The following is a 277217-nucleotide window of genomic DNA, read 5'->3' as shown; positions in this document are numbered from 1 at the left end:
AACAGCACATTGAGTCCCTGTCACACCCACGGCCACTGCCAAGGCCTTGGGGACCCCAGCTGTGCCCGCGGCCCTTTTTCTGATGCTCCAAAAAAGTTGTTAAGAGATCAGACCCTGGGACTTCCCTGGTGGCGCAGTCGTTAAGAATCTGCCTACCAATGCAGGGGACACGGGTTCGAGCCCTGGTCAGGGAAGATCCCACATGCCGCGGAACAACTAAGCCCGTGTGCCACAACTACTGAGCCTGTGCTCTAGACCCTGCGAGCCACAACTACTGAGTCTGCATGCTACAACTACTGAAGCCCGCGCACCTAGAGCCCGTGCTCCGCAACAAGAGAAACCACTGCTATGAGAAGCCTGCGCACCACAACAAATAGTAGCCCCTGCTCGCTGCAACTAGAGAAAGCCCGCGCGCAGCAACGAAGACCCAACGCAGCCAAAAATAAATAAATTTATTTAAAAAAATAATAAAAGTGCAAAAAAATCTCAGTGATCATTTTTATATTGATTACATGTTGCAGTGATACCAATTTGGCTCTGTCAGGTTAAATAAAATATATTATTGGGAATTCCCTGGTGGTCCATTGCTTGGTACTCGGCACTTTCACTGCTGTGGCCAGGATTCAATCTCTGGTTGGGGAACTAAGATCCTGCAAGCCATGCTGCGTGGCCAGAAAATAAATAAATAAAATATATGATCAAAATTGATTTTACTTGTTTCTTTTCCCTGTTCTCACGTGGCTACTAGAAAATTTGAAATGACACATGTGGCTTGCATTTGTGTTATGTTTCTATTGGACAGCGCCAGTGTGGACTCTGGCCACCAAGACCCTCAGAGTTGAGAAGCGACCCGGGAGTGCAGAGCTCAGAGGAACCTCAGGGGCCTTGGGGGCTACCTCTTCTGGGGCAGAAGGAGAAATTGAGGCCGGTGTAGGGCTCTCTCCCCCACCTCACCTGGGCTAGCATCCACTCCTGCGATGGGCTCAGCTCACCCTCTTGCCCGCTCATTCTCCCTACAGTGGTGGCTATGGGGTCCAGCTGGCTGGTCCCGAGTGCAGGCCCCACTCTGTGGCTCCCTGCAGACCACCTGTCTTCTGCCCAGCTGGCAGCCCCGCCCATGCCTACCACTGCCCAGAAGCCCTGCCTCTCCCTGCCAGGCTTCTTGTCCCTACATGGCAAGGTCCATTCCTTGCTGGGTGCCTAAGGCACCAAACCTTGACCTGACTGGCCCAGATTCAAATCCTCATGTGTGAAATGAAGATAGCGATGTTTGCCCCACAGCATGTCGAAAGTGACACCGCCTGTTGTCATGCACACAGGGGCTGCTCTCCACCCTGCCTCTCAGTCCCCACCCTCTACTCCTGCAGTCCCATCAGATGCTTCCTTGAGCCAGGAAGGCCACCACTCACACCCAACAGAGGTCTGAAACCACTGTCATTGTGCCCCAACATGTCCCAGGCTCCAATTACCACCCCACGTGTCTGGAGCAACTGCCCATGATTCATCACAGCCTTTAGGGCATGTGGCATCGGGGGTGAGGAGAGACTTCCCAGACCCAGACCCAGCAGGTGGATGGATGTGCAACCCTGAGCTGGGCCACACCCATCCTTCAGGTGAGGGGTGACAGGAGACTCCTGGCTACAGTCAGCTACCCCACCCCTGGACAAGCAGAAAGCCAGAGCCCAAGACGAGGACACGTGGGATCATGCTGCATGAACGGGACCTGCACACAACAGGCACTTGTCTGAGATAAGCACTCCAGTGCAAGGAGCTTATTCCGGAGGTGATCCGGGGAAACACAGATAGGAGAGTGAGGAAGTGAGACAGAGGTGGGGAGGGGGCTGTACGGGGAAGTAATGAAGAAAATAAGGACAAGTCGATCCCAATGGGGATAATGGGAGACAGTGTGGAACGCTCACCTCAGAGTCCCGCCCAGGGTCTGAGGGTCTTTAGACACCTTTGCTTGAGGGCTGCTCCAGGGGCTGACGATCCTGCTGGCACCTGTGGCCCTGGAGGCTGGAGAAAGGCCTCGGGGGGTGGTGAGGTTGAGGGGATACGGGCAGGGCACCAGCAGCTTCACCTATAATCTGGGACCACGTGTTGGGCTTTGTGCCTGCTTCTCGGCCAAAGGCATCCCTGCTCTGTGAACCCCTTACTGTTCCTCCCAGAGCCTGGAAGACGGAAGTGGAGTGCCCGAGCCATGCAGCAGTTGGGTGACAATCAGGACCATCTGAACTTGGAGCTTACTCAGGACTCTGTCTCTCACATGCCGGCGCCAGGCAAAGCACACACCTGGGGCGCCTCGCTGAGCCCGAGATGCTCCCTCCTTGGCCTTGCACGGGAGTAACTGGAGTGGATCTGCCTCTCTCGTAGGGCGAGGTCTCCCTAGAGCCCCACAGACCCATAGGCTAGAGCTTTAGCCACAAGGGGCAAGTGTGGGCCACCCTCCCCTGCTCCTTCCCTGGCTCAGGCCCCCATTCCTCTCCCTGGTTCCCCACCCCAGCACCTCCGAGGCCCACCTTTGAGTAGTCCTGCGCCTCCTCCAAAGCCTCCCTTGGCTCCTTGTCACTCTCAGGAGAAACTGCAAACTCCGTAGCCTAGAGCGCAAGATCATTTGCTGTCCTTGCTGAGCGGATTTCTCCTGCTCTCCTCCTTATTCCAGCCCCCTTGCCTCTCCACTATTACCTGTCCAGCTTTTTCTTATGCTGTTCCCGCTCCCTGGAATGCCCTTCCTTGCAACACCCTGCATCCAATCCCTGCCTCCCTCAAGGCCTATAATCAAAGCCCTCCTCTTCTGCAAGGTCTTTTCTAATTGGTTTTATTTGCTGGGAAGTGAGTCCCAGTCCAGTGAAGGCGACGGGCACGGGGCCTGCACACAGTAGGCACTTGTCTGAGAAAAGCACTCCCACTGTGGCACGCTGTACACAGTAGGTACTCAATAAGAGTTTGCCAAAGATGTGATGGCCAGGGAATCTGGGAGTGGCCACCTCTCCTTTTTCAGTTCTTATATGGCTCTCTGTGCTCGTGGGTGCCCAGGACCACCCACTCTCCAGACTCCCTGCCTCTACCTGCCCGTGTCAAGACTTACCTGACCTGTGTCCCGCCCCAGTGTCATGTGAGCTTTCAGCTAATGAACTCATTCCAGCATTTGTGTGCCTTGGCTAATCTATTATCTTTCCCAGGGACACAGGCCCCAGTCAGTTAGGACAAGTATGAAGAAGGCCCTCAAGGGCGAAATAGCTCCCTTTCTCCCCTCTGCCCTATTTTCACTCTCTCTTTTTTACCTGTTCCCTCCCTCCCTCCTTTCTTCTTTTCTCTCTTCCTTCCTTTTTTCCTTTCTCCCTATTTCCTTTTTTTCTGTCCTCTTTTTTTCTGGCCACACCACATGTCACGCGGGATCTTAGTTCCCCAACCAGGAATGAGACCAGAGACCCCTGCAGTGGAAGCACAGAGTCCTAATCACCGGACCACCAGGGAAGTCCCTTTCCTCTGTCCTTCAACATTTATTAAGAACTGACTGTGTACCAGGCACTGGCCTGGGCACTGGAGGCCTATTGTTTCCATAAGACCCGGGCCGCATCCTGGAGGGCCTCTCAGACAAGCAAATCCACGGCTCTGGCCCTGGGCAAGCAGAGCTGAGATGGGGAGCCTGGTGGCCCTAAGCTAGCTTGGGGGCTGGGCTGTCAGGGAAGGACACCCAGAGGAAGAGGCAGAACTTGCTTTGAAAACACGTAGCAGTATTAGACCTGCAAAAGTAAGGGGGCCTTACAGTAGAGAGAACAGCATGTGCGAAGCCCCAGAGGCATGCAGCTGCCTGGCTTTTCCCCAATGGAAAGGAGGATAGTGGAGGGCTTGGAGCAGAGGACAGCCTCTGGCTACAGGTGGAGGGTGGCTCCTAGGGGCGAGCCTGGGGGAGGGAGGAAAGGAGGGGTTCAGGTGTGGGGGAGATGCCTCACCCAGGAGAGTGTGTTAGTGTCCTGGGGCTGCTGTAACAAAGTACCACAAACTGGGTGGCTTAAAACAACAGTTTATTCTTTCACAGATCTGGAGGCTAGAAGTCTGAAATCAAGGTGTTGACAGTGTCACATTCCCTCAAACTCTGGATAGACTCCTTCATTGCCTCTTAGCTTCCGGAGGTGGCCATCACCCTTGGCGTTCCTTGGCTTGTTGCTATATCATGCCAACCTCTGCCTGTCTTCACATGGTGTTGTCCCTGTGTGTCTGTGTCTTCACATGGCATTTCCATGTCTTATCAGGACACCAGCCATATTGGATTAGGGCCCACTCCAATGACCTTGTCTTCACTTCATTATATGTACAAAGACCCTATATCCAGATAATGTCAGTCATAGGGGACTGAGGGTTAGGCCGTCAATGCATCTTTTTAAGGGATACAGTTCAACCCGTAACGGAGAGGGACATGTGGTTTCACTGAATTTCTCCCAGGGGGCAGCCCTGATCCCTGCCCTGGCTCTCACGTGTCCGGTCTACAGATGCCTGGTCACCATGGGTGCCCCCAGCTCCCACTGGCCAGGAAGGTCAGAACTAGGCAAGACCGAACTTGGTACCATGGCGCCCTCTGCTGCTCAGGTGTAGCAAGAGCAGTCTGGTTCCTGAAGGCTACCCCTGCAGAGCCCCTTGGAGACCTCATACTTTTTCAGCCGTGGGACAGCCCTCAGTCCTGAGGCTGAGGTGGCCAACTGGAATGGCGCTGAAGGTCTGGAGGCCGCAAGCGCCAGCCTCGGCATCTGACTGACCTAGGTTTGCATCCTGCCTCTATGGCTGCTGGCTGGGTGACCCTGGGCTGGTTGCTCTGCCTCTCTGCGTGTCAGTCACCTCCTTGGGGGAGCAAAGGGAATTGTGCATGTTCCCACGTGGCACAGGGCTGAGCACAGAGCGGTTGCTCAGTACCTGGCAACTACTCATTATCAAAGTATTAATTACATTAATAAAGGAGTTAATAACTATAATGCTTTTAAAACAAACCAGGCAGATAGTAAATGCTAATGAAGTAATTTATGTTCTTAGCATCTACTAACTGCCAGAACTGTTCTCCTTGGATCTCGAAAGGACCTAAAAGGGCCAGTATTAATAATAATAAATAATGTAATTATATATAATATTATTATGGGCATTTCTAGGCCCTTAGGGGTCCAAGGAAATAGAATTATGGGGTTCCACAAACCCAGGAAGCTATCATATTGCACTAAGTCATGTCTCTCTTTGATTAATAAAAGGAGGGAGAATTCTCTAATAAATGTGGGGTCAGTTACATCTTTTCCTGCAAATAGTCTTAGATATTGTCAGTTTTATTTATTTGTTTTTGCTTATTTTTCTCCCTATGAATTAAATAAAGACTCCAAGTCTGTGCTAATTTCTTGCCACAAGGAATATTATGAGGGTGTAGGCAGTGGTCCCAGAGGGTTGGTGGGGTTAAACCTGTCCCATACTGACCAACCGTCTTGGTTGCCCAGGACTGAGGCACTTCCTTCAATGTGGGAACTTTCAGTGCTAAAACCGGGACAGTTCTAGAAAAGTGAAACAGTTGGTCACCCTAACTCCTTCCTACCCTCCTTGGACCAGAAGCTTCCTCCCAGGAGGAAGATTGACTCAAGCCCAGGGAGGTTGAGTGATCTGACTTTGAATTCTGACCCTGGCCCTAATTAGCTGTGTGACCTTGGGTAGGTCACTTAACCTCTCTGAGCTTTGATCTATAAAGCTAGGATGTTGTAGGTGTTCAGATAAGTTATGTAAGCACTTGGCTTGGAACCCGGCACAAACAGGTCTCCAGTAAAGAATCTCCTGGCTGTGGTTTCTGCCTTTCATATCTGGCTGCTGGCTACTGGTTAGAGACCTGAGGAAGGGCCTCTGTCCCCCGGGGAGGCTGACGGAAGCAGATGGTTAGAGCTGACACACCCCTGCCATGGTTGATCATACCTGACATGCCTTGGTTGCTCTCTGGACATGCGCTCCAGGAGGGTCTAAGCCAACTTGCTGACTGCTGTCTGCTCAGGGCCAGCTCAAGGCTGGGGTGCACTACAGACATCTAATGAATATAAAATGTTTTTTGGATTAATTAAATTGAACTCCAGGATGGAAGGGGAAAACCCAGGACTTAGGTAGGGTTAGAGCACAAGCAGATGGTGAGGCAGCCTGGAGTGGTCAGTAGGGGAAACGGGGCAGGCAGGGATGGGTGAACAGACATTGGCTATGGAAAGGGTTTGGGTTCCCAGGGAGATGGCTTAGTACTGGGTCCGATACATCTTGCAACATGACCTCAAGCATTTCCCTCCTGCTCTCAGAATGTCAAATCCCACATGTGTAATATGGGATGGTAATTGTGCCTACGTCAAAGGATTATTGTGAGGACTAATGAGATTGCACGAGGAACTGTTAGCCTGGGCTCTGGGCCTGCTGTTCACAGCTCCACCAAGTTCTCCCCACCTCCCTGTCACACACACACACACACACACACACACACACACACACACACACAATCTTCCAGGTCTTGGTAGCTCATGGGACCCCTTCAACCACACAGGCCTTCAGCATGTGACAGATACACACCAAACCCTGCCATACCACTCGGCTCTGCCCCACAGACACACTCAGGTGCCCACCATGCTCCCTTGGGTTCCCCCAATCCCCACCAGTCACCCCACACACACCAGGGCCCCGCCAGTCAGCACCACTGAGGCTGATTAACAAAAACACATCAAATTATTTTACTTCTGAAGTCTCCCCTTTAAGGGGAGCCAGAAAATAGAACATTCTTTTTTGGAGGGAAGGGGATTTAAATTTAAAAAACGAAAAACGAAAAACCAAAAAACTATAATTAGTCAAATACTGATCTCAGGCCCTGTGTGCAGTGGGCCCAGTCCTTGGCTGGTCGCACCCCTGCAGTAGCCCCGCCTCACCCCAGGGGCTGGGGTGGCACCAGGAGGGCCGTGGGGGGAGGCCAGCGGGCCCCTGCTCAGCCCTCCTCCACGGGCGGGCGTCACCACTGCAGGAAGTCCCGGATGAGCTTCCAGAGCTTGGTGACCCACAGATTGACGCCCAGGTCCATCAGGTACTGGATCTCGGGCGTGAGCATGCGCCGACAGAGCTGTGCGTGCCGCCGCCCAATGCTCTTCTTGAGGTTGTAGCCCAGGATGGATTTGGTGCCCAGCGGCTGCCAGGGCTGCATGGCCGAGTCCTGGATGGCGGCGGCGTCCACCGCGTGGCCGCCGTCTATGCAGATGCGGCGCATGCGCTCGTTGGCGCGCCTCAGGGCGGCCACCTCGCGGGCCATGCGCTCGCGCCCAAAGGCCTCCACCTTGCGCCAGAAGCTGGCGTTGAAGTGGCGGTAGAGGCGGGCGTCCAGCACGTTCCAGGCTGTAGCGCGCCGGTACAGCTCGCCGGAGAGGCGCGGCACTGCCGAGGCGCGGCGGGCATTGAGCTTGAAGTAGAGCACGTCCTCCAGCTCCCAGCACAGCAGGTCCTTGAGCAGCACTAGCGACTCGTCGAAATACTCCTGCAGGAGTACGAGGTGGAAGCGGCGCTCCACCTCCAGGATGTGCTCCTGCACCTGCGGGCTGCCGGGGTCCAGGTCGCTGTCGTAGCCCAGGTCGAAGAAGAGCAGGTTGTGGAGGTAGTGGGCGTTGTAGCCGTGGGGGTCGTAGTAGCGGTCTGGGTCCTGCAGGAACTTGGCCAGCTTGTCGCGGCCCGAGAGTTTCCACGTGAAGGGCACCACGGAGCCGAAGTAGTGGAAGGAGGACTCGAAGAGGCGGGCGGGGTCGCGGAGCACAGTGATGAAGGTGGCGTTGGGCGGCACCAGGCCCCGGACCTCGTCGTAGTGGAAGCGCATGTGGTTGCAGATGATGTTGAAGCAGGCCCCGGGCCGGTAGTCCTGCACCAGGCTGCGTGCGAAAAAGGCCGGGTAGTCGAAGTCGTTCCGGCCGTTGGGGAAGGCGAACTTGAGCCCGTGCTTCTGGCCGAAGCGGAACAGGATGTTGAGCAGCGTGCTGCTGGCCGTCTTGTGCGTCTTCATGAACACGATGTCGCGCCTCGGCTGGCAGCCTCCCGCCGAGCCGTTGGCCGGGGTCAGTGCCTCTGGCTCACTCAGGGCCGGGGAGCAGGGTGCTGCGCCCTCGGGGGTCCTGCTGGGGATGGAGTGGTGGCAGAGCCTCAGGACTTAGCACCCTGGGCTCCGCTACCCCAGGTCTAGAGAGCGGGCTGCTGGGGGTGGGGTGTGTGGCAGGGGAGCCCAGGGACCAGATGGGCCTGCGTTCAGGCTGCAAGGCCTAGGTCAGTTGTTTGGCTTCTCTGGCCTTAACTTTCCTCATCTGTGAAACGGGGACAATAAGCCTGTTCGTGGTGTTGCTGTGAGGACAATAACACGTCTCATTCATGGCCACTGTTAAGTACATTTATCATGAATTAGCATTAGGTAGGACCACATGAAACTTTGCAGGCCGAAAATGGTCAGTTATTAGCAGTTTCCTCTAGTTAAACTTAATACCTCCAATTAAGGGCACAGGCTGTGCTGCGTCCTGGGCAGAACAGCCCTGTGGGGAGGTGGGGTGGACTCACGGTTAGGAGCCAGGCTTGGAGGCAGACAGACCCCAGTTTGAATCCAGGCCTGTGCCAGCTGTGTGCTCTTGGACAGGTCCTCCCCTCCTCCTGGCCCCATTGGAGCCCACCGTGCAGATGGTGTTATTTGATTCTTATGCTCCATGTCAGGCTCTGTTACTATACCCACTTCACAGATGAGGACACTGAGGCCTAGGGTTCCACAGGATGTTCTGCTCTCGGTGGGATTTCTGCCTGGCACAGCATGATGTGGGGCACAGGGTGGCCACCCAGGAGGTAACCGTGGTCACGGGGGCAGGAGCCAACCCTCCCCCACCCCCAGCCCTCGGCTGCCCAGCAGGGCCACTCACGTGGAGGCCAGGCCAGTGTGCAGCGGGGGGACGGCGTAGGAGTACAGCAGTAGCAGGAAGCTGGTGAAGAGTGCTCCCAGCACCAGCCCCTTGGCCATGGACTCCCAGCGCTTCTTCTGTGGCAGCGGCATCTCAGACACCTGTGGGGAGTACCGAGCAGGGAAAGCGTTAGGGAGCTGGCCGCAGGGAGCTCCCCCCACCGTCTCAGGCCTGGCTGGCTTGAGAGGCAGCCTTCAACATTGGGACCTGCCTTTGCCAGCTCTGTGGCCCCCCAGCAGGTCCAGACAGGGACAGAAAGACTCTGGGCTGCAGATGGACCCGCTGGGCAAAGCCAATGCAAAGAGAGGCTAGGGAGTGTGGCAGGGAGAAGGTTCTGCTGCCTGGTTCGGTTTTAACTTTTAAGCTGAGTGGTGGGTATGTGGGTGTTCATTAGTTTATTTTTTACACCTTTTGGGGCTTCATGATGAAATCATGTTGTAAGTAAAAAGAAAAAGAAGACCCTTTCCCAGTGCTCTGTCCCCCTAGGCCTGGGGCCAGGTTTGTCTACAGGGAGGGGCCTGGGCCTGAATCCCCCACTTTTCAGAAGGCCCAGCCAGCCCACCTGTCCCCCGTGCCACCCTTCCCAGCTGCCCAGTGAGGGGCCAAGGCTCCTCATCTCTCCTTACTGGCCCCCGTGCCCATGGGGTCTGTAGGGGAGCCAGATGGAGAAACTGAGGCTCAGAGCAAGGAAGGAGAGGGCTCAGATCACACAGCCAGCCCGGCCTCTGCCCACATGCCCATCTTTTCTCGCTGCCGACAGGCAGGGTTAACCGGGTAAGTATGAATTTCAGATAAACAACGAATAGGGACTTCCGTGGTGGCGCAGTGGTTAAGAATCCACCTGCCAATGCGAGGGACACGGGTTCGAGCACTAGTCTGAGAAGATCCCACATGCCATGGAGCAACTAAGCCCGTGCACCACAACTACTGAGCCTGCGCTCTAGAGCCCGCAAGCCACAACTACTGAGCCCGTGTGCCACAACTACTGAAGCCTGCGTGCCTGGAGCCCGTGCTCCACAACAAGAGAAGCCACCGCAATGAGAAGCCTGCGTGCCTGGAGCCCGTGCTCCACAACAAGAGAAGCCACCGCAATGAGAAGCCTGCACACCGCAATGAAGAGTAGCCCCTGCTCATGCAACTAGAGAAAGCCCATGTGCAGCAACAAAGACCCAAAGCAGCCAAAGATAAATAAATAAATAAAATTAAAAAAAAAAACCACAACAAATAAAACTTATTTTAGTGTACACGTGTCCCAAATATTGCCAGGGATATAGTTATACTAAAAATTATTCAGTATGTCTCTGAATATCAAATTTAACTAGATGTCCTGGTTTTTTTGTTTGTTTTCAGTTTGGGGGGGTAGTAGGTTTTAGGTCTAACTGTGGCGACCCTGTCAGCAGGGGGCTGAGGCCTGAGCTGTAATGGGGGCAGTTCAGGCTAAGCCATGGGGGGTCCAGGAGAGAGCTGGGACTTGGGAGCCTTCCCACCGCCCCTTAGCTGCAAAGCCAAGGTCCAAAACTTTCCACTGCTGCTGTGGTGCATGCTGCACTAGGCCCTGGGCCCCAGAGGCCAAGAGAGATCACGCGTGCTGCCCCGTGATCACACGCATGGCACGTCACCACTGACCCTGCGGCCAGAGGTCAGCCAGTCAGCCTGGAGGAGGACCCCATGTAATTCTCCCTGGAAAAGTGACCGGAGGCACCCACAAACCTTTCCCAGAGAATGGGTACTCCAGGTCTGCCTGACCAGCCCCTGAGTTTTCCGCTTCTCATCTAGAAAGTTGTCCTCACAGGAAAGGACATGAAGAAGAAATTTGCAGAGGAAGGAATTATATAAGAGGGAATTTGGGGCTTCCCTGGTGGCACAGTGGTTGAGAGTCCGCCTGCCGATGCAGGGGACGCGGGTTCGTGCCCCGGTCCGGGAAGATCCCACATGACGCGGAGCGGCTGGGCCCGTGAGCCGTGGCCACTGAGCCTGCGCATCCGGAGCCTGTGCTCTGGCAACGGGAGAGGCCACAACAGTGAGAGGCCTGCGTACCGCAAAAAAAAAAAGAGGGAATTTGGCTTCCCTGGTGACAATGACATATCTCTGTTCACTCTTAGGTGGACAAGGTGGACAGGGTCAAGGGTGGACGAGAGTGTGAGACAGTTTCCGGTACTCCTATCAAAGGAGGAAGGTACAAGCTCTTCCAATTCCAACTATTCTGCAAAAACACTTGGGCAAAGTCACCCATGCAAGGGTGTTCATGGAGGTTTGGTCAGAAAAAAGTTAGAAACAACCTCAGTGTCCATCAGCAGGGCACCTGTTCCACAAACCAAGGCCCCTTCCCAGATGGAGGCATCTGTACCCGCTTAACGAAAAACAAAAAAGGAAAACGAAAGAAGGTGGAGCTGAGTGGACTGGCTTGAAAACACACCATGATCTACTAATGTGGAAAAAGAAAGTTCTGGAACACTATGCCCCCAAATCCATATAGGCAATAGGTAAATATACATAGGCCCAGAAAGAAACCACTGTAGGGGCATATTCTAAGTTTTAACAGTGGTATTCTCTGCGTAGCTGGGGGAGGGGTATAAAAGGTAATCGTTTTCTATATTATGCATTTCTGTAAGGGCTGCATTTTTCTTAAGGAGCATGTATTACTTTTAATCAGAAAAAGGCAATAACATGTATTTACTATATTTAAATAGTAGATAAAGCTTGCGAGGTGGGGAAAGTCAGCTAGCGAAGGTCTGGTCATGAAGAGGCCTCAGGAGAGGGGAGGAGCCAACCTGGAAGCCCCGGGCCTGTGTTTCAATCACAGGAACTCCTTGGAGCCTCAGTTTCTCGTCGGTTAAGTGGGGAAGCTGGTAGTGCTGGCTTTTCCTGAGATGGGGCTGGCAAAACGACTAGCGCAAAGTTATCGCTCAAAGAGCGTGGGGACCTGCTCTGGGTTCCTGTCTTTGTCGCCCTCAGGGTGGGCTCCCCCTGAACAAGGAGTGGCTGCCCCCACCCCGACCAAGCACAGACCTGCCCCCTGCCTCAAGTGAACCCACCAGCTTCCTGTTCCTCAGGGGTCCCAACAAATAGCAGGACAGAGCCCTGGGCCAGGCCAGAGCCTCAGATGTGAGCCCCAACCCTGAGTGGGGCCCTGGGCTTCGGTTTCTCTGACTTTAAAATGGGGAGGGGTTCGGATTGCTGCCCTCTAAAAAACCCCGGGGCCCACCCCTGCCCCAGGTGCCCCACTCACCAGGGCACTTTCCAGAACTCTGGGAGGCGGCTGGCAAGGCTCTGGGTGAAGGTCAGGCAGCAGGGGGCAGACCAGCTTCCCAGGACCACCAATCAGGCTCTGCCTGGCCCCGCCCAGGACTGCCCCCTCAACCCCCTTCCCTGCTTCCCTCATTCGTTCATTCCCCAACTTTGGCTTCCTCAAAACCAGCTGGGCCCTGCCCTGATAGGTGCTGGGCCCTGGGCCCTTTCCACCCTCTGATTTCACTTTTGAGTCCTGCTATGAGCCAGGCCCTGGGATGGGGTCTCCTCCAGAGCATCTCACTGACTCCACCCAGCTATCCTGGGAGGCAGACCCCACTGTCACATCCATTTTGCAGATGGGGAAACCGAGGCTCTGGGAGGTGACGTGACTTGCCCAGGGTCGCAAGGCAGCGTGCAGGGCTGGGATTCGAGTTCATGTCTGTTGGCCTGAAATGTGCATTTTCCCGTTTGTCCATGGCGGCCTCTGCCTGGCATGTCCCAGGCCCAGCCCAAGCCCGTGGGAAGGAGGGTGTGCACAGCTGGATGTTCCATCACAGAAGGCTGAGGCTTGCAGGCAGCTGACGGTCCCAGGTCTAAGTCCATGGGGTACCAAGGACAATCTCAGCCTGGCCCAAGCCTCACGGCCTGTAGCCTGGAAGACAGTGCAGCAAGGAGGCTGAGGCTCAGAAACGGCAGAGCCACCATCAAGGTCACACAGTGCAGCAGTAGCAAAGACAGGGCCAGAACCTGAGCCTCTTTCCTCTGCTATGGTGGTGACAGTCCCAGGCACTCAGGGCAGACCATCCCCCCTCCCTAGCTCACCCTATCTATTCCTCTCCTTCTGGGTTACCCTAGCCACATCACCCTCCGTCTGTGCCAATGGCTGGCTCCAGGCCAGGCCCAGCAATCCTCCTGTTTGGCTGGACCAGCACACTCCAGGGAACAAAGGAGAAACAGGACTCATCCGCCACAGCATGCACACGGGGAAACCGAGCCCGGGATGGTGAACCTTCTTGCCTAGAGCATCACCACCAGGCAGGCCTCAGTCCCAGGGTGTCCTGCTCCCCCCAGGGGCCTGTGCGCGGGACAGAGGAAGACACACTCACCTCCGGCCGTGTCTGGATGCCCCTTTTCTCTCCCTGACTGAGCCACATCTGACTCCCAGGCTGCCTCTGTGGTCACTGGGAAACAGGAACGCTCCAATGACACCCAGGAGTGTGCTGGCTGGCTCCCTCATGCTCTAGTGGGTGTGAATATTCATGAGTTCCCTCCCTGGGGAGAGCAGGTGGCATGTCCCTGTACCCTGCAGGTGCTGCCCTGGCCCTCTGCCCCCTGGGTGGTCCCCAACCCTCTCTGGACCTCAGCAGCCAGGCAGCTCCTTTATCCAATGGCTCAGCAAGGCCCCTGGCGTCCTTGGGCCAAGGACAAGCAGCCGCAGAGCCCGGCAGAGAGCCTGGGACCAACTTGAAGGCCACGGGAGGGACAGGGAGGCAGGTGAGTTTGGGGAAGCTAATTTCTCCGCCCATCACATCTCGTTTAAGTCTCACAGCTACCCTATGAGTCAAGTACCACTGTTAGCCACTCCCTAGGTAAAGACACCAAAGCTCAGAGAGGTGAACTCACTTGTCCAAGGTCACACAGTTAGCAAAGAGCAGACAGAACCAGAGTCAAAACAGGGACTTCCCAAACTCTAGGGCTTAAAGATGCCAAGACACAACCTGAGACCAAGATTTGTCTAAAATCTGTGAGAGCCCAGAGAGCAAGCAACTCAACCTGGAAGGCCCGCTGGAGGAAGAGTACCTGACCAGGGCTGGGGAGGTACTGAATCAGATGAGATTCCACCTCTCTGACCTCCAAATCCTTTATCAAAGTACAGTACGGAATCCTGCCTGTCCTGCCTCCACCCTGTGTGAGGGATGGTGGCACAGGACACCCTGGACCAGCCTTGAGGAATTTGGGCCGATCAGAGATGCTGATCCTTCCCAAGGTCTCCCTAGGAAGAGGCAGTTCTAGGGGCCAGAGGCCCTCGGGCTCAGCCCAGGCACTGGAATCTCTCGCATCCTGTTCTTTGCTGGGTTCAGGTCTGTTCTCGCTCAGCCTTGCCCATGGACAGAGGGTGCCCAGAAAAGCCCCACATCCTTCCGTCAGCACTGATGCCCAGAGCTCCCACCATGGCCCATGTGTGGGGCTCTAGGAACCCAGGTATCACCATCAGTTTTTAAATTAATTAATTAAAATTTTAACATCTTTATTGGAATGTAATTGCTTTAAAATGTTGTGATAGTTTCTGCTGTATAACAAGGTGAATCAGCTATACATATACATACATCCCCATATCTCCTCCCTCTTACATCTACCTCCCACCCTCCTTTTTTTTTTTTTAACATCTTTATTGGAGTATAATTGCTCCAATTGTATAAAAGTATAATTGCTTTACGATGGTTAGTTTCTGCTTTATAACAAAGTGAATCAGTTATACATACACATATGTTCCCATATCTCTTCCCACTTGCATCTCCCTCCCTCCCACCCTCCCTACTGTGAGGGTCATTTATCCCACATCGAGCACTTTCATAGGATGAGCAGCTGCCAGTCCCTCCCAAGGAGCAGCAGGCATCTGACAGTGTGCTCTGAATACTCTTTCCCCCAAAGCCCCACCCAGCCAGGGAGCAGCCCAGCAAGCACCCACGAAACAGGGGAGGCCCAGAGTCCTGATCTCCCTGAGTGCTGAACCAGGTCCAGGGCATGGGATAGAGATGTTTTATCTTTTCTGGGCTGAGCTAGCTTGAAGACGGATGCATGGGAGAAAGTTGGGGCAGAGCTGGCATCAAATAGCAGACATGCTGGTTTATGAGCGTGGACTCTGGACCACAGCCCAGTTCTGTGCTCAGGACTTCCCATGCATCACACACCCTCATAATCTTTGCCCTTTAGATCCCCCACTTTGTTGTATATAAGGAAGCTGAGGCACAGGGAGGGGACGTGACAAGCCCAGTGTCACAGAGGGGTAAGAACCTCATCCATGTAGGAGTGGAGTGAAAGCCTTTGAGCAAGAGATGAGATCGTGGGAAGAGTGGGAAGCTAGTAAAGAAGAGTCACATAAATATTTTATTGACACACATATATATCTGTAACAGTAATATATAGTTTTGAAAAAATTAAACATTGAAAGTTTCATATTTCTAAATATTATTTTTGTCATAGTGGATTAAGGCCAACAATAAGGAAAAATCTATTTGTTGCTTCTGCTCTTAATATTTCTATTTGGAATTTGATCACTTCCTTTCCTCTTTGATAACAACCCTACTCTAGTAGCCAATGCATACATTGCATTGTATACATTTTATTCAATTAATTTGATTCAACTGATTTTCATACAGTTCTTTATTAGCTGGCCTTTGGGGTTAGACTTACACAAGCACTAATGCTACAAAAACTTCACTTTAGCATGGCAAATGATCATCTAATAAGAGTTTTGCTAGGAAAATTATTTGAGGAATGCCAGAGGATGCCTAAGGAACATTCTGATCCAGTGATACTCAAAGTAAGAAGCGGAATATAAGATAAACTGGCAAAGATAGAGGGAAATTTCAGTGTAGCATAACATAGGCTTTTACTTTTTTATTATATATTCATTAACATCCAGAAAAACGAAGATGAAATTCTAAAGATGCAAATGCATACTAATGCTCTAATCCTATTGTCAACACCAATTAATTTTGTATGCAATTTTTCTTCCAGAAATTTACATTTCCTCTCCCATAAAATTAGTCTAGAGGCTGGACAAGTTACTAGTAACTAGTTTTTCGATTATGATAAGTGACCATAGCCTAAAACTGGCTATAATACAGACATAACACTCTGAACAGCTTCCTATACACTACCAGTTGTAAGGCTTTGTACAGATATGCCTTACCATCTTACATTCAGTTTTAAAATGTAAATGGTACAGGATATTGATAAACCAATTAGTGCTGATGCAAAGCAAATTCCTCTTTTATCTCAATTACAACATGATAATAGTTCAAGATAGTTTAAGTCTGAGACAAGGGCAACTCAATAAAACAACAGCATCTTGATATGGTAAAGAGGAAAATGTGACTCAATTACTGTTTTAAAAATATCTCAAGGGCTTCCCTGGTGGCGCAGTGGTTGAGAGTCCACCTGCCGATGCAGGGGACATGGGTTCATGCCCCGGTCCGGGAATATCCCACATGCCACGGAGCGGCTGGGCCCGTGAGCCATGGCCGCTGAGCCTGCGTGTCTGGAGCCTGTGCTCCGCAGCGGGAGAGGCCACAACAGTGAGAGGCCCGCGTACCGCAAAAAAAAAAAAAAAAAAAAAAAAAAAATCTCAAGAACTTTGGCTCTTTTCATTGCTTTTATCAAAAGCTATGATATAAAACACTACTCTGATTTTTTACATATTTAGTAAGCAGTTTGGGGAAGTATGAAGAAAACACCTCAATAAAAGCATTTTCTAAAGTAAGAAATGTTTGGGATTAGAAGATGCAAACTATTATATATAGAATGGATAAACAACAAGGTCCTACTGTATAGCACAGGGAACTATATTCAATATCCTGTAATAAACCATAATGGAAAAAGAATATGAAAGGAATATATATATATATATATATATATAACTGAATCACTTTGCTGTACACCAGAAACTCACACGACATTGTAAATCAACTATACTTCAATAAAATAAATTTAAAAAAAGAAAAGAAGAGCCACGTGAAGCCAAGCTTTCCAGAGTGGGAGCGTTGATTGCAGAACCTGCGCCTCCAGCCCTGCCAGAGGGGTCTCTTCCCCCAGTGTCAGTGACGTCGGCTCCGGCTGGTTCTGCCCCCACCGGAAAAAAATTGTTGTAATTATAAAAGCAGCACATGCTCAATGAAAAAAAGTTCAGACACTTACAGAAAAATATAAAGAGCTCCATCCCCAGAGGGCAGCACCCTTAAAGCTTCGGCACAAGCCTCCTCACATTTTTTCTATCAATAGAGGCAATAGGAGGGGTCTCTGTTGGGGAGCACATTTTGTTTTTTTCACATATCAATAGATTATGGACATTGTTTTGTGATCACAATGAGTTTTAAATTGATCTGTTCTGCAGGTATTTACTGAGCACCTGCACTGTGCCCAGCACTGGGGTGCATGATGCCCGGTGCACGGAGCTCGGGCTCTCAGTGCTGGACGTGAGAGAGGAGCAAGCTGACAGCTGCAGATGCTGTGATAGAGGACACCCTGGCAGGGCTTCCTGGAGCACAGAGAAAACACCTGATCCAGCCTGGAGGCGGAAGGAGCGTGGCCAAGGAGACTTGCTGGGGTAGGGGGCCCCAGCGGCAGAAGCTACAGTGTGTTTTCCAATTTCCAAAGGCAGTTAGTTCCCTTTCTCCCTGGGTACATGGCTAAACCACATTTCCCATTCTCCCTTGCAGTTCAGTGTCCTCATGTGACTGAATTCTGGCCAGTGGAATATGAGCAGATAAAGGGCCTCCAAAGACATCGGCTACAGAACATTCTGTGGAACCACTGCTCCTGTGAACCATTCCCTGACTGATGGGCATCCATGCTGTTTGTTCAGTGCGCACACATAGGAACAGGGCTCTGGCAGAGATGGTGGTGGAGTGAGGGTGTCTTAGGGCTGTTTCCTGTGGCTGGAAGGGAATCTTACGGGGACAATGGAGGAGACTTTAAGAATAGAGCAGAAAGACTCTCCCTACGGTGCTTAGAATGCATATTTGACAGCAACTGTTAAAGCTCTAAAAGTGCCTGTCCTCAGACCCAGCACTTCTACCTGTGGGAATTTGTTCAAAGAAGAAAATCTAACAAGAGATCTGAGATGGAGCACAAAGATGTTCATTGTAGTATTATTTAGCAAAGGGGAAAAATAGAAACAACCTAAGTGTCCAACAAGAGGGGATGGTTAAAAATATGTGACATTCATCGAAATGGTCTAATATGTCCTCATTAAAATGATGCCCATAATATTTAATGAAGTAAAAAAACACATATATACACACATATATGTACACACATACACACACATAAATATATACTTACACACATATAATTTTGTTTTACAAAGAGTCTGTATTACTTTGGAAAAAATTAAAAATAACGACGTTTCCATTTTGAAAAACTGCAGTCTGGCTGGAGGAGGAGGGAACCGTGGCTAGTCTGAACCATGCCCCACCTTGTTGTGTGACCACGGCAGGCATGCTGCCCTCTCTGAACCTCAGTGTCCTAAAATGGGGAAGAGACAGCAAGGGTCTGGGACCAAGAAGAGGCTGGAAATTGTGAGCTGCACAGTTGAAGGTGCAGATGGAGAGGTTGGCCCTCCATCCAGGAGCGCTGGGGGACGGACTTGCAAGAATCTGGAAGCTTCCCCCCTCTGAGGCCCTCTGGAGGGGGTGCTGGAGTAGAGATGGGGAGGATCTCCCGAGGGGCACTTCAGCTTTCAGGACCACCTCCAAACTTGTCAAGGAGCCCTGACATCTTGCTCCTACTGCCCCCTTGGCTGGGGGAATGGCTGCAGCTGGGTACCAGGCCTGGCAGCTGATTAAGAGGGCAGCGTTCTTTGATAACTAGAAAACTTTTTGATCTTGCAGGGTCAATCACCTATTTCCACGGTTCCAAATGGCAACCACACAGACAGACACGCTTAGTGTCACCTGCTAGCTCATGTGACGGCGGGGACACCGAGGCTCAGAACTACGAGCAAGCCCACAGGTCTTGCCTCGCTGCTTTGTCCAGGCAAAATCACCACCCCTCCTGATGGCAGATTTGAGTCGCCCCAAAGTAGCTCTAACTGAAGAGTGGCAAAACACACGTTAAGCAAGTAGTCAGTCCCTTCTTTATTAGCTTCAAAATCACTGAGAAGCCCTCAGGTGAGTATGTGAGAGTTGGTAGTATCATTCTCCGTACCTTCTAGCATGACTGAAATGTTTTTAAAAGGGATATCATGCACTTGTTTGCATAAAAATATGTAAAATATAAAGGCTTTTTAAAAGGTGCTGAGCACTTGCTATGCACAACGCCCTGGATCTGCCCGCCCGCCTCACTAATCCTGGAGAGGTCTGCCTATAAATCCCAGCTCCCCAGCTGGGCGACCTTGGGCAGGTAACCTCCCCTCTCTGAGCCTTGGTTTCCTAACAAATGGGGATACTTCAACCTTCTCACGGGTTTGCTGTGAGGATCAAACGGGATGAGGCATAAGGAGCCCTTTGCACACACCTGGGGTTATTATCATGACCCTTCTAGATCCACCTGGCAGGAGAGGCAGGACCCGCCAGTACCATCTCCTGGAGGGCCACCCTCCCCATCCAAGCACCCATACTTCCCATGCTTCAGACCCAAGGTCCCTGACTCCCAGATTTCACATCTGAGAAAGTCAAGGCACACAGAGAGAAGGACTTGCCTAGGGTCCCATGGCAAGTCTGGGCACCACTGGGATCAGATCTGGGGATGCCCAAGCCACACCCCATCTCTGCCCTGGGGCTGGCAGGTAGGAAAGCATGTTTCCTCTGGAACCCCACTTCCTCTGAACCATCACTCCTCACCTGGCTATTCCCCTGACCCCAGCCCACTGACCCCCATGGGCGCTCTGCTCCATCCTGCCCTCCCTGTCTGGAGTAGGACAGGGCTCCTAAACAGGGATGGTCCATATTCCTTGCTCAGTCTGAGGGAAGCAAGAAGCCCTTCACAAGCCTGTTGCCATGCCTGGAATTCCAACATCTGTGTATCGTTCTCCCAGGTTAATCATTGCCTCTTTCACCAGGGTGACACAATTAATCCCTTAAAGCCTAGAGGGAAGGACACACTCCTCCCTTGCTGGATTGGACCCATGCCCTCAAATATCAGACCCATGCGCATCAGACCAGGGGATGCACAGGAGGCAGGCGTGCTTCTTTGTCCACAGGGATTCCTTCAGGCAGGGCTCTGCCCAAGTGAGAAGCAGGGAGGAAGCAGTCCGAGGTGGCAGCTGGGAACAGGGCTCTGTTGTCTCTGCTCCCAGGGTAGCAGCCTGCCCACCCCCCGAGTGTCAGGCAGAGCTGGGAGCTAGGGAGGCAAGGGGGGAGGGGTCCTGAGCTGGGGGCTGGGGGCAGCCATGGAAGGTCTAAGAGGCTAGGACCCCAGAAGGGCAGACAGATCTTGAGCAACGCTGGGGTCCTGAAATGGGGACTCGGGCAAGTCACTGAATTTGGAGTCAGTTTAGCCACATTTGAACTATGTGACCTTGGGCAAGTCACCGAATCCCCCTGAAACTCAGTTTCCCCCCTTGGATAATAAGGTTAGTAACAATGCCTCCTCTGAGGGGCGAGGGACAATGCAGCAGCACATGGTCTGCTCCAGCTCAGGCCTGCCCATGGCCTTACCCTCTCTGGGCCTTAGGTCATCCTCTTTGTAAAGGCAGAGGTTGGATTCTCCCAACTGGATTGTCCTCCTGAGGATTTCCATGGCACCTGTCACCGGGGCAACCCAGGTGATCAGGTGTCAGGTCTGCCACCCTCTCTCCCTCCCTCCTACTGGTGTGGGTTACTGCAGCCAGATGTGTGCCCATCACCTCTCCTGCTCTAGGCAGGTGGGAGGGGGTCCCTGCTGGGAAGGAACCACAGCCTTGTTCTGTAATGTTATCAAAGCACCTTGGCTTGGCATCAACGGGGGCAGACCAAGCTGGACCCCCTTTCTGAGCACTGGTCCAGGGAACAAGGGAACTGTTGGGTTACCTATGGGGCCATTCCTGGATACCAGAGTTTATCCCACTCCCACAAGCCTTTCCTTGGTGGCCTTGCACCCTAAGTGGTAGAGGACAGGGCCTTCCCCAGGCAGAGGGGATCCATTTTTTACGCTGATGCCCAGCCCCTGCTCTGACGGCCCCTCTTCTGGGGAGGGCTGGTGGGAAGAGGGAGATCCCTGCCCCTCCTCCCCCAGGGCTCTGGCACCACGTCCAAGATTAATGATTAATGAACTCCCAGTTCCAGCCCAGCTCCAGCCCCACCCGCCCCAAGACCAAGGACTGGGTAAACCCTAGAAATGGGACCGTGGGGAAGAAACCAAGGGCCGGGCGAGCACCAACCTGCGCCACCCCCCTCCCCGCCCCCCCGCAGGCCCCAGCCTTCCCACCCTCTCTCAGCTAGGACAGGTGCGTGAGCCCCGAAGCGGTAGTGTAGCACTCCCTCACCACTCAGGTCTAGAGTCTGGCGTGCGCAGCCCCAGTTCCGGGCGTGGGCAGCGCGGGCTTGGATCCCAGGGGGTAGACTGAGGCAGGGCGCAATCTGGTGATGGGTGCTGGGCCCCCAGGACGTACCTTGTCCCCGTCCTTCTCGGCCTTGGCGTGCAGGCTCGGCCCCGGGCCGCGCCGCCCGGGCGCTTACTAAGGCGGCGGGGCGTACCCGCCGGGTCCCCCTGCTCGGCCGGGCCTGGACCATGTTCCCGCCCCCGCCGCCGCCGCAACCTCTCCGGCCAGGTGCTGCCGCCAGCCTGGCCCGGCCCTCCCGGCGCCGCGGCCAATGGGCGCCCCGGGCCCTGGCACCCTCCCCTCCCCTCTGCGCCTGCCCGGGTCGCACAGAAGCCGCATTCAGCGCGCCGGGGCGCAACGTCGCGCCCCCGCCGCTGGCCCAACAAGGCGCGTTTGTCTCGGATGTGCCAACGGGGCCATTGTCCTGCCGCCGGACCCTGAGGCTCGGCTGAGCTCCCAGCTCCGTAGAGGATTCGAGGGTGCCTGGGAAACGGGGTGGCGTGGTGATGGTGAGGGCAGCCCAGCTCTGGGAAAAAGGAGGAGGCTACACTAGCTGCTTAACTTTATTCACTGGAAGATATGGCCTGTGGCTCTAAAGTCAGTGCCTGGGGACACATTTTTAGCATCTGAAATGTGGATGAGAGGAGTAGGGCTGGTCATACCACCGGGAGGTCTCAGCTGACGCCCCCCTCTCCAAGGTGCCCATCACTGAGCACAGCGCCATCAGGATGCAGGTGCTGCATTCAGGATCTCTTTCCAGTCCCAGGCTTCCCTCCTTCACCCCAGAGGAGCAGGCCCAAGGATGGGGATTAGTGCCTGCCTGGAGCTGAGAATGCTCAGCTCCAGCTGTGGGCAGTGCAAAACCAGCTGGCCACCCAGTGGGGCATAAGCCACGTCAGAGCCCCACTGCCCCTGCTATTACTGGGCGACTCCGGAATGGGGAAAATTCCACATTAGCATGACTGCCAGGGACTTTTCCATATCTTTTTTTTTTCCTATTTATTTTTGGCTGCGTTGGGTTTTCATTGCTGCGCGCAGGCTTTCTCTAGTTGCGGTGAGCAGGGGCTACTCTTCATTGCAGTGGGCGGACTTCTCATTGCGGTGGCTTCTAACGGAGCACGGGCTCTAGGCACGCGGGCTTCAGTAGTTGTGGTATGAGGGCTCAATAGTTGTGGCTCGTGGGCTCTAGAGTGCAGGCTCAGTAGTTGTGGCACACAGGCTCAGTTGCTCCACAGCATGTGGGATCTTACTGGACCAGGGCTCGAACCCGTGTCCCCTGCATTGGCAGGCAGATCCTTAACCACTGTGCCACCAGGGAAGTCCAGGATTTTTCCATATCTGATGGGCCCGCTCTCTGGCCTTGCCCTGGCACCCCTGCCGTGGCCCTGGGATGTACATACACCCAGGCAGGACCAAGTTATCCCCTAGGGCTGCAGACTTTGGCTCCAGAGGCCCTGACCCTGTCCCTGACTCTAGAAGACCACCCCCCCACACACACCATGAAGCATGTCAGAGTGGAACATAATCTCTCTCTGATACCCACAGCACACCCACGGCGAGGCCCAGTGAGACAGGAGCCCTAGGTTCTCCACTCCCTCAGCCAGAAAGGCTGCCCAAGCTCTTGCCTTCCCCCTGCACAGGCTGGGTCTGAAGACACTGCCCAAAAGAGTTCTATAGAGCCTGGGCACTTCTACAGAGTGAGGGGCAGAGGGCCAAGGCCCTCAAATGCCTAGATTTGGCAAAGGAGGAGCCCAGTTCCAAACCCATACTTCCCCATCCTGGGCCCTGCTCCTGAGAGCAGTCAGCCCACAGGAGCACCCTGGGGGGGCATTCAGAATCTCCCTGCCTGACCTGGGAGGGGTTGAGTGGCCCTGGCTCTGCCATGAGGCACCGGCAGTCCAGGCAAGGGCATGTCCCCTTGGGCCTCTGCAAGGGCACTGCCAGGGTCAAGTGGGAAGCTATAAGGATGGCCCAGCCAGGGTTACAAGTCCAGCTGCTGGCAAAGCCACATTGGGGGTCCTTGGCAGCTCTGCCCATAAGCCCACAAGGTAAAGTTAGGTACCCTCAACTCAGGCCCCATAGATCCTTCAGACACTGGCTTTTACCTCCCGAGCTGACTCCAGCAGGAAGTGATGACAATCACAGTTGGTGTTTGCTGAGTACTTTACCTACCAGACACCTGACACTAGTGACTCTCTGAAACATTATCACTGAACCCTTCACACATGCCTGGGAGGAAGGCTCCAGAATTTCTATGCTTAGCTTACTCGTGAGGAAGCAGGTTCACAGAGGAAAAGTCTCTGGGCTGGAATGTGCGCCTACCTTCTGGCACCTTTGGACCCCAAGGGATCCACAGGCAGCCAGAAAGCTCCGAGCAGTGACCGGCTCCTCTCAGAGAATACTGAGGGCTGGCCAACCTGGAGCACTAGGTGGCCCTTCTCCAACCCCAGAAAGGCTCATGAACACAGAATTCAACTGGCTGCAGAACTCCAGCCATTTAATAACAAATGTTTCCCCACCCTACCCCGCATCAGAGCACTGGGAAAATCGTGGGTACAACCGTACGTGTGGGGGAGGGGATGCAGAAAGCCAGGGTGAATGGGAACAGTCAGTGAGGGGCTGGTCGGGTCCCGCCCCCTGTGTCGCTTGACCCCCGGGAGCATCACGGGGTCAAGGAGAGGCAGAGGCCTCTCCTCTGCCCAGCCACCAGCAGGGAGCTCCATCCGAGCAAGGCTGGGGCTGTCCATGGGCCCAGCCAGAGATCTTGAGAGGAGGCCAGGGCCGGCAGAGGGAGGAGAAGGATGAAAACAGAAAAGACCCTGGTCTGTCACCAAGCCCAGGCCCTCTGGGTCCCTGTGCCAAGTCCAGCCTCCAGGAGCTGGCCTCACCCATGGCGAGGCTGCCGCCACTCACTCCGGCCTTGCCTTCTTGGCCTTCTTCTCAGACCTTACAGCCTCATCGTGGGCTTTCCGCTTCTCCACCAGTTTGTTGGCCTGTGAGGAAGAAGGGGAGGATTAAGCTGTGATGGGGAGAGGAGGCTGGGGAAGGGGACTCCCCCTTCTGCCACTCAAGGCCACCCCTTAAAAGCAGAGCTTCCAGGAAAGCTAACAGGCAAGTTACCAAGGGGAAAAAGCAAACCCCTCTGAAGAGCCTCAGGTGAGGAACCGTGCCTTCACCCCTGCCTTTATGACTCTGTGAAGTTATGGGCCCACAGCAAGTCAGGAGGATTGCAGGCTCCCAGGGCTGGAGGCAACTGCCCCACTGACCCCCTTCACCTGGGAAAGCTGGGGGCCATTCAAACCTTCACCAGGAGCTGCTAGGGTGGGGTCGACCTGGAACAGTCCTTCCCCGGGGCCATGTGGCACTATCTATTCCAAAACAGGTGGCCTTTCAACCTGGCAATTACACTCCTAAGAATTTACCCTGCAGAGACACTTGGAGGTAGGAAGAGAGGTGCTCAGGACTGTTCTCTGAGAACGACTATAAAAGGGAGACAACCTAATCCTGTCAGCAGGGAACAGGCCATGCGCTGTATGATGCCACGGACAGTTCATGCAGAACAACCTACAGGCAGACCTCGGAGATATTGTGGGTTGGATTCCACCCACCGCCCCAATAAAGCGAATACTGCAATAAAGGGAGTCACGTGAATTTTTTGGTTTCCCAGGGCATATAAAAGTTCTGTTTATGCTATGCTGTTGTCTGTTAAGTGGCAATAGCATTATGTCTAAAAACACTGTGCATATACGTTAATAAAAAATACGTTATTGCTAAAAAAACCTAACCATCGTCTGAGCCTTCAGTGAATTATAGTCTTTTTGCAACAGTAACATCAAAGAACATTGATCACAAATCACCATGACAAATATAATAATAATGAAAAAGTCAGAAATATTGTGAGAATTACCATCACTGGTGACACAGAGACATGAAATGAGCAAATACTGGAAAAATGGTGCTAAACAGACTTGTTCAACAGAGTTGCCACAAACCTTCCATCTGTAACAAACTCGCTATCTGTGAAGTGCAATAAAGCTAAGTGCCATAAAACCAGCTCTGCCTGTATGTGTAGCACAATGCCCCCCAAATAACATCTGTGTTGTTATATGCACAAAAGAAACCTGGGGGGCTATTACTACAGATCACCCCAAGGGCAAGACTGTGAGCCACTTCTGCGTCCATTACAAAGTTCTGGTATGCACAGAACTCTCTTAAAATTTTTTTTTCTTTTATATTGAGCATATGTGGCTCTGTGAATGAGAGGAAACAAAACAGAAGCTGAACCAAAACCTCCCACAGTCCCTCCAGCTTCATGCACTTCTGTGAAGTGCAGGCCCCGAGTCTGCTGCAGCAGCTCTGGCCCCCAATCCCAGCAGACTCAGAAACCACCAGATGCAGGAAGGAGACTGACACCAAGATGCCCAGGGCAGGCAGACAACGTCAGAAAAATGCTAGAAAAGGGCCCAGAGACTGCCCGGGAGAGCCAGCCGGCCTCGAAGCTCAGCTGTGCGGCCCCAGCTGGAGCCTCAGGCAGCGGGGAGACTCACCTCGCGGATTTTGCGCCTCTTGCCAAACATGATCTTGTTGTAAAGGTACTTCTCCCGCTTCTTCATCATCATGATGGCCAGGCGCTTGGCTTCACTGTCCTCCTCCTGGGCCAGCCGCTGCTTATCCTCCAGCTTCACTGTGCCCACCATCACCTTGGGCTTCTGGGGACACAGTGGGGACACGTGTGGATGCAGGTTGACCCCCACCCTCTACCTCCAGCCCCCTAGCTCCCATCCTTCTGGCACCAGGGTGGCCAGTGGGGCTGCTTCCCAGGCCGAGAACCCAATCAACTCCCTGGTACCTTCCCCTCCATCCTCGGCTCCTCCGGGGCCGTCAGTCGGGCCTCTTCCTCCCTTTCCGAACCAGCCTCCTTGTCTTCTTCCTCCTCCTCTTTTCCTCCCTCTTCATCACCATCACCTTCATCATCTTCCTCCTCATCCTCCTCTTCAGATTCATTCAAATTTCCTACAAACAGCCAAGGATTACAAACACCCGGGAGCCTGCTCTTCCCCTTGTGGCGAGAGAACTGGCGCCAGGCACCACCCTCTTTGGCACAGACGTTCCAAAGGCAGAGCAGGGCCATCCCGACCACAGGCCCTCTGGCACCTCCACCACAGGCCCAGCTGCCTTCAGAGCAAACTCCACGCCCCCAACCCCTCAGCTCTGCTGCCTCCCGTGGAACTTCCAGACCATACTCCACGCCCCCAACCCCTCAGCTCTGCTGCCTCCCGTGGAACTTCCAGACCATTCTGCTCAGTCACTCTGGACATCAAGTAACACTGGATTATAAGACACAAACGTTTCCTCCTCCTAAGCCACATTACTCCGATGAGAGTTTAAAGGGCTTTGTACCCCTGCTGCCCTGTTCTCTGGAGCTTGCCACCTTTGTAGCCAAGAAGGGAAACAGCCAGGTGAAGCCCCCGGAGCCGAGGCCAGCCTGGAGGAGCCTGCCCACCCCGCCCTGCCCAGCTCCCTTTCACTCACCTGGGTGCTCTCCCCGCTGCAGGGCCAGCAACTTCAGCTTCTCAGGGGGCACATAATCGCCTTCCTTCTCTGACACGAAGGGCGAGAGGTGTGGAGGCAGCTGCACCCCGGGAAAGTAGTCTGCCACAGGGAGGAGGAGCCGGGCGTTCACAGAGTCAAACACCCACTGAGGCTGCACGTAGTACCTGCGCAGGGTGAGGGCAGAGAAAGCTGTGGGGCCACCCGAGACCCCACTGCATCTGCAGGGGCCTGGAGACAGACCTCCGCCCCCAGAAACCCAAATAGGCGGAGGAAGACGAGGGCCTTGGGGGCCTACCTGCCGATGACGGGGGTCTGTTGCCCAGGCCGGTCGACAATCTGGTGGGTGATGCCAGAGTCTGTGACGTCGTATGTGGCCCCAATGCACAGAGATTTGTCCCAGGACACGTTCCCTCCAAAACTCCTACAGGCACAGGGGGAGCCCATGAGGGTACTGAGGCATGAGGTGCCCACCCTGGAACCCACTGGCCCACAAGCTCACGCTCCTAGGACACACCTGTCCCCTCCCCACCCCAGGAACCCCCCTTCCAATCGGCCGACGCCTCCAGTGCTGGCCCAGGGGAGACCTTCTGCCCTAAGCTGGTGAGGAAGTGATGCCAGCTGCCCTCTAATGGGTGCTTTCCACGTGCTTGGGGTGTGCTGAGTTTTCCACACCCATTTTGTTGAATCCTCACAACAGCCCTAAGCAGCAGATACTGACGCCAGCCCATTGTTACCGATGGGCGTCCAGGGCCGCGCTGTCTACGGCAGGACCCAGCCCAGTATGGCAGAGCCAGTGCTGTCAGGCTCCCCACCTGATGACAAAGGCCAGGGCCTCCCGGGGCACCTCACGGTTCAGGAAGAACTTCAGGCCCTCGAAGAGCTTCTTGTGCTTTTCCTGAGCCTCCAGCTCCTTCCTGCAGTCCTCCTGCGCCACCATCTCCTGCTGAGAAAAGGGGCTGCTCACACTATCAGGCCTGCTTGCACCCCACTGGAAGCAGAGGCTGGAGACGAGCCTCTCCCCAGCTTCCTTCTAAACCCCTCAGTCCGCCCGCCTCCCCAACCCCCGCTTCCAGAGGGCAGCGCAGTCCTCACCCCATCAGCAGGAAACTCATCCACCTCAGCTTCCTCCTCCTCTGCAGGCACCACCACACGGGCCAGACTGGCACTGAGAGAGGCCAGTTTCTGTGGGAAAGTAGCAGGGTTTCAGGGATGCTGCTTGCGGGTGGGGAGGGGTAGCGCTGGCAGTTCTTGGCCGGGTATCAGTGGGTTTCAGTTCTGAGGCTAAGCCCTGAGACCACCTATCTAGCCATGACCGCCTCCACCCCCAGGCCAGGAACCACCCTTCTGGGGGATGCAGGGCCAACGCTGGAAGCCTCTCTCACCTCCATAGAGCTCTCGGAGTCCAAAGCATAGGTGTCCTCGCTGGCCTTCGCTTCTGCATGGGCCTGACCCTCAAGCTGGGAGGCAAGGGGAAGGTCAGAGGAAGAGGCTGCCCCAGCCCCCACCTCCACGTGGGGAGAGAGGCCGTGGCCTCTGCCCAGTGAGGAGAAGGGGCTGGGCTGGGCTGGGGCCTACCTTGGGAGGGTAGTGCAGGTTAAGCGACTGGTAGAGGCGGAAGTTGACGAACCCCAGCAGGGTAGTGTAGAACTCGGTGAAGGTGGCCATGACCCTGTAGTCCACGTCTGTTGGGTGCTGGGGACACAGAGATGCATCAGCAGTGTCGGTGCAAAGACGGCACTGACAACCCATGTGGGGTGGGGGCTCCGGGTGCCCAAGGACCAGGAGCTCCTCCAGGGTGGCCCCGCCTTCGGAGCTCTGCCCCAGGAGAAGAGGCTGTGTGGCATGGCCCTACCCAGGAGCATTCTGGGCACCAGTGAGGCTCTGGACAAGGGTCCCAAGGCTTGTCCTGGAGGCCAGTGCCAGATCCCCGTGCCATAAAGGGGATGCTAGGAGTGAGAAGAGGGAAGCCTTTGTCACGAGGTTCCCGGGACAGGCTGGTGCCCCCGCTCCCTGCCCCAGCTCTCCCCTTCACCCTGCAAGGCAGACTTCTGTTCTTGCAGAGGCCGCCCACACCTGCTCCCTTAGCCATCCCGTAATTTCCATTTACCATCTTTTCTGGGGCCAGCCATGAGCACCTGGGGGCCTGGCTGGGAAAGGTGGCCCTGGATCAGCCCACCTGCCTGGGTGGGGGTAGTGGGCGGGCGGTACTCAGCACCTATGAGCCCTGGCAGGAGCCTTCGGACAGATACTCAGAATTCAGCAACCCTGCCTTGGGCCCGAGCCGGAGACAAAGGCACAACCCGAGGACCCAGGACAGGCTGGGCAGCTGCCTGGCGCAGCCCCAGGGAGCTCCTGAGAAATGCTGCCTGCTTGGGGCAAAAACACAGAGCAAGCGGAGGACACGGGAGGGCTCGTCTTAAACCTTGAGGAGCTGATAAAACAAAACAGGGCAAGGATCTGAGACCCAAACCAAAGTGTCGCGACCCTTGAGCAGCACTGCCTGGCATACCAGAGAGGCCAGGCCAGCCTGGCCAACTTCTGAGACCTGGACAGAGGGATATGCCAAGCAATGATGAAATCAGTAATGATCACAGCATCCCTTCTGTGCCTGTGTGCCTGTGACGCTGAGCTGTTTCTACATCCTGCCAACAGGCAGTGACTGGGCTGTGGGGGTAAAGGGGCCAAGAGGTGCCCCACCTGTCCCCCACTGATACCTCAGTCCTTCCATGAGCATCCACCAGGGCCTTCGACGGGCCTGGGAGCACGTGAGCAGTGACTGCCCCACAGCACAGCAGCCCCCTGGGCCCCGCTATCTGCCTGGGTCCTGCTGCCAGGAGCCCAGCACTGGCTGCACAGGTGCCCCAACTATGACCCAGGGCTGGTCCCCCATCCTCTTGCTGAGAGGAAGCAGCGGCAGTGACCTGGCCAGAGAGGAAGGAGGAAGGGGTGGCCCGTGCCCTCCCCCGTTCCTCCAGGGCCAGCTGTGTGGAGGCCGGCCTCCACAGGGCCCTATTCACCACTGGCAGTACAGACAAAGACCAGTCTGAGCAGTGAGGGGGTGGGACATCAGAGAGAAGGAAGGAGAGGGAGGGGCGGAGAGGAAGGAGGGAAGGCAGGGCAGAGAAGGCAGGAAGGACAGAGGAGAGGAAGGACAGAGAGGGGAAGAAGGAAGAGCACAGACTTGCACACACGCCTGCCCCCAGGGAGTGGGCACAGAGACTGCTGAGGGCCGAGCACCTCTCACCCACAAAGACCACAGGCTGCCACCAATTGTCACTGCTGCTCTGCACTCAGCGGGGGTTCCGGCCTGTGGCCCCCAGCCCAGAGTAATCAGCAGTGGCCCAGGGGACCCAGACCACCAGCTCATGCTGGAGCACCCGCTGCCTGGCCAGCAAACCTGCCATCCAGCTGAGTCTCCACTGAAGGCACCAGTTCTCACTCAAGGCACAAGCAGGAAGCAAGGCCAAATGCAGGTCCACAGCAGGATAAGTCAGGCGCCAAGCCTGAGACCCTGTGGGAGACTAGAGGCTAACAACCCCCATATGGAGGCCAAACCAAGATTTCTCTCAACGGATCCTGCCAAAAATTCTCACAGTCTTAAAAAGAAAGATGAGTAAGAAATAGTGCCAGTAATAAGTAGTACTCCTCTTGTGCTCATCCTCCCCAATCTCACCCAGTCCCCAGTTCTGGGTGGGGCACAGGAGTGGGGGTGGCAGAGCGGGGTGAGCACCCAGCAGGTTGGAGGGCAGGGCCGTGTATACAGGCAGTGCTCGGCCCCGGTGGCCGCTCACTGTTGGTTCTGCAACCCCCGAGGGCCAAGCACCAGTCACTTTTAAAGGTTTTTTCCCTCAAATCCTCACAAGGCTTAGAAGGTGGAAGCACGTTATTAACTGGGCACAGAGAGGTAAAGGAACACGTCCAAGGTCAACCAGCTAGAAGGTACTGGAGTCAGGCTGGCTCGGGCTCTTGTTACAATTCTGTACCACACCCCCCCAACCACCCTGGCCGGCACTCAGGAACCCAGCTGGTTCTGCAGGACAGGAAGAGTCCCCCTTCACCCACACCATTATCTCTGTCTAGGAAGCAGAGAGGGAGCAATGGTCCCTGCACAACCCTTCCCTGTGGGCACTCACATCGTGGGAGAAGGTGTAAGGCGTGATCCACACGATGGGCTGGCCCAGCACCTCGGCCTGGTAGTAAATGCCTTTGATGGACAGGAAGACCTGCGGTGGAGGGGGGACAGCGTGGTGAGGACATGGGGGTGCGGGGCGGGGGGCTGGGCCCCACTGGGTGGCCCCGGGGCTCACCTTGCGCAGGGCACGGGCGGCGATGACGTAGTGCATGAACTCCACGGCCAGCCGGTGGCACAGCTGGATGGTGTGCACGTGGCACTTGCCGGTCCGTGGGAAGGTGGAGAAGAGGAAGCACATGGAGAGGGCGTCGTCCAGGTCCCGCAGGGCATCTATGAACGTGGGGTACCTGCGTGGCCAGGAGGGTGGCGCTCACAGGGTCGCTCAGCCTGGGCTCTGAGGGGCCCCCGATCTCGTTGCCCCACCCCAGGCCCTGCCACTGCCACCTCCTGAACAGGGAGCTGGGCAACGCCCTGGGGCCTGGCAGCGCCAACCTCCCCACAGCTTCCGGAGAAACCACGGAACCAGGATGTGCCCACTTGGCTCTGAGGTCAGAGAAGTCTGAGTCAGGAGGGGCCAGCCAGGTCTTCAGACACAGAGCAAAACAGAAGAAAGGTCCGCAGGGACCTCTCAGAACAAGAGAGGCACTTGGTTTCCTGGTTCAGAGGCCAAAGACTCAATCAGCCCCCTCTTGTGCCTCGAAGTTTCCTCGCTCTGCACCTCACAGACAAACCCAACAACCCGGGCCTTTCCTAGAAACAGCACTGGCCATTCTTTCTTAAGCAAGGGCTGAGGAGAAGGAGGTGACGCAGAATGGGAACGCCACCATACTGCCATCTAGCGTGCACATGAATCCAGACACTTGCTTTTTTCTTGCGCATTTTTTTTTTCATTTGTTCCATAGGACAGCTGTGTCACACGCGTCGTCTCTCTGTTAGAGGAGGACCTGCTCGGAGCAGGAGCAGTTCGCGGACTGCCCAGCTCGTGGCCACGGGCTGGGGTGAGAACACCTGCTGTTGAGCTCCCAGGCCAAGGCTGTTGCCCTGCTAGCCCATGGCTGGCCCGACTCAACGAAGCCAAGTCCATCCAGCCTGGAGCTAAGTGTTCCCAGGGCCAACAGCCACCAAGAGAAGGCAGACATTCAGTTAGCCCAGAGTTTCTGCACCTTACCACCACTGACATTGTGGGCCAGGTTGTCCCGTGTCGTGGGGGCTGTCCTGTGCACTACAGGGTGCTGAGCAGCATCCCTGGCCTCTACTAATTAAATACTAGTAGACCCCCTGCCATCCAAGTCAGGAGAAGCAGAAGTGCCTCCAGACATTGCCAAGTGTCCCCACTGATTTAGTCAACGAATGACGGGAACTGCTGAGAAGGATGGGCAAGAAACAGTTGAGATCAGAGGTGTCCAGTCACGGCTTCCAGGACTGACCATGCACCCCACGCATACCCCCAGGACTCTGGCTCTCTCTCACCACAGGGCATTTGCACATGCTGTTTGCTCTGCCTGAACCATGCCTCCCCTGGCTGGCTCAACTGTCTCCCCCGAGAGACCTCCTTTGACAAGCCTGTAACTAACGTGCGTCCTCCAGCTCCCTTCCTGGAGAGCATCCCTCGTGGCACTCGTGTGGACTTGCAACCATTAGAACAACTTGCCAGTTTGTTTTCTGGGCTGTCTCCTCCAACAGGACGCCAGCTCTGTGAGCAGGGTCTCGGCCCCGTTCCCCACTGTACCCCCAGCACCAGGTCAGAACCCCCGGCTCACCGCTCCTTGACGATGTGGTCGAGCTTGTAGTTGGGCTTGTTGTCCTTCAGCCGCTCCACCGTGTTCCACTCACTCTTCCCATAGGCCTTCCGCAGCTTCCGGACGAACACCTGGGAGAGAGGAGGAGACCGCTGATGTGGGGCCAACAGCTCCCGTACACCCCTTCCGTGGAGGAGGGATGCTCGGGGCAGGAGGGCTCTCTGACCACGGCTGTCTGCCGGCACGATTTGCCCCCTCAGCCCGGGGTTTGCACAACAGCCGCCTCCACGGAGCAGCGAACCTGACCCAGACTGACGACAGAGCCACCCCACTGCATCCCGCTGACAGATGAACAGGGATAAGCATTCAGACGGGCTGATTCCGCATGTTTACGTGAAAGTATAACGTTTTCAGCCCTATTTTCCAACTGAGAAGTGAGACAGACCAGGGCCAGGAGGCTGGGCCAGAAACACCAGTCCGCATGTGTGTGAAACGAGCCTCGGGCCTACGTGTGTGGCTGGGCCACACGAGAAAACGTAGTTGAGGCCAATGGTGGCCCCAGAAAGTCCTCTAAACTGACCAACTGCCTCCCCCAAGCACTTCTTCAGAGGCTCAGAGGCCACCTGCGCTGAGACTGTAAACAGCAGCTCTGAGACAGCCAGTCCCACAAGGGGCCCAGTTCCAGTGCAATGAGCTGAGGTGTCTGGAAAACCCAGCAGCAGGACAGGTCCAGCCACCCACCTCGGCCAGCTCTGGCGAGAGGGCTGCCAGCAGCTGTACCCCACAGCCTGGCCCTGCTGCTTGGCAAAGGCTACAGTAACAGCAGTCTACTTTCAATTATTTGCATTTGGTATAATTAAGTTTCTTCTTTCCCTGCAGTATTTAAGCATTTAATCCTTTCTATTTGAGGAATGAAAAGCTTGGTCTCCTGGGAACAATTCCAGAAAGAACCTGAATAGGAGTGGTTTATTTGGGCAGAAAACACACCAGAGAGCCCCTGAAAGACCACAATCTTTGCCTCAGAGGCAATACATTTACCCTTCTCCAAAAGAACCAGGGGAAAAGTATGACAGGTAACGCATTAATCATTGGTCAGGTTCTATGTAAATGATTTCCACACCTAAGATCTCAGTCAATCCCCCCGACACCCTTTTGAGGTAGAATTACCTCACCCTATGTACAGGCTTGCTCAGAGAGATCAAACAATTTGCCCAAGGTCAGTGTTAGTGGGTCTGCATAGAGCTGGGAAGGGCCCCACCCAGACCCTAGAGCCCAGGCCTCACCTTGTACTCCCGGAACTTGTTGACAATGGGTTCATGGAGGAGGAATCTGATGTCTTTGATAAGGTAAAAGGTTCGGGCTGCCGTGGAGCCCTTGTTGACCTTCTTCTTGTGTTTGGGTTCATGGGGATAAATGCCCTTCAGGATGCACAGCCGCCTGGAAGACAAAGGCCACTCCTTCTATCAGCAAACGTGCTGAGCACTGGGCACGCTGGGCCTGGAAAACTGCAGTGAACAGAGAACACAGGAGCCCTGCCCTTTGGAAAACTCACATTCTAGTGCAGGAGTCCGACAGTGACAAGTTCCCGACAAACATAGTGCAGACAGTCCCAAGCACCAGAAAAGAAACAATCAGGATACTGACAGGGGCCAACTGGTAGGTACCTCTTTTAGCAGGGAGAGTCAGGAAAGGCCTTGCTGACAAATCAACATTTCAGCCACACGGAGGTATACCTCATTTTATTGAATTTCACTTTATTGCACTTTGCAGGTAATTGCATTTTCTTTTTTTTTTTTTTTAAACAAATTGAAGGTTTGTGCAACCCTGCATTGAGCAAGTCTATCAGCGCCATTTTTCCAACATTTGCTCACCTTCATGTCTCTGTGTCACGTTTTTGGAATTCTCACAATATTTCCAAACTATTTCATCATTATTATATTTGTTATAGCGATCTGTGATCAGTGATCTTTGATGTTGCTATTGTAATCATTTTGGGGGCACCACGAATAGCACCCAGACAAGATGGTGAACTTCATCAATAAATGTTGTGTGTGTTCTGACTGCTCCACCGGATCTGCCATTCCCCAGTCTCTCTCCCTCTACTCAGGCCTCTCTACTCCCTGGGACACAATATTGATATGAGGTCAACAAATAACCCTACAGTGGCCTCTAAGTGTTCAAGTGAAAGGAAGAGTCCCACATCTCTCACTTTAAATCAAAAGCTAGAAATGATTAAGCTCAGTGAGGAAGGCATGGTGAAAGCCAAGACAGGTCGAAAACTAGGTTTCTTGCACTGCAGCCAGCCAAGTTGTGAATGCAAAGGAAAAGCCCTTGAAGGAAATTAAAAGAGCTATTCCCGTGAACACATAAACGATAAAAAAGCAAAACAGCCTTATTGTTGATATAAAGTTTTAGTGGTCTGGACAGAAGATCAAACCAGCCACAACATTCCCTTAAGCCAAAGCTTAATCCAGAGCAAGACTCTAACTCTCTTCAATTCTATGAAGGCTGACAGAAGTAAGGAAGCTGCAGGATGAAGTCTGAAGCTAGCAGAGGATGGTTCATGAGCTTTAAGGAAAGAAGCCATCTCCAGGACATGAAAGTACAAGATGAGGCAGCAAGGGCTGATGTAGAAGCTGCAGCAAGTTATCCAGATCTAGCTAAGATAATTAACTAAACAACAGATTTTCAATGTTGATGAAACAGCCTTATATTAGAAGAAGATGCCTTCTAGGACTTTTCTAGCTAGAGAGAAGTCAATGCCTGGCTTCAAAATTTCAAAGGACAGGCTGACTCTCTTGTTATGGGATAACACAGCTGGTGACTTTAAGGTGAAGCCAATGCTCATTCACCATTCTGAAAATCCTGGGGCCCTTAAGAATTATGCTAACATCTACTCTGCCTGTGCTCTATAAGTGGACAACAAAGCCTGGATAACAGCACATCTGTTTACAAAAAACAATGTCAGGGGCTTCCCTGGTGGTGCAGTGGTTAAGAATCCACCTGCCAATGCAGGGGACACGGGTTCGAGCCCTGGTCCAGGAAGATCCCACGTGCCGTGGAGTGGCTAGGCCCGTGAGCCATGGCTGCTGAGCCTGTGCGTCTGGAGCCTGTGCTCCGCAACGGGAGGGGTCACAACAGTGAGAGGCCTGTGTAGCGCAAAAAAAAAAAAAAAAGAAACTGTCACAGCCAGCCCAGCCTTCAGCAACCACCTCCTTTATCAGTCGGCAGCCATCAACATCGAGGCAAGACCCTCCACCAGCAAAAAGATTACCACTCACTGAATGCTCAGATAATGATTAGCATTTTTTAGCAATGAAGTATTTTAAATTAATGCATGTTCATTTCTTTTAGACATAAAACTACTGCACACTTAATAGACTACAGTATAGTGTAAATGTAACTTTTATATGCACTGGGAAACCGCTTCATTGTGATATTCATTTTATTGCAATGGTGTGAAACTGAATCCACAACATCTCCAAGGTCTGCCTATAAAGGGCAGAGGGAAGAGAATCTTAAGAAGGACAGCGGCTGTAAGAGTGGGAAGTGCTGGGTGCGTTTGGAAGATGAAAAGTGAGCCAGGCAGCAGGACGCAGGCTGTGGAAGAGTCTGGACTGGACTCTCCAAGGAGCTGAGAACCACAAGCTGCAGGATCAGGGGTCACTACTGCCAGAAGGGAGAGGATGGGTGACAAAGACCCAGATAAGAGAGCAGCAGTGCATTGCACCAGTGGGCCCATTTTGAAGACTCAGGGTGACATGACCCAGTTCTCCAGCTTCCCCGTGGACCACACCTGGCAAAGCACAGCTCACTAAAGCAAAGCCAGGTAAGAAAGAGAAGGAATAGCAGAATCCCAGACAGAGTTTGCAGCAGTGCAGTTAAGAGAGGGATGTGGCTGAGTTTTCACTGGCCAGGCACCCGAAGTCCCCCTCTCCTCTCCAACCTCACCTGAAGTCGGCCAGGCTCAGCTGCAGCTTCTTCCGGGCTTTGTTTCGGGTGATGTAGTTGGTAGCAGAGCCTCGTTCATACTTGGGGAGGATAAAATCAATTCTCCATTAGCAATGATTACAATGACGGAGAGCAACCTCTGGACATTGCTCATGCAAGAGGCGACTATCACTCTGGATAAATGGCCAAGAGGCTGTGGGGACGGAGCGCTCCTGCACTGTCCCTGCAGTTGTCAGCACAGAGGAGGACACATACATCTGCATGATGCAGGACCATGAGGTTGCTGTGGATCAGGTGCTATGCCAAGCACTTAGTAGTGGCTGTAAGTACTGACCATTATGATTACTGATTTGCACACATTATTCATTTAATCCCCACAACACTGTGAGGTGGGTGCCATTAAAATTCTCATTTCACAAGGGAGGAAAACAGGCTAAGTAAAATAACCTGCCCAGGTCACATAGCTTTTTAAGAGCTGGGGCTGGATTCAGACCTAGGTCCAAGTCCAGAACCTGAGTGTCTCATCCACTAAGCCAGTGTTCTCAACTTCTTTTTCATTATAACCACCCCTCCACCACCAGAGGCCTTTTTAGACCTTTTCTCCCCTTAAATCACCCTCTCTCACAGCCCCATAAAATGTTAATACCACAGGTACACTGTAGATGTTTCTGTAATGTGGTCCTTCTGAGGGCTACACATCATTGTAATGTCTAAGATGTCCCCCAACCAATTTCTGTTCCCTTCGGGATGACACCATCCAGTTGAAAATGCACACTCTAAGCCACACAGCCTCTCTCCTTCCTCATTCATTCAACAGACAATCACAAGACCTCTACTATGTTCCAAGTGTTTAGCTAGATGCTAGGAGGTAATAAAGACAAAAGGGCTGGTCTCTACCGGCACCCAAAGGGCATGTTGTGTTGTGCAACCATCTGGACATCTGTGGTGCTAAGACGCTGCCTCACACTCACACGTCTGTATCCCTGATAGAGCAGCAGTGCACTGTACCAGCTCCCTGCAATGCTAACCAAGCACGTCCTTCCCAAACGAGGTCTTCCTCTGGATTAAGACAGCATAGGCCTCAATGGCCAGGTCCAGCTCTAAAGGGACAAACCTGTAGCCTTCTGAGGGGTATGTTTATGAATAATCCCACAGTCACGAAACATGCCCTTCATTCATTCTTCCCTTTAGACGTTTATTGTCTACTGGGGATCAGGCCCGCGCCAAGTTCTGAGGGTACAAAGATGACTTTCAGACTGCCTTAGGGAAGTTGCTTTCATTCTTTCATTAAAATTGTTTTCTATTGCCCTACACTGTCACCATTCTTATTCTTTCAAACATTAAAGGGATAATTAAAGTCAACTGGGGTGACTTTACTCCCTGGGTGTATGGCGGTGCATTCAGCATTTTGGGCTGTTAGATGCTATTGGCACCTAGGGGGTAAGAGGCCAGGAATGCTGCTAAACATCCCACAACACACAGGACAACCCTCCCCACAACAGTTATCTGGCTCAAAATGTCGAAACGGTTGTGAAACCCTGCTTTAAAAACTATCATGATTTGTTGGGATTTCCTTGGTGGTCCAGTGGTTAGGACTCCGAGCTTCCATTGCATGGGGCCCGGGTTCCATCCCGCAAGACGCTGGGCGTGGCCAAAACAAAACAAACAAACAACAACGACAAAAACCATCATGATTTGTTTACATATCTGCACCTGTACCTCAAAGTCAGGTTTTCAATGTTATATCTTTGTAGTTCCAATCACTAGCACTTAGCTCAATAGCTGGATTAAAAACAGATTGGCAGCAGGAACTTTCCAGCTGACAGAGACAATCGAGGCAACTACATCTTCCTCATCCTCATCCCCATCCCCTCTCTAATCTCTTCATGCCATCAAGGTGATTCTCCATACAGCAACAAAAACAACTCCTTGAAAAACGGATATTACTCCCCCTTCAGTTGATTCTTACTGCTTTTTGAATAAAATCAGTCTCCTCACTGTGCCTGACAGGCCTTGCATGACCTGGTCCCTGTCCAACCGCAACTTCACCAGATGCCACTCTCCTCTTGGTTTACTATACCCCAGCCAAGCTGATATCCTTTAATTTCTTGCACACAGCCAGCCTTTTCCACCCGAAGGCCTTGGCACTTAGTTTCCGCTGCCAGGCTTGTTTGTGATCGTTTTATTTCGTTATTTACTTTAGTGTCCAACTTCCCCACTAGAAAGTGAGCTCCACGAATGCAGGGATCACAACTAGTTGTTTATGTCTCCCATCCCCAATGTCCAGGACAAGGCCTGATTCAGCAGAAAAGGGAGTCACAAGTTTTAGAGATGATGAGCTCGAAATAATGGTGAGCTCTACGTAATGTTCATCACTTTCAGTAAAGTTATCCTCCGGCTCGGCCTGTTTTGGGGTGCAGCTTTGCTTGGTAATCTCAACGCTCTTTCACAGCTCTACTCCAGGATTCTTTCCCCTATTTTACAGAACAAGTACTGCCGTCCTCGCCCATCCTCGAACCCCTTCTGCCTGCTGTCTCCTGTCGCGTTGATCCCAGCCGCTTCTGCACCCACGAGGATCCAAGGCCGGAGAAAGGCGCAGTCCCCGGGCCCCATCGCTCCCGTCTCCTATCCCCTGAGGCACCCCCGTCCCCCCTGCCCCAGACCCGCCCCGGCCTCTCGCCCATCACCTTCTTCTTCTCCAGGCCTCCCATGGCTCCACGCAGAAGGATCTACAAGCACCGCGTAGACACCACCAGTTCCTCTCGCACTTGCCCTGCCTAGGGCCCCGAGGCCCCCACGCCGCCGGCCTGCGCGTGCTGTCCAAGGAGGTGCCTGAGCGAGTCTACTGAAAGATGGAATTTTTATCCCAGAGATTAAAACTAAATCCTCTGAAAAAAAAAATCGCTAAGACATATCTTTTGGGCTCTTTCTCATCGGTGAGCCTGTTACAGACATTTTTAATGTTTAAGCATGGGCGTGTATTCAGGCATTTCTATAATCATCCTGATGACGAGCGCTGGACGTTATAAGCCCCGTTGCCTGTTGGGATGGAAGGGGGCGGAAGACTTAGAGGTGACGCAGCGCCTTCTGGGATGCAGAGGGGAGAAGCACTCCGAGGTGAGGGAGTACGAGTCTCCCTTGAGAGGCCGCCTCGGCGGTAAGTGAAGCTGGGAGCGCTTCGCCGGTGGCTATTGGCTTTTGCTTTTGTCCATTCGCTGTTACCGGGATAAACAGAGCAAAAGCAGACTTTTTTCTTCACAGGGGTGGAGAGACTCGAGAGGCCACTTATATTTTCTGAGCCTTAGCGGAGGGTTGAAAAATGACGAAAGACCAAACAGAATTACAGAACTCGTGGTATATTTAAAATAAACATTTAAGACGTTTTGAGCTTTTAATATGTATACACAAATTTCGTAGTGTGTTCCTCAAAGAATAATTACAAATTTATACAAATATTCACACCAAGTGGTGTGGTCTGGGAAGCAGGTACAATTTGTAAAATTTGATGTTTTCTTCTTTCAGGCCTCTAAACTCCATTTGGAGATTGCCTCAAATTTTTATTTATTTATTATTTAAGTTATTTTTGACTGCTGCGGCACATGGGATCTTCACTGAGGCATGGGGGATCTTTCGTTGTAGCTCACAGGCTCCCGGTCGTGGTGCGTGGGCTTCTCGCTAGTTCCGGCATGAGGGTTTTTCTCTCTCTAGTTGTGGCGCTCTGGTTCCAGAGCGTGTAGGCTCTGTAGTTTGCGGTACTTGGGCTCTAGATGAGGCGCGAGAGCTCCGTAGTTGTGGCGCACTGGCTTAGTTGCCCCTCAGCGTGTGGGATCTTAGTTCCCTGACCAGGGATCGAACCTGTGTCCCCTGCATTGTAGGGTGGACTTTTTACCACTGGACCACCAGGGAAGTCACAAGTTTGCCTCATTTTTTTTTTTTGGTACGCGGGCCTCTCACATATGTGGCCTCTCCTGTTGCTGAGCACAGGCTGCAGACGCGCAGGCTTAGCAGCCATGGCTCACGGGCCTAGCTGCTCCGTGGCATGTGGGATCTTCCCTGACCCGGGCACGAACCCGTGTCCCCTGCATTGGCAGGCGGACTCTCAACCACTGCGCCACCAGGGAAGCCCCTGCCTCAAAATTTTTAAATTGAGGCCCTGTGAATGTGACCTGACCCAAAGTTGTAGTGATAGAACTCACCCTTTAAAGGTAAATACAGACATTAAACACTGGCTAGTGCTTGTTTTGAGCAATGTGCATTTTATTATGTACTTTCAATTAAAGCTAAAGTAAAGTAAAAACCGAGTGATTCTACAAACAGTGAAAAATGAAATGAAATGAAAACCAGCTAGGGGAAGGTGAGCTGGCAGAACATTGAATGAACTTGCCAGAGAGGTGTGAGGAAAACCAGGGTCATGTGGTGCTCCCAGCAGAAGACCAAGGAGTGTTCCAGAAGTGGGGCAGGAGAGAAGGAAGGATGGCAAAGATTGGTGCCACCATGAAAGTTATAAAAGGTGCAGAGGTGGTGGTCTCTATCACATCTCTGTTTAATTCATCAGTCTGGTACCTGTAGAAACTGGATTGATTCTGGAGAATGACTATAGATTACTGTGAACTCAAGCAAGTGATAGCCCTGATCACAATTGATGCGCTTGAAATTGTTTCATTGCTAGAGCAGATTAATAAGGCTTGAGGTATATGGTTTGTTGCCATTGATTTAGCAAGTTCATTCTTTTACATTCCACTTAGAAAAGAGGATCAGGACTTCCCTGGCAGTCCAGTGGTTAAGACTCCACGCTTCCAATGCAGGGGGCCTGGGTTCGATCCCTGGTCTGGTAACTAAGACCCCACATGCTGCGTGGTGTGGCCAAAAAATAAAGAGGATCAGAAACACTTCTCATTCTCATGGAACTGACAATAATATTCATTTAGTTTTACGTTGGGGCTATGTTAACTCTCCTGCCCTCTGTTATAATACTAGTCTGAAGAGATCTGGATCATTGGAACTGCCCACAGATGTGACACTGATCTGTTACACTGATATCATGCTGATCAGACAGGACATGTAGAGAGGGCTCTGAAGCAGGTCCTGGCTGCAGAGCAAACCGTGCCCCACTTGGACCATCGGATCCAGCAGACCCTATGGTGTTGGTGGAGTCAGCGGAGGGAAAGATTCAGTATAGAGCTTATGGCAAGCCCCAGTGGGAGAATCACAATGCAGAACTCTGGAATTCTTGGGCAAGGTCATGCCACCTACTGCAGAGAAGTGTACACCATTGAAGAAATACCTGCTGGCTTGTTACTGAGCCCTGGTATAAAACAGTTGGCCATTGGTCATCAAGTGACCAAGTTCAGAACTTCCAATTATGAGTTGGGTTATTTTGGACCCAGTGAGGAATGAAAGTAAATGGGCCCAGCAGAGGTCATTGTAAATATAATCAAGCCCTCCTGGGACCAGAGGACACAAGTAAGCTGCATGAGCGAGTAGCCTAGGACCCCTATTGCACACAACAGTTGCTCCAAAATCCCTTCCCTGTTTGCCCCTAAGCCTGTATGGAGGTCCCATATGACTAGCTGAAAACGAGGAGGAAAAGACTCAAGCTTGGTTTCTGGACAGTTTGGCTCAGTGCACAGGTGCAAAGCAAAAATAGACCACAGCTACATAGCAGCCACTTTCAGAGTTGGTCTTGAAAGACAGTGGAGATGGAAAATCTTCCCAATAGGTGGAGCTGCAAGCAGTCATCCGCTTTTTATGGAAGGAAAAGTGACCTAAGTGGAAAATACAGATAGGTTCCTGAGCAGTGGTCAGTGGTCTGGCTGTCTGGAAGGGGATCTGGAAGGAAAAGGACTAGAATGTAGAGATAAGGAGATCTGAGGTAGAGGCATATGGCTGGATGAGAGAAATAGAGAAAACACTGAGCTTCCAATATGCCACTATTCCTTGAGGAGACCAACTGGCCACTTGATAATTCAGCTACAGTGGGCCTTTCTGTCCTGGAAATGTCATCAGTTTGTCCTCAGAGAGAGATACCTAATCTGGGCAAGGGTCTGCCTTGTCTGCCTGCAGACTCAGCCAGAGCCACTATTCAGCAGCCTATGGAATGCCTGATCTACAAGCATGGAATCCCACGTATCATAGCCTTCAACCAGGGACCTGTTTTACATGCAGGGAGGTGTAGGAGTAGGCCCATGGCCTTGGGATCCCATGGATATACCACCTACTGCACCATCCAGAGACATCCAGCATCACAGAATGCTGGAACAGCCTTCTACAAGCATAGCTGAGGTACCAGCTTGGAGGAAATACTCTGTGATAAGCCAACCCGCTTACTCCCGATGACTCACTGGGAGAATATTGTGCTTCCCCTGTAACTGAGCTCTGCAATGTTGGAGACCCTGATCCTCAAAGAGGACTTGCTTTTCCCAGGGGACACAGAAAGGGTTCCATTGAATTATAAGTTGTGGCTACCACATGAGTACTTTGACCTTGTGCACAGGGACCAGCAGGTTTGAAGAAGAGTCACTGTACTGGCAGGAGTAGTTGACCTTGAGCAACTGGAAGAGGTCACACTGCTCTACACAATGGGGATGGGACAACACGTGCAGAACCCAGGTGAGCTGCTTGGGAGCCTCCTGGCACTCCATTGCCCACTGCAACTGAGAATGGACACATGAATTACCCCTGGCATGAAAAGAGTTAACATACCAAGGGTTCACGACCCTCAGCAATAAAGTTTGGATTATGCTATCAAGACCTGCTGAGGTAAGAGCTGAGACTCAGGTGAGTTTAGGATGGATGGTGGAAGAAGATGAATACCAGCTGCAGCCCTGAGTCACGGATCAACCAAAGCAATGGAGGTTATGGTTTATTCTAGTAGCATCCCTTTTCTTAGGTTCCACTCAGGAAGCGAGGCCCATGGAACTATCCCTGAACCTGTGTGGAGAAGTAAATGTATGTGGTGCAAGGGGTAGACTGTAGTGGCTTCAAAACATGTCTCTCAGGCCTCCTACTGTGGGGAGCACAATTGCCCAATCGCCCCAGCTGTGCTCTGAAACCCATCGAGTGCTAGTGCAAAGGCTGTGCTTCCCATGGGCTCCCAGCCAATGACTGAGCACAGCAAGAATACTAAGGGAGGCCTGGTCCTTGGAGTCACAGAACTCCTCTGCTGGGTCACTGTTTTATGTCAGTCTCAGCCTATTATAGATAGTGATGCTATTGGCTAGGAGTGCCTGGGGGGCCTGTACTACCAGTGGGAGCCCCCCGCACCCCAGACATTTCCCCAACTGGAGCCAGCGTCATGGATGCACTAGTCCTTGTGGTTCTCACTGTGATTGCAAGATACACCTCAGCAACAACCATTAGGGAACTTTGGGGGGAAAAGAAAAGGTTTATTACAAGTCCTGGAGGGTACCTGGCACGTCTGGGGCCACACAGCAAGGTCACAGGTAGAGAGAGAGCATGCACCTGGGGTTTTGCCTTTATTGGGGTTGAGGATGAGGTGCCTAGGGTTTCACAGGTTCACTCTTTATTGGCAAATTTAAAACAGAAGAGCCAGAATTAGGACACAGGAAGGGAAAAGTGGGGTCACTCAAGCAGTCAGTTATGTAGGTTACCCAGGACTTTCTAAAAGGGGAATTTTGGGGAATTCCCTGGAGGTCTAGCAGTTAGGACTCTGCACTTTCACTGCCCAAGAGGCAGGTTCAATCCCTGGTCAGGGAACTAAGATCTCACAAGCCGCTGGGGTAAAAGAAAAAAGTGGGGGAGGGACGTCATGGGTGGGGGCAGCCTGTCTCCTTATCTATTTGTTTAACTAGTAACTGTGTCCCGCAAAATGTTTGAGGTGCGTGTCTTTGAAATGAATGCCTCAGCAATCGAAAGCTTAATGTCAGGCACTTAAAATTAAAAAAAAAAAAAGCTTACTGTCAGGCACTTACACTACAGTAACTTTTTTTTTTTAATTTATTTTTATTTTTGGCTGCATTGGGTCTTTGTTGCTGCGCTCGGGCTTTTCTGTAGTTGCGGTGAGCAGGGGCTACTCTTCGTTGTGGTGTGCAGGCTTCTCATTGGGTGGCTTCTCTTGTTGCAGCGCACGGGCTCTAGGCACGTGGGCTTCAGTAGTTGTGGCTCGCAGGCTCTAGACCGCAGGCTCAGTAGTTGTGGTGCACGGGCTTAGTTGCTCCGCGGCAAGACCAGGGCTCGAACGCATGTCCTCTGCATTGGCAGGCAGATTCTTAACCACTGAACTGCCAGGGAAGCCCCACTACAGTAACTTTGATCCCAGGGCTTGCCATAGGCCTTGCTGAAAGTTTCTTAAATCTCTACAGCATTAATTATTAGAGAAATGCAAATCAAAACTACAATGAGGTATCACCCTACACCGTTCAGAATGGCCATTATCAAAAAACCTAGAAACATAACTAATAAGAACCTGCTATATAAAAAATAAATACAAGAAAATTCAAAAACAAAAAAAATCTAGAAACAATAAATGCCGGAAAGGGTGTGGTGAAAAGGGAACCCTCCTGCACTGTTGGTGGGAATGTAAATTGATACAGCCACTGTGGAGAACAGTATGGAGTTTCCTGAAAAAACTAGAAATAGAACTACCATATGACCCAGCAATCCCACTACTGGGCATATACCCAGAGAAAACCATAATTCAAAAAGACACATGTGGGCTTCCCTGGTGGCGCAGTGGTTGAGAGTCCACCTGCCGATGCAGGGGACAGGGGTTCGTGCCCCGGTCTGGGAAGATCCCACATGACGCGGAGCAGCTGGGCCTGTGAGCCATGGCCGCTGAGCCTGTGCGTCTGGAGCCTGTGCTCCACAGCGGGAGAGGCCACAACACTGAGAGGCCCGCGTACCACAACAACAACAAAAAGACACATGCACCCCAATGTTCACTGCAGCACTATTTACAATAGCCAGGACATGGAAGCAACCTAAGTGCCCATCAACAGACAAATGGATAAAGAAGATGTGGTACATATATACAATGGAATATTACTCAGCCATAAAAAGGAACGAAATTGGGTCATTTGTAGAGATGTGGATGGATCTAGAGACTGTCATACAGTGAAGTAAGTCAGAAATAGAAAGCAAATATCGTACATTAACGCATATATGTGGAACCTAGAAAAATGGTACAGATGAACCTGTTTGCAGGGCAGAAATAGAGACACAGATGTTGAGAACAAACGTATGGACACCAAGGGGGGAGGTGGCAGGGGTGGTGGTGGTGGTGTGATGAATTGGGAGATTGACATATATACACTAATATGTATAAAATAGATAAGTAATAAGAATCTTCTGTATAAAAAATAAATTCAAAAAACAAAAAGACACGTACCACAATGTTCATTGCAGCACTATTTACAATAACCAGGACATGGAACCAACCTAAATGTCCATCAACAGATGAATGGATAAAGAAGATGTGGCACATATATACAGTGGAATATTACTCGCCATAAAAAGAAACAAAATTGGGCTTCCCTGGTGGCGCAGTGGTTGAGAGTCTGCCTGCCGATGCAGGGGACACGGGTTCGTGCCCCGGTCCGGGAGGGTCCCACATGCCGCGGAGCGGCTGGGCCCGTGAGCCATGGCCGCTGAGCCTGCGCGTCCGGAGCCTGTGCTCTGCAACGGGAGAGGCCACAACAGTGAGAGGCCCGCATACCACAAAAAAAAAAAAAAAAAAAAGAAACAAAATTGAGTTACTTGTAGTGAGGTGGATGGACCTAGAGTCTGTCATACAGAGTGAAGCAAGTCAGAAAGAGAAAAACAAACACCATATGCTAACGCATATATGTGGAATCTAAAAACAAAAACAAAAAAAATGGTACTGATGAACCTATTTGCAGGGCAGGAATAAAGAGGTAGGCATAGAGAATGAACTTGAGGACATGGGGTGGGAGGGCGAAGCTGGGGTGAAGTGAGAGTAGCATCGACATATATACACTACCGAATGTAAAATAGCAAGTGGGAAGCAGCAACATAGCACAGGGAGATCGGCTTGGTGATTTGCGATGACCTAGAGAGCTGGGATAGGGAGGGTGTGAGGGAGGCTCAAGAGGGAGGGGATGTGGGGATATATGTATGCATATGGCTGATTCACTTTGTTGTACAACAGAAAGTAACACAGTATTGTGAAGCAATTATACTCCAGTAAAGATCTATTAAAAAAAAATATCTCTACAGCAGTCTCAGACCTCCCTTACCTATTTCCTTCCTTCCCTCTCTCCTTCACAGGGGTCAGACCTGCACCATAGTCTGACAGGTCCACTGGCTTCCTCTGGTTCCCTTTCCCTTTATACTCATAGAATTTTCCCCGATCAATCCTATGCACATCTAATACCATCTTGGCATCTGCTCTTGGAGGACCAGGACTAACACAACCAGTCATAGATTTATAGCTTGATTTTTCACAAACCAAATACACCCATATAAGCAGTACCCAGCTCAGGAAACAGAACATGACCAGCGCCCAGGAGCCCTCCCTGCAGTGCCCCCTTCCAGTTCCTATCCCTCAAAGAGAATCACTAATCAAATTCCCACATCATACCTTAGTTTTGCCTATTTTTCAACTCTCTGTGGACAAAAAAAAAGTCACCTGCTGTATCAGTAAATAAAAAAGGATGTTCCTGCCATCAGGCCATCAGCCACTGCAGCAGCCTCACTGGGCATCCTTGCTACGAAGTCCAAGCTCATACTACTCACTGCACGACAGGCCAATAAATTGAGAGATGAGTTGTTGGGGCAAGGAATAGCGACTTTATTCAGAAAGCCAGCAGACCGAGAAGATGGTGGACTCATGTCACAAAGAACCATCTTGCCTGAGTTAGAATTCAGGCTTCATTTATACTAAAAGGAGAGGGAGTAAAGTCAAACATTTCCTGGTTCCGGTCAGCCTCAGGAGGAGATGTGTTAGTTTCCTCCTTCCTGTAGTCATTCACAGGTGGGCCTGGTCAGGATGTGAGCTAAACAAAGGGAGTTTAGCTTAGTGCTCATCACCTGGGACGCAGGGGTCCCAGAGGTGGGTCATTATAATTCAAGCTTATAGGCAACATCCCTTTAGTGATTAACTTGTAATAGAATTCCCTATTACACCCTGAAGGGATTCAGATGGAGAAAAACAGGATACTAGCCCTAGATAGCTAAGGTGCATATCACAGGAATGATTTCAATGAGCCCAGACTCTTGCATCTTCCCATACATAGAGAAGCACTAAATTCATTAACTTGAGATGTCTGTTTTCTCTTTAATTAACAGTAATCTTTTGATGTTCCAACTACCTGGGCTTTTTGTTGTTTTTCGTTTGTTTGTTGTTTCTTTGTGTGTTTTTTGTTTATTTTTTTGCAAAAACTCCTCTATGTATCCTGGCTCCTCCCTTACCTCTTCAGAACAGTCCCTTAGAGTTATCTGAGAGGCTGTATCCTGGGCTTAAGTCCTCAGCAAGTCTGCTGAATAAAACATAATTCTAGGGCTTCCCTGGTGGCGCAGTGGTTGAGCGTCCGCCTGCCGATGCAGGGTACACGGGTTCGTGCCCCGGTCTGGGAAGATCCCACATGGCGCAGAACGCCTAGGCCCGTGAGCCACAACAGTGAGAGGCCCGTGTACCGCAAAAAAAAAAAAAAAAAAAAAATTTGGCATGGGGGAATTCCCTGGCAGTCCAATGGTTAGGACCCTGTGCTTCCACTGCAGGGGGCACAGGTTCAATCCCTGGTCAGGGAACTAAGATCCCTGTGTGGCACAGCCATAAAATAAATAAATAAATAGAAATTGGGGATGGGGTCAGTTGACTGTTTCTGTCTATAAGTCTTGTTGAAATCATGAAAGCTGGAATAGTCTGAGGGCTGGAGAAGCTGGGGGCTGGCTGGACATGCTTCTGTCTCTTCAGGTAATCACAGGGCTTCTTCAGGTAATCATGTGGGTTATTTTCCTGGGCCAATTTAGGCTTCCACCCAGGATAGCAGCCTCAGGGTGGTTGGACTGTTTACACAACAGCTCTCAAGTGTTGCCAAGAGCAAGGTGGCAGTGCATTATCTTTTCTGACTTGAAGTCATATATTATCACTTCTTGTATATTCTGCGACTTACAAGCAAGTCACAAATCTGCCCAGATTCAAAGGAAGAGGACTTAGACTTTGTGAATGAATGACAAAATTATAGAAGACCACAGTGGGATGGGGTATTGTTGCAGCCATCTTTGCAAAATACAATCTGATATATGCTCTTTGTCTCTATTAATGCTTTTTGCCTAAGACTATTTGATCTGATAATAATATAGCTAAGTCAGCTTTATTTTGGTTGATATTTTTCTGGTATATCTTTTTCTAACCTTTTACTTTTATTCTTTTTGCATTTTTATGTTATAGGAATTTCTCTTGAAAACAGAATATAGCTGGGTATTTTAAAAACCAACCTGATAGTCTTCGCCCTTGAACTGTTTAGTTTAATCCATTTACATGGATTGTGATGGCTGATATATTTGGGTTTCTGTCTTCTTATTTTTGTTCTACCTATTCAGTTTTTCTGGGTTTCTTTTTTCTCCCCCTCCTTTTTGTTTTCTTTTAGATTAAATTCTCCCCACAATAATTCTGTTTGTCCTTCTACTAGTTTACATACTGTTTCTGTTCTTTAAATGATTATCCAAAATTTTTAACTTACACTTAAAATCAATAGACCCTCCAGAACATAGGATTATTTATTTAAGGACACCAGCAAAATACCTTCAAAGTCCACAGAAATGATGAGATGATGATTTTAAGGACTCCTCCTTTTTTTTTAAAAGAAGTAGACCTTATTTTGGGGACTTCCCTGGTGGTCCAGTGCTTAAGAATCTGCCTTCCAATGCAGGGGACGTGGCTTCGATCCCTGGTTGGGGAGCTAAGATCCCACATGCCACGGGGCAACTAAGCCCACGTGCCACAATTACTGAGCCCATGTGCCACAACTAGAGAGAAGCCTGCGAGCCGCAACTAAGACCCAATGCAGCCAAATAAATAAATAGATAGATAGATTTTATTTTTAATTTTTCCCCCCCGCCACACCACACAGCATGTGGGATCTTAGTTCCCCGACAAGGAATCGAACCCCCACTCCCTGCATTGGAAGCGTGGAGTCTTAACCACTGAACTGCCAGGAAAGTCGCCAGGACTTTATTTTTTAGAACAGCTTTAGCTTTACATAAAAATTGCATAGGTAGTGCAGAGAATTCCCATATATCCCACAGTCAGTTTTTCTTATTATTAACATCTAACATTAGTATGGTACATTTGTTACAATTAATGAACCAGTATTGATACTTTGTTATTAATATACATTATTCAGATTTCCTTAGTTTTAAACCTAATATCTTTTTTTTTTTCTGTTCCAGGACACCACGTTACATTTGTCATGTCTCCTTAGGCTCCTCTTGGCTGTGACAGTTTCTCAGACCTTCCTTATTTGTGATGACCTTGACGGTTTTGAGGAGTCCTGGTCAGGTATTTTGCAGGATGTTTGGAATTTGTTTTTTTACTCATGGTTAAACTGGGGGTTGGAGGGACTTCCCTGGTGGTCCAGTGGGTAAGACTCCGCACTCCCAATACAGGGGGCCCAGGTTGGGTCCCTTGTTGGAGAACTAGATCCCAGATGCATGCTGCAACTAAGACCCAGCATAGCCAAAATAAATAAATGAAATAAATAATAAATAAATTTTTTAAAAACTGTGGGTTGGAAGAAGAAGACCACAGAGGCGAAGTGCCATTTTCATCCCATCCTATCAAGGGTGTACGCTGTCGACATGATTGTTCACCTTGGCTTTGGTCATTTGGTTGATGAATTGCTTGTTGGGCTTCTCGATTATAAAGATGCTCTTCCTCCCACCCACTTTCTGTACTGTATTTTTTGGAAGGAAGTCACTCTGCACAGCCCACACTTAGGGAGTGGGGAGTTATGCTCCCCCTCCTTGAAGGCAGAGTATCTACATACATTATTGGGAATTTTTCTGCATGAGAGATTTGTCTCTTATCCATTTGTCTTAGTCTGTCTGGGCTGCTATAACAAAATACCATAGACTTGCTATAACAAAATACCATACCATAAGTAGCTTGCAAAGAACAGAAATTTGTTTCTCACAATTCTGGAGGCTGGAAAGTCCACTACCAAGGCGCCGACAGATTGGGTGTCTGGTGAGGGCTTGCTTTCTGGTTCATAGCCAAAATTTCACTGTGTCTTCACATGGCTGAAAGAGTGAGGGCTCTCTCCGGGGTCTCTCTTTTTTAAAAAATTTTATTGAAATATGGTTGTTTTACAGTGTGTTAGTTTCAGGTGTATAATAAAGTGATTCAGTTATTTTATTTATATAGATATATTTATATATATATATTCTTTTTTTTAACATTCTCTTCCATTATAGGTTATTACAAGATATTAAGTAGTTCCCTGTGCTATACAGTAGGTCCTTGTTAGTTATCTACTGGGGTATCTTTTATAAGGAGTCTAATCCCATGCATGACGGCTCCTAATTACCTCCCAAAGGCCCCACCTCCAGAAAACATGGCATGGGGATTAGGTTTCAACACATGAATCTGGGGGGACACAAACATTCAGTGTATGTCAGTGTTTATTTATTTGTTGAATCATTTATTTATATCAGTATGTAAGCATGGATATTTATTTTTTACTTTGGGTTATAGTCTAATATCACTTTTGTTGCTCAAATCAGCTTTGGCCACTAGGGGCCCCCCTTCAGTTTGCTCATGTATCCCTTTGACATGATCAGTGTGGGTCCACGTGTGCATGTGTGTACTTCCTTACCTTCTGGACCTATAAGATGCTCCAGGCTCATCTTGCATATTTCTTGTCCCAGTCCTAGTATCAGTCATATTAGGGGAACCTGGTTCCTTTTATTGGAGAATGGTTATTATAAATCAAAATCTGGGCACTCAGTAATCTTATTGCTACTGTGCTGTCTTTGCTTCTAGACCCTCTCAGCTGACAGCAAAAAGTATGTTTGTGTATACTGTTCTGTTGTGTACACACATACCTATAACTATTTCTGGATGTAACCATCTTTGTCTGTATTTAGCTAAACATGAATTCATGCTGATGTCTCCACCACTACCGTCACCACACAGATCATTCTAGCCTCCTCCCCTTGCTTGTCTGTAAACCCTGACTCCAACAGTGAGAAACCTGACTTCTGTAACCTGCCATCCATTTGCTTAATTGTTCAATTCCAATACTCATGTCTGCTAGCATCAGAATTATTAACTCTCACCCTCATGATATAGTGCTTATGTGCAGATCTTCTTGCCTTTATTCTACAGACCCGACTCATCATCACAGTTTCTTAGGCCAGCACTCTTTCCCCCACTCTTTTTTTTTTTTTTTTAACAAATTTATTTATTTTTGGCTGTGTTGGGTCTTCTTTGCTGTGTGCGGGCTTTTCTCTAGTTGCGGTGAGTGGGGGCTACTCTGTTGCGGTGTGCGGGCTTCTCGTCACGGTGGCTTCTCTTGTTGCAGAGCACGGACTCTAGGCGTGCGGCCTTCAGTAGTTGTGGCTCGTGGGCTCTAGAGCACAGACTCAGTAGTTGTAGCACACAGGCTTAGTTGCTCCACAGCATGTGGGATCTTCCCGGACCAGGGCTCGAACCTGTGTCCCCTGCATTGGCAGGCGGATTCTTAACCACTGTGCCACCGGGGAAGTCCTCCCCCACTCTTTTGGTGAGGTTGCTTCATACATTTGTAATACAATTAGATTGTTTGTCACATTCTGCATTCTATCCTGGGATTCCGTCGTCTCCTGAATAATATTTTTTTAATTTGCATGTGTTAGGTTCACTGTATGTGCTGTAAAGTTCTATAGGTTTTGACAAATATGTAGTATTATATATCCACCATTATACTCTCATACAGTTTTGCCATACTTGCTTCACCTATTCAACCATCCCTTCCCCTACTCTTTCCCCCCAGCCTCTGGCAACTACTGATCTTCTTACTATTTACCATAGTTTTGCCTTTTCCACAATGCTGTGTAATAGGAATAATCGGAGACCTTTCAGTCTTGCCCCTTTCTTCCCTCGGCAATATGAATTTAAGTTTCACCCCTGTCTTTTTGTGGCTTAATAGCTCATTTATTTTACTTTTTTTACTTTTAAATTTTTTTTGGCTGTGCCACTCAGCATGTGGGATCTTAGTTCCCTGACCAGGGATCAAACCCGTGCGTCCCCTGCATTGGAAGTGTGGAGTCTTAACCATTGGACAGCCAAGGAAGTCCAACAGCTCATTTCTTTTAATTGCTATTTTCAGTTATATAATATTTCATAGTATATATGTACCAGAATATGTTTATGCATTCACCTATGGAAAGACACCTTGGTTGCTCCCAGTTTTTGGCAATTATGTATGAAGTTGTTATAAACTCTCACATGCAGATTTTTGTGTGGACATAAGTATTCATATCTGTTGGGTAAACAGCTAGGAGCACGATTGTGGAATCTGATAGTGAAACTATGTTTTGCTTTGTAAGTAACTGCCAACTGTCTTCCAAAGTGGCTGTACCGTGTTGCATTCCCACCAGCAGTGAGTGACAATTCCTGTTGTTCCACATCCTTGCCAACATTTGGTGATGTCAGTGTTTTGGATTTGAGCTATTCTAATAGGTATATAGTGGTATCGTTGTTTTAATTTGCAGTTACCTGGTGACATATGAAATGGAGCATCTTTTCATATGCTTATTTGCCATCTATATATCATCTCTGGTGAGATGTCTGTTCAGGTCTTTGGTCTTTTTTTAAATTGGGTTGTTTGTTTTCTTATTGTTGAGTTTTAAGGGGTCTTTGGATAACCATCTTTTTTTTTTTTGCGGTATGCGGGCCCCTCACTGTTGTGGCCTCTCCTGTTGAGAGCACAGGCACCGGACACACAGGCTGAGCAGCCATGGCTCACGGGCCTAGACGCTCCGCGGCATGTGGGATCTTCCCGGACCGGGGCATGAACCTGTGCCCCTGCATTGGCAGGCAGACTCTCAACCACTGCGCCACTAGGGAAGCCCCTGGATAACCATCTTTTATCAGATATATCATTTGCAAATATTTTCTCCCACACTGTGGCTTGTCTTCTCATTCTCTTGACAGTGTCCTTAGCAGAGCAGAAGTGTTTTTTTTTTTTTTAAATGAAGTCCAGCTTAGCAATCATTTCTTTTATAGACCATGCCTTTGATGTTATATCTTTTTTTTTTTTTTTTTGCGGTACACGGGCCTCTCACTGTTGTGGCCTCTCCTGTTGCAGAGCACAGGCTCCGGACGCACAGGCTCAGTGGCCATGGCTCACGGGCCTAGCCTCTCCGCGGCACGTGGGATCTTCCCGGACCAGGGCCCGTGTCCCCTGCATCGGCACGCGGACTCTCAACCACTGCACCACCAGGGAAGCCCTGATGTTATATCTTAAAAGTCATCACCTCTTCCAGAAGTTTTTTAGTTTTGTCTCTTACATTTAGGTCCACTTTGAATTAGTTTTTTGTGAAAGGTAAAAGGTATATGCCTAGGATTAATTCTTTTTTTTTGATATATCTGATTGCTCCAGCACCTTTTGTTGAAATTACTGTCCTTTCTCTATTGTCAGTTGCCTTTGCTCCTTTGTCAAAATACTGGTTGACTATTTTTGAGGTAGTCTGTATATGGGCTCTCTATTCTGTTCTGTTGGTCAGTCTGTTGATTTTTTGACCAATAGTACACCATTTTGACTACTGCAGCTTTATTGTAAATCTGGAAATCAGGTAGTGTCAGTCCTCCAACTTTGTTCTTCTTCAGTGTTTTGCTGGTTATTCTGGTTTTTCTTTGCCTTTCCACATGACCTTTAGGATCAATTTGTCAATATACACAAAATACCTTACTTGGATTTTGATTGGGATTATTCAAAACTATAGATCATGTTGGGAAGAATTGACATTTAATAAAATTGAGTCTTCCAATCCATGAACACAGAATGCCTCTCCATTTATTTAGAACAGTTTTGATTTTTAAAAAAAATTTTTTTTCCAGGGTTCTTTTTTTATTAAAGGATAGTTGATTTACAATGTTGTGTCAGTTTCAGGCATACAGCACAGATTCAGTTATATATATATAACTGAATATATATATATATATTCTTTCTCAAACTCTTTTCCCTTATAGGTTATTACAAAGTATTGAGTATAGTTCCCTGTGCTATACAGTAGTTTCTTGTTGGTTATCTATTTTATATATAATAGTGTGTATCTGTTAATCCCATACTCTTGATCTATCCCTCCCCTTCCTTTGGGATTCTTTGAGGTATAGGTTTGAAGTACATTATGAAAGAGATATCATTTTTTTCTGCCATGTACCAGGCTGATTTTTAAAATATTATTTATAATAATAATAATAAATCACTTTAGTCTTCATTATCATTTATTTATTTATTTATTTTCTTTTGCGGTACGCGGGCCTCTCACTCTTGTGGCCTCTCCCGTTGCAGAGCACAGGCCATGGCTTACGGGCCCAGCCACTCCGCGGCATGTGGGATCTTCCCGGACCGGGTCACGAACCCGTGTCCCCTGCATCGGCAGGCAGACTCTCAACCACTGCGCCACCAGGGAAGCCCATAGTCTTCATTATTATTGAAGGTCTTAACAGTGGGAATGGAAGCGCTCCCAGAAAGGCAGGAGCAACAGCAGAGGAAGGTCCCTTGGCCACTGCTTGCCATGACCTCAGTCAGTTGTCTCCTCAGAGCCTCAGTTTCTTCATTCACAAACTGGAGGATGATGGAGCTGTTCTGAGGGCTAATTGAAAAAGATGTATGTCCGCTGGTACAGGGGCCACTCAGTTTTTATATCCTGAGTCAGAATCTGTTTCATGAACACAGACTGCGGGCCAGTTTCTTGACCTACTTGAATCTTCATAAAAACTCTCCCACATGTGGGTATTGTTATGACCCCTTTAGAGATTAAAAAAACGGAGGCTGAGAAATTAACACGCCCAAGTCCACACAGAAGTAAAGGGCATATTCTGCATCTGAGCTCAGTTGGTCAGATGCCAGGTGTCCTTCTAGCTCAGCCATTGCTGGCCGCACCGTGCAGCATACGGAATCTTAGTTCCCGCGACTGGGAATCGAACCTTCGCCTCCTGCAATGGAAGCACGGAGTCCTAACCACTGGACCACCAGGGAAGTCCCTAGCTCTACCATTTCTGATCACCAGGACCTGGAGGCATTGCCTCTTCCACTGTTTCCCTGCCGATCCTCTTTCCTCAGCTACCTCCAGCCTTTACACATGCTGTTCCCTCTGCCTGGAATACTCTCCTTGGCTGGATAAGTGGCCAAAGGAAAGGAAGATGAGCCCTATATTTACTTTGAAGCTGGACCCAGACCTCTGCAAGAGTCGCCTGTAAATTCAGAACAGTTCCAAGGATCTGTCTGAGCAGCTCTCCTGGGACCTGCAAGTAGGAATCCAGTGTGTCCCCTCCTGAGGTCCTGTCAAGACTGCTAGCCTTTGAAGAGGGAGGGGGAATGCAGGGGAAAGAGGGGAAGACTGTCGGACAGGATTACTCCAATCCTGCCACAGCATCATTTGATATTTCCCAGCCTTATGTTGGGGAGAAAGAATTTTCCTCTACCCTTCAAAGGTTCTTTTGGCTGGTCTGATTATCAAATTGACATGAGACAGAGTAACAGAAAATCAAATTTAATTTTGTAAGTACGAGAACCCCACATACGTGAGAGGTTCAAAGATAGAAAGGTAAAATGAGGTATTTATGCCATCCTGAGCTATGGAATGGGATAGGGACCTGGGGCTGCAACAGGAAGGAGGGCCATTCACAGGAACAAGAAGCAAAAGAGCAAACATTTGGTAATTAGATATTTGCCCTGCCACACAGATGGGTCACTCAGATAAGATTCATCTCTGGTAATAATTCTCATTTTGGGAGAGACTTCCAATGTAAGTGCTTCCAGGTAGTTAAGGGAGGGACAGATGTTTCTCTTGAGCCCACAGGGTCTTGATTTCCTTTAGCTCAAAAGAATCCATATGCCATGGCATGTTTGGGGGAGGCTGGAGCTGAACCTCTTCAGTTGCATGGCTTAAGATGGTCCAACAGTCTTGTGTTACATGCAAGGCTGTTTTCTCTTACTTAGCTGGAATCCAGATCCTTAGAATTTGGAAACTTGCTAAGTGGACACTGACTGTTCCCTGTAACATTCTTTCCTGGATTTTGACAGATAGTTATTGATAAGAGCTGAAAGTGTTATGAGCTCGAACCACACACTAGGCACCGGTGGTAAGCATTTTATAAGCGTTCTCATTTGATCCTCATGAGAAACCTGTGAGCACAGTGCCACACGCCCATTTTATAAGAAACAGGCTTAGAAAGGGTGTCTCTTGCCAAAGGTCACAGAGGCAAAACTAGAGTCCAGATCTGTGGGATGACCCCTTTTTTGGTGTTGCTGTTGAGATTTAATAATTTTTTTTTTGCCTTATCAAGGACATTCTTAAGTGAAACCAGCTTTTCCCCACCCTGGAGTGCACGGGGGTAAAGAATACAGTAACTACTAGTACAGTTTGGTGTCACTGCCTTGATTCCTGCTAAGACACTAGCAGTTTTAGATGCCACTGCTTTACACCATGAGTGCAAATACCCAAAAAGCAAACAAGACAGATAATGTTTTAGTATTTTCTAAAGTAATTTTGAACTCACAGACCCCCTAAAAGGGTCTTGGAGGCCTCCAGGGATCCACAGACCACACTTTGAGAACAATCCTCTGGGATATGGGACGATCAGTGATTTTCTGGTTTTTCTTTCCCTCTTCTTCCTCTACCTCCTTCTTCTCCCTTAACACATTTTCTGATTTTTCATGCAATCCACATATCTTACTTATATAATTTTTAAATTTTAAGATTAATTATGAACATCTTTCCACATTAAATGGACTCTAAATTTTAATATATTTACATTTTTAATTAAGAAAATGTATATTCCATATGTAACGATACAGCCATGTATTTATTATATTCTTCTCATGCCACCTTCACACATACAATTTTTTTTCACTTCACCTTTTTTTTTTTTAAAAATTGAAGTATGCTTGATGTACAATGTTATATAAGTTTCAGGTGTACAACATAGGGGTTCAAATATTTTCAAGGTTATACTCCATTTATAGTTCTTATAAAATATTGGCTATATTCCCTGTTTTGTACGATATATCCTTGTTCATGCATAAAATTTAATTTTTTTCCTGTTGGATTCTTTCTTAGGCTGTATCCTAGTCCAGTCGTCCTGAGACCACCAAGCACAAACCTTTAGTCTGACAGTCAGCTCAGTTGATCCACTGCAATGAGGGAGAGGAACTGAGGGCATCTGACTACACAGAAGGCAAGGTGATTACAGGATTTGGGTGAAGAGTGGGGTTAGGTTAGGTGAAATGTAAACCAAGCAGTGCTTTTCTTTTTTTTTTTGGCTGTGGCACGTAGCATGTGGGATCTTAGTTCCCTGACCAGGGATCGAAACTGTGCCCCCTGCAGTGGAAATGTGGAGTCTTAACCACTGGACTGCCAGGGAAGTCCCAACCAAGCAGTATTTTGATAGACTCAACACAGCACAGGGCTGTGTGAGAAGTGTCAGCTTCAGGTTTGGACAGCAAAGTATCCTGTGTAAGTGGAAACTACAAAGTTGAGACAGGCATGGAACGTTGAGTCCAGGAATTCCATACTGGGGCAACTTCTCTGTGTCAAAGTGACTTGGCGCCTCTGGGGTTGTTTCTTTCTTACTAACATAATTTCAGACAGCAAATTCCTGATAGTTTGTGATTGTAGGGGAAAAAAGAAATCCCAGTAAAAAAGTACAAGTAATAGTCACTCACACAGCATGGTTATCGGGACACTTTACAGTTGTTGTAACGTGACCTTGGGAGAAATAATGTTTCCTTTTTACATTGCAGCTGGCTTTGTCCGTGCCTGTCTGGACAGGCAAACTTTTACCTGCTCATTCCAAGCTAATCTTTACTTTCTCAGCTATAGACCCCCAAACAGAAGTCCTGAACCAAATGATTTAGTCGTTTTTCTTTTTCACTTCCCCTGACTGCATTACCTGAAACAGTCCAGTTCCACCCCCAATCAGTCACTCTGTTTCTGATAGCTATGGAAATGCACCTCGTCCCCACTGGTCACTGTTGTACATTCGAGTCCTCAGGGATCAGAGGTGACTCTCCCAAGGAAGCTGCTTCTCACCAGAGGCTGCTGTCCTGGAGATGGCAGGAAACAGAATCATTGCCACTGGCCACAGGCAGAGGGTTGGGGAGCGGGGCAGTCCCATCCCAAACCAAGGCAGCTCCATTGCCCACAAATTTCCAAGGCCCCCGTGGAAGTCTGAACCCAAGAACCTGCAGAAGTTGGGCCTCTAGCTGGCATCCCTCCTTCTCTGGAACTTCACCCTGATGGGCCATGCCCAGCCTCCTTGCACTAGACGATCTAATTTTATATTTATAAGGTACTTCCGTAAACAGATGCAGTCTCTATTTATTTATGTCTGTATTTATTGGCTTGTGATAAGTCAGGCACAAAACTGGATTATCTTGAAAGACTGAACTGTGGCAATTTGCCATAAAATTATTTCAATAAAAATTTTATTTAGAAGTGATTAGAGATGTTTTAAGGTCATAACATCTTCACAAGTTGAGCTGGAAGGGAGCTTAATTAGAATGATCTTCTCCAACCCTTTCAGCTCACACAGGAGAAACTCTTTCAAACTCAGAGAGGTTAAGTCACCTGGCCAAGGTAACACAGCACCTCCAGAGCTAACTCTTGGACATAGATTCTCCTGTGGGCCTAGGCAGGTGGGGAATCCTTTGTTCTCTCTCCTCCTTGAAGAGAGTTTTTTTAGGTTACTTTCCTAGTCCTGACAAGTGGCCCTGCTAACCATGGCTTTGTGTCTCAGATGATTAAGTCTTGTTCGTTAAATGGCTTTGTTTTGTCTCCAGGAGGCTCCCAGCTTTCTGGTCGGCTGAGAAAACTGGCCTGTCTGGTCCGGTTTGGCTGCACTCCACACACCCCCACCCCCACCCCACCGCCGGGGCGGGCCGGCAGAGAACAGCTGACTCCAGCCGCTGCTCATGTGACCGTCACAGCTCCCTGTCCTGCTCCCTGTCCCAGGCCAGGGTGGACACTTTCAGGGGCTCCTTCTGGGAGGGGTACCAGGTAGGCACCCCAGCCCTGCCCGTCCACCGCTGGAACAGCCAAGGGGATACAGGACAGGAGTGGTCGGACAGACTTGGGCAGATCAGAAGTCAGACCTCCTGCACTGGTCCAGGGCTCTTTGGGCAGCAGGGACAGAATGTGGTTGGCTTCGCAATGTCGCACACCACCGCTGCTTGCCCTCCCCCTCCCCCTGTCCCCGACCTCCAGGAAGGCCTGCTCTGCCCTGCCCTTGCTTCCTCTGTTCTTTGGCCTTCCTTTCCCCTCAGCTACAGACCTTTTCCCCTTTCTCTCTGCTGACGTAGCAGCGTGCCGCCAGGGCGTGGAGGGATTAATCAGTGACAGGAGGCTGCCTCTTTCAGAGCAGTGACTGCTGTGGTCAGGAGAGCCTCTGCCAGGCCAGCCCTAGGAATCTGTCCTGCTCCCCGCCTGCTGCTTACCCCTGCTCCTGCCATGGGGTGCCTTGGGGCCCTCCTCTTCCTGCTTGGGGGCCTGGGAGCTCTCGCCCAGATCTGCGGTGAGTACCTGGATCTACGTGCCTCTTGCCTGCTGGGTCCTTAGGAGAGAGGACCATCTTGTCCACGCCCCTCATTATATAGCTGGAGAAACAGGCTCAGATGTGTGTGTGTGGCAGGGATGACTTAGCTGCCCCTCTGGGCTCCCACAGCAGTTTGGACTTAGCTGGACCTCAGTGTTGTAGCACATTGTATTGAGATGAATTGTATGTCTGACTCTCCGCCAGACAAGATCACTTCCATTAATTCAGTCATTTGTTCATTTATTCATTCAATACACATTGCTTGAGCCTTCTCTGTGCCAGGCACCATGTTAGGCTTTGGGGAAAGAACAAAGAGCAAGACAGGTCTCCCCCGCTCCCTCCTAGAGCTTCCATTCTAGTGAAGGGGATGGTGGTCAAGAGGCAAGTCAGTGCTGTGTTGGGGGCTGTGATGAGTGCCAAAGGAAGCCCAAGGCCTGGAGAGGGTGGGGGAATGCCAATTCAGGGAGAAGGGGTGGGAAGGATTTCCAAGGACCAGGGAGTGATGCAGGAACTAAGACCCGAAAGAGGAAAAGGAGCTGGCAAGGAAAGGAGTGAGGGGCGGGCACCCCGGCAGAGGGAAAGCTAGCGTGTGGAGACCCTGGCGGGTCACGGTGGCAGCAAGGCGTTTGCTTTACATTCCATACAGGGGCCTGCGTGCTCCAGTGCCCCTGGGAGTATCTCGGGAACTCTTGGGACCTGTCTGGGAGTTGGAGCGCATAGGCTCAGGGCTGCTTGTGCCCCGGAGCCCCACGGGAAGCAGAGGCAGGAAGGGAAGGTGGGCCGCCCGCCCCTCTTCATTCCTGGTCGTTCTCTGCCCACAGCGTTTCGCTCTGCCTACACCAGCAGGGTCTCCTGTGACCCTTGCAGAAACCGAGAGGCAGGTTCAGTCGTGTGCAGGTGACTCGTGAAGCAGTCAAGGGTTGAAGGGGCCAGGTGACCTGCCCAAGGCGCCCCAGCTTTCCAGGACTTTGCTGGACTCAGTTCTCAGAACTCCAGGTCACGGTCTTCCCTGGGCACCAGGAGCCTCCCGCCTGGCGTGTTCCACAAGTGCCACCAGACCACTCAGCGCTTGGCTCTTGGTTCCTGTCCAGGCAGTCCCCAGGGGAGACCCGGCACCCTCAGCGGGTATGAACCTTTCAACAGTTGGTCCATAGGCCTGACCCCAAAAGAGCCCTGGACTGGGTTCGGGGGTGCAGCCCACTGCTGCTGGGCCATTTAGTCACTCCCAGTCTCATTCACTCACTTGTAAAATGGGCTAAGAATGCTCCCCTGCCTTCCTCCTTGGTGTGATGCAAGGATCCCACCACCTGCTTTACCAGGTTCAAGCCCTGTGTGGCTGTGAAACTGACACAGATCTGCACTAGTGCCCATGCAGGGTGAGCTTCCGTGCTTCCTCTTGTCAAAGCCAGTCCTCAGCTGGCAGAGCTGGGCGGCCCTGTGAGCTGGAGGCCCTGAGGGGAGGGAGCTCGCCCAGGCTCAATTTTATTACCCCGGGTGAATCTTAGCAGCTCCTTCCTGCTAAGGAAGCCGAACTGTGTTTACCCACCTCTCTTTACAGCACCAGCTCCTCTTCCTATCCTGCTAATCCCAGGGCTGACTCACCTGCTGGAGGTCAGAGCCCAAGGTGGGAGCGGGGCTCCCTCTCCAGTTTGAAGAAAAGGGAGAGGAAAAGAGAACTGTGGAGGGAGAGATAAGGAGAGAGACAGGCTGAGAGATGGAGAGAATAAGATAGATCCAGAGAGAGAGAGAGAGAGAGAGAGATTCCTACAGAAATGGGGGCAGGCACACAGAAAAGCACTGAGAAAGAGAAAGGAAAAGAGAAACAGCCCCCTCCCCAGTTCCTTTGCTCCATCCCCTGGGGTGGAGGGCCCAGCAGCTGGAGCCCCACAGCAACTGGGAGGCAGTAAGTGGGGAAAAGTCTAAAGTGGCTCCAAGGCCACCTACTCAGCTCAGGTTCCCTCCCTGGGGAGGAAAGCGCCAGTCAGCTGGAGCTGGGAAACACCCCTAAGGGCTTCTGCTTCCCTCGTGGGTAAATCCCGAAGCACACAGATAAATGGTCGCAAAGGATGATGGCTTTCTAACAATTCACCTCACAATCTCAGGTCCTTTTCACCTAAACTGAGGGGGCAGGAAAGTTATTCTGAGATCTGCCCAGAGGAAGTTCACCAGGCAGCCCCAGTTAGCCAGTGGGCAGGCTGCAGTGTTTTTGTTTTTTTTTAATTGGAATATAGTTGATTTACAGTGCTGTGTTAGTTCCAGTTATACAGCAAAGTGAATCAGTTATACATATATATCCACGTTTTTTGAAGATTCTTTCCCCATATAGGTCATTACAGAGTATTGAGTAGAGTTCCCTGTGCTATACAGTAGGTCCTTATTACTTATCTATTCTATATATAGTAGTGTGTATATGTCAATCCCAGTCTCCTAATTTATCCACCCCTCTTCACCCCTGGTAACCATAGGTTTGTTTTCTACATCTGTGACTCTATTTCTGTTTGAAAACTGGCTCTGTAACCTGTTCCCAGTGTGAGTTGAAGTTTTTGTAAATGGGTGGAACACTCCCACAACTTTGGACTTCTGTTTCCTCTTGGTGCAATGCAGTGATGACGGTACCTACGTCACAGGGCTGGCCTGAGGACTGAGGGAGGTGGGGTGCAGTGCCTGCGGCACCCCATGCCGCTCGGCATCCAGTCTCTCTGTCACTCCTGATGGGCAGAGTGGCTGCCTGGCACCCGCTTCCTCTGCCCTGGGCCCACCAGCTCTCCCTGGCCCATTCCGGCCACTCTTTCAGGATACCAGCTTTTCCCGTTACCGCTGCCTCTCGTTACAGTCGGACTCCCGCATATGAGTAGGGTGTGTGCCAAGTGACAGTAAGGTGGGGATGTTTATTCCCTGGAGAAGACCCTGGTAAGGTGTCACTGGTGGCATGGCCCTGCGACCTCACTTGGCCTGTTCTCTTTCCTAAGAAATAACAGAGGTGGACAGCACGCTGGTGGAGAGGCTGGGCCAGCGCCTCTTGCCCTGGATGGACCGGCTCTCCCCGGAGCAGCTGAACCCCAGTATCTACGTGGGCCTGCGCCTCTCCAGCCTGCAGGCTGGGGCCAAGGAAGCCCACTACCTGCACAGCCTCAAGCTCAGCTACCAGCAGAGCCTCCTGAGGTCTGGCCATGCTCTCTCTCCTCTTTTCCCCATGGCGTGCTCCACATCCTAAGAGACAGGAGATCTTAGACAGTTTGGGCCTGTCACTGCTTTGTTGGGAGACCTTAGGGCAAGTTTCATCTCCTCTGGGCCTTTCTCCATCTGTGGAATGGGGTTGGTCCGACTAGACTGGAGATGCCAATCCGGGGCCCTTGGGCGGCTACTGTACCCTCCGGTACCTGAGGCAGACATTACTAATCCATGGCCACACTCTTTCATACTGAGCCCAACAGCAGTATTGGACTATCCGTGCTCCCTTTCCAGGGGGCATTAAGAGGAAGCCTGTTCTGAGGTCCAGCACAGGAGTCTGAATGAGAGGTGAAGGGTCAGGACCACCATGGAGCATCTCCTGCTTAGACTCCCTCTTGAGAAGTGGATGCAGGGCAGGGAGAGGAAAGAAAGGAGAGAGTGTATGGGTGAAGTGTGACCAAAATGGTGGGGCAAACAGGTCATTTGGATGCAAGAGCCCTCAGAGTTTATCCTTGAGTTTAATTTCTCATCTTTATGAAATAAGCGTGACATACACAACTTACATAACTGACTACATCTGCTTTTGGCAGGTCTTGGAAATGTTCCAACTGCTAGGATTTTTTCCGCTTTGTAGTGGTGGTGGTGGGGCACCCCAAGCCAGGCTTACCAGGGTGGCACTTTCTCACTGAAGTGTTGTTAACTGGCGTTGTCCTATGTCTGCCTCCAGCAATGACAACAGTGACTCCGAGGCCAAGCCCTCCATGGGCCAGCTGGCCCTCTACCTGCTCGCTCTCCGGGCCAACTGCGAGTTTGTTGGAGGCCGCAAGGGGGACAGGCTGGTCTCACAGCTGAAGCGATTCCTGGAGGACGAGAAGGGGGCCATTGGTGAGGAGGCGAGGTCTGCCGGGCTGGGGGAGGGCACATCAGACAACATTGTCTGGTGAAACGTCTACATCAGAACTTTGGGTTTTCTCCCCAGGCCTCTTTCCTGCCCTCCATTCTGCCTGTCTCCATATCTGCTAGAGGCTTGGGCCTGTCCTGTAGCCATTCTTGATCAAGCCTTTCCTGCATTCCACATACACTCTGTTGGCAAGCCCTGCTGCTCACCCACCAAGACTGGCCTGATTACCCCCCTCTGGGACAGCTGCACAGCCTCCCTACTACTCACTCCTTACCTCTCTCCACTAACTTTCCTGCCTCCTACCTCAATCTGGCACACACAGAGCGAGCCTTTAAATATAAATCTGGTCTTGTTAGTGCTGCTTAAATTCTCCAGCAGCTGCTGCCTGCTGTGTTCACAGCCCTCAGGCCCAGCCCTGCCCACCCACCCTCTGGCTCACCCACTCGCCCGCCCCTCCGTGGGCTCCGGCCACCGTGGCCTTCTCTCAGCTCACAAACCAGCGTCTTGACATATGTCCCCTCTATCTGGAAGGTTTCCTTCCCCTTCTAGCTCACTCCTACTCCACCTTTACCTCTCCCCCGCCCTTTCTCCCCAGCATCCCTGACTCAGAGAATCCTTCCCCGACTCCCCAGCTACTCAAAGACCTCTGTTATTTGGCCACGTGGACCTCGGTCCACAGTTCAGTTATAATCACGATCTCGTGAGCGTGGGTTGTGTTATTTCCAGAGGCCCTGGCTGCACTGTGCCTGGCCTGTCATCACTGTTCATACCTCCAAGCACAGCGCCTGACACTTAGTGGGGTTTCAGCAAGTATGAGTCAAGGGAATGAAGGAAAGATGGATCCCACGATCCAAAGGACGGTGTTGGGAAGTACAGGCAATGGGTCCAGTGCTGGCTGTGCTGGTTGCTGGGAGGGGACAGAAAGGTCACCCCTCAAGCCCAGCATGACAGCCCCACCCCGTGATTTTCTCCCTCCCAGGGCATAATCACCAGGGCCACCCTCACACCAGCTACTACCAGTACGGCCTGGGCATCCTGGCCCTGTGTGTCCACCAGAAGCGGGTCCATGACAGCGTGGTGGGCAAGCTCCTGTATGCTGTGGAACACGAACAGCATCTCCAGCAGGGCCACTTCCCTGTGGGTGAGTGGGCCAGACCCTGAAGGCCAGGCTGGCACTCCTCCAGCCCCCGGCCCCAAATGAAGGCCTCCACCCCTGGTCCCATGCTCACCTTTCCTTGGGACCCCTCCTATCGAGTCCACTAGGAGCGCAATGGTGAGGGTTTGTTGTGGTGCAAGGGCTGTGAGCCAGCGCTGGGGCTGGACTGGCTTCCTGATCCCATCCTCCATCACATACTTACTGTAGGTCACCCTGGACAGATCAGCTGGCCTTTCTGGCTCAGCTTCTCTGGTAAAATAACACCCCAGCAGCATCTCAGTAAAAGATGCTTTACATGTAAAGGGCATAGCATGGTGCCCAGCATGGAGAAAGTTCTGGATACACGGCTATGATGTTCTCATCAAATGAGCTGAGAGGCCTGAGGCCTGGATACTGGATCTGCTTCCTCACTGTGTGACCTTGGGTTTCCAGTGCCCTTTCTTGTCATCATGATTGCAAGGTCTCTTCTAGGCCTGGCTGTGTTCTGTGAGTGTGTGTGCCTCGCATAGGGCGGGGTAGGATGGAGTAGGTTGGAGGTGGGGAGGGTAGGTACCCCGAGAGAAGAAGGCAGCAGGGCCCCTGCCAGCAGAGAGCTTGTTCTGCCTCAGAGGCTTATAGAAAACCCACTGTGGACACATTAAATCATCCCAGGGTGGGGAGCTTAAAACGCCCCAGGACCCAAGCAGCTCCCTGGACCTAATAAACCAGACCACCTGGGGGTGGACCCAGGCACCTGCTCCTTTAATAATCTCCTGGTGAGGAATTCACTGGCGGTCCAGTGGTTGGGACTCTGTGCTTTCACTGCCGAGGGCCCAGGTTTGAGCCCTGGTTGGAGAACTAAGATCCCACAAGCTGTGTAGCACGGCCAGAAAAAAAAGAAAAAAAAAAAAAAAGAAAAATCAAACAAACTCCCCTGGTGATTCTAAAGTGCAGGCAGGTTTGGGAACAAGTGTGTAGGCTAAAGTCCTCTTGGCCCTCCCTCCTCCAGTCTCTCTCCCCAACCTCTAACCCCCAGGCAGCAGACAGGGATATGGTGACCACCCATCCCAGTTTGCCATCCTGGAAACTAGGAAGACTAGGCTGTTGGTCCCCCTAGCTGGTGGAAACTTTCTGAAATGCTGCTCTGACCATATTGTCCCCCTACCTCCAGCCCTCCTGTGGCTGCCCATTGCCCCAGGGTCCTGCCTGGGCTGACCCCACTTGGCTCTGTCCCTTGTAGACACACTGGCCATGGCGGGCTTGGCCTTCTCCTGTCTGAAGCTATCCAACCTCAACCCCAGTCAGAGAAACCGGATCACTGTGGCCCTCGGGAGAGTGCAAGAGAAGATCCTAAAGGCCCAGACCCTAGAGGGCCACTTTGGGAATGTCTACAGCACCCCTCTGGCACTGCAGGTGGGAAGGAGAGTCTGGGCTGGGCTCCACCCTGGTGGCTGGTGGGAGGTGGACTGGTGGGATGCTGGAAGACCTGGCCCCTCCCCGCTGGCTGACTCACCTCCTCTTTGCCATTCCATCACCAGTTGCTGATGGCCTCCCTTAGGCCCACGGTGGAGCTGGGCACAGCATGCCTCAAGGCCAAGGCTGCTCTGTTGGCCAGCCTACAGCACAAGGCCTTCCAGAACCCTCTCATGATTTCTCAGCTGCTGCCCATCCTGAACCAGAAGAGCTATGTGGATCTCATCTCTCCAGACTGTGAGGCACCAAGAGGTAGCCGGGCCTTTCATAGAAACCCTGCTCTTTCCAATCTGCAATAAGGTCTGCCTGTCCCAGGAAGGGAACTTGCTCCATCTTGATTTGCTGAGTCAACAGGGGTTTGCAGGTGTGCATGGGACACACGGGCAGCTAAAATGCAGTCACAGATGCTAGAAGGTCACAGTGTGGGGAGGGAGATATAAAATGGTGAGCTCTGGGCAGGCCATGAATCTCCAGCCCCTTGTGTGATACCCAGTACAGAAGTGTTCGAATGAGTGAATGGCGAGAGACACATTTTTATTAGCTCTGATACATCATAATGAGTCCCAGTTAGCTGCTTGAATCAGGGCTTCATCTGGGGGAGGGACTGGGGTGGGTGGGTGAGATTTGCCAGTGGAGAAGAGGGGAGGAAAGGCAGAGCAGGGAGGGGGCAGCAAGGGCAAAGGCTCAGAGGTGTACAAGACTGGAGTTGGGCGGAAGGGTCTCACTAAAGAGTGGGGTTTGAGAGAATGTGCTGGAGTGGCAGGCAGGAGGGTGAAAAGGAGGGGAGGCCCTCAAAGATAACATGTATGTTCTAGAAAGAACCCTGGGTGGGGGGTGCTTGTGGCAGAGAGGTGGGAGGGGGGTACTAGAGGCAGAAAAACCAGTGAGGGGCCTGACCTTGGGTGGCGAGGGTGGTGGGAGCTGAGGGACAGGGGAGGCTGGGAAGGCAGCCAGGTGGTGGTGGTGTTGACCGGAATGGGACCGAGGGGAAGGAGGAGGTCTCGAGTGTCTTCCAGGGAAGAAAGGAGGACTAAGGCCTGGCCCGCTGCCCTCAGATCAGCTGCCCCTTCCCCTCTCCCTGGCACAGTCCTGTTGGAGCCAGCTACGGAGACCCCTTCACAGACCCAAGTCCCAGAGTTCATCCATGTCACGCTGAAGGTCTCCAGCATCTTTCCTTCGTACAGACACTCCGTCTCTGTCCCTGTCAGCTCCTCTTTGGAAGATGTCCTGAAGAAGGCCCAGGAGCACAGCAGATTCAGGTGAGACTGCCCCCCCCACCCCCCACATCTCCCAGCCCTCACCCGACTCGACCCCACATCCCCAAAATGGGACATGGATGGGGCAAGGGATGGAGAGAGGGTTCCCTTGGGAGAGGCCCGGGCTCTCTTCCACCTTCTCCGCTGCCGACTCACCCACGCTGTGGCGGAAACAGGCATCATGATTAGGAGAGCAGGCTCCCGAGGCAAACCCTCCACATCTGGAATCCCAGCTCCGCCGCTGTCCAGCTAGGGACCAGGCCAGTTATTTTCCTGCAACTCATGAGGATGGCAGTTGTGCTCCCCGCATCCACCAGAGGCCATGCAGGAGTCCAGGAATTAGTGCACAGAGAGGACATGGTACATGCTTTTTGTGTGCAGGGTCCCGCACTTAGAAATGCTCGATACATGTTAGCTTTCAGAAGAATAAGAATTTTTATTATCAAACGATCTTGGTCTAATCCCTGTGATTATTTAATTACCTGGGCAACAAGCCCTCTGCAGAATGTGGAGGTGGGACAACAGCCTTAAACTTGCTTCCCACCCTGAGATTTGACAGATCTGAGGACAAGCATTTCCAGAGCACTGCTCTGTGCCAGCTGTGTCTGTGCCTAAATAAGGTGGGAGGGATCACCAATGGGGATCTGGCCCAGAGAATGAGTACCTTCTCCAGACCCCACTAGACCCCAGACTTCTCTTCTAGAAAAATGTGCCTCAGTTTGAGAGGGTCCCAATTTCTGTCCCCAACTGGAGCCCCCAAAGGACAGCATCCTGCTGCCAGGGAGGACCCACAGCTGGCACCTTGGGGTCATCTGGGGCAGGGAATTTCAGGCCAGAGATATGCAAAAGCCCCTATAAAGGCTGAAAATTCTCCCAGACCCCCGGTTATTTCTGTAATAATATGACTTAGATGTGTACTAATGTTTACTATTTAAAGTCCTTTCTCTTTTTGGCTCTTAGACGGCTATAAATCCTAAACAGCTTTGCAAATTAAGTACAAAGAAAACTGTGAAACCAATAACATTCAAATAGGGACTGTCTGCCGAGGAGCAGGTGTACACACCAGTGCCAGTGAGCCCGACGTGCTCAGCACTTTCTTGGGTTTGAGCTGCTGTCAGGCGGAGTTTGCACAGGCAGCTGCAGCTTGTACACTCTTCCCTGGCCCCGAACATGCCACTTATTACCAAGCCGACCTCAGTCCTCTGGGGGCCACACACCCTTGGGCACCCTTGGGAGACCTTAGTCCGGCAGGCCCTGGGATTACCTAGAACCTGCTGGTATTCGTGTTTGGATATTGTCATCAAAATGGAAAAAAATTTGAACTTAACATTTTTATTCAGAACTCCAGGACCTCTGAGAAAACGTCAGGGATACCAATCTGAGAAATGATTCTCTTGGTGGTGGAGGGGGTGTGGAGGCGCATTTGAGGCATGTAAGTGCACAGCAGAGAAAGCTGGATTCTAGAAGGAGAGAGAGGAAAAGAGACAGAGAGAGACGGAGAGAAAGAGACAGAAAGAGGAGAGAGAGAAACGGAGAGAGGCCGGTCCAGAGCGGTTCTCCGGGCAGCCATGTGGCCCCGCACTTAAGGGAGGACTGGGGACGGGCTGCTCCCTAAAACCTTCCCTTTGACCAGGTCACCCTGAGGGTATTTCTGTTTCTTAAAACTATGAAAACCCTCCCTCTCTAAGAACAACACCATTGATAAGGAGACAGGAAGGACAGGGCCACAGTGTTTTAAGAGGATCCCTTTGGGGACTTCCCTGGCGGTCCAGTAGTTCAGACTCCAGGCTTCCACTGCAGGGGGTGCGGGTTTGATCCCTGGTCTGGGAACTAGGATCCGGGATCCCTTTGTGTTTGTGGCAGTGGTGTCAGGGAGGGGTGGCGTGAAGAAGGAGTCTCTTGGTTGCAAAAGCCAGGAATCTAATCCAAGCCTCTCTGGTAGTGGGGAGCATGGGGTGTGTACAGTCGGAGAGAAGACTGAGCAACCCAGCCATAAGGATGGGGGTGCCCCTGAGCCACAGAAACTTATGGAACCAGAGACCCAGAGCCACCACTGGGCGTCTCTGCCTCTGTCGTGCCTGTTCCTGCTTCTTTCTCACACTGGCCTCCCTGTCTGTCGTGGGCCGTTGTCAGCTTCTGATTCCCACCCCCTGCAATGTCAGCCCCCAGAGGGGATGCAGTCCCCCGAGTGGGTGGTGTCCTTTGGGCTGGAGAGGAGGCGTGGAGGAGACACCCATGGTGAGGTGGCCCAGGAAGGGTTTGGCTAGCGCTGCCCTGAGAGCGAGGGCAGGACTTGCCTTGTGTGGGTGGTTCTACTTCTGCCCTTGGGTCGAGGGGAGCAAAAGTCACCTTTCCTCCCTCTTTGCCTGTCGCTTTGGTAGGTATGGAACACAGGCCTCCTTGTCAGGCCCCTACCTGACCTCTGTGATGGGGAAGAAAGCTGGGGAACGTGAGTTCTGGCAACTCCTCCGAGCCCCCGACACCCCCCTGCTGCAAGGTGAGTCTGGTGGCCAGCCCCCTCCGGACGTGTCCCCCAGCCCAGCCCTGTCCCAGCACTGAGGCTTTGTCGACTCACGCCAGCTTTCCCCTGAACCTTCCTGGGCCTCAGCCTCAGATAACCACTGATGCTCAAGTTTGCATATAATATATTTAACTGTATTCTGAAGAATTTTTATATACGTTATTGTGGCAACTCTAGGAAAGCAGATAGGCAAAAAAGAAGAAAATTTAAATTGCTCGTAATCCACTACCCAGAAATAACTTCTTTTAACTTTTGGTGTATTTTCTTCCAGATAATTTTTAAAATATGTACGTTTGTTTTTTCATAGAAATGAAGCCATACTCTATAGTAGTGCTCTCTGATAGAAATAAAATGTGAGCCACATGTGTCATTCTAAATTCTGAAGTTGGTGAAACTAACATTAATAATATATCTTATTTAGTCCAATACATCCAAAATATAATTCCAAGATGTAATCAATGCAAAATTATTAATGACATATTTTGCATGCCTGTTTTTTGTACTTTTCAAGTACTCAGTAGCCACATGTGGCTGATGGCTGGCATATCGAATGGCACAGCTCTATATACTGTTTTGCAATTTATTTTTTTCAGCCGTAACATATTGTAGCCATCTTTCTATGTTGCTATATGTAGGTCTTCCCCTTTCTTTGTAATAGCCACATAGGATATCTCATCCAGCAGGGTGCTTTGGGCTGCAAGTAACAGAAATGTAATACAAACTAGCTTCCACGACATCCATTGGCTCATCCATTGGCTCATGTGACCAGATTCCAGTGGGAGCAAGGACTTCAGCCTCAGCCCCACCTTCCTGTGACTCTCCTCCTCTCTTTGCTGGCTTCCTACCTCCAGAGAGGCTACTCTGTGTCTTCCTGGGGCTGCTCCCTTTTATGACTTGGGAAACTTGTCTCTGAATCCCCCTGCAAATGTCTCCTGGCATCCTGAAGGCGGACTTGGGACACAGGCACATTCCTGGACCCATCCCTGTTGCTAGGAGATGGCCCAGGTTCTGCACCCATCATTGGCTAGAGAGAAGGGACCATGGCAAGACTGGCTTAGGCCAATTAGGGCCCAGCCCTGGCATGGAGTGGGATGGGTGGACCACAGCTTATCAACTCCTGCTGGACCTTTAGGGTGTCTCCAGTTTTAACTCTTATGCCCCAAGCTGTCATAAGCATCCCTGAGCATCAGACCAGTTACCAGACAGACTCTTCAGGGTCATCTGTCCCCACTCCTGCTACCTGAAACTTCTAGTGGGCATTTGCCATGGGCCGGGCATTGGGCCAAGTGCTTTACAGAAGGTGGGACTTGCTGAGGGAGCCCAGTAAAAAGCATTCTCTTTGCCTGCCTGGCTTCTGGACAAATGGAGAAATAAAACCAAAAGGTGACAGATGGAGAGACCAGATCTGGCCTCTATTACTGATAAAGGCTGGACAGAGGAGGTAGCCGAGGGGGAGAGCCCAATGGACTCAGCCATGAGGCAGACGTGGGTGGTCGTGTCTTCTACCTACTCCCTTCGACTCCCACTCCAGCAGGAAGCCCACTCCCATGGGGAAAAAGGAGGGCCCGGTTGTTGATATCACTATTATCCTCATTTTAGAAATGGGAACACCAGCATTCAGGTTAAATAACCTGCCCAGAGTCACACCCCTAGTGAGTGCAGAGCTGGGGCTTGACCAAGGTGTTGTGCTGGAGCCTGGATTGTCCCTAGTAAGCAAAGGCTCACTTCACTCATGGTCCTCAGACCACACCGAGCAGGTCCCTCTTCCTGATGGCCCTTTGGGGGACTATGAAGACAGTGACCCTGCCAGTCAGGTGTTGTCAGGGTCTCTGGTTCTTTTGGCCCTATGTTGGTTATCTGGCGTGCTGTCCCATACCCTCTGGGTGTCCCCCACTGCAAAATGAGCCTGTGGGTCTCAGCGACCCTGAGGTCACAACTGAGTTCAGAGTCTCCAGACCGGCTCTGGACAGGCCCCCAGTCTCCCTCCACCAAGCCCTGAGCCCATCTTACAGACCGTGGCCTCAGGGCAGGGGTCCAGAAGGTGAGGTTGGTGGGGGGAACACTCCGCCCTGTTAACTCCCAGCCCACAATATTTCTGCAGGTATTGCTGACTACAGACCCAGGGATGGAGAAGCCATCGAGCTGAGGCTGGTTGGCTGGTAGACCCCAGGCTCACCACCCCAGCTGCCTCCCACACTTCCTGGGCTTCTGCCCTCCCTCCAGACATCCCTGTAACAGGCACACGCCTGACCCTGCTGCCTCCTCTTGTGCACTTGTCCCCGGATCGCCACAGCCACCACCCCTGCGCGGGTCCTAAACTACCACCCACCCTGGAGCAGGGAGCCCAGCGCCTTCCGCAGCAGGTCTGTCTGCCCACGTCTGGCCCCACCTGGCCCCGCAGGTGTCCCGTGAAGGCCACTCATAGGCTGGAGGGCGTGAGCATCTCAGACTCCTTGGCAGGAGGAGGCCACCGGCCGCTGGCGTTGTGAGTACCGCTTGCTCTGGGATGGGGGTCCCGCAAGGAGAGCTCTGTGGCCCTGACCCTAGCTTTCCACTCTTCACTCCATCGGGGCTGCTGCCCCAGAGCCGACTGCGGCATAGCAGCTGGCGAGGGCTCTGCAGCGCTGCTGTCAGCCCACTTCCAAAGTGATTAAAGAATTGATTGTGCACATGCCCCAGGGTCCTGATGTCTCATGCTTGGAGCCAGTGCGGGGGCTGGGAGCAGAGGAGGAGGAGAGAGGCCCGTGGGGAGCAGAGGAGGGGGGTGAGCATTCTCCTGGGTACGGGTGGGGGGTGCACAGGAACGGTGCTGGCAGTGGTGACGCTGATTACTGTTCAGGGAGCGTGTACTTGCTGGACGCTCTCTTGCACAACTCTGAGGTTGTTGATGTTTCTGTTTTCCTCTCTGCTTTACAGAGGGAGAGTGTCTGGTGCGGGGCGGGGACGTGGCTTAGGAGACGACAGACCTGGCCTGGGGAGGCCTCCTGGTTCCTCCACTCAAACACTGAAAATCAGGGGCTTTCATGATTGTGTCGACTTAAAAAAACAAACAAAAAAAAGCATAACATGAGAGTAGCAAGTTAAGTTTTCTTTGGGGCAAAATGAGGACTATAGCCCAGGAGACAGCATTTCAGATAGCTCGGAGAAACTGCTCTGAAGAGGTAGGGGAAGGGTCAGCACTATATATTATCTTAGCGAAGTGGGTACATGTGGTCAAACACACATTTTGGCAGAGACCTGCTGCTCGTCTCGTGAAGGTTACTGCTAGTCACCAGGAGCAGATGGCTCCATTAATAATTTTAGTCCTTTTCTAGATAAGAGAAGATGCAAGAATTGGGCTCATAAAATCTTCTCCTAAAAATATCTGCCTGTTCTGCCTGTTTTTCCCAGAGCACAGAGTGCCTCATTCCTGATCTCCACCCTGAACTCCTTTCAGGGTGTGTTGAAGGTCAGCGGCTACAGGAGCTAGTGACCTAATCCTTGTAGAGGCAGATGGCGGGTGACAAGTTTTAGTTGGCAAGTGTTAGGATTACATGGCAGAGTCCAAATGCAACTGGAGGCCCAGGACCCTAGAGCTTTTCCCCAAGGCACAGTCAGGCGCCACCCCAGGCCTCAGCGGCCAGTGGGGTGGGGACCCTGCCTCTCTGTGGGAGGGCCTGGGCTCTGGGCTGCCCTCTGGGAAGTAGGGTTCAGGCCAGGCAGGCACCCCACAAGCCCCACCCCACCGAGGTTAGGAAAGGGGTCTGCCCTTGGAGGGGCCCTCTGGCAGCATGTCAGGTTTCAGAGTGACTCTCACAGGGCCGTCTGCGCCATGGATTAAACATGTGCTTCTTCCTCCGATATTTAGGGTCTGGGCAAGTAGGGGGAAGTAAACGATTTAAAAAGTGCTTTACAGGGCTTCCCTGGTGGCGTAGTGGTTGAGAGTCTGCCTGCCGATGCCGGGGACACGGGTTTGCGCCCCGGTCCGGGAAGATCCCACATGCCGCGGGGCGGCTGGGCCCATGAGCCATAGCCGCTGAGCCTGCGCGTCCGGAGCCTGTGCTCTGCAACGGGAGAGGCCACAACAGTGAGAGGCCCGCGTAACGCAAAAAAAAAAAAAAAGTGCTTTAGAGACATCCAAGTACCTAAAAGCCAAATGAAAAAGCCACCTCTGTTTTTTTTTTTTTTGCGGTACGCGGGCCTCTCACTGTTGTGGCCTCTCCCGTTGCAGAGCACAGGCTCCGGACGCGCAGGCTCAGCGGCTATGGCTCATGGGCCCAGCCGCCCCGCGGCATGTGGGATCTTCCCGGACCGGGGCGCAAACCCGTGTCCCCTGCATCGGCAGGCAGACTCTCAACCACTGCGCCACCAGGGAAGCCCGCCGCCTCCGTTTTGAAGGTGAAATGTCTGCTCAGATTCCCAGAGTGCTTGTTCGCCTGTCCTTTCTTAATCTCGGCCAAGGGCACTTTAGAGAGGATTCAGGGCCTGCCCTGGGACCCTCTCCTCACAGAAGGGTGGAGGCTCAGAGAGACCTGCAGCTTCCCTCAGGTCACACAGCCTGTGGGTGTCAGAGCCAAGGTCCCTACCCATTGACCCCAGCCCTTTCCCCTGCACCGCCTTGCTGCCTCCCCACCTCCCGAGGAAGCCAGGGCCCTCCCATATAGGGGAGGCCAGCTGTGGCAGGTCCCAGGCCAGGCTAGGGGGAGGGTGGACTTAACTGAAGGGAGCACCCCTGCACTGGGCTTTCAGCATCCATGGTCTGGATGTGAGCCTCCCTCTGAAGGAACTGTCTTAGTCGGGGTGTGTTTGGCTCTGAGCAACAGGGAGCTACTGAATCCTGCTCAAATCAAAGGATATTTGCTGATGGACTTCCCTGGCGGTACAGTGGTTAGGACTCCATGCTTCCACTGCAGGGGGCATGGGTTTGATCCCTGGTCAGGGAACTAAGATCCCACATGCTGCTCGGGGTGGCAAAAAAAATAAAAATAAAAAAGGATATTTGCTGAAAAGACTCAGTGCACCAATTTAAGGGCAGCCAAGGGCAGTAGGGAAATGGAAGTTGGGGCTCAGGGCTCCATCCCTCCACTACCCTCAGGCTCTCTCCTCTCCATGTCCTCCCCCTCCGTCAGCTTCCTCTGAACGTGGCCCCAGCAGTGACTCTGCTGACTTCCAGTTTAATTCCCCAGGCCCTCTTATCTTCTTAGCCTGTGTCCCAAAGCCTGGAGAGGGGTCTGACCGGCACAGCCCGCTTCTGGGCCCTGGGTCATGTGTCTAGTCTGGCTCCATCAGCAGGGACCCTGAGAAGGGGCATGGGTGGGAGGACAGTCATGTGCACAGTAAGAGTTTGACAAGCAGTGGCCGCTCTGGAATGGGGGCCCAGGTTTGCGTCTGGCCTGCATTTAGAGCTGTGTGACTCCAGACAAGCCCCGTCCCCTCATGCAGCCTGTTCCTAACTCACAACTGTGGGGTGGCGCCTTGGTTTACATTCATGCCTGTGAGCTCATCGTAGATCACAGGTGGGGAGACTGAGGCCCCGCAGTGAAGTGACTAGTCTAGAGACATGCAGCGACAAGAGAAGAGACCCATCCCAAGCCTCTGCAGCTCAGTTGCTGGAAATGGGTTCTTCTTCCCTCCTGGTGCCTCTCAGGGTCCCGCCCCGAATCACCTGCTTCCCGCAGCAGCGGTGGGGGGTGGCAGGTGAAGGGCCGCACTCAGACCGGAGGGATATGAGAGCCTGTGGGCAGGGGCAGGCTGCTAGGGGCTGCTCTGGGCATTCAGGTGGACCCCAACGGGTGTGAAGGAGCCCCTGCTGCCCTGCCCTCTGTGAAGCTGGGTGCCCACCCCCACCATTCTCCCACAAGGGAACATCCTATGGAGAGTCTTGCTGCCTGCAGGTCAAGGCAGGTTAAAAACTGGGGCTCGGGAGCCAGGTAAATGTGGTCTGAATCCCCCACCACCACTCAAGCTGCACGATCCCTGCTTTGGGCTCTGCCCTCAGCCTCCCCCTCGCCCCCCCTCCTTCACAAGGGTGTACAGCTCTCTCCCTCCCACCAAGGCCAACACAGGCCTCATCTTGGTTAATCCTCGTTCCTCATAGCTCACCCCTCACCAGGCCGGGCAGGTGGGAGTGCTTTTTGGCAGTCTTGGAGGAGGTGTAGACACTGCCTACCACTCCGCAGTAGCTCAGCTCTTAGAAGATTGGGGGGTGTTTATTTACTATTTTTTAATTCATTGCTGTTTTTTTAATTAAAGGAAGCTTAACTGGAAAACTGACAAAATCTCAAAAAGAATCTAACCCTTAGGGGCCCTGATTCCTCCTCTTCAGGAAATGTGGTGCTAGGGGGCTTCCCCCTTGGCTGGCTCAGTTTCCCTCCCACAACCACTCCTGGAAAAACGCCATCTAAATACCTGCATATTTTGGTCTTTCACCTGGAAATCTCCTGCCCTACAGTTTGGACTATTCAGCAGTGATTTGCAGGCTTGTGCGGGTGTCAGAATCACCAGAGGCAAATGAAAAAAATTCACATCCCTGGGCTCACCAGAGGGTATCTGAATTCAGCAGGTCTGAAACAGTAGTGAGGCTGGGGAATTTTAATCCCAGTCCAAGGATTGTGATGGGGATTAGGGGACACTTGCAGCCATTCTGTGTTCTGACCACCAGAGGGCGCCGTGGACCGAGATGAGCGGTCTCCCTTTGCGGTCTTGTTCCTCCAGACAGGTTGCTGGTTCCTCCATCAAGGACTTGCTGGTCAGACGACAGGCTAGGGGTGAACCGTGTCCCAGTGGGAAGGAGCTTCCACAGAGAAGGAAGCTGGACGTCAGGAAAGAGGCTCACAGTGGGCAGTGATTCTTGCACACTTGGACTCCTGAGCTCAGAGAGGCCAGGGCCCAGCCTGGAATCCCTATCAGCCTGTCCTGCTCTGGGGTGTGCTGTTTACCCAACACCGATGCAGGGGCAAAGGCTTAGTGGCAGCTGCTCTGGCTCCCAGCCCACCTAGGGCTCTTTGTCCTGTCAGGGATGGGGGCAGAGGGTGGACCCCAGGAATTTCAGCTGTGAGTCAGCTCTGAGTGCCCAGGGGATGGGACAGGGGCTGCTGGCCAGGGATAGATGCTGGCCGGCAGGACCCTGCTTCCGCAGCTGTGGGTGGCCTTGGTGATTCAGCTTCCCTCTGCCTGCCTAGAGGGGGCCCGCCCTGAGCTGGGAGAGGGAGGAGGTGTTCGGGTTAGGGAGGGGCGAGGGAGGGGTATTAAGGGGCCCCGTGGTCCAACTCTTCCGGATGCAGAGGCCCCATGGGATAACTGTGGCCAGAGATTGGGTAGTTCCGAGACTGGTCCTAGGATGAGGTCTCCTGGGGGGAGGGTGTCCTTGAAAATGAAATCTCCTGAGAGGCTAGGGCTTTTTATTAGGCTCCCTCAGAAAGATACCCCAGGGTCTCCCGCCCTGTGTTCATGTCTATGGGGGGCCTGCCTTGGCGCTGCGTGGGGAGGGGCCTGATCCCCCACCGGTGTGGGGAGGGGGGACAGACAGGCTGACCACTCCAGCTAGGAGGAGGTCTGCTGACGGAGGTAAAGCTAGGCTGATGGAGGAGGAGCTGCGAGCGGGCGGCGTGGGGGAGGGGCGAGACATCCCTCTCGGCTTCGGGGGCGGAGCCTGGACGGAGGTGGCGCCTGGGGCTCAGCCCAATTTTCCGGGTGAGGCTCGAGGGGCGGCCGCTGAGGCGGGGCCTAGAGCTCGGAGCCTCGCTCTCCGCCCGAACCTGGCGAGAGACCCCACAGCAGCCTGACCCGCCGGGAGCTGGAGCTGGCGCGGAGGCCCTGCCGGAGCCGAGCTGAGTCGAGCTCGCCGCCTGACACCGGCCGCAGCGCAGGCCGGCGCGTCAGCCCGCCGCAGGGTCTGGGCACTGTCGGCGGTAGCGAGCCCGACCACCGGGACCACCGGCACCACCGGGCGCGGGAGCCCGGATCGCCCTTGCAGGCCTGGCCTGAGCACGCTGGAGGACCTGGGGTTTGGACTGAAGAGAAGAGGGATGGAGGATTCCATGTAAGCATAGCGTGGGCACTAGGAGGGGAGAAGAGTGGAGACTTCGCCTGTCACGGGGCAGAGGTGTCCGGCGCTTACTAGGCCAGGCTTGAACACCAGGGAGCCTGGCATCCCAGCAGAAGCGACCTAGGCTCTGCCCTGCCTGAGCCGGGGACACAGCATAGCTTTTGGACCTCGGCTGCCGCAGGCCGGGCACAAGAAGCAGTGTCCTCACCTGAGACCGAGCGGGATCTACAGTGGGGCTCTCTGGTGGCCCAGAGCTGGTCGCTGGGGAGCCGGCCTCCTGACCCGGCCCCACTGGTACGGATGTGCCGCTGCCCGCGGGAGCGCCATGACGGCAGGATGACCTCAGCTGAGGCAGTGGCGGTGGCTGGCGGTGCTCGGTGGGCCGGGATCCCCACCGAGCACCCTGACACCCCGCAGGCGCTGCGGCGGCCTGGCCGGGCCTGGGTGGCCGTGGCAGCGCTGGTGTGGCTACTGGCGGGAGCCAGCATGTCGAGCCTCAACAAGTGGATTTTCACGGTGCACGGCTTCGGGCGGCCCCTGCTGCTCTCGGCACTGCACATGCTGGCAGCTGCGCTGGCATGCCACCCGGGGGCACGGCGCCCCATGCCCGGCCGCACCCGCCGCCAAGTGCTGCTGCTCAGCCTCACTTTGGGCGCCTCGATGGCCTGTGGCAACGTGGGCCTGAGCGCTGTGCCCCTGGACCTGGCGCAGCTGGCCACCACCACCACGCCACTGATCACGCTGGCCCTGTCCGCGCTGCTGCTCGGCCGCCGCCACCACCCACTGCAGTTCGCCGCCATGGGCCCGCTCTGCCTGGGGGCCGCCTGCAGCCTGGCCGGAGAGCTCCGGACACCCCCAGCTGGCTGTGGTTTCCTGCTGGCGGCCACCTGCCTCCGTGGGCTCAAGTCCATTCAGCAGAGTGAGTACCCAGGACACTGGTCGAGGAGTTGGGGATTGGGGTGGGAGTGTGGCCTGGGTGGCCCTGTGAGGGGCTATGGCCATTATCCAGTTTTACAGATAAAGAAACTGAGGCGCATGGCTTGGGAAGAGTCAGGAACTGAGGCTCAGAAAGGGCCAACCGCTCAGTGAGTTCCAGGCCCCAGACTTAGGCTCTAGAGTCCCAACCAGCGTTTCATCCAGCTGGCTGCCATAAATCTGTGGTCCATGTTTTGTCAAGCCTGGATCTCCATACCTGATTGAGGAAGTCACTGTATTGTCCCCATTTGACAGGTAGAGGGGCTTGCCCTGGGCCATGTGAGCAGCAGAGGCAAGATTTGAACCCAGGCAGGCAGACTTCATGCCGTCCGAGTGATGTGGCATAAGGCTGTGGACCCGAGGGAGGCCTGATAGTGGAGACTAGGGAAAGAGAAAGAGGGCAAGGCCATGAGCTGGGATTTGGAAGTTGAGGGCTTTTGCTAAGTCTGGGAAGGGCTGGTGTTTACTGGGAGCTGCAGTGTAACTGGTCCCATGCTAGGTGTTGACCTTGAGTCTTCATGGCAACCACCACCTTCATCCCCATTTTACAAGATACTGGAACTGAGACCCAGAGAGGTTCATGATTTGCCCACAGTCACACAGCTCCTAAGGACTGGAATCCTAGTCCATGTGACTCTGGACCTCAGCTCTGATGAAAGGGGGTTGGGGGCTCTGGACAGAGGGTAAGGTGGAGGCTCCAGGCCTAGACCCTGCTAAATCACTCTGCCTGAGGGTGGAGACCACCTTCCTGCCTGTCCTACTGAGGGTCCTTTGAGTCACAGCCTCCACCATCTCTCTGCCTCAACCCAAGGGTGCCCACTCAGGTTGGGGAGGCCTGGGTCCCAGCCACACCTGGGCTCGTGCTTCCTGGGCAACCTTGGGCAGAAGGGGAGATCTGGATCTTGTCTGGGCCTCAGTCTTCCCATCTGTTTGGTGGAGGAGGCCAGAGTTGATAGTCCCAGGGCTTTCTTGGTCTCCCTCCCTTTCAGCTCTGAGATCCTGTGACCCAGGCCTGGGAGAGAGAAGGGGCTGCTCCAAGGGCCCTGGGCTGGGGTTAGGGCAGCCTGCAGCCAGAGAAGGTTGAAGTCAGAGCTCAGCCCTGCCTTACAGTCATCAGAGCCAGGACCCAGAGTCCCTGTACCCATCCTCCAGGGCCCTGAGGTGGGGCCAGAGCCCAGTTCTATTTTTGCCTTCAGGTTACATGAGAGCTGGGACCTGAGCTCTGGGCATGAGTCAGTGGGAAACTTGACCTTGTACCCTGCCCTGGGCAGGGCCAGAAGGCTGGGAAGGCCCCAGCCTCAAGGTTCACATCACGCCTGCTAAGGCCCAGTGCTTCTCACACAGGAGGAGCCCCAGCCTGCAGGACAGGCTATGGCCGGCCAGGCCTCGGGCACATGGACATGGGGTGGCAGGTGCCTGGCATCAGGCTGCTCCTTGGCTCTGCCAGCTCTCTCCTTGTCTCCTGCCTGTCCCTGAGGCAGGTTGGTTGCTTGCTCCAGGTGCCCACAGCATCCTCTGCTTCCTCCATCAGGACTCCACATGCCTTGTATTACAGCCTCTTGTTTACCTGTCTGTCTCCCACCAGACAGGAGCTCTGAGAGGGCATGGCCTGGTTTTGAGGCAGCTCCATGTCCCCAGCACATAGCCTGGGGCCTGGCCCAGGTAAGGTACCCCTTAAATGGTGGGTTTATTAATGGTCTGATGGCAGAATTGGCAGGCTGGTTAAACTCCTTGGCTCAGGGTGCTAAGGAGGGAGCTTAGGAGGCTGGAGGCCCCACCAACAGAGATGGGAGCCCAGCAGAGGTAGGGAGGAACAGACTAGAGATAAGGGGTGAGATGGGTTTTGGACAAGAGGAGGTTTCTACTGCCAGACTTTCCAGGAAAGTCATCAGGGCCAAATTTAGACTAGAGTGTGAATGGCTGACACCAGCTCCTTCCCTGAGGGCAGACTCCATGGGAGCAGGGGATGAAGGTCCAAAAAGAGGAGTGCCCAGCAGCCACAGGCAGGTCCAGCAGTTTCTCTCCTTCCTGGGCCAGTTGTGGACCTGGGGGGCTACACGGGGAGAGGAGTGATGCCACATTCCCACTCACAGAAAGGCTGGGAAGTGGGGTGCCAGTGTGCTGAGACTTGTCCTCAGCTACATCCACCTGCATGAGGGAACAGCCTGACCCTGCCCACTGAGCTCTCAGGCTGGTGAGGAGAAGTAGAGATCACAAGGCAGGGGAGAAGTGCTAGAGCCAAGGTGGGCATAGCTGTGGTTGGGTGGCTACTTCTAGGGGAAACCAGAGAAGGCTGCCTGGGGGAGGAGGCAGGCAGTGCTGGTGACAATAATGTAATATATAGTGGTGAACACTTGCTGAGCCCTCACTGTGTGCCCACACCATGCCCAGCTCTTCATACAGCCAGAGTAGGAAAGGGCGTTCTGGGAGGGGGAAGCAGGGCTTGCCAGGGCACGGGTGTCAGCCAGCCGGGGCAGCATGTGGGGGATGGTGACAGCTGCCATGGCCAGCAGTTGCTGCTGGGCTCCAGGCCCTACACTCAGCACCTCACAGGCCCCCGTGAGGGGCATGTTGTCACCTTGCCCATGCTCCCACAAGAGGACAGGCATAGAGAGAGGGCGGCTTGTGTCATATCACACAGCTCGTGACGGAGCAGACAGGATAAGCCAGAAGCCAGCGGAATGGGGTCTAGAGAACATTTGTCCACAGGTGACTGAAGCTTGGCGTGTTCAGATGCTGAAACAAAAGTGTCTTTGGAGGAAGAGAAGTTGTTTGTTTTTTGTTTGTTTTTGGCCACACGTGTGGCATGTGGGATCTTAGTTCCCCAACCCCACACCCCCTGCATTGGGAGCACAGAGGCTTAACTGCTGGACCGCCAGGGAAGTCCCAGGAGAGGTTGAAATGCAGGGTTTGGTGGGAGCTGGCAGAGGAGGGGTCGCTGAGGAGGCAGTATGACAGGCTGGCATTTTGGGGCCCCGGGTGGGTGGCCTCTGGCAGAGGATCCCTGCTCTTTCCCTGGACTGCAGCAGAGGGAGGCAGAGGGCTGGGTGGGATGCAGAACAGGAGCAAGTGGCAGGGGGAGGAAGTTAGGACCTTCCTGCCTGGCTGCCTCTCAGAGGGTGAAATTTGCCAAAGGTGAAGTTCACCTGAAATCCTAAACACCTTCCAGTGATCGCACCTTTAACAGGCAGGCCACAGGCAGCTCGTAATGGTGCTAAATTTGGAGCGGACGAACAGGAGGCATTCCAGTTATCTGTTCATTTCTAGAAATGCTTGACAGAAGGACTGTTGCCTAGAGAACAAAGCCAAAACATCAGAATGAAATGGAGAGAGAAATAAGATTTCCTATTCTAAGCATAGCCTATGAGTAAGCACCTCTGTGGTTCTTTGGAAAGTGTGTGTCAGAAAATGCATAGAGGCTCAGAGAGCCCTGGGAGGGGATGGGGAGCCATGACTCATCTCTCGCCACGAAAACTGTCTCGTTGCCTTCATGCAAGTACTATCATTTCATCTGAGCCGGGTGTGATTTTATGATGGGCACCACTGGTTTTGTGAACCAGCTGGGTGGTAATATGAATACACACACACAGGCACACATGCGCAAGGTGGTAGGATCCTCTCTTTCCTTGCAAAGACTAAGGTTTCTTCTGTGTCCTGGATTCATCTTGACAAGCCCCAGCGTTGGTAGCAAAAGATGCTGATTATCAGTGATAAACAGTGAGTGACAGCCGGGAGCAAACAATGACCTTGTTGTTCCCTGTCATCCCAATGGTCATAAGTGATCGAACATTTGATTCAAATGGTTTTTAGTATTTCAGACTCTCTATCTTTTTTAAGCTAAAGGCCACATAGCTAGTAAGTGGCAGAACTGGCCTGTTGGTGGCCTGTACCTGCTCTGGCATGGGAGCTGCACTGTGGGGCTGAGGGTGCGAGAAGGGCTGAAGCCAAGAAAGCTGGGTCGGGGCCGCTTGGTTCAGGGCCTTCAAAGTTGGTTAAGAGCCCAGGATGTTTTTCTCCAGGGCCTGGGGAGCCCCTGAAGAATTTTTTTTTCACGTTTATTGATCAGGGGGACATCACAAGCAGATTATTGTTTCAGCCTGTGGGAGGAGTAGGTGATAACGCTTATTTGTTTTATCTGTTTACATTTACTGAGCACTTACCTTCTAAGGGCTTTGTGTACATTATCTATTTTAATCTTTACAACAACCCTGCATGTTTAAGGTTTTATTATCCTCCGATTTTGCAGGTGAGGAAACCTAGGCCTATAGAGGTTAAGTGCCTGGTCACAGGTAGTCAGGAGCGGACCGGGTCACCACTCAGGCAGTCTGACTCTGGATTCTTGACCTTCTTGTTACAAAGCGGGAGACACTAATTCCGCCTGAGGGGTTGGGGCAGGCAGGCTTCCTGGAGGATGGGCCGAGGAGGAGGTTGTGCCGGGTTGGCCTCGTGGGGGTTGTCTCGCGCCGGGTGCTGATGGCTGCTGTCCTGGTTGCAGGTGCCCTGCTGCAGGAGGAGAGGCTGGATGCGGTGACCCTGCTGTATGCCACCTCGCTACCCAGCTTCTGCCTGCTGGCAGGCGCGGCCCTGGTGCTGGAGGCTGGCGTGGCACCGCCGCCCGCCCCCACCGACTCCCGCCTCTGGGCCTGTATCCTGCTCAGCTGCCTCCTGTCTGTGCTCTACAACCTGGCCAGCTTCTCCCTGCTGGCCCTCACCTCGGCCCTCACTGTCCACGTCCTGGGCAACCTCACTGTCGTGGGCAACCTCATCCTTTCCCGGCTCCTGTTTGGCAGCCGCCTCAGCACCCTCAGCTATGTGGGCATTGCGCTCACCCTTTCAGGAATGTTCCTTTACCACAACTGCGAGCTCGTGGCTTCTTGGGCTGCCCGCCGGGGCTTCTGGCGGAGAGACCAGCCTGGCAAGGGTCTCTGAGACCTGAGGGAGCACAGGGACCACGCGGGACTGCCTCAGCCTGAATCCAGCCTTGGCCCATGGCCACGGGAAAACGGGGAGAGTGGGCAGCCTCTGGGGCTCTCGGGGGAGATGGGTCTTCCTGCAGGGCCACCTTGGAGGCTGGAATGGGGACTCCCAGAGAGACCCACCTCCTGTCCCTGCCTGCCTCTCCTCATCACAGACCCCACTCACCACTGGATGGTGGGTCCAAGCCCGGCACAGTCCCTGTGCTTGTCAGAGTAATTATTACGATTAGTATCAACTACTACGCCGAAAACTGCTGGCCAAACTTTGAAAACCTCACCGTGTTCTAATGATGAAGATGATGATGATGGTGACGATGATGATGATGATTCTTGGGGGTCGCACAATCCTTCCTCCAAGAAATTGGGAGGCAGCTAGGAGGCCCAGGGAAGGGCTTCTTTGCTGCTGGGCTTCCCTAGGGAGTTGGGGTCGTCTGTGCCAACTCCAGGCAGCTGCTGTGGCCTCAGCCCTGGGCCCCCCAATTTTGGGTCTTCCGTCCTCAAATAAACTATTTTTGCTTGTACACCTGTGTCATTCCTCGGGGTGGCAGCCAAGGGCCGATAGCTGCCAGCTGCCCACAAGGAAACGAGGACCCCCTCCCTTACCAACCGGGGCCTGGCCAGGCCCCCACCCCAGCCCTCTGCTCCGGACCCTGCACGCCATCTTCCCGCAGCCCCGGGGGCATCTCCTAAAACACACTCTTTGTGTGGCTCCACACTGCTCTTGGGACAAGGTCAGAGCTTCCTACCCCAGACCATAGGGCCCTCAGGGCCTGGCCCCACAGCTTCACCAGGCTCCTCTCCCCTCTCCCCTCTCCCCTCCTTGGGCTCCACCTTCCATCTGCACCCGCTTCCTTCAGGTCCACCCGCCTCAACCCCCGACCCCAAGCCTCCCCACCGGAGCCTCTGCACGTGCTGGTCCCCTGTCTGCTGTCCACTTCCTACATCTGCTTCTCCCTTTCTCATGGCGAAACCCTTGCCTGGGGGTGAAAACCCAAACATGCAACCCTCCTCTAAAAGAAAAACCAAAAAAGAAGCCTGAGGAAGGAAGGGCCTGGACGAGGGGCCGTGCCCAGGGCTGTGGGCGCAGAGGGCAAGGAATCGAGTGGCTCCATGGAAGGAGGAGCACTGGGGGGCGGGGGCATCTGGAGGGCTGGCCCAACTCAGCTGCATCACGTCTCACATCCTTCCCTTGGCTGTAAGCACTTAACTCCCGTCACCTACCTGCCCCTGCTGGGGGCTGCCTGTTAAAAACCATAAGGTCCCTGCCTGGGTTAGAGAGACCTGGGGCCTAATCCTGCTCTGCCTGCCTCACTGTGTACCTGGGGTATGTATCTCCCCTCCCTGAGCCTCAGTTTCCATATCTACAAAATGGGCTGATGATCCCCATGGAGAGGATTCCAGTGAGGAGCCTGGTAGGCGGGGCCCGGGGAGGAGAGAGAACGATGGGGCCAGTGGGCTTGGTCCCTATCTTGGGCTAGTCATCCACTCTCTCTGAGGCTCTAGGCTCATCTGGAAAATGGGAGGATGGGAGCTAGACCAGGCCGGGGTTGGGGTCTCGGGGGCCTGGGACTCAGGGAGGAATCATGCATTCCTTCACGTAGCCAGAATTCGTGGAGGACTGCTGTGCCAGCCAGTGGTAGACAGGGCTGCATGGAGGGTCAGCCCCAGGCTGTGGGTGGGGGCAGTGAGGGCCTGGGAGGCACCCGGCCCAGGCAGGACAGGCGCAGGGTTTCCTGGCTCTGGCCTCAGCGCAGGCCCGTCTTGCGGAGGGGAAGTGGTCCTAGGCTGAGTCACTCACCACCCACCCTCCCTGTGACTCAGAGATGCTACCGGCCCAGTCCCGTCCTGGTGCAGCCTGAATACCTCCGGGCTCCGCACTGAGGCTTGGCCAGACAGGACAGAGGATAAATGGCTTCAGGTGGGTAGGGCCTCCTTGGTCCTCAGGACCCTTCCCCATTCAAGGAGGCCCCTGCCATAGTAGGAGCCTCCTGCAGCGCCCTGGCCCTGGCTCCTGGGCCCCAGGGAATGCTTGGCTTTAGAGTGAGCCTCCCATCAGATCAGAGCCAGCCCCTGGCGGTTGTGGGGGCAGAGTGGGGGGAATTGGAGCTGTGCTTGACCTGGGGGCCACCCAGCATTGAGGTGATTCCCTCAGGGTCAGAGTTAAAGCCCTCCCTACCACCCCTGCCAGCAGTGGGCACAGTGAGCACTGGCCTGGCAGTCAGAAAGCCTGGGTTTGTGTCCTGGCCCCCTTTCTCACCTGTCTGACCTGTCTGGTCTCTGCCGGCTTCAAAGGGATACTCACAGGGAAGAGCTTATCAGGTGATTCCCATTGACGGCTCTCTGGACTCTGCTGCTTACTTGTTCTGTTTCCTTGTGCGAGACACTTCACCTCCCCAGCCTCCCTCCTTGTGCCCAGTCCCTGCTGGGAAGCGATCTCTGGATAACAGATGTCACCTTCCTTTGGGGGCGGGGGGGTGGGGTGTGTGTGTGTGTCTCTTCCCTACCCTCACCCCTCCCCCGCCCCATGCCAGGCTGGGTTGAAAGCCACAAAGCTCACGCCAGCTCCCTGCACCTCTCCAGGCAGGGCCCTGAGCACATCCCACTCTCAGAACTGCCTGCTCACCGCTGTCTTCCCAGCACCAGCACAGAGCCTGGTGTGGATGGAGTAGGCAGGAGAGAATACCAGTCAAGAGCAGGGGTTGGACCCAGGTTCAAACCCCAGCCCTGGTGTGTCTGAGCTGTATGACTTTGGGTGGGAGTCTTCCCCTCCTGTGGCTCTGCGTGTTAAGTGGGGGCAGCGGCAGAGCCTCACCCGTCTGGTTCTGGGAGGCGGCAGGAGCTAACATACATGCCCAGTGCTTAGCGACAGTGCCTTAAACTTGTGGATGAAAAATTAACCAGTCGATCTAAGAAAGAAACGGAAATTTTATTAGAGCCAATTTGAGGATGATAACCCAGGATGAGCATCTCAGAAAGCTCTGAGAAACGTTCCGCCTGTTAGCAGACCAGGCACAGTTATGTAAGGTTTTTTTAAGACAGAGGGCTGTACATCAAATGACATATTATTGACAGTTTACATAATCCAGATCTAAGCATCATCGCGGTGGGTCATGTGACCCCTTACAAGATCAGGAAGGGGTGTTATCTTTTAAGGAGTTGCCTGGATGCTGGAAGAACGTTGCTCTTTATGGTTGAGCAGGTATTCCTGCCGATGGGGGAGGTTTGGTCGATGCATAAATGCAGATACACAATGCACAGTGTGGGGAGAGAGGAGGCCAAAAGGCAGAGAAGAATTTTATATGTTTAGGTTTATCCTGTCTTGCCATTAGATATGAATTTTATTTCACAAACCTAACAGGTCCTCGAGCCATGTTAGCAGACTGGCTCACTACAAACGCCTCCCAGTTCCTCTCCCAAGATTTCTCTTGCTGCCCCCACCCCCAGGCTTCCCTTGCACATCGAGGGCCCCAGGGCATGCTCTTGCCCCAGCTCCCACCCCCTCATCCGCCTTGGAGGAAGCTGGGTCTGTGCTGGGCATCCTGCCATTGTGGATTCAGAACAAAGCTTCTGCCTTGTCTCAGCCCCAGCTGCCAGGGGGCCCCGCCCACCCTCCCCAGGGGGGCCTTGAATTGTCATTCCAGGGGGCCAGGGTAAACAAGGACTCTTGCTCCCAAATCAGCTCAGGGATGCCAGGGACTCCACCATCACACTGTTCCTGCTCAGTTGTAAATACTTCTGAGAAATAACACAAAATACAGTGGAGAGCCATGGAAGGTTTTGAGCAGGCAAGGACTGTGATGGAACAACAAATGTTTTTTGATAATGGCCCTTCAGTTTGGTCTGGATCCTACGTGGAGGAGAAATTGAAGGGGCTTGGGACAGGAGGCAGGGAGACAAGGGAAGAACTGTTGTTGTGGCCCATTGAGCAGATGACAGTGGGGCCCGTGTCTTGGGCGTGGTGCAGAGTAGCATCACTTGTACTGATTTGGGGTAACAAGTTATCCCCAAACATTATGGCTTAGAGCAATGAATATAAATTATCTCAGTTTCTGTGGATCAGGCATTTGGGAGTGGTTGAGTGGAATAGTTCTGACTCAGGGTCTCTCATGAGGTTGCAATCAAATGTCAGCCAGGGCTGCAGTCATATAAAGGCTTGACTGTGGCTGGCAGGTCCACTTCTAAGATGAGTCATTCACGTGGCTGTCGGCAGGAGACCTCAGTTCCTTTGCCATGTGGGCCCTTCCACAGGGCTCCTTGAGTGTACTTATGGCATGGTAGTTGGTTTCCACCAGAGTGAGTGATTCAAGAGAGCAAGAAGCCACAATGTCCTTTTTGATCCAATTTCAAAAGTCACATTCATTTCTCTAATATCTTCATTTATTAATTCAAAATTATTGTCATTTTTCTGATGTCTTATTGGTTACAAGTCAACCCTATTCAATGTGGGCCCTCCCACCTTGACTACATAAGGGCAGGCACCAGGAGGAGGGGATCATGGAGGTCAGTTGAGATCATTGAGGTCACCTCTGAGGCTGGCTACCACATCAGCTTGTTCAGTGAGTGAGTGAGGACACAGCCTGGGGCCATGCAGAATGAGTCTGGGAGCTTCCTGCTCCAGGCTGGATCTCTTCAGCTACACTTCTGAATCCTTCCTGACACAGTACTATACAATCCTGGCCCACAGCAGGCACTTGGCAAATGCTTGTCTCTGTGACAGCTGGAGGCTTCCTCTGGTCCCCACTGCAGACAAGGAGAAGGCCTGGGCTCCTGGGTCTGGTAGGTAAAGCTCTGGTTCTCTGATGTTTCCAAGCCCACTCCCCATGACCTCTCCAGCTATATGAGGCCACCCCTGCTCCCTGTGCCTGATGGAGCCTTCCAGTACCTAGGCCTCCTTCTGCCCCCTACTGACTGCCACAACCCTCATGTACCCCCTCTCTCCCTCTCCAAACACTGCCAGCATCCCAGTGGGTAGATTCTGGCTCAGCAGTACCTGTTGCCTGGGCTGGGCACTTCTCTTTATATGTTTAAACTTTCTTTGGTGGAAGAACCCTTGTCCATGCTTCTTATGCTGGAGCCCGATATCAAATAAGCCAAAGCAGAGTTGCCCTAGATGAACCAGGAACCCCGCACGCCTCTGCCAAGTTTCCCAGGTGAAAACCACAGATCTTGTTCAACCCTTATACACATAGAAAACTAAAGCCCAAAGAGATGGCCTTAGTCCACTAGGCTGCTATAACAAAATGCCATAGACTGGGTGGCTTATAAACAATGGAAATTTATTGCTCACAGTTCTGGAGGCTGGAAGCCTGAGATCAGGGTGCAGGCATGGTCGGGTGAGGGCCCTCTTCTGGGTCACAGGCTTCATTTATAAGGGCTTCATTTATAAGAGCATTAATCCTATTCTTGAAGGCTCCACTCTCACGACCTCTTCACCTAATTACCTCCCAAAGGCCCCACCTCCCAATACTATCACCTTGGGCATTAGGTCTCAACATATGAATTTTAGGGAGACACCAATGTTCGGACCATAGCAGCGATCTTGCACAAAGAGGGAGCAGCAGGGCGAGGTCTTCATCTCCTAATTCTTGCGATTCTGCTGTTCCTTGCTCCCCACTCTGTTGTGAAGAACAGAGCCAGAGTGTGAGGTTATAGGGGTGTGTGGGGTCCGGCCCAGGTTCACAGGGGGTGTCTGCCGGATTTTCCCCAGCTCAGTCAGCAAAACATTTTTTTCTTCAGGGGAAAGGCATTATAGATTTTTCGCCAAGGGAAGTCTAGAAAGATCTGTGGTAAGAGGCTTTTATGTGTGTTTAAAGCTTTCTGCTTTTGAGTGTCTCTTGGCACCTGTGAGAGGGGGAGTAGGATGGTGTATTAGTCCAGGTCCTCTGAGAAGCAAGCACCAAGATGGGATTAAAAGTGCAAGGATTTTATGAGGGCAAACATTTGTGAGAGAAAATGGGAAGGGGGCTAGGAAGGCTAGGAGAGCCCATCAGACTGTGATGCAAGTGGAGGAGAGAGGGAAGGAAGTTTGGCGGGAAACATTCTTGACCACACAGCTGACAGCAAGGAAGCCAATCAGAAGAGTCCATGTCTCCCAGGACTGGGCCTGCCTTGGTATCCCTGCTATACTGGGGAATTGGCTAGGAGGAGCCTGAGGGAAGTCTAGTCTCAGCATAAACATGGCGATGGATTTCAGAGTGTCACGGTGGGGCCCTTGTTCGGTATTGCATCCTGTAATCGGAGGCCTGTGGGACATGTTCTATGGCCACCCCAGATGGCATGGTGACTCCCATTTTACAGGCAGAATTCCAGAAAAATTCCAGGGTCTGCCTGAAGTCACAAAGCAGGATGAGAGTCTTCACCGCTCGACTCTCATCCCGAGCTCCTTCCTGTGTGACATAAGTCCGCAGTCCAGAGGTGGTTGATGGATTCTTAGTGCATCTGGACTTAGCATCCCAGTAGGTAAGCAGGGTTGTGTGCTTCAGGGTCAAGAGCTACCTGTCCCTAGATTTGTAATGAGATCACCACCTCAGCAGAGGTTGTTCAGGAAAATCCTCAGGGCCACCGTTTATCTGGCAGGGTATTATGGACTTCACGGAAACGTCTCACACCGAATTTAATTGACTTTAATTCATCATAAAGAAAGAAAGTGATTCTGTACTTTTGAAGTAGGAAAGTTAAAAGTTCATGAAATCAGAGGCTTGGAATCTCTGCTCCAAGCCAGGCTGTTGGGCTGTGAGGGACATTTCATTCTCCCCTCTTACAGGATTGCGTTAAAACTCCAACATGACAGGAATTCCAATGGTCAGGACTCTGCGCTTCCACTGCAGGGGGGCACAGGTTTGATCCCTGGTCAGGGAACTAAGATCCAGCCTCTCTACTCTGAATCCAGAGGAACAGAGTAGACTGTTTGCAAAAAAGGACTTGGACCCTCTCAAGAGGTCTCAACCTCAACTTCTTCCACTTGGGATGTGAAATGCTGGTCCTGCCATATCCAAATCTGAATATTGAAAGAATAATTTAAAAAGGAGGATCCAAAATTATATTTCCTCAACTATGAACAAAAAAAAATGCATAGAAAGAAGGAAATATACCACAATACCTAAGTGTTGACTTGATTACTGCTTGAGGATAGTATTGTAGATGGACCGTATTTATTTTCCTTTTTCCACAAATGAGTATGTAGTTTTAAAAATACATTTCTTAGGGTGCCAGTTCTGACTAAGATAGAGTAAACATAGTCTGTCCTTCCCACTGAATGCAAATAAAAACTCTGGGCAGAATGCAGGAAGCAGCTCTCTGAGGACTCTGAAAAAGAAATGGTAGCATGTGGACTGGGAAAGGGAACCAGAACTTGGAGTATAAACAATCTGGTGGCGAGTCTCCTGTTTTGCTTTTTGCTCCTGTATCTGCTGGCCTGGTCTCAGAGGCAGCGTGACTCCTGGAACTGTGCAGTGGACATGGAAAGAAAGAATTCCAAGAGCAGCCCTGTCTTTCTGGTCTAAGGAGTAGGAAGGAAGGCCTCTTCAGGACAGAAAGAGTGAGGGAAATCTCTTTTTTTGTTGTTCTTTTCTCATATAGTCCTGTCCCCGGGCAAGCCTCTTACTGAGGTTGAAACTGGGCAGCAGAAGTAGCAGTAGCAGTGGAAGCTGGGAAAGCCCCTAAAACTCGGAGGGGAATCCTTTTGTCTGACCAAAAGAACTGTGGCTTGAAAGGTATGTGTGCTGGGGAGGAATCCCCTTGCTTTTTTCTCTCTGTTCGTCCTGTCACCTGGTCCTAAAGCAGAACTGGTCACAGAATGTATGCAGGAGAGCAGGGAGACTAAAAGCCCTGATTTCTAGCTGGAGGACCAGGGAAAGGGTGGTCTTGAAAACTGGGGAGTGTGGGAGAAACTGTGGAGAGGAGGAAGCTTGAGAAATGGATACCATAGGCTCACGTGTATGGATCTGACCCTAAACATTACTCCAATGACTTTGAGAATGAAACTACTATGCAGACCACCCAGATTTCAGACTGGGACCTGGGTGGCACAAGCTTAGGGCAGATTTGACTTATGTTGCAAAAGTTTCGAAAACTGATAATTGAACTATGGCCCTGTTAAAAAAAATTCAACTGCGTAAACTTAAAAAATCTTATTGGCTTTATTCAGTGATTCATGAATTGAGAAGTATCCAATCTAGCAAACATAAAGAGCTCTGAGGAGCTGTACAAAGTGAAAGACTTTTATAGGCAAAAGGGAGCAGAAACAAGGAAGTTATTCTAGGCAGAAAATAGCATTGGTTATTGCAAGGTTACTTTCCTTTAGGGGATGTCAGGGGTCTATCAGGCAGATTACCTAGCTAGTGCTGATCAGGTGATTCCTGTTTGACTGGTTTAATATTCCATTTCTGGGTTAGCTGAAACTAGTTAAGTCTCAGTTTGGTGATGTGGGGCTTAGCATAAGTGACTCCATTTGGGGCCTGTTGTCTTGTTTTTAACAGACCACAGGAGGCAGACCAGAACTGATCCTAAATGGATCAAATGCCTCCTAAAACAAAGACTCAACATTTTCCATAGGATTTAACCAAGACCTAGAGTCTCACAATATAATATTCAAAATGCCCAGGATACAATCCAAAATTACTCTGCATACAAAGAACCAAGAAAGTCTAAACATTGAGATGACCCAAATGTTGGACTTATCAGAAAAAGACCTTAGAAATGAAAAGATAGAAAGTCTCAACAGAGAAATAGAAGATATAGAAAATAACCAAATTAAAAATTTTAAACTAAGAAACTACATTAATGAAAATTTGAAAATATATTGGATGGCCTTAGTAGCAGAATGGCAGAGGAAATTCAGCGAACTTGGAGTCAGATCCGTAGAAATTATCTGTAGTGAGCAGAACGTCCACCTCTGCCAAATGCCCTGTTCCCTGGAACATGTGACCGTTACTTTACATGATAAAAGAGAGTCTGCAGATGTAACTGACGTTATGGACTTTAAAATCCAGACTATCTAGATTATTGGGTGGGCCTAGTCTAATCACATGAATCCTTAAAAGCAGAGATTTTTCTCTGGCTGGATTCGGAGGTGCAGCAGAAGGAAAAGTCAGAGGTATTCAAAGCTTGAGAGGGACTCAACCCACTTTTTTTGGAGGGGCCACATGGAAGGCATTAAAAGGAATGTGGGCAGCTTCTAGGAGAACAGACTAGACCCCAGCTGATAGTAAGGAAGTGAGGTCTTTTTCAACTACAAGGAACTGAATTCAGTCAACAATCTCAATAAGCTTGGAAGCAGAATCTTCCCCAGAGCCTCCAGTAAAAAACACACATGATTTCAGCCTTAGGAAATGCCTTGATTTTGGCCTTGTGAGACCCTAAGCAGAAGACTCAGTCAAGCCCAGCCAGACTTCTGACCTATAGAAATTGTGAAGTAATAAATAGGTGCTGTTTTAAGCCACTAAGTTTGTGGTAATTTGTCATAGCAGCAAGAGAAAACGAATACATTTCCCAATATGAATAGCAGTGAGAAGTAGTAAGATATTAATTTAAGTGGATTATGAAAAGTTATATGTATATTATAATCTCTAGTGCAACCTCTAACAGAAACTATACAGAATTAAAGTGGAATACTTAAAAATATTAATAATTCAAAAGAAGGCAGGAAAAGGGAAATAAAGGAATGAAAAACAGAAAGGACAAATAGAAAACAATAAAATGGTAGACTTAAACCCAAATATCAATATTTTGGGCATAAACACACCAATTAAGAGACAAATTGGATGTATTAAAAAAGACCCAACTACATGCTGTCTACAGGAAACACACTTTAGGTTAAAAACAAATGGATATAAAAAGATGTATCACGTAAACACTACTTAAAACAAAGCTGGAGTGGTTATATTAATGTCAGACAAAATAGACTTCAAAAAATTAAGAAGGATAAAGAGACAGTGCATATTGATAAAAGGGTCAATTCACCATGAAGACATAACAATCCTAGGTATGTATGCACCTAAAAACAAGGCTTCAAAATACATGAAACAAAAAATAATAGAATTGAAAGGAGATGTACACAAATCCACAATTTTCGTTGGATACTTCAACATTCCTCTCTTAGTAATCAATAGAACAAGGAAAAAGAAAACCAGGAAGAGTGTAAAAGAATTGAAACCACCATCAATCAACTGGTCCTAATTGACATTTATTGAACACTCTATCCAAAATAACCTTTTTTTCCCCCAAGTGCATATGAAACATTCACCAAGACAGACCATATCCTACATCATTAAGTAAACATTAACAAATTTAGAAGAAATGAAATCATATAACATATGTTCTCTGACCTTGATGGAATTAAACTAGAAACCAATAACAGAGAGATGGCTGTAAAATTTCCAAATACTTAGAAGTTAAACTATACATTTCTAAATAATACATGGATTAAGGAGGACATTACAAGGGAAATTAGAAAATGTTTTGAAATGGACAAAAATGAAAATGCAGTATATAAAACTTTGTGGGATGCACGTCTCAAATCAATAATCTAAGTTTCCACCTTAGGAAATTAGAAAAAAGAGCAAAATAAACTCAAAGCAAGCAGAACTATGGAAATAATAAAGAGCAGAAATCAATGAAATAGAAAAGGGAAGAACAGTAGAGAAAATTAAAGACACAAGGTAGGTAATTCTTTAAAAAGATTTTTTAAATTGATAAACCTCTAGCCAGACTAACAAAGAAATAGAGAAGACAAATAATCAGTGTGGAGAATGGAAATGTGATGTCACTATAGACCCTGAAGTTAATAAGGATATTAAGGGAATACTATAAACAATTCCACATGCATAAATTTGACAATTAGATGAAATGGACCTATTCCTCGAAAATTACAAACTACCAAAACTCACCAAAGATGAAATAGATAATTTGATTAATCCTTTAACTATTAATGGAATTGAATTCTTTGTTAAATCCTTCTGAAAAAGAAATCTCCAGGCCCAAATAGTTTCACTGCTGAAGTCCAGCAAACATTCAAAGAAGAAATAACACCAATTCACATATCTCTTCCAGAAAATAGAAGAGAGAATACTTTCCAACTCTTCCTTAACCTAATAAAGGGCAACTACAAAAAGGCCTATAGCTAACATCATAGTTAATGGTAAAAGACTGAACACCTTCTAAGATTAGGTATAAGGTAAGACTTACTATAAAAGCTACAGTAATCAAGATAGTGTGGTATCGGTAAAGAGAAAGACACGTATCAAACAGAATGAAGAGTATGCAAAGGTGCAAAGGCAGCTCAATGCACAAAGGACAGCCTTCAACAAATGGAGTTGAAACCATTAGACATCCACATGAAAAAATATGAACCTCAAACTAAACCTCACACCTTATACAAAAGGATCATGGAAATAAGTGAAAAATTTAAACTCTCAAACATTAGAGAAAATCTTTGTGATATTAGGTTAGGCAAAGTGTTCTCAGACGTGACACCAAAACAACTATCCATAAAAGGAAAAACTGGTAAGTAGCACTTCATCAAAATTTAAAACTTTTGCTCTGAAAAATACACTTTTAAGAGAAATGAAAAGACAAGCTAGACTGGGGAAAAATATTTACAAATCCATATCTAATAAAGGACTTGTATCCAGAATATACAAAGAATTCTCAATATTCAATAGTGAGAAAACAAATCAATTTAAAAATGGGTAAAAAAGTTGAATAGATGGGGCTTCCCTGGTGGCGCAGTGGTTGAGAGTCCGCCTGCCGATGCAGGGGACGCGGGTTCGCGCCCCGGTCCGGGAAGATCCCACATGCCGCGGAGCGGCTGCGCCCGTGAGCCATGGCCGCTGAGCCTGCGCGTCCGGAGCCTGTGCTCCGCGTACCGCAAAAACAAAAACAAAAACAAAAACAAACAAACAAAAAAAGTTGAATAGACACTTCACCAAAGAGGGAATGTGGAAGGCAATTAAACACACAAAAAGATGCTTAGGGCTTCCCTGGTGGCGCAGTGGTTGAGAGTCCACCTGCTGATGCAGGGGACACGGGTTTGTGCCCCGGTCTGGGAAGATCCCACATGTCGCGGAGCGGCTGGGCCCGTGAGCCATGGCCGCTGAGCCTGCGCGTCCGGAGCCTGTGCTCCGCAACGGGAGAGGCCACAACAGTGAGAGGGCCGCGTACCACAAAAAAAAAAAAAAAAAAAAAAAAGATGCTTAACATCATGAGAGAAATGCAAATTAAAACTGCAATAAGCTAATACCACACACCTATCAGAATGGCTGAAATAAAAAATATTGGCAGTTCCAAATACTGGCGAGAAATTGGATCTCTCATAGTGGAAGGCAAAATGATATTGCCACTCTGGAAATCTGGTAGTTTCTAAAAGTTAAACATAACCTTTACCATACGACTGAGCAATCCCACTCATAAACTTATGTTCACATAAAAACCTATACACAAATATTTGTAGCAGTTTTATTCAAAATCGCCCAAAACTGGAAACAACCCAAATATCCTTCAACGGGTGAAGGTAAAACAAACTGTAGCACATCCAACAATGGAATACCACTTAGCCATAAAAAGCAACATGTGTGAATCTCAAAGACAGACAGAAAGTAGCCAGTCTCTAGATGTGACATCCTCTATGATTCTATGTATGTGGCAATGTGGAAAAGGCAAATCTATAGGGGATGGAGAAGAGATAGGTGTTTGCCAGAGGTTGGTGTGGGGCAAAGGTGTGACTGCCAAGGGGCAGCGTAAGGGAATTCTTTGGTTGATGGAACTGCCCTGTGTCCTGATTGTGGAGGTAGTTACACGAATGTGTTAAAACACAGAGAACTTTACACAGGAGAAAGTTAATTTTATGGTATGTTAATTAAAATTTTTTAAAAACTGAAAAAAAAGATATTCAAATAAATTTCTCTTTAAAAATGTTTTCAAAGAAATTTTCCACCTGGGTTTCTTCCTGATGGGTTTCTTCTGCTTTGGGGGGGCTCTGCCATACCAGCCCTGGTGTTTGTGGTTCTGTTTATTCATCTGTAAAATGAGATCAGTCTTGAGTAGCGATTTTCCTTCTCCCCCAACCCTAAAATTACACCCCTGGGCAGGCCCTTTGTGGAAGTGAGGGTGGGGCAGGTTTGGAGAAAAGGAGCATTTGGCCTCCAGTGGGCTCTGACCCACGAGCAGTTGTGCTCTTGACTGGCCCATGTACTGTTTGTCTGAAAATCTCTAGATTAGAATAGCTGCTCTTGACCCAGATCCACACATACCTCGGGGGTTTGAACAATCCTGGATTTCAGGGCCTACTGGTAGGGCCCACTCATTTATCCCTTTGGCACATACCCCACTGGACCCCAGCGGTCAGCCAGACCAGGGCACTGGCTCTAATGATCAGCAATCTAAACAAGGCCCTTTGGGGAAGCTGGAAGTGTGCTCCTTGTTCTAGGAGTCCCAGATTGCACATGGATTAAACATTGTCCTTAATCCAATGGGAAGTCTGAAAAGGCTTTGAGGTCTAGGCCTCCTTAAAGGCAGGGTCTGAAAGGACCGAAACCATTTTTCTCCCACACAGGATGACTTTTTGGAAGAGCACTTTCTAAGCAATAAAGGGCTGTGCGCAGGCGGGGAGCTGCTGTTGTGAAGACGACTTGCTGACCCGGGGCAGCAGGGCCAGAGTATCATTCGTGATGAGAGCTGCCAGTTACACCAAGCACCAAGCACCTACCATGTGCCAGGCACCGTGCTAAGGAAGCACTGAATCTTCACGACAACCTTGTGAGGAAAGGGCTGTCATCGCCTGGACGAGGAAACTGAGGCTCCAAGAGGCCCCACATCACACAGGCAGGAGGTGACAAGGCTGGGTTCCGGTCCACAGCTCCAGCCTTCTGAGCTGAGGCCTGTGAGAGAAACCTCTGAGCCTGATGTCAAGCCTGCTCTCCACACGTGCCCCGAGATGGAGACTAATACCAGCTTTCATCAAAGGCTGGTAGGGGATCTTGCCACGTACAACAGCGCTCAAAAAGAAATGTTTTTTAAGAAATTTTATACAATGGAATGGTTCCTTTGAAAACTATCTTATGCGTAAGTCCAATCTAGAAGACCAGGGTTGAAGGTGGAAGCAGGGTTGGCTTGGGGCCCCCAGGGCTCCTGGAGTACCGCTTGAAGGCTACTCATCCAGTAGGTTGGCACTTACTGTGAGAAGCATGGGAGGTGCCATGATGCTTAAGGCCGGCTTCGTGTTCAAAAGAATGAGGCAGGATTGTGGCAGACCCATTCCTGGGTTGGTCGGTCGTGGGGAGGGCTGCAGAATACCAAACTTGCCATATGCGCAGGGTGCTGGTCCATTTGGTTCACTCTTCCCTCTGGTCAGCAGCCATGAGCTGTCACTCACAGGGTAGGAAACTTATCTTCACCATCTTACATTTAATAAGCTGAATCTTTAAAGTTATGAATTATAAGATTAAGAGCTGCAGTACCCTTCCTTTTTACTTGCCCTTAAAAAAGGCATCATCTGGTTTTTCTGTATCAGTGAAAGTAGAATGTTTTAAGTACAGATCTTGGTGTAGGATCAATGGCAGATCTGTACTGACCCTGGGGCAGGGGCTGGTGGAATGGCTCACAGTGGAATCATCAGACGGACCTCCTTCTCATAGATGTCAGGGATCACTCCCATGGGGGAGCTGACCATGTGCACAGTGTTCTTGCCAAACAGCTGGAACTCATAGTGGATGAGCTGCTCCCAAAAGCCATTGTTGGGCCGGATGATGGGCCGGCATGACTTGGTCCATGTGTGGGCATCCAGCAGGGACATGGCGTGGTATTTCATGAGATAGGCAAGGCAGAGGGCGGCCGAGCGGCTCACGCCGGCGGCACAGTGCAACAGGGTGCGGCCCTGCTTCAACTCCACGCTGTGGATGTGGTCTGCAATGGGGTCGAAGAAGTCACAGAGACGTGACGTGGGTGTGTCAGCCACAGGCACCTGCACATAGTGGATGTCCTCATATAAGGTGTTCACCACCTCCACTGAGACGTTGATGACTGTGGTGATGTGGTTGCTGGAGAGCATGAGCTTGTTGTTGGCTGCTACCCCGTTGCTGATATACAGGCTGCTGGTGATCTGTGAGAGGCCGCTGACCGAGGGCTGCCGGAACTGAACCGGGAAGGCACACGGAGATGCTGTCATCGGGCTGGTGGCTCAGCGGCCAGTGAGACATAGATGCTGCATCTTCCTGCTAGGCTGTGTCTGTAGAAAACTGCAAGGAGGGAGAAGGGACAAATGAGGAGCCAAAGTTCTGTCCCCCCACTTAACATAATTCAGTGGCTGCCCACTGTCACAATGAGATGGAGCCCCTAAGCTTGGCTGTCAAGGCCATTTGTGGCCCAGCTCCTGTCCACCTCTTCAGCCTCCTGTTAACCTTTCCTGCGTCCTGAAGGGCCTTGGCTGGGCTGAGCCACTTACAGTTCCGTATGGAGGGTGGTCCTCTCTGGCCCAGGGCCTTTCCTGCTCTCATCCTAGAACCCCCTTTCCTTACAAGCCTGTCAGGTCCTAATCTGTTCCATTCAGCTGTTGAGCATTGGGATCTTAGCCAAGGGTCACTTCCTCAGGGAAACCTTCCAGAACTACTCCCCTCCCCCATATTTGATCAAGTTCCAGCTCCAGGCAGGCCCTATGTGCCCTGCTTCCTAACATTTCCTGAAGAAGTGCTTTTGCCGTGATCTGTCTGTGAGTTCTCTTGGGATATCACTGTATCTATCTTCACTCCTACTATGTCACCAGTGCCCAGCTGCGTGTCCCCACAAGTAGGTGCTTAAAAATATTTGCTGAGTGAAGAAATGACTCCAACAACCACAACTCTGCCTCCTGAGAGGTTTTCTGGAAAAGATGAGGTCTCTGGCCATGTTTCTCTAGAACTTTGGGGAGGAGCTGGGTGGAGGTGCGGGTGGTTCTTAGGCTGCTGGAGAGGAAGGCCAAAGGCTGCATCGACAAATCCTACCTGCCAGTACCCCAGAGTCCAATGCAATAGGCTCACCCCAGGTAGGGCAGATGGGGTTGGTTTGTTCTAGAAGTCTTGTGAGGGTAGGGGAAAAGCCCCACCCCCAACTTCACCCAGTTGGAAGCCTAAATGCTAAGGAATGTTCCAGATCCTCATCATCTGAAAACCCAGAGAGAAGTGGACTGAGGGCCCCCAAAACTAGTACCTAGTGGGCAACAGGAATAGGAGAGACTGCTGTTCATCACAGGGACAAAAACTGTGCAGAGGAGATACTGCTCTGCAAGGTGAGGGTAGTAATGAGAGGAAAGTCATTTTCATGCTAGTCAAGAAATATTTATCAGGCACTGTAGTGGGTGCTGGGGATACTGAAATGTACAAGTCAGCCATGCCCCCCCCCCTCAGAGCTCAAAGTCTAGTGGGAGAGACAGACATTAAATAGGCGATTATGGGTGCAACAGAGTTGGAAAATAGGGATAACAGTGCCTCCTTATAAAAATCTTCTGAGAATTAAATGAGGTAACCAGGGTAAAGTGTTTAACAACAGGGCCTGGCACATTTATCTACAAATGATAACTACTGTTGCTGTTGTTAGGAAAGTTAAAATGCAGGGCATTATGGGAATGAAGAATAATGGTATTTATTTCAGGCTGGGGCTACGGAGTTGCGAAGATCGCCTGAAGAAATGACACAAAGATCTGAAGAACGTTTAGCGTGAGGGAGAGGGAGAAGGAGAAAGAGCGACTCGGCAGCATCTCAGTTTCACCATTTTATAGCGTACAAAGCCTTTGGTTCGATCTCCAAAACAGCATAACGAGCCGGTGTCTGGAGTTAATATCTCCATTTTACACGCGGGGAAGGTGAGGCGGAGTGGGGAAAAGGACCTGTCTAGGGGTCACAAAGCAAGGTTCAAAAGCCGGTCTTTCTGGTCTCATTATGTGTGGGGAAAGTGGGTAAAAACCGCGGAGTTTTCGTTAATACTGGGTTATAAACGTGGAACAAAGTCCAAGGGTTGACGGGAGAAAGGGGCCGCTTCCAGGGGTGAGTCAGGTAGGTTTCCTGGGGAGTTGGCGTTGGAATGGGCTTCTTCGCCCGCTCAGTGTCAAGACCTCGGTGTCTTACCTCTCTCTCGAGGGCGGGAGGGCAGGTTAGTTCAGGAAACAACCTTGGGCGAGGGTCTCCAGGTGAGAGAAGACCGGTCACGACCCAGGAGCCACAATCCCCGCCGGCCCGGTGCTCCAGTTTCCATAGCAATGGTCCCTCGTCCCGGGGAGGAATAGGCCGTGCTGGGTCTCCGGAGAAACCCAGGCCTCGTCTCCCCGTCCCGGAGCTGCCCCGCCCGGATTCACCCGGTTACCCGCCCTGCGATCACGCGGGGACTACAGCAGTCCTAGTCAAGAAGTAGGGTCTGCTCTGTGCGCTGCACCCGGCAGCCTGTCCCCAGCCAGTTTCCATGGCAACGCTCCGGGCCGCACTACGGCAGCCGCCGAGGGACAATCCTGCCGCGTCCGCAGCCTTAGGGGCTTTGCGCACAAGGCCCGCCCCCAACCCCCCACCCCGGTCCCGCCTTCCTCTCGCGTCTCCCGGGCAACGCGCGGTGTTCAGCTCCTCGCGTCTGCGCAGAGGCTCGCTCCGCGTCTGCGCCCCTCACAGATCTTGGTTACCGACCGGGTTCCCGTTCCCGAGTCGCTCCCTAAGGTGGAAGGAGAGAATCCTGCAGTTAGCCAGCAGCGCAGGCCCGCCGTCACATGGAACCCATTGCTTGTGCGGTGGCACCCCCGGGCGACCACCAGTTCTGGCACCAGCCCGGCCTTGGCCTTCTTCCGGCGCAGCCGGAAGGCTCGGTAGCCGCGCCGACAGATCTGCTTCCTGCGGCCGCGGACCGCTCAGTCGCCGGTGCTCTTCAGGTGCGGCCCGGGGGCCCAGAGCGTTAGTCAGAGCCCGGGCCCCCGGGGGGAGCCGAACTCCCTCAGACCCCTGCTCCCTAAGCCGGCCGCGGGGACCTTGGCCCTGGCTCTTCAGAGCCTCGGGCCCCTCAGAGCCCAGCCCTTTCTTAGACCCCGGGAGAGTCTGAATTTCCCGGCCCAGCGCCTCGCCCGCCGTGGAGCCCGAACGCCCTCAGTCCAGACTCCAAAGGAGTCTGGAATTCCCACCTCCAACCCACGTATCCTCCGAAACGCCGCGGGCCCGGCTCTCTAGTGTACCAGGTTTGACGTCGTGTATCCCGAGGGTCCCTAGCGCCCTCTGGGCCGAGCCTTGAACTTCCTTAGAGCCTGATGAGGCACAGGTCCCCTCAGGCCTGACACCCCCTCTTCAGCCTCTACTTTCCGCAGTGGCCCAGGGAAAGCCCCCAGTTCCCTCAGCCGGGCCCCAATCCCCACAGACCCCAGTTTCCCCTCCCCTCCTCCATTTCACAGCCCCCTCACAGCATCCTCCAGGCTCCCACAGAGACCTTGCTTTGGAAAGCAATTTGGTTCAAAATGATCATTACTTATTACTTGAAAGGGAATATTTCCATAAAACTGCCTTTTCCCCCCTTCCCAGGAATTAATGGTAAATTTGGTGCACCACTGAGTGGGTGAAGACTGTTTCATGTGTCTTTAAGTATTTTAGGTCTTTTTTGTTTGTTTTTATAACGGAATTTGGGAGACTTTTGTGAGCGTCTTGATCTCTAAACTAACCTTTTCCAACACCTCATGTCTTTGCTTTTAGAAAAAACGTAAATGGGAGATAAGGGGTGTTTATTTCTACTAGTTTGTAAATGTAAAAACATTCATAAAACCACAGTTCCAAACTGGCTGAAAATGAATTAGGAAAAATTTTAATCCTTCAAAATGTTTTATCCTTTAAAAATTGTCCTATCAAAATATACACTTATAGAAAAATCAGGCAAGCAAAATGAATGGCTAGAGACAATGACTATTACCGTGTTGGTGTATATTGTTCCAGATCTATTCATATATATGTACTGCAACATGCTTACACATTTTTTTTGCGGGGGCTTGGGGAGGTATATGTCACAAAACAGTTTACTATTTTGTAATCTTTTTTCCCCCACCCAATACACTTTGGATGTCTGTTTTACTCATAACTGCATAATATTTTATTGTATGACCTAACCACAATTTATTCATTTGCTTCCCTATTGTATATATAGGTAGTTTCCAAATTTTAGGAAGAAAATATTATGAATAATTATTTTTAAGTGGGAAAAGATATGTAGTTGCAAAACCACTTCACAGTGTCACCAAATTATCAAAAAGTGAAAACTTAAGGCCTGGTATTATCCATTTTTGACCAATTCCTCATTTTGACCAAATTGTTATCTCTAGTTTGGCCTGGAGCACCTGGCTCCATTCCATCACACTCCATCCCATCCCAACTTGACCTCTCACCCTCCAGAGTCTCCTCAAGTCCTTGTCCACCCCAAACTTCCTTCACTTTTCCAGACTTTTCCCAAACCTTTTTCCCTTAGAATTCCCCCATCAACCAACCTAACCTCTGTCCAAACACTTTATTCTTTTTTCCTGTTTCCTCTGACCTCCCCCACCCAGATCCCCCTTATACCTAGGCTTGAGCAGTGCCCCCCACCTCAACCCCCCTCAGATTCATCCCTCTGACTTTGCTTCTTTCATCTAAGATCCTCGCCTCCCATTTCAAACTGTGTTTTCTTAAGATGACTGCTCCTGTGAACAGTTCTGAATCCCTGTTGACACTTCTCTTGTGGATTACTTTGACCTTTCTACATCCTTCTCAGGATGGTTTTTCCCTCTCAGCATCCAAGAAACACCCATTTAGCGCACATTTCCTACAAGAAGAAACCTAGGCCTACTCCCTTGCTCCTCTGACAACTATGACAGGGTGGTGCCTCTCCCAAGAAACTTGGGGAAGCCTCAGCCACTACCCCAGGATCCCATCAGATCAGGTCCTGTCCTAGCCCTGGCCTAGCCATCAAGCCTGTACCACCTTGTCCTCCCTCTCCAGCTTAATGAATTCCAGTGAAGCAGCAGTGAAAAAATTTTTACCCAAGAGCCACTTATCTCAGGTGATTATTCGTGACAACCTCAGTGCACAACGAATCTATGAGATGGAGGTAAAGTTGTCACAAGCTTTTGCATTAGAGGGTGTTAGTGGCTTGATCCATGTTCATTTCACTCTCCCCAAAACCTTGCGGGGAGATCACAGATCTTAGAGGTTATAGGAAGCCATCAAAGTACTCTAATACAAGCCCATTTTACAGAGGAGGCAGTTGAGACTCAGGGTTACTGATTTGCCCAAGGTGTCACAGCTGTTCCTGAGCTGAGGGAACCAAGGAAGACTCCATGTCTCTTGGCTCTGGTGGCATTTTTTTTCCCTCAAAGTACATTAGCTTTCTATTTAGGGACTCCCTGAATGGATTCCTACTATCTCCCATAAAAAGAAGTCTTGGCTCTTAGAGCTTGAAGTGGCATTGACACCATTTGGTCATTTTTTTCCTTCAGGGATTATCCCTCACTTTCCACATGAGAACTGAGGCTCTTCTACTTTTTGTTTATGGACAAGAAGGGTTTGACCTGCTTACCCAGAAGCCCTCAGAAGAAGAGGGAAACCGCAGCAGCATCATCCCACAGACTCTGATTAATTCATTAAATACATCTTTGGGGCCTGCTTGGGACAGGCACTGTTTTGGGCACTAGGAAGAGGCTAGTGAACATGATGGACTCTGAGAATGTACTCGTTTCTTCCAGCGGAGCAGGCAGCCCAGAGTTGAGCTGCTGTCCCCTTCTTGACTCTGTTGAACCTCCCTCCATGTTCCAGGACCAAATCTGGATGGCGCATGGGATTCTGATATTGAAAACAGTGGGAAAGATGTAAGAGATGGTGTCAGATCCTCTTAACGGTCACAGAGACCAAAAGAAGACTGGAGGCCCGGGTGTTTCTCCCTCTGCTAAATTTCCAGTGGCGTGGTGTAGTGGAAATAGGGTGGACTTGGACATGGGCAGGCCAGCTTTGTGTGAACTTGGGGAGTCACTTTTCCTCCAGGACTCTTCTCATTTGTAAAACAGGATCTATTGGGATCCTCTCAGTTGCAGGTGACACAAACTGAACTTGAACTCGTTCAAGCAAAATAGAGAATGATGATTTTACATAATCAAGGGTAGATAGGGCAGGGTCACCAATGTTTGGGATGAGTGATGTCAGGGACTCCAATGCCATTGGATGTGTCTTCCACTCTCCCTATCAGCTCCCCTTCTGCTTCTTTCTGCATGTTGGCATCGTTTTCAGGCTGGCTGTCCCTGGGGAGCATGGCCACAGGAAACCCTGGCCTGTAGCCCAGAAAGGAAATGGAGTGTTTCCATTGTTGGTCAAGTTAGACAAATCCTGGAGAAGGACTCCAGTTGGCTCAAGTTGGGTCACGGGCCCATCCATGCCCCAGTCACTGTGGTCAGGTAGTGTAGGCTACTCTGACTGGCCCAGGATGGGTTGGGGGCCAACCCCTATAACCAGTGGGTTTGGAGATATTGCACCTCTGGTAAGTGGGGTGAGGATCTGTGAGATATAACTGGAAACTCTCTTGAGTTGGCTTTATATGTGCCATCCTCCAGCCACCCAGAAGTTCTCCTTTTGAAGCTGTATTGAACCCTTACATGTTTTGGGTACACAATGTCCATTATGTATTATTACCCCATTTAATAGTTCACCAAACCGAGGCTCAGAGATGGAGTAACTTCACTAAGGGGTGTTATTGTGGACTTGCAAACCCAGGTCTGACTGACCATGGTGCAGGATGTTCTCCCTAAGGACAGGGACTGTCTTCTCTGTAGACCCAGTGACTTGCTGCAGGCCCAGCTTGTAGGAACTCAGTAGATTTGAGAGGCTTGAGTGGCAGCGTGACAGTCTTTCTCTCTCCCCCGCAAAGTGCTCCCAGCTTTGGCTAGCCACTGGCTTCTCAGGGCCTCCAGGAGGGCAGCTGAGATCTAGTGTCTTGGGAATCCTCTGAGCAATGCTCTGAGAACAGTGCATGATGGCCGGTATCCCTTTATCTATGGCCACAGTTCTCAACCAGGATGGCTTTGCTCCTCAGGGACTCTGGCACTGTCTGGAGGCCTTTTTGGTAGCACAAGTGAGAGTGGGATGGTGCTACTGGCATTTAGTAGGTGGAGGCCAGGGACGCTAATGCTGCTAAATATCTTACAATGCACAGGCCAGCCCCCTGCCACAAAGAATTACCTGGCCCCATGTCAGTAGTACCAAGGTCAAGAGACCCTGATCCATAGTAAAAGTGCTATCACTCTGTGCCTTGCTTAGAAATATCTGGGCATGTGTCCCATCTTCCTGACTAATGTAGTTGCTGTGAAGACCTGCAGCTGATTTTTCATAGTATCCTCTCCACAGCTACCTCATTGGAATAAGTAAATGAATAAGACAAAGGATATGCCTTCCAAAAGCTAGCAGTCTTGTTGGGGACAGGATAGAAATGGTAGAATAGAATAAATAAGTAGAGTTCAGTGTGACATAGGGGGTGTCACCAACAATATGTGGGGGGCACCAAGTGAGTAATAGGGACTGGGTGATAGGAGTTAAGGAAGGGGGTTTACAAGATGCACCCTTTCTCCTCCCCTCCCCTCTCTTTCTCACCACTCTTCAAATAGAGATGTTAGGTCAAAATCAGGCTCTGAGGCTGCAGACTGTCAGAAGGTACCATGAGTACCAGAAGGTACTCAATGCCCTCACTTTAAAATAGGGAAACAGAGGCTTCCTGTGAGCCAAGTTATTGATGAAATATTGGGTTCAGCTGGCTCCTTTTCCACCCTCCTATCAGGAGCACAGATGCCTCTCTTACTGTGAAGTAGCTTCTTCATCCTAAACTCACCTTTGTTTTTTGTAAGACAGGAGCTTCAGACAAGACCAAGAAAAAGATGGGCCACTTGTATGACAACCTGAAAAAAAAATTCATGACAGACCAGCTCAGAAAGCTGGGGCACTTGGCGACGGGAATCCATGAACGTCTGGCAGTACCTGGATAGCATCCGAGTGTACAAGGAGCCTAACAAGAAAGACCAACCACCCTAGTCAAGGCAGAGTGATCTGCCCTGGGGCCATGACGACACTAGGCTGATGGGAGAAGAGCTGGAAGGGAGCCAGTCTATACCACTGTAGAACAACAATAAATGAGACTAGTGGACAGTGGAGCACAAAACCCCTCAGCAATTCTAATATTTCTTGCCCTGTCCCATCCCCTCTTTTCTGGTGAAGGTGATTCTCATAGTCCTGTAGCTGCCCAAGTGGAAATGGCTGAATCGAACCAGCTTCCAAGGTTAAGGTATGACCTTTGGTACCCACATGTCTGGTACAATGCCAGGCCAGGTGCACTGGAACAGTGGTACCTTGGATGAGAAGGGCTCGGTAATGCCGCTGCCTGGCATTCCAGTGGTAAGGAGTCAGGGTGGGGCATCAGGCAGACCCGGGTTAAAGGCTATTTCTGCCATCCATCAGCTGTGTGACTTTGTAACCTCTCTGAGCCTCTGTTTCCTTATCCTAAAGAATGGGGAAGTAGTGCGGGAACCTACCTCCAAGAACTGGCATGAGGATGTGGAGCGCCTGTCCCGGGGCAGTGGCTCTCATCACGATGCCTGCAGTTAGCTTCCAGCCTTGTCAGTCCCCACTTCCTGGCCTGCCTGCTGTCCCAGCTGTGCCCCGACAGCCCACGACATGCCTTTACTTGCTCAGGCTCCTCATCTAGAATGCCTCTTCAGCCCCTCAGGTCTCTCAGGAAGCTCTCTGCATCCTTCAAGCCTTATCTCAATGCCATCACCCCCACCCCACAAGCTTCTCTGACTGTCTTCTGCCTCCTGCCTGCCCCTCCCCCACCCTGCCCAAGCCACATGGGTTCCCCTCCACTCTGAACTTGGCTTACCTGTGGTGGCTTCACTCTGCCTTCCGTAGTAGATGTTTGGGTATTTGTCCCAGCCCTTGATTAGACTGTACATTCTTTGACAGCGGGGGCCAAGGATCCCCCAAGATTTAGTTCAGGCCTCTTCTGTGCCATTTCCCCTACCCAGCCCCACCAGAAAAGGCTGCTCCTTCCTGTGCCAACACATCTGTCTGCACTGAGCATGCAGTTGGCCATTTCTTGTTGCTCCCTGTCTCCCTGACCACATTGTGAATGTCTCGATGGCCAGGATGCTGACTCGTTCATCTCTGCAACCACAATGCCCAGTAACATTGAATAGTTACTCTATGTTTTTTGAATAAATGTTCATTCCTTTGTTTAATTACAGCTTCAGCACAGTGCACAGAGTAAGGGCCTGGTACATATTTTTTTAAGTTAACCAAGTCCTCTCACTTTACAGATGAGGAAACTGAGGCCCAGAGAGGTGACCTGACTTGCCTGAGGTCATGCAGCAAGTTAGTGGCAGAGAACTAGAAGCAGGTTTCCCGACTGCTGAGGAGTGGTCATTCTGCATCACCACAGTTGCTAGGTAAGGACCTCAGTCCTCTTGGTGGCTTTCGGAAGCCCTCTTCATTCGTCCTCGTCCTCATCCTCATCCAGGTGTGGGGAACCGTATGTCAATGATGCTTTTATTTTCCCTTTTTTTTTTTTGGCCCACTGCATGATGTGGGATCTTATTAGTTCCCCAACCAGGGATCAAACCCACATCCCCCTGCACTGGAAGTGCCAGATTCTTAACCACTGGACCGCCGGGGAAGTCCCCTATTTTCTCTTTTAATGGTCTTCTTTTGAAAACATGATACTTTTCAGTGGGAGCCCAAATAGTCTTTTTCTAGGTTTTTGTCTGTTGTCTTGGCTGAACACAACTGATAAGAATAATTGACTTTAAATATTTAAATTTTATTATACAAGCAATATGACCACATTTGCCCAAAACAAAAATTCTTCTATTAGATCAACCATTGCTAGCATTTTGATGTGTTTCTTATATTTTGTGTATTCATTTCATTTCAACAACAGTCTTTTTCCTTGGCACTGTACCTAGAGAAGGGGAAAGGAAGGCTTTGGGGATCCTGGTGTCTTCAGAAGGCCCACAGAGCAGCCCTAGCCCCTCTTTTCTCCAGAGTGTCCCCAGGAATTCTCCACCTACTAGATCTTCCCTAATGCAGCCTCTCTGAGACTCACCCCAGTCTAGCCTCTGGCCACATGCACCCTTCTTCCCTGGATGGCTGGCCTTGGCAGAGGGTCTTTGCATCCTCATGCTGTGGCCCAACGGACTGGGGGACCCCTGGGAGTGGGGCAGGTGGGGGAGTTGGCATGTCAACCTAATAAGTCACTTTATAAGCCACTAACTCATCTCAGACTGTGTGGACTTAGTCTTCCCATTTTTGCATGAAAAAAACCAGAGGATGTTGTATTTAAGTAAGGAACAAGAAGTGATGAAATTCTGGAGAAACCGCCTAATTGTTGAGAGAAAAAAAAATAAAAGGGAAGGAAAATCAGTGAAGGAAGAATGGAGGAGTATTGGATGGGAAGATATTATCTGAGAAATAGAATCCTGAAGCTAAGGAGGGCCTTAGGGATTCTTTAGTCCAGAGGACACACACACACACACACACACACACACACACACACACACACGGAACTCTTAGTTCAAATGAAGTCTCACCTGGAAGCCCATTCCAGTAAAACCACTGACATAGTCACATTTATTGAGCACTCATATTCCAGGCACAAGGCTCAGCTCTTTTCAGACATGAGTCATTGATTCCTCCCAACAACAAAGTAAGTAATTTTCTTAGCCCCATTTTATAGATGAGAAACTGAGGCTCAGAGAGCAAGAATTCCACCTAAGATTGGGCAGCTAGTAAGTGACAAAGCCCACCTCAAGCCTGTCTCATCCAAAGACCATCTCCTAAGTGCCATGTGATAAGCTCCCAATCTTTATCACTCTAGTTGGAAGTGGAGGCTAGGGACCCTGAGCCCTCGGGAGCATGAGTTCACAGATGGTGATGTGGAGCCTCAGCTGTGTTGTCAGCTACCTGAGGTTAGGTGTTTCACAGAGAGCTGGACTAAACTCCAGGTCCCCCTTCTACCGGGTAGCTAAGGGGAACTTGTCACCCATTCTGTGATGGACAGTCTGTTAGGGAGAGTTAGGCTGCGTTAGCTGTGGATGAGGCACATGCCCACCCAGGAAGTGGAAGAACAGAACACAGGAGTCCTGACCATTGCCCATTAGCTATGTAAAGATGTTTTCAGTTTTGTCCTCAGGAAACCTTTGTGGAATATCCTTTGTGTCTGAAGAACCGTGCTGATGGCAGGGGGCAGATGAATGATGCTCTTTTAATGGGATTGAGTGTTTTGGGTGTACCTTTAATTCTTGATGAAGACACATTTCCTTCCCTCCTCCCCTTTCACCACATGCACGTCACTCCTTTAGGGTACTTGAAAAGCCTTCCCAGTTTAAAAATCTTGCTAGGTGCACAGTGGACCTAGTTCCTTCTCCAGAGTTCTCCATGACCTGGAACAAAGGGAGGGAACTTCTGTTTACCGAGCACCTGTTACACGCAAGGCATTTTATATCCTACCTCATTCAGTCCTCACAATTGTACTCTTCAGGTATCACGCCTACTTTTAAGGTGAGGAAACCGAGGCACAGAGAGGCTAAGGAACTTACTTGGAGTCTCTAGGTTTGAACCAGGGTGTGAGATGCATAAGGCGTACTCTTTCCACACCACCCGGCCCCAGTGATGCTTGGCTTCATTGCAAGCATCGCCCTCAATTTCAGCCATTGTCGGCTGCAGGAACTGCTCTGTGAGGGATGCCCATTCATGGCCCTGGGCCCTAACTTTCCTCCTAGGCTACCACTGTTGGCCATGTGGTCAGTGACATGGCAGGGAGGAATTCTTGGGTGAGGAGTCGTTCCCCGCATGGCACATCCCAGCTCCAGGCTGTCAGGCAGGGGCAGTGGCTTCAGATCCCAGCAGGTGGATGTGGAGCAGCCTACCAAGGGGCTAGGCAGCTAGAATTAGCTGTCAGGGAGCAGGGGAGGCAGTTGCAACTAAGAGTGATCCCAAAGTTCTTACATATTCACCCCATCCATCTATCCACATACCCATCCACCTATCCACTCACTTATCCATCTGTCCATGTGGCACTTCACCCCACAATCAGAACACAAAGGTGGAGAAACTGATTTTCTTGTTTGCTGTGCCACCTCTCACTTCTCCCAATCATTGTGGGGAAGTGGGGTGACCTGCTGACTGGGAGTGCCTCTGCCCTGATTCACTCCAACCTTGGGCAAGTCACATCTCCGCGCTGAGAGTCTGGGGAGCTGGAAAAACCTCAGAGCTGCCTCACGCAGGCCCTTCCTCTTATTTCATCAACGGGTGACAGAGGCAGAGAGTGGGGAACTGTCTTGCCAAGGTCAGATAAGGAATTAGTGTTGGATTTGGGACTGGATGCCAGGGCGCTGCCACTCATTTGTAAAGTGGGAATGGGAATCCTGGCTCTCCTCACTTCCTGGGATTGTAGGGAGGACCCCACGAGATAAGTGGTGGCAAAGTGCTTTGAGAAGTGAGGTCACCAGGGCAGAAAGTCCCAGAGGTGCAACCAAGGCCCCAACTGCTGGGCCAGCACAGATCCCACAATGACCACAAGGGGTCAGCAGACGCATGTGCACTCAGCTGGGATCTGCTGGAAGGCGCATACCTGTGAGCCAGGGCCTGGCAGGGAGACCAAATCATTTAATTCCTGGAGACCCCTAGCACAAACAAGAGGATGGATGCATCCCAGCCCAGCCCATTGTTGAATCGGGAAGTGTTATTCGGGTATTACAATTCAGAGCCTGGTCCAGCCGCTGACTCAGGAACTCTGCAGGGCTTTGAGGGCTCAGGGGGCTGGGCCAGGAGCAGGCCTTGACTGGGACCCCCTGTCTCCCCCAGTAACCTTTCTCTGGGCTTCAGCTCTCTAACCTGCAACTGTTCCAAGGAGGGTGGTGCTGGTGGCTGATGTCTGCACTTCCTTCTGTTCTCAAGCCTGGGATGTGGCACGGAGCTTTGCACACAAAATGCTCCATAAATGTCTGCTGAGTAAATGGGAGCAACTCCTGCCCCGAACAAAGCCAGAAAAATCCAGGTCAGCTTGTGGCCACAGATACAAATGTAGATGCTGGTTTTTGTCTCCTTTACCCAGGAAAAGAGATGCACAAGCTAAGAGGGAGGCAGGGCAGCATGTAGCTAAGAGCACAAATTTGGAAGGAAGGCCTCAGTTCAAATCCCAGGTCAGCTGCTTTCCAGCTCTATGCCCCTTAGCAAGTGCCCTGTAAAATAAGCCGGTGTAGATTTCCTCTGCTGTTATGCAATTAGATCTGGCTTACCTCTTGTCCCTTTGCCGAATGAGAATATCTGGCTGGAAGCTCTGCGTGGGGCAGAATGAGAAATAGCAGAGTCAGGAGGGCTGTCAGGTTGTATGTGAGTCTGTTTATTATGCACTGAGCAGATATGAAAGGATATTGGGAAATATGTGTACGGCATACAAATAATACAAGAGACCCATGGGCTCACAAACCTGTTTGAGGAATAAAATTCCCCATTTTAGTTCCCTGTTCTCACTCCTACCCTCTGCCATAACCTGTTGGCTTTGAGCCCAAAGCTTCCCTGGATTCTCTCAAGCCAGCTGGCTCCTACCTCCTCTTTAGCTGGCTTAGACAATGTTCTCAGCTGCTGCTTCCACCTGTTTTGCTCATAAGAGTTCTCATCCTCTTTCCATATTCTAAGCACTTGTTGAAATCTCTCATTCATCAGTGATCCGTCTTTCTTTCTTTCTTTTTTTGGCCATGCCGCACGGCGTGCGGGATCTTAGTTCCCCGATCAGGAATCAAACCCGCGCTCCCTGCAGTGGAAGCTTGGAGTCCTAACCACCAGGCTGCCAGGGAATTCCCTCAGTGATCCATCTTTATTTAAAATTGAAATGCTCCCAACATGGCCTTCCCAAGCCCTCTTAACTGTTCTTTTTTTCTCCATGGCATGTCACCTTCTAAATGATTTATTTGGTATATTTCTGTCTCTTCTTACTAGAATGTAAGCTCCAGGATGGCAGGAATTTTTGTCAGATTTCTTTCACTGCTCAATCATCAGGGCCTAGAAGAAGACTTGGCATATGATATGAATTCAATGAACATTTGTTAAATAAAGTCTTCTTTCTATTTCTATTGCTGTTGAATGCTTAGTACTTTTGGAATTTTTTATACTTTTGTTTCAGTGTGGTCTCTTTGGGTCTCAAGAAAGATGGAAGGCAAACATGGGTTCTTGTCAGATACCCTGAGCTAAAAGTCTCAGTGTCAGTGGTCCTTAATGTGGAGGGATCATGGACCCCTTTAAGATTATGATGAAACCTACCACAAATTGGCACTTACACTTAAAATTTACGTATAATTTATGAAAACCATACACTTCATCTTAAGGACCTGTTCTCTTAGAACATTTCTGGAAAGATGTGTAGAAACTATCAACACACTAGCCCCAGAGAGGAGGAAGAGGGGAGTTCTTCTTTCATTATATATCCTGTATACTTCAGTTCTATATAGTGCAAACATTACAATTTCAAAGTTTTAGAAACCAGTTAAATATTTTAAAGAAACCTATGTTCTAACCCCTTGGGGTGATCACAAGCTCACATGTGTTCAGGGGCTAGGGAGGTCAGTGCACGTGGCTTTAGGACAATAGGCAGAGGTGGGAGCTGTGGCTAAACGGAGCTTGCACACCCCACCCCAAGATGCTTAAATGCAAATGGCATGAAAAACATGGTGTTGATCAAACTTTTCTGGGCTTTTTTAAAAAAATATATTTATTTATATTTATTTTTGCCTGTGTTGGGTCTTCATTGCTGCCCGCGGGCTTTCTCTAGTTGCGGAGAGCGGGGGCTACTCTTTGTTGCGGTGCACGGGCTTCTTATTGCGGTGGCTTCTCTTGTTGCAGAGCACCGGCTCTAGGCACGCGGGCTTCAGTAGTTGTGGCACACAGGCTCCAGAGTAGTTGTGGCGCACAGGCTTAGTTGTTCTGCAACATGTGGGATCTTCCCACACCAGGGCTCTAACCCGTGTTCCCTGCATTGGCAGGCGGATTCTTAACCACTGTGCCACCAGGGAAGCCCGGGATAGATTCTTTAAAATCAGTGATGTTTAACCTTTCTGGGATCACAGACTCCTTTGGGAATCCCATGGAAACTAGGGACCTTCCCCCAGGAAAATGCACAGACAGGTAAAACTCCACAGGCTACTGCAGCATCTTCACAGACCGCCAGCTAAGGTTACCCAGGCATGTCCAGGAGCTCCAAGAACTTCGCTTTTGGATGCGTTCCTTGTACTAAAACGCTCGGCTTACTAAACTCTTTCTCTATTCCTTTAGAGAGCCTGAACTATGTTGCCACTTGCGGCGAAGTGCCCTGGCTAAAGCAGAGGCCAGCTGGCCCAGGTGGTGGGGCGGTGGCTTCGGGCCCCTGAGCCTGGTGGCAGCGGGAGGGACCCATAGACAGGTAATGGCTGCCATGGGGGGCGGTGGGCGTCCTCCTCAGCTTTTAGCGTCATCCGGCTGGGCCCCTGCGCTTCGGGCGCATGTTCTGGGTTTTGGGGAGCGAACCTGCCCGGGTCAGAGGCGGGGAGCTCTGGCGCGGGGCCCGCGAACAGAGCTGCGCTGGGAGCCGGCGGGCTCCGCATTCATCATTGTTCCCACAGCGCCTGGCACGGGTTGGGGCGCAGGCAGGGATGGTGGTTCGAAGCGCGCCGTCCCTTCCGCGTCGCCCGCTCGCCGAGCTCTCGCCCCACAAGCGTTTACTGGGCGCCTTCCAAGCGCCAGCCCCGGAGCCGGGAGCTGGCGACGCAAGGGAGGGACGAGGGTCCAAGTCCAGCCCGCTGCACGCCTGGGTGCAGGAGCATGCTGGCGAAGGCGGCGCGGGGCGCACCGGCAGCGGAGAGACCCGCGCGCGTCCCCGCCGCGCGCTCGTGACGGTGCCCCCGGCCCCGCCCCAGGCCTCCGCCTCTCGCTTCCCCCCTCCCCCCGGCTCGGCCGCGCTCCGGTCGACGGGCTCCATGGGGAAAGCGGCCGCTCTGTGCCGAGGCGGTGGCTGTGGCGGCCGCTCCCGCGGGCTCTCGTCGTTCTTCACGGTTGTCCCCTGCCTGTCCTGCCACACGGCGGCGCCGAGCATGAGCGCTTCCACGCCCGGCTCCGAGCCGGAGCCCAAGCCTCAGCACCAGGCGGTGCCCCAGCCCAAACGGGATCTGGTGTCAGAACAGGTGTCGGAGCCAGTTTCTGAGCCGGTGCCAGGATCGGAGCCTGAGTCCAGGAAGATGTCTGAGCCAAGGCCAGGGTTCAAACAGGAATTGGAACTGCTGCAGGGGTTGGGGACCGGCTCAGGTCACCTGGAAGAGTTGGGCTCAAGCCTGGGGGCTGGGCCCTTCACCAAGGCCCCATCCGAGCAGGTGCTGGCGCTGGGGCCAGTAGTGGGGAGCGTGCCCTTGACCAAACTCGAGTCCGGGTTGTTGCCGGCATCAAAGGCCCCGCGACCAGGGCAGGTGAAGACACATCTTGGGGCTCCAGTGCCAGGGAGTGGCACGCCCTCCGCTCTCCCGATGGTCTCACTTCCTCTGGACAGCTTCAAGGGCTGGCTTCTCAAGTGGACCAACTACCTGAAGGGCTACCAGCGCCGCTGGTTCGTGCTCAGCAACGGCCTCCTGTCTTACTACAGGTATGGAAGTGTCAGGGTGGGTTGGCTGAGTTTGGAGGGTGGTGATGCTGCAGCCATGGTGACAGAGGGCATCCAGAGTTGGAGGGCACTGCCACTGGCCTGGAGATGTTTGGGAACTCGCACTCCAGCAGGAGAAATAATGCCTCTGGCCAACCTTCAAGGGCTGGGGCCCTGACCTCAGGCAGGGGAGCCCCTGTGGACATGACCTCTGGCAAGCTTGGGTCTAGGGAGTGAGCAGTGACATTGGAGTGAGGGAGTGATTTGGGACCTCGGGACCCCTCTGGTCCTGGTAGTTGTGGGACCTGGAGCAGCCAGCCAGAGTCAGCCCCCAAAGTCCTTGATTCAGGAGCTTTCTGGTTCAGGAGCTAAGATCACTGTATAAGGACTGAGGGGGACAGTAACCTTGTTCAGTCCTTGGGACCCACTCATGGGAAGGGCTCCTGCTCCCTCCTCAGTTGGTCAGACTATTTCCCACTTTTCCTGGTGCCTGCTGGTTGCTGGGCCTTGGCCTGGGGGCACAGCAGGCTCACAGACGCATGTGACATGGCTTCTGCCCTTCAGGAGCCCATCTTGGCATTCAGCGGAGAACCAGGAAGCATCCCACCGTGGCCTTTCTTATTCTAGAAGCAGTATGGGATTCAACAGTGAAGTCCAGTGGTGAGATAGCTAACACTGTGTTCCACTGAAATGGATTGAAAGGGGGAAAGATCCTGAAGGCCGTCTGGGTATGTTTCCTGGGGATGGTTTAAACTTTGAGATCTCTGATCACTCTATACTATCAATTCTCAAACCTGAGTGAGCACTGGAATTCCCTGAAGGGCTTATTGAAACATCAAGTGCTCAGCCCCCTTGCTGAGTTTCTGCTGCAGTGGGTGTAGGAGGGGCCTGAGATTCAGCTTTTCTAACAAGTTCCCAGGTGATGCTGCTCTGGACCACAGTTTGAGAAGCACAGCTCCATTGTCATTGCAAACAGGAGGGCCCTGCCATTCTGTTTGCTGAAGCTCGGGTCACTTTGCTCACTTCACTCTGCTGGGCAGTATCTCTTCAGGTCAACCACCAGAGCATTTATATGGTCCTTCCTCGCCTTTTTGGAGCACAGCTTCTAGAGGATAGTTGAATCTGTGATGCCACTGAGAATTTGGGAGCTCCACTGAACTTAAGTGATGGTTCCCACTCAAAGTGGGGATCACTGTCTTTAATTCCTGGCAGGGGAGAAAGCTGACCTGTGTTTCTATAAATTTATTTATTTTATTTATTTTATTTTTGTGTTGGGTCTTCATTGCTGCGGGCAGGCTTTCCCTAGTTGCGGTGAGCGGGGGCAACTCTTTGTTGCAGTGTGCGGGCTTCTCATTGCGGTGGCTTCTCTTGTTTTGGAGCACAGACTCTAGGTGCGAGGGCTTTTGTAGTTGCAGCACGAGGGCTCAGTAGTTGTGGCTCGCAGACTCTAGAGCACAGGCTCAGTAGTTGTGGCACACGGGCTTAGTTGCTCCGCGGCATGTGGGATCTTCCCGGACCAGGGCTCGAACCCGTGTCTGGTGGATTCCTAACCACTGCACCACCAGGGAAGCCCTGACCTGTGTTTCTAATGTGTTTCATCTCATGTGGTGTCGTTGGTGCCCCTCAGCCCACTTGGCTGCACCATACAGATCACAGGACAGAGTGTTCTTAGAATTTGGCAACTGAGCAAAAAGAGATCCTTTTCCAAATGGTGTTTTTATCCCACTTCCCATACTCCGTCAGGTGTGTAAACATTTCACCAAGGCATACAATGATAGGGATCATCATGATTTGCTATAAATAAGTGTCACTCTGTCTCATAGGCAAGCGACATAACACATAGGGCATGTCGACTGTGGACCACACTCTCTGCTTTATGTTATGTTCATTTATTTCATCCTTGAAATCACACTGTGAGGTGGGTTCCAGGATTGTACAAATGAGGAGTTCTGAGCTTTGCCAGAAGGATGTGGCTTGTCCAAAGTCACTGGGCAGGGTAGGCAGTAGAGAGAGATTCTGACCTAGGCCCTTTGTACTCCAAAGTCTGTGCCTGTCCCAGATGTGTGTCCTAATGCCTGTTCATCCTTGAGTTCAGCATTTCTGAGTTATCTGCATTTTACCAGGTACTACTAGGGGTCAGTAGTTGAGGTCAAGGTAATGTTTATGAGTCTAGGGTCCCACAGTGGCAGGAAGGCCTAGTTCTAGTGGAAGTAAAATCTGACCTTATGTATTTTTGTTTTATTTTAATTGGAAGAGCAAAAAAGTCCCTCTTTTTTTCTTAAGATAACTATGTATAGACAGCTAGCTTTTCAAGATTATCTCAAAAGTACAGATTCTCTGGGTAATTAAGAAAAATTCTTCTTGCTTGCTGATAAGGTTGTGGGGACAAATACTGGTTTTGGGGGGAGAAGGGGTTGGGGACAAGTTTTCTTGTTGTGTGCTTTCACAGTCCAGCTCTGTAGTTTCATTTGTGGACATTTCTAGATTCCAGGGTAGGCAGAATTGTTGCTCGACTCACTTGGGTAGGATGAATGATTCCTGACATTTGTACAGCCCTCTCCCTCCTTTAGCCCCATGTGAGGCCGGCCACGAAGATGTCTTCATTCCCATTTTAGAGGAAGGGAAACTGAGGCCGAAGGAGCAAACTTTAGTGGTGTATCCTGAGGCACCCAGCTTGCGGACTGGGCCTCCAGTGCCACAGGAGATGAGTCAGTCTCCAAGTGCAGAAAAGGCCCTTCTGAGATGGAGCTGGAATCACCACTTCTCCCTGCACTCCAGTTCTGCCTTCTAGAAGACGGCTTTGGTCTGCTCTTCCTCGGGCCTCGCAACACTTCAGATGTTTGACACCACTCTCCTGTCCCTGCTTCTGGTCTGAATCCTGCCTTCCAGACCAGGCCTGGCTGTCCTGCCTGCTGGGCTCAAGGACTGAGCTCCCTTTGGGCCTGCCACTCCCAGTCCTGACAGCGCAGGTTATCCTGGGTTCCATTTGCACCCAGCGCTGGGCATGGGTCACCTCCTCCAACCTGCCCCAGACCCCCAGTTCTCAGTAGTTCTACAAGTGTGTGTGCTTGGAATAGAGGCAAATTCAGGTGCTCGGAGCTGCAAACAGAATGAGAGAACTTTTATTCATGATCTCCTTTCCTTAGGGATCAGGTAGAGTCAGCTTTAGTCCTGGAATGACAGCTGGGGAAGGAATCAGAGCTGCTTCTCTTGCTAGCTTCCCTTTTGGAAAGACCACTCTCTAATTTTTTTCTTTTAATTAAGTGAAGTCTGGTGTTTGGAGAAAATGTGGGCACGTGTCTTGTGCTCCCTCCTTGATCCCATCTTCCAGCCTTCCCCGCTCCAAGATAACCATCATCCCAAATCCTGGTCACTGTCCACTTTCTTTTCTTTTTATTTAGTTTTAGCTAACCTATATGCAATTTTTAAAAAAAACACATTGTTCATTTCAACCATTTGAAACTTTATAAAAAAACATATTGTACAGCATACAATTTGGGGGGACTAATTTTGACTGCTTTATAACGGCCCAGGACGTGAATGCAGTTTTTACTTATTCATGCTCCTCTTGATGGTTGACTACAAAAATGCTTGTACACGTGCAGGCGTTCCCCTTGGGTGAAATCACTGGGTTGTGGAGAATGTGAAGGCCAAACTCTTTTCCAAGGCAGTTGTGTCAATTTATAGTCCCACTGGCACGAAATAAAGAGATTTTTGTGGATTTCTATCCTTTGCAGAACTTGGTATTGTCAACATTGATTTTGCCAATTAAATGGTTATTGCACTGTAGTCTTGAGCTGCATTTCAATCCCCATTATTTTTACTTTGATAGATAATCAGTGGGGGTTTGGATTAGAATTTCTCCATTAAGTATCACTTCCTCGAGTGCTTCTGCCCTAGATTTTGCTGGAAAAGCTCATTCGATTGCTCAAGTTTATTCTAAGGGAGAAAGTACATAGTGCCAACAGCTGGGCTTAGTAAATTTATATTATCAAGAATAAAAAGATGCTCTTTGTAAATACTGTCACATATAGAAAGTATTTCTGGGAGGTATGGGTAATTGTTGGTAGGTTTTTACTTCTTTCCAACAATGTGCTAGGAATATAAATACAGGAGACGAGGTTCTTATTCCATTGCCTGGCACTCTTAATCCCATACCTGTTTGAATATTTGAATACCAATAAGGGGAATATGGTTTTGTGGGAATATGGTCTTTTTTTTTTTTCTTTTTTGGTTGTTAGTTCCCATTTAAAAAATTTAATCCCCAGTTCTCATCTCCCAGGGAACATGAAAGAATTCATAAATGATGCAGAAACTTCAAAGGTATTAGCCCCAGCAAGTCCTTACAGAAAGAGTGTTTCAAACATAAGTTTTATCCACATTAATGACAAGATTGATTTGATTAAATAAAATTCTGTTTTGTTGTATACAAGTTGCCTGTTTGGCGACATTATAAATGACATCTATTTCCCAGGAAATGATTTCAAACAAAATATGAAACAAAAATGTTTTGTTTTAATTTATTATTGTTCAGACTGATATATGGGTAGGAATGGCAAAGCCAGTTAGCAAGGAAGGGCTCAAAGAAATTAGTCTGGGTCTATAAGAAAGAAGAAGTGAAAGTAAGTTTTGAAAGTCCTCTGGCTGAGGAAGCCCACCGAACATATGGTGAGCTGGGCCCATTTTGGGGTGGTGGCCAAGACATCTTTGCCTCTAGAATGGATCAAGTACTCCTTCCTCCAGTGGGGCCAACTGTCAAAGTCAAACTGTCATGGAGACAGTATTTTTTTTAAAATAAAGTTTTATTGGAACACAGTCATGCCCATTCATTTTGTCTGTGGCTGCTTTTTTTTTTTTTGCCGCATGGCTTGTGGGATCTTAGTTCCCTGACCAGGTATCGAACCTGGACCCCCAGCAGTGAAAGCACAGCGTCTTAACCAGTGGACCACCAGGGAGTATTTTTAATATCAGTTTAGGTGGTGCTTGAAGGATGGAGATGGAAAAGACTATCCAGTTGCAAAGTGTCCCTGAAAACATGAAGTTGAAGGTGCAAATCTTCAGGTTAAGCCACTGGGGTTTCCACCTCAGAAGGCGGCCTTATTATATTGGATTCAGCTTTAATTTGAAACATCATCCAGTGTTTCATACTGTGAGGCCAGACAGGAGGCTGAAAAGGAATGCCCAAGTTGATAATGTGTAAACATTGGTTTGAAGTCCGTTTCTTTAACGTTTAACACGAGGGTGTTGCAAAGAGCCTGCGAGTGGACTGGCAGAGTGTTTTGGAGAAGCACAGTGCATTCTTAGCAAGGTCTAGTGACATGAATTATGATTTTCCCCCACAACCCGCTCCTCTTCCTGACCTTCTTCTTTCTATGAATAGCTGAAAACCTCTGAGTCATGCTTGCTGCCTCCTACCTGCTTCACCCCACATCAGGTGGAACTGCTGAGCTCTGCCTGTCTCCTTCCTTTCATCCATCCTTCCTCCCCATTCCTAGCGCCACATCCTGGCTCAGATCTGCCTTCTGCTGAGCTGGTGCCCCAGCCTCCAGCTGTTGCCCTGGACAGGGTCCCCGGTGTGGTGCCACCTCCCGCCCTGAGGGCCCTGGATTTGCCTGTCTTCTCCAGGCATCTCTTTCATCAGTTCCATCCCCTGTGTTAGCAGTCCCCCACTTTGGGTTTTTCCCATTTGAAATATCCATAGTAGCCCCAGACTGACCTAAGGACCACACCTTCCTCCTTTGGGAGTTTACAGGGTTTGTGTATGGGCATCTCTGCAGACAGCTTTGTGCCAAAGGGACACCGTGGCCAAGTTTGGTATCTTCTTCGTGTTCTACATGAAGCCTAGCACGGTGCTTTGCCACTGATATGCCCTCAGTAGCTTGGTTAGTCTGAATGGATGAGTGAGTGAATGAATGAGAATTGCCTGCAATTTTATGGGGTTTCAGAAAGCAAGTATGTTAGTGCCAAATGCGGACTTTTCTTAATTTGTTTTCAGTTTTGAAAACTTGTTTGCTGAAATAAGATTGGGAAGATGAGCTGGAGGTTGCCGGCTTAGCCAGGAGTGCTGGAAAAGTGATAGTTATGAAATGCAGATTATTTGGATATGTTATGTTGACAGATTTGAGTGTGTTGAAATAGGCTCCTCCATGAACCAACAGCCTTGTATCTGTGGTCCTCATTTGTATTTCCATAGGGTTACAAGGGTTTGTGCATGTTGTCTCTGTGTTCCTAAGATGATTTGTCACTTCATAAAGTGTGGCAGTGACTGGATGAGTGGGGAGTAAAGATAAAGCTTTTAAAAGGGCTTTTCACAATCCCAGAGCTCTTTAAACTAGTTTCATGTGCACCCGACAGTTTGCTTTGCATGTGTTATATGTGCAGGACCCTGTGGGAAGCAGGCTGTGTGTCAGAGGTGAGGCCTCTGCCCTAAAATGTTAGATCTAACTGGATAACAGGCCCTCACAAACATGGGGTTCTCTGTGATGTCAGAGCGATTTCCAGTTCACGCTTGCGGTGAGGAGTGCAGCCTCTTCCTTGTTGTCCTATTACATGGGGGAAGAAGTGGGAACTCGTGGGCGGCACCAACCTGCTGACTCAGCTGGTGCTAAGGCGCCCACCCACCTCACATTGGGGAGACTCCTTGCTGGGGTGCCATGTTGGGGTCTCCAAGACTAACCCAGATTCAATGACCCCCTGAGAGGACTCCCAGTGCTCGACTCAATGTGTGCTCGCAGCCTGCTTTATTACAGTGAAGGGAAGCAAAGCACAAGCAGAAAGGGAAGAGGGGCAATGGATGAAATCTGGGGAAGTGAGGCACAGGCTTCCAGGGCTCCTTTCCCAGTGGAGTCATGCAGGACATGCTAATTCCTCCAGCAGCTGGTTGTGACACACGTGTGAAAGATTGCCAAGCAGGGATGTTCGGTAGAGACTCAGCACTCAGGGATTTTATTGGGGGTCTTGTCACGTGGGTACCCTCTGCCTGGCACGGTCCCAGAGTCCAGGCTCCCAGAAGGAAAGCAGGTGTGCAGCATGGATCACACATTGTTTGCACAAGCAGTTTGGGTGTAGTCAGTCACGCTTACCAGTTAGGGGAACCCCGAGGTGTTGCAGGAGCTTGCCAAATCCAGACTCTTAGGGCCAGCTTTGGATGCAGGCCTTTCAAAGGATGAGCAGTCTCCGGCTCATCTCCTTCCTCCCTGCAGACTTCAGTGACGTCAGTCAGGTCAGGGCCGGCGCTCACTCTGGTTCAAGGAGAGCAAGTGCTTACACTTGGCTCTGAGTGGAGAGGGGCTTCTTGTTTCCTGCCAGGCTTGCAGAGCGTCTCACACAACTCATGGTCCGCTGCTCTGTGTGCTGAGGGCCTTCTCTTTGGGGTCTCCGCCCATGTGGTTGGCCCTTGATTGCTTCTCAGGCACTTTTCTTACCTAGACCTCCCCTGAGGCCCTTTGGTGGCCCAGGTTTGCAAGTGACAAGGGTACACTCGCCACATGGACCTCCTTCCTCCGCAGGACCTTCCCTTTTGTGCCTTTGGTGGAGTGTCTGGTGTGAGTTTTTCAACTCCTGCTGACCCTTTTACCTTCTTCAGGGAGGGTCTGTTATTCTAAGATTGGGGCCGGCGAGCAGTCTAGAACATTGTGTCAGCAAGCGTACAGCAGCTTTGGTTGTATCAGTCATTGAGGGCCAACAATGTACAAGGCAGCTTGGGAGACAAGCACATGTACTGTCATCAGCCCACTGGGTGGAGGAGGAGGAGGAGGAGGAGGGAGGCCTGCATCCATCTTGGCCCATCAGTAAGAGCCAGCGGGTTCAGGTGCAGTGCCGTGGGGCCTCCCAGGGGCTGGGTATTCAAGCCTGCGGCTTTTACACCTCCTGTAATCTTCTGGGATGCAGTTGGCAAATGATGTCAATAAAGAAAGACAGGCCTGTGAAAAGGATGTGAGGTTCCTTAAACCAAAATCAATATCTCCTTATCCCAGGGAGGAAAGAGATACGGAGGAAATGGGCCTGTTTCCTGGAAGACTACTCTGGATACTGACACGTGGAGAGGAGGAGATGGTAGGAAACATCCCTGAACTAATTTGAAATTGGCAGCTTCATGTGTGGTGAGTCATGTGCCAGGTGTCACCCACAGATGTGGCTTTAGGAGGCTCATCACACACACGAAGCAAACTGTCAGTGAGTTTTAGGGTCATGCTGGGAGCTGTATGCTTTTCTTCTTTTACGAATGACTCTTCCCCACGTATGTTTCCGTTTTTAAGTGTTCTCCGAGTCCTGATCACTTAGCTTCACTCCTCTTAGCACCTCGTCATGTGCTCAGCCACAGCCCTGCACCTCAAATGCTGATTTAACAATCTCGACTCACACCATTTGATCTGCATTGCTGGGCCATTGCCTAAACCAAGAAGAGGGCAGGTGGCATTGCTGTGCTTGCATCGGAACCTGCCAGATTGTGTGGTCCTTTGAAGCAGCAGTAGGTGCTGTCTTCCTAAAGTATAAATTATAGTTTGTGGCTTCCCTGGGCTCACCACTCACTGCCCTTCCTAGTCGGGTCTCCCCACCCTCCTTCCTCTAGCCTTGACTCTTCTTCTGCCCAACTCGCCTTATTCCCCCTCTGCAAACCACATGCCTTTCACTCTCTCCTCCAGATCCCTGCACCTGCCACCCCCTGCAGCAAGGAGAACCCTCCTCATTGCTGCAGACATCCTAGCCGAGCAGTCTAATTCCAGGTCATCTCAGCCTAGACCTGCCTGGATTCCCCTGCCATTAGCTGGACTGGAAGAACCATCCTTCCTCTGATGCCCCTTTGTGTGTTGTGTCATTTGGCCGTGTACTCCTGTTAGCTGGATGTTGGTCTGTCTCCTCCCCACCAGAGCATGGGGCTGTGTCTTCCCACTGTAGTGTCCCCTGAGGGGCTGGGCATAGCCCCTTGTACTTGTAGATTCTCAAATTTCAGTGAGGTTTTTTTTTTTTTTTCCCATAGAAGACACTTTGTAATTTTAATCTTTCTGCATGTTTTAAAGACCATGAACATGCAGTAGCTCAGGGGGAGTCACTGAATTGCCAGGAAAATGGAGTGACCACGGTGGGCTACACATGGCCCAGCTTTTCAGCTCCTTTTCTGAGGCTTATCCTGATGTGATGACATTGAGAGCTCACTGTTTTCATTTACCTTTAAAACTCTGTGTTATAAAGAATTTAAAACATATATAAGAGTAGCCAATAGTATAATGAGCCCCCGTGCACCCATTATCCAGTTTCAACAATTATTAACTTCCTGGCCAATCTTGCTTCATCTCAGTGCCCCCATCCCACACCATTTTGAAATGAACCACAAATATCACACATCACCTGTAAATATTTCAGAATGTATCTCTAAAGGATGAGGATTTTAAAAAACATATCCACAACACCATTGTTACAACTAAAACAAATTAGCAATAATTCCTTGTTATCATCAAATATCCAGTTAGTGTTCAAAGTTTCAATGGTCTCAAATGTCATAAATTTAAAAAAAATGTTTTATTTTATATCGGAGTACAGTTGATGTTATGTTAGTTTCAGGTGTACAGCAAAGTGATTCAGTTATACATATACAAGTATCTATTCTTTTTCAGATTCTTTTCCCATTTAGGTTATTACAGAATATTGAGCAGAGTTCCCTGTGCTATACAGTAGGTCCTTGTTGGTTATCTATTTTAGATATAGCAGTGTGTACAGTACATGTCAATCTCAAACTCCCAATCTATCCCTCCCTCCACCATAAATGGTTTTTTGATACATTTGTTTGTATCAGGACCTAAATAAGGTCTACCTATAGAATGTCCCACAGTCTAGCTTTTGCTGATTGCATCCTCCTGGTGTAGGTTAACATGTTCCTATGTCCTCTGTAGTTCCTTAATTTGGTAGATAGATCTAGAAACTTGATCAGGTGGTGATGTATTCTTCCATCAGGAGCTCATAATGTCTGGTGACTTCTAGGTCTATGACATTAGCAGGTGGTAACAATCAGTCTTAGATTAACGTAATTCTATCATTCTTCCTCATTTATTAGAAGGAATACTTCTATAAAGAGAAACTTACCCTCATCTACTACTCATTGGTTACTCAGGGATACAGTTCACACAGGAAAGGCAGGATAAATGCCATGTAGCCCTTAATGATGCTCGTATCATCCTGCCTTAACTTTGCTTAGTGGAGGCGTCTTCAGTTGGCTCTGGAGTCCTCTGAAAAGGACCCTGATGGTATTGATAGCTTCCCACGTCCCGCTTGAAAAGATGTTCTAGGCTCTTCTTGAACTTGTCTTGGCTCAGCCCTGGAGTCAGCCATTTCTGACTATACTCTGACTGGGAGGCTGCCTGGTGCTAGGATGAAGCATATGGAAACAGGAATTGGCCTTGACACCAGCCTACTTTGACTTGCAGGAATCTTTGAAAAGAAGGGAGACAGAGGTATGAAACCTCGCTGTTCTATTTGCCACATGTCCTCTTGAGCTGGGCAGAGGCTGTCCTATCTATATTTAAGGTCTTTGGTTCATCAAAGAAAAATTCAATGCATGAGATGAAAATGGTGATGGAGACCATACCCTGTATTTTTTCTCTGTTCTATCTTAGATTCTAATAATGACCACATTTGAACAGTGCTTAATGGTGTATAAGGTGCTTATGCGTGTGTCATCCCACTTGATGACCATCCAGGGAGAAAGGTAGTTATTATGTCCTGATGACAATTGAGAAAGCCAGGGTTTGTCCCACTGCAGGGGCATCGCTTAGTGGGTGGCCTAGCTGAGATCTGAATCTAGCACTTTCTGGAGTTCCACACCACCGGAGCCTGTCCTTTTAGTGTCAGAAGCTCTGACTGTCTTCCCACCCAAACAAGCCACCCCTCCAGCTCCCCCTGGGGTAGATATGTCCCTGGTCCACTTGGAGACCTGTGAGTGGGCAGCCTCCCTCAAGAAGGGATGGTTGGGGGGCCTTTGCCCCCTCTTGATTCCCCACCTGTTACCTTCATTCAGGAGATACCCTGTCTGGCTCGCCTGTCTTCAGGATTGGGCCCTGCATGTGACCACACAGCAGGAGTGCTGGCTCTGGAGGCCTCATGAAAAGCTAGTCTCGTCCCATTGTGATCAGGTACTTGCTAAACAGTGAAACTGTTGGCAAGGACAGCTACCCCTGTGCACTAGGCTTATCCGTTATCTATTGCTGCATAACTTGGAGGCTTAAAACAACAACAATGGTTTTATCATCACTCACAGTTTCTCTCAGTTGGGAATTCAGAAAGGGCTTGGCTGTACAATTCTGGCTTGGGCCCTCTCATGGGGCTACAGTCAGCTGGTGGCTGGGGTCAGAATGGCAGGTTCTGGAGCATCTGGAGACTGGCCGGGCTTCTCTCTCAATCCACAGAGTCTCAGGGCTTCTCCTTGTGCTCTGTCCACATGGCTGGTTTGGGCTTCCTTACTGCATGGTGACTTCTGGAGGCTGGCGTGCCTCAGAGGGAGTGTCCCAAGGAAATGGGGCAGACATGCACAGACCTGACCTAATCCAGAGACTACATTTTCAGCAGTACCGCTTTGATCACTGGACCCACAATGGAGGTCAAAGTGGCTTCCTAGTAATTTTTACCCTTCAAATCAATAACATGGGACATATTGAGCCCAGGAATTAAGTCTACAATTGTCTTGATTTCTTAGGCTTTTTGATTGCAAGTAGCAAAAGCTTTCCAGAGCAACTAGAGCGATGTGTGTGTGTGTCTAAAAAAGGCTTTCTTGTGAGACCACAGAATGGTTTTACAAAGCCTGCCTGGCAGTTTGCACACTTTTTTCACTTTCATCACTTCTGATGTCTGCTTTACTTCTTTTTTTTTTTTTTTTTTTTGCGGTACGCGGGCCTCTCACTGTTGTGGCCTCTCCCGTTGCGGAGCACAGGCTCCGGATGCGCAGGCTCCGGATGTGCAGGCTCAGCGGCCATGGCTCACGGTCCCAGCCGCTCCGCGGCATGTGGGATCTTCTCAGACCTGGGCACGAACCCGTGTCCCCTGCATCGACAGGCGGACTCTCAACCACTGTGCCACCAGGGAAGCCCTGCTTTACTTCTTATTTTCCTCCCTGTAGTCCAGTCTGTTTTGTTTTTTTGCTCCTTGGGCCATGTGGCAGAAGATGGCTGCTGCCTACAGCTCCTGAGTTCATGAGTTACAGGTATAACCATCAATACAGCAGAGGCTGTCAAACTACCTTAACCCAATTTCTATGAAGGAAAACTGGATTGGTTCCATTTTGGTCAAGTTTAATCAACTGGAGTCTGGGAACAGGTCTGGGTCAAAAATCACTGCTCAGGCCACCTGGGAGTGGGGCTGGGGCAAAGTTCCAAGTAGGTTTGTCAGATTTAGCAAATAAAAATATAGAATACTCAGTTAAATATGAATTTCAGATAAATATCAAATTTCAGAATAAATAAATAAAATTTCAGTATAGGTATATTCCATGCAATATTTGGAGTATACTAAAAATTATTTGTTGCTTATTTAAAATTCAAATTTAACCGGGCCTCCCATGGTTTTGTTTTTTTTTAAAATAAATTTATTTATTTTATTTATTTATTTTTGGCTGTGTTGGGTCTTTGTTGCTGGGTGTGGGCTTTCTCTAGTTGTGGTGAGCGGGGGCTACTCTCTGTTGCGGTGCACGGGCTTCTCATTGCGGTGGCTTCTCTTGTTGCGGAGCACAGGCTCTAGGCGCACAGGCTTCAGTAGTTGTGGCACGTGGGCTCAGTAGTTGTGGCACGCAGGCTCTAGAGTGCAGGCTCAGTAGTTGTGGTGCACAGGTTTAGTTGCTCCGCGGCATGTGGGATCTTCCCAGAGCAGGGCTCGAACCCATGTCCCCTGCATTGGCAGGCGGATTCTTAACTACTGCGCCACCAAGGAAGCCCCTCCCATGTTTTTTTAATTGTACTATGTATTTTAGCTTAGGACTTTGTTTTTTTCATCCTGTATTTTATCTGGCAACCCTATTCTTTCTTTTTCTTTTTTTTTTTTTTTTTAATTTATTTATTTATGTCTGGCTGTGTTGGGTCTTCGTTTCTGTGCGAGGGCTTTCTCTAGCTGTGGCAAGCGGGGGCCACTCTTCATCGTGGTGTGCGAGCCTCTCACTATCGCGGCCTCTCTTGTTGCGGAGCACAGGCTCCAGACGCGCAGGCTCAGTAATTGTGGCTCACGGGCCCAGGTGCTCCACGGCATGTGGGATCTTCCCAGACCAGGGCTCGAACCTGTGTCCCCTGCATTAGCAGGCAGATTCTCAACGACTGTGCCACCAGGGAAGCCCCTATTCTTTCTTTTTTTAAAAAATTAATTTATTTATTTTTGGTTACGTTGGGTCTTCGTTGCTCCATGTGGGCTGTCTCTAGTTGCGGCGAGCGGGGGCTACTCTTCGTTGCGGTGTGCGGGCTTCTCATTGCGGTGGCTTCTCTTGTTGCAGAGCATGGACTCTAGGCGCCTGGGCTTCAGTAGTTGTGGCGCACAGGCTTAGTTGCTTCGCGGCATGTGGGATCTTCATGGACGAGGGCTCGAACCGATGTCCCCTGCATTGGCAGGCGGATTCTTACCCACAGCGCCACCAGGGAAGTCCCTGGCAACACTATTCTAAGAGGAGGACAAGGGAAATGCCACATAGTGTCTGCTACAGCCCTTCCTTGCCTGTTCAGAAGCTGTCAACAGTATGATCTTAAATATGTATCCTTAGAGGGCTTTATTTCTCATAATAACATTTGTCATATTTAATATGTGTCAGGCCCTGTGCTAAGCACTCTGTATGGGTTATTTCATTTTATCCTTTGAATGAGCCTAGGGGTTGTTGGTTCTATTATTATTGTCCCTGTTTTACAGATGGAGAAATGGGTCTAGAGAAGTTGAAAAGACTTGAAGATTTCACGACTAGTAAGTTGCATAGCCAGATTCAAGTCCAGGCCAAGCTAAGTCCAGAGCAATTGTTCTTAGTTACTTCACTGTCCTGATCCCCTTTTTCCCCAAAAGTTTTGAAAATAGATGTGTTTGAATTAGAGGTCCATGTAGTTTACCCTTTGTCTGTTCTAAGGATCCAGTTGTCTAGCTGCTGGATAGAAAGTGAGAGGAAACACATGAAAATATCTACTAGGACTCCTCTTGGGTCCCAGGAGTTCTCTCAGTCCCAAATTATCCAATTCTTAAGTATTAAAATATTTCCATCAGATCATGTATGAAACCACATCTTTCATAATCAGGGTCTAGCCACTGTTAGATTTGATAATCTATAGGCTATAAAGACAGTGGGAAATCAAGCTCACCCCCAGCCCTGCTGCCTTTTTTGGTCATTAATTAGCAGTGTAATTTTTAAAATTATGGTAAAAACACATAACATAAAATTTACTATCTTCACCAATTTTAAGTATACAGTTCAATAGTGTTAAGTATATTCACATTGTTGTGAAACAGATCATCAGAGCTTTTTCATCTTGTAAAAATGAAACTCTTTACCTGTTAGACAACTCCCCTTTCCCCTTCTCCCCAGCCCCTGGTAACCACTATTCTTTCTGTTTCTATGAATTTGACTACTTTAGATTCCTCATAAAAGTGGAATAATCACAGTATTTGTCATTTTGTGACTGGCTTAATTCACTTAGCATAATTTCCTCAAGGTTCATCTATGCTGTAGTATGTGACAGGATTTCCTTGCTTTTTAAGGCTGAATAATATTCCGTTGTATGTGTAGACCACATTTTGCTTATCCATTCGTCTGTCAATGGACATTTGGGTTGCTTCTACCTCTTGGCTATTGTGAATAGAACATGGGTGTGCATCTCTTTGAGACCCTGCTTTCAAGTCTTTTGGATATATCCCCAGAAGTGGGATTGCTGGATCATATGACAGTTCTATTTTTAATTTTTGAGGAACTTCCATACTGTTTTCCATCATGGTTGCACCATTTTACAGTCCTACCAACAATGCACAAAAGTTCCAGTGTCTTCATATCCTTGCCAACACTTTGTGTTTTCTTAATATTTATTTATTTAATTTATTTATTTAATTTATTTCTTGGCTGCATTGGGTCTTCATTGTGGTGCGTGGGCTTTTCTCTAGTTGTGGCATGCAGGCTCCAGAGCGTGTGGGCTCTCTCGTTGAGGCACTGGAGCTCAGTAGTTGGGGCATGTGGGCTTAGTTGCCCCGTGGCATGTGGGATCTTAGTTCCCCAACCAAGGATCGAGCCCAGGTCCCCTGCATTAGAAGGTGGATTCTTTCCCACTGGACTACCAGGGAAGTCCCTGTTTTTCGTTGTTTGTTTTTTTAATAATGGCTATCCTAATGGGTGTGAAATGATATCTCCTTGTGGTTTTGATTTGCATTTCTATGATGATTAGTGATGTTCAGCACATTTTCATGTGCTTGTTGGCCATTTGTATATTATCTTTGGAGAAATGTCTAGTCAAGTCACTTGTCCATTTTTTAATCTACTTGATTTTTTTGTTGTTGATTGTAGGAGTTCTCCATATATTCTCATTATTAATCCTTTATCAAATATATGATTTGGAAATATTTTTCTCTTATTCCATAGGTTGCCTTTTGATTCTTTTGATTGTGTCATTTTATGTACAAACATTTAAAATTTGACGTAGTCCCAATTGCCAAGTCCAGGGTCATGAAGCTTTTCCCCTGTTTTCTTCTAGGAGTTGTATACTTTTAGGTCTTAACATTGAGGTCTTTAATCTATTTTGAGTTAATTTTTGTATACAGTGTAAGTTAAGGGTCCGATTTCATTCATTTGTGCGCAGATATCGAGTTTTCCCAGCACCATTTGTTGAAGAGAACTGTCTTTTCCCCATTGAGTGGTCTTGGCACCCCTCTCAAAGATCATTTGATCATATATGTGAAGGTGAAAACCAAACCCTTTTGAAAAACACGGACACTCATTGAATATGACAGCATGTCATCTTCAAGGTCCAGCTACAACTCTGTCATCTGGGACCATGGGAAGTTAAATCTAAGAAGGCAGACCGCTAAGGCCCCTTCTCACATCTCTAGGCTTCTGTGACTAGCTACAGAGTCCTCTACTCACAGAAAGAGTGTTTGCCATAGCCTAAGAGGAGGTGGGTGGAGATCAAGAGCAGACACTTAGGTTGCCAACAAGTCTGCTGACAGCCCTCTGCGTTCCGACACTGGAGCCTCCTTTTCCACCTTCCCTTCATCCCATACCTGTACAACCCACCCACCCTCAGGACCAGCCTTATCTCTGCTTCTCCAGGATCATCTCACCTCTTCCTCCATGGTCACACTCTGATGACAGTGGGCTCTGTAACCATCCTGACAGGAGAGGGAGTTAGAACTGGGTCCTCAGCTCACTCTCCTCCTGGATCAGGCAGCTCCAAAACAAATCACCCCCAAACCCAGAGGGTTAAAGCAAGGGGGGATTTATTCTTGCTTGCATATCCACAGGTGGCCGGGACAGCTCTGCCTCAGGCAGCGGCACCTGGGACCCTCTTCCACCTTGAACAAGTGGGCTGAGTGATATGTCATCTGTGGGCATGTGCAGCTGCTTGAGGGCAGGACCAGTAGATCATATTTCAGTTGTTTCCTCCTAGAAGGCCCATTGCATGTTAGATCAGTGTTCAGTAACTCTTAGCTGGCCACACACTGGACAGACCTGTCATCGGTACCTGGGAAGCTAGTGGTGGGAGAACGTCTAGGTAGGAACAGAACTTAAAGGTCATCTGATCCAACCATCTGTCTGTTCATTGACTTCTTCCTATAGCATTTCTGGCCCCTCAGCACGAGCCTTGGGCAAACCTCTCAGGTGACAGAGAATAAACCTTTATCTCCAAGACAAAATGGTATTCCTGAGATAATTCTGAAAGTTAGAAAATTCTTCCTCTGTTGAGCTGAGGTGGGTTTCCAGGCAGCATTTGTCCTGATTAGGGTGTTTTTCTGTTCTGCACAGCTGGACTTATCCCTTCCATGTGACCATACTCTTCATCTTCAGAGAGGCTGGCTCGGTGTCCCTGTGTATTATCTATTGCTGCATGACAAATCACCCCACATTTAGTGGCGTTAAGAATTCGTGAGTGAGGGACTTCCCTGGTGGTCCAGTGGTTATGACTCCATGCTCCCAATTCAGGGGGCCCAGGTTCGTTCCCTGGTCAGGAAACTAGGTCTGCGTGCTGCAACTAAAGATCCCGCATGTTGCAACAAAGATCCTGTGTGCCGCAACTAGACCCAGCACAGCCAAATAAATAAGTATTAATTAAAAAAAAAAGAATTCTTGAGCAGGAGTTGGAGGGATTCTGGCTGGGGATGATTTCATGAGGGTGACACTCATCTGAAGGCTTCACTGGGCCTGGAGGCTCCACTTCTAAGGCAGCTCCCTCACTTGCCTGGCCAAGTGGTGCTGGCTGTTGACAGGAGGGCTCCGTTCCTAGCTCTGTGGACCTGTCCAAAGTGTCCTCACAATATGGCAGCTGGCTTTCCCCAGGGGGAGTGATCCAAGAGAGAGCACGCAGGAACCACAATGCCTTTTCTGACCTACCCTCGAAGTCACACTCTGTCATTTCCACTGTGTCCTCTTAGTTATACAAGTCAGCCCTGCCCAGTGGGGGAGGAAGGCTCCAAACCTTTGTGACCTTCACTTTCCTCATCTGTAAACGGACCTACTTGGCTGTCTGAAATACACCGTGAAGAAGCATTTGGTAAACTCTTTTGTAAGTGAAGGGGATGTTCTGAATGTCAGGATTTTTCTAACAGTGAATGCGTAATGAGTGAAAACCTCCTGTTGAACCCCACACTCCTGTTTAACCAGTCCAGTCAAGGAAGCAGGGCTGGATTTGCCAGAGGATGAAGAAGACATACTTGAGGTCTCTTCAGGCGTAGTCACGCCGGGGACTATCTTTCTAGAGTTGAGGAACCGTGTCGGGGGGAGACCCCTCTCTGCTGACAGGGCCCTTCCCTTGTTCAGTCCAAATGTTGGAGGGGAGACAGAAGGCACACTCTTGCTGGATGCTGTGAGGGCCCAGGAGATAGACTATGCCACAGAGGCCCCGACCTCATCTGTCTTGCTCACTGATCTGACCCCAAGGCCTGCCCTGCCACGTTGACTGAACGAAAGAATGAACGTGCCCCGCAGGGGTGATGGTTGTTTTAAACTCAGCCTCCGTTTGGGAGTCTGTGACTGTGCTGTCGGGACTTTGGTTTTGCAGGCTGCTGTCACGGTTTGACAGGAGCTGAGCTGCTGTTTCTGCTTCCGTTGAAGCTTGGTGGGAGTCACTTTTACGTAAGATTATTTCATCTAATATTAACGTCAGTGCCTATAATACCGGAGCCCATGAAGGGAAGTAGAATTCCTGAATAAATTATGTCTCACCATCAGCTCTGTAAACTCGTATAGTAATATGTGCATTTAAATTTGTAATTGTCCTTAGTGTGTTAAATTTCGACTTCAGTGTCTCCTTAATTGACCTCTAATCCCTGGCATTTTAGTCTTTCTCTTGTCTTGGTAACTGATTTTCTTTTTTAGAGCCTCCTTTGCTTGGTGTAACATTTTTAGGGGTATGTTTTAGTGCTGCTGAACATTTAAGCTCACAGATCACTTGTAAAAGGAAGAATCTAGGTTGCTGGGACACCCTGTAGATTGTGGCTGCAGCTACAGAGATTGTGTGCTGATTTAAAAAAATCAAATCCGTTCAAGTATCCTGAATGTGTAGGCGCAGGACAGTGCTCAAAATAGATCCTGCCCTGTGCCCTAGGGACCCGTCATCTCGTTTCTTGATTCCTGAGACACTCAGCACATAGCCTTGTGCACTGGCTCACAGGGGCTCGTCACCAAAGTCCTTCATCGCTGCTGTTGGCTGTCGCTGTACACAGGGAAGAATTTAAAATGCGATAGATTTTAAATGGATTTTATTTTTTATTGTGGAAATTTTCAAACGCATAAAAGTAGATGATGGTCCATCACCCAGTTAGCAAGTCTCACTGTAAGGTCAGTCTATGGTCTCCCCACCCTCAGTTAACTTGAAGTAAGTCACAGACATCTTTTACTTAATTCTAAGAAATAAGTTAAAAAATAAGGTAGGGCTTCCCTGGTGGCGCAGTGGTTGAGAGTCCGCCTGCCGATGCAGGGGACACGGGTTTGTGCCCCGGTCCGGGAGGAACCCGCATGCTGCGGAGTGGCTGGGCCCGTGAGCCATGGCCGCTGAGCCTGTGCGTCTGGAGCCTGTTCTCTGCAACGGGAGAGGCCACAACGCTGAGAGGCCCGCGTACCGCAAAAAAAAAAGAAAAAAGTTAAAATAAATTTTAATAATAAAGAATATTTGTAAATATTTCATTATGTATCTCTTTAGAGATGAAAGTTTCTTAAAAATTAACCTAAATGGCATTAAAATGCCAAAATATTTAACAATAATCCCTTAATATTATCAAATATCCAGTCAATATTAAAATTTCTCCATTGATTTCTCTTTAATAAAAAATATTTTATAGGCATTCAATAGATATTTATTGAATGAAAGTTTCTTTAAATTCTATAGTGCTTTACAATTTTCAAAATTTTTACATGCATGATTTCATATAATCCCGTAATAAAATTTCCCCATTAATTTAAAATTTTTTTAGAGTTTCCAGAAATCAGGATCCAAATAGAGTCCATTCATTGCAATTGTTGATATTTCTCCTCAGTTTTTTTTTTTTTTTTTTTTTGGTACGCTGTAAACACTGATACAAAGCTACCATCCAATCCGTGGACCCTGTTCATATTTTGCCAGTTGTCCCAATAATGTCCTTTCGAGGATCATAGATTGCATTTGGTTGTTGTGTCTTGTCACTTTAGTTTCAGTCTGGAACAGTCTTCCATTTTCCCTTGTCTTTCATGACCTAAACGTTTTTGATAAATTCAGGCCAGTTACTTTGTAGAATCTGCCTCAATTTGGGATTGCCTGGTGTTCCCTTATGTTTAGATTCAAGTCCTGCATTTGTGGCAGATATACCACAGGATGCATACTGTGTCCTTCACAGTGCATCGTATCAGGAGGCACATGATGTTGATTTGTCCTACCACTAGTGATCATCATTTGGTTAAGATGGTGTTTGCCAGGTTTCGCCACTGTAAAGTTAATTGTATAATTACTAATTAATGACTAATTAGAAAGTATTTTTATGGGGAGACACCTTAAGGCTATGTAAAACCCTGTTCGTCAACAAATCTCCCCACTGATTTTTAAAAAAATATTTATTTATTTATTTATTTATTTGCTTGCACTGGGTCTTAGTTGTGGTAGGCAGGCTCCTTAGTTGTGGCATGCATGTGGGATCTAGTTCCCTGACCAGGGATCAAACCTGGGCCCCCTGCATTGGGAGCTCAGAGTCTTATCTACTGCGCCACCAGGGAAGTCCCTTCCAACTGATTTTTACCACCCTTTGGTGATTCTTGCCTGAATCTATTATTACTTTGATGGTTGCCAATTGGTGATTTTCTAATAACATCATTCCTTCTATATTTATTAATAGGCATTGTATTATAAAGAAGAGCTTTTAATTTATCCATTTATTTATATAAGTGTGAACCCATGGATTTCTAGATTATCCAATGGGTTGTTATCTGTAATTATCATTTATTTTGACACTCAAATTGTCCTGGTTTTGGGTAAGAGGAGTCCTTTTAAACTGGCTCCTGTGTCCTTTTGACATTCCCTATTTGAACCCTCCTTCCTTTTTTTGTACAACAGAATGATCCTGGTTCTTCTGTACTGGAATCTGCCATTTCTCCAATGAGCCCTGGTTCCTTTTAGTGTAAAATGGTATCTAGAAGCCAAACACTGAGTGCTAGATGGGCTCATTGTCATTGGGACGTTATTGCTTCTAGACTCCCTTTGTGGATAGAGGTAGTTTTTTCTTGCCTTTCTCTTCCATGTTTCCAACTTCAGACTCTGACAGTAAGAGATCTGGCTCCCATTATCCTCAATATATTTACTTATTTGCTCAGTCCCTTGTATGAAAACACCCTCCTGGTCACACTGGACAAATCTCCTCTGTTCCTGTGCAACCAGTCGTGCTGGCTGAGTTATCTCGACGTTGGTATTGCTGATCTTGGTGGCGGTCTTGGCCAAACCCCTCTGCCACAGGGCCTAGCTGCACTGTCTGAATGCCCACAGCTTAGTTTCTCCTGGGAAAGGGGAAGGGGCTCCCCAGTATCTCTTGATTTATGGGTTCTTCTTCTCTCTTTCTCTTTTTCCCCTTGCAATTTATTTGTTGAAGAAACGGGGTCATTTGTTCTGTAGTTTCACACAAACTGGATTTTGCTGATTGCATCTCCATAATGTTATTTATCATACTCTTCTATCTTCTTTATTTCCTGTAAACTGATAGCTAGGGATTCCATCAGAGTAAGATTAAATTATACTGGCAGGATGGTTCATGGATATATTGAAGAGGGGCATGTATTGGCTGGTTCTTTCTTTCCTCCCTTCCTTCCTTCCTTCCTTCCTTTCTTCCTTCCTTCCTCCCTCCCTCCCTCCCTCCCTCCCTCCCTTCCTTCATTTCTTTCCCTCCCCTTCCCCTCTCCCTCCTTCTCTCTCTGTCTCTTTCACACACACATATGCGCACAAATATCAGAGGCCATTGTTGACAATTTTCTAGACCCATTAGTTTATTACAGTTTGCAAAATGCTGATATTCTATTATTGCCTTTTTCAGTTATTAGAGGGAATAATTCTATAAAGAGAAACTTCCCCTCATCAACCATTAGGTTACCCAATGGTTTGGTTAATATGGAAATGGTAGGAAAATGCCCCATGCTTTCTTTTTTTTTTCTTTGCGGTACACGGGCCTGTCACTGCTGTGGCCTCTCCCATTGTGGAGCACAGGCTCCGGATGCACAGGCTCAGTGGCCATGGCTCACAGGCCCAGCTGCTCCGTGGCATGTGGGATCTTCCCGGACCGGGGCACAAACCCGTGTCCCCTGCATCGGCAGGCGGACTCTCAACCACTGCTCCACCAGGGAAGCCCCCCCATGCTTTCTTTTATTCACCAATTATCAAACAAATAAATGGGTCTCTAGCATCCCTCCAAGGTTACTGATGACTTACTTTTTCAGCTTTATTATGAACTCCTTGACTTGATGTCTTTTAATGTATTACAGCTGTTATTCTTGTTCTAATCTTTGAGAGATAATTCACATACCATGCAAATAATCCATTTAAAGTGTACAACTTAATGGTTTTTAATATATTCACAGATATGTACAACCATCACTAAAGTCAATTTTAGAACGTCTTCATCATCTTCAAAAGAAACCCCATACCCTTTAGCTACTACTCCCGTGTGCTCCCAGCCGTGTGCTCCCAGTCCTAAACAACCACTCCAGTCCTTTCTGTCTCTCTGTATTTCCCTATTCTGGACATTAATATGGATGGAATTATACAATATGTGGAATTTTGTGCCTGGCTTCTTTCACTTAGCATAATGTTCAAGGTTCAACCAAGTTGAACCCCATTGTATGAATCTTTTTTTTGTCCATTCATTCATTGATGGTATTGTTTCTACCTTTTAGCTGTTATGCATAATGCTATTATAAATGTTTGTGTACAAGTTTTTGTGTGGGCATATGTTTTCACTTCTCTTGGGTGTATACCTCAGAGTGGAATTGTTGGGTCATGTGGTCACCCTATGTTTAATTATTCTTTAGTGTTTTTGAGTATGTCTCTTTGGATAACTTTTTTAGTGGTTCTTCTAAATATTACATTACATATACATGACTTATCACAGTCTGCTGATGTCATTTTACCAGTTTTAGTGAAGTATAGAAACCCTACCTCCCTGTAAGTTCCTTTACACTCCCCCATTTACAGCATAATTGTCTTAAATATTTCCTCTACACACATGTAGAACCACATCAGACAGTGTTTTAATTTTTGCTTCAGCCATTAAAACATTCATCCATTTTCTACTTGACAAGACCTTTTTAGTCTAAATTTGAGATCTAAAGCATTTGTGCAATATTCTGTGACAGGCTTTCCACTTAATAATCTGAAGAACCACCTTAGGTGTCACTGAGTAGTTCATGATATTCTGATATTTTGATGGAACCGCAAAAAGCGTCTAATGGATTTTCAGTCAGTGATGTTGATGGAGTGGGGTGGTGTTACCCCCATTACTCCACCTTTAGCATGTGAGGTTGGCAGAACTTCCGGTGTGGGCCGAGCCTGGATCATCTCCTTGGGTTTGTTCCTCTGCATGTAACATGCATGCGTTAATTCACTCTGCCAGCCCAACAACTCTGAGCTCCCACCGTGTGTCACGTGTGTGGGGACAAGACAGGCCAGGTCTGTGGCTCACGGAACTTATGTTCTAGCTTGTAAGCGGCAAGTACAAACAATGACCGGGTAAAGCAGAACATTTTTTCTGGATGGAAGCCCCAGTTTTCTCCTTGAGAAGAGCCCTGTGCTGGTGGCAGAGAAACTGAGTTCTGGTGCTGGCTTTGTTGTTTACCAGCTCTATGGATGGGGGCACATGATTTACCTTTTTCTGGCCTCCTCTCTTTTCCTGGATATAAAATGAGGCTAATTTCCTCCTACAGGTGACTGCCATATAGAATATACTTGCTAAATATTTGCTGAACAAATCAATGTCTGCTTTGCCCACTTTCTGGACCCTTGCAAGGATCAAAAGACTCATGTTTGTGACAGACTCTTACAGAAAGTGAGGTACTACCTGGATATAAGTTGTCTTGTAAGTGTGCTGTCTTTTATAAATTACTGTCATCCTCCATTTGTGTAAAAATGTAGCCTCGTGAATTTCAGTAACTGGAGGATGGATCCTGAGTCTCCTTTTTAGTTTTTATTCTAAAAATTACACTAGAAATATCCTTCCTGTAGAACTTGTAGCAGCATTTATTTAACATTTCTTAAGGGAAACTCTAAATGGCGAAGAATGAGGCCAGAAGCAAAATGAAATGGGGTCAGGTCTCGTAGTGATAGTCTCATCTCTGGAAGCAAACACTGCACTGTAGATGCTTCTGTTTGATGGGCCACGTCTGACACTTGCCATGTCGAGCATTTTCTAAATAGAGCCACCAGCTTTGGTGACTTTTGAGAGCACACGTGAAGCCTGGCGGACAAGTCTGTGCGGCCCTGTGGGTAAGAGGCAGGGCTGTGGGTGGGTGGGGCTCGCTCTAGTGGTGCGGTCCCCTTTGGGAGCTCCACTGAGCTGCCCACATCTCCGAGGCTCACCCTCCGCATCTGGAACAGAGAGGTGACATTCCTGCCTTTCTTGTCACATCTTAAATGGCTAACCTGTGTGAGACACTTCTAAGGTAAGCCCTCGGGATGGGGTAGTTAGAACAAACAGCTGAGCTTCATTACTTAGACCTGGAAGGGTCCTAACAGCATCCCCTTGGCCCAAGAGACAGAAGAACCGAACTCTGCTGTTTTCTCCTGCCCACGTCTCTTACAACCTTCCTCACTGCCCTCCCCACCTTCTGACATCCCTTCTGTGGCTGCTGCTCATGTGTACCAGCAGGTTCTTAGTTGAGAATAACAGTAAACCAGCTCTGGATATGTTAAACCAAAAAAAAAAAAAAAAACGGTATTTACTGGAAGGATCTTCATTTGCTCACAGAATCCCTGGAAAGGCAGAACAGAGATCTCAGAGGAGAGGTGAGAAGAAGGCAGGCTGGGCAGCCAGATCCAGGCTCAAAGTCGTGTCACAGAACCATCCCGGCAAGGACATTGCCACTGGGGCCCTGCTACCTCTACTGCCGCTGAGAAACAATTGTTGCTGCTGCCACCACTGCCAGCAAAGAATTCTCCCCATTCCTGTTCTTTTCTTTTGGCCATAAGACTTGCAGGATCTTAGTTCCTAGACCACAGACTGAACCCGGGCCTTCAGCAGTGAGAGCACGGAGTCCTAACCACTGGACTGCCAGGGAATTCCCCCCATTCCTGTACTTTTAAATGTAAACTTTTAATAAAGTACAATATACAGAGAGGAAAGTGGGCAAATCACAAAATGAACACACTGAATAAGCTCTGCCCCGCTGAAGAAATAAAACATGACCAGCCCTCCAGGAGTCCCCCCATGTCCCCTTCCAGTCACTGCTCCCCCAAGGGTAACTGCTGTCTGGACTTCTCACCCCAGAGCTTTCTTTTGCCTGTTACTGTACTTTTTATCAGTGGAATCACACAATACGTCCTCTTGGTGTCTGACTTCTGCTCAATATTATGTTTGTGAGGTTCTTGCAGGTTGTTATGTGCAGTTCTAATGCTTTTATTCTCATTGCTGTATAATAATACATTACCATTGGATAAACCACCAAACAAATATACCACCATTTGTTTATCTGGTCTAGTGTGGACAGATATGTGTGTTGTTTTCAGTTCTCGGTTATTAGGAAGATGCTGTGGAAGTTCTGGAACATGTACACATGTGCACATCCCGAGTGGGGAGTTCTGTAGGAGCAGAATTGCTGGATCGTGGGGCATGTGTATGTTTACTGATAACTGATGACATTGAGCACTGCTTTGTACGTTCATAAGCCATTTGGATATCCTCTTTTGGGAAGTGCCTGCTTAAATCTTTTGCCCATTTTTAAATTGGGTTGCTGGCCTCTTTATTACTGATTTTAGGAGTTCTTTGTATTTTCTTGACACAGGTTCTTTGTTGGGTACATTTATTGCGAATAACTCTCCCAATCAGTGGCTTGCATTTTCCGAGTGTATGTTTTGCATCTCTAGATCCAGATTTTAAAACCTCTGCAAACACACAGGATTTGCCTGGTTGCTAGGGAGCCCAGACAGCAAACATCACACCTTGTTTGCAGTCACAGGATGGCATTCCAAGATGATGTAGCCTCTGGGGAGGTGCCTGGGTCAGGACTCAGCCACGCACAGCAGACATGACTCTGGCTAGTGTGAGCAGAAGGCTGTGCGGCCAGGAACGGGGTCATTTCCCACTCGCTGGAAGGGCTGGAGGAGCAGGCTGGAAGGAGTCAGGAGCAGTCTGGGCCCGCAGACTCTCACCACCTCTGCTGTGATGGGGTGAACCGCTGATACCACTGCAGGGAGCCCTGGAATCGGGGGCTGCCAGAGCACACGCCCTCTGTTGCAGTTCCTGCCACCACGATGGGTGCCTTTCCTCTTGCTCACTTCCACATTTATGTTTTGTGTGAATGCATGTCGTCGCTGGAAACTGATTCCTTGGAATCTTTGATGCAGGTCGTTTTTGGCTGTCTAGCCACTATGGTGTCGGAAGAGGGGAAACCTCCGAGCAGGACGGGCAGCTTTGGGGCAGGGCTGCTCCAGTAAGGAGAGGAGCCGTGCGGGTACCGTGGTGCTGCGTATTCTAGGCGGGAACTGTGTGGAGGGTGAGGTGCAGCCCTGTGGTTGGTGTGCTCAGCTGATGAACAGGCTCAGCTGCATGTGAGGTTCCAGAAGGTCATTCCTCCACCCATCTGTTCAGCCATTGTGTTTAGTGTCCTAGGCTGCTGTGATAAAGCACGAAAAAGTGGATGGCTTAAAACAAAGGAAATGTATAGTCTCATACTTGTGGAGGCTAGAAGTCCAAAGTGAAGGTGTCAGCAGGTCTGTACTCTCTCTGAAGGCCCTGGAGGAGAGTCTATCCCAGGCCTGCCTGGCCTCTGATGTTGGCTGGTGATCCTTGGCATTCCCTGGCTTGTAGATGCATCATGCCCATCTCTGCCTCCCTCCTGTTTCTGTGTCTGTTCCTCTTCTTATAAGGACATCAGTCTTATTGGACTACGGCCCACCCTAATGACCTCATCTTAACTTGATTATATCTTCAAAAACCATATTTCCAAATAAGGCCACATTCACAGGTGCTGGGGGTTAGGACTTCAATAAATCTCCCTGGGGGACACAATTTAGTTCACTTTTATGCCCATCATCAACCCAGGCCTTGGCTGGACCCTCTCCTTTGGCTGCTCCGGATCCCTGGGCTTTCCCAGAGCCACAGCCCCCATGCCGCTGCTCTGGGTTAGCCTGACCCTCCTCCTAGTCTGTGCTTGGGCAGAGTCCCTCACTGTTTGAGACACTGCTCCAGTGTACGCCTTGACCCCTCTAGGACAAGAAAGGGTCATTCTGTTTCTTGAGACCTAACCACCTTTCATTTTGATTTTAAAGCCAACTTTTAATTGACAACTGATATGTATGTAGCATACAATACATTGTATGTGTGTAACAGACACATAGAAAAGTAGGTAAATTACAAGAATGTAACTCAATGAATTTTTATAAAGCGAACACCCCCTTTGTTTTGAATTTATTTCCCTCTGCTTATTAAATAGTACCTTGCAGTTTATGGACCTGCCTCTTTCACAAAGCGGAATGTTCTTTGAGGCCAGAAAATGTGTCTTATTTACCTTTATATCTACCACCTCTCCAGTTTCTAGCACAATTCCTGTATATGGCAACCCATAGGAAGTACTTGCCAAATTAGAATTTAGAAGATCAGAGAGGAATTTACCAAGTGAATCAGAGTCAGCCTGAGCAGGCGTTGAACAGAAGTCTCATACAAGGCTGAGTGCTTTGCTCCAAATTAGTAGCCTTTGTCTTTCTATGTGTCTGAGTTAAAACTTGTTGCCTGTCAATTTTTTTTCTTGCCTGTGGACATTTTTGTGTGTGTGTGAAGGTCCTCCAGAACGCATAGCCCAAGGCAAGGATTAAAGAGTTGACACTTTCCATCGACAGTTGAATGGATAAAGATGTGGCACATATATACAATGGAATATTACTCAGCCATAAAAAGAAATGAAATTGAGTTATTTGTAGTGAGGTGGTTGGACCTAGAGTCTGTCATACAGAGTGAAGTAAGTCAGAAAGAGAAAAACAAATACTGTATGCTAACACATATATATGGAATCTAAAAAAAAAAAAAAAGTGGTTCTGAAGAACCTAGGGGCAGGACAGGAATAAGGACGCAGATGTAGAGAATGGACTTGAGGACACGGGGAGGGGGAAGGGTAAGCTGGGACGAAGTGAGAGCGTGGCATGGACATATATACACTACCAAATGTAAAATAGTTAGCTCGTGGGAAGCAGCCGCGTAGCATAGGAAGATCAGCTTGGTGCTTTGTGACCACCTAGAGGGGTGGGATAGGGAGGGTGTGAGGGAGACGAAAGAGGGAGGAGATATGGGGATATATGTATATGTATAGCGGATTCACTTTGTTATAAAGCAGAAACTAACACACCATTGTAAAGCAATTATACTCCAATAAAGATGTTAAAAAAAAAAAAGAGTTGACACTTTGAGAGATGCAGTCGAAGGGCAGTGAAGCAGAAATGGGGAGTGGGAAGATGGAAGTGACAATGATACAGTGCGTTTCCTTTGCTGGATGTTGCTTCATAGCGAGCAGCAGAGACACAGCGGGCCTGGCGCACATACTCCTCCAGAAGACACACGAGGAGAAAACACACCACTCTGCAGTCCGCAGAGGCGCAAATGGAGGGAGGATGTATCTGCCCCATTCACTCCCATCTCCCGTTTCCCAGTGTCATTTTATGAGAGTCCAGAAGTGGAGGGACAGTTGGGCAAGGAGGAGGCATCGACTGACAGAGGAGGTGGTCGAGGGAATCTGGGGAGGTGCACAAGGTTTGTGTCCAGCACGCTCCACACCTTGCGCTACTCAGGTCCGCGCATGCCTTCATTGGTATCTGCTCTCCCACTGCAATGGGGGGACCACCACCCTCTGAGAGAACAAAGACACGTTGACCCCTTCCCTGGGAGGGGACGTGGCGAGTCTAGTCAGCGACAGGGTCCCCTTCCTGGTGGCCAGCTGGGGTCGCCTGGAAGACTGAAGCAAGAAGGTTGTGAAACAGGCTCCTTCGGTGCTGCTGTGGCTGGTCCTGATGCTGTGATCGACATTCATCCTCTTCTTCCTCCACCACCCCTTCTGAACCCTCTTCACTCTCTGCTAGCACCATGCAGATTTTCAACTGCACAGGGGGTTGGGTGCTTCTAACCCCTGATGTTGTTCAAGGGTCAACTGCATATCATCTTCCCTAAGGAATGTAACCAGAGCAGGAGAGAATCAGAAACAGTAGTTCAAATGAAAGATAAATGTCTTCCTGAGTGTCAAGTCATCTGACTTTGGAACTGGTAGAAGAGTCAAGGAAGTAATAACAGATGATGAACAGCCAGGGAGTGTAAGTGAGCATTAAAGAGCAGCAGAAGTGCCAAATGAGCTCCGGCACTGGCAGGGTTACGTGCTGACCAGTTGCTCTTCCTTTTCCCACATCCTCTGTGGAAAGAGCTTTGGTACGTCGTGGGGGAGGGTGGGGGAAGAGTGGTGTCTGAATTTCCTTTGAGTGTCTAAAGGAGTGAGTTAAGTAGATCCAGTCATGATAGTTGGATCTCACTTTTCAGACACTGGTCACAGTTGGAAATGGCCCACACTTTAGTCACCTCCGCTTCCCCTTACCTTGGTACCATTAGCTCCATGACCTTGTAACCAGCCAAGGGTCAGTCCCTTGTCGCAAGGGGTACTGTGTCAGCCCAGCCATTGCCTTCATCTCCTGGGGCCAGAGGAGAATGGTGGCATCCTCTGCCACTCTCCCCACTGAGAACCGCCCCCCACAAGCCAAGCCCCTACCAATCAATCCCGAGAGGCCTTATTTCCCATCTCCCGTGCCAGCTCCAAGGGTCTGAGATTCCAAGGATGTGCCTTGAGGCTTTTATTCAGTCTAGGACTATTGAGTTTGGGAGCCTCACCCCATCCCTTCTCTTGCATCCCACAGAAATCAGGGTGAAATGGCCCACACCTGCCGCGGCACCATCAACCTGTTCACTGCGCACTTTGACACGGAGGACTCTTGCGGTATCGTGCTGACCAGTGGGGGCAGGACCTACCACCTCAAGGCCGGTTCAGAGGTGGAGCGGCAGCAGTGGATCACCGCCCTGGAGCTGGCCAAGGCCAAGGCTGTCCGCTTGATGAGCAGCCAGTCAGGTAGCGAGTGCTTGGTGCGGTGGGAGTACGTGCAGTGTCGTGGGTCTGGAGAGAGTGGGAACTGAAAGTGTTTGGAGGCCAGTGGTGACCAGGCTAGTTCAGACCAACCTCGGAAGGTCAGGGTGCGTGTTTGCCCTTCCCACTCAGCTCCGTGCGTCCTCAACAGTGGGATGTTAGGTGGTCAGGGTGGCTGGCAGTTCTCGGGATGGAAATGTTGAGGTGGGCAGGGCTGTGTGTGTCTTTCTTTGGACAAGTCTGGTTCCTGGGCTTCAGTAGAACTTTCGGTTGCTGCAGTGAGTCAGTTCCAGAAGCAGAGTCGAGGTGGGAGACCAGGATGGTCCACTTATGCCTCAGGCCAGACTTTTTTCGAGGTCCATTTGGAGATTGAAAACCATTTAGCCGGAGATGCTGTCTTTGCCAAGATGGAGGGTCAGCTCAGAAGTCCTGAGCAAGACATTTTATTTTTTACTTTAATATATTTTTAAAAATATGTATTGTCTTTATAAGATTCATAAACCAATGGTTTCAAAGCATATGCAGTGAAGTCTGCCCTTGACTCTTATCCCCAGCTACCCACCCTGTTCTCCCACCCAGGGGCAACCAGAGCTACCAGTATCTTATGTGTTTACATGTGTATTCAAATAAGTACTTATAGGAAATTCAGTCTCCCACCTTGCTTTTTTTCCATTTGGCAATAGTATATCTTGGAATTTTTTCCTATAAATACATAAAAAGCTTCCTCCTTGTTTTTATAATAGTACAGTACTTCATTGTACGAAAGTACCCTAGTTTATGTAACCTATAGCCTGTTGATGAACATTTAGGTTGTTTTTTTAATTTGCTATGACCTGCCACGCTGCAGTGAGTAACCTTGCATTTCATTTCAGGTGTGTACAAGAATAAATGAAACGTACGTCCCAGGAAGGGGGGTTGCTGGGTTGGTGGGACTGTGCATTTGTAATTCTGAGATACTGTCACTCTGCCTCCCACCTGGGTCGTACCAGTAGATGCCTCTGGCCCTGTGTAAGAATGCTGGCCTCCTTAGAGCCTTGCCTGCCCAGAGCAATAGCAGGTTTCTGATGGGTGAAAACTGGGTCCACACATATGGAGGGGAGGACTGGGAAGCTGTGATCCTTTTGAAGTTATAAGCACAAGGTGTGTGTTTATTATAGACCTGTGTGGGTTTTTTTTAATATAAATTTATTTATTTATTTTAGGCTGTGTTAGGTCTTCATTGCGCGCGGACTTTCTCTAGTTGCGGTGAGCGGGGGCTACTCTTTGTTGCGGTGTGCGGGCTTCTCATTGTGGTGGCTTCTCTCATTGTGGAGCACGGGCTCTAGGAGTGTGGGCTTCAGTAGTTGCGGCACACGGGATCAGTAGTTGTAGCACACGGGCTCTAGAGCACAGGCTCAGTAGTTGTGGTGCATGGGCTTAGTTGCTCCGCAGCATGTGGGATCTTCCCAGACCAGGGCTTGAACCCATATCCCCTGCATTGGCAGGTGGATTCTCAACCACTGTGCCACCAGGGAATCCTAGACCTGTGTGTTTTTTAAAGAGGCAGGGCTCCAGGTGAGAAGGAGTCACAGCCCCTGTTCTCCAGGATTGTCTCCAAGGCTGGTCCGGGAGATGGTGAGTCCTGTGGAAGGAGCTCTAGCACAAAGCAGGCGGAGGGGCTAGTGACATCAGTCATTGTGCCCCATACTCAGTCTCCCTGCATTGGGGTCTCTCCCCCAGCACTAGCTTCTCAGTGCACATGGAAGGTCATTGACTATCAGTCTGACCTTCTCTTTTAGTCTCACCCATTTGGATCATGGGTCCCTCCATGATGACTCTTTTTCTTGGGGTCAGCACTCTGTGGCTTGGGTGTGTCAGCAGTGATGCTGAGCTTGGCCAGGGGTCCCCAGGGTACCACTCCATTTCCCAGTGAAGGAGGGTGTTTGGGGGCATCTGAGTTATGGGCTGCATTGAGACCCCCAGCAGGACCTGTGGTCTCAGTTTGGATGCTTGTAGCAAATGATGTAGCTGGTGTTGTGGCTGGGGTCGGGACAACCCCATTGGCCAAGTGCAGGGACATTGCTGGTTGTGGAAGAACTAGCTTCCTCTTAGTAGCTTCTAAGTAAAATCAATCAATCAATCAATCATTGCCTCATTTTTAGGAACTTCTTGAAAATAATGTAGCAGGTAGCACCTACTGGATTCATAATTCTGGAACAATTTTCCTGGGACAGCCAGCAGCAGGGGTTTCTTTTGCAGCTGGTACGGAAGTACTGTTAACTCAGCTGACAGTGCTAGGGATTGCTAGCCTGCACTTCCTCTAGGAGAGTCTGGAACCCCTGAGGGAGCAGCCTCAGGCGCACATTCCTTCATTTCATGTCCTTTAGGCATGGTCAGAGGCTGGAGATGCACCACATGTCTTGTGTTCCCAAGAGGTTAGCCTTCTGGGTAAGGTCACAGGACAGACATTCAGGTACAACTCAAAGTAACACATGCTACGTGTCAGTGAGACATGGTAGGATTCCTCTCCTTTTGGTGTCTTGAAGCACAAATAATTTCACTGAAGAGAAGACACAGATGGCAAATAAGCACATGAAAAGGTGTTCATTATCATTAGCTGTTAGAGAAATACAAATTAAGATCACTGTGAGATATCACTACACATTATTAGAACAGCTAAAATAAAAAATAGCGATAATACTAAATGCTGGTGAGGATCCATCATAAGTTACTGGTGGGAATGTAGAATGGTACAGCCACTCTGGAAAACATTTTGGCAGTTTCTTAAAAAACTAAACATGCAATTACTATATGACCCAGGAACTACACCCTTGCATATTTATCCTAGAGAAATGGAAACTTATGTTCACGCAAAAACCTGTACACAAATGTTCATAGCAGCATTATTTTTTAATTAATTAATTAATTATTGTCTGTGTTGGGTCTTCGTTGCTGTGCTCAGGCTTTCTTTAGTTGCGGCAAGCGGGGGCTACTTTTCGTTGCGGTGCGCAGACTTCTCATTGCGGTGGCTTCTCTTGTTGCAGAGCAAGGGCTCTAGGTGCTCAGGCTTCAGTAGTTGTGGCACGTGGGCTCAGTAGTTGTGGCGCATGGGCTTAGTTGCTCCTTGGCATGTGGGATCTTCCTGGACCAGGGATTGAACCTGTGTCCCCTGCACTGGCAGGCAGACTCTTAAGCACTGTGCCACCAGGGAAGTCCCATAGCAGCATTATTTTTAATAGCAAAGTACTGGGAACTTCTCAGATGTCCTTCAGTGGATTGAACAAACCCTGGTACATCCATCGAGTGGAACGCTATTTGGCAGTCACAATGAATGAGCTATTGATGTGTACAATAACTTGGATGGATCTCAGAGGCATTATGCTGAGTGAAAGAAGCCATTCTCAAAAAGTTGTATGATTCCATTTATATGACACTCTGGAAAAGGCAGAAACTAGAGATGTAGAGCAGGTCAGTGGTTGCCAAGGGTGAGGGGTGAAGGGAGGGAGTGATACAAAGTTGTAGTAGGAGGAAGTGTTTTGGGGGTGATGGAATTGTTCTGTGTCCTATGGTGAAGCTGTGTCATGAGTCTATACATGCGTTAAAATGCATAGAACTGGCGAATTCCCTGGCAGTCCAGTGGTTTGTACTCGGTGCTTTCACTGCCCTGGCCGGAGTTCAATCCCTGGTCGGAAAACTAAGATCCCACAAGATGAGAAAAAAAAAAAAAAAAAAGCATAGAACTGTGCAGCAACAAAAAAATTGCTGTGTGTTCATTTGAAAATAAAATGCAGTTTTGACTTCTGTCCCTTCTTGGTTCTCCAGCTTTCCCTCTCCTCATTGGCACACCATCTTGCTGCCAGGCCGGCTTGCAGGCTGAGCCTCCTGCTTACAAACCCTCTTCGTTAGCACCCAGCCCCTTCCCACACCCTGCTTCCTCTTAGGTCTGCTTCCCCTTCAAGGAGAGGCCATTCTGAAAACCCACCCTGAGCTGGCCCCCTGCCTGGGCTAGATGCTTGCTCTCTGCCACTGGGCTCAGCCCCTCATGCGTATGCACAGTGGTGTGCTGGTTAGTGTGAGCATGAGTTCCCGGAGCCTCAGATTCTCTGTCGGTCAGTCCACCAGAGGCTTTGACTGTGTGCCTCCCAACGTCCTTCCAATCAAAGATTTCTAAGTCAGTGGGAGCCACCTTTCCTGCGTTCAAACCACGGCTTAGTAACTGTGTGACCCTGGGTGAGGTGCTTGCTGTCTGTTGCCTCTTTCTCTCCTCTGTAAAGCAGGCTTAATCGTAGAACCACCCCTTAGAGGTGCTGTGAGGACTATCTTAGACAGTGCATGAAACGAACTTAGCACATGGCTTGTCAAATGCTCAAGAAAAGTCAGCGGTAGTTATTGATAATAGTCACCTTGGCAGCTTTAAAATAATACAGGTTCCCAGGTCCCCCTGCAGGGATAAATCTGAATGAATGAGAGCATTGGGGATGGGGGGGGGTGGCGGGGGGCGGGCACCTGCATTAAAAAAAAATCTTCCTGGATAGGATTGCCAGATTTAGCAAATAAAAGGTCAGGTCACCAACTTTCATTTGCACTTCAAACATACACAGATGTTTTAGTGTAAATGTGTCCCATGCCATAGTTGGGACATACTTACACTGAAATTTGTTTATTGTAATTCAGTGTAAACGGCGTCCTACATTTCATCTACCTGCATTTAGCCGCATCCTGGGGGACTTTGATGCTCAGCCCACTTGGGTGGGTGTGGTCCAAAGTGGAACTTCTCAGTCAGAAAATAGAGAGTATCCTTTCACTTGACACAGGGGGGAGCAAGAGGGTAGTTTGTTTGCTTTCCTTGCTCCTAAATGAGTGAGTAAGGAAGCACCAGAAGTTCAGCTGGCTTGCGAGCTACCTCTCAGAATCATTTTCATATCTTCAGGTCCGCCTCCCAGTGGGGGCTCCAGGAGGCTGTGAGCAGTGAACCCAGAGCCGGACACCTCTCTCTCTTGGGCCTTACCTCCAGGGGGGCTAATCCAGCTCCTCAGGGGCTCTCTCTCTCTCCTGCCCTGCTCCCCCAGGCTGACCTGCCCCCACCTTGAGGTCATAGCCCTATTCTGATATCACAGCCCAGCACTTGGAATTATCCCAGGCAGCCCAGATTCTGCCCTTAGGGCAACCAAGGCGGCGTTTGAGCAGGGGGTGAGGGGGCCGTTTGTGGCTGGTGGCCCTAGGGGCTGACCCTAAAGACCATCTGGGCACCCTGCCATCCTATTGCTTCAAGATGAAAATCCTCTAAAAGTTAGGACTTGGAAGGCTTTCCTGCTGTCCCTATTGGCCATGGTCCCCCAAGGTAGAAATAAGTCCCTGGGGAGTGGTGGGGGGTAATCTGGCTCTGGATCAGCTCGTGGAAAACCTGCTGCCTTTGTGCCTCAGCAGGCAAGTGGCCTGGAGAAATGGTGGTCTTGCCTTGGTCCACTCAGCACTCTTCCCATTCGAAGGAATGGCTTCCTAAACTGGGGGTTTCTGACTTGTTGGGGAGAACTGTTCCTTAGTGCTCAGAAAATCCCTGCAAGCACTGAGCCATGGCTTCTCCCGTGGTCACCCCCAGAGACTGGGTGGAGACAGGGGTGTGCTTGTCTCAGGACAAAGGGATAACATAGCCACATTCAAGCTATTAACCCTTGGACCCCTTAGTCCCAAGGAGGAGGAACCCCATCCACTTAGCTGGTCAGAAGGTGTAATGAGGTCTCTTGTAAGCTCATTAAGTTAGTAAAATATTGAGTGGCATGGATTAAACAACACATACAAACCCTGGAAAACTTCTCTCTAACTTTGGTGGGCACAAAGGCTGCTGGGGTGAGTGCATTAAAATTCTTAGGGGAGGACCACCAAGATTCTGATGAGATGATCAGATGGTGCCCATTAAAAATGGTCCCGGGCTTCCCTGGTGGCGCAGTGGTTGAGAGTCCGCCTGCCGATGCAGGGGACGCGGGTTCGTGCTCCGGTCCGGGAAGATCCCACGTGCCGCGGAGCAGCTGGGCCCGTGAGCCATGGCTGCTGAGGCTGCGCGTCCGGAGCCTGTGCTCCGCAACGGGAGAGGCCACAACAGTGAGAGGCCCGCGTACCGCAAAAAAAAAAAAAAAAGGTCCCCATTTTTAATATGCATTCCATGCAGCGCTCCTGCTGGCCCCCCATGGATCTCATTTTGAGAAACATGGTCTGCTCAGACTCCTGGATGGCTTGCTGCAGCTGCCTTGCTTCCCCCATTTCCAAATTCTGTGTTTTCCATGGAGTGGGTTTAAAAATTTTTTTTTATTGAAATATAGTTGACATTTACAATGTTGTTTTAGTTGGAATGGGGGTTTAATTCTGTTTTACTACCATGTATTTTTTTGGCTGCTTTGGGTCTTCGTTGCTGCACGTGGGCTTTTTCTCTAGTTGCGGCAAGCGGGAGCTACTCTTTGTTACAATGCGTGAGCTTCTCATTGTGGTGGCTTCTCTTGTTGCGGAGCACGGTCTCTAGGCACGTAGGCTTCAGTAGTTGTGTCTCACGGGGTTTAGAGCACAGGCTCAGTAGTTGTGGCACATGGGCTTAGTTGCTCCTTGGCATGTGGGATCTTCCCGGACCAGGGATCGAACCCGTGTCCCCTGCATTAGCAGGCGGATTCTTAACCACTGCGCCACCAAGGAAGTCCCTACAACATATTTTTTTTAAATTCACTGGAACCACAGAGACAAAAGGGATAGTGTGGGGCGTTCACCAGGTGCACTTGTATCCGAATTCTTGTCCCCTTTCTTCTAGGTATAGGTGCAGCCTTTTTCTCCACCTAAGAAGAGGGATTATGTCCGTATTGGGAGTGCTATACCCTTCACTCATCAGAGACTCTCTCTTCATCGTCCTCACCTTGACTGAGAGAGTGGGACAGTGGGTGTGAACTGTTGGTCATTGAAACTGATAGTGGTGAAGGGTGTTGCTGACCAGAGGGGTTGGCTTTTGTTTCTGTGGTGGCCCCGGGATGAACATTTAACGGTACCCCAGGAGGGGAGCCATTGCTCTTTGATGGGTCAGCAGCTCAAAGTGGGAATTCCCTGCTTGCTTTGGCTGTGAATTCGGGGCTCCAAGAGCATGAATGCCACACAGCCCTCTGAACAGATAAACAGATCTATGTCTAGTTTGGAGGGGAAGTCGGTTTCTGGTTTTGAGTCCTTTGGATTAGGCAGTGTCCAGCCTTCAGGTGTTCAGGCCTGGAGCCCCTTGTGATCTCAGCACTTCCCTCCAAGCTTCTGGCCCAGGTGGGAGGCATGACGTGTCCTGGCCCTTGGTCCTTGGCTCTCAGGTTGCAGGACAGAGGGGTTGACCTCACCCTACCCCTCCAAAACATGGATGGGTCAGCCTCCCTTCTCCTCAGACTCTCCTCTGCCTTGACTCACACCTGGGCCACCTCATCCAGACCAAGGGAGGAATGAGGGGCAGTTAAGATTTCCCCTCAGCGATGCCAGGACAGGGAGCTGAGCTCACTCCATTCCACGTGCCCACCCTGGTGTCTGGAGAGAGAAAAACCTGTGCCCAATTTGAGAAATGAGGCCTTGAGGATTTTGTCAAAATAGAGGACCAGCCTCTGCATCCCGAGAGCTTGTTGCACACAGGCCAGTGGCTTTTACTTTGCAGCTTCAGCAGCACCTTGTGTGGAGTTGTTGCTCACTAAATGTGTCAGTTGAAAGAGGTCCAGGTAAAATCCTCACGTAGGACAGTTGGACTCAGGGATGCTGCAGAACCCCAAGGATGGGATTTTTTTAAATCCTTTTGTTGTTATGGAAAATTTATGACATAAACAGAAGCGGACAGAAGTCTCAGGAGCCGGCACATACTTGTCACCAGCTATCAACTCAGTCTTGTTTCTGTGCCTCTACCCTCTTCCCTAATCCTGTGTCATTTTGAATATTCGTCAGTATTTCAGGATGCATCTTTAAAAGATAAGGATTCCTTTTTTAAACATTTAATATTTAGTTCAAGGTACTGTTATCACATCTGCAAAATTAACAGTGCAGTAGACTGAAGTTTGTTTAAAGGAAACTTTACTCTCCCTGGTGACTTCGAGGGTGTGAGGGAACTAGAAAAGGGGGTGCAGTGCCTGAGAAAGGGGGACACACATGTGCTTCCAGTAGAGAAGACTGGGCTTTATTCAGAGTCTGAAGGAACCCAGGGGAAAGTTAGTGTCCCTCAGCTGGGAGAGAATTTTGGCCCTTCCTGAAGAAGCGGGGCTTGGCACAGAGGAGGAGGTCCTGGAAGGCTGGAGACCTCTGATGGCTCGGCCTTGCCAGGGAGCCTGCAGGGTGGGGTGGGGGGGTATGAGTTGGAGTCAATTTTTAAGAGTCCACATTAGCAAAGGCAAGAGCCACCAGAAAGGAACTTAGCAAAAGGATGGTATTTTGTTGTGCAAGAGGTGTTGACAGTTTGGACTTAGATGTGATCCTGTGACCCATACAGATGGCAGAGGCTACCCCTGAGGGACTCGTGTAAATTGGTGCTAGTTGAAGAGGCTCAGGGTAACTGGGTCACCAGCGAGTTCAAATGTATGTGCACAGTTCGAGCAGACTGACGCTCAGTTCTCAGAGAAACTGAGTTGGATTTTTGCAGCAAGGGCAGTGTTTGTTCTGACCTCGCCTCTTCCCACAGGGCCCTCTGCCAGCCATCCCAGAGGTGGCCCCCCTATTTCAGTAGAAAAATAAGCATTCTGAAATGTTTGTATTGGAGGTGGTCTTCATAAGAGGATTAGTAGGTCAGAGTCATTTGACCAAAAATGTAGATAAAAAAGTCACTTGTCTACATTTGGTACATTCTTACCATTAAGATGCTTTAAGCAAGAGGGAGGAGATATGGGGATATATGTATATGTATAGCTGATTCACTTTGTTATAAAGCAGAAACTAACATACCATTGTAAAGGAATTATACTCCAATAAAGATGTTAAAAAAAAATGCTTTAAGCATCATTTTCCTGCCAGGGCAATTACCCTGCTTCCTTTGTAACTATAGCACTTACCTTTGTAATTACCAGATTCAGAAGGCTTATGCTTTGTTGCCATTTAGATGTTAACCTGCTCGAGGATCTGTGGGCATGAGTGCCAAGCCTCTGATGCAGGTGGGGCTGGCAGCTCATTGTGTCACTGGTTCCAAAATACTGCATGTGTCCTGAACCCAAGGTGAGCAGGGCTAGAATATCTTCCTGGGATCCTCCTGCACTTAACTTCGCCAGCTTGAGCTTTGATTTGGAGGTAAACTTTGAAAGGTCAAGGCTAGGTATTCTGGGCTGTGGAACTGGAAGGTGGGGCTCTGTTCCCCTCCCCCCCACAACCCTGCCGCCCTGGGCAGTTGTTGAATCTCATTTGCATGATGGTGTGAAGGGGCATGGCTTAGTAAAAGCAGTGCAAAATTTGGGATCCTGGCTTTGCTTTGAGTCATTGTGTAACTTTTTAAAACAATGTTTTTATTGAAGTATAGTTGATTTACAATGTTGTGTTAGTTTCAGGTGTACAGCAAAGTGATTCAGTTATATATATGTATCTATATATATATATCTGTATATATCTAGACATATATGTTCTATTTCAGATTCTTTTCCATTATATATTATTACAAGATATTGAATGTAGTTCCCTGTCCTGTACAGTAGGCCCTTATTATTTATTTTATATATAGTAGTGTGCATCCGCTAATCCCACACTCCTAATTTATCCTTCTCCCCCCCATTTGCCCTTTGGTAACCATAATATTGTTTTCTATGTCTGTTTCTGTTTTGTAAATAAATTCATTTATATCTTTTTTTTAGATTACACAAATAAGTGATATCATATGATATTTGTCTTTTTCCATCTGACTTACTTCACTTAGTGTGATAATCTCTAGGTCCATGCATGTTGCTGCAAATGGCATTATTTCACTTCTTCATGGCTGAGTAATATTCCATTGCATATGTATTCCACATCTTCTTTATCCATTCCTCTGTCAGTGGACACTTAGGTTGCTTCCATGTCTTGGCTATTGTAAATAGTGCTGCTGTGAACATTGGGGTGCATGCATCTTTTTGAATTAGAGTTTTTGTCTTTTCCATTGTGTGACTTCGGAAGAGGCCCTCAACTGCTCTAAGCCTTAATTTTTTTGCTCCTCAAAGGGAGGAATAATGCCTATGTCCTGAGATGGTGGTGAGGGTAAATAATAACAGCAACAACAACAATAATAAAAAAACCTCAGACCCTGTCCCCACACCCCACCCACACCTGAAGGGACCAGGGCAGGGCTGGCTATCTGCTCCAAGCTGCCCTAGGAGAGGGACTGTGTGGCACAGCTGAGCAATACCAGTCGTTATTACCACCCACCAACCCTGGCTCTTCAGCTGGCTCCTTAGTCCAGTACTGGTCCGTGGCCTGTTAGGAACCGGGCGGTGAGCGGCGGGCGGGTGAGCGAGAGAAGCTTCATCTGTATTTATAGGGCTCCCCATTGCTCGCATTACTGCCTGAGCTCTGCCTCCTGTCAGATCAGCGGTGGCATTAGATTCTAATAGGAGCGCAAACCCTACTGTGAACTACGCATGCGGGGGATCTAGCTTGCGTGCTCCTTGTGAGAATCTAATGCCTGATGACCTGAGGTGGAGCTGAGGCGGTGATGCTAGCGCTGGGGAGTGGCTGCAAATACAGATTATCATTAGCAGAGAGGTTTCACTGCACAGAGACCATAATAAATCAACTGCTTGCAGACTCACAAAACCCTATCAGTGAGTGGCAAGTGAAAACAAGCTCAGGGGTCCTACTGATTCTGCATTATGGTGAGTTGTATGATTATTTCATTATATATTACAATGTAATAATAATAGAAATAAAGTACACAATAAACAATGCACTTGAATCATCCCCAAACCACCCCCCCACCCCCACCCTGGCCCGTGGAAATACTGTCTTCCATGAAACCGGTCCCTGGTGCCAAAAAGGTTGGGGACTGCTGACTTAGTTGACAGTAGGTCTGCCTGCAGTGGTATCATGCCTGTGGGGATGTCTCCTCACTGCACTGGAAACGCCTTTATAGACAGGGACCTGTTTTCTAATTCTTTTCTTTTTTCATGGTCTTCTATTCAGGGTCAGTTGATGGCAGGGAACAAAAACCCACTCAGGGTGTCCTCAGTAAAAGTAGAGCTTATGCAGCACCCTACAGGGACTCTCCCATGTCCCCTCTGTTACCTTTCCTTCTATGGACTGGCTTCTTTGTTCCTCTATATCTTCGTTCTCCCAGGAGCTCTGACCTGCCCTGGCTGAGCTCGGCCTCGTGGCTGCTGTCTCTGTGCCCCAGATTCAAATTCTTGGGCAAGGGAACCCGGAGCGGCTTGGAGCAGGTCTCCAGCCCTGCTCACATCAGGTGCAGCTTGGGGTGGGGGTCATGGCCACACCTGAGGGGCGACCTGAACGTGTTTAATGAGGGAGTGTGAAATCCTGCCCACTCTTCTGGGTCTCCCTGAGATGTGACCTCTTCTCTGAGCACCTCTAACCTCTGTGGAGTGGTCCCTCACTGCCACCCCCAGGAGTTGGCTCAGGAAAGAGAAGGTGAGGGCAAGCAGCAGCTGGATGGGCTGTTCGTGCTCCACATGCTCTGTGGCTGCTCTCTCCTGTGCCCAGCCCAGGCCAGGGGGCTGTGGAGAGCCAGGACCCAGCTCTGAGGGAGGCGAGGTGGGCAGGCTGGTGTAACAACCACAGATTGTGGAAGGGAATCCTTGGGGGATAAGACACGTCCCCTGGAGGCAGGGGCAGGAAGCACAGAAGCTTCAGAGGCCCCTCACAGGTAGGTGGGGTTGCCAGGGAGGCCCTGTGAGCATAGGAAGAGCTGGGCCCAATGGAGGCTGGTGCCCCATCCACACACAGCACACTGGGCACAGAGCACCAGCGACGCAGGGCCTTGATGTGATGCCTGCACCTGGGGCCAGGCGAGCTGCCACCCTGCTCAGGAGAGGGTGCCGGTGGGTGGGGCTCCGGGCTGTCCTCCTCCCACCGTGTCTGCCCCAGTAGCTTTCCTTGTCCTGTGTCTGCTGGTCTCTTTCAAATAGGTTTGTAGAGAAACCTGTACAAAAGATTTGAAAACCATTGGTGCAGAGCTTTCACCTGAGATCGGAATTGGCTTTGAAATGGAGGCTGACCTGAGGGTGGCAAGGGCTCGGGCCAAGGCAAGGGTCAGGGCCTGGCCCTTTTTACCATCTCCCCCCTCCCCCACCCCCACCCCCACCCCCAGACACACACACAAAAGGAAGCCAGTGGGGACAGCTCGCTGGAAGGCTTCCCAGACTCAGCCTGGGTTTGCACTTGACCGTGTTTAGCTGACATTGCTCTCCAGGGGCCACCACATCTTGGGTCCCTTCTCCTCCCACAGAAAGGACTGAGGCTGTGCCCGTGCACAGGCCCTCTGCGCCTGGAGGCAGAAGGAATATTCTGTCCAGTCCCCACGTGTTTGGTGTGCACAGACCATACACTTGTGAGCCACCTCAGTCCAGGTGAGAGTGGGTTAGAGCAAAGCTGGGCCAGCATGTAGCCACATGCCGAGAGAGCTGGACCCAATGCAGCCGCCCAGGCAGGAGTCGGCCTTGGACACCTTCCTCTAGAGCAGGAGGAAATGCTTGTAATGGGTTGGTGCGGGACCAGGGCGGAGTCTGCAAGCTGGGCTTCCAGTGGGCGAGTTCTGGTTTTAGATGAAAGTGGTGGGTTTTTCTCTCCCACTGGCACCCACCTTACATATTTCTTTTCTCTGGAAGACAGTCGGAAACACTGGGTTGCTCGGAGATGAGGTAGCTTCTCTTGAGGAATGGAATTTCCATTTTAATGAGGCTCCTGAGTCAGGGCCTTCTGCCTGCCTGGGGTGAAGTGCCACTACTGTGAGCCCATCTTTCCTCATGTCCGTTAAAGCACCAGGAGTGGGGAGGTTGCACTGGCCCACGGGACGTCTTGTCACTGATGAGGCAGCTGTGTTCGCAGAGAACTCTTCTTCATAGACGTTTTGTGAGCGCAGCCAGAAGTGTCACCTTCAGGACTTGGCCACAGAAACCCTCGAGCCCAGACGTCCCGGAGGCAGCCCTGCCGGCTCCGGGCACACCTGTGACCGGTTAGGCCTGGCTTTGAGGCCGTTGTGAGGTCTGGCTCTCCCTCTCTTCCGCTGAGTGACGTCCTCTCTGGACTCACGTTCCTCTCTGCAGAGGGGAAATGACAAGAGCCCCTGGGCAGGTGGACAGCAGCATGAGCTCTGTGCACTGTGGGGTCTCTCACACTCGATGGCTGTTCTTATGTCATGAAGCCTTTTCTCCAGGACCCCCTCCTGACTCCCCAGCCCAGGTCTGCTTCCCACCCACCGTGGGTGCCCTCCTGGCCCCTGGTGCCTCTCCTTTGAGCATTCACCATCGTGTCGGTATTATTCATGGTGCTCTCATCTGTTTAACGTCTGACTTCCCTGGTCATCCCACCGCCCAGGCCGGGCTCATCTCAGAGTAGGCACGCAGAACTGTTGGGTGGATAAAGGAAGGGATGGAGGGAGGGAGGGAGGGAGAATGAGTGAGAGAATGAGTGTGAGGAGTGGGTGCCTGGTGCTTTGGCCAGGCCTGGTAGCTCCTTTGGTCCGTATACTCTGGGTGCAGGTAAATTGTGGGGGTCCTCGCAGAGCCAAGTTTGGAGAGCATCCTTCCAAAGGGCATTACCAGGAGCGTGAGAGGTCAGGAGGGACTATGTGTGATTCCAGGCAGCTCAGCCGGAGACACCACCACTGGAGCAGCTGTGTCCTTCGCAGTGGGCTGTCCAGCAGCAGTCACTGTAGTTATCCCTCCTCTGGCTGATGTTCACGTGATCTGAGTGGCGGCTGGAGATGTTTGGCTGTGTGTGATAATGCAGGGGTCTGAGTTGCACCTGTGCAAGGTCATGTGTAGTGGTCTTCGTCTCCTGAGTGGAGGGCCAGCCCCAGGCCCCAGCGCCTGGGTCCTGACCCCCAACAAAGGGTGGCTCCTGGGAGAAGGAAGGGTCCCCTTGGGCTGGTCCTGCCTTGGCTGCTCAGATGTGTGATGTAGGCAGCCCCCCGGCTTTCACTTCCTCATCTGTGAAGTAGGGACGGTCCCAGTCCTGGCCCAGGCGACTTCACAGGGTGGCTGAGAGAGGCCGGATGAACATGTGCAGGAGAAAGAGTTGCAGGGGTCATTGTTGGGGTTGTCATCATTGACAGGGGTGTCCAGGTGGGCCCTCCTCAGCCCCCCCATGGGGAGATGTACACTGCAGAGGGCGTTGCCACTGAGCAAGTGCCCGGGTGTCAAGCTAGCCAGGTGGCTTTTGTTAGGAATCTGCCATTTTCCAGGACCATTCTGTGAGAATGCAGGAGGTAAAAAGGGTGTTCTTAAACATTTCTGCCTTTTAAGAAAAAAATCTTTATTGTTTTGTAAAAAGACTGAATGGAAAAAGAAAACTGCAAATCATACTGGAAAATGGACCAAAGGGAGAAAAATCTCAATCTACTAACCTAGAAATGATCATTGTTAAACCTCTGCTGAACAGCATTCCAAACATTTCTTTATGGGTATATATGCATTTGGATCTAGATATGTAACTTCACACCACTGGGAAAAGTCCCAATATGCAGTTTTGTAACTGGCTCATTAAATTCAACATGTTGTGGGCATTCCATGCAATAAATATGCATCTGTGGCATCACTTTTTATTATGGAAACTTTCTAATGAGCTATATACATGTATATATAACATACTTGTACACATGTAGAGTCCCATGTTCTTATCACTTGCCTTTCAACAATTATCAATCTATGGCCAATCTTATTTCATCGCACTCCATCATCTGGTTCCCCCATTATTATTTTTTTTTTGTGGTAAATACACATAACATAAATTCACCATTAGTGACATTTAGCACATTCATAATGTTGTGCAACCATCACCTCTATCTAGTTCTAGAACATTTTCATCACACCAAAGGAAACCCCATGCCCATTAGCAGCCACTCCCTATTCCCCCCTTCCCTCTGCTCCTGGCGACCACTAATCTGCTTCCCTCTGCCATTATTTTAAACCAAACTCCATCTGCAAACATTTTATGTGTATCTCTAAAAAACAAGGACTCTTTTTAAAGCATCAATTTGAGACCACTATCACACCTGAAATAATAATTCTTTAATGTTATCACCTGTTTGAATATCTAATTATAATGTCATTTTTAATGGTGCATGATATTCCATCAAATGGATATAGCATAACTTAATGAAACATTTTTTAGCCAATCAGGTTGCTTGCAGTGTTTCCCTATTATCTAGAAAGCACTGGACAAGCATTTCTGTGCTCATTTTTTTCTTTCTTGTTCTTCTTCTCCTCTTCCCCCTTCTCCTCCTCCTCCTCCTTCCTCTTCTTCCTCTTTTTTTTTTTTCTTTGCCCTGGTGTGATTATTTCCTAACAGTAAATTCTTAGAGAAAGGATTACTGGGTCAAGTGCATGCTTTCCATTTTGATGCTGTTGGCGAGTTATAAAGGTTGTTCCAGTTAACACTCCCTTAGCAGAAAATGCATGGCGTGGTTAAGGTCCGCCCACAAATACTCTCCTGTGAGCCTTTGCCATAACTTATCCAGGAGTGCTGCAGCTCTTCCATTTGTGCAGAAATGCCCCCGTTGCATTGGGCTCAGGGTCTCCCAGATACGATCACAGCTCAAGGCCATCAACTGATAACCGAATGTGGGAGAAAAACGCCGTGGCACCTACAGTGAGAGCCCACGTGGCCCTTCTGCTGAAGGAGGGCATGGAACTGTCAGGGTGAGGGATGACCGCAGCCTTATGAGCAGGAAGACAGAAGGCCCCGTCAGTGGAGCCAGGCTGGTTCTCAGACACACTCATCAGTCTGGAAACTGGGGAAGCTGTGGGAGGAGATCCATACTGTCTTTTGGAGAAGAGGGAGGAAGAGGGAACCGGTGAGAAAAATCATCCGCCCCTCTTACTTAAACTTGACTTTCTATGCTATTAAAACATTACAGTGATAGCAAAGGCAATTTAAAAGAAGAAATGAAAACATTGCCATGATCCAGCCATTGCCATTCCTTTCCTGCTCACACCGCACACACCCACACACAGCAGAGAGCCCACCTTCCGCTCGGCTTTACAGCATCAGTATTCTGGGCGAATGTTCTGCAGCCTTGCTTGTCATTTTTTATGCTTGGCTTCTGTTCTGTGGAGAGCCTGTGGCCCCAGTTTTCTTACCCTATCGTCCTTTGGCTGGACGCTCAGGCAGCTTCCAGTTGTGGCCTGTTACAAATGTAATGCCCCATGGACCATGACATGCATGTAGCTCCCTCTCTTCTCTAGTACCTTCCTAGGAAAAGTTGCATTGGGTAGGGGTGCGATGGTGTTGTGGCTCTTGATTCCACTCTCCTCTAGCCTCGTTGTTTCCAAGAAGGGGGTGAGTGCCGGCCCCTCACCCAGAGGGCACATGATCATAAAGCATAAGTCAAGTAGCAGTAGCACAGCATGTGTGTAATCTAGAAATTATTATTCATATACTGGGGGCGCATGATCAAACTTTTTCACATGGGGTGCATGATCATAGCCGCTTGGTGGTTTGGCCTGTGGGTTCTTTGAGGGCCAGCATGACCTTCTACTCACTCTCTGTGCCCGCCACCAGCACATCCCACAGACATTTGACAGATGCTTCCAAAAGGTGGTCCCAGCCAGCTCTGCCACCTTCCTGCCTGAGCCGCCTGGGCCTCCCTGCGCTTCCAGGGCTGCACTTGTTGCTGTGGGAGCTGGACAGATGTGACTCCAAGTAACGGGAACGCACATACTGCCCTTTCCTAGGAGAGCTGCAGAAAGACAGGCAGCACTTTTTTTAAAAAAGTGTATCCAGTTTCCTTCCAGAATGAAGTAGCAATAGAGCCAAGGGGACAGAGGAGAGTTCAGTCTTGTGCTTGGGGGTTGGGGGCTCTAAGGCAGAAGGACCGTGGCCCCGTTGGTGGTCAGGTGCCCTGCCCTGGCCCCCCTGCGCAGTCCTGCCCTTTGCTTCTTATCCGCCTCGCGTTCCCGCCCAGCTCCTCTGTTACACAGAAACCAGCTCATCCCCACGCTTCAGATGTGCCTCTTGCTCTTCAGTATCCCTTGGCTCATGATTTTTCCTCGTACATGTGTATTTCATGTGTGCCAGTCAGATTCTCATTTAATATGAAGCAAAAACCCTTAATCTGTGTGCAGTCTATTTAAAACCAAATGAAGGTGCCTGAACTGAATGATGGCTCAGGCCGAGCACTCAGTCCTTACGGGGCTCATGGCCACTCATGGTGAGAAGAAAGGTGTGGTTATTTAGTGTTATTTAAAAACTGCGAGTCGCCCAGTATCGTTTTTTCTGGATTCCAGTGCCAGTGCTTTGGCAGTAAACATGCCTCAGTCATCCGTCTCCTCTAAGAAAATGGCCATGTGATTATCCTTTAGCTGGTCCTGGGGACACATTCAGTCACCAGTGGGTGGCATAGCTGCTGAAACTCTCATCAGTGCGTTTTCCTCAGCTCAGCCCCTACCGCGTAACGACCCCATCAGTTGTGAGATGGAGACAAATGCCACAGGGTTGTGACTGCCATTTTCCACATTCCACTGCAGTGTACCCAGGCCACTAAAATACCATTAAACCCTTTTAATTTAATCCCTTTTGTATTTATGGATCTAACTTCTGTCACATCACCACATTTCAAGCAACCCCAAAGTAAATGCCATGTACCAATTTTATTTTAATATTAAAAACGGATTTTTTTTGTCCCACTAATACATACACATAGGAAAGGAGGAGTGAAAATAGTGCTAATAATAGAAAACAGTGCCTCACTCTCCCTCACCCCCCACCCCCTGCCTTCCATGGTTCCTGTGTTTAGTTAATGCTGTGGTCCCTGCCACACACTGAGTCATTTGTCCTTGGGCTCAGACCCCAACTTGAGTTGTGGGTGTGGAGAGGCGGGTCCTGGATGGGGTCTCTTGGCCAGGGTACCCACCGTTCACCTCTCCACTGGAGCCTGCACTTCCCAGACACACGCTAACTCTTGGTTTCTTTGTGTAAGATGACTGATTGCAAGTGGGTTGAAGCATTCTGACCGGGCCCACTTGGAGGGAAGGAGACCCATTAAGGAACATACCCCATTTCCTTTCCCCGCACCCAGATACTGAGGGTGACCCTGGGCGGTCTGGGTCTGGTGCAGGCATGGCTAAGGCACCGGCTCAGTGAGTCGTGAACAGTCCGCTGAGAGGAAGGCACAGACACAGGGGCAACCTCAGCGCCTTGCCTGAGATCACTGTTAAGAAGTGGTGACGCTTTGATCAACATCTGTCCGCTCAACTAGACTGTCGGCTCCGAGCAGAGTGCAGGGCCTGCAACACAGTAGGTGCTCAGGAAATGAATGAGTGAATGAATTGCGGTGCCGAAATTCAAATGTAGACTTTTGCAGCTTCAAAGCTGTGCCTTGCTGCATCCCCTGGATGAGAATACAGTGCAGAGCAAAAACAGGCAAGGATTGTTTTGTTTGTTATCTGGTGGGGGAATCCAGGAACAGGGAGCTTTGCTTAGAATCTGGCCCTGGAGCATGAAAGAGTTATTGCAGCTTCCCCAGAGCCCAGGCACGCCACCTGCCTTCTTAGAACAGCCTCCGTTTTACTGCATTGAACCTCAGGGAGTGGGAAATAGAGCATGTGAGTGGGATTTTTATTGGCTGTAGTGCTGGTGTCTCTTTGCCTAAAAGCAGCTAAAGAAGATAATCTGCAATCACAAATTGAATTCTATCTAAAGAACACCTCTGCCTCATGCAACGGTCAGTCCTGGCTGGTTGGGTGGGGATTCCCTGGGGAACGTGAATGTTGGCCATGTGTGGCCATGACCAGCGTGGCTGGTACATTGGCCTTGTGTGGGCTGACAGGGGAGGCAGGGTCTGCCCAGTTAGGGAAGGTGGGGCCCAGGGGACAGCGGGGCCTTCAGCAGTGGCATGTGGGAGGTCTGACCACACAGAGGTGACAGGTCTCGTGGCCTTGGTGGCTTGCAGTAGCTGCCCCAGCTAGAGGGTGTGGAGCACAGGGTTTCTCTATGGACAGCCTCTCTCTCTCTCTCTCTTTTTGTAATATTTATTTATTTATTCATTCATTTATTTGGCTGCACCGTGTCTTAGTTGAGGCATGCTGGATCTTCGTTGCAGCGTGAGGGATATTTAGCTGCAGCATGCGAACTCTTAGTTGCGGCATGTGGGATCTAGCTCCCTGACCAGGGATTGAACCCAGGCCCTCTGCCTTAGGAGCGCAGGGTCTTAGCCACTAGACAACCAGGGAAGTCCCTCACTTTTTAAAAATTAGCTTTCCTTTTTAAAAATTGAGATATAATTAATATATAACATTGTGTAAATTTAAGGTGTACAATGTGTTGATTTGACACATTCATTTATTTTTTTCTAGTTTTATTGAAATATCATTGACATACAGCACTGTATAAGTTTAAGGTGTACAGCATCACAGTTTGACCAACAACCATTCTTTTTTGTCTTCTGTGTGTGTGTGTGTGTTTTTAAAACATTGTTACTGAGCATAATTGACATGCAGTAAACTGCCTATATTTAAAGTGTACAAATTGATAAGGGTTGGCATATGTATGTACCTGTGAAACCACCACCACAGTCAAGATTAGGGACAGTATCCATCATCCCCGTGCCTTTTTGTAAATCCTCTTGAGCTCTTCCCACCTCTACCTCCCCAGGCCACACTAACCTGCTTTCAGGCACAACAGAGTTTGCATTTTCTGGAATTGTATACAAGTGGACTTGTCCAGTATATTTCCTTTCCATTTGACTTCTTTCACCCAGTATAACTGTTTTGAAATCCCCTCATGCTGTGCATATGTCACTATTTTTTTCCTTTCATGGTATTCTATCATGGGATGTGCCACAGTTTATCCGTTGCCTGTTGGTGGACAGTTGGGGTGTTGCTGGGTTTTGGCTGTTGCAGATAGAGCTGCCATGAACATTTACATCCAAGCGTTTGCGTGGACATGTGCTTTCTTTTCTCATGGGTAAATAGCTAGGGGTGGAATGCCTGGGTCATAGGGTAGATGGATGTTTAACTTTTTTAATTAAAAATTTTTTTAATTTATTTTATTTTTTTGGCTGCGTCAGGTCTTAGTTGCGGCATGCAGGATTTTTCACTGTGGCACAGGCTTCTCTCTAGTGTGGCGTGCGGTTTTTTTTTCTCTCTCCAGTCATGGCACAAGGGCTCCAGGGTGCGTGGACTCTGTAGTTTGTGGCATGTGGGCTGTCTGGTTGAGGCACACGGACTCAGTAGTTGCGGCAGACTTAGTTGCCCTGCGGCATGTGGGATCTTAGTTCCCTGACCAGGGATCAAGCCCACGTCCCCTGCATTGGAAGGCTGATTCTTTACCACTGGACCACCAGGGAAGTCCCAATGTTCAACTTTTTAAGCAACTATCAAATTGTCTTCTAAAGTGTTTGCACCATTTTATACCACCACAAGAAGTGTGAGAGAGTCCAGGCTTGGAGAGGCCGAGTCAGCCACCCAGGACAACCTGAGGAAGTGTTGAACACAGGTTTTCTTGGTGAACACACTCGTTTTGCATTTTAAAAATGATTGCATGTTTTCTCAGGCATTACAGCGTCTTATATGTCCTCTTTGCTTTAAAGAACAGGGGACCTGTGTACAGGTCGTATTCATCAGTACCCCGGCATGGGGGGTGGACCACTGAAGGCAGCTCACTGTAGATACAGGTTCTGCCTCTTTTCATTCCCTCGGGGCCTGAAATACCACATCTCAGTGGCAGGGAGGCTTGTTCAGAGATCATATTTCCATCTAAAGGTAAACGAATAACGCTGCAGTACTGCCAATACTGTAGCTCCCAAAATATGACTGATCATGTAAAATCTTTGCCTTTGGGAATGTTTGGAAAAGAATGCAATTTATGGAGATTCGTTACTTTTGGAAATATATAGAAAAACCGTGGCACCTTGATGCAAAATGTGCCTTTTCTCAACCTGGTGTTCCTTGCCAACATCGCCTCTGGGGCCCAGAAGCTTCCCAGAGCCCTGCCTACTTGGGTCAACCAGGCAGTGATAGAGTGGACAGCTCTGTCTGAGAAATGACCACCATAGTCACTCAGGACTGCATTAATTGAAAGTGACCCTCAGAGTGTGAGATCTGCAGAATGACTATTTCCCCTCAGGAAGCTGCCTCAGAAGCAGGGACAGCATTTTTAGAATTCAGGTCTGTGGTTGCTTATTTAAATGTTGTAGGTGAAAAGCCTTGGTTTTCATTCTAAAAACCGGAATGCTGTCTCCAGAAATAGATTTATGTACCTATGGGAATTCACTTAGTGATAAAGGTGCCATTTGAATCACTTGGGAAAGAAGGGACTGTTAGCAAGCGTGTTTTAAATTATATCCTCTGGAATTTGTTTTCGTGCAAGGTGTGAGGTAGGCATCTAATTTTGTTTTCCAAAAGTATATCTAATGTTCTCAACAGAATTTATTCTGTTTCTGAACACTCTGGTCTCCACTGATCTCTTTGTCAATTCCTGCACCCGTATCCCACAGTTTACTCCCTGTAGCTTTATAGTCTAGTTTGACAGCTGATAGGATAAATCCTTCCTCGTTCTTTAATTTCAAAAATTTATTGGGATTTTCCCCTTCTATGTAAATTTTAGAATCAGCTTAAGTTTTTTTTTTAATGTTTTATTTATTTATTTTTGGCTGCATTGGGTCTTCGTTGCTGCATGCAGGCTTTCTCTAGTTGCGGCGAGTGGGGGCTACCCTTCGTTGTGGTGCGCAGCCTTCTCATTGCGGTGGCTTCTCTTGTTGCAGAGCACGGGCTCTAGACATGCAGCTCAGTAGTTGTGGCTCGCGAGCTCTAGAGCACAGTCTCAGTAGTTGTGACGCACGGGCTTAGTTGCTCCGCGACATGTGGGATCTTCCCGGACCAGGGCTCAAACCTGTGTCCCCTGCCTTGGCGGGCAGATTCTTAACCACTGCGCCACCAGGGAAGTCCCTTTGAATAGTTTTAATCATAGATCTGGAGCAGCCAGTGACTTCCACATGTTAGTGCTTAATATTTCTGAGTTAGAAAACTTGCTTTCATGCTAAATTTTATGGAGGTTATTATATTTTATTATACAATAAATCCTTACTGCACATCTCTCTGTGCCAGACAGTGTTAGGAGATAAAGATACAGTGGAGGGGCTTCCCTGGTGACACAGTGGTTAAAAATATGCCTGCCAACGCAGGGGACACAGGTTCCAGCCCTGGTCTGGGAAGATAGCACATTCTGTGGAACAACTAAACCCGTGTGTCACAACTACTGAGCCTGTGCTCTAGAGCCCACGAGCCACAACTACTGAGCCCGTGTGCCTAGAGCCCCTGCTCCGCAACAAGAGAAGCCACCGCAATGAGAAGGCTGTGCACTGCAATGAAGAGTAGCCCCCGCTTGGCGCAACAAAGACCCAACACAGCCAAAAATATGTTTATTAAAAAAAACAAAAAAAGATTCAGTGGAAAACAAAATGAGTCTCTGCAGCCAGGGACATTACTGCCTGCTGTGGGGAGGCAGACAGATCCACAGAAAATCATGGTGGCTTGTGTCTGATGCTTCACCCTGGCAAAGGAAGCACGAGGAGGAGAACTTAACCCAGTCTGGATGGTCAGGGAAGGGTCCCTGGAGGAGGTGATACATAAGTTGAGACCCAAAGGGCAAGGAGGAATTATCCTGGTGAAGGTGAGTGGAGTACAGTGAAAGTGAGGCCCAGAGGTGGAGGAGAGCATGGCCATCCTGAGCTGCAGACAGTTCTCAGGTGGCAGGAGCAGGGAGGGGTGGTGGCGGGAAGGGATGTCCCAAGATGAGACTGGAGAGACCAGCAGGGACCAGATCATGGATCGTGAAAGGCCTTCCCAGCCGGAATCCCCGCTGGGTCCCAAGGGCTGCCGGCTGGAGTCTGGCACTCTCAGCTCTGTTCCTCTGGCTGCAGGGTGGAGAATGTGTCAGAGCGACGCTGGACAGTGGCAGAGGGGCCAGCGGATCCAGGTGGCAGGTGGCGCTGGCCAGAGGTGGAGGCAGTGGGGAAGGAGAGAAGTACTGGGATATGAGAGAGCTTCAGGGGGCAGAGCCAGGCTCTGGGTCCCGTTTGTTCCTCATGGTGTCTGTAGTACCAGAACCCAACTGAGCTGGGTTCCCAGCCATGTCACTTTCTAGCCACATGACCTGGGACAAATGATCTAACCCAGCCCCCCTTCCCACTCAGCCCCGTTCATTTATTTGAAGAATCGGGCCGTTGTGAGGCTGTGTACAGTGTTAGCACCGTGTGTGGCCCGTGTGGCACCAATACAGGTGACAGTGGTGATGGTGATAGTGGGGACAGTTTGATCAGCTGCAAAGTGTCCTGCAGGTTAGGAAAAGGGAGCGAAAGGAGTGACACCGGCCCCTTCAATCCTCTGTTTCCCCAGTGCCTTGTCAATCCCTCTGAAATCACTGCTGAGGCACAAGGTGCAGAATCCCACCCAGTTCCCAGGGAGCCTTTTCCTCCAAGGACCACCTTCAGTAGGGAGCCCCCAGCCCTCTGCAGCATGGTAAGCAGGTGGTGGATGGTGTGCTCAGAGCCGGGCCCTGGCCTCTGGCCACATTCTGCCCCTTTCACTCGGGGGGCTCTCTGTCCGAAGGCCGAATGTGCTCTGGGGTGGCTGACAAACCAGCCAAGGCCTTTGGTATGATTGACTCTGACAGACTCAAAGGGGAGCATAAAATGATTTTGCTATGGCTCAGATTTGCAGAGCTCCTGCAATTACACGTCCCCTTTCATGTAAAATTAGATTAGCACTGCAGCTCCAGTATAATGAGTCTCTAATGCCAGGGGCCATGGTAATTAATAAATTGTAAATGTTGACTTTTGATTCAAGGCTTCTTGGGGGGTAGTTAATTTTTAATAGCTTTGGATGAATCTACATGCAATATCATGAAAGGGCGAAAAAATGGCTTGGCATCAGCCCATTTACGGGTATGGAACTGTCTGCTGACCACCTCTGAGTCTGCGCCATAAAGGAAAAGTGAATGTGAAGGGTGTGCTCCTGGTGTTGAGTGGTGACACATCAGCTTCTGATTGTTGTAGCCGCTTGAAAGAGCTGCATTGTTTTTAAACATGAAAGGAGGCTCTTGGAGGGTTTACTGTGCCATCTCTGAGATGCATCCTGGAGATTGCAGGGAGAGGTTCTGGAAGGAAGCCCAACCCTGACCAGAGTGGGAGGGCCTGAGTCTGGCAAGCAGGTGGGGACCACATCCTCTGCAGACACAAAAGCCTGGATTTCTGGGCAGTGAGGTCGGCCCTCTCCTGGAAATGATCTGGCCCATCCTCTTTCCAGATTGCACATCTTCCACTGTTTCCAGGGGCCAGTGGCTAACACAGGTGAATGAGGTTTCCTTTCCATTGACCCTACCAACTCAGCTCAGATAATTGCAGAGAGAAAAAAGTCAGCCTACAGAGCACACAAAAGTCAGGAAAAAATGGTGAAAGAGCCCTGGGACAACCCATTGCCTCTCTGGGGGATTCACCACATAGAACAGGCATTTGCTTGGGCTCCCGAGTCCATTGGAGACCCTCAGGGGAGAGAAATGGTGTGAGTGGAGGTGGTTTGGGTCCAGCCCTTACGGGAGGCAGTCCCAAGGACCGGAAGGTGGGACAGACCTCAGTTCTGGCCCCAAGAGCAGAGTGAAATTTTCTCTCCTTGAGATTCTTTCTCTGTAACAGCTTTGCCACCTCCTCAAGTGGAAACTGTGTTCCCATTTTAGAGTGTAGCTTAATTTGCTTTTGTGCCATGTTGTTTGGGGGTAGGAGGGATGTGAATCTCAGTGAGAACGTGTGTTTCTTGTGCACTTCTCCATACATGGCGACACTGGCTGTCATCTAAAAGAAACAGAGGTGGTGAGGGTGACTCTGTCTTACTCTTTCAGGTGATCGGGCCCCTGGGGTTGACAGACATGTAGTTTTGTTGTAGCCAATGTTGTTTTTGTCCATTGGCTGTGGGCTCCTTGGGCTGGAGGCAGAGGTTGGCTGGGTGACACCCAGGGCTTGTTCTCAAGTTTCAGCCTCAGCCTGCAGGCATTCCTGGGTCAGGAAAGACTTTGGTTATGTAGCCCCACGTGACAGTGTGGTTGACCATCCCCCATCTTTTTAGGGAGAGAGAAAAAGAAGGGGTAGAAAAGATTTGACAACTTGAAATGGTGTCACACGCTTTTTAGAGGTTTTGGCTGCTTGTCTAGTTTGCACACACACGTGATCCGTGTGGATGGATTTGGAGGGAGACAGGAAAGAACAAAGCCAGAGGCCCCCTGTTAGTCCTGAGAATTCAAGATCTCAGTTTGGGAGCTGGATTTGGAGTGTGTGTGTGTGTGTGTGTGTGTGTTTCCTTCAGTTTCCGCTGCTGCTTGTTCTCATAGCCTGTGTGCCTATAGCTTTCAGGCAATATAAAATAGCAAGATTCCAGGCGAAATGCAAAAAGCAACCCTGAAGGGATGCAGCAAAGTGCATTTTTACCAAAGAGAGCGGGAGAGAATTGGGGGAAGACTCGATAGGTTAAATTGTTTTTGTTTTTGTTTTGTTTGAGATGTAGTAACTTTCTGAGAATCCGCTGCCAAATGCGGTTAAGGGTCTTTTCAAGACCGATGAGCTTTTGGATAAGCCATTTAAAAATCAGTTAAGGGGTGTTTCTTCTGTTATCTCTGTGCTTGCCTCATTGCATCACATGGCTACCCTGAAACTAAAGGGAATAGGATCTGATAATTGGTTTTTAAATTCCATTGCTTGGAAGGACTTTGACAGTCAAGGCCAGTATGATCCCTGTTCCAAATACTGCCCTTACCCGTGTTGCGAGAGCTTACACATATTTGGGGATTCTACATACAATCAGTCCTGTGTCTTTACGATATCTGTTCCACAGTCTTGTGAAATATGTTGTCAATTTTAATTCTACTTTGTGGATAGAGAAAAATGTATGGAATGGCAGAGGGCCTTAGCTAGCCCAGAGCAGCGAGACGGGGAAGGTCACAGTCATCTCCCAGGGCTGGTTGCAGGTCAGTGGGGATTTCAGGAGCCTTTGCAGTAAATGGTTCAATTCAGAACCCAGCTAGCCTCCTACTCTGTCCCCAAGTCAATGGGTATATAGATAGATATCACCAAAGTACAGCAAAAGAGTCAGAGGGCTGACGATTAAAAAAAATCCATAAGCATTTATCAAAACAGCAAGAAATTAAGTGTTTAAGAACCATGTACAGAAGCTTCAATCACCATGGTTTGCATGATAAGAAATAGTTTATGAATACAAGTATTTTTTTCATCCACCATCTGCAGTATCGTTTACTGAAGAAACTGAGGTTATAAACCTTCCTGCAGTAGCTTCCTGCAGACATCTACTTTCAAGCCCAGGGATAAAAAAGTTTGCATTTGTATTTTTTAATGAATAGTCTCTCTGGGATTTAATTAGTCATTGTGTCTATGCATGCATCATTCATAATCTGGGTTTGTCACTAGCACATGCAGTTAAAGTCAGATGAACAGAAATAATATTTTCAAGCAAAATGTAAAATACTCTTTGGCCAATTATCATTGGTTGACAACATGTTTTATAGAGATAAAAGTTGACTGGTAGCTGTTACATAAGTTTTGGTTTGTCTTCTTGTCTGTTGGGGAGAAAACCAGTACATAAGCCTCAAGGATCTTCACGGCACTTTGAGGACCCAGAGTCTCTAATGCTCCCCAGCCCGCCTGACATCAGAGAGGCGCCCCGAGCTCGTGAGAATAACGTTAATAATCGCTGCCATGTTCGCCTGCTGTGTGCCTGGCATTTCTACATCCTTTATGTGTAATCCTCCAAGTAACTTGCTCACACTAGTTGGCACTGAGTTAGTACGTGGCAGAGCCTGGCTTTTGGACCCAGGTCTAGCTGACTGCAGGCTTTCTGCTCCATCCTGTCTACCATGTTGTCTGAAAGCTGAAGGTAAGAGTGATTGAGATTGTATTTCAGCTAAAAGGATGATTTAAAAAGTGATTAAAGTTGTACACCAGTATTCGCAGAAGTGTTATTCACGATCACCAAAAGGTGGAAGCAATCCTAGTGTCCATCAATGATGAGTGGAAAAACAAAATATGATATAGTCACACAATGGAATATTATTCAGTCTTAAAAAGGAAGGAAATTCTTTTTTTTTTTTTTGGCTGAGCCACATGGCATGCAAGATCTTAGTTCCCCAACCAGGGATCAAACCCCTGCCCCCTGCATTGGGAGTGCACAGTCTTTAACCACTGGACCACCAGGGAAGTCCCAAAAGGAAGGACACATGCTGCAACACAGATGGTCCTTCTCTCTCATTTAAAAATTCTTAATCAAGCATTTTTTAAGATTTCATTCTTTCCTCTCATTTGTACCTTTTTTCATTCTTTTAATAAAAGAGATTATAATATGAATCTTTGATGTATTATAGTCTAAATTAGTACATTTACCACTTCCCAAATAATTTAAGAACCTCACAAGTTAAATTCCATTTATCCACTCCCACGCTTCATATTATTGTTTTTTTCAATATACAGACATGTTTATTGACAAAGCAGTAATTCCTTTAAATAATTTGTCAACATAAATATGTCAAATGGGTTTTAAAATCATTTCTCTCTCTGTTCCCCAACTAGAATTACTCTACTGATATGAGCTATATATTGCTGTTCACTTACTGCTAAACCTAAACTAGTGAGATGATAATGGGTAACTGTTATACGGCACATGAAAACTAATTTGAGTGGTAATAATGAATGTTTAATGATCCTCCTTTCGGGCATGAACATAGAACTTTTCATGTATACCTTACCAAAATTATAACCATTAACCTAAAAATTATACTTGCAACTGAAATAGTAGCCAGGAATTATAGATTATAGCCAAGTCAGAATATTGCATAAATATTCCATATGAACACAGATACAGGGGGCACATAGGAAGCACCAGCATCCTGTTTTCATTCAATCCAAATCCTTGTTTTGAAATTTATGAAAGTTGTGATTAGTAGAGAAGATATTTGAGTCCAGATATTAAAAGGCTCTTATTTCTATCAAATAAGTATAATAGTCAAGGTCATTTTCACTTTTCACTAGCTCACAATTTCTAAACAAAAATAGCATGTATATAAAAATGTGTCCCCTATATGGGTAATATTTTTAGAATATTTAGATCAAGGAAAGAGTGAACATAAAATTTATCAGAATTGCAGAATTTTATACCTTCAATTTCATTTTTTATATGTAGGTGATTTTCCAATTGTGTCCCTCTATCAGGCTATAAATGTGACATTGTGAAAAGGAAGAAAGAGATCTGAAAAATGAATAAAGTGTTTTAAAATGGTCTTTTTTCACTGACGGAAAATATCTTTGGTTACATTTCCAAGTTATATTGTTCCTGGTATTCAATTAAGAGCCTCATTTCATATGCCTGCGATGTTGCAAAGAAACACCTCTGCCTCCTTTCGGGTTGGGTTTGCTTTCCTTGTTACAGGGCAATTGAAAACCAGGGCCATTGCAGTCACAAATATGCAATTTTACATCAAATCCCAGGGCTATTATTTTTTAATTGTTTTAAAAGGCACATTGTGCTTATAAAATTCAAGAGAGAAAAACCCTAATAACATAAAAAAGAGTAGCCAGTAAAATCTGCAGTTTTTCCCAGTTATGATCCTCTTTATCAGAAATTAATGTCCAGTTGAATGGTGCATCATACTGGCACCAGCTCATCAATATGATTCTGCCTCTTTAAAACTCCAGTTTACAGGCCAAGGTGGCATGTGTTGGGTCACATTCTCCAGCTGTGTACATACTCACTGAACACATTTCTAAATGAGCAGGCATTCTTGACTAAAGCTAAGGCAAGATCAAATGAGAAAAGGAATTCCAAACGTCCTTTGTAAACTATAAAGTGCTTCAGAAATATAAGATGGCAGAGTCCCTCCCATCAGGAAACTTGCACAAACCTCTTAGATAGCCTCATCCATCAGAGGGCAGACAGCAGAAGCAAGAACTACAATCCTGCAGCCTGTGGAACAAAAACCACACTCACAGAAAGATAGACAAGATAAAAAGGCAGAGGACTATGTACCAGATAAAGGAACAAGATAAAGCCCCAGAAAAACAACTCAATGAAGTAGAGATAGGCAACCTTCCAGAAAAAGAATTCAGAATAATGATAGTGAAGATGATCCAGGACCTCGGAAAAAGAATGGAAGCGAAGATCGAGAAGATGCAAGAAATGTTTAACAAAGACCTAGAAGAATTAAAGAACAAACAAACATAGATGAACAATACAGTAACTGAAATGAAAAATACACTAGAAGGAATCAATAGCAGAATAACTGAGGCAGAAGAACGGATAAGTGACCTGGAAGACAGAATGGTGGAATTCACTGCTGCAGAACAGAATAAAGAAAAAAGAATGAAAAGAGATGAAGACATCCTAAGAGACCTCTGGGGCAACATTAAACGCAACAACATTTGCGTTATAGGTGTCCCAGAAGGAGAAGAGAGAAACAAGAGAGGCGGCGATAGTGAAGAGGCCCGCGCACCGTGATGAAGAGTGGCCCCCTCTTGCTGCAACTAGAGAAAGCCCTCACACAGAAACGAAGACCCAACATAGCCAAAAATAAATAAATAAATAAAAGATTACTATTAGGGCTTCCCTGGTGGCGCAGTGGTTGAGAATCTTCCTGTTAATGCAGGGGACACAGGTTCGAGCCCTGGTCTGGGAGGATCCCACATGCCGTGGAGCAACTAGGCCCATGAGCCACAACTACTGAGCCTGCACGTCTGGAGCCTGTGCTCCGCAACAAGAAAGGCTGCGATAGTGAGAGGCCCGCGCACTGCAATGAAGAGTGGCCCCCGCTTGCCACAACTAGAGAAAGCCCTCGCACAGAAACGAAGATCCAACACAGCAAAAATAAGTAAATAAAAATTAATAAACTCCTACCCCCAACATCTTCTAAAAAAAAATTACTATTGGGTTTCTAGTGCTAAAAATTGTTCTGTGGATTCTCTGGCAGCCTAGAGCCTCTTTCTCCCCTGCCTGCCATCCCAAGGTCATCTTGACAGGGTGTGGATTGGGGGTGAAGAGGGAGGTGGCGGCGGAGTCGGGGAGAGAGAGAGGGAAAACGTATATGTATTAGCTCAACTTCTAAAGCACATGTAAAATTATGCCATTCTTGGTATTACCGTGATGGGTTTGCTCATTCAAGAACTACTGAGCACCTCTCAAGAGTATATGAACATTGTGCTAGAAACTGACAGGCTCCCAGAAGACAAAGACTCTTGTAGGCTGTCTGGAGAGGAAGGATACCTGGGCTTGGAGCAGGAGATGGCAGTGTAGGTGGTTGGAATGATTAAGTGTCTGGTATATGGTACTGGCAGGGAGTGCTCTGGGGGCTCAAGGAGGTGGAGGCAGAGACCACGGTGCGGAGCTATACCCCAGGACAGTAGGCTTCTGCTTCTCATGTACCAGATCCAGCACTGCCCACTGAAGCACTTCTGGATTAAGGGCTCTGCAGCTGCAGTGGGTGGGCAGGGAACCTGGATTCCAGGTGAGGGATAGTGGAGCAGAGGCTCAGAGGTGACAAGGGACAGTCAAGGTCGTGAGGCAAAGACTTGAGATATCATGGCCAGAGCGCAGAGCTATCACTGGAGGGGCCTGGGAGTTGAGATAAAGAGCGGGTATCTGCCTGGGACCTACAGGGTTAGGCTTGGAAGTTGAACCTTACTTGGTCAGAAGCAGGGCAGTGGCATTTCAGGTTCATAACAGGGGCAGTGACAGTCTGTACTGGGTGTCTTAGGAAGAGTCATGTGGCCAGAGAGGAGGCAGGGCCCAGGCAGGAGGCTGCTGTGGTGGACTGGGGACAGAGGAGGAGGGCTAGGTCCGGGTCCCCAGTAGTGTCAGAAGGAAAGAATGGGCCAAGGGCTGGAGGAGCTGGGGGCAGACTGGTCGTGGGTGAGGAGGAGGGGATGCACCATGGAAGTGCTTGTGTTTTCAACACACAACAGAGGGAGCAGAGCACAGCTGGGCTGGGAGGGCAGAGGGTGGCTCTGGTTGGGATTTAATAGCAACATCAGTAGTAACGGTGGCATTCCAGGCAGGTCAGGGGTGGTTTACTAGTCACAAGCAACAGTGGCAGTCATAGTTTGCCCACCAGGATGAGAGTGTGTAGTGAGAAGGTCAAAGAGCGAGGCCTGAGCCATGGGGCAGAGGGAGGAAGAAGATCTGGGGCAAAAGTATCTTCCTGCCTTTGTGGATGAGCATCAGTGGAATGTGTTCCAGTTTTGGGGCTTTTCCAGAACCTGAATAGAAAGTTAAAATCTTGCTGTATGGCTTGGATTGTTTCTGTTAGTTCCAAATCCTGAATCTTCTGGGATCTTCAGTATAAATAAATGTGAGCATGTCATGTCAGTAGAAATTCTGGCCCTTGTGCTAGTGTGCGTGTGTGTGTGTGTGTGTGTGTGTGTGTGTGTGTGTGTGTGTGTAGAAATGGCCTTCCCTAGGTATCCTTCACTGGCATCCCAGAAGGTGAGGATGCAGACATGCTGGTGATTGCTGAATGTGCCATAAGTTAGACAAAGGAATTAAATGGAAGGAATCATTTGTCACAAATTGCTCAAGAAATTCCATTCCAAACAAGGAAATGTACAAAGACTTGAGACTCTCCTCATAAGTGTCAGCATGTCCACTTGGTAAATATTGGGTGTTTGGAAGGCAGCTGGGCACCCCATCCCCCTCATCTGTTGCCTGTGACCATCGCAGCAAGAAGCCCACACAACCTGGTGTTCCTGGTGCCTGACCTGTTTCTTATCTTCGGATTCTGATGGTATGCTACCTTAAGAAAAAAACAAACAAAAAAAAGCTCTTGGAAGTAACTTTCAAAGGAGAACAAAAGATGTTAAGTTAAGACTGTAGAGGTGGCGGTTTTGCTTATTTTTTTAAGGCATCACATGTGGATTGTGATTCTTCTTCCTTGATGTGAAAATGGAAGGAGCCCCTCTCCGCCCTCCCCCCCTTTCCTGAATGGCGATGTCCACTCCTGTTCCCACTGTGCCCTTTGTGAATGTGTCAGCTCTGTGCTGTCTGTATAGCAGCCATGGTCCATGTATGTTTGAGCAAAGTCCCTCATGCCTGCTTGGACAGCATTTATTAACCTTGACTTGAACTCATTCCATTTGGTTTTCCCCCTTTAAACTGGGGTCTCAACCAAATAGTAAAAATGAAGCTGTCTTTGGACTTGAATTAATGTGACATAAAAAGTTGTTCTAAAAAGAATTAAGGGGCTTCCCTGGTTGCACAGTGGTTAAGAATCTGCCTGCCAATGCAGGGGACACGGGTTTGAGCCCTGGTCCTGGAAGATCCCACACGCCGCGGAGCAACTAAGCCCGTACGCCACAGCTACTGAGCCTGTGCTCTAGAACCTGTGAGCCACAACTACTGAGCCTGCGTGCCACAACTACTGAAGCCCGTGCACCTAGAGCCTGTGCTCCGCAACGAGAGAAGCCACCACAGTGAGAAGCCCGCCCACCGCAATGAAGAGTAGTCCCTGCTCACCGCAACTAGAGAAAGCCCGTGCGCAACAAAAGACCCAACACAGCCAAAATAAATAAATAATAAAATAAATAAATTTATATATATATATATAAAAGAAACCCCTAGAAAAATAATAATAAAATAAAAACAATTAAGGCAGGAGTTGCCAGTTTCATCCAGTGAAGAAAAGAGTCGCCTCATCTTGGACTCCAGAAAGGCCTGAGGGAGGCCATGAAGTGGGCAGGGCCTGGGGTGACTGTCCAATCTGTGCTGTCCCCTCTACCTGGCCAGACAGGCCCAGTTATCTCAGACTTGGAACCAGAAGGAACCCCACCCCACCCTCACGTCCCATAGGGAAGCTGAGGCTCACTGAGAGCAGAGGTGAGGGTGGCCTCATGGTGGTGATGTTTCTGGTTTGCGGCAGAGGCAAAGTCAGAGCCAGGGCTCCCCCATCGAAGTCTGGGACTTTCCTTGCTGGGGGCGAGGAGCAGTGGGAGGGATTTGAACAGAAATGAAGAAACGTGGAAGTGGTTCTTTGTGATGTCACCAGACTCCAAGCAGCCCCATCTGTTGGTTGATTGACATTCTGGCACCAAGGATGTGGGAGAGGGAATTGGATTCCAGGTGGGATGGGACCCCAACAGCCCTCTCTCCCCAGGTTCTGAAACAGGCTCTAATTGGTTAACTCCTTGCAACCCCAGGGTATATGACAGTGGAGAAATGAGGGCCTGAGCCAAGGCTCCCCCCGCCATTCCCCCGGGCCAGGTGAAGGGCCAAGCTTCTTTGGCCTCGATCGGTCCCGGATAGCGCCCTCAGTGCCGGCTCGGGTTCCGGGCCATGTGCTCGCGCATTTTAAGAGGCTGAGCTGCGCTTTCCGCCGCCCGCCCGCGTCCCGCCACGGAGAGCTAGCCTTTGTCTAGACTGCTGGGCTGGAGGAGAGCTAATTCCTGCTCGGGACGGGGCTGGAAGAGGCGCGTGCAGTCCTCCGGGGACTGGCGGGTGGTCTCGCGGGGCGCCCTTCGCTCTTGGAGCGGGGCCTGGGGGGCAGAGGTGGCCTCTTAAGGCTGGTGGGGAGGAGGCCGGAGGAATGAGGACGCGCCGCGCCGCTCCCCTGCTGCGCTCAGGCTGACCGACCGGCGGGCGGAGCGGGGTCTCGGCTTGACTGAGCTCAGAGCGCGCGGGCTGGCCGCTGTCCGCGGTGCTGAAGAGGCGGCCGCGGCGGGGAGGCGGGCCCGGGGCCGCCGGGCAGCACACACCCAATCCGGGGACCGCCCTCCTCCCGTGCTCGGCGCGGCGGTGGAAGCCGGCACTGCACCGAGATGGACTGAGAGCGCGGCAACGGAAAAGCGGCGGCGGCGGCAGCAGCTGCAAGAGCCCCCGCAGCCTCGGGGCCAGACCCACTTCCACACCCGGGAGCCCCTCCCTAGGGTGAGTTGGGGCAGACAGAGCAGGGATGGGGCGGATGGGTCCTGGGGGCATGGGGATCTCTTGGGCTTTAAAAATTTCCTTACCCACTGTAAATTTCTTCCAGCCCTGATCTTGAGTAGCCTACAGGGCTGAGGGCTCAGATCACTGCCCTGGTACTCCCCCAGTCCTGGGATAGAGGGCAGAGAGTTCTGCCCTCACAAGCCAGGGGACAAAGGGTTAATCCAGAAGTCTAAGGACAGTCACAAGGCATGTCCTCCTCCTAACCCTGGGTGCAGCTCACTGCATGGCACTGGGAAGGGCTGTTTGTCCAGGCTATTGTCAGAGGAACACCACCTTCCCCTCTCTGTGCAGGGGGCTGGGTCTGGGCAGCCTGGCCACTGGAATTCAGCCCAGACAGAGGCCAGCCATCTTTTAGCAGAGAAGACAGTCTTGAGCCTTCACTGGGGCTACAAGTGAGACGTAAAGTCCTTACCCTGCCTTCCTCCAGTCTCCTTAGGCACCTGAGCTGCCATGGCCAGGGCTTCAGGGGCCAGTGTCACAGTGCACCAGGCTGTTGTGAGTGAACTGGACTCAGGCAGAGGCGCTCTGGAGTGGATACTGGGCAGCACTTCCTGCTGGAGTGTGTGTGTGTGTGTGTGTGTGTGTGTGTGTTTTCCCAGCACGCAAAGGGGATTTTAAACTCTGGTGGTGCCTGTCACAGTAAAAGCCCTTCTCCAGCCGGCCTGTGCCTCTGAGTAAGCAGTCTGAGGTCACGCTGGGCAACTTTCTAGTCAGAGGAGCCTTGGGCTTCCTCCGTCGCTAAAGCTGCCCACCTCCTGCCTCAGCCATCCGCTGAAGGGGGAGATGTGTTTAAACTTGATGGGTCACCTCTGCCTTCGATCCCACCAGCATTCGGTTCCCATCTCCATCACCTGGCAAGGTCAGACAGACCTCTTGATTCCTAAAACCTGATGGGCGGGCTGTTGGGGGGCTTTATGGCCTCAACAAAGGACTTTTGGTGTGTTGGGGAGGTGAGGGGCTGGAAAGAAGGGGACCATGTAGAAGTCTAGTTGTGCTGGATTCCAAGCTGTGTGAGGTGCCTGTTCTAACCTGATGGATGTAAATGAAGCTTCTAAATCTCGACAGACTCATGCTGGAGGACTGAGGTCTGTGTTTTGTTCCGTCTGTCTAGCCTAAGCTGTGGGCATCAGAAATGACTCTGGTGGGCAGCTTCCTTGGATCATCGGGTGCCTGACAGTGCCGATGAAATGAAAGAGAGGTGGAAAAGATGTGTGAGATGATGTGCCGATTTTAGGGTCAGTGTGAGCTGCAGTGGTGCTGCAGTGCTGATGGAAATGCATGCCAAGGATGTGCTAGCATTACTTGCATACGGCAGACCACCCAAGTACCATTTGTCTCTGGCCAGTGTTCTGTAGAGAGGAAAGGTCATAAGGGGGAAAGTATGGTAACTGCACATCTGACATATCCTCGACTTACATTATTCTTAATCGCTTTTTTCCACCCAGAAGCATTTTTGTTTTGGGTAGGTAGGTTTTTTCCTATCATGTAAACATTTTGTATTTTGGCCAGATGAATAAACCTTGGTAGAGTGTAATTGTCTGGAAGGATGGCTGACTCATAACTGTACTTTGACATCCTTGTTGACATCCTTGTTTCATTAAAATATGAAGTCCAAAACATATAATGGCAGGCCAGCTATGCAGCAGACAATTGCTTCTGTTTTGGGAAAACAGTGTATTTGAGCTTTGCATGTTGTTTGTTTTGAAAATACAGTTATAGCCCCAAAGTTTTCCGTAACTAGATCAAGTTGGGGTATATGTATATTTTTAGCATGCTTCACACCTGTAATGCAATCAGGCTACCTATTTTTATTCATAGTCTGAACAACTTAAAACCTCTTCAATAATTAAGGTGGGCTCAAGTTCTCTGTAACTGAAGAAGATAACATTTGAGGGTTGACTGGATGATGCACAGTCCTAGATTCAGCTCACAGTCTCTGCTCAGAAGTCCTGCACTTGGTTGAACACGTGCAAGCCTGCATCTATGCACAATTGTAAAATGGGCATGAAAAGTAGGAACTGAACCTTTCTGACTGGATTTCTCAAGGCCAAGGCAGAAAGTAAAGATGTAGTGATGACTATTTAGCAATAGATCAAATTTTATTTTGGTGAAACCAGTTGATCTTGGTTTCCAGGTAGAATGGTGTTAGGGATGGTGTAAGAGCTGTGCTGTGTAAAGAAGTGAAAAGAGGCGCAGCTTTGTAGATTGAGAGATCTGAGTTCAAATTCCCTTTTTCCCTCTTATTAACTGTATGCCATGATGTGGTCTCTCTGAGCCTCAGTTCTATCATTTGTGAAATAGAGAAAGTAACAGCTCCCTGGTATGTAAACTTAGCATGGGACTATAGGTGCTCCGTGTTATCCTGAATATCTCCTGCCATAGTCTGCCACTACCCGTTATTAGGAGAATGTGAGTGTGTTGAGACAAAATCTCCACACAGTGGTGTTCAGTATCAAACCATGAGGGCCATGAAAGGACTCAGTAGTTTGCCTTGGGATAGCCTGGTCCTGCTGGAGGTGGTGTTCCCAAGGTGGGGACTGTCCCTGGGTCTGCTGTCATCCAGGGACATTGGCTGGGCAGTGGTGGAGCTTGGGCAAAAGGACTGTTCTCTCCTGGAGGAATGGAGCCTAAATGCCAAAGGCCGTGAGGGCTCTCTGTTCAGAGAAACCCCTTCCAGGAAAGGGTTTGTGGTTGCTGCTGTTCCCCCTGAGGTTCTCTCTCTCTGAGACGCGGTTTTCCTCCAACAACGTGTGTCTTCTCCTCCTGCGTCTGTGCCCCAGGCCCCGTGGTTATAGCAGCTAACACTGGGTGGGAGCTCACTCCAGGCCAGGCTTTCCTGTCCATCCTCCATCCTCATGACAGCCTGGTGAGATATGAACCATTACCACGCCTGTGATACAAATGAGGAAACCGAGGCCAGGAGAGGTTAGATCACAGGTGCCCAAGGTCTGACTGTGTGGCCCCTGTCTCTCCAGCAGGAGGAGAGGGCCATGGGGGAGCTGATGGCACAGAAAGGGGCAGTCACCCTGATCTCCAGGCTCACAATCCAGTGCTCCCTCCTCACACTGTGGCGACAGCACCCATTGCTGGGCAGCAGGAGGAGGAATGATGAGCAGGGGTTAGGGTCAGCCGGACAGAGTCCCAGTAGGGAGGGATTAGTGTCCGAGACTTCCCTTCCAGGCCTGCCAGGTTGGCTCATCCTCACACGGGAGTGGGGCTTGGGATCTGGCAACAGGGACAGCAGCACCTCGGCTGTGAGCAGAGCTGGAAGGTGAAGGGTCCTTGGAAATCAACAAGGCTGAGGCTGACCTGTTAGGTTATGAAGAGCCTGAGGCCCTGAGAGGGAATGACTCATCCATGGGAAGGGGGGGTCTTTATTCCATTTCCAAGGGCAAGGGCCCCCTAATGGACCGCTCCAGCACTGCCTCTCTGGGGAGCCTGGGATTTGCTGGTGGCTCTGTCAGAAAGGGCTTCCTAAGACCAGGGACCTCTACGATCCCAGAGATGACCCTGAGGTGGGCAGCTCCCTTGGCCCCTGGCTCCCCTGACCGGGAAGCAGCTCCATCTGGCCTCTGCTGGCACATGGGTGCATTTGCAGACTGCACTGATTTTCATTTCCTCGGGTGATGAGGTAATTTAAAGGTTATTCAGTTGAGTTTCTAGTTCCCTTGGCTTGAGGCCTTTCTCTAAAAACACCTGCTGCTAACAGCCTGGGCACCAGGCATCGATATAAAAAGACATGCTTGTCGCCCATAAACTTGAATTATTTAACGAAGTGCGTGGGTCTCTTATAGCTGCTTTGCACACATGCCCCATCTCAGTGATTTCTTAATGAGTGTACCTGTGAGCTTGCTTTTTTAATTGAACGGCTTCATGAGGATAAACCGATCGCAGCCCCTGCGAGCACGCTGTTCTTCCTAGGCTGCCATTTGCAGTCCCTGACCCCCAACCTCTTAAGTCTTCCACCTTGAACCTCAGCCCCCATGAGCTTCGACTCCTTCCTCTCCTTGCCGTCTCAGGCCGTCCTCTGTCTGTTCTCCTACCACACTTTCTCTGGATTCTGTCCCTTCCCTCCGGCCATGCTGCCACTGCTCTGATTCAGTTCCTCGTTATCCGCTGACTTTTTGCCAGGTCCTTTGGCCAGCTGCCTCCCTGCTTCAGGCAGCCCCTTTTAGACTTGCCCCAGTGTGCTTCAGGCAGATTAACCTTTCAGGAACTGGTTCTACTCTTGTCACTGCTCTCCTGACAAACTTGCCTTGGCCACTTCTTGCCTCTGGCATGAGGGCAGATGCCTCAGCTCGGCCTCAGGCTGGCCCAGCTCCCTGCACTGCGAGTGCAGAGCCAAGGCCTCTTGTGCAACCCGGCCCTCCTTTCTCTCCTGGGCAGTGCTCCTCCCAACGCCTGGACATGTACCTTCCATCTCCCACCTCTTCCAGGCCCAGCTTCAGAGCTGCCCTCCTCCAAGATGCACTCCCGCCCAGACTTTTTATCCCCTGCCTGGACCCAGAGCACACTGGCTCAGTCATCCATTCATAGGGGTCAGAAGAGCCTTGCCACAGGTGAGGTTCAGTGCTGGGCACCAGGAATGCCAAAGTGAGTGGGTTGTGGGTTGTATTGTGTCCCCCCACCCCAAAAGATATGTTGAAGTCCTAACCCCCAATACCTGTGAATGTGACTTTATTTGGTAATAGGGTCTTTGCAGATGTCATCAAGATGAGGTCAAGAGGGTGGTCCCTAATCCAATGTGACTAGTGTCCTTACAAAAAGAGGAAAATATGGACACACACATACACACACAGAGAAGGTCATGTGAAGGCAGACACACAGGGAAAGGCCATGTAAAGATGGAGTTATGCTACCACAAGCCAAAGAATGCCTGAAGAGACAAGGGCTCCCAGAAGCCAGAAGAGAAAAGGAAGGAACCTTCCCTACAGCCTTCAAAGGGGCATGGCTCTACCAACACCTTGGTTGTGGACTTCTAGCCTCCAGAACTGTGAGACAATACATTTCTGTTGTTTGGAGCCTCCCAGAAGAAAAATAATACAGTGAGAACAAGCCCTTCCTGGCCCTAGAGGTGCTGACCATCTGCAGGGAGACAGACAAGATCCTTCTGAGTCAGTGTGATGAGTGCACAAGAGAGGTACACAGATGTGATGGGAACCCTGAGGAAGGGCCCTCCTCCAAGCAGCTTTCCATCTCCTCTCTGGGGTGACAGTAGTCAGTAAGGTTCCCTTAGGGGGGTCCACATCCCAGTGTCCAGAGGTGACAGGAGCCAGCCAAGGTGGGGGACAGGCAGGGCATCCCGGGCCAGGCGAACAAAAGCATGGGAGGGAAGAGCAGCTGGTGGAGCCGAGGAGTGGGAAGGAGGGGGTTGCTGAGGCCCACAAGGCTTCGCTCCTGGTGGGTTGTGGTTTGCCAAGGAGTTTGAACTTAAACTTGCTGCTGTGGGTATCAGGGAACCATGGAAAGGGAGCAGATAGTGTTTTCAGTAAAAGGTTACATGGCGGCATGAAGGATGGATCAGAAGGGGTAAAAGAAAAAGCTGAGACCTTGGAAGTGAGCCAAGGCATGGAGAAGAGCGTATGGATTTGCAAATTAAGCTGAATTTAACATCATCAGGACCTGGGGGCTCTTTGAATGTAGGGACTCAAGGAGAGGGAGAGACCCCAGGAGCTGACCCTCAGGTTTCCAGCCTGGTGCCTGAGGGCAGAAAAAAATGTCTGGAGAGGGAAAGGTTGTCATGAGGGAGCAGAGGAGAGATGCTGGGCTCAGCTGGGGACAGGTTGAGTGTGGGGGACATCCAGGTGGCCATGGAGGGCTGGAGCTTGGAGGGGAGGCCTATTCCGACGGTACAGATGGGGAAACATGAACAGGGAGATGGGACACGGCACCCTGGCCATGGACACCATCACCCAGTCCCCAGCATGGAGCAGGAAGAAGAAAGGGGTAAGGACTGACAGCTGGGACAGAGGAGGCTGGAGGATAACGGGTGTGTGGCAGCAGGACCAGGAAGCAGGGGGCAGTTGGTGTGACTGGGACCAGCCGCAATAAGGGCCCCAGGAAGGCATCAGACAGAGCTGCTGTGTTCAGGGATGACTGTTCTGAGCAGCAGTGCATCCGTCACTTCTTGCCTTCCCTGCATCTTCTGTCTACACTGCCTACCACACCCCTCTCCCAGAGCAGGCCTGGCGGGGTGAGTGCAGGTGGGTGCCTGGATACCTACCTGGTGGCCTCTTCTGGGCCTCATCCCCGAGCCACAGCTAGTGTCTGTGGCAGCCTGGTAGCTGGGGTGGGGGGGCGAGGCCTGCAGCCTGGCTGGATGCCCCCCACGCCTGGTTGCAGCTGTGTCCGTTCTTTGCAGGGCCCGTCACCATGGGCGGCTCTGCTCCTCCGCCTCATGGGGATTGTGCCACGGGTGCGGCAAATGCTCCAGCCCCTCTCTGATTGCTGCCTGCCAGGTTGGTCTGTGTGCACTGATGTGATGGTTTCTCTGATGTGACTTCTGGGCCCTCCTGCCCCCAGACTCACTCCTTATGTACCTTCTTTGTGCCTGACCTTCCACCATTAGAGAGTCTTCTGTAGGGTCCCATAAGTTTCGACATGAGCAGGAGTTGATTCTGGTGTACTGTTTCCAATGGTAATTTGTTGAGAGATTAGGTTAGGAAACATAAAATTGTAAAACATTTATATGATTCTAAAATATATGACAAAATGTAGTCGTCTTTCATCACCTCCCTCCATCTCACGCCCTGCTAGAGATACACACACCCATTTGTTAACAGTGGTTCTTTCCCAGATTTCCCCATGCATTTACAAAGCCATGTAAGTCCACAGGCACCCATGCATCCATACTTACATGTATATGTGAGATCATTTCATGCATATTGATAAGCAGCTTGCTTTTCCCCTTACCAATATATTTTGGAGATCTTTACATGTCAGTACAAATAGGCGTATCTCATTTCTAAATTAACAGCATGGAACTCTGTAGTGTATCATAATTTGTTCAATCATTTTCCTCTTCATGGATAGTTCCTTTACCTTTTATTACTATTTCAGGGATGCTGTAGTGAACCTTTTTGTATATGCATCTTTGTGAATGTGTGTAAATTTTTCCAAAGCATAGATTCCTAGGAGTGGAATTGCTAAGTTACAAGGGCATGACCATGATAAATATCAACAGACACTATCAAATTGTCAGCCCCCCAAAATGCATAGATTTACATCTCTCAACAGTGTGGGTTGTCAACAAAGGCTACCCCATCATTCTTTTTACTCTTTGTTACTCTGATGGGTGAATGAAAAGGCATTTCCTTGCTCTGTTTTGCATTTCCCTTATTACCAATGAGACTGAGTATACTTTTTTCTGTTTATTGACCAATCATATGCATTTTGTGACTTGTATATTCATATTCTTTGCCATTTTACTGTTTTGATGTGTGTATTTTTTAATGCTGATATGTAGGAGCTCATTTTAAGTTATGGTTATCTCTCCTTTGTTGATTATATATTTTGCAAGTATTTTCTCTTTGTTGCTTATCTGTGCCTGTGGTGCTATGGAATTTCTAAACGTTTATGATGTAACATCTGTTAATCAGAGGCTTGTTTTTTACTAGTGGGGAAAAAGGAGCTTGGAGGTTTAAAATGTTGCATTCTTGACCCTTCTCTGGTCTGTGCTTACTCTTTGAGTTTGAACAAAACCCCTTAACTTCACTAAACTTCCATTTTGCCAGCTGTGTCCCAGTGCTGTCTGTCCTGCCCGACCTCACCACAGCTGCCGTGAGGATCATGGGAGAAGCTGTCTTCAGGGCTTCACAGCCATTCTGAACTTCAGTTAAACCAATTCATTGGTGGACACTGAGAGCCAATCTTCTGACACAGGCCTCATCTAGGTCAGAAGTTTTCAGGGTTCCAGGACCCTGCCTCTGACTTTTCCCAGGTGTTTTTTGAGTGCTTGCCCTACGTTGGTGATGTCACCCTCATGACTCTGCAGAGGGAAGTGTATTAGTTTGCTCAGGCTGCCATAACCAAATACCACAGACTGGGGGGCTTAAACCACAGAAATGAATTTTCTCACCATTCTGGAGGCCAGAGTCCAAGGTCAGGGTGTCAGCAGGATTGGTTTCATCCTGAGGCCTCTCTTCTTGGCTGTCTTCTCATTGTCTCCTCACATGGTCATCCCTTGATCTGTGCCCTAATCTCTTCTTCTTTTAAGGACACTGGTCATATTGGATCAGGGCCCAATGTGTGACCTTATTGTACCTTAATCACCTCTTTAAAGGCCCTGTCTCCAAACATACTCACATTCTGAGGTACTGAAGGTTTGAGCTTCAACGTATGAATCTGGGGGCACAATTCAGCCCATAACAGGAAGACAGCCCCGTGTCTGGATGAGAATCGTGGAGGTGAGGCTCGGAGAGGCTCCTGTACTTGTTTCCAGTCACCCAGTGAGCCGGTTGCAGATCCAAACTCAGCCCCATGCATTAGACCCCTAAAGCCCACGCCTCCCCAGGCAGCTTGACTGATGTTAGGACTGTTTTGGCTTCCACTGCCTTGACTTCCTGCCCACTGGTCACTGGCCTGTGTCCCCGCCATCCTGTGGCCTCAAAACTCATGCTCCCTGGGCAGGGCACCTACTCCCAGCCAACTCTCCTGCACCGCCTTTGTCCCCTCAGGAAAGGGTTTCAAATAATAATTAAATTTTTTGAATGTAGCTTGTTCACTTTTTGTTGTTGTTGTGGGAAAGATCACACAGTGAGATAAAGAGCATTTGGAATACAGGAAACTCCCCAGTAACCTCACACCTCACAAAACTGTTTTTGATTTTTGCACTTTCCTTTCCCTTCCCACCTCTGCACATACAATTGTATTTCACAGCTTTGGTATCACATTAAAGAGGGCCCTTCATGCTCTGCTCTTGTCACCCCACATTATCGCTAACAGTTTCCCTGTCTAAAACAATCACTTTAATGGCTGTGTAATATTCCATTGAGTTGAAGTACTCTAATGATTTCAATCATCCTCCAATTGTTGAGCATTTGAGTTTCCCATTTGCACTATTATAGATAACAATGCAATGAATGCCTTTGTACTGAAAGCTTTTTGCTTCTCTTGAATTGTTTCCTGAGGGAAAATTCCCAGGAGTTGGATTACCGGGTTAAGGGCAGCGGTATCATCATGGCGCGTTGATGAGCTAGAATGTCTCTTTCTGCAAGGAGCCTACGATGCTCCATGCCACCAACAACGAGTGAGCACGCCAGCTTCACTGTACTCTCACCGGCATTAGGTGTTAATTAAATTCATTTCTGACCATTTTAATATACTTAAAAGAGTACCTATCTCAAGGCGGCTTTAATTTGTACTCCTTAAATAACCAACAAAGAAGGAGGAATATTCTGCAATGGATTTGTATTTTCAATTCTTTTTGTTCACTTTCTTTTTCTTTTTTTTTTTTTAAAGGAATAATTGGAGACTAGACAAATGGGTATTAATCCCTTGGGAATCCCAGCTCTTCTATGGTTGTCTTGAGGGATTTGTTGGTAAAAGTAGTACTTAGACTTTGACAAGCAAAAGGCCTTTTGGTCAATAACGGACATAAGCAATGGAGTGGGGCCAGATGGGCCAGCCACTCCGGGGAGCAGAAGTGTCTGAGAAGAGGCCACGTCCTCAGAGCGACCTGTTGTGACCTGACCCTAATTCTCTGGCTGGTCCGAGGGCAGGCCACCTCTTCCTAGCACATGTGCAAGGATGCAGCATAGCCCCTCGCTTGCCCCAAGGCAAAGCCCGGCAGGCTCAGCTCCCAGAGAGGTGACCCCCATCTCTTCGGCTGCCCCTCGCAGCAGAGGGCACATGTGGGCAGAGTCAGGCCGAGGCACTGTCCCTGGTGGAATCTGTCTCATCTTTACCTTCTTTCAAACTGATTTGAATGGTGCACTCTCCCCCATTCCCTTTTTCTGCTCTAAAATAATCAATGATAAATTGAAAATTTTTTTCCCCTCGGAAGTTTATTTTAATTGCTTAGCAACACATTATCATAAATTTCTCTCAAATTAATTCTTTGCCTTCATTGCAGGATCATTTATTAATGATGATGGCAGTCAGCATCTATGCATGGCTATTCTTAGAACACTGCTGTCTTAAAGGGCTTCATTCATAAGATATCCCCACAAGGAATGTGTGTGCTAGACAGACCCTTGGAGAACTTGATCCTCCAGACAACACAGAGAAGGTCAGCACCTCTCTTCTGTGGGCCTGAGCCCCTCATCAGTGGTGAGCCTGAGGCCCAGAGGGGGAACCAGAGGTCCACGTTGGTTTAAAGCAGTGGCCAACTCATGTCAGGTCAGATTTTGCCCCTGCAGGACTCCCAAGCCTGTGCTCACCTCTGCGAGGTCCAGTCTAGGTCCAGACAAGGGCAGAGGTGCAGAGGGGATGGGGCTGCATGGTGTTGTGCATTAGAAATGCCCTGTGTGGGGACAGGGAGCGGGGTCAGCAGTGGAAGGCTTGGGAGGCCAGAAGACAGTATGGGTGTGTAGATTGAGCCAAATAGGGCTCCTATGAGTGATAAAGTTGCTTTCATCGATTGATTCATTGATCAGTTGATTGATCTGTTTATTCCTGGGCTCACTCATTCAGTGCACATCTACTGTGTGCTGAGCCCCGCTGGAGGCTGAGAATAGAAAAGACCACAGTCTCTGCCCTCAGGAGTTCACAGTCTGGTGTGGGAAATAGACAAATAAACAAGAACCCACAGCAGAGCATGCTAGGTCCTGGGAAGGAAAGAAGCAGCCCTGGGCATTCTGGGAGCCCAGACTTGAGAAAATTCCCTGTGATCATATTATTTTAATGTTTCCATATATGCCTAGCTTTCACACAATTATAACTATATTGCATGGTTTGCCTTTTTCCTCTCAGCATTTTGTGTTTAAGCACAGTTTCTTATTTCTGCAAAGTCATCACATATATACTATGTGGTTCCAAATGGTTCCGTGATATTCCATGAAGTTGATGAGTTAAGCATTCACCTGCCGTTAGGCTCCTTGGCTGCTTCTAGGGTTTTGCAACAAATGGCATTGGATGCAGAGCCTTGTACTCCTTTCCCCTTGTTCACACTGGGTGGGAGGTGTAGACGTGCTTGTGGTTCTTATAGACCACGGCCACGTGCCCCTCCCCTCCAGTGCCTCACGCAAGTTTCTGGGCGCCTGTTCCTCTATTGCCTTCAGTACTGGGATGAGCAACAGTTGCACCCACCCACCAACACACACGGATACGTGTGTATGAATTTTAGTTGAGTGTGTGTGCACCATATTATTGAGCAAAGGAGGAAACATGTCGGAACTTGAGTCTGATGAACAGTGTTCCAGTAGCAAGAGGAAGTGGGGAGGCTGGCTTCTAAGACTTGCCGCTGCCACCCGGGTGGGATGTGATGAGGTAAGTGGTCACCATCAGCGTGAGAGCAAACCAAACACTTTATTTATTTACTTATTTTTTAAAATATTTATTTATTTGGCTGCACCAGGTCTTAGTTGCAGCACGCAGGATCTTTGTTGCAGTATGCGGGATCTTTTAGTTGTAGCATGAGGGATCTAGTTCCCTGACCAGGGATAGAACCTGGGCCCCCTGCGTTGGGAGTGTGGAGTTTTAACCACGGGATCACCAGGGAAGTCCCAAATCAAAGTCTTTAAAGTGACCAAATCAACTGGTCTTGATGTGGGGTCGGATAGAGCTTAGAGGGAAGGTTGCAGCTGCCTCCAGGGGTTGCCAGCACAAGGGTATTTGGGGTGAGTGGACCTCAGGAAGGTCACAGAGTTAGTGGCTTGGTTTTAGAAGGTCACATTTGAGTGTTGGGGACCATACATCTGGAGCTGTTCAGGAGATGCCCTCAATGGGTGAAGTGCAGAGCTGGGGTTCAGCCTCTCCTGCACGTGGTCAGGAGGGAAACTTGCCTGGGGCCCAGGGTGGCCAGCAGAATGGATGGAATTACCCACCGGTCATCGTTTGCTTGGTCTCTTGGCCTTCTCACTGCTGGGTCAACTAAGACTTTTCAGCTAATGTATTTCCTTCTTTAAGGACAAATTGGCACCCTCTGAGTACTTGTGAAGCTAGGCTATAGATTTTTAAGTATTTCACATGAGCAGAATCTGGTCATTGTTTGATGTGACTTACAGTGTAAAAGAACTATGTAGAAAGGAGAAATAGTGCATGTGTTTGCCTTGGTAGGAGTGCATGATTTTCTCCTGTATTTTTCTTTACTATTTTAGTTTCCTCCCCCGGTATGCTTTGTTCCCTATCTTCTCCTGTTGGCCAGCCATGGCTTTAGGTGAGGGCGGGTGGACAAAGCAAACAGGGTCACTGACCCCAGTGCTCACTCGCTGTGAAGGCAATGCGAGGTCCTCAGCCCCTCTGCCTCCCCCTTTCTCAGCTCTGAGACAGAGGGCATGGCTCTGCATTTGAAAGATTCTTCCAGCTTCCAGAGTCTGGTTCAATATCCTGGGTTTACTGCACATGCCCATCCTATAAAAGCCACCTGTATGTTCATGATGCTCCTGTCTCACCTCATCTTTTCTCATGAGGCCCCTGGGGACCAGGAGCAGCATTCTGCTTAAGGGACCCCGCAGAGCACAGTTCAGGGTGTGGCCTCCAAGGTCAGCCAGAACAGGTTGGCTCCAAGCATGTTGATCCTGCACAAGTCATGGTATGTCAGAGCTTTAGTTTCCGCATCTGTAAAAAGGGTGTTTGAGGAACCTATCCTTGGGGCTTAAATGCAGAAACTCAAGGAATGCAGGTAAAGCTCACAGCCCAGCGCTTAGCACTGGTCAGCACTCTGTCACAGGTGACCATTTGCACCATTGTTATGCTCTTCATTTTGTAGCCCCAAAACCAAGGCCCAGAGTGGCTAAATGTCTTATCCTCCCCAGGCCAGTGAATCTGACACCATCGCTAAGGATTTATTCTTTAGGTGGAAGAAGTACCAGTTGCTTCAAAGGTCCAGAAGGGAAGTGTAATGACCCCACACCACCTTCCCTGAGTCTATTGCATGTTATAACAGGAACTTTGTTGTATATTTGAAAACCTTTAAATTGGTGAAAATTGATTGATTTGGTTTCAGTAAATTACACTTGATAAATTCCATGGACTGAGCTCCCAAGAGGTGGCAGTGTTGAGGAGGGCTTGGTTGGGGGTGGGGGAAAATGGTTAGAACGCAGTCCTAGGGCTTAGTCCAGTGGGAGAAACAAGACGGTAGGGCACAGTGAGGTTGGGGCAGAGGCCAACGAGTGGGGCTGGTCTCAGCTTGGACTGCTTTACTGTGTGTTCAAGCCAAAATGTCAGTGTTGCCGGAGCAGAAGGAGGGAGGGGAACTGGATGGGCCTTTTTGGGGACTTGGAGACCTCTGAGGGGAAGAGTGACAGAGTCTGACATATATTGGAATAGGTGTTCTTGGGATGTTACGCTGAGCATTAGACGGTGGAGGCCAGAGTGGAAGTGGGAGACCCTCTGGGAGGCTCTGGAAGAGTCCACAGGCAGGTTGAGGGTACGTTAGGCCCAGGTGGCAGCAGCGTGGTGGTGAGAAGGGACAGGATCCTGGCTGTAATCTAAGGGCAGAGTTGTGGGGATGTGCTGACCACGTGGAGGTGGGTCTAAGGTACAGAAGAGTCAAGGATGACTCCAGGGTGTCTGTCCAGAGCAACTAGGAGGATGGTGCTGCCACTAGCTGAGGTGGGGAGATGGGGAAGGGTGGAGGCACAGGTCTAAGAGTGCCATGGGGAGCTCAGATTTGGACAATTAGGTTTATGATGCCCATCAGACATCGCATGGAGAGGTCCTGCAGCTGGACAGGCGAGTTGTGTTCAGAGAGGTCTGGGTGGAGACATTTATTTGTCCCCAGATACCCACAGCCCTGTGGTAGTAGCGCCAAGGGGGCCGGGCTCCCTGAGGCCCCGCCTGTTGCATTCCTCCCTGACACTAGACAGGTGGCTGCAGGTGGCGGGATACAGGTGCGCCAGCCTCCACAGCAGGTCTTAGAGGTGACCCCGATTTCCTGGAATCACCATCAGGCCCTGGGCAGGTCATCCCCGTTTCCCACTTGCCCCTTGTCTCTCAAGGGCATCTTTACCTTTGAAATAAAGCAACGCCGAGCCCGCTGCTGCAGGGGGCGGCACCTTCGCTCGGGTGTTTGTATTAGAATATGACGTTTAAATGGGGGGCCTGCCCGGCGCCTAGGTCCCAGGTGTCCTGGGAAGGTCGCACGGGCGAGCAGGCGGCGTGCGGGCGGAGACCGCTCTACCGGGGGAGGAGAGGGTGCGGCCCCCGCACTGCTCGCGCTGTGCCCGGCTCCCGCGGCGCCTATGGGGTTAACGGTCTCAGCGGGCTCGTGCACCGGGCGGCGGTCGGGCGGCAGTGGTGCATTGTGGTAACGCGGAGCCCGGACCTGTGAGCGTCCGCCGCCTCCGCCGGGCGGCCCGCCGAGCTGTGCGCGCGTCCCTGCGAACCCCCAGGGCGCGGCGCCATGTAGCGCCCGGCTGCTCCGAGGCCGCCCTGCCGCGGGGATGAAGGGACGCGGCTGCTGGGAGACGGCCTCCGTGCGCTCCTTCTGCAGCTCCGGCTGCCTGAATAAATTTAAGAAGGGTTAGTGCTGCCCGGCTTCCGCCCGGAGCCCCGGCTCCCCGCTCACGCCCGCCAGGCGCCCGGCTTGCTGCATGATCAGTCCACGCGAGCCTCTGATGTCACTCCCTCGCGGCGTGGGGAGCGCGGGGAACCCCAGTCCCCGTACCCCGCCGGCGTGAGCTCCGAACTCGCTTTACGCGCGGGGTATTTTGGAGACGGGGCTTCGGCTACAGACCTGTCCGTCTGATTAATCTCTGCAAAAACGAACCAAAATATAATCCAGAGCTTTCTGGAAAAAAGGGGGAAGTGGCGGCCTTGTTTAATCCTCCCACCTACCTCTCCTTCCCCAGGGTCGGCTTGGGGTCCGCATGCCCTGGCGCCTAGGCAGAATTGCTGCTTTGCCCGCAAGGGCTTCTTCCCTTCCAGGGGCGTTGGCTATGCTCAGTGCATGACCCAAGCCCCTCGCCTTTGCCCTCTGAGCAAGCTGCAACAGATGAGGCGAGTCACTGTAAGTGGCCGCCTAGGTTTGAGCAAGCACGAGCCCTGAAGCTGCTGCCCCCAGGGATGGTGGTCCTGAATGACAGCTCCAGGCTGTGCAGGCGCAACCGCCTGAGAGCCCTTTGTCAGCAGTGGGGGAAAAAATCTTAGCGGTCTTATAGGCTAAAGCCTTGGAAACTCGTTAAGCTCCTTTGTGCAGTTTCTGATGCTTGAACATCATTATTGGAGATTTTGTGTGAGTGAAACTTGCTGCATTTTCCTTAATGAAAGTTTATGTTATAATTTGAAACTGGAGAAAAATTAGGATTTTTTGTCCCTGTAGACCTGAAAGACACAGATGGAGTTAATTTCACTTAACACCAATTTATTAGAAACTGGCTCCTTTTAGGAATTAACACCCTCTGATCTGTAATAAACCTTGTCATTAACTTTGCCTGCTGACTGGTCACACTAATGGCTTCCGAAGGCCCTGGCCCAGCACCGACTCCAAGCCTCAGTGCCTGAGCCACATTTAACATTGCAGGCTCACCTGAAAACAGCATCAAAGTCGTTGTACACGTTTTAAATTTATTTCATCGGGAACTGATACTACAGCTCTGTCCTAAGGATCCTTTAAAGAAACTTGCAAGTGAACTTTGTCCAAAATATGTCTTCTGGTTTTAGAAGATTGGTCTTAATTTCCAGTTTTTATTTTGGCTATAATGTCATTTGTAATGCAGTTATGTTCTCTATGCAAAGTTTAAATGATGTTCCTGTTATCAATTTGGATGGATTTATTCTGAGGGTAAATTTTGGAGTTAGGAAAAAAACAGAAAAAGTTAGGTGTTAAAATTGTATTTCGTCTACCGGCCTGCCTGATGGTCTTCTTGGTTGCTGTTCTCCAGAAGATTTGCTGCTAAGAGCACTGGGCCTGGTATCCACTTGCTTTTTGCTTGGTTGTAGGAGGGATGTTCATCTTTGTCTGGAAGCTCAGGTGACCAGAGCAGTTGTACTTCGAGAGTGGTGACAAGGTAGCCTCTTTGGTTGCCAGAGCCCTGAAGGCCAGGCCTTCCTACTCCTCCTGTCAGTGATCCACTCTGCACGGTGGGTCTGGGGAAGAGGAACTCAGCAGGTGGTATGTCTGGTACAGTGCTTAGAGCAGAGCCTGGAGCAGGACTCGCTGTGCTGGCCAGAGGAGGCCCAGGAGCCCACAGAGCACGCAAGAGCAGCCAGGACTCGGCTCAGCGTCAGAGGCCCCATGGGCAGACTGCAGAGTGTCTCCCTTGGGCACCCTGTGTGAAGGTGGGCCTAGGAAGGCCAGAATGGAGTTTTCAGGAGAAACTGGATATCTCTCAGTTTTTAAATATTGGCCAAAAAACGTTTTTTACATACTCTTCAAAGCCGAGCAGTATTTCTGTAGGCAGGAAAATGCCTGTGAACCTTGCTGGCTAAAGAGAGAGGAGCAAGAGAGGCAGAGATGGGGGCATTGGGAGGCCTGGTTAACTGTCAGTCCTGGGAGGTGGGAGCCTCCTGGCCCCTCACACCATGCGCATGGCAGACACAGGCAGAGGCCCCTCATCCCCAGCTTGCAGACAGGGTGAGACTGGTCTCGCACCTCCTTTCAGACACATTGAAGGATACTGAAATGAGAGGTCACTCCAGACAAATTTCCGCTAGAAAAGGGTTCCAGTGAAATTGCGTCCCTTCCCTGAGCCCATCTTTGTGTAAGCTGAAGGGGAACTGGGCTTGCTGCCTGCCCCGGGGGACTAGGGACTGAGGTCCAGGCAATGATCACTTCAGTGGCAGGACAGCATCTGGGCTTATGGAGGTTTTTCACACGGGTTGTTGTTCTAGGGGTCCCACAGTGTAAACGGGGGGCCAGGGGACCTGGGTTATTGTCCTGACCCTGCTGCTGGGCTTTGTGACCACAGGCAAGTGCCTGCCCCTCTGTGAGCCTCAGTTGTCCCCACCCCTGTCAATGACAGCAGGAGTGGGTTGACAAGGACCTGGGCGTGGGAGGAGGAGCCGGTGAGTCCGTTGACAGGAGGCTGCTCATCAGCAGGCAGTGTCGTGTTCAAACCCCACCGCTTGCCTGACCTTCAACTAGCTTCTGAGCCGTTTTGATTCTCAATTTCTTCATCTAAAGGATGGCATTAAACTGATTTACCTGGCAAGGTGGCCGGGAGGTTGAAATTAGGTAATATGTGTCTATACCTACTAATCGGTCAGTCTGTCTATTTATCTGTGTCCCTCTCTCTGTGCTTCAGACAGAGCCAGGTGCCTCAAATGCGGAAATGCCCTTTCAGGATCTCTTGTAACATCTGAATTCAGCCCTTGGCGGCTTACTTCTTTGCCTTTGTGTGTGTACGTGTGTGTGTGCAGATGTGTGTAGGATTTCTGCATCTCTTCTGGTTGGAATGCAAAGCTCTGACATTGCAGAAAACAGGGACACCTCGCCCTGGCAAGGTAGACTTAGCAGAGGTCAGGGCCAGGTGGCCTTGTGCGGCCCGGCTCATGACACTGCTGAGGGGGCCCCACTTTCTCATTTGGGACCTCAGGGAGCCCCTGGGTGCCCACCAGCCAGCCTCCATCTTCTGATCGGCCACACTTTTTGCAGAAAGCTGAACTGAGCTTGGCAAAGACTGGCTGATGTGTCAGGGAAACAGGAAGGGATCAGAGATGAGTAGACAGAGAATCTGGACTCCCCAAGAACCTGGCTTGAGTGGAGGCTGCAGCAGGTGGGGCTGGGGGCTCAAGTTCTGGGGCAGAACCCGGTGATTGTAGAATGTGGTGATTTGGGGGGATTCCTTCTTGAAAGAGGCTAAATGCCAGAGGGAAGTTCCAAATGTGTGGTTGCTTTTGAGTCAGAGTGAAGAGCAGTAAATGGTAAGAGAAAACAGAAGCATTTGTCTTTTCTATTTAGCAGAAAATCTGGCCAGTCTTTCACTCTGTGCGAAGAAATGGCCCAGCAGCTGTGCAGGACCCACAGTGTCCACAGCCAGGCGACAGGAGTTGAGCCCGGAGGGGCCGGGCATGCTGGAACCCAGCCAGTGTCCTTCTGATCCCTCACACCTGTGCCCCCCCAGGAAGGGACAGATGGTGGGGGACAGCCCTGGCTGGCCAAACTCAGCACAGGAGGAGCCGGAATGCCGTGTAGAGGAGATCTGAGCATATTCACACAGGCTGAGGCACACAGGAGTCCTTGGGCTCTGAGGGAAGGTGCTGTTGGGGGCAGAGAGGTGGGCAGGGCACCCAGCACAGAAGGCCCTCTGTGGGCAGGTAGCTAAGGGGTGGGCTGCATGCAGGCTGGCCCCGGGTGGAGGGAGCATAAGTGTTTGATTCTCTCCTGTTTGGGGGAGAATCAAACACTCGTGCGTGTGGGTGTCACTGTGTTGCGGGCGCAGGCCGACAGGTACAGAGGGTGGAGAGCTACTGGCATGGGGAGGGGAGGAGAGGAGGGAAGGGTAGGGAAGGCTATGCCGGGCTGTGAGGGCTCTAGAGGAAAGAGGGCCATGATCTGGAGTGCCTCTGCCTTGGGGAGGCAGAGAGTAGGAGCTGGTCGTCCGCTTGCAGCCGTTCCCTTGGGTAGCCGGCTGCCAGCGAGGAGGACATTGGCAGCGTGGGGATGACAAGGCTGTGACAGGCCCCAAGCTGCCCCGGCCAGGGTTCTGTTGCCATCGGTGGCCCCAATGGAATCTGGGGGAATGACGTTGTCTCTCCGGGGAGCTGGTTTGTTTGTCGTTCATGGGTGGGTGTGCAGGGCTGTGATGGCCCACTTGGTGCCCATCTTTAGAAAAAGGCACCCTTTTTTCCTCAAGACCTTTTGCTTCTATGTATCCTGAGATATGTGGAAGAATCAGAATATGTTGTCATATTCTGATTTATCAGAGCAATACTCTTTTCTTTAATTTGCTGGATGTGTGTTATAATAAAAACAAATTCCCAGTGTCTGTGGTGAATGGTGCCTCCTAGAGTTGTGCAGTGCACAACCTGCTCAACCATATGCAACAGCTCTGTTTATATAAACATGTATTAGGAGCAATGTTTGGCTGGTTCTGAGGATAACACAGTGACCTTTGTCGCCTCCAGGCGAAGAGAGAATGAATGGGCTGCCCGGGTGCCAGGCCAAGCCAGGTGACCCTGCATGAGGCCTGGAGGAGGCCAAAGTGGGAGCCAGACTCAGAGTGGCCCTCGGAAGCTGAGTGGGGAGCAAAATGGCGAGAGGGGCCTCCAAGCCACTGTGGAGAGAGGGGCAGCCTGAGACTGGCTGCACGGGGTCAGGCTTGAGCCCCAAGGCCCCTCCTGCCCAAGACTGAGAGGTCTGCTGTGGGTACATCGTCCTCTGACCTCATCCAGGAGCGTCCTAAATCTTGCAGCACTGCCCTCTGTGGACACGAGTCAGTCCCCCGACACCTGGTTTTCCTGTAAAGTGCCAGTCAGCTTAGACCGGCAGCTGCATCTGATCAAATAGATGAGCAGTATGAATAAAGATGAAGTTATGGGCCTCGGGCTGCCAAAGATAAATTTCCTTTTTTGTCCTGTTTCCCTCTGACGTGTGTGTTGATTTATGCCTGACGCACATCTTCAGGAATAGTAGTTGCTCAGGCTAGGCGATGTGGCAAGGCCGGAGCATGGAACCCCACCTGGGCAGCCCTCTGCGTCCTGGCCTGGCGTGCCCTGCATCCTTGTGGCCATAGGTGGGAGCTGGTTAGAGGACAAATGTTTTTCCTCAGAGGGCAGAACTAACAGCCGGCCAAGCCCCCGGGTACATTCCTCCGCCTGGGATATTTTTACATTAGAAGCAGCACAGTTCCCATGGGGTGGGGTCCCTGGAGCTCGACTCTTAGCTTGTTAACCATCTGGCAGTTGCTCTGCTGCTTCATGAACTCCCCTCCCCAACCTCGCCTCCCCCGGCCCCCAACACACACACACTTTGTTCTTTGCCAAACTCTGAGTTTCATCTGGGCCTGTCCTCTGCATCCTGTACATTCAGTGTTTTTAAGGGTTATTTACCATTAAGGCATCAGTTCCAGATGTTCAAGATCATGGTGTTTCCATAACTTCATTACCCCTCATGTCACTGTTTTTAGGTCTCTATTTTTAGTCAGTGTTTTTCCTTTATGTGAACATCCTTTTTACATCATTGAGATACAAAAACATCACTGTTGTCACATGGCTGTACATCATAAGCTCTTTCCCATGTTATCACAGACTTAATGTGTGTCCGCTGAATGGCTGTGGAAAGGCTTTCCTTCTATTAGACGTTTCGGTTCTTCCCAGATTGTAACCAGAGCCAAGCTGCTGCCTGAGAGTCTTGTGGCATGTGAACATTTTCTCTGCTGTTTCTTTCCGGGACACACACCCAGGAGTGCGATCGCCGAGGCAAGGGGTGTGACTGCTTCCCTCTGGCACCCTATCACCCTCAGCCAAAGTGTTCTGGTCAATGATGCTCTCAGGGCTGGGTGTAGAGATCTGCTTCTCTCCACCTCCCCTGCATTCGTATTTTTCTGAGAGTATTTTTTGACCAGGCATAAAATTGTGCCTTGTTAGTCTTTTAATTTGCAATGGACTAACCAAAAAAGGATGAATTTTCCCCACAAGTTTGGTTATTATTTGTGTCTACCCCCCTGCGGCTTGCCACCTGCATCTTCTCCTGCCCTTGTGTGGAAACCCAAAGGGAAGCATAGTAAATCTTGTTGGTTTATGTCGGATATGGCTGGAACCCAAACCAGACAGGACTTCTTGGGACCCTTGCACTGCTCTGCTTTCTTTGGTGGGTGGGATTCAGAAAAATGGTCCCTGGAACTGTCATCCCCTAGCAGGCTCTGCTGTGTAACCAATGGGGGTCCCTGTTCAAAAATTATTAAGTTTCAAGATGGAGACAGCTGAGCATTAAACCAAGGGAGGGACCCTTCTGACTTGGGGCCTTATTGTGACTGCACAGGTCATATGCCTGTGATGGCTACCCTGCCCCATGCTCTGGAGTCATCTAGTTGGAAGTGGACAGAGTTTGGAAGTGGCTTGCTTGACTGAGCTGAATCCACCTGTTAGGTTTCCCAAGGGCCACTCCAGACGCAGATCCAGGTATGGGTGGGCTCCTGACATGGGGCCACTTGTGGCCACCTGCAGCCCCTGCTCCTGACCGACACTGGCCATGCACCCCTCCACCCCCTGGCCCCATTCTGGTCTATTTAGCCCTGGAGTGAGTTGTCCTTTTCTCTGTGGTCATTTCTTTTCTTTTCTTTTTAATTAATTAATTAGGCTGTGTTGGGTCTTCGTTGCTGCGCACGGGCTTTCTCTAGTTGTGGCGAGCGGGAGCTACTCTTCGTTGCAGTGCATGGGCTTCTCATTGCGGCGGCTTCTCTTGTTGTGGGTTCGAACGGGCTCTAGGGCGCACAGGCTTCAGTAGTTGTGGTTCACGGGCTCTAGAGCGCAGGCTCGGTAGTTGTGGTACATGGGCTTAGTTGCTCCACGGCGTGTGGGATCTTCCCGTGCCAGGGCTTGAACCTGGGTCCCCTGCATTGGCAGGCAGGTTCCCAACCACTGTGCCACCAGGAAAGCCCTCTGTGGTCATTTTTGTGCCCACTTTCACCTCACCCTGACCCCTGGCGGCTCTTTCTGGTGGAGAGCTGGCCCTTCTGCTCACCTTTGCCTGCTTTGGTCATCTCACTGCCCTGAATATTTAACAGTTCCTGCTGTTTTTCCAGCTAGAGCTTTCACTTCTGCCTTACCCACTTCTCTCTTACCTTACCTCCGAAGCCTTCTCCTTGCCAGCCTGGGGCTAGGAGGAGCTGCTGCTTATATAGTGAGAAACTGGTAATCCCTGTGGCTGCAGATAACTGCTGATAATCAGTGAGGCTGGTTGCACTTGCTGTTAATTGGAAATGCCAGGCTGTCCCCCAGGTCACAGTCCTCATGCTCCCTCCCAAAGAGCAGCAGTTCCTCGGTGGGTGTTAACTCTGCAGGGGACGCTGGGTCTCCATAGGAGGGGAAATGATCCTGTGGGTCATCTGGGAAGTGGCATTCCTTGGGCGACGGGCACCTGGGGCTGGCTGCCCAGCCGGCTGCAGCAGCAGAAGTATCACTCCAGGAGTTACTCCCCCATGAATTGCATAGAGTTTGGAGCTTTCTTAAATGGCCCTTAGCTTGATTTAGCTCTTACTCTCATGGGAAATGTGGCCTTATACTTGTGGGGGTTTTCCACATTTTTCAATGATTGAATCAGGAAGGTGTCGATGTGAGAGTTCTCACATTGAGCTGAGAAACATTCAGTTACCCACACAAAGGAAAATCATGTAGCCATAGAATCCCTGACTGTCACAGTTGGATGAGATTATTGCCATTTGGTGGTTAAAATAACTTTTGACATTTTTTCCATATTACAAAGATAATTCATCCTCATTGCAGAAAATTTAGTAAAGAAAAAGCATTTAGAATAAAATTAAAAGTGCCTGTAATTCCATTGCATAAAAATAACCTCAAATGACAACCACGGCGCATTGAGAACCTGTGCCATGTGTCCACGTGTCTGGGTGATCTTCTCTGTCAGTCTCTTTGGTCTCTTTCACCCAGAGCCCCAGGTGGCTTGAGATCCCCCCGCACCCCAGTTTTGCAAGTGTGAGAGCTGAGACCCAGAGACAGACAGAATTTGCCTGGTCACACAGCCTTAGTAAATACTCAAGCCCAGCGCTAGTCTCACCACACACCCGCATCAGCATTTAATAGCATTTTGAAACCTGCTGAGAATTGGAAATGGCATCTCATTCTTTAATGGGCATATCTTTGATTTCTAAGGGGGTTGAATCTTTTTCATCAATTTATTAGCCTCTTGCAAGTCAGTGACTTCTTTGTCATGCGCTAGTTTTGTCTAGTGTTGCATCTGAACCACATTGATATGATTATTGTAGTTGGAAAGTATGTTTCCTGTGGTAGGTCGAGTCTTCCCTTATCAGTGTTTCCCCCCACCAACACTTTATTATGAAAAATTGCAAACATAGAGGAAGGTTGAAAGAATTGTGTAGTCAATACCTATATTCCCACTACCTAGATTCTACCATTAACATTCTATTATACTTACTTTATCACCTATGTATCCTTCTGTCCATCCCTCTATCCATCAGCCAATCTTAATTTTTAAAATGCTTTTCAAAGTAAATTGCAGACATCAGTACTCTTTCCCCTCCCAAACACTTCAGCATGTATATCATTAATCAGAGTTCAATATTTCATATCGTGGATTGCACTAATCATCGTTTGAGTTCTGATAAGTGTGTGCACGCACCTTTGCAACCCAGAAGCTGTCAAGATACAGGACATGTCCGTCACCCCAGGGTTTCCTCAGGCCCCTTCCCAGGCAGTCCACACCCCACTGCCAGAAGTACTGCTGCTTTGATTGATTTTACCACGGATTCATTTGGCCTGTCTTAGAACTTCGCATAAATTGAATTATGCAATATGTACTCTTCTATGCAAGGCTTCTTTCACTCAGCTTAATGTTTGTGAGGTTCATCCATGTTGTCATGTGCATCATAAGTTTGCTCTTTTTCATTGCTTAGTATATTTATTTTACTGTACGAATATACCATAGTTGATCCATACTCCCGTTGATGGCCACTTGAGCTCTTTCCAGTTTGTGAGCTGTTACAAACATCTCTTAACACTAGAACTTGTCACCATCCCTCATGTGACACCAAGCTGTCCAGTTTAGACAGTCCCAGGAACAGCCTCATGCAGAGCCAAAGCACTCAGTGTGGTCCTCAGTTGTGGCACAAGGGGACTGAAAGTTTAAAGTGCCTCTCTTCCAACTTGTATTCCAGTGTTAGGCGTCCCTAGGGGTGTGATCATAAAACACTGAATTCCCTGAGAATAAGAATTAGGTCTGACTCGCATCTACAGAATAATTGAAAAATATAGCAAAACATGAGGAAATAAGAAGGCATAAACCCACAAATATACATTTTGATGTACATTAAGTGTAAGTTTTTTGTAGATCTCTTATCATGTTGGGGAAATTCCCTTTTATTCCTAGTTTGCTGAGAAATTTTATGATGAATGGATGTTGAATTCTGTCAAATACTTTTCCTGCATCTGTTGAAATTATTATCACATGGATTTTTTAAATTTGTTAATATGATGAATTATATTGGTTTTTTATATTTTGGCCCTCCCCCCAGATTCTTCTGATTCAGTAGGTCCGGGGTAGGGCTTGAAGATTTGCATTTCTAACAAGTTCTCAGATGTTGTAGCAGGTATCAGTACTTTATTCCTTTTTGTTGCCAAATAATAATTCCATTGCATGCATATATGGACATTTGGGTTATTTTCACTTTGGGGCCACTAGGAATAATGCTGCTGTGCTATGAACATTCATGTGCAAGTTTTTGTATGGACAAATGTTTTCATTTTTCTTGGGTGTATACCCAGGATGGGATTGCTGGGTTATATAATAACTGCCAAACTGTTTTCTAAAGCAGCTGTATCATTTTTTATTCCCATCAGTAGGAAGGTTCCAGTTTTTCTTCATCCTTACCAACATATTATTTTCTGCTTTTTTTTTTTTTTGGCTGCATTGGGTCTTAGTTGCGGCACGCAGGATCTTCGTTGCAGCGCACAGGCTTCTCTCTAGTTGTGGCATGAGGGTTTTTCTCTCTCTAGTTGCAGCGTGCAGGCTCCAGAGCGTCTGGGCTCTGTAGTTTGCGGCACGTGGGCTCTCTAGTTGAGGCACAGTCTCAGTAGTTGTGGCGTGCGGGCTCAGTAGTTGTGGTGTGTGGGCTTAGTTGCCCTGCAGCATGTGGAATCTTGGTTCCTCAACCAGGGATCAAACCTGCGTCCTCTGCGTTGGAAGGTGGATTCTTTATCACTGGATCACCGGGGAAGTCCCTATTTTCTGCTTTTTTTTTTTAAGGACTAATTATACTAAGCATTTTTTCATATGCTTATTGGCCATCTGTATATCTTCTTTGGAGGAATGTCTATTCAAATCCCATTTTTTAATTGGGTTGTCTTTCATTGATTGATATTTAAATGTTGAGCCAGCCTTGCATTTCTAAACTTCACTTAATCAAGATGTATTACCCTTTTTATGTACTGCTGGATTATATTAATATCTTTCTGAGGATTTTTATGTCTCTGTTCATGAAGGATATTGGTCTATAGTTTTTGTTGTTGTTTTGTTTTTTTGTAATGTCCTTGTCTGGTTCTGTTATCAAATAATACTGGCCTCATAAAATGAATTGGAAAGTATTCCCTCCTCTTTAATTTTCTGACAGAGTCTATGTAGGATCAGTATTGCTTCTTCTTTAAATGTTTGGTAGAATTTGTCAGCAGAGCTGCTTTTTTAAAAAAATTTTATTTATTTATTATTTTTGGCTGTGTTGGGTCTTCGTTTCTGTGCGAGGGCTTTCTCCAGTTGCGGCGAGCGGGGGCCACTTTTCATCACGGTGCGCGGGCCTCTCACTGTCGCGGCTTCTTGGTTGCAGAGCATGGCTCCAGACGCGCAGGCTCAGTAGTTGTGGCTCACGGGCCCAGTTGCTCCGCGGCATGTGGGATCCTCCCAGACCAGGGCTCGAACCTGTGTCCCCTGCATCGGCAGGCAGACTCTCAACCACTGCGCCACCAGGGAAGCCCTGCTTGTTTTTTTCTTAATTGAAGTATAGCTGATTTACAATGTTGTATTAGTTTCTGGTGTACATCAAAGTGATTCAGTTATACACACACACGTATATTCTTTTTCATTTTTCTTTTCCGTTATAGGTTATTACAAGATACTGAATACAGTTCCCTGCGCTATGCAGTAGGACCTTATTGTTTATTTTATATATAGTAGTTTGTATCTGCTAATCCCAAACTGCTAATTTATCCTCCACCCCCCCCCCCCCACTTCCCCCTTTGGTAACCATAAGTTTGTTTTCTACATCTGTGAGTCTGTTTCTGTTTTGTGAATAAGTTCATTTGTATCATATTTTAGATTCCACATATAAGTGATATCATATGATAATTGTCTTTCTCTGTCTGACTTATTTCACTTAATATGATAATCTCTAAATCCATCCATATTGCTGCAAATGGCATTATTTCATTCATTTTTATGGCTGTATTTTATTTATTTATTTATTTATTTTGCAGTACGCAGGCCTCTCACTGTTGTGGCCTCTCCCGTTGCGGAGCACAGGTTCCGGAGGCACAGGCTCAGCGGCCATGGCTCACGGGCCTAGCCGCTCCGCGGCATGTGGGATTTTCCCGGACCAGGGCACAAACCCGCGTCCCCTGCATCGGCAGGCGGACTCTCAACCACTGTGCCACCAGGGAAGCCCCTTATGTCTTTATTTTTATGGTAATATTCCATTGTATACATATACCACATCTTTATCGATTTATCTGTCAATGGACATTTAGATTGCTTCCATGTCTTGGCTGTTGTAAATGGTTGTCAGCAGAGCTTCTGAGCCCTAAGTTTTCTTCTTTGTGAGATTTTTAACTAAAAAAGTCAATTTTTTAATAGACCACTCAGGTTATTTTTGTTCACTGAATGAGTTGGGGTAGTTTTGTATTTCAAGAATTTATTTCATCTAAGTTATCAAATTTGTGAGCACAAAGTTTTTAGTGATATTTTCTTATTATCCTTTAATGTCTGTAAGATCTGTAGTGATGTCCCCTCTTTCATTGATGTTATTGGCTATTGATCATACTGATATTTTCAAAGAATCAGATTTTGGTTTTATTGGTTTTATCTACTGTTTTTCTTATCTGCTCTTTAAAAACATATGTAATATAGATATCCTTCAAAAGGCAAATTGAATCATACTGTACATACTGTCGAACTTTTTCATTGACTTTTTCATTGACTATGTCTTAAATTTTTTTTCATATCACACAGAAGTCACATATCTGCATGTCAGTAGGATACATTACTAGAACTGAATCAGTAGATGGTTATTCTTTTAAAATCAACTTTATGTATAATTTTAATTTGATAAAATGAACTGATTTTAACTGTTCTGTGAGTTTTTACAAATGTATACACCTGAATATCCACCAATCCAAATAAGATATAGAACATTTTTATCATCCCCAAAAGTTTCATCATGCCCCTTTCCAGTCAGTGCCCCCCATACCTAGCCCCAGACAACCACTGATCTCCTTTTGGCACTATAGTTTTAATTGTTCTAGAATTTCATATAATGGAATCAAACAGTAGTATGTGTGGCTTTTTCATTCAGTATAATGTTTCCAAGTTTCCTTCTTGTGTGAATACATAATTTGTTCCTTTTTATTGCTGACTTTTTTCCATAGTGTGAATATGCCACAAGTATTCATTCACTCGTTAATGGACATTTGGGCAGTTTCCAATTTGGGGCTACTATAAGCTGTGAAGCTGCTGTGAACATTTAAAATTAATGTATTTTTGTGGCCATAAGTTTTTATTTCTCTTAGGTATACCTAGAAGTGGAATTGTAGGTCGTGTCGTGTTGTAAGCGTATGTTTATCTTTATAAGAAACTGCCAAACGGTTTTCCAGAGTGGCTTTACCATACTACATCCCGCCAGCAATGTCTGAGAGTTTGTTGCCCCACATCCTGTCAACCCTTGCTATTGTTAGCCTTTTAAGATCCCCTATTCTTCTGGGCATGTAATAGTATCTCATTGTAGTTTTAATTTATACTTTTCTAATTACTAATGATGTTGAGCATCTTTTCATGTACTTATTAGCCATTTGTATATATTCTTTTGTAAAGTGCCTTTTCAAATCCTTTTCCTATTTGGTGTAGGGGTAGGAGGTGTATTGTTTACCTTATTAATGAGTTTCAAGTGTTCTTTATATATTCTGAATACAAGTTCTTTTTCAAGAATATGTATTGAGAAAAAATTCTCCTAATCTGTGGTTTACCTTTTCATTTTTTTTAGTTAATTAATTTTATTTTATTTTATTTTTTTGACTGTGTTGGGTCTTTGTTTCTGTGCGAGGGCTTTCTCTAGTTGTGGCAAGCGGGGGTCGCTCTTCATTGCGGTGCACGGGCCCCTCACTATCGCGGCCTTTTGTTGCGGAGCACAGGCTCCAGATGTGCAGGCTCAGTAGTTGTGGCTCACGGGCCTAGTAGCTCCGTGGCATGTGGGATCTTCCCAGACCAGGGCTCGAACCCGTGTCCCCTGCATTGGCAGGCAGATTCTCAACCACTGCGCCACCAGGGAAGCCCTACCTTTTCATTTTTAATGGTATCTTTTTAAGAGCATATAATTTTAATTTCGATTAGATCTCTTACTAAGTTCTTCTATGATTAGTGTTTTCTATGTTCTAAGACATTTTTGGCCACCTCAGGATAGTGCTGATTTCTTCTAGATGTTTCATAGTTTTAGCTTTTACATTTAGATTTAAGATCCATTTTCAGTTAATTTTGTGTATGGTGTGAGGTAGTTGTCAAGGTTATTTTTTTTCTCCATGTGGATATTCAGTTGTTTAAGCACCATTTTCTTAAAAAAATAAAGTTTTTCCCTTATTGACTTACCTTGACACCTTTGTTGAAAATCAGTTGATCATACATGTCAGGTCTGTTTCTGAATTCTCTATTATGTTTCATTATAAATCTATACTTATGCCAACACTATACTGTCTTGATTATTATAGCTGTATGGTAGATCATGATAACAGGTTGTATAAGTCCTCCAGCTTTATTATTCTTTTCCAGAACTGTTTGGCTTGCTTTTCCATATAAAATTTAGAACTGGTTTGTCAGTTCCTACAAAAATGTCTGCTGGGATATTGGCAGGATTGCATTGAATCTATAGATCAATTTGTGGAGAACTGATAGCTTAAAAGTACTGAAGTTTCCAATCCATGAATATGGTTATTTATTTTTGTTTAATTTCTCTTAGCTATGTGTTTTCATGCACATATTTTACTAAATTTACCTGACAATATTTACTGGTTTTGATGCTATTTTAAATGGTATTACTTTAAAAAATTATTATTTTCTAGTTGTTCATTGCTAATATTACAGAAATACAGTTGATTGTTGTATACAACCTTTTATCTTGATATATTCACTTGCTAGTTCTAGTGGCTTTTCTTTAGATTCCTTAGGATTTTCTGTATTTGCTATCATGTTGTCTATAAATAAAGGCTTTTTCCTTCTTCCTTTTAACTTGTGTGCTTTTGATTTCTTTTTCTTGCCTTGTTGCACTGGCTAGAACCTCCAGTATAATAATGAATAGAAGTGGTGAGAGCAGACATGCCTTCTTCCTGATATTAGGGCAAAAAGTTCAACTTTTCATTGTTAAGTATGAAGATAGCTGTAGGATTTTTTTTTTTTTTTGGCTGCGTTGGGTCTTTGTTGCTGTGCACAGGCTTTCTCTAGTTGCAGCGAGCAGGGGCTACTCTTTGTTGCGGTGCATGGGCTTCTCATTGCGGTGGCTTCTCTTGTTGTGGAGCATGGGCTCTAGGTGTGCGGGCTGCAGTAGTTGCAGCACACGGGATCAGTAGTTGCAGCATGTGGGCCCTAGAGTGCATGGGCTTCAATAGTTGTGGCATGCAGGCTCTAGAGTGCAGGCTCAGTAGTTGTGGTGCATAGGCTTAGTTGCTCTGCAGAATGTGGGATCTTCCCGGACCAGGGATCGAACCTGTGTCCCCTGCATTGGCAGGCAGATTCTTAGCCACTGAGCCATCAGGGAAGTCTCTAGGATTTTTGTAGATGCATTTTATAATAACGAGAAAGGTCCTTTTCTTCCACGTTTTCTGAGTTTTTATCTTGAATGGGTTTTGAGTTTTGTCAAATGCTTTTTCAGTACTTATTGAGTTGATTATGTTTTTTCTTTATACTGTTAATATGAATTGTATTAATTTCAAATGTTAAACCTTGTATTCCTGAGATAAACCCCATTTGTTCATGATGTATTATCCTTTTTAGCTGAATTTTATTGGCTAATAGTTTGTCAAGGCATTTTGCATCTATATTTATGAGTGATCTTGGACTATAGTTTTGTTTTCTTGTAATGTCTTTGCCTGCTTTTGTTATCAGTGTAATACTGGTACATCTTATGATGAGATAATACTGCCTCATAAGATGATTGTGAATTGTTTCCCCTTCTTCTATTTTTTGACAAAGTTTGTATAACAATTGTGTTATTTCTTCCCTAAATATTTGGTAGAATTCACCAGTGCAGACATTTTGACCTGACCATTTTCTTTGAGGAAAAGGTCTTTAATTTTAAATTCACTTTCATTATAAAGCACTTTTTTTTTTCTTGTGTAATTTTTGGTAATTTGTTCTTCCAAGGAGTGTTCCAGTTCATCACAGGTGTCAAACTTATTGGCATAACATTGTACATAATATTTTTTAAATATCCCTTTAATGTCTGGGGCTTCCCTGGTGGCGCAGTGGTTGAGAGTCCACCTGCCAATGCAGGCGACACGGGTTTGTGCCCCAGTCCGGGAAGATCCCTACATGCAGCGGAGCGGCTGGGCCCGTGAGCCATGGCCGCTGCGCCTGCGCGTCTGGAGCCTGTGCTCCGCCACAGGAGAGGCCACGACAGTGAGAGGCCCACGTACCACAAAATAAATAAATAAATAAATATCCCTTTAATGTCAATAGAGCTGTATGATGTTCCTTTCATTCCTATTATTGGTAATTTGTATTTTCTTTATTTCTTGATTATTTTAGCTAGAGGCTTATCAATTTCATTGATCTTTTCAAAGAAAATCTTTTCAAAGCTTTTAGTTTAAGTTTCCCATTGTTACTCTTCTCTATTTCATTGGTTTTTGCTCTTTTTTAAAACCATTTTATTCCTTCTACTCACTTTGATTATAATTTGCTCTTCTTTTTCTATTTTCTTAATGTGGAAGCTTAGATCACTCATTTTAAATCTCTCTTCTTTTTCATAATAAGCTTTAAAGCTATGCATTTCCCTCCAAGCACTGCTTTAGCTGCATCATATAAATTTTTGATATGTTGTATCATTCATTTTAAAATATTTTCTAATTTTCCTTGTGATTTTTATTTGACCCATTAGTTATTTTAAAGTGTGTTAAATTTTCATGTATTTGGGTGTTTTCCAGGTACCTTTTTGTTATTGCTTTCTAATTTAATTCTGTAGTAGCCAGAGAACATATGCTTTATCATTTTAAATTTGAGACTTGTTTTATGGCATAGCATTGCTGTGTCTTGGTGAATACTTCATGTACTGTTTTAAAGAATGCGTATTCTACCATTGTAGGATGTGGTGTTCTGTAAATGTCATTTAGGTCAAGTTGATTGATAAAGGGTACTTGAAGATTCACATCTTCTAAATCTTTGTTTTGTCTCTACCTTCTAGCAATTGCTAAGAGAGTAGTATTGAAATCTCTAACTATAATTGTAGATTCCATTTCTGGCTTTGCTTCATATACTTTCAAGCTCTCTCATGAGGTACATGCACAATCAGGGTTTTTATCTTCTTAATGAATTGACTTCTTTTGTTGTTATGAAATTTCCCTCTTTATCTCTGTCCTCAAGCCTCTTTTCAGATGTTATTAAGGCCATACAGTTTTCTTGTAATTGCTGTTTGCCTGGTGTTTCTTTTTCTAGTATCTTACTTTTAGCCCATCAATGTCTTTATATTTAAAGTGCGTTTCTTATAGAAAGCATATGGTTGGTTATTTTATCTATGGTTTTATATTGAAAGGGGTTTTATATAGATAGCATATAATGAGTCTTGCTTTTTTATCCAGTCTGATAAAGCCTCTGACTTTTAGAGTGTTAAGACCGTTTTAATTTAATGTAGTTATTGGTATGGTTGGGCTTAAATCTACTGTTTTGCTGTTTGTTTGGTCTCATCTATTTTGTTCCTTTTTTCTCTTTGCCTGCCATCTGTGGTATTTTTTTTTTTTTTTTTTTTTTTTTGCGGTACATGGGCCTTTCACTGATGTGGCCTCTCCCGTTGCGGGGCACAGGCTCTGAATGCGCAGGCTCAGCAGCCATGGCTCACGGGCCCAGCCGCTCTGCGGCATGTGGGATCTTCCCGGACTGGGGCATGAACCTGCGTCCCATGCATCGGCAGGCGGACTCTCAACGACTACGCCACCAGGGAAGCCCCTGTGGTATTATTTTTAGTATTCATTTTTTTCCTTTTATTAGCTCACAACTGTACATCTGTCTTCTCAGTGGCCACTCTAGGGTTTACATTATGCATATTTAACTTATCACAGTCTTCCTTCAAATCATATACCATTTCAGCTATAAGTAAGAACCTTGCAACAATATATTTACTTCTATGGCCCCCACCCTTTCTGCTGTGTCCCATTTTACTTTTGAAGATACACTTTTTTTACTTGCTCTATACAGTTACCTTTAAATGAAATTTAAAAATGAGAAAACCAATATCTTTTATGTTCACTCACATACTTATTTTTTCTGTTACCAAACCGAACTTGGGTCCACTCACCCATCACACAGCAAAGCCAGTCTACTGACACTGGTTTGTGGTGAAGGAAAGTTTGGTGCTTATTTGCAGGGCACCAAGCAAGGAGAACAGTGGCTTATGCTCAAAGACCCAAACAAGAGACAGATGGCTTTCAGGGAATGGTTTTAATTTAAAGGCAACGTTTGGGGTGAGGGCTGCAGGGTGCATGACCTTCTTCGGATTGGTTGGTGGTGAAGTAACAAGGTGATGTTTCCAGAATCTTAATCATCAACCTCCTGGTTCCAACCATTCTGGGGTCTTCATCCTTGTGTTCAGCATATAGCTACCATCCTCCACCTGGGTGAGGGTCACCATCCTGCAGAACTCAAAGATATGTGTCAGATTGTTATGTATATCCCTTGAGGAGGAACTAGGACTCTGTTTTTTTTTCTTTTTCCTTAAATTTATTTATTTATTTATTTTTATATTTGGCTGCATTTGGGTCTTTGTTGCTGCATGCAGGCTTTCTCTAGTTGCAGTGAGTGGGGGCCACTCCTCACTGTGGTGCTCGGGCTTCTCAATGCGGTGGCTTCTCTTATTGCGGAGCATGGGCTCTAGGTGCACAGGCTTCAGTAGTTGTTGCACGTGGGCTCAGTAGTTGTGGCTCACGGGCTCTAGAGCGCAGGCTCAGTAGTTGTGGTGCATGGGCTTAGTTGCTCCACGGCGTGTGGGATCTTCCTGGACCAGGGCTCGAACCCATGTCCCCTGCATTGGCAGGCAGATTCTTAACCACTGCACCACCAGGGAAGTCCCAGGGCTCTGTTTATGCTGAATATTGTCATTACTTTTCTTGCTTAACTGCTTTTCCTTTGTTTTTACATTCCCCCACCTCCCTAACTAGTAAATGCTTGTGCCTGCTCTTTGGAACTTAAGGAAGGTCTGGGGAACTAAAGCCTTTTTCCTACAAACAAGACTCGGAGGGGCTTTTGTACCTGGAAGTGTCCGCAGGGTCCTGCCTGGTGTCATTTCTAGCCCTCTTCACTCCTTTGTCTGGATCTGAGTTTCCATTTGGTATCATTTCCTCTCAGCTTGAAGAACTTCCTTTAACATTTATTGTAGGTCAGGGAGCCACAAATTCTCTCAGGTTTTATTTGTCTGAACATATCTTTACTTCATCTTTATTGTTGGAGGACATTTTTATGAACTATAAAATTCTAGGTTTTTTTTATTTCTCTCTCAGCTCTGTAAGGAAGTTGTTCCTTCTTTGTCTTCCGGCTCATGTGCCCACTGCCCTGGCACATCCCCGTTCATGGCCCCAGCATCCAAATCCCAGAATCAAGCTGCCCATCAGATGACCGGGGGCAGCACCTCGCCTCACAGATCCCCAGCACCCCTGGCACTTAAGGAGGCCAGAAGTGGAGCCCACAGCACAGGGGTGTGGTGACCCGAGTTGGGGCTGCCCGGCAGAGTACTTCGTGAACTGCGGAGTGACTTTGTGTTGCCAGCAAGCAGTGACCCTCTGTTGTTGCCTGGGTCTCTGCCTCAGGCTCACCTGCTCCAGAAAAGGGGTCTTTTGTAGGACACAGCCATTCCATGGCCCCAAGTCCTCCAGCCCTAAACGGCCTGAATATTCCTCAGCTCAGCACAGCCCAAAGGCCTCACGGCCCCCCACTACCTGTTCCATCAGTCCCTCCCCCTTCCAGCCAGGGTGGGCCTAGGACAAGGACACCAGAAAGTTGTCAGCCACAGTGACCTATTTAAGGGGAGCCCCGCCAGGCCAACGTGGAGCCAATCGGAAATGGGTCTCGGGTGGAAACTTGGCCCAAAGATGTTGGATCTCTGCAGACCGTCTGGTTGTAATTCAAGCCCGCCTGGCTGTGGGCTTTCAGACTGTGCAGAACTGTGTTCTGATGCCCTTGCAGACTGCGTGGTACCTTTGGGTGGGTCCAGGTTTCTCCCTCAGCCCTGTGGCCTAAGTGAGAAGCCCCTGGGCTCTGCAGTTGAGGGGAGGGTCTCAGCCACGCTCCGGGGACCTTGCGTTGCCCGGGCTGTGAGGAGCCTCCCTGCAGGCTCAGGGAGCAGCTGCTGAGCAGGGGTCCCTAGGACTCAGGTAGAGAGCCCGCCGGCACAGCCCCAGGTGGGCAGGTGGCCCTCCTCTAGGGCTTTGCTCTGAGGCAATGTTCTTCCTTCCCCGCTCCCTCACCCTCTTCCCTTGTCTCTGCTGGATTTTCCCTCGCCTGGCCTCACAGTGGCTGTCACTTCCACCATCTCACCCTCCCCACGGTTCCCTGTGGCAGTATTCCCTGCTCCTAGTCACTAAGACTTGGCAGTTGGAAATAGCTCCCTTCTATTTTTAGGGACAATCACTTGCAGTTTCTTTGCAAACACCATCACACGTTGGAATTTCTAATTTCCATTTCTTTTAGAAAACAGAAAACCAATTTCTTGATTTACAGTAAGCAGTGTATCAGCCAAGAGCCTGAGAATGATGCTTGCTGGCCCGGAAGAAAATAGTTCTCCCCTGACAGAGGCTGGGCAAGCAGATGGTCAGAGCCAGGGGCCGTTGGGGAGGCGGGGGCCATGGCTTCATCCCTGCCCTCGGGAGCAAACGGCCAGCGAAATCCCACCTCGTTTGTCTTTGGCCAAGCTCCTCGCAAGCAGGTTCCTTCCCGAATGTGAATTTTTCTGGGGCCTCACTATTTTCAGATTGATTTTCCTCCTTAGCAATCACTGCTCAAGTAGCTTTTCCCCCTGAGCCAAGCCTTGGAAGCCACCTGCCCACAGTGGTGTCTGCACGGTCCTGCTGGTAGGGCCCCTCGGAGCTGTGAGGGGTGGCTGCCCTCCTTGTCCAGCAGGTGTGGGGACAGGGCTGGGGAGGTGACGGTGGACCTGGGCAGGGGCACAGCTGACTAATGGAGGAACAAGCCGTGCAGAGGGCAGGGGCACTGGTGACCGACGCCCTCGAACCTTTTCCACTTCAGGCCTTTCCTCAGCCCTGTTTCCTTCCCCCGCCTCTGGGTCTGAGCCCCGCTTCTGACTCCCAGATCTGGGCTCTGCCTGCCTGGCTGGGATGCAGTTACTCTCACAATCAGCATTCTGCTCCATCTCACGGTGGCAGGGCCTCCATGGATCCTGGCCTCTGGCCTGGCTCCCAGGGCTTCTTCATAAATGACCAGTTCTGCTGAATCATCACATCCGGGGTGGGGTTGGGGTAGCTTGCTTGGTCACAGGGTTGTTTCTTTCTCCTCCCCATCCCAGAGCACAACTAGCAGAGAAGCCCCCAGGCCCAGGGTCAAATGCACGTACGCATTAAAGTCTGCATTAACCATAGCTGGTGGACCTTCTCCACAGAGCAGTGTGGGTCTGCCCGGTAGAGGCCCTTCCTTTCAGGAGCAAACACTGGGGCCCAGAGAAGGGAGAGACCTGCTCAAAATCACACAGTCTGTTGGTGGCCGAACCAACACTTAAGCTGAGGACCTGCCCACCCACCAGCCTCCCTAGCGACCTGGGAACATAGGAAACACAAAACAGAAGGCTAGACTGGGAATTGGAAAGCGTTGATGTCTTCCGGGTGCAGGAATGCCTTCTTTGGCCGCACTGATCCTCATCCCCAGCCTTCCCCTGTCAGTTCTGGGTCGGGGCTCCCAAGGATGTGGGTCATGAAGAGGACTGTCCACTGCCCTCTGTGTCCTCCAGGAGGAATGTTCAGATGCCTGCGAACACAGGGCCTGTTCCAGGCTCCTAGCTGCATGGACAGTGACCCAGAACTAGGAGAGGAACAAAAGGGCCTTTGGAGGAGCCAGACGGCCTCCAAAAATACCCCTACCTCCTGCCCCTTTCTCTCGGCCTCACTCTGAGCCGGGTCACTTTAAACACATTCTGCCAAGTGTACTCTTCTAGTGTTGCCATCAGAGACTGGCGGCCTTCCCTTCAGGTGACCCTTCAGGTGGCCGCCTCTGCCCACCTGGACCTCAGACTGGCAGGGAGCAGGCAGTCATGGTAACCTGGCTCCAGGTGTGCCTGGATCGCGGGGCACACGCCTTTCAAGTGACGAGAGTTCCCATCCACCCTCCTGGCCCCTGAGAGTTCCCTTGCTTGGGTGTTCTTGGTCGCCAGCAGTCATGGAATTGGAACAAGGGACAGTCCCCATTATGGGTAGCATGTGGGAGTGGGCGGGAAGAGATGCCACTGGCATCAGACAGGTTGATGAGGTTATCTTGAGGAGGATTGCTGGTGATTGTCTCTTTGCTACTTTATGCTTTTCTGTACAGGGCTTTTTGACTTTTCTACCTTCAGCGTGGCTCTTTTTTATAGCCAGGTAATAATGGCTGATGTTCGTGGCCTCACTGTGGCAGACACTGTGTTAAACACATTACAGGCATTGACCCATTTTACAGATGAGGAACTGAAGGTGAAGAAGTTAAGTAGCTGCAAGGTCTCAGGGGTGATAAATAGCAAACTGGGACTTGCAGGTCTGTTTGACTCCTAAAGGGGAGAGCGTCTTACTTGGGCATTTAAATGAAAGGGGTGGCTCTGTTCCCTTTCTGTTTAAGACACAACTTGGCCTGTCCACCCTGCATAGAGCAGACTATGAGATTCCACCACCCAGGCAGGGCCTGTGGGTCTCCTCCTCACCCTCCCCACAGAGCTTGGCCCAGAGCCAGGCCCCCACTCACCACCCACAGCAAGAAGAAGCGGGAGGGCACTCTGAGGTCTGCAGGGCGAGAAAGAGGAACTTTGCAGGGACTGGGCAGCCAAAGGGGGTGGGTCATAGGGTGAGTGGGTTGTGATTGCTGCCTTCTCTCAAGAGCCAGGGGAAAACCCTGAACCCATCACCACTCACCTGCACACTGCCCTGGGGTTCACAAAACGCTTCCAACCATCGTCCCTTGTGGCGTCCGTTCATTCAACAGGTTTCTGTTTGGCACCTCCTGCCTGCAGGCCCAGGAGGTGGAGATCAGCCAGGCAGATGCAGCCCCTGCCCCTCCAGGGCCTGTCAGGCTCCTAGGTGGCGGGACCCCTCTCCCAGCCCTGCCCCACCCCACCCCGCCTCCTCCCCGAGCCAGTCACTCTCTGTCATTGACGCCTAGAGGTGGCCACACATGGAAAGCTTTTTAGCGTGATTACGTGGGCGTCCGATGATTTCCAAGGATAAGCAGCTGTGGCTGTCTTCGGGCCAGGAAAATGTAATCTGGCAGTTTCCAGTGAGTGGCTCAACTATGCTGGCGCCGTTGGGGGTGGATCAGTGGGTTCTCGTGTGGGTCGGCAGACCTCTCTTCAGTTCAGTCCCATTTGCTTTGGCTGTGAGACAGGTGTTTGTGCTAAGCAAGATTAAACACTCCCACAGGTGGGGCTCCTTGTTGTTCATTAAAGGATCCTTCTCATTGGTCAGGGATCTCTGGACCCACAACGGGAAGCGGAGGGGGTGGGACTGTGGGGTGGGCGCCCTTCTCTGGTGGGGAGAAGTGTGAGGTGGGCTCAGTGGCCTCCAAGGAGCTGTGCTCACGGTTGGGCCAAGGGCAGTGCTTCCCCCCTGCCTACGAGGGCAGAAAGAAGCCGTTCCATGGTGTTCCCGCCACGGCCCCAGCAGCCGGTGCCATGGGGAGGCCACGGCTCGTAACCTGATGGGATCTGGGGCAGCTGCTAACAAGTAACGCCGTCGTGAAGAAACAGGACCAGAGGTGAGACAGCGACACCCAAACTGAAATTGTGTTCTGTGGACAAAGGCTGGATTTCAACATGGAAACAAGGGCGTTGTTTAATTTCCTAAGCTGGCAAGCCGAGAGAACTTTCTTCTTTTCTTTGGTTACCCAGAAGGCAGTGTAGGGCCCCGGAGAGAGGGAGCCCCAGGAGCCAGATGCCTGGAGGCCATGTGAGCCCCTCGGCCTTGGTTCCCCAGTCTGCAGAGCTGGGAGGCAGCACCTGGAGGTGGGGTGCAGGGTGTGGGGGACAGATATGGAGCGCTGAGGAAACGTGGCTGGAGCCTTGGATTATGAGGTGTTAAAGCTGGTGAGGCCTCGCCAGCATCTAACCCAGCAGTTCTCACCCAGCTGCGGTGTGAAATCTCCTGGAGAAACTTTTAAAAAATACTGATGCCCTTCCCGGCACCAAGGCACCAGGCGGTCCCCCTGACCTGGAGGCCGGGCCTGCAGGGGGCTTTCTGTGAGCCAGGAGTGAGCAGACAGGTGGGATGGAGTTTAGAGGCTTGCAGTGGAGGCTGGGGGAGCATGGCAGCCCCCTGAGGAGGCTCACTGTTGTCTAGGTGAGGCGGGTGCCTCAGGGAGGATCCACCGTGCTGAGACGCAGGTGGGTTCCTGTCTCGACATCAGCAGGTCGGAGGAAGAGGAGCGTCCGTGCTCCAGCTGCCTCTCTCATGCCCCTTAAACAAGGGCTCAGGTGAGAGCAGCGGCGCCTCGCCCCCAGTCAGCTGGCACCGGCAGGGGGTGGGCTGCAGCATCTCCACCCAAACCCGGCTGGCGTGGGGTCCAGCCCTCACGCACCTGCCTCAGGTTGGCTGAGGGGCAGCCCACCTCTGCAGCTTGGGACCTTGGGGCAAGACTCAAACCAGGACGGGGCAGATGAGTGAGTCTGGAGGTGGGGGGGCAGGATGCGTAGGACGCCAGCTCTCTGCAGTGCTGGATCTGGGACGGCACCCCATTCCTTTAGGAGACCCCGTGGAAACCCTGGTTAGGGTGGAAGCTCTGGGTGGGCTGGGCGCTCTGCGGGCTGGAGGGGGCTGTGGGTGGCAGGTTGGCTTCAGCATCTCAGAAGATGCCATAATTGGAGCCTGCGTCTCTATTTTTAGGCTCCATCTCTGCACCAGTGTTTATTTCCCTGGAGTTGGGCCCTGCTCCCAGAGCCGTCCATCATCCTGAGGTTGCTGTGTGGCCCCAGGTCACAGCCCTCTGCTGAGGAGGAAGGCACCTGGTTCTGCGGGCATCCTGGCCGTCGCTTGCATACACTTATTTTTCACCCATCATGTGGCTTGTGGCTCTGACCCTGTGCCCTAGCCCCTTCCAGTGAGAGGAAAGGGGGTTTGTTTCTTTGCTCTCTGAGGTTTTCGCCCAGCCTTCCGCTGCTTGCTGGCCTCTACAGCCAGCCCAGGGGTCCCTGGGGGTGTTTTTCCCTGAGAAGATCAGAGATTCAGTCACCACAGATACTGGCCTACAGATTCGTGTTTGTGGGATGAGGTTCCTGCCTCTGCATCCCCTGTGGACTGGAAGCAAAGCCCGACTTTTGTGTCAGCCCGGGGCACCCATCCCTGGGGCCCCACCTCAGCCTTGTTGATAGCTGTCCAGGTTGGGGTGCCACCCCTGCACCCCTCTCCAGTGGAAGCTGCTGGAGAGCCTGAATGTGGTCTCACCCGCTTCCTGGTGCCCTCAACACACCCCATGCTGATCACCAGAGAGAGAGGAGGGGAGATGGGCCCCAGAGGGCCCACAAAGGTCATATGATGCCGGTGCTCTGGCTTGTGTTTTCCATCTGCCTACCAGGGTTTCACGATTTATTATTTATTATTATCTGATTTTTCCATCAGATTAGATTCCTCCATGCCTTCTGGTATCCTCAAGGCCAAGCTTCTCAGAGCTTTCAGTCACCTGCCTCCTTGGCTGGGAAGGACGTCATTCATCCCATTTTTGGAAGTTTTTTTTTTGAATCACTGGTTCCTTTTTCTGCAGAACCCCCTGCAGGACTAGTGTCCCACAGAATCTACTTTGGGAAAGACAGACCTGCTTTCCTTCTGGATTTCCCAGTCAGGAAGGACTGGCAGTACCTTGGTGGGGGGGCACTCCCGTTCCCAGGGGCCCCCAGTGGCTCCCTGTCTCACCTGACCTGGTTCCCGTGCTTCACTCTCCAGCGCTGAGGCCTCCGACCTGCCTCAGGGACTGCACTTCAGGGGTGCTCCTCCTCAGGGCTCTGGCCCCGTGCTCCTGGACCTCATCCCCCTGGAGCAGCACCTCCTCCTGTGTCACCCCTTGCAGGGTGTGCCTGTAAGGCAGTCACCTCCTCCCAAGGCCTCTTGGGACCCCACCCCGGGGCTCCTGTCTGAGCCCCTCTCTGTCAAGACTAGGAGACCTCTCAGCCTCCCTCTCCCCATTGCCTGAGTGGGGCCCTCCTCCAGGGCAAAGGACCACAGGAGCAGCGTCACCCCTGGCAGGGCTCACCTCCCCACTCGCCCAGTCCAGGCGGTCACTGGCCAGTACAGGCTTCACCTCGGGCTGGGTGGAGTGAACTGCTGCAGTCTCTCAGCCTCAGGGCCATGGGAGTGGCAGGGGCCATCAGACTCTTTGTAAAGACCACTCTGCCAATCCCAGCTCCACCACTCAGGAGCCTTGGGTCTTGGGCACAGTCCATAACTCTCCACGCCACCCATTCCTCTCCTGGGTGTGGTTTGTGCAGCAAACTGTGTCATAACGTGGCGAAGTCATGACCCGAGGAAGCACAGGATAGGCTGTCACTGAGCAACAGGGCTGTAGGGTCTCAGAGCCCCCAAAGTCACTTGACCTCGTGGACCTGCCTCAAGGCCTGTTTCTGTTGTCAGCATCCAGCTGATTGGATTCTGCAATTGAATGTGGGCAGCTTAACAAACCTCCTGAAATCTAAATAACAGTCAGCAAACCTGCTGTAATTGAATTTTTGAGATGCTAACACTGCAAATTGGAAGTGGCTGTTTTCTGTCGAGAGTGCAGGGCCCCACGGTTCTCGCTTGAAACCAACGCCCGCTGGCTGTGCTTGTCTCCTCAGAGGGCCTGCGGCGGGGGTCTCTGCACAGCCAGACTGCAGGAAGGCGGGAGGCACTCCCTGCTCAAAGTTCTTAGTGTTCAGGTGAAATGAAAGCCCCCCATGGGGTCCTGGGGGCCCCAGGGAGGTGTGGCCACTCAGGGTCCCAGACCATGGCTGGAAGGCTGCAGGGCTCGGGGGTTAGGTCTTGTCCCCTCCCTGTCCTGCGGAGATGGAGGGGAGTAGCGCCTGTCCCCAATAATCCATTAACCATGCTGCTGGGTCAGGGAGCACTGCTGGGTCAGGGCATGATGTCAGCATCGTCAGCTGCCGTTCTAAGTTGGGTCTCAGGCCACGGGCACAGCGGGGCCCATGCTGCACTGATGCAGGCTCCCTGCCATGGTGGAGCAGGGAGCAGGGATCCTTCCCCACCCTCCCTGTGCCCTCTCTTCTGTGGAGTGGCAGGGGGCTGGGACGGGGCCAGCCTGGGGTGAGCAGGCACTCAGACAGCATGTGTCCTGCTCCCCCCGCCCCTTCCCCACACCAGCTAGTGGCACTCCTTGGCTGTCTGCTGGCCTCCACCTGCCTTGCGCCACCCACCCATGGATGGCTGTGGGTCCCCTTGTGTGGCTGCCTCCTCCCGTGACTCCTGGCCAGTGGGACAAGGCTTCTCTCTTATTCCCCTGACCCCCTCTGGGCCCTGCCTGGTCAGTGGCCTAGTGCCTGGCTAGCAAGTTTTGTACCTTGTCATCCAAGAAGCCATCACCTTCTTTTTACATTTTTGAATGTTACTCCCATCAGCCGGAGGCAGGTCCAGGGGCAAGTGCTGGGGAGCCCAAGGGCTCAGGGCAGTGCTCAGGTGAAACGATGGGTACTGGGCCTTGGGGAGCAGCCATCTTTTTTAAAAAAAATTAATTTATTTTATTTATTTATTATTTTTGGCAGTGTTGGGTCTTCATTGCTGCGTGCAAGTGGGGGCTACTACTCATTGCGGTGCGTGGGCTTCTCATTGCAGTGGTTTCTCTTGTTGCGGAGCACAGGCTCTAGGTGCGCGGGCTTCAGTAGTTGTGGCGTGTGGGCTTAGTTGCTCTGTGGCATGTGGGATCTTCCTGGATCAGGGCTCGAACCCGTGTCCCCTGCATTGGCAGGCGGATTCTTAACCACTGGGCCACCAGGGAAGCCCCGGGAGCAGCCATCTGCAGATGGAGGAGAGGAGGAAAGAAATTTGGAGAGTGGCAAGGAGGTGGGAAAGCCACAGGGTCTCCCTGGTACTAGGTGGGCTGAAGAGGCAAGGGGAAGCAAGGGCATGGAGCGCAGGCAGAGCATGACCTGGCTGGGCGAGGGCGGGGGTCCCTGGCTTCCTGGCACCTAGAGGTGGATGAGCCATCTGAATATCCCTCCCTGTTCAGAACCCTGCTGGTGTCCCTGAACTTGTCTCCTCACCTCCACAGGCCTGTCCCCTTCCACTGCAGTCCTGTCCCTCTGCCAGGACCCATCTAAGCACCACCTCCCCCCAAACCTTGTCCTGCCCAGCGCTGGGTGGAGGTGCAGAGGGAGGCGTGAGTGCTGGGCTTCCCCAGCCTTCACCTCACCTGTCCTGAGGCCCCTCCTCAGCCAGTGCTGCTGTCACTCATCTCCAGCCACAGTGTGTGAGGGGAGGGGGGCCCTGGTCATCCTGTGCCTTGACCCCGAGGAGCTTGTGGGCAGGCGAGGGCAAAGCCAGATTCCCCAGAGAAACAAGCAAGAGACAATGCAAAATGGGGCAGCCACAGGGCCACTGGCTCCCACGTCCCCACCATGTCACCTCCCCCACCTTCCAGACCAATCTGTGCAGCCTTTTGGTTTCTTGGTTTCAAAAAGCTGCCTCCCCACCCAGAAACTTGATCCATTTTCCTCAGAGATGGGGGGAAAATAGCCCACCTGGCTCGGCTCTGCTGGCTGTTTCCATGGCAACCCACTCCTTCCCAGGAGTTCCAGGTAAAACAGGGTCCCAGCCCTGGTGCGGGTGCCCAGTGGCTCCTCAGCTGCAGCCGGCTACTGAAGGGCTCAAGGAGACCCCCAAGCGGGGGTGGGGGCACAGCAGAAACACCGGGGCTCCCTCTGGCTCCAAGCCTCTATGATTTGAAGTAAACTCAAGACTGGTTATGTGCAAAAAGTGAGCTGTGCTGATGAGGGTGACAGGGATATTGGTGGGTGGGGGGCCAGGAAGTCCCAGCTCTGCCCTGGCTGCACGCTGGGAACTTAAATCCTTTTCCAGAGGAGGTATGAATATCCCCAGAGTATGGACAAGCACCCTTAGCCAAGGCCACGTGGGGTTGAAGCAGGACTGCCTGGCCCAGAACCGGGCTCCTCCGGTGTCCCAGGCCACCTCCCTGAGCAGTCAGGGAGGCATGTGTGCCAGGCTTGAGGGGAGAACAGAGAGACCTGTGAGGTCTCTGTGCCCAGGTGGGAGTCTCAGTGCTTATCTAGGGAGCATCCAGGGACCACCCCTCAGGGCAGTAAGTCAGAGTACTGATCATCTTCTGGTGTTGCTGGCAATCCTTGGCTTGCAGATGCTTCACTCCAGTCTCTGTGTCATCACGAGTGTTTCTGTGTCTTTGCTTCTCTTCCTGTAAGGAGGTCAGTCATATTAGATTAAGGACCCGCCCTATTCCAATATGACTCATCTTAACTAATTATACCTGCATCAGCCCAAATAAGGTCACATTCTGAAGTTCCAGGAAGGGCATGATTTTGGGGGGACACTAGCCAACCCAGGATAAGGGTTGGAAACTCATGCACTTGGGAAGCTTGCCATGGATGGGAGGTCACTGCCGTACTCTGCTGGCCTGGCCAGGATGGACAGAGAAGTTGTGACTGCTGCCTTGTAAACACGTTGGTAACCCGAGTTTTATGGATTTATTCTCATCTAACAAAAAGGAGAATTCATTCTTGCATTTAGCTGGTGAAAATCAGTGGGTATTTCAGGAGTCGGTGCTTTTCTAGAAATGGTCGTGTCTGAGAACAGGCTTGAGCCCTTTATTCCACGGTCATTTGCTGCACGTGATCCCGCCATCCCCAGAGCTGCCTGCACCTTACCTTGAACCCCGCCCCTGGCTTGGAGGCTGGGTTGATTGTTCTTTACATGTTCCACAGTCTGGAGCTGCTGTTTGCTTTTGTCACTTTAGCCAGGGAGGTTCGGGGTGCCACTGGCTGAGGAATGTCAGGCCTGAGTTCCCCAGGAAGTCTTTCTCATTAGAAGGTGCAGGCTCGTTGGCGCAGAGTTGCCTGGGGAAGAGCAGAGTCACCTTCCCCATCTGCCAGGCCCGCTTCCTGGTCTCAGAAGCCACAGTCTTTGCAGCTGGTGGAGCAACTCACTGGGCTCCTGCTGAGTCGCTTTTCTGTGAAGGTTTGATCTGAACGTTAGAAGCACACCCAGAGCAGCAGCGCAAGACAGGCAGGCAGAGCAAGGCCTGGGGAAGCAGGGGTTCAGCACGATGGCCCTGGCAGCAGGGGCCGGGAGGATGGGAGGGCAGAAGCCCCTGCCGCCTGCCCCCTGCCTGGGCCTCCCCTTTGCCCCCTCCAGCTCTCCAGTCCTTCTTCCAGTTTGGCTCCCTGGGGTCACTGTCCTTGGAGGCTGGCCATGCAGGGATGTGGGCTCCTGTTCTCTGGCTGCTGGTGGTCTTGGCCAGATGCTTCCTGCCCTGAACCTCAGCCCTCCCGCTGAGATGAGGGTGTGGGTGGCAGGGTCTGCAGTCCTGCCGCCATCCCCAGTACAGACATTCTGGCTCTGTCCTCTTCCTGGTGAGGCTAACAGTCTCGGGACGGGTGGGGGAGGAGGGTGAGATGATGTAGGCTAGCAGGGAGAGGGCAGGGTGAGATGCCCCTGTTAGTGACCCCCTCAGTGTGGCCTGTGCTGAGAGACCAGGGGAGGGACCCCAGCCCCACCACTTACTCTCCGTAGGACCCGTCCTGCTCTGATCCTCTGCTTTCTCACCTGTAAAATGAGGATGCTAAGGATGCAAAGATTAAGTGAGTTATTTGTCCAGTGCTTTAAGAAGTGCCGGCACCTTGTGTATGCCCTGGAGCAGGGCAACTGACCGCAGGGAGCTCGGTGGGGGTGGGTGAGGGGCCCTGCAGGCCAGCGTGTTCCAGGGAGAGCGGGAGAGACGGGCCTCGTGCGCAGGGGTTGAGATTCGGCGTGGAGGATGGCAAACGATCCTCACCAGGCAGAGGGCAGGTGCCATGTGCACTTTGGGCTCCCCTAACCGGCCCCTTGCTCACACCTACTGCCCGGTGAAGGGGATCTCCTGTCCAGTCCTGCCTCCTCCACCCTCGGCCCTGTGCTGGCACCTCCCCACTGCGCAGGGACCGCAGGCTCCTCATGTCAGCGGCTGGGGCAGACGTGTGAGCGCCCCCGCCTGGGAAGGTGCCCCGGAGCTCAAGCCTCTGCTCTCTGACCACCTGATTTTTCCTACCCCAGGGGCAGCCTGGAAGCTCCTCCGCAGAGCTGCTCTGTGCTGAGTTCTGGCCTTCACATGAGCTTTGAGGCAGGCCAGGGCTCCACCGTGGGTGGATGTGTGCCTTCAATGTGGTCCTAGATTCTAGTTGCTGCTATTCTTGTATTTATATAGTTGCAGAATTCCTGTAGGATTTTTAAGTCCGTGGATAGTTCAGTGTCTGCTGTGTTATTGAGATGTGGATTGTTACTTTGTTCCTCTCAGATGCTCACTGTGCCTGAGTTTTATTCCCAGTGGGAGTGGGGACAGTGAAGATGTGTGGGGTCAGAAAAGCCTGAGAACCCCCAAGGCCACAAGCTTGAGAACCACAGCCTAAGTGACTTGGCACATATGAGTGTTTTCCTTCCTTGGACGACATGCCCCACCAGCAGAGCTCCCGTCCGGGGGGCAGGTGGGGGTGTGGGGGGACAGTGGAAGCCGAGGAGCCCTTTTCATGGCTCTAGATGGGTAACTGCCAGTTCATCCTTCAGAAAGCACAAGATGAGTTAATGCCATCTATTCTTTTTGCTACTTTGAGGAACGTCACATTGAGTGGTTGCATTTGCATCTCTGATGTTGAGCTTCATCTGTGTGTCCCACATGGATTTACTCCTTGCAAAGACCCCTGACCCTGAACTGAGACCTGGGACTCAGCCTGGCCACAGTTCACCATTTGGGGGCCAGGGTCCCCTTCATTGTTCAGCCCTGCCCTTCAGTCTGTCACCAGCCTCCTCTCATCCATGGACCTCTGCTCAAATGCCTACATACTCCGTTTTGCCAAGGGATGAAGGCCCAGGCTCCTTAGCTGTGCCCTCTCCAGCTAGCTCCTCTGTGCTACTACTCACATCCTTCTCCAGACCCTGCCCTTCTGTGTGTGACCTGCCGCTTCCATGCAGGCCTCCTGAGATGCACCCAAGATCATTCATCCAGTAACTCCTCCTCTCGTCCCTCCCCGCCTCCCTCATTCTGATCTCACTGTCCCTCTGAGAGGTACTCTGCCTGCGCATCCCCATAGAACAGACTTTGCTGGTCAGGTGTCTTCCCATCCCTCCCCTAGCAACACAGCCAGCAACTTGGGAGCAGAACAAGCACTTTCCTGTGTCCCTGGCAGCTGGACCTGAACGTGGACCCTAAGAGCTGCTTGCTAAGGTGCGATTACCCACCTTCTGCCCGTCCCGCAGGAAGATGCTCCGAGTTAGGTTGGTCAGTTCTTTCTCAGAGCACAGGGGGTCACTTTCAGGCTGACCCACAGTCAGCATGCCCCCGTGCGCCCCTCCCAGTGCCCAGCAGCAGCTGTGCTGACTGGTTGGTGGCCATTCTGGTTGTTTGACACGTTGAACCTGGAAAGTGAGAGGAGGTTGCGTTGTAACTAAGAGCCTAGGCTCTGAAGCCGGACAGGCCTGGAGGCTCCAGAATTTCCCCGCCTGTGGCCCTGGGCAATTTCAAAGCACCTGTCTGCCCCTCAAACCTACCTCACTGGGTCATCAACGTGCATTAACCAAGGCAGCGCCTTGCCCAGTGCCTGGCACCTAGGAAGGCAAGATACACGTCAGCCATTGGAGCCTTTCTGAGGTGATCCAGAGAGAGGAAACAATTCCGTGCAGATCCCCCTGGGTTCAGATCCAGCACTGCCCTCTTGATAACAGGGCCCTAAACCAGTGGCTTGGTGTCTCAGAAGCTGTGTTTTCACACCTGCACTGCTGGCCACTGAGGTTCAGCGTTCACACTGGTCAAGCGAGTGGCCCAGGGCCTGGCCCGGCACGTGTGGTCTCCAGACACTGGGTCATTTCGGGGCTGCAGTTGGGCTGGATGGGGTGGGCGAGCCCTGCCCCCAGCCTGGATGCTGCCCCCTGCCACCTCCTCGCTCCAGGCACTCCTCCAAGGCTGGCCAGGCCCTGCCTCCAGCTCAGGGCGTGTGCGGAGCAGTGTCTCAGCTGTGGCCACCCCCATGCACCCTGTCTGCCATGGGAGGAAATCTGTTCTCTCACAATGCGTCCTTTTTTCAAAAATTTCTATCTTGGGTTACAGATTTCCTTCACCAAAAAAAAAGTTTCTTGTTAATTATTTCTAAATCAAGGCATCTCAGACACGGCTCAGCAATTACAGCCTCTGGTACTCACAGGCCAGTGTCGAAGTAGCAGCAGGGCCCAGGCCAGCTCCCCACCCCACCCCACTCGCCGCAGAGCACCCCGGAGGCTCCCATAGCCCCGCGCCCCTTTGGACACAAGCTGGGCTGGTAGCGGACCAGGCTCCAAGGTACCTCAGACTCCCAGGAAGGGGTGCCGAGGGCACCTGGGGTCAAGTAAGCAGGGAGGGGGTGGGGCGTGAGCACCTGCCTGGCTCCTCATGGAGGCCCCCAGGCGTGAAGAGGGTGGCTCTGGAGGCAGACAGACTAGCCAGGGGGCCTGGGCCAGGGCTTCACCTACCTGAGCTTCATCACCTGTCTGTCCCCTGGGAGTGGTACAGTCCCTACCTTGACAAGGCCATTGAGAGGCCACAGCCAGTGTCTCCACACAAGAGACGCCCATAGGTGAGCATGGCCTTGCTCCTCAGGGGAGACCTGCAGGAGGGGGTCACTGGTCGCAGCGGGGAGGGAGCTGTGACTGCGGCCTGGGGGGCCTTCAGGCCGGCTCTGAAGATGGGGCGGCATTGGGCTGGGCAGGGGTGAGACCTCTGAGGAGCTGGGGGTGGTGAGGAGGTTTCAGGCAGTGGGGACACAGTGGGGATACAGTGGGGACACAGAGGGAAAGGCCCAAAGCATGAGCACTCATTGTTTGCAGGGACCGGGGGTGGGCGGACAGCGGAGAGCAAGGTCAGGTTGGCGGGGGAGGCATGGGTCAGCCCGGGCTGGGCCTGTGATGTGGCGACAGTGCCCGGGCTTCATTCAGGGTCTGCGGGGTCTGGGATGGGAGCCGCTCCCACACAGCCATCTCCACCTCTTCACCCAGACAGCCCACCCCTGCCTGCACATCAGCTTGGGGGGTGCTGGTGCCCCCTGCAAAGCACAGCCCAGGCCCTGTCATTCAAGCTGGTCCCCTCTTCCATTCCCCCCACTGACTCCAGAGGGGCTGTGCAGACACCTTGCCCTGGCCAGGAGCCGGCACCTCCCGGACCTCTGGGTGTGTGTTGCTCCGTAAGAACCATGGCGACCCCGTGTGTCTCCACAGATGACTCTGGGGACGACGAGGACGGGACTGCCTCCCCAGCTGACAAGAGCGAGCTACACGACACCATCAAGAAGCTCTCCCTAAAGCTAGACGACCTCAGCACGTGCAATGAGCTCGTGGCCAAGCACGGCGTGGCACTGCAGCGCTCCCTGAGCGAGCTGGACGGCCTCAGGATCCCCTGTGAGAGTGGCGAGAAGCTGAAGGCGGTCAGCGAGCGGGCCACCCTCTTCCGCATCACTTCAAATGCTATGATCAATGTGAGTGCCGCCGGCCCGGCCCAGGGCCCCAAGGAGGAGGTGGCTCCCCGGTCCCCCAGTGGGTGGCCAGGGTGAGGGACAGGCCAGGGCTCCCTCTTGCTCTCGTCATCCTCCATGTCATCTCATCCACGCGTCGTCACGGGGTGAGGACACTGCTTTTCATTGTTGGGTGGAGCTTGGAGTTGGGTGTGAGATCCAGCTGAGCCCGCAGGTGGTTCAGGCCTGGGCGAGGAAGGCAGCGCCCAACCTAAGCAGCCGGCTCAGCACACACAGTAGGGACGCGGCTGCCGCATTTTTCAGCAACAGCTGCTGCTGCTCTTTCCCGCAGTACGTGGTCCAGATGCAGCAGGATTGGGACCTGTAACCATGGGGGGCTTGCATGTGTGGTGGGGGTCCCTCAGTCAGAAGAGCTTTCGAGTTGAGGCCACCACAGCCGTGCCAACCTGATAGTAAGTAGCTGAATGAGGACCCACGTCTGTGGACTGAGGGGTTCAGCCCCAGGAGTTCCCCCTTTCCACAGGTTCTGGGAGCCACACAGCTGTGACCGCGAACCGGGAGGGTCTCTCCGTGGTGGCAGAGAGTTCAAGGCTGAACCGAGCTTCTGGGTCCTTCCTCTTTCTGCCTGATGAGTGTTCCCCAGAGGTGCATGTGCTCCCTCTGGATACAGGTCTGATGTGTCAGAGGAGGCCACAGCCTCCTCCCAAGGACAGCCCCCAGGATGAGCACATCCCAGCTAGGATGGCACCGTGGGAGCTGGGGGCCAGAGCACAGAGGTGTGGGGAGATGGAGGCCGCCTCAGAGGAGGTGGGTCCAGAGAACGCGGTTCAGGCAGGCTGGCTGCAGAGACAGTGGGCAGTACCAGTGCCCAGGTGAGCCCCAGCTGGGGGGTCAGAGCAGAGACTAGGCTCTCCGTCCAACACCAGGAAACCTGAGGGCAGGGTGGGAAGGTGGAGGCTGGAGCCCACTGCAGGCCAAGATCCTGTACCCTCTTCCCAGACTCCAGGGAAACACGCACAGGTGCCCGCAGGTGTGGACTTTGTCCATGGCGTTCAGGGGTGCAGTGGCGCCTACGTGCAGAGAGGCTGCTGGACTGCAGCTCTGTGGCCGCCCTGCTGTTTGGCCCTGTCGCTGGTCTTCTCTCTCCTTTTCCCGTGTCCACCCTCTGGGCCCTCTGGCCTCCTTACAGCCCCCAGACTCTAGGGGCCTCGGTCACTGTCCTTCTTCCGGTGACAGGCACCGATATCAAGCATTTAAGGCATAATGATGCATTTGTGCTTCCCCGCGGTTTCCCTGGCATGGCCTCCCCACATGCGGAGACTAAAGCCGCATCGTCTTGAGTAAGCGGTTTTGGTTTTTCCCAGACAATGCGCTGCTCAGCTGGCGTCTCTAGCGAAAGTATTTTATCAGCCATCAGAGGCTCATCTGTGTTTACGAAGCCATAAAAACAGCTCGCCACCTAAGTGCGTAATGAATTGTTTGATGGGAAGCTCAGGCCCCTGGGGATGATTAGCAAGCCTGTTAGCAGTTCTGGCACCAGGAGTGCTGGACCCAAGTGACGGAGCCTGCACCCTGGGCTGGGATCTGCGCCCCCTGCAAACATGAACCTGACGTGAGGGCCTCTCCCATCCACCTCCACTGTGGGGGCACAGAAGTGAGGTGCTGGGAGCCCAGGCTAGTGCAGAGTCCTGCATTTCTTCCAGGGACCCTTCCTGACAGCTGCTTCTCACCTGGCAAGAGCCGGCTCAGTTCTGGGAGACTTAGACCCTGAACGCCCAAACCCCCACTGTGTGCAGAGGGGCCACCTAGGCAAAACGTCCCCACTCCTGGCCAGGCTTTGGCCTCCACCCCTGTTACTAGGAGGGGTTTGGACCAGGGAGCTGTAACTAAGGCATCCATGTGGCTCCCACCCCCGAGCCCCGAGGGGAGCCCACTCCCATCCAGGACCACTTACCCCTCCCCACAGCTTTGTTAGTACCGCTAATATCCACGTGGAGACAGAGGCACAGAGAACTCCCTGAGCTGCCCAGGGTCACCAGCTGCTAAGTGGCCAAACTGGACGCAAACCCAAGTCTGTGTAGCGCGCTGTGGGAGTCACGGCCCTCATGACGGTGAGGGTGAGACCCTCAAGGGCTGCAGAGGCCCCCTTCCACTCTGAGGTCAGCACATGGAGGGTGGCCTCGCATCCACCTGGGGCAAACCCCCATTCTCAGGGACCTGAGTCCCTGGTGTGCCTTTTACCTTTAGGCTGCAGCCCTACCAGGGTCTTTCCTGGGAAGGTGGGGACCCAGGATGGGTGGAAGCCACCCCCAGCTGTCCCCAGAAGGCACAAATCCTCATCCCTCAGATCCGCCCAGATCTCAGTGTAAGAAGAGGAAGCTGCTTCCCCCACACTGGCTTCCTACTGCCTCTCCACCATCCCCTCCCTGCCCCCTGCCCTGACTGATGGGAGCCCCTACTGGGGAACTCAGGGAATCTCTCCTCCCACCAGCCGCACAGCCAGGGCAGCCCCCTCCTGTGGATGGTGAATGGCTCTGGGTTTTCCACCTCGTGGGCTCCGATTAAGCCTGGGTCATGGAAGTGGAGCAGAAAATGGGGGACGGCAGGCCACACAAAGCCCGCAGGCAAACACATCCTGTGGAGGGCCCTGGGCAGGCTGCACTTTCCCCACACAGGGAGATGGACTGCTGCTTCTTCACTTTTCCCCAAGACGGCCAAGAGTCTGGGGTTGTTCAGCCTTCAGGAGAGAAGTAGAGGGAGATTTCTAAACCTTCAGATTCAGGAGAAGGCATCACTATCATTAGCCTTTAGATCCTGAGCTCCCAGCAGGGCAGGGAGGGAGGCTCTCTGGACAGTTTCCAAGATCCCAGGAACCGTGGCTACTGAGGCAGGCCTGTCCCTGTGGCCCTGCTCCCCAAGGGGGCATCTGGCCCTCACCTTGAGGCTGGCCTCTTTTGTACGTGTTTCAGGGAACAGGATGTCTGGGGGAGGTTCTGGATCAGGAATACTGAACTGTATTGCCCTTGCCTGCGCTGTACCCTCTAGAATACCCCTTCCCCACCCTTCAGATGCCTGGCAGATCCCTTTTTATCCTTCAGAACCCCACATGGACGTCACCACGGCCGGGAGGCTCTCCGAGTTCCCTATCAGGAAGCCGTTCCTCCTGGTTAGATCCCCCAGTGGTCCCAGCCCACTGAGCAGTGTTTAGCCCATTATTTCAACGTCTGATCCCCCACCAGGCTTTGTGCCCCTTGAGGTCAAGCTCAGGTCTTACTCACCTGTGGCCCCAATAGTAGCCCAGTGGGAGTGCCCGATACACTCTGTCTCAATCAAAGTGGGTCTTGTATCTCAGGGGAAAAAGTTCTAAGTGGCCCACATCTCACTTACCTGCTAAGTGACCATTTACAAAGCCATTCTAGCCCTGTTTCCTCACCTGGACGAGGTCAGTGAGAAAGTGCAGGCTCTGAGCAGGGTGCAGAGCTGCTGGTCACTACCCCTCGCCACCCTGGTCACCTGGCCTTGCAGAGAAATGACCCAGCCTGGTTGCTGAGACACAGGAACAGAGCTTTATGAAATCAAGTCATAAACGTGTTTTTTTTTTTTTTCCCCACGGGAACGTGGTACTGAGCCCCAGCCTCCTTCCCTCCTATTGTGGTTTCGGTTGGCAGGGTTCTTTCTAGCAGGCCTGCGAGGGTGGTGCCTGGTGGGCCTTCAGGAGGCCTTGGGGGGCAGCAGCTGAGCAGGTCAGCGGCCCCATAGTGAACTTGGGGCTCAAGCAGTTAGGAAAGTCCTGCCTGATGGGATTTGAACCCAGACCTGAGTGGCTTCCCACTGATCCTGCCCCAGGCCTGTGCCAGCTAGGGACTCGGCGAGGACCAGGCAGACCCGTCCGGCCCCTGAGGATCCAGGGATCCCAGGGATGGTCCAGGGATCTTCCTTGTGATGCTGAGTCTCACGTGGGCTCAGCAGGACAGCCTTTGGGAGGAGTAGCTAAGCAGGGCAGCAGCTCACACACCCACTGGTGAAGGCCAAGTGTGTAGAGGGCCATGGAAGGGCTGGGGAGTGACCCTCCGTGGCAGGGCGGGGCCTGCAGAGGGAGAGGTAGTGGCCACAGAGTGGGGCCAGAAAGGGTCAGGAGGATTTCTCCCAGGCAGGGAAGGAAAACACTAGCTGTGGACACTTGCTGTGCACAGGGGGTGCTGAGCTTTTTACACATGGTTCCCTGTAAGCGTTGTGCTGGGACGGCACCCATGCCATCAGGCTCTAAAGCTCCCCCACCCTTTTACCCTTCCTGGGCCTCTGCGGACAGTTCCCCAGTTGTGGTGGCCCCTTGGGCAGGACCTGGTCTTTGGGCGAAGCTCGCTGGCTGTGTGGATGACGGCCTTACCACCCGCTGCCCTGGAAATGAGAGCAGACACATCTCCTTCCCACCTGGGAGGAACAGGTGTGGGGTTCACATGACCCCTGACTGTCCCCAGGGGCCCAGCAGCCCCTCCCAGCCTCCTCTCCCACCTGTTCCCCGTCTGCCTCCCGTCCCCTGCCAGAGTTGGCCACTCACCTAACCTGAGGAGGCCACAGCCTCTCAGACTCTCCCCCCCTATCACCCCTCAGATGTACATTACCTCTCCTGGGAAGCCCACCAGCAAGCCCACGGCTACTCCCAGGGCCCATCTCACAGTCCACCTGGCTGGGTCGGCCCTGGGTGCCAGGGGCTGGTGGGGGCCCTGGCCAGCAGGGAGCCAGGACAGGAGAGAGGATCAACTACCCATGGTCACGTCGCCTGCAAGGCGTTCTGCATGCACCATCACCCCCCGACCCACTGAGCCGCTTATAGTGGGGAAACTGAGGCAGCTGCTAAGGATAAGAGCCCAGGTCTTCAGGCCCCAGAGCCTTGCGCCTCATAGGAGGGAAATAAACCCATCCCTCCCTTGAGCGGGGGAAGGAGGGTCAGGAACCCCTCCTCTGCCCACGTTTACCCCACTCCCAGCTCCGCATCCCCGCCCCACTCTGCTGACTGTCGCCCTGTCTGCAGGTCCATGAGTCTCGTGGGCTTTTCTTTCTTTCTTTCTTTTTTAAATAACTTATTTAATTGAAGTATAGTTGACTTACAATGTGGTGTTAATTTCTGCTGTACAGCAGAGTGACTCAGTTATACACATGTGTACATTCCTTTTTATATTCTTTTCCATTATGGTTTATCCCAGGATGTTGAATATAGTTCCCTGTGCTCTACAGTAGGACCTTGTTGTTTCATGGGCTTTTCTACTGCAGCAGTGTGCAGAGACAGGACATGGTCGCCCTGGTGATGCTGGGAGCCCTGGAGCTTCCATGCCTGGCACAGTGTCCAGCAGCATAAGGGAGCCTCAGTGAATAAGAGAGAGGAGTTGGTTGTGAAGGAACGCGGGAGCGACTGAGTGACTTGCTTAGTGTCTGGCAAGATTCCCTAGTGGGTGATTTTGTGAGTCTGATCAAAGGCAGTGCAGCGGGTCCATGCTTGGATCACCGTCTGATGCCATTTAGAAGGAACTTCACAGCGCAGTGATAAGCCGTGGTTCAGAGACTGAGCCTCGAAGCGCTGCACGTGTGCAGGGCTCCCCCGGCCCTGGTGTGGGGACTGCAAGCGGCACCTCCCTCCCCGAGAACCAGGACGCATGCGGTGTTACAGCATTGGCTCCATCACGAGGTTTGAGGTAGAGAATGGCAGAATTAATACATGTTACCAGCTCAGGCTTTGGGTATTTGTTTCCATAAAGTGAAAAGAACAAACTCCCATTTTCTTCTTTTTTCCCGCAAGTTTGTCTTTGTGGGAAAGCAGAGCGCCCTGGTTTGGAGGCAGGCCTCTGGGATGGTGGCAGTGTGATAGCAGGCGCCCGCCCCAGTTTCCTCCCGTTACTTTGCTTCTCACAACGGCCATGTGAGGTTGGTGTCATTACAGCTTCCTTGTCATCGCTGTCATTTGTATTATTCACGTGCCGCCCCCGAGGCCCAGAGCAGTCATTTTGCCCAAGGGTAGCAGGCCCGGCGGCTACATGAGCACAGAGGGTCACAGCCGTTGGTCCTGGGCCATCCCCATTGCTGGCTGCAGGGCTCTGTGCAGAGGGCCAGGGCTGTGTTACCTGTCACTAGGCGCAGCACACCTGGGCTCCCCTGTGGGTTGGCCTTGGGCCCCTGCCCTGGGCAGAAGAGCCCCACAGTGGTGCCACGGTCATTCTGGGGCGAGCCTGCCCTGGGCTGGTAGGGTGCACGCTCCCCTCCCTGTGGGGGAAACAGGGTCTGTCCACCTGCCAGGTGGCAGGGAGAGAGCCGCTTCTGTGACTCTCAGGCAGGCCTGGAGGCAGCCACAGTACCAGCGTGAAGGCGCTGAGCCCCTCCGTCGGCTGGCAGCCTCAGGGCTTGCTCCCCACTTCTGCTTCTGCAGGCCCCCTCCTGACATGGCCCCCACACCTGAGTTGTGAGAGGCCCCTCAGAGTTGGGGGGCCCTTGACCTCAGGAACAGGTTTTGGGCAGCCAATGGGCAAGCAGAGCTGGATGGTAGGCAAGCCCCACAAAAGACCAAAGACAGTCGAGGTGCAGAAAGCCAGGGGGTGGGTGCTGGCCAACAGAGGGTGGTGCCCACCAGGCCCCCCTCCAAGGGCCCAGTGGGACGGACCCGGCATGCTTTTACCAAGGAAGTGGCCCACGAGGGACACACCCTGGTGCCTGCAATAGAGCTGGCCGGGTGGGATGGGGCGCAGATCCTGACGGCAGGGGCATGGGGAAGTGGCGGAGGACGCATGCCCAGGACAGCTGGGCCTGGAGGGAGGGGGCTTCAGCTCCAGTTGGAGGAGCTGTGAGAGCACGATGAGGTGGGAGCAGAGGCACTGGGGGCTGGGGGAGGTGGCCGGTGGGAGTGGGAACAGGGACGCAGATGAGGATAGGTGGGGGAGGCGGGGGGTACATAGACGCAGAGGCAGCACCTCAGGGCACTTGGCCAGGACCTTGGATTTGTGGCATCATAGAAACGGACCAGATCAGAAGGGGCTGTTTACCGCTGGAAATGCTCTGAGGCTTCACTGAGCCCTGTTTGGAGATCATGAGGGGTTCCTCACACCCACCCAAGCAGAGTGGTGGTGAGAGGCCCCAGAGCCGCCCTCCTCGTCCTTCCGGGGCCCATGGGCAGGTTCCTGTCCAGCTGACCTCTATTCTGCCCCTGACAGCTTGCTCACTTGGGGCTTGGGGAGATGAGTAAAAATAGATTCCAGGACGGTCTAAAATCGGTTGGCAAACTGGCAGCCAGATGGTGCTGGTTCCTGTGCACGAGGGGTAAACTATTTTGAATGTGGAAAGGGCTATTTTAAAGTTTGAACTGAAGTGAGAAGCTGACTCCCCAGTGCTGTGAGTGAGTCACATTAAGAAGAAGCCGTGACCATCCCCTCCGTGTCCGAGAGGGGCCGGCCCCTGTAAGCGGGGCAACCCAAGCCGAGGGCCACGTGAGAAGGGGGCCCGGCCCTGGGAGCTGCCCAGCCTCCAGGGGCCGGGAGGGTGGTGGATGCGGAGCATGGCGGCGTGGCTGAGACTGAGCCAGAGGGACCCCCGGGAGAGCCTGGCACCCCCATCGCAGCTCCCGGGGGACCCGCTCTTGGTCTTGGAGCATGAGATGGCTGTGTTTCATCCAGCATGGCTGCCTCCGAGCCAGACAGTCCCAGCCTGAATCTCAGCCCTTTCCCACCGTCGGGAGGTAATGTGCTGAGGCCAGCCTGTTGCTCCTCAGTGGGAGGGGAAGGAGAGACTGTGTTGACCCTGATGTGTCCCCAGTGTGAGCTGCTGGCCATGCAGAGGGGCTCAGGGAACCCGTGATTCTTCACGTTTTTCTCCTGTTCGCCACCTTTATTATTACTACAGACCATTGAGAGGTGGGTCCATAGTGACCTGGCCATGTGAGGGTCGATGTGGTGGGGTAGATGGTGGGGCAGCCTCGGCCCTGGCCACCCACTGACCTGGCAGCCCTGCGCCTGAGAGCCACGGCAGGCCAGTCACATGGCTGTCAGCCCCAGGACAGGTCCTGGCTGGCTGCAGGTGGAAACGTGGCCCTTTCTCCCTTCCTCCCTGCAAGCAGGGTTATCAGAACCTGCTGTGTGGCGACAGCTGGGGACAGTCACCGAGCTGGCCCTGTCGGCCCAGGGCACCCGCCCAGCCTGGAACCACCAGGCATTTGGCCCTTGTCCCCACCTCCTCTGTGGCTCCGAGGGCTGCCCACCCAACATCCAGCGACTCTCCGGCACCCTCTTCATGGCCCGGCTAGGACGGCAGTGACCGTGCAGGAGACTGATGGTTTCCACGTGGCCACTGAAGGCTGGGCCCGAGCGGGGTCCCGGCTCTGCAGACTCTCCTAGAGCTTGAGAGGCTCCCCAGGCCATACACAGGGTGGGCAGGAGACCCAGGCCACTGCCCACATGCCCTGCTCGCCCGCCCACATTTGAGGAGCAGCGAGGTTGTGGTCGGGATTAGGATTAGGAACAGCAAAAGCGATTAGCGTTCGTCCTCCTTCCTCCCGGGCACAGCTGGGCAAGGTTTCTGGCTCAGACACTCCGCATCTGTCCTGTGCGACACCTGTCGGGGTGACCGGTAGCCACTCCCATTGGGCCCCGACACGCTTCCCCGGGCAGACAGCCCTCATAGCCCCCTTCACGGGCCCGGCTTCTGGGAAGGGAGAGTCCCCGGTGGGTGCCTCCGTGCAGGGGCATGGGGGAGGTGCCGCCATTTCCTTTCTGGGCTTTTGGTTCTCACTCTGCTTTGGGCGTGTCAACAGGCCCCCTGCCTTCCCCACAGAGGTAGAATCGCACTGCCCACAGGACCCTGCACCTCTTCATCTCAGGGACACTCTCGACAGCCATGGGGGTGGGAGGAAGGGGCAGGCCTGGGAGAGTGGAACCCAGTTCCCGTCCAGGGGACGATCACCCCAGTGGGTCACAGAATTGGGGACTCTGCAGGAGTCCTGGGGTTCAGCCCTCTGTTCACGAGAACACTGAGGTCCAGGAGGTTATGGGCCTGCCCCAGAGTAGGCAGCGAGGTGATGCCGTGAGGGGCCTGGATGCTGGCCCAGTGTGTCTGAGTCGGGGGCTTTGGGGTGGCCTGTGGCTCTGCTCCTGGTCAGGGCGGCGCGTGAGCTCTGAGAGTTGTGGCGGGGCCTCAGGGGAAGTGTGACCGTGTTCAGGGCCAGGGTCAGCCAGGCCCTTCCTGGGCCCCTGGGAGCCACCCCAGCCACCCGCCCATCGCCGGGCCCCAGGCCTAATCCAGCTTAGCGAGCACACGGCGCACAGCCCAGCTCAGCATTCCAGGGCGGCGCGGCCAGACCGGCACCTGCCTCTGTTCGCGGCTGGCTGGGATGGGGCCTGGAGAAGGTCGGCAGCATCAGAGGAAACCGGCGCAGTTGGGGATGGACACCAGGTAGGCACCTCAGGGCAGAGGGGGCAGGCGGGCTCTCCACAGCCTGCAGGGTGGCCAGAGCAGCTCATCAGCTGCAGATGACCCCCGTACCCCAGAGTCAGTGGAAAAGGCCCTGGTCCAGCCACATGAGCCCCTCGATATTGGGGTACAGCAGCCTCTGCCGTGCCCCCCTCTTCAGGCAACTCTGACATGCTCTGATCTTCATCGCCCAGCCCAGCTGCATGTGGCCCCGATGAGGCCCCCGCTGTCCTGGGGATTTGACTTCCTGCCCCTCTGCTGCTCCATATCAGCCTGTCCTGCAGGGACAGCAAGGTGGAGGGCACCCAGGTTATCAGCCGGCAGCCCTGGCTGTGTGGGCAACAGCTTCTGCTGCATGACCAGGCATGGCTGGGTCCTGTTGCTTGAACAGGGTTATTCCCCAACATCCTTGTTAGCGAGCATCTCCAGGAGCCCAACCCCACTCCGGGAAGGCCCTGGGACCCCACATCGCCTCAATGGGCATCCGGATGGGGGTAAGGATCCAGCTTGACAAAATAAACAGTGACAGTGCTGGTTCCACGCCCTGGGAGACTTGGACCCTGGCCCTACACGCACGGCCTGTGGCCTTGATCAAGTCCCTTGGTCTCCCTGAGCCTCCATGTCTTCCTCGGTCACGCTGTTAAAACAGCCACCTCAGTGCTTGTGAGAGTGCGCCACCCCTCCTGGCACCGGCACCGACAGCCCTGACCCACAGGGGATGGGGGGTCTGAGGGAGGTGGGGCCAGAGAAGGGGAGAAAGGCACGTGGTCACACAGGAGGGAGGGCGTGGGGCAGGACGGGGCCCCAGGAGCTGAGTGTGGAGAGGGTCTGGGACCAGGTCTGTGAGAGGCTGTCAGCTGTCTCAGAAAATGAAACCAACACTGTTTTCCCTTCCATACCATTCCTATAGTGATGAGAGCGTCACGAACATCAAGGGCAGGAGGAAGGGAGCCTAATTCATCTTTGCAGCACAATCATCTTTCCCTCTTTGCTTTTTAAAATTTTATTTTTTATTGAAGTTGATTTACAATGTTGTGTTAGTTTCAGGTGTACAGCAAAGTGATTCAGTTATTTATTCTTCAGATTCTTTTTCCTTATAGGTTATTAAAAGATACTGAGGATATAGTTCCGGAACTATAAACTTGTTATCTTTCCTTCTTTGCTTTTGCTGCTAGGAAAGTCAGAGGCCATGTAGAGCTCTCTGACATGAGTTTGTAGAATTATTTACCATGACATTTGGCTATTTTATACTGTTATTTGTGGCTCTTTTATAAGCCTTATTTTATAAATTAATGTATTTATTTTTGGCTGCATTGGTCTTTGTTGCTGAGTGCGGGCTTTCTCTAGTTGCGGCGAGCGGGGGCTACTCTTCATTGCAGTGCGCGGGCTTCTCATTGCGGTGGCTTTTCTTGTTGCAAAGCATGGGGCTCTAAGGTGCGCGGCTTCAGTAGTTGCGACTCACGGGCTGTAGAGTGCAGGCTCAGTAGTTGTGGCGTACGGGTTTAGTTTTTCCACAGAATGTGAGATCTTCCCAGACCAGGGATTGAACCTGTGTCCCCTGCACTGACAGGCGGATTCTTAACCACTGTGCCAACAAGGAAGCCCAATAAGCCTTGTTTTAAATGCCGTGAATTATATGAAAGGAAAGTGTCCATCTGTGTTAAAACTCAGCGAGATGACTGCAGGAGCTGTAGAGGGTTGGCGGGGAGTGACAGCGGCAGGTACGACGGAGCAGCGCTAAGGAAAGGCGAGGGCAGAGTCCAGAGGCTCTTGTGCAGCTGCAAAGCTAGTCTGATGAGGCAGGCAACCTGCCACCAGGCAGGGCACCCACAGACCCTAAGAACCAGAAAACATGAAGCACCCATCGTGTGTCTCACCTGTAACAAGGCTCCATGCACGACACAGCCCGGGCCCCTGCACCTTCTCCCCAAGACAGCCAGGCAAGGGGACCGTGCCTCATGTGGCCTGGGGTCCTGTCCTGTTCGCCCATTGTTGACCTGGGAAGCCCCTCCTCCCTGGGCCTCAGTCTCAGGGGGACAGGAGGATCCAGCAAGGGGCTTCCCTGAAGCGGTGGACCCGGCGCTGCCCAGGTAGACAAGGGCACCCCCCCACACACACCTGCCAGAGCCAGGCCTCTGGGATGCGTTTCTGACAGCACCGCGCACCTGGCTCGGTGGTCTGAGAGCTGCTGGGGCAGCGGCAGAGTGACGGCGCCCCTGCAGTTAGGACTCCTTCCTTGGTCAGCAAATGGGTGGCTGGAGCCCAGACTAACCTGACTAGGCACTGGGGCCGAGCTTAGGGTCAAGGGAAGCAAGGATGAAGTGGACACAGGCCACTCAGGAGCCCACCTTGGGGGTCCCCAAATTGCATGGTAGTCACTGACTGCAGCTCTGCACCAGTGGGCCTTATAGATCCAGAATAGCCCCAGACCTGCAACAGCCCTGGATGCAGCCTCTCTCACCTCCAGAGCCTGCTAAGTGCATAAGGAGATTTCTTTCCTTCCCCACTAAAGTCTCTCCCTCCCCCTAACCTGTGCCAGGACACCTGTCAGCACAAATCCCTGCCCCTTCTGGAGAAGCGGGTTACAGTGGCATGTGGCTGGGCAGGGACCAGACCTGCAAGGGAGGGCGGGAGGCCCTTGAAGTGCCCCCTCCCCAGAGCCTTGCTGGGGAGCTGCTGGGAACTAAGCCTCAGTTTCCTCATCTGTCAAATAGGGACAATCCCTCTCCTCCCACTTCAAGGATTTTGCTGGGTGAGCTGAGATGGGGCGGGGGGACTGCAAATGCAGGGTCTGTGGGGCTTTACCATTGTGGCTTATGGACAGGACATGGGCTCAGTGGGGCTGAGTGACCCATGTGGGAACTGGGCCTTCCCAGTCCTGATCATGCGACCTTTTCCACTACACTTTGCTGGTTGCCTTGGGCCTCCGTTTCCACATCTTCAGAAAGGTAGGGTGGTGAGCCCCTGCCCTGCCCACTCTGCATGGTGCTGGGGGTGAGATGAGATGGGATGACAGAGGGAAGGTGCCCGGGGAGGGCTTGTTAAGGAGTGATGTGTGGGGCTAGATGAGTGGCCAGCCTTCTGGAGCCCCACGCTGGGGCCCTTTCCACCAGCCAGGCCGCCACTGGGGCTTGGCTCCTTACGGGGCGGGAGAGCCAGCCAAGCCCAGGCAGGGTGAAGGCATGTGCTCGGGCGCCAGCCGTGATGAAGGGGGTGTCCATTGAGTGCCCCTTGGCCCTGAGCTCCGCGTCACCTCCCTGGCTCCTCCTGACAGCCCTTCAGGTAGTGCTGTGCTGTCCGTGTCACAGAGGAGAGGCACCGTGCCTCTCTCCCTCCAGGAATCAAGTCTCTAACCCTCAGCATCAGACCTCATGTGATGTGCGTGGAGCCCAGTGGCCGGTGGTAAGGGGGTGGTGGGGAGTGGCGGCCTGAGATCACTGACGCAGGTTGGGCCGGGAACCATGTCCTTTCCAACCACGTTAGAGGAGTCCAGAAAGGGCAAGTCCAGTGGTGCCCGGCTGGGACCTTGCTGCCCTCCAGGGACAGCTGAAGCCCCAACCCTCTTCTCTACTGTGATGACAGGGGCAAAACAACCATCCCGTTTCCTAAGAGTGTGCTAGAACCACTTATGGACCCGGGAAGCTGAAAAGAATCTGGATGTCATAGTAGGCCACCAGTTTGAAGGGGGAACCTTAAAAGCAGAGTTTATGTGATACAGACTTTGAGGTAACTTGGTAGAAAGTTCGATAAGACCCTTTAGCTCTGAGCCAGGCGGTGTAGCAGAAAGGTGGCTTTCCTTCCTTCTGTGCCAAAGCCAGGGTCTGGCCTGAGCTGCTGTGTTGGTTCCAGTGGGGACAGGGGTTGTGACAAACCTAGGCCCAGACCACAGTGAGGATGCAGCAGCTGAGAGCTGGGACCCCTGCCACCAGGAACACGCAGCACCCCAGCTGATAACTGGCGAGGCAGCATGACCAGCAACACCGGGTTTAGTGCTCTCGAATGGCATCTTGACTGTGGGGCACCGACCAGGGCAGATGCCAGGCTGGTTCTGAGAAAGCCAGGGTCCCCATGACCCCACGGAAGCCACAGGGGGCAGCAAAGGTGTTTCTGACCCACCTGCGAAGGGAGGGGGAGGGGCCACAGCACCCCCGGGCATCCCTCTCTGCCCTGCCTGGCTCACAGGCCACGCCTCCTCGCAGGCCTGCAGGGACTTCCTGGAACTAGCGGAGACGCACAGCCGGAAATGGCAGCGGGCTCTGCAGTATGAGCAGGAGCAGCGCGTCCATCTGGAGGAGACCATCGAGCAGCTGGCCAAGCAGCACAACAGCCTCGAGCGCGCTTTCCGCAGTGCCCCCGGCCGGGCCGCCAACCCCACCAAGAGCTTCAGCGAGGGTGAGCGGGCGTCAGTCCATCCATCCAGTCCACCGTCAGTGTCCCCTTTGCCAGCTGGCTCAGCTTACACAGTCCCCCCTCCAGGTTACATACCCCTCAACGCACCTACGTCTGGGCCTGCTTGGCCGACTCTGGTGCCCGTGTGCCTCTGTATCCCCCACGCCCTCACAGTGGGCACAGTCTCCCCATGTCTAGTCTCCCAATCTCCAGAGAAGAGCTCAGTGAGTCCAACTGTCCCCTCTGTGGCAGGGCTGCCGGGGTGCCAGGTGGCTGCCCACCTAACCTGGGGCTCAGGGTCACGGGTGCCCTGGGAAGGGGGTCCATCAGAAAGGGAAGCTGGGCCACAGAGAGACTGACCAGCATGTTTAGAGATCAGGGAAAGCTTCCGGAAGGAGGGAGGCTCTGAGCAAGAGGGTGAAAGTGCGTTCCAGGAAAGGGAGCGCGGGCACCACAGCCGGGTGACAGAGGTGGGGAGGGGCCGCGGGCTCTAGACCTCCCTGGGCAGGCGTGACTGTTGAAGTCGCAAACTGAGGCAGTGGCTCTGTGTGTCTCTAGGAAGCCTCTTAACCACCAAAGGCGAGGACAGTGAGGAAGATGAAGATACCGAGTACTTCGACGCCATGGAAGACTCCACATCCTTCATCACAGTGATCACTGAGCCCAAGGAGGACAGGTGGGCTCGGGGCTGGGCGGCCACCTGGAAGGAACCTCTCCGGGGTCAGCCGTGCCGGCCTGTTCTCGTGCTCCACCTGTTCTTCGCACTTGGGGTTTTCTTTAAGTCTTGCTCCAGACGGTATTTTTGCTTAGATTGGTTCTGTTCTTCCTTAAATCAAAAATACCCAAATAGAGTTTGTATCGGGATTTCATTTTAAATGGACAACAGGGCATTGGCTGCATCCAGTTCCTGCCCCAGAGCCGCACAAGTTCCCAGCCACTCCACCCACTGTGTCAGCATTCCAGAGCAGACTGGAGACACAGAAAGCCTCTTTTATTTTCTATTTCAAAGCCTTTGTTTCATTTTTCATAAAAGCTTGCTCTTTCAGGATCTTTCTAAATACACATTAATAGTAAATGAGACAGTTACTAGCACTGAAAGCCACATTGCCACACTCCCTGGGACCCTCGGGAAGCGCCTGTGCTTGTGGACCGAGCTGGCAGGACACGTGCGGAGGGAAGCACGTGAGGTGGGGTGGTTCGGGGTTCAGTCCTCACCAGGGCTGCTCATTCTCGTCGGGTTGCCTTAGGTCCTGACCCTAGAAGGGTTGGTGGGTATATGGCAGTGTTTGGGGACATAAAAGTGGCCGATGAGCCCCACAGGGGAAAGAACTGACTGTAGCCTGTGCTGCCCACTGACACCCTCACAACAAGGTGTGTCAGGACCATGTGCTCCCCTGCTTGCCCTTAGGAACTGCATTCTTCTCAGCGGCCTCACTCCTACATGTATGCTGTGGCCTGCCCACCCCATGCTGCCTTCCCTGACCCCCCCTGAAGCCCAGCCCGGCCCGGAGGAGGCCGGTGACAACCTGTGGCTGCTCCTTTTTTGCCTCTGTGGACCAGCGTGTTTCACCACTTCCCTGTCCTGGTTTCTTCCAGGGAAAAGGCATGGTTTGGATTCCTCTTACCCCTCAGGGAGTTTCTGGTCCTATCAGTGGTATATTTCCATTTCCCAATCATATTTTTTATACATATATTTATTTATTTCATTTATTTATTATCATCATCATTTTTGGTTGCATTGCGTCAAGCGGGGGCTACTCTTTTTTTTTTTTTTTTTTGGTACGCGGGCCTCTCACTGTTGTGGCATCTCCCGTTGCGGTGCACAGGCTCCAGACGCGCAGGCTCAGCGGCCATGGCTCACGGGCCTAGCTGCTCCGCGGCATGTGGGATCTTCCCGGACCAGGGCACGAACCCGTGTCCCCTGCATCGGCAGGCGGACTCTCAACCACTGTGCCACCAGGGAAGCCTGGGGCTACTCTTTGTTGCGGAGCACAGGCTTCTCATAGCGGTGGCTTCTCGTTGCGGAGCACGGGCTCTAGGCATGCGGGCTTCAGTAGTTGTGGTGCATGGGCTTAGCTGCTCCGCGGCATGTGGGATCTTCCTGGACTAGGGATCGAACCCGTGTCCCCCGCACTCGCAGGTGGACTCTTAACCACTGTGCCCCCAGGGAAGTCCCCCAATAATATTTAAAAAAATTTTTTAATTGAAGTATAGTTGACTTACAATGTTGCATTAGTTTCTGGTGTACAGCAAAGTGATTCAGTTTTACACACACACATATATATATATATATATATACACACACACACACATGGCCAAAAAGTTCGTTCAGGTTTTTCTGTAACATCTTTTTGGCCATCCCAATACATATATTCTTTTCCATTATGGTTTACTACAGGATATTGAATATAGTTCCCTGTGCTATACAGTAGGACCTTGTTTATCTGTTTTATATATAGTAGTTTATATCTGCTAATCCAAAACTGCTAATTTATCCCTCTTCCCCCTTTCATAACCATAAGTTTGTCTTTTGTGTCTGTGAGTCTGTTTCATAAACAAGTTCATTTGTGTCATATTTTAGATTCCACATATAAGTGATATCATATGATACTTGTCTTTCTCTGTCTGACTTACTTCACTTAGTATGATAATCTCTAGGTCCATCCACGTTGCTGCACATGGCAATATTTTGTTCTTTTTCGTGGCTGAGTAATATTCCATTGTATATATGTACCACATCTTCTTTATCCATTCCTCTGTCAGTGGACACTTAGGTTGCTTCCATGTCTTGGCTATTGTAAATAGTGCTGCTGTGAATGCTGCATTTCCCAATAATATTTAAAAATCGCTTATATCGCTCTCAAAATTAGCACAGCTTAGCTGTTCTGAAATTCCATTATCACCTGGTAGTGGCACCCTTTGGGCTCTGAGGCCAGGGGGGTCCTGCTCAGGTTCCCTCTGGCTCCCTGTCCACTCCCCTATACCTGGAGCCCCCAGGGCCTGGGCTTGCCTCCTGCATGCCCCGCCCTGGCCTCCTTCCATACCTCAGCAACAGCCCAGGCCCCTCTGCTCCCACCCAACCAGCAAGCAGGTGACCCTGTGCTCAGTACTCTTCACCGGCTTCCCTGGCTCCTGGCACAGCCCCCAGTGCTCACGCAGCCCCCCAACTCGTGCTGCAGCTGCACTGGGCAGTGGGCAGATACTCTGCCAGGTGCCCCCTTGTCTGCAGTGCCTTCCCCCTCTCCCCAGGGACCTGGGTGGGTTCTTCCCATCCAAGGCCCTAACTGCCTAGTGCCTGTCCCCTGACCAGGCTGGCCCAGGTCACCCCTCCTGGGAGCTCCCTCAGAGCCTGGGCCCCTCAGCCAGAATGCCCCCTGCTGCTCTGGCCACCATCTCACCACAAGTATTCCTGGGCACAGAGATCCATCCGACCCACTTCCTTCCCTTCCTGAACCCAAGTCGAATGCGGTAATCAGACCAGCACAGTGAGGACACAATGGGGTTTGTCCATGCCAGAGGGGACCCACGGGGCTCCCGGGGGCTCTCCCAGAGGTGCCCACCCCTTGGCTTCTCTGGGTCCTGGTCAGCCAGTCCCCAGGAGGGGCCTGTGTGCAGGGACCCCTGGTGAGAACTTGGCTGGGCGGCTGCTGCCACAGGGCACCAGTGGGTGGGAACCCCTCCAAACTGCTGCCCCAGGTCCCTCAGCCCCACCTGAGTCCTGAACTGGAGACACTCCCCTTGGAGATGCAAGCTGCCCCTCGGACCTCACTGAGGGGACTGGATAGAGGGGGGCTGGGTCCCCAGGAGGCCTCAGAATTTGTAAATAACTTGCCTTCTCTTTTGTGTTTCCTGCAGAAAAGCCGAGGGTGGGACTACAAGCTCCGTGGAATGGACCTCAGACAATGTGAGTGAGGTGGGACTCCGAAGGGGGGGTGAAGTGGGGAGGCCAGCACTTTGAACTCGGGCCCCCCAGGGGCGGGCCCTGTGCCTGGTGCCTTCATCTGAGCTCAGGCAGAGCCTTCCCCTCCCGCCAGCAACGTCCCAGCGCGGGCCTGGTCCTCAGACCGCCCTGGGCCAGAAGCGAGGGCGAGGCCTGGGGGCCGAGGCGACCAGGCCTCTGCTGACGGGCGCACTCTGCTTCTCTGGTAGGTGCTAGACAGCACCTCACTTGTGCCCCAGGGCCCCCCCAAAGTCAAGAGGCGTGTCCGCATCCCCGACAAGCCCAACTACAGTCTTAATCTTTGGAGCATCATGAAGAACTGCATCGGCCGGGAGCTCTCCAAGATCCCCATGCCGGTAGGGGCCGGGCGGAGCAGCCAGGGGGGCCCTGGGGGCTGTTTTCTTGTGCGTGGATGGGAAGTAATGGCCTTTGGAAGTATACGCAGCCCTGGGTGTCATCTTCTTAATGACACTTGAGGAGCATATAATGTGTTATTGAATCGTGTTCCATCCGCATTGCTGAAATTCCCCCAGGGCAGAGGTCTCACGCTTGGAGGTAAGGAGCCAGGAAGGGGCTCTGCATTGATCAGACAGGGGGCCCTCAAAGTGCCTCCCACCCTGGTAGATGGGGAGTGGTAACATTGGGCTGTGTATGGGGCCGGGTGGATCCTCCTCTTCCATGCTGGGCTGCCCCTGGTCCCCACCCCAGCAAGGTCACCAGCAGGCAAAGGGCAGGGCTGGCGCCCTCGTGCTGCCAGATCACAGTGGCATCTCCATGGAGCGGGAGCTGGGGCTGCTCCAGGCCAGACTTGGTTTCACTCTGTGACCCAGGACAGAAGACTTGCATAATAGCTCAGAATACAAGGTAGACCCACTTCATCCATTCATTCACCTATTCATTCATTCACTCACTCATTCACTGATTTCTATGATTCACTGCCCTGGCATTTACATCCTAGGAGGGGAGACTGACAGTAAATATAACAGAATTCTGCCAGATGCAGCAGGTCAGAACGTGTTGAGGGCTATGGAGAAAACTGAGGCAGGAGGGGCGGGGAGGCAGGCCAGTGAGTGGGGCTGTGGCTTTAGACAGGTCCTCAGATGAGCCTCTCTGTGAAGGCGGTCTGAGCAGTGATGTCCCTGAACATCTGAGAAAAGCAAGGCTGCTATGCCAACAACCCCAGGTCTGTGCTGGGAGCAGTGGACGGTCTGTGCAGACCCCCGACCTGACACCCCGCCCGCAGGTCAACTTTAACGAGCCCCTGTCCATGCTCCAGCGGCTGACGGAGGACCTGGAGTACCACCACCTGCTGGACAAGGCCGTGCACTGCACCAGCTCCGTGGAGCAGATGTGCCTGGTGGCGGCCTTCTCCGTGTCCTCCTACTCCACCACCGTGCACCGCATCGCCAAGCCCTTCAACCCCATGCTGGGCGAGACCTTCGAGCTGGACCGTCTCGATGACATGGGCCTGCGCTCCCTCTGCGAGCAGGTGAGGCCCGCGCACGCTTCAGCCAGGCCTGGGGGTCAGAGCCAGACAAATGGGACATGGCCTCTGACCGAAGGGGCCATCAAGCCAAGGTCCGGTCAGGCAGCTGGGCCTCATGCGGCGGGGACAGGTCAGGGGCGCCCCACGGAGCAGGCCTCCTAGGGACAGTGTGGGCCGCGTGGGAGGAGAGCTAGGTGAGGACAGTCAGGCCTGGTGGGGGAGGGGAGGACGCCTCTCTCCGCCAGAAGGCATGGAGCGGTGGGGGAGGGGTGTTTGCTGGACACCATCAGGGATTCGGGTGGGCTAGAGCATGGGGTCACCACTGAGCTGAAAGGGAGCAGCCCACGCCCCACAGGGCCGCAGTCAATGAAGGTGGAGGCCGTGAGTGCGAGGGGCCAGAGCTCAGCTCGCCTCCATCCTCTCCATCGCTTCTACAGGCCTTCCCTGCAGGTACTGGTCTCCCCAAGGCGTGGAACCAAAACTGGGCCCCTCGGGCACCTCAGCCCAGCTCTGGTTCACTGAGTGCCAGGAGGACCCAGGCAGGGGCTACATGAAGGCGCCCAGGATAGATTCGGGTCGGGCTGCCGCTGAGTATCTACCATGTGCCAGCCGCTGCTGTGGGCCCAGGGGTTGAGCTCAGAAAGCAGAAAGTTCGCAATCCAGTGGCTGGTTTAAAGGTGTGCTCTGCCTGCTGTGCAGGCCTGTAGGAGGCCAGACCAGGGGAGGTAGGAGGTTGATCACAGGCACCTTTAAAAAGCAGAGCTAGGGATTTGCCTTGGATGTGGGTAGGGAGGCTGGGCGGCAAGGATGACCCAGGGTTCTTGGCCTGAACTACTACTGAGTACATTTCTTCGTTGAACATTGCTGATCAAGTAACCCCTCAGGAGTTGAGGGTGCAGCCAGCTGGGAAGTGGCCTGTTCTCGTGGGCCGGGGGGTGGGGAGCAGGTACTGTGGATGTGGATGGTTCTGGCTCTTTTAGGAAGGCCCGGGAGCGGTTTGGCAACACAGAGTGTGGGAGAGAGAAGGAGCCGAGGTCAGAGAGAAGGAGGCAGGCGGCAGAAGGCTCTTCTCTGTGTGGGAAGAGTCACGGGAGGGCAGAGGAGGCAGCTTTCTGAGGAACCGCCCCTGTCACTGGCTGCTGTGGGGAGAGTGCAGTGCAGGTATAAGGGTGGAGCAGGGAGGCTGGGGAGGCTGGAGGCGGCACAGGGGAAGGGCAGATTCTGGATGCTGTTTTGAAGAAAGAACAGCCAGGATTTGCTAAGGATTTAGCTGGGGAACATGAGAAAGTGGGGCCAGCCATGACTCTAGAGCATTTGGTGTGAGCAGCTGGACCGACTGGATCGTCTGCCCGAGAAGGTGGTGCTGACACTGAGCTCCAGGGCCAGGTCTCTGGGGTCACGTCCCTGAATTTGCTGATGGGTGGGCTTCAGTGGGGGCCCTGGCCACAGGCATCGGGCAGGCTCGGGGACGGCTCACTCATCACCCAGTTGCTGGCAGGTTTGGCCGGTGCCTCTGAGACGTAGGAAGGATGAGGGTGCCTCCTGTGGGGACTGTCGGGAGCTCTGGGCCGTCTGCACGGATGGGTGCAGGGAGGCTGGAGCCCACAGCTGCAGTTCCGGGGCGAGGCTGTGAGACGGGAGGCTGGGAGAGGCTTTGCCCTAATCCTGTGACCAAAGGAGCCACAGAAATGAGGAGGGACAGATGAGGAAAAGTTGATGGCAGTGTCCTGGTGGTGAGACTGTGGTCAGGGTGCCCAGTGCTGGAGAGGACGGGGCGGAGGCACCGGGTGGGCAGAGCAGGCTGCACCGCCATCCAGGCTGGGATGGGACACCAGCTGGACTCCAGCTCTGGAGCCGGGCTGGCCGGGAGGCTTCCCATCCTGGGCCTCCTCAGTGCAATACAGCACAACAGATGCAGCCTCTGCAGGCGATGGGCAGGTTAACTAGAAAGTAGGCCCGAAGCCCCTGGTAGAGCCTAACGCCCTCACTTTATTCACCCTCAGCACAGCTTGTCACAATGTCATCACCCTCATTCCACAGCCCAAGTCAGGAGTGAAAACGCCCCGGCCACTGGCTCAGGCCCACAGTAGTTGGGATGCCCCAGCCCTGCCCCCGTCCAGTGCCACCCAGGCTGCTCCCCTGGGCATTCCCTTGCTTTCCCACTGGAGCACTGTCCTTTCTGGGGGGCCCAGGCCCTGCCGTGTGTCCTGGTTCCCAGGGCCACAGAGCCATTCGTACTGGGCACGGGGCAGGCTGACCCCCGGCCGGTTGGGGGCAGGCCCGGGCCACATCCAGCAGACGCTCACAGCCTGTGGGTCTGGTCTCAGGTAAGCCACCACCCGCCATCGGCCGCACACTATGTGTTCTCCAAACACGGCTGGAGCCTCTGGCAGGAGATCACCATCTCCAGCAAGTTCCGGGGGAAATACCTCTCCATCATGCCGCTAGGTGAGCGGGGGCAGAAGGACACTCTGGATGAGGGGGAGGGTTTGCCAACCCAGAAGCCAGCTTGGTGCCTCCAGGGGTGACGTCAGTCCCCCCGTAGACTTCCTGGATGCCCCCCTGACCTGTACCCTATCCCCAGTCTGCACAAATACTGCTTCTGGTTCTCAGGACCCTGGGACCTCGGGAGGGTGGGTCAGGCTGGCTGGGACCCAGCATGGCAGGCCATGACCTCTGACCCTATATCCGGCCTCCAGGTGCCATCCACTTAGAATTCCAGGCCAGCGGGAATCACTACGTGTGGAGGAAAAGCACCTCGACTGTGCATAACATCATCGTGGGCAAGCTCTGGATCGACCAGGTCAGGGGATGCTCTCGGGGAGGGGCCGTGTGGCCCAGGGATCGGCCGCTGACCACTCCCCTCCCTTACCAGACAGGGGACGTCGAGATTGTGAACCACAAGACAAAGGACCGATGCCAGCTAAAGTTCTTACCCTACAGCTATTTCTCCAAAGAGGTGGCCCGGAAGGTAAGCAAGGCCACCTCTTGGAGCCTGTCAGGGGGGAACCCCGGAGAGGGGCGTGTGCCTACGCTGGCCCTGCCAATGTCCCCAGGTGACAGGAGTGGTGAGTGACAGCCAGGGCAAGGCCCACTACGTGCTGTCAGGCTCGTGGGATGAACAGATGGAGTGCGCCAAGATCGTGCAAAGCAGCCCCAGCAGCCCCAGCTTGGACGGGAAGCAGAAAACGGTGTACCAGACACTACCGGCCAAGCTGATGTGGAAGAAGTACCCGCTGCCGTGAGTGGGGCTGCGGGGCGAAGAACAGGCAGGGAGCGGGGAGGGGACAAGCCAGACAGGAAGCGAGCGGCGGGCACGGGAGGGTTCAGGCCACGCCTGAGGGGAGCCAGACACCCGACTGTAAATAAGCGTTGACACCATCAGGTGGCAGCACGTCCTATGCAGAGACTTTAAACAAGCTGATTGATGGGACAAGTCCACATAGTCCAAGGAATGAAAACCAAACATGAAAATAAGTGCAGGAAACTATAAAAAGTGGCACAGCTGATTCCAAAGAGAATGAAACAGAAATTCTACAAAGGAAACATAAAGTAACTGAAATTGAGAACTCCATGGGAAGGTTTAATAGAACCCATTGACTGAATATAGGTCAGAAGAAATAATCTTCAGATAAACAGACAAAACCTGGAAAAGCCAAGCACCTAGAGAGAGAAGGCTGGCCACCTGGTGACCCAGAGTGAGTCCCTGGAGCAGCCCCACAGGCATCCCTGGAGCCTGGGAGGGTGCAGCGTCAGGACGTGTAGGGCACGTTGAGTTTGAGAGCAGGGTCCAGGCTTCTGGTCAGAGTCCAGAAGCAAGAGACCATCTCAGGAGTCTTATCTGAGGAGAAAACAGAAGAGATTTTCCACATCTAAATCTATACAGTGAAACTGTTGAGACTAGATCAGAGAAAATATTAAGCAGCCAGATTTTTTAAAAGATGTACTTTCTGAGGAACAGCAGACTGACAACCTTGTCCTCATCAGCAATGAAGGGAGCTTGAAGACAGATGAAATCTTACACATGCAGAAAGACTCACTGACAGGTGAGAATTAATTACACACCCAGCAGGAACATCTTTACAGAGTAAAGTTGAAATAGACATTTTCAAGCCACTCATTTTGCCACCAGCAGACCAGCACTAAGGATAGAGCTCCCAGATAGAAGAACCAAGATGTGTGAAATGAGGAACAAAACCTATGTGAACAGTGAATAAATAAGAACAATAATGTCTTGTGGGGTTTAAAATCTAAACATTAAGTGCAACTGCACAATCAGGTAAGTCAGAAAACTGGAAACTTTTCAAAGGCCCTTGTGCTACCCAAGAGGAGGGTCAAGATGCACACTAATTTCTGACTATGTGAACTATGCATATTGTAATTCCTAGAGTAGCTACTAAATTAATATGTTTAATTGGAGTCCCAGAAGGAAAGGAAGGAAAGGAAAGAAAGAAAAATAGAAAGGAGAGAGAAATAGTTAAAGAAATGATGGAAATAAATTTCCCCAAACAAACAGATGAAAGACCTTGGGTTGAAAGGGCCCGTTGGAGTTCCAGAGACAGGAAACAAAGAAAAACTTCTGCCTAGACCACAATATACTGAAAATTAAGGACACCAAGGAGAAAATTCTAATAGCTTCCAGAGAGAAAAGATTTCAGTAGAGAATGAAGAATCAGATGGACATCAGATTTTTGGAATAATATTTTCAAAGTAATGAAGAAAATGAAATTAGAAGGTAAAAGTTTCTGTCTAGGGCTTCCCTGGTGGTGCAGTGGTTAAGAATCCGCCTGCCAAAGCAGAGGACATGGGTCCTAACCCTGGTCCGGGAAGATCACACATGCCACGGAGCAACTAAGCCCGAGCGCCACAACTACTGAGCCTGCGCTCTAGAGCCCGTGAGCCACAACTACTGAGCACACGTGCCACAACTACTGAAGCCCGCGTGCCTAGAGCCTGTGCTCTGCAACAGGAGAAGCCACCACAATGAGAAACCCATGCACCGCAACAAAGAGTAGCCCCCGCTCGCCCCAACTAGAGAAAGCCCGCGTGCAGCAACGAGGGCCCAACACAGTCAAAAATAAATTAAAAAAAAAAAGTTTCTGTCCAGCTGAGCTATCGTTCAAATATGAGGCTGTGATAAAAAAAACAAAATGTTCTCAGGTGAACAGCGTCAGAAGGTTTGCCACACAAAAACCCACAATGAAAACAGTAGTCTAAAAGGGGGAGGGAAAGAATCCAGAAGGTGCTACAGTAGTTATATGAAATAAAAGGTTGTGTGTGGGAGGGATTTTCAAAATAATTACTAAGACCAAAGAAAAACAGAAAATGTTCCCACAACAGTCCAGAATTAAAAGTGTAGATGATGTTAACACAATGGAGTCTAGGGAGACAGAGGACACCAAGGGATGTGAAGGTAGAGACCAACAGAAGATTTTTAAATCAGTAAAAAATATTAAAAAGACAAATAAAAACAGCAAGTTAACACAGTAGAAATAAGTCCAGGCATAATAACATAAATAGATGAAACCCACTAGTTAAAAAAGCAAAATATTGGGTTGGTCCAAAAGTTTGTTCGGGTTTTCCCTACCATTTATGGAAAAACCTGAACGATCTTTTTGGCCAACCCAATACTAACTGACTGGATTTTTAAAAATCCAGATGCATGCACCTTCTAAGAAAGATCCAAAGCATAATGATGGGCAAAGGTTGAAAGTAAAAGATAGACATATCATGAAAATACTAACCAAAAAGCTATAACAGCTATATTAATATAAGGTAAAAACAGACTTTAGGACAAAAGCATTATTAGGGATGGAAGAGTTGCTACATGATAAAACGTTGAGTTCTTCGAGAAGATATGAACAGTATGCATGACACAGACATTATGCATGTAGTGAAAGAGCCTCAAAAATACACAAAGCACACATATTGAGAGAGTAAAGGGAGAAATGGATAAATCCATCACCACAGTGGAAGACAGAGATTTCAACACACCCTTCTCACTTGTTGAGAGTCAAATGGGGAAAAGCAACCCAGCAAGATGGAGAGCGAAAAAACACAGGATATACATATACTTATGGTTGCAACAGAGAACATGCTTTTTCTCAAGTATACGTGGAATTTATGCAAAAATCAATCGTGTACTAAACCCTAAAGAAAGCCTCAACAAATGTACAGAGGGTAGCACACAGACCACAGCCTATGATAAGACAAATTAGAAGTTATGAGCAAAATGTCAAAAAGTCCCCACATATTTGGGAAAAAATTTAAGTTGCTAAATAATTCATGGACAAAATAATAAGTTAGAATGGAAATTTTAAAATGCCTAGAACTGAATGAGAAGAAAAAGATATCAAAACTGGCTGGATATACCAAAGGCAAAGCTTCAAAGGAAATGTATTGCCTTAAGTAGGTATATAAGCTTATTAAGGCTTTTTCATTCTAAGAAATTAGAGAAAGTGCAACATACAAACTGAAAGAAAGAAGAAAATATACCTTAAAAATAAAAGCAGAGGGACTTTCCTAGTGGCGCAGTGGTTAAGAATCCACCTGCCAATGCAGGGGACACGGGTTCGAGCCCTGGTCCGGGAAGATCCCACATGCCGCCGAGCAACTAAGCCCATGCGCCACAACTACTGAGCCTGTGCTCTAGAGCCCGCGAGTTACAACTACTGAACCCATGCGCCTAGAGGCCGTGCTCCGCAACAAGAGAAGCCACTGCAATGAGAAGCCCATGCACTGCAACGAAGAGTAGCCCCCGCTCGCCACATCTAGAGAAAGCCCGTGCACAGCAACGAAGACCCAACACAGCCAAAAATAAATAAAATAAATTTATTTTTAAAAAAAAAACAAGTTTAAAAAGAAGTTGATCTTTGAGGGAAATAAATGAACAGAAAACTACTGGCAAGACTGATCAAGAGAGAATATAGAAATAAATATTATTAATGTTTTCATTATGTTTATTATATTTAAAGTATAAAGAGATTATTAAAATTCTCATTGGAAGGACAAATTTTTAGAAAAATATAACTTACAAGAACTGAGTCTAGAAGAAAAAAAAAAAGCCTGACTAATCCTATAATTAAAGATACTGAAGCAGTAGTTTAAAAATTTCCACAGGGAAAACACAAAGCCCAGGTAGTTTTATAGGTGAATTCTACCAAGTTGTCAAGAAACATATACCCCAATTTTATAGAAAATCTTCCAGACCATAGAAAAAGAAATACTTTCCTTTCTTATACTGTGAGGCCAGTATAAGATACCTAATACCAAACCAGGCTAAAAGAGTAGTAGGAAAATAAAAGTTCTACCCTCTTTCACTCATGGATAAGCACAATTCCAAAACAAGACATCAGAAAATCCAACAGTATATGAAAAAGATAACATTCTTCAGTCATGTTGAGTTTATCCTGGGTACGCAAGGATGAGTCTGTACTAGAAAATCCATAAATTGGTTACATTAACAGATCTGAACAAAAGGCATCTTAGGTGCCTCAGTATAAGATTAATATGCAAAAGTCAGTTGCATTTCTATACAAACAACTAGAAAATACAGTTTAAGAGAAGACACCAATTATCATATCAGAGAATATCAAGGACCTTGTAACAAATCTTATAATATATGCAAGACCTCTATAGAGAAAATTATAAAACTTTGCTGAGATATCAAGGAAGAGCTAAATGAATGGAGAAAGATACCACGTTCGTGGGTAGAAAGACTAAGTACTATTAATATGTCATGATCTAAAGAGTCGGTAAACCAAACAAAATCCCAATAGTGATTTTCATGGAACTTGATACTATGATTTCTTAATTTATATTGAAGAATAAAGGGCCAGGATATTTTTTAAAAAAAGAGGACTTGCCCTATTAGATACTTATTTTGAAGCTATAGTGAAATAGAATAGTAAGCCTGGAAACTATGCCCTGGATGTGTATATATCTTTGGTATATAACAAAGGTCCTGTATCATAGCACATGGAAAGATGGCACCATCCACTAAAAGGATCTCGGGAAAATGGTTATCCATATAGAAAAACATTAAGTGAATCTTTCCCTTACATTATTATAACAAAAATCAACTCCAAATAAAGGTCTTACAGTAAGTATTAAGTTTGACTTACTGTTAAACAGTAAGTTAAACTCTAAGTAGAGGGACTTCCCTGATGGCGCAATGGTTAAGAATCCGCTTGCCAACGCAGGGGACAGGGGTTCAATCCTTGGTGCGGGAAGATCCCACATGCTGCAGAGCAACTAAGCCACAACTACTGAGCCTGTGCTCTAGAGCCCACGAGCCACAACTACTGAGCCCATGTGCCACAACTACTGAAGCCTGTGTGCCTAGAGCCCGTGCTCCACAACGAGAGAAGCCACCACAATGAGAAGCCCGTGCACCACAATGAAGAGTAGCCCCCACTTGCCGCTTCTAGAAAAAGCCCACACGCAGCAACAAAGACCCAACGCAGCCAATAAATAAATAAATGTTCCTTTAAAAAATAAATAAAAAATAAATTCTAGTCTTTCTGTATCCACATACTATTAAAAAGAAAGAAAAAACCTCTAAGTAGAAAATATAGATGAGTATCATCTATAACTTATGGAAATATTTCTTAAATAAGACAAAAACACTGATGTATTCAATTATATTAAAATGCTTCTGTTCATTAAAAGAAATTTTGCTGGGGCTTCCCTCGTGGCTCAGTGGTTAAGAATCCACCTGCCAATGCAGGGAACATAGCTTCAATCCCTGGTTCGGGAAGATCCCACATGCTGCAGAGCAACTAAGCCCGTGCGCCACAACTACTGAGCCCACGTGCCACAACTACTGAAGACCGGGCGCCTAAAGCCCATGCTGTGCAACAAGAGAAGCCACCGCAATGAGCAGAATGAGAAGCCCACGCACTGCAACAAACAGTAGCCCCTGCTCGCTGCAACTAGATAAAGCCCGTGCACAGCAATGAAGACCCAACGCAGCCAAAAACAGATAAATAGGAACAAAAAGAATACATACAGACCTTCTAATGAATAAATAAAGCAAAAACAATCCAATGGGAAAGTGCAAGTCATGAACAAGAATTTCACACAAGAAGAAACATATGGCCAATCACCATACGAAAATGATAACATCATTGGTAATCAGGGAAATGCAAATCAGAACCACAATAAGATGCAGTTTTACCTTCATTTGATTTGAAAAAATGAACAGTCTGGTAATATCAAGTGTTGAAGAAGGTATGGATCCACAGTATCCCTTATACATCACTGGTGGGAATGTGAGCTGGTATGACCATGCTGGAAAGCAGTGTGGCCTTACCTTCTAAAGAAGAACATCACAGACTCTGCAGCCCAGTAATCCCACTTCTAGGTGTATACTCAAGAGAAATTCCTATAAATGTACAACAGGAAACATGAATAAGATTACTCAAAGCAAAACTTGAAAACAACTCAAACTTATTGGATGAAATAATTAGTATATTCACACAAGGCAATATTTACAGTAGTTGAAACAAATGAACCACAGCAACATACAATACAGATAAATCTTAGTAATATAATATTAAGTTTAAAAAAAGCAAGTCCCAGGTTACATACATATTCTTTTAATACAGTTAAAAACAAGTATCTAAAATATATGTATATGAATACACACACAGACATACACACACACTTAAGACTACTTAAAGATGCAATAAAATTATATTAAAAGGAAAGCAAAGGACTGATGAACCCAGGAGTCCTGCCAGTGGCTACCTGAGAGGAGGATGGATTGGTGAGTTTTCCCTATGGTCAGATGTAGGCTTTGTCATGATTCTACCTTTGGTTTAGGTGGCAAGGTCACATTAATACAAGCAGGCCGGGGCTTCCCTCATGTCGCAGTGGTTAAGAATCCACCTGACAATGCAGGGGACATGGGTTCGAGCCCTGGTCCAGGAAGATCCCACATGCCACTGAGCAACTAAGCCCATGTGCCACAACTACTGAGCCTGCGCTCTAGAGCCTGCGAGCCACAACTACTGAGCCCATGTGCCACAACTACTGAGCCTGTGCTCTAGAGCCTGCGAGCCACAACTACTGAAGCCTGTGTGCCACAACTAGTGAAGCCCACACGCCCGTGCACGGCAACGAAGAGTAGCCCCCGCTCCCCGCAACTAAAGAAAGCCTTGTGTAGCAACAAAGGCCCAATGCAGCCCAAAATAATTAATTAATTAATTGATTGAAAAAAAATACAAGCAGGCCATGTAAGGACCAACATACCAAGTATTATGACTAATTCAAAACTTTCACAGTATCAAAGCAGTATAAAAAGAAAAAAACGAAATAAGATAGATTTAAATCCAACATATTAGTAATTACATTAAGTGTTCCCATAAGCTTTCAGACAAATTTTTAAAAATCAAACTTTATGTGGTTTACAAAAAATACATCTAAATAAAATAAAGACTGGAATAAAAGGATGGAAAAAGATATGTATACATAGAAATACTAACCAAACAAAAGCTGCCTTCAGCTATAGTAATATCACAAAACAGACATTAAAACAAAAGGTCAAAGAGGGACAAAATGATAAAGGTTCAATTTGCCAGGAAGATTTTAAATTTGAATATACCCTGTACCTAATAACAGCCCCAAAATGTATACAGCAAAAGTTGATAGAAATATAAGGAAAAATGGACTAGTTTACAACCAAAGTGGGAGATTTTAACATATTTCTTTTAGTAATAGATAGCAGAAGAAAATGTCTGGAGGACAAGTTTGAACAATAGAACCTTCAGGACAGCTGTAGAACATTGCACTCAACAACTGTGGAAAACGCAATCTCTTTGATTACATGTGGAACGTTTGCAAAAACTGACCATATACTGGGCCATAAAACAAATTTCAAAGAGATGAAATTATACGAAGTATACTGTCTGACTCCAAAGTGAGTGTGCTAGAAACAAAGATGACTAGAAAAATGACCATATATTTATAAACTTAAGAAATGTACTTCCAACCAATCCATAGGACAAAGAAAGTATAATGAAAATTAGAAAGTATAACTGCATGATAATGAAAATAATACATAACAAAAATGGTAGAATGCAGCTAAAGCAGTAGTTGGAGTGAAATTTGTAGCCTTGAAATGCACATATTAGAAAAGAAGAGACATGGGAAAATATTGAGCTAAGCATCCATCCCAGGAAGTTAGAAAAGGAGCAGCAAAAGAAATCCCAACAAAGTAGAAGGAGGACTATACAAGCAAAATCAGTAAAGCAGAAAAACCTAAAATAGGATCAACAAAGTTTCATCTTCCACCAACGAAGAAAACGGACAAACCTCTGACATGACTGGGTAGAGAGAAGGTGCACAGCATCAACATTACAGATGCGAAAGAGGACACTGCTGTCACACACATTAAAGGAATAATAATGAGGACATTATGAAACACTTCAGGCTGATATATATGAAAAATTGGACAAGGGGGGCAAGTTCCCAGAGAAGTATAATGTGGCAAAACATGCAGGTCGGTGGAGGCTGCAAGGTGCAGGGAGGAAAGGGCGAGGTGGACACAAGGCCAGGTTTGGGGGGTTCAGGGGGTGCACATGCAGGAGGGGAAGCAGAGAGGGGGCCGAGTGTGTCCCGGCAGCTCACCCCATGGGGCCCCGCAGGGACAACGCGGAGAACATGTACTACTTCTCGGAGCTGGCCCTGACCCTCAACGAGCACGAGGAGGGCGTGGCGCCCACCGACAGCCGCTTGCGGCCCGACCAGCGGCTGATGGAGAAGGGACACTGGGATGAGGCCAACACGGAGAAGCAGCGGCTGGAGGAGAAGCAGCGCGTGAATCGGCGCCGGAGGTTGGAGGCCTGCTCGCGGGGCTGCGGTGCGGAGGAAGGTGAGGCCAGTGGGGAGGGGGGCCCCCGGGAGTGAGGCCAGCGGGAGAGGGCATGGGGTTCTCCCAGGAACTGGGAGGAGATGAGGGGACTGGAAGAAGCTGAGGGGGAGAGAGGGGATTCCCTGGGGGCAGGGAGGGGTGCTGGAGAAGGGGGGCACCCCAGGAGCGAGGAGGAGGGCCAGCAGGAGAGGGGACAGGGAGTGGTTTTCTGGGGCGCTGGGAGGAGGCAGGCTGCCCGCCCGCCTGCCCACTGTGCCGCCCAACAGAGAAGGAGGCCGAAGTGTACGTGCCGCTGTGGTTTGAGAAGAGGCTGGACCCGGTGACTGGGGAGACGGCCTGCGTGTACAAGGGTGGCTACTGGGAGGCCAAGGAGAAGCAGGACTGGCACATGTGCCCCAACATCTTCTGAGCACCACCCCCCTCCTGCAAATACAGGCGGCTGCACAGCCTGGTCCACCTTCTATTTAATGCACTCAATTTAGTACTCAACTGCCCTCCCCACCTTTTCCTTCTTATGTTTTTTAATAACACTTTTTTGGGGCTCCCACCTTGGAAGGAGGAAGTGCTGACCCGGGTTCTTTCCAGCCCCCCGGTGCCCTGGGTCTCCTGTGACCCTTCATCATGGACTTGAGCCCCATCAGGCCCCCCAGCTCCAGTTTCTACACCTCAGGCAGGCTGGCCTGGGCCCTTGGCTGCTCCAGTCACCAGCCCCCCAGGGAGGAACTGGCCCCCTCCCAGGGAACCACTTTTGACTTTTTTAGAAAAAAAATGATCTCCATTTCTTTCCAGCCAAGGTATTTAGTAAATATTTTTAGTATAGCACTTGGTGGACAACTTTCTAAGTGTGCTTTCTTGCCACAGAAGTGTCCTGGCAAGAGCCCCTTCTTTTTAAGACATTGGGAAGCCAGCTGGACCCCTTTGAGTCGGGAGCATTTTGTAGCTCAAACAGCAAGGCCGTGTGTATGTGAGCTGCCCACCCCCCAGGAGCCCAGGAGCCCCCAGAGAAGGGAACCAAGGGCCACCGGGCCCAGGAGAGCACAAGTCAGTTGTCTCTGGAGCCAGAGCCCCACACATGGTGGGGAAGGGGACACTGAGGGACCGCCATGTGGATTTGAGGGCAACAGCCCCTGCCTAGCCCTGGCCATGCTGGGGCTGCTCCCCAGCCCCACAGAGGCCAGGCCTGCAGGCGTTCCTGCCACGGAACCCAGCCTCAAATCAGCAATAAGAACCAACCCTCGGCTCAGCCTTGGTTGGTATCCTGGGCACCAGAGAACCCAGAGTCCCGTCTCTGGGGTGCCCCATCTCAGCACCCCTGAACTCTTTATTTGCCATATATATATATATATATATATATATATATATATATATATATATGTATAATATATATATATATGATATATAAATATATATAAAATAGCTATTTTGCTTAAATTTTTATGATATGTAGAAGTGAAAAAATGATGACGACAGGGTGCTCCTGTCTGAGTTTGGCCCTCCTGTCAGCTGTGCCCTGCCCTCTCCTCAGATTCCCTTCCAGTGGCTTCTGCCAACTGTGGGGGGGGGGGGGGGCCTGGGCCACTGTGGCCACTGTTCCAGCCCCTCAGAACTCCTACTCAACCTTTCACACTTCAATTTGGTCCTGAAAGTTCATCACAGGGTTTTACTTTCTACTCCAGGACTGGTTTTGTTTTTATAAAAAAAAAAAAAAAAGTGAAAACACCAACGTGTGAAATGCCTTAGGGTGCCCACTGGAGGGCAGGTGGGCAGGCAGGCAGGCAGCCCCATGAGGCCTGCGGCAGAGCTGTTCAATGTTCCTTTTCTCAGAACTGTGAGTGAGCACCTTCTGACCAGTAATAAAAAATCTTGGAGTTTTCCACGGCCCCATCCCTGAGTCTGTGACTGGGTGGAGCAGGGCTGACATGAGAGAGCAGGCAACAGCCCGCAGGTGGCATGGGGGAGGGGTGTGGGGCGCTATTCTGCTCAGCACCAGAAGCAGGCAGTGGGAGGTTGGTCTGGATGGGGAGGGGCGGGGATGGAAGACCTGGTGGGACAGGGTCTGGGCCAGGAAAGCTGCAGAGGGCTGAGGTGGCACCTACTGGAGAGTCACAGTTTGGCCTGAGGCCAGGCCAAGGCCCTCACCACTCTCCACAGGGAACACTGGCCCTGGTGAGGTCTAGGGTTGCTCAGTGACCATGACCTGACCTCAAGCAACTTGGATCACTAGCTCCTGGGACCCGAACAAGGGTGGCTGATCTGGCCCAGTGGGTCCTCCTCCCACTGCCAGCACTTCCAGGTGACAGGATGGAGTGGGGCAGGGCACCACAGGGGCATCAGAGCCAGGCTCTAGCCACCTGTCCCAACACCCCAATGCTGTGGGATCCAAGGCTGGTACCGTACAACTCCTTCCAGAGCCTTAACTTTCCCATCTGTGGGGAGGCAGGCACTGGTGAGTCCCTGCCGAGGTGCTGGAGGGACAGCCCTCACTGGAGAGAAGGGCATGGGGTGAGGCAACCCCAGGATAGCCCTGACCCAGGAGGCAGGCAGTGGAGGATCTGCCAGGGGAGGGAATGGAATATAAGAATAGAATTTTCATATATCCAAATATGACAACAGCAAATAGAATCCAGCCACATACAAAAAACTGATACCCCAAATTGGTAAACATATGCCCAAGTTGGTTTTACACAGTAATGCAAGAATGGGTCAAAATCGGGAAGCTTTTAGTTGTAAATCATTCATTGTACCAACTAGTTCAAGAGGGACTTCTTCTGGATGGTAGACTAAATGCCTGGATTATCCGTCTTTGTGGAAAACTAGACATGTTGGATAAAATTTTAAAACACCTTAAACGCATCCATGAGCTGTAATGGATATAAGGAATCCTCAGGCCAAAAATTAAGTGGATGTGGAAACCTGGGGAGATAAGAGCTCTGAAGTCTGCTTCTCACTGGCATTTACTGAGCCCACTGAGCCTAAGTTTTCACTGCCTCAAATGACCTGCCTGATATAGGGCATCCAGTTTGAGATAATCTCCCTCAAGCTGGGCCCCCAAAGGGCTATACCTTCAATATACCTTCAATATAATGGTGAATCAAGAATAATACAAGGAAAATTGCTTGTCTTAAAGGTTAGTCATAAGCAGAGCAGAAAAAAAAAAAATCCCCTAAGAATTTGTAATCAGGAGCAGACCCTCACTTGGCTTCACAGCCCAAATACATGCTATCAGGATGATCCAATAAAACCTCTAGTAGAGAATACAGCACGGTCCCAAATTGGCAATGTCCCCCGTCACATGAGAGAAACAAATCCTCTCTAAAGGTTCTCCCCTTCATTCCAGACCTTATGGAACCCCAGATGTGAAGATGAAAGGGAAACGAGCAGCTCACAGTATAACATCTCCAAACACACAAGGAAATACAACATACATTGGCATAAGCAATGGCCGACAGAAATAACAGCAGAATCAGACGTAACAAAACTACTCAATATAGTAAAATTAACAGACACATATAAAATAAGCATGTTTAATATATTTCTAGAAACAAAGGTGGCTTGAAAATGAGTAAAAAGCATTCAAAAATACTAAAGAACTTGCAGAAATTGAAAAAAATCACTAAAAACAATGAATAATTTTATAGCAGATTACACATGAAGAGAGTATTGGTGACATGGAAGTGAGATCTGTGGAAATTATCCAGAAAGCAACACAGACACACAAAGAGGTGAAAAGTGTAAAAATGAAATTAAGAGACATGGAGGATAAAGTGAGAAGATCCCACATGTGTCCAATCAAAATGGAACAGAAGCAATCTTTTAAGAGTTAATGACTAAAAAATTAACTTTTGACAAGAAACACCAATATACAGAGTCAATTCCAACAAATCCTTGTCAGGGTAAATAAAAAGACATCCACAGCTAAATACAATATAGTGAAATCGCAAGACCTTTAAAACAACAAAATTTTAAAAGGAGCCAAACTTGGGTGGGGGATACCTTGAAAGAGCATTGATTAGAGAGTTCACTGTCTTCTGACCACCAAAGAAAGTCAGAAGACAATGAAGTGATATCTCCAAAGTAGAAGAGAAGATGTTAGTATTCCTAGTGAAAATATCTTTCAGGAACCAAAGGAAAATACGACATTAACAAAATGTCTTATTAAAATAATACTGGGACTTCCCCGGTGGTCCAGTGGCTAAGACTCCATGCTCCCAATGCAGTGGGCCTGGGTTTGATCCCTGGGCAGGGAAGTAGATCCCACATGCATGCCGCAACTAAGAGTCCACAGGCTGCAACTAAGAGACCACATGCCGCAACTAAGAGGCCGCCTGCCACAACCAAAAGATCCCACATGCCGCAACGAAGATTGTGCACACAGCAACGAAGATCCCACGTGCCGCAACTAAGACCTGGCACAGCCAAACAAATAAATAAATATTTTTTAAAATTAAATGGCTTATGGAGTTAGACTTTGATAAGTATTGGACTGGTCATTCGGATTTTCCCACATCTTACTGAAAAACCCAAACGAACTTTTTGGCCAACCCAATATTATGTAAAACATATAGAGGAATAGGAATACTAAATTTCAAAAACTGAGGAAAAACACCGTATGTGGGGGAGAAATTTTCAGTCAGTCTAAAAGAAAGCAGGAAAGGAGAGGAAAAAGGAATGCAGATAAGCTGGAATAAAAATTTAAAAATAAGATGGAAATAAGTTAACCAATATATCAATAATTACACAAAATTTAAACAAATGCTTTGGGTAAGAACAAAAAATATCAAATAAAAACAAAATCCCACTATATGCTAGTTACAAGAAAACACCTAAAACATAAGTACACAGACAAGACAGACTTTGAGACAAAAAATATTACTAGATGTCAACTTTCAGAAAATAAAAAAAGCAATCACTTCTTGGCCTTTTGGCTATGATCAAGGGTAGAAAATTTAAAAAGCCACTTTATAATGATAAAAAGTAAAATTCATAGAGTTCTAAAACTCACAGGCACCTAGTAATATCTCAAAATAAAGTAAAATGGACACAATCAGAAGGAGAAATAGATAAATTCACAATCATAATGGAAGATTTTAACATCTCTCTCCCAGTAATGAGAGCTCAGACAGACCAAAAATATCAGCAAGGGTTCAAACAACACAATTAACATCTGGTAACAGGCACATACAGGGAATTACACATAACTGCAAAATACATATTTTTGAAATGCACACAGAACATTTATGAATATTAGCCACATACTTGGGCCAGTTGTCAAGCCTCAGCAAATTTCAAAGGACTGGCATACAGACCACATTCTCAGATCACAATGAAAGTTCAAAATCAATAACGAAAAGATAATTAGAAAAAGCAACCATGTTTGAACATTAAGAAATATGCTTTTAGGGCTTCCCTGGTGGCACAGTGGTTGACAGTCCACCTACCGATGCAGGGGACATGGGTTCGTGCCCTGGTCCGGGAGGATCCCACATGCCACGGAGCGGCTGGGCCTGTGAGCCATAGCTGCTGAGCCTGCACGTCCGGAGCCTCTGCTCTGCAGCAGGAGAGGCCACAATGGTGAGAGGCCCGTGTAACGCAGAAAAAAAAAAAAAAAAAAGATACAGGCTTTTAAAATAACTCATGGATCAAAGAAGAAATCAAAAATCAGAAAATACAATTAAAAATTAAAATATTATATACCTAAACTTATAGGACATAGATAAAGCTGTACTTAGAGGGAAATTTATAGCCTAAAAGCTCATGTTGTAAAAGAATAAAGGCTAAATAATGAGCTGAACATCCAATTTGAGTAGGAAAATGAACATTAGGATAAACCCAAAGGACACATAAGGAAATGAAGATCAGAAATTAATGAAAGAGAAAACAAACATAATAGAAAGGACCAAGAAAGCTGAGGTTGATTCTTGGAAAAACTAAAACTGACAAACTTTAATGATAAGGAAAATGGAAAGAGGAAATGGATGAACCCAAAAAATAATATTTGGAATGAAAAGAGGACATAGAGATGCTACAGATATTTTAAGGGTATTGTGAATAACTCTGTAACCACATCTTTGAAAACTGAGATAAAATTCTAGAAAAATAAAACTTAAAACTGACTCAAAAATTAGAAAAACCTGAATAGTATTACAACCTTTTAAAAATTCAGTCAGTTAAAAAATCTCCCCACACATATACACACAAAACTCCAGACACAACTGACCAAGGACTAACCAACCGTACAGAAACTATCCCAAGAGGGATACTCCCCAACTCATTTCTTGAGGCTAGTATAACCTGGTCACCAAAACCTAACAAGGACAGTACAAGAAAGGAAAATCACAAACTAGTGTCACTCACATGCTGGTACAATTCAAAACAAAATATTAACAAATTAGCAATATAGAAAAATTATAATCACTCCAGAAGTGCAAGGTTTAGCCTATGAAAAACTAACCAATGTAATTCACCATGTTAACAAATTAAAGGAGAACACTGAATGGTCATCTCAATGGATGCAGAAAACACTTGAGAAAAAATTCAACATGCATCAATGATATTTAAAAGGAAAAAAACGCTTAAAAATAGGAATAGAAAGAAACTTCCTTAATCTGATGAATGATATCTACCAAAGGGGAAAAAAGCTTTCTCTGTGAGATAGAGAACAAAAGATACCCATTTTTACCCTTTACATTCAACGCTGTATTGGCAGTCCTAGCCAATGCAACAAGGCAAGAAAAATATATGAGGTATGAGAACTGGCAAAATTATCACTGCTCCCAGATGATGTATCATAGAAAATCCAAAAGAATCTAAAGATAAAATAGAATCATCAATATATAGAAATCAATTACATTTTTATTTACTAGCAACAAACTGTGAGGAAATAAAAATTTTAAAACTATTATTTACAGTAGCATCAAAAATCATCAGATACCTAGGATATGTAGGTACATACATAGTAACAAAGGACATACAAGACTTCTGAAGGGAAAATCACAATACTTTCTTGAAAGACACTAAAGAAAGATCTAAATTAATGGAGAGTTATACCATCTTCATGGTTTGGAGGCTTATAAAGATATCAATTCTTCTCAAACTGATGACATACAATCAATTCCAAAGAAACCCCTATAGCTTTTCTCATGGAGCTTGATAAAATGATTCTAAAATTTATATGGAAATGCAAAGGACCAAGAATAGTCAAGACACTCTTGAAGCAGAAAAAGTGGCAAGACCAGCTCTACTAGATATCAAAACTTATTGTAAAACTATAATAAATAAATCAGTGTGGTATTGGCATAGAGAAACAACAAATGTAACTGAATAAAAATTCAGAAACAGATTCATACATATATGAACATTCGATATACAAGAGAGGCTGCGCTGTAGATTAATGAGAAAGGTAAGACTTTTCAATAAGGGGTGTAAGGACAATCAGGAAGGAACTGGAGCTCTACCTCATACCATACACAAAAGGCAATTTCAGGTGGATTAAAGGTCTATATGTGAAAGACAAAACTATAAACACTTTAGAAGACACTACAAAACAGTATCTTCATGACCTCAGGATAGGGAAGGATTTCTTAAATAAGTTACAAAAAATGCAAACAGTAAAAGACTGATAAATTAGTCTATATTAAAATTAAGAGGGACTTCCCTGGTGGCACAGTGGATAAGACTCAGTGCTCCAGGGGCCCATGTTCAATCCCTGCTCGGGAAACTAGATCCCACATGCATGCTGAACCTAAGAGTTTACATGCCACAATGAAGGAGCCAGTGAGCCTCAACTAAGGAGCCCATGTGTCACAACTAAGGAGCCCACATGCTACAGCTAAGGAGCCGACAAGCTGCAACTAATGAACCCACGTGCCACAACTAAGGAGCCCGCCTGCCACAACTAAGGAGCTCACCTGCCGCAACTAAGACCTCATTCAAGAAAATTAAAAAAAAAAATTAAGAACGTCTCATCAAAAGACTATAAAAAGAGAGTTAAAAAAAAGTATGCCGAAGAGTGGAAGATTTTTGCAACACAGATAACTTATAAGGATCTTGTATCTAGAATATACAAAAATACAAATCAATAAAAAGAAGACAAGAGAGTAGAAAAATGGGAAAAAGTATTGAACGCTTTATCAAAGAAGAAATTCAAACAGTCAATAGACATGAAAAGATGCTCAACCACATTAGACATCAGGTTAATGCAAATTAAACCATAATGAGATAACACTACACACCCTTAAGAATGGCAAAAAACAAATCAAGTCTAGCAATATCAAGTGTAGGTGAGGAAGTAGAGGAATGAAGCACTTAGTGCCAATGGGCATGTAAATTGATACAACTGCTTCTGAAAAGAATTTGGCATTATCTAGTAAAGTTGAAATGGGCATGGCCTATGATGCAGCAAGTCTTCAAGGATTATGCATGTAACAGGAGACATAAACGTGAATGTCCACAGATGTAATGTAATAGCAAAAAGCTAGAAACAACCCAAATGCCAGTCATAGAGACATGGATTTTTAAAACTGTGGTATGTTCCACTGTAGGTGTAATTTGTTTTTATTACTGTATAATATTCAGCACTACGATACACTAGTGAAGATGAATAAATTACAGCTACACTCAACAACATGAGTAAATTTCTGGAACATAATATTGAAAAGAAAACAAATTGCAGAATAGTAAATAAAATGTTATGTCCGGGACTTCCTGGTGGCAGAGTGGTAACGAATCCGCCTGCCAATGCAGGGGACATGGGTTGGAGTCCTGGTCTGGGAAGATCCCACATGCCACAGAGAAACTAAGCCCGTGCGCCACAACTTCCGAACCTGTGCTCTAGAACTCGCAAACCACAACTACTGAGCCCCTGTGTGCCACAACTATTGAAGCCTGCGTGCCTAGAGCCTGTGCCCCACAACAAAGACAAGCCATCGCCATGAGAAGCCCACTCACCGCAACTAGAGAAAGCCCGCGTGCAACAACAAAGACGCAACGCAGCCAAAACTAAATAATGTATTTTTTAAAAAAAGTTATGTCCATTTAAGTTCAAAAACAGGCAAAACAGGGCTTCCCTGGTGGCGCAGTGGTTGAGAGTCCGCCTGCTGATGCGGGGGACACAGGTTCGTGCCCCAGTCCGGAAAGATCCCACATGCCGCAGAGCGGCTGGGCCCGTGAGCCATGGCCACTGAGCCTCCGTGTACGGAGCCTGTGCTCCGCGACAGGAGAGGCCACAGCAGTGAGAGGCCCGCGTGCTGGAAAAAAAAACAACAACAAAAAAAAAACATGCAAAACAAAGCAATTATTTAGAAATACAAACCAACATGGTAAAAGTATAAGAAGAGCAAAGAAAAGATAAACACAGAATTCAGGTTTGTGGTTACCGCTGAGCAAGGAAGAAAGGGGAAAGGACCCAGGAGGGGCACACAGGGATTATAAAGTAATAATAATGTGTTTTCTTAAACCAGGTGATGGATGTACACTGCATATTTTTCTTACCTTATATATATATATATATATATTTTTTTTTTTTTTTTTTTTTTTTTTTTTGCGGTACGCGGGCCTCTCACTGCTGTGGCCTCTCCCGTTGCAGAGCACAGGCTCCGGACGCGCAGGCTCAGCGGCCATGGCTCACGGGCCCAGCCGCTCCGCGGCATGTGGGATCTTCCCGGACCGGGGCACGAACCCGTGTCCCCTGCATCAGCAGGTGGACTCTCAACCACTGCGCCACCAGGGGAGCCCCCTTATAAATATTTTATACAGTATTCTTTTGTAGCTGCTCAATGCCTAATAAGAATAATCGCTAAAACAGTAGCTTAAAGGAGAAAAACCCCATATGATTTTATCAATAGATGCTGAAAAAGCATTTGACAATGGGAGATGGGGATGGGGGCCTCACAACCCACATTTCATTCTGTGTAACTGGTGCCCCCTGGTGCTCAACTCAGACAAGATTGGCAGCCACGGCTTCATCCCAGAAGCCCCAAGTTTAAAAAACAAGACAACAGCATCAACAAAAACAGAAAAAACTCTTTCCACACTTTAAAGACCAGTCACCAAAACCAACAGACAATATTCTGCTCAACCCTAACATGTGGATTTCCATCCTCAACAGAAAAAAGACCTGGATAATTAATTATTCAACACTGTTTCAGAGGTTCGGCAATTAAAACTGGCATACTGGCATATTTGCACATTTTATCTAAAAATACAAGTTTATTTTGAAAACTACCAGAGTTTATAAGATAGAAAATAAATTATATTAAACAATTTGCTTTTCTATATATTAATAATCAGGAATAGAGATGGGGGAAAATTCCATTCACAATAGTGACAAATAACATAAAACAGGAATAAAATGAGAAAGTTACACAACACATATGAAGAAATAAAATCTTATTGGAAGATCTAAAAGGAGTCAAACAAATGGAAAACCATTTCGTATCGTCTAGGGAGATTTAAAATCATAAAAATGTCAACTCTCCCATAACTTACATCTAAATTTAATGCAATCATAATTTAAATCCCAATGGAACTTGTTGTGGAGGCGGGTAGGGACAGGAGAGAATTGGATTACGTGATTTTAAATTTCATGAGAGAAGAAATTCTAAGAATAGCCTGGAAAACTATTTTAATAAGAAAAACAGCGAGGGAGATTGATCCATCTAGATGCTAATGACGCCCCCAAAGCTAGTTTCAGCTAGGACCTCACCCCTCGCGTCGGAATCGCCTGTCCAGCTGGTAACAGACTGTCTCCCTTGACATATGTAAGGGTCATCTCAAACCCAACAGGTCCAAAACCAAATAGAATGAATATAAATAATGACCTAGGTGGTTCGTTTAAGAAACGGGGGTGGCATAAGTGAATTTCCATCTGGAAAAACCAAAACCAAAGTCTGACTCCTGCCTAAACGCAGATACTAAAGTATTTCCCACAGGGAGTGGAGGCTGACACAAAAAACTTTAATACAATGCAACAAAATGCAAGAGAATGTTTGCAGGTGAGTAGAGGGGGAAGGACTTTCTTAAACATGATAGGAAACCCCAAAACCTTTCAAGAAACACCATAAACCAGGCCAAGGACAGACAAACCAGCAGAAAAGCAAGTTGTGAGCCGAGGTCGTGAAACCCAAGAGGCCTCAGGTCCCGAGAGTCAGCGGGCTGGACCTTAAGGGGAAATTACCTGGAAAGGGTATTTCAAAATGTAAAACATGCAGCTTCAGGCTTCCCTGGTGGCGCAGTGGTTGAGAGTCCGCCTGCCGATGCAGGGGATACGGGTTCGTGCCCCGGTCCGGGAGAATCCCACATGCCGCGGAGCGGCTGGACCCGTGAGCCATGGCCGCTGAGCCTACGCTTCTGGAGCCTGTGCTCCGCAACGGGAGAGGCCACAGCTGTGAGAGGCCCGCGTACCGCAAAAAAACCCAAAAAACAAAAAAAAACATGCAGCTTCCTTCCCAGGTCCTCTATCTTGCAGACGTAAAAGCACCACACCATCAAGGACATCTATACCAAAAAGTTTTCTGTAGTGACCACAAAACGTTGGAAAACTACAGGGTAAAAGGTTTCACCTGTGCCCGGGCTTAATACGCAGACTCCAGCGGAAAAAATTCCCCACTTCTCTGCTTGGGGTCTGAGCCGGACACTGGATACCCTAGGCCTTCCCTCCGCTGGCCCTAGGATGTGGGACCCTCGAGGCCTCCGTCCCCAAGCTGGGCCCCGGGCGGGCCTTGTACACCCGGGTTTGCTCACAACTCCCTACCCTCACGCCGTCTGAGGCTCGGACGCCCGCCCACCCGGGCTCGGGCACGTAGGCAGGCTCGTGACGTTCCCAGGGCGCATGCGCTGGGCGCAGAACACGTGCCAGGCCGCTGCACCGCGCAGGCGCCATTGCGCGCCTGCCTTGAGGGTCTGGAGGAGGGTGAGAGGGGTGCTCTCCGTCTCCCGCAACCGTTGGCGACCTGGGAGAAGGCAGGCGCCCGGATGGGACTGAGCGTTGGATACCCACAGAGCCTCCGGAGAGAGATGGCCGAGGGCCGGGTCCTGCACGTGTCCTCTGGGCCAGGTGAGAGTTTGCAGCCAGTCCCCGGGCTTGTGCTGTGTTATGGTAGCTGATGATTTAGCGTAAGGAACTCAAAACTCTTCCTTCTGACAATTAGGGGTTCTCCTCGCATCGCAGCGCCCCCAAACCCGGCTAGTGCCAGACTGGCTTAAATGGTGGGGAACTGGGTAGGGGAGTGAGAACCCAGAGCTTAAACAGAGTAAGAAGTGGGGAAGAAAGGACCATAAATTCAAAGTTGTGGGTTAGAGCTGCCCACAGCTTCCCAAGAACTGCAGTTGCTCGGGCTGGAAGTGGCCCCAGAGTCCCGTGGAAGCATCTCAGCAGAGTCCAGAAGGGGACAAGAAAGGAGGGATGTGTCTGTCAGACCCTTCCCCTGTCCCTGGTCCAGGTTGGCCTCAGTGGCATGGGCTCCCCTATCTCCAGGCCCTGGCTGGAAGCTGCTTAGAAAGCCCGAGCCCCAAGCAGTAGCAGGGGCAACCTGCTTTGCGGACCGAAGGCGGCTGGATGGAAGACCCGCCCTCCTCACCTCGGAGGCCAAAAGGCCATAGGGTAACACCCCACGAGGGCCAATGAGTAGGTCGTGGAAGACCTACAGGCAGCAGGTGGGGCCAGTGAATCTTGTAAGCAAAGATAAGGGGTCAGGGCTTTGGGGCCCCATTCCAACCGTCTATATGGGCCTCTGGATAGATTTCTGGTGGAGAACTACGACTTAGTAAGCCAGAAAACTTCTACCGTCATCCAACGCCTTTATTTTAGAGGAAGAAAAGGGGACCCAGGGTGGGCAGTGATTTGTCTGAAGCCTTGTGAGCTGAAAAAAGGAAATTTATGCAGGATCCACCAGGGGTCCTAGTTGGGCCTGGCACATTCCAAGTTACTGCCATGAAAACTGCCAGACTGAAAAACAGGCTTGGCAACATTTGGGCTCATTCCTGAGGGGAATTGTCCCTCGCCAGGCCCTTCCTCTGTCCAGTCTGTGTCTTGCTCACTATGGAGAGGGTGCCCCCAGCAGTGCTGAGGACAGCCGGAGGCCTCAAACATGGCAGCAGAGAACGCATGTTCTTTTGTAGCTCTGCCTCCCGTGGCCAAGCTGGCTGTCCACCTTCTCAGGAACCAAGAGCAATGTGGCCATTCCAAAGGAAGCCTCAGAGGTTCCATCTCCAGCCAAGGGCAGAATCCTCCAGTGGAATTTTGAGGCTGTTTCAGGCATCTAGGCAACTGCCAGCGGGGCCCTTACAGCCTGGCCCAGATGCAGGACAGCCTTACATGGGGGATGAGTAGCCAGTGGAGGCACAGACCGCTCGGACCAAATCTTGTGTTCTGTGTAAAAGGGAAAGGTTTGAGCTCTATCAGTCTTAACACGGATTGGTCTGTAGAGCTGTGGATGCTTGCCCAGTGCTGCTTGAACCACGGGTCTAAAAGACAGTCATGTCTTTCAAGGGGAACTAGACCCAACAAGAGGAGCCAAAAAGCAGTGCCACTCACAGGAGGAAGCAGAGAAGTTTCTCTCAGCCTATTAACCTATGCCTTCCTTTGGTAAACAATGTCAAACCCTTGTCCTGTCCTAGTAATACAGTATTGATGTGGGGTTTGTAATGCTAAATCCATGGGACACTTAGGGGCTGAGGGGTGATATAAGGTGAACATTTCCCTGAGGACTTGCCCCTTGTTTTTCATCTGATTTACAAAGTCCCTACCCCAAGACTTAGAACTACAGCTGTGTCCCAGAGAAACACAACCGGCCAACAAAGATGTTCAATCTCACGTAAATTAATTCAAACCAACTAAAAAATCCATCACTTTTCACCTTTCAGATTAGTAAACAGTTCAGATGGAAGAGACTACAGACAGGCAAGTGGGGGTAGGGGGCAAGGAATATACTGTTGGTGGGAATTGAAATTGGGAAGTCTTTTCTGGAATGTATCTTAGGATTTTTAATGCATCCACCATCTAACAAGCCATTTCTCTCTTTGAATCTTAACCCTGTATAAACCCAGATCTGAGTTAACGATTAAGTACACATGTATACCCACACACACTCATCACAGCACTTTTCATAAACATTAAAAACCAAAATCTCTATAAATGGGACCACTAAATGACAGTACATCAAGACAATGAAATGCTATGTGGTTGTTCAGAAGAATAAAGTAGATCCATGTGAGCTCTTCAGAAACAAGTCCCAAGATTTACTAAGTGAGAAACAGGCAGAAACAGAACAGTAGATGTGTAGTTGTGTGCTCAGGACGGATACTCTTTCCAGGGAAAGTGAGCATTGGGGGGTGGGGGGTTGGGGAGGAGGGAGCCTTGCTTTTCATGGTCTAGCCTTTCGTACTGTTTGAATTTTTACCATATGCATGTGTCACTTGGAGAAAAAAAACAAAACACAAAAGTCCCCATCCCTCCCACTCCTTAAAAACAAGGGTCGCTGCACTCATTCACCTTCTTGCCGCCTTGAACTCAGGACCTTCCTGCCACAGCCCCACCAGACCATCTTCTTTTCCCAAGTTTTAGACAATTCCAAGCAGGTTAGTTATCCAGGACAAGGAAGGGGGAGGAACCCCTGCATCTTATCTTCCCACCCAGAATGGAAGGAGCTCTGCCTGGAAGCAGGCTGCATTCAGCACAGCTGTGGTTGGATTTAGACAGCAAAGTGGGAACGCCCAGAAGTTGAAGCTAAAATGTTTAAGAAATTCAGTATTTCAGTTTCTATGGGTGTCCAGGAGAGTGAAGAAAGACATAAGACAAGGTGGTGGAGATGAGGAAGAATCTGAAGACAGTTTAAAGCCACAGTGGTGGAAAGAATGAAGAGGAGGAAGGTGCTGGATTTTACTAAGAGAAGAAAACAGACTGAGTTCAGGAGTCTCACCAGTGAAAGTTTATAGTATTGCATTTCGATTACAGGTAGGTAAATAAAAAACTTGAGTATTACCCTCTGGTAAAAATGCAGAACCAGCTTGCACTTAGATTAAAACAGCAGGTTTGGGGACAAAAATGGACCATATGCTGCCTGTGATGAAAAGAGCGAGCTGGACAGGAGAGGAACCACCAGCTCAAGAAGCCCTAAGACTCTTAGCGAATCTTCAGAGGAAGAGGTCAGGGCCTCTCTGAGTGGTATTTCCCCCAAAGAGCCCTTACCCAGGGATGTGGTTTGGAGAAGTCCCAAACCCACAAGTCACAGGTGCTTCCGGCCACGTGCACAAGTGGGTAAAGACCTCCGATTCCCATGGGGCCTGCCTCCCTCACCAGCGCTTCCCAGGCTACTGGAGTCTTCACAGGGCAGCACGTGGCCACTGCTGACCAGAGGTGGGTAGATGCTGGAAACACACCGAGAGGTCTGAATTGCAGACCAGTGGCACAAGACCATAGTTCTTGTGCCTTCAGAAAACCCAAAGTCCCCAAATAAAGGGGGATGAAGAGAGTTGGGAGAAATCAAACCAGAATTTTTCCAATGGCCATTAAAGAGAAAATTCAGCAACTCTTGCCTTTGTCTTTGACCCTGAGAAGTTGAGGGACACAGCTGTATGAGGCTGTGACCAGGCGGGAAGGAAGACATGGTGTGCTTCCTGCAGAGCCACCTCTGGAGTCCCTGTGGCTCAGTGACCCCCTCCTCCCATCTGCCCCAAAGCAGGGACCTTGACTGGGCCTGGTGGGGCCAGACAGGGGGAACGCAGTAAGAGAAAAAGCAGCGCCAGGCTCTCCAGATGGCTGGGACCATTGAGGAAGGTGTGCTCCCTAGGACCCTGCCACACCCACAGACGAGGCCGCCACCAACCAGCACAGGGGCTCCTTCACACACATGGTCCTTTCGTAAAAGGAATCCTTTGGAATTCAAACATTCAGTGTGTTACCCAGGTCAGCAGTCTGACCAGAGTCGGATCTGTCCACTCAAGTTTTTGAGGCAGGAAACCTCACTGTCCACTGTTAGTTCTCCAGCAGGGAGAACTTAGGTGGTGGATGGGGAAGTTGAACAGGAGGATCTTTCTTCCCCAAGCTGTCTGGACGGTGCCACAGCCAAGACCGACCACTTGGGCCACCACTCACATCCCCAACCTGAAGGAGGAGCCACGAGACAGGGAGCTGCTCAGCGCTGAGCCTCCTCCTGACCGTGGCCCTGTGGGGATCCCCTGGATTGGAGATCCTGGGGGAGCACCAGCCTGGGGGGCCCTGCCCCTCCCCCAGCCTTGCCCCTGGAGCCTCCCCAACTTCCAAACAGCACTGGATTCACATCTTGAGGAGCCAGAAGCCAAGAGAAGCAGCTCAGACTTGGCATCCTGCTTCTG

General features: G+C 50.1%; 7 protein-coding genes across 13 annotated transcripts; 4 read left to right on the top strand and 3 right to left on the bottom strand.

The window, feature by feature from the left end:
* Window positions 1-6701: 6701 nt before the first annotated feature.
* Window positions 6702-21566, bottom strand: GAL3ST1 (galactose-3-O-sulfotransferase 1). 3 transcript variants are annotated; one of them, XM_065890129.1, is made up of 3 exons: window positions 21505-21566; window positions 8922-9061; window positions 6702-8138 (listed from the first exon to the last, which is right to left on the bottom strand). In XM_065890129.1, exons 2-3 carry the CDS (start codon window positions 9050-9052, stop codon window positions 6998-7000), a joined length of 1272 nt encoding a protein of 423 aa, XP_065746201.1. In that variant the 5' UTR covers window positions 9053-9061; window positions 21505-21566; the 3' UTR covers window positions 6702-6997. The 3 variants fall into 3 exon arrangements, with proteins under 3 accessions (XP_065746201.1, XP_065746199.1, XP_065746200.1); XM_065890127.1 differs by lacking the exon at window positions 21505-21566 and adding an exon at window positions 13298-13591; XM_065890128.1 differs by lacking the exon at window positions 21505-21566 and having other exon boundaries at window positions 6998-8141; window positions 8922-9052.
* A 2778-nt stretch (window positions 21567-24344) lies between these two features.
* Window positions 24345-39521, bottom strand: PES1 (pescadillo ribosomal biogenesis factor 1). Its single transcript, XM_065890059.1, has 15 exons — window positions 39498-39521; window positions 36811-36890; window positions 34143-34296; window positions 32881-32990; window positions 31296-31467; window positions 31122-31211; window positions 28564-28680; window positions 28371-28445; window positions 28081-28170; window positions 27801-27928; window positions 27284-27409; window positions 26968-27152; window positions 26285-26448; window positions 25983-26144; window positions 24345-24428 (listed from the first exon to the last, which is right to left on the bottom strand). The coding sequence occupies exons 1-15, from the start codon at window positions 39519-39521 to the stop codon at window positions 24345-24347; spliced, it is 1761 nt and encodes a 586-aa protein (XP_065746131.1).
* Window positions 39522-60447: 20926 nt separating this feature from the next.
* On the top strand, window positions 60448-73152 carry TCN2 (transcobalamin 2). Of its 2 annotated transcripts, none has more exons than XM_065889967.1 (9): window positions 60448-60511; window positions 63502-63694; window positions 64395-64507; window positions 65584-65745; window positions 66980-67152; window positions 67278-67464; window positions 68300-68471; window positions 70850-70965; window positions 73091-73152. In XM_065889967.1, exons 1-9 carry the CDS (start codon window positions 60448-60450, stop codon window positions 73150-73152), a joined length of 1242 nt encoding a protein of 413 aa, XP_065746039.1. The 2 variants fall into 2 exon arrangements, with proteins under 2 accessions (XP_065746039.1, XP_065746038.1); XM_065889966.1 differs by having other exon boundaries at window positions 64395-64588.
* Window positions 73153-79315: 6163 nt separating this feature from the next.
* Window positions 79316-85487, top strand: SLC35E4 (solute carrier family 35 member E4). The gene is made up of 2 exons (XM_065890479.1): window positions 79316-79934; window positions 84486-85487. The coding sequence occupies exons 1-2, from the start codon at window positions 79316-79318 to the stop codon at window positions 84917-84919; spliced, it is 1053 nt and encodes a 350-aa protein (XP_065746551.1). The 3' UTR covers window positions 84920-85487.
* A 13736-nt stretch (window positions 85488-99223) lies between these two features.
* Window positions 99224-102335, bottom strand: DUSP18 (dual specificity phosphatase 18). 2 transcript variants are annotated; one of them, XM_065890207.1, is made up of 2 exons: window positions 102057-102335; window positions 99224-100196 (listed from the first exon to the last, which is right to left on the bottom strand). In XM_065890207.1, the coding sequence occupies exon 2, from the start codon at window positions 100124-100126 to the stop codon at window positions 99560-99562; it is 567 nt and encodes a 188-aa protein (XP_065746279.1). In that variant the 5' UTR covers window positions 100127-100196; window positions 102057-102335; the 3' UTR covers window positions 99224-99559. The 2 variants fall into 2 exon arrangements, with proteins under 2 accessions (XP_065746279.1, XP_065746280.1); XM_065890208.1 differs by lacking the exon at window positions 102057-102335 and having other exon boundaries at window positions 99663-99851; window positions 99962-100126.
* On the top strand, window positions 100711-107987 carry C13H5orf52 (chromosome 13 C5orf52 homolog). The gene is given in 5 exon segments (XM_065889505.1): window positions 100711-100743; window positions 102588-102841; window positions 104919-105027; window positions 107804-107899; window positions 107901-107987. Coding segments are annotated over 5 exon segments (579 nt in total).
* A 7967-nt stretch (window positions 107988-115954) lies between these two features.
* OSBP2 (oxysterol binding protein 2) lies at window positions 115955-261297 on the top strand. Of its 3 annotated transcripts, XM_065889690.1 has the most exons (15): window positions 115955-116610; window positions 146355-146563; window positions 229501-229757; window positions 243398-243590; window positions 244146-244263; window positions 246676-246678; window positions 247443-247491; window positions 247737-247883; window positions 248771-249016; window positions 251341-251461; window positions 251713-251816; window positions 251889-251984; window positions 252070-252254; window positions 260662-260888; window positions 261155-261297. In XM_065889690.1, the coding sequence occupies exons 1-15, from the start codon at window positions 115955-115957 to the stop codon at window positions 261295-261297; spliced, it is 2754 nt and encodes a 917-aa protein (XP_065745762.1). The 3 variants fall into 3 exon arrangements, with proteins under 3 accessions (XP_065745762.1, XP_065745763.1, XP_065745764.1); XM_065889691.1 differs by lacking the exon at window positions 246676-246678; XM_065889692.1 differs by lacking the exons at window positions 115955-116610; window positions 146355-146563 and adding an exon at window positions 195231-195309 and having other exon boundaries at window positions 260662-260893; window positions 261157-261297.
* The last annotated feature ends 15920 nt before the right edge of the window (window positions 261298-277217 follow it).

Source organism: Phocoena phocoena, chromosome 13 (genome assembly GCF_963924675.1).
Source record: "Phocoena phocoena chromosome 13, mPhoPho1.1, whole genome shotgun sequence".
Classification (NCBI taxonomy): Eukaryota; Metazoa; Chordata; class Mammalia; order Artiodactyla; family Phocoenidae; genus Phocoena; species Phocoena phocoena.
This window is presented reverse-complemented; position numbering and strand designations above follow the sequence as displayed.

Bases quoted from the DNA above. Each gene is read 5' to 3' on its own strand.
- GAL3ST1 (XM_065890127.1), bottom strand. From the start codon at position 13,345: ATGTGGCTCAGTCAGGGAGAGAAAAGGGGCATCCAGACACGGCCGGAG. The intron at 9,062-13,297 runs GTGAGTGTGTCT...TACTCCCCACAG, and splicing joins GCATCCAGACACGGCCGGAG to GTGTCTGAGATGCCGCTGCC. The intron at 8,139-8,921 runs GTGAGTGGCCCT...CATCCCCAGCAG, and splicing joins CACACTGGCCTGGCCTCCAC to GACCCCCGAGGGCGCAGCAC.
- PES1 (XM_065890059.1), bottom strand. From the start codon at position 39,521: ATGGGAGGCCTGGAGAAGAAGAAG. The intron at 34,297-36,810 runs GTGAGGTTGGAG...TTTGTCTTCCAG, and splicing joins CTGAGCCTGGCCGACTTCAG to GCGGCTGTGCATCCTGAAGG. The intron at 27,929-28,080 runs GTGAGGACTGCG...TTTTCTCAGCAG, and splicing joins ATGAGTTTCCTGCTGATGGG to GAGATGGTGGCGCAGGAGGA.
- TCN2 (XM_065889966.1), top strand. From the start codon at position 60,448: ATGGGGTGCCTTGGGGCCCTCCTCTTCCTGCTTGGGGGCCTGGGAGCT. The intron at 63,695-64,394 runs GTCTGGCCATGC...TTCTCACTGAAG, and splicing joins TACCAGCAGAGCCTCCTGAG to TGTTGTTAACTGGCGTTGTC. The intron at 67,465-68,299 runs GTAGCCGGGCCT...TCCCTGGCACAG, and splicing joins AGACTGTGAGGCACCAAGAG to TCCTGTTGGAGCCAGCTACG.
- SLC35E4 (XM_065890479.1), top strand. From the start codon at position 79,316: ATGTGCCGCTGCCCGCGGGAGCGCCATGACGGCAGGATGACCTCAGCT. The intron at 79,935-84,485 runs GTGAGTACCCAG...TCCTGGTTGCAG, and splicing joins GCTCAAGTCCATTCAGCAGA to GTGCCCTGCTGCAGGAGGAG.
- DUSP18 (XM_065890207.1), bottom strand. From the start codon at position 100,126: ATGACAGCATCTCCGTGTGCCTTCCCGGTTCAGTTCCGGCAGCCCTCG.
- OSBP2 (XM_065889690.1), top strand. From the start codon at position 115,955: ATGGGGAAAGCGGCCGCTCTGTGCCGAGGCGGTGGCTGTGGCGGCCGC. The intron at 146,564-229,500 runs GTAGCGAGTGCT...GTGTCTCCACAG, and splicing joins CTTGATGAGCAGCCAGTCAG to ATGACTCTGGGGACGACGAG. The intron at 247,884-248,770 runs GTAGGGGCCGGG...CCCCGCCCGCAG, and splicing joins TCTCCAAGATCCCCATGCCG to GTCAACTTTAACGAGCCCCT.